This window comes from Mobula hypostoma, chromosome 1 (assembly GCF_963921235.1).
Source record: "Mobula hypostoma chromosome 1, sMobHyp1.1, whole genome shotgun sequence".
Taxonomy (NCBI): domain Eukaryota; kingdom Metazoa; phylum Chordata; class Chondrichthyes; order Myliobatiformes; family Myliobatidae; genus Mobula; species Mobula hypostoma.
This window is the reverse complement of record NC_086097.1, coordinates 207233435-207521792: the sequence shown is the minus strand read 5'-3', so window position 1 is coordinate 207521792 and position 288358 is coordinate 207233435. Positions and strand designations below refer to the sequence as shown.

Genomic DNA, 288358 nt, shown 5'->3' with positions numbered 1-288358 from the left:
CCCGATCTGATTGTTATTTTTTTCCTGTTTGAGGGGTCATGCTGTGCCATTTGAGCTGCCACATTTTCTCCATTTCAATGGCGATTATTCATCATCAGGCTGGGAAACCATCTTATAATTTCACAACATTCCTCATATATTACTGGCATTAGCTGATGACAGCACATTCATACCACATGAGCAGCGGTCAGGTATCGAGTTATATCTATCCTTGGAAGCTAAGTACAAACAGTTATCACATAAAACCACTGATCTCTGTAGAGATAAAATTCATTGTAAAAGCTTTTACTCCTGAATACACATGGATATCTACTTTGTATTTATTAGATGGAAGCTTTCAGTTCAGAATCTTGACTTATAAGCCCAGCAGCTGTAGCTCTGCTCTCATACAGCAGATTCATAAAATTTGTCCCAAAAACTATGAAGGAAATTTGTTCAACTGTAAACTCATCCTCCTTTCATAACTACACACGGAGGTAGTGAGTGTCTAGAAATAGCTGCTCGGTGGGATTCAAGGTGACATTATCAACTTATAGAACTACAACAATTACACTTTTGTTCATTCTGCTATTGTTCTACAGTACCAACCTATAATTTGTATAACTGATCATAGACTTATAGAAAGATACAGAGACAGGCACTTTGGCCAACCGAATCCATGCATCCAACTACTAATTTACATCCATCCTGCATTAATCCCATTTTTATTCTTCCTACATTCTCATCTTTTACTCCCAGATTCCATCACTCATCTGCGTTCTGCAGGCAATTTACAGTCGTCAGTTAACCTACTGAATGCCATGCTTCGGGACGTGCTGGGAAGCTGGGGATCCCACATGAAACATATGTGGTCACAGGAAGGATGTGCAAGCTACACGCAGAGAGCAATTCAGTCAAGATTGAACCAAGTCACTGGCACTGCAAGGCAATGCCCTGAGAGCTGTGACATTGTGTCATCACTTAAACCAAATAGGTAGGTTTTGAACTGCTAAAAAATTATGAACAGAACTTCTTGGCAATGCATTTATTGTTCAGCACACTTCTAAACACACAATAATCTTCTGCCAATAGCCCAACAAGAATTTCCATGCAGAAGCCGACCCAATTCTGACAGAGTAGCCAAGGGGCTTTCACATCCAAATAGTCTCACAAGGAACCAAAATACCTGCTAAACATATTAGCCATGCTTAGCTGTTAGCTATGACCCAGGGACAGTCAGATGAAGAACCTCTCTCTGACATTTGAAAACAATACAAAAATAATCAAACCATTCAAAAAATTTAGAAAGAGAAATTATCTCAAAATAAGTAAATACATTAGCCAATTCCTAACTAGGTCATGGGTAACTATTACTTTCCACTAAAATTCCTCGCCCATGACCAACTAACCTGTGCACAGATTCTATAAATGAAAGACACACGGTTAAGGTTAGAGAGTTGGGCTCATACGGTATTGGTGCTGGAAGTGGGCTGTCCCAGGACAATCTTCAGACTGTAATGGTCATTGATGCAGACAACACATTTCACTCATAAAAGTTGCTGGTGAACGCAGCAGGCCAGGCAGCATCTCTAGGAAGAGGTGCAGATGCTGCCTGGCCTGCTGCGTTCACCAGCAACTTTTATGTGTGTTGCTTGAATTTCCAGCATCTGCAGAATTCCTGTTGTGAACACATTTCACTATATGGCTTTATATTTTGATGTACACGTGACAAATAAAACTAACCTTAATTTTGATCTCTTAAAATATTCCCACTCTGTGAAAGGCTCGGTGGTGGAGCACAGTAGGCAAGACCCTAATAAGCACCTGTCAGCAAGCCTGGACTTCTGGGATTTCAGGACTGCTGAGCTACTTCGTGGTTACACTGGAAAATGTCAGCTGCTTCATGCTGATTTCCTGGTGTTACTTCAAAAAACCTAAGCTCAGTTACCAGCAGTGCTCTCTCGAACTTTGTCACCCCAAGTAAAAACATTGACAGCTCTTTCCTCTAGATATCGCCTTGAAATGTAAAATTGCAGTGTTATCCTAAGCCTGCATTAAGAAGGAAGTGTTAGCTAATCCTGCTTCCAAAGATCCTACATTAATGTGTGAATAAAATGTGAAAAAAATATATCAAGAAGCTAAAAGATAGAACAGTACTGCACAGGAACTGGCCCTTCGGCCCATAATGTTGTGCTAAATCAATTAAATGGCTAACTAAACTTATATCTTCTGCCTATACAATGTCTATATGCTTACATTTTCCTCTCATTAATATCCCTACATAAATATCTCGTTGAAATCCCTCATGTTTCTGCCTAGGCCACCAGCCCAGGCTGTGCATTCCAGGCACCCAGCACTCTCTGTAAAAAACTTGCCCCTCATATTTCTTTCATATTATCCTCTCACCTCAAATGTATGCCCTCTGGCATTAGACATTCCAAACCTGGAAAAAGATACTGTCTGTCTACTCTATCTATGCCTCTCATAACCTTGAAAACTTCTGTCAGATCTCCTCTCAGCACCCACCGCTTCAGATAAAACACCCCAAGTTTGTCCAACCTCTTGCTATACCCTGTGCCTCCCAAACAAGGCAATATCCTCTTCTGCACCCTCTCCAAAGCCTCAACATCCTTCTTATAATGGGGCGACCAGAACTATGCAATTCTCCAGATGTGGCTTAACTAGGGTTCTATGAAGTTGCAGCATAACCTTCTGACTTTTGAACTCCATGCCTCCACTAATAAAGGCAAGCATGCCATATGCCTTCTTAACCACCCTATCAACCTCTGTAGCCATTTTCAGGGAATTATCAATTTGGACCCCAAGATCCCACTGCTCATTAACACTGTTAAGTGTACGGTCTCTTTATATTTGACCTACAAAGGTGCAGCAGTTCACATTTGTCCAGTTTAAACTTCATCTGCCATTTCTCCTCCCATATGTGCAACTGATCTATAACCTCATTATATTCTTTGTATGTCTTTTATGCTATCCACAGTATCACCAATCTTCATCTCATCTGCAAACCTATGTGCAAAATTAGTGTGCAACACCACCAATCACAGACTTCCTGCTGGAATAAGTCCCTTTGACCACTACCTTCTGTGTTTTATGGGCAAGCCAGTTCTGAATCCAAACGATCAATTTACCATGGATCCCATGCATCATAATCTTCTGCATGAGCCTCCCATGAGGAACCTTGTCAAATTACTTACTAAAATCCACAGCTCTACCTTCATCAATCATCTTCATCACTTTGTCGAAAAACTCAGTCCAATTAGGAAGACATGACTTGTCCTGCACACAAAGCCATGCTAGCTCTCTAAGGATTTTTTGTGGCCCCTCTTGTCTTTCTTATTCCCTTCTTGAACTCTCTTTCTGGTTTCTTTGTAACCCTCAAGGGCTCTGTTTGATTCTAGCTTCGGAAGCTTTATTTAATTTTCCTTTTACTTGTGGACTAAATTCACCACCTGTCTCAATATCCAAGATTCTCTTACTTTGCCATCGTTGTCCTTCCTTCTGACTGGAGCATACCTGTCCTGTACTCTTTGCAGCTGGTCTTTAAAGACCCTCCACATGTGGGATGTGAATTTGCCCAAAAACAGTTGTTCCCAATGAACTCCCTCTAGTTTCCGCCGAATGCGCTCATAATTTGTCCTGCTCCAATTTAATGTATTTCTGCAAGGTCCATACTTATCCTTACCTATACCTGACTTAAAACTTAAGGAGTTGTGGCCACTGTTCCCTAACTGCTCACCCACTGAAAGGTCGGTCCCCTGGTCAGCACCATTACACAACACCGAGTCCACTACAGCCCCTCCTGTTGTTGGACTATCTACATATAGATTTAACAAAGCCTCCTGAGTGCACCTAACAAATTCTGCCCCATTGAAATGTCTTGCATTCTGAAGCTTCCAGTTTATATTAGGGAAGTTGAAGTCCCCCAACCTTATTGTTTTTATATATTTCCTAAATCTGCTTGCATATCTGTTGCTCAATGTCCTGGTGGCTATTGGAGGGTGGGTGGGGGGTGGGTCTGTAATACAATCCCATCAGAGTGATTGCACCTTTCCTATTTTTGAGTTCTACCCAGACAGACTCAGTGGACGAGCTCTCTGAGTGCAGTTGTGATATTGTCCCTGATTAGTAGTGCAGCTTCATCCTCTGCCCCTCCAACTTTTTTCCTACCTCACTAACTTTTGTAAAAAAATGAAACACTGATATTAAGCTCCCATTCTTGTCTCAATCAAGTCTCTGTAATGGCCACAAAATCATAGTTCCATGTAATGATCCATGCTCTAAATTCATAATCCTTACCCATAATACTTGAAGCACTTAAATGCTCCTTGCTCTCCTCGCTTCCCCTAATGGTCGTAGACATAAACATAGACATAGAATAGTACAGCACAGTACAGGCCCTTCAGCCCACAATGTTGTGCCGACCCTCAAACCCTGCCTCCCATATAACCCCCCACCTTAAATTCCTCCACATACCTGTCTAGTAGTCTCTTAAACTTCACTAGTGTATATGCCTCCACCACTGACTCAGGCAGTGCATTCCATGCACCAACCACTCTCTGAGTAAAAAACCTTCCTCTAATATCCCCCTTGAACTTCCCACCCCTTACCTTAAAGCCATGTCCTCCTGTATTGAGCAGTGGTGCCCTGGAGAAGAGGCGCTGGCTGTCCACTCTACCTATTCCTCTTAGTATCTTGTACCCTCTATCATGCCTCCTCTCATCCTCTTTCTAGCCTTATAGCCTTATAATTTGCCCTTCCCTGGTTAAAAATTTTCCTGTCCTCTCTGATTCTATCCTTTTCCATGATAATGCTAAAGGCCAGAGATCAGTTGTCATTGTCCCCAGATGCTCACCCACTGAGAGATCTGTAACCTGATGCGGTTTGTTACCTAATACTAGATCTAGTATGGCATTCCCCCGAGTTGGCCTGTCAACATACTGTGACAGGAACCCGTCCTGGACACAGTTAACAAACTCTGCCCCATCTAAACCATTGGAACTAATCAGGTGCCAATCAATATTAGGGAAGTTAAAGTCACCCATGATAACAACCCTGTTATTTTTGCACCTTTCCAAAATCTGCCTCCCAATCTGCTCCTCGGTATCTCTGCTGCTACCAGGGGGCCTATAGAATACTCCCAATACAGTAACTGCTCCTTTCCTGTTCCTGACTTCCACCCATACTGACTCAAAAGAGGATCCTGCTACATTACCCACCCTTTCTGTAGCTGTAATAGTATCTCTGACCAGTAATGCCACCCCTCCTCCCCTTTCCCCTGCTTCTCTATCCCTTTTAAAGCACTGAAATCCAGGAATATTGAGAATCCATTCCTGCCCTGGTGCCAGCCAAGTCTCTGTAATGGCCACTACATCATAATTTCATGTATGTATCCAAGCTCTCAGTTCATCACCTTTGTTCCTGATGCTTCTTGCATTGAAGTACAAGCACTTTAGCCCTTCTACCTTATTACCTTTACTCCCTTCATTCTGTTTCTCTTTCCTCAAAGCCTCTCTGTATGTTAGATCTGGCTTTACTCCATGCACTTCTTTCACTGCTCTATCGCTCCGGGTCCCATCACCCTTGCAAATTAGTTTAAACCCTCCCGAACCAAGCTAGCAAACCTACCTGCAAGGATATTGCTCCCCCTAGAGTTCAGGTGCAACCCATCCAATCTGTACAGGTCCCACCTTCCCCAGAATAGATCCCAATGGTCCAAAAATCTAAAACCCTGCTCCCTGCACCAACTCCTCAGCCACGCATTCAACTGCCAGCTCCTCCAGTCCTTACCATCACTATCACGTAGCACTGGCAGCAATCCTGATAGCGCCACCCTTGAGGTCCTGCTCTTCAGCCTTCTGCCTAGTTCCCAAAACTCACACTTCAGGACCTCATCCCTCTTCCTGCCTATGTCATTGGTACCAAAATGTATCACGACTTCTGGTTGCTTTCCCTCTCGTACCAGGACGTCATGCACCCGGTCAGAGACATCCTGGACCCTGGCACCTGGAAGGCAACAAGCTATGCGGGTGTCCTTCTCACGTCCACAAAATCTCCTGTCTGCTCCCCTGACTATAGAGTCTCCAATGACGACAGCTCTCCTCTTCTCCGTCCCACCCTTCTGCACCGCAGGGTCAGACACAGTGCCAGAGGTCCTGACACCGTGGCTCACACCTGGTTGGTCATCCCTGCCAACTGTATAACTGTAAACTTATTATTCGGGGGAATGGCTACAGGGGTGCTCTGCACTACCTGTCTGCTCACCTTCGCTTTCCCCCCTCTGACTGTCACCCAACAACCTGCTTCCGACAGCCTAGGTGTGACTACCTCCCTGTAGCTCTCATCTATGACTGCCTCATTCTCCCTTATGAGTGGAAGGTCATCCAGCTGCTGCTGCAGATTTCTTACACGGTCTTCCAGATTGCCCAGCCGCATGCACTTCTGGCAGATGTGACTCTGCGGGGAGGGGAGTTCCCCCAAGACTGCCACATCTCACATGAGACGTACATCACCGTCTCAGGAGGCATTGTAAAGACTAACTGGGAATAAGCTCATCCTCCGCCTCTTCTCGTCGAAGCCTCTCGAGTCAAAGCCTCAAAGCTCCACTCACTCACTGGCCGCTTTCCACAGGCTGCTCCACTTGAGCTACCCCTCTATTTATTTGTTTGAGCTTTTCAAACTGCTTGGTCACCTGACCTCGATTGCCCAGTCACTCATTTACTATCTGAAGCCTGCTCTGGGGTGTGGCCACCTTGGTAACAGCTTCATTTCTGAGGTTTTCGGCCTCCTGGATGACCGTGAGTACGTCCAGCTCCAGCTTTACTTCCTTGACTTTGTCATTCAGGAGCTGAAGTTAGATGCACCTCCCGCAGACGTAGTAATCAGGGAAACGCACAACACACTGGAGGAACTCAGCAGGTCGGGCAGCATCCGTGGAAGAGATCGGTCGACGTTTCGGGCCGGAACCCTTCATCAGGACTGTAGGGGGAGGGGCCAGAGGCCCTATAAAGAAGGTGGGGGGAGGGTGGAAAGGAGAAGGCTGGTAGGTTCCAGGTGAAAAACCAGTAAGGGGAAAGATAAAGGAGTGGGGGAGGGAGGTGATAGGCAGGAAAGGTGAAGAAGGAATAGGGGAAAACATAATGGGTAGTAGAAGGAGGCGGAACTACGAGGGAGGTGATAGGCAGCTGGGGGAGGGGGCGGAGTGACATAGGGAATGAGGAAGGGAGGGGGAGGGAATTACCGGAAGTTGGAGAATTCTATGTTCATACCAAGGGGACTATCTGGACAGTATATGAGGTGTTGATCCTCCAGCCTGAGATTAGCTTCATCATGGCAGTAGAGGAGGCCACGTATGGACATATCTGAATGGGAGTGGGAAGCAGAGTTGAAGTGGGTGGCTACTGGGAGATCCTGTCTGTTGTGGAGGACGGAGTGGAGACTGTTAGGTACCCTACAATCCCATATCTTACAGGAGGAGTCCTGCCTATGCTAGTTATATCTTTGCCTCTAGCATTTCAAAGTTAAGTTCTGCAATCAAATAAATGACTCTAAAAGATTCAGGACCCTAAAGCTCTTCATGTTGTTGTCAAAGCATGACCACTCAATCATTTGCTGACTTCAACGATTCCCACACTGCTTAAACCTAACTTCTTTTTATTGGCCCTTGCTAAGTTCAATAGGTACATTTAGTGTCAGAGAAATAGAATCCAGGTTAATTAATGCTAGTTAAGATGGCGCCGGTAACGGGCGACTCTGCGTGTGCTGTCCCGAGCAAACTGCCCTCTACACTATCCTATACCCGAGAAACCCTTCTAAACCTCCAATCTGCTACATCTAGCAAGATCAACAACACCCTGGCGAAGCTACTGACCCAGCTGGAGACCACCGCAGCAGAATTGCTTCTTAAACTCCAGACCGCACCTGGACCCAACCAGCGAGGCCCGGTCCGGGGCCCACCACGTTCCGGAGACCCACGGCCTGCTACCATACCAGAGAGCTTGGAGACACGGCCCATTCCGACCAGCACCTCTCCGGAGCAGATGACCAAACAGAAGTGACGGCAGAGACCTCAAGGTGCCCCAGGTGCTTCCCCGGAGCAACCCCTGTAAAGCCCCATTGGTGGCCATCCACAGCTGCCAGAAGTGAGGCCTCCGCCACCGACCTTGGAAATTGAGCCCGAGGCTCGGCTGGAGCGGAAGCCTCCACAACTGTGACTCGGCTTACGGACTTGTTTCAACCAGGACCCCGGCCATCCGGGATTAAGTGTTGGCTTCAGGGCCCGACCCAATCAACGGCCAGGCCCACGGCAGCTGGAAGTGGCAACGGAGCCTCCCCCGTCACTTGGCCCGACCTGGAGCATCCGACGACGCGACCCACTGATCGATCCCCACGGGACGCGTCCACCAACCTCAAAGAGCTGACAACAACACACTGCATCGATGGCAACTTGGAAAGATGTACTATTTACCGAGGAAGTGTGGGAAAACAGCTGGGCTGCTGGTCAGATTGAAGCTGAGGGGCTTCAGGGTCCCTATGCCCACCATCCTACTAGCTAATGTGCAAGCCATAGAGAACAAGGTGGATGATCTTAAAGGGAGACTCACCTACTGCAGGGAGACGCAGAACTGCTGTGTATTCTGTTTCACCAAGACCTGGCTCTCCCCTGCCACCCCCGACTGTGCCATCCGACCAGAAGGATTTTCAATCCATCGGATGGACTGCACAGCATCTTCGGGCAAGACGAGGGGAGGTAGTGTCTGCCTACTGATCAACACTGGGTGGTGCTCGAACATAGTGGCACTGACAAGCTCCTGCAGCCCGGACCTGGAACACCTGTCGATGAAGAGTCGTCCCTACTCTCTGTCACGGGAATTCACCTCGGTCATACTGACAGTGGTCTACATTCCCCCCCAGGCGGATATGGAGTGTGCTCTGAACATACTGTATGCCAACATCAGTGAACTTGAGACCAGGTATCCGGAGGCTTTGCTCATTACAGCCAGGAATTTTAAGCAGGCCAACCTCAGACAGGCGCTGCCAAAGTTATACCAACATGTCTCCTGCCCCACTAGAGGCCCGAATATACTTGACCACTGCTACACAGCCGCCAAGGATTATTTAAATATTTATTATTTAAATATTTTTAATATTTACTATCGATTTGTAATCCAGTGAGCGGGAAGCGCAGAATCAAATATCGCTGTGATGATTGTACATTCTAGTATCAATTGTTTGGCGACAATAAAGTATAAAGTATAAACCCAAAGATTTAATTGATTGAATTGAATTGAATTGACTTTACTTCTTACATCCTTCACATACATAAGGAGTAAAAATCTTTACGTTATGTCTCTGTCTAAGTGTGCAATGTACAATCATAGTAATTTACAATAATTTATAATAAATAGAACAGTCAACGTAACATAGAAATACAGTCAAATCAGCGTGAGTTAATCAGTCTAATGGCCTCGTGGAAGAAGCTGTCCCAGAGCCTGTTGATCCTGGCTTTTATGCTGCGGTACCGTTTCCCAGGTGGTAACAGCTGGAATAGATTGTGGCTGGGATGACTTGGGTCCCAAATGATCCTTTGGGTCCGTTTTTCACACCTGTCTTTGTAAATGTCCTGAATTGCGTGAAGTTCACAAATACAAATGCGCTGGGCTGTCTGCACCTGTCACAGTGGCGGGGGCATTGGGAGCAAGGGTGGACCCAAATGCAAGACACATCTTGTGAGGTTACTTAGATTTAGTTTATTGTTCGATACCAGGAGAGCAAGGCAGGAGCAAGAGTAGCGAACTGGACAAGGACTCAGGACTACGACTAGGCTGGGACCAAGGGTCTGGGCTAGGACTCTGAATCGGCTCCCAGAACTAGAGGAGACATGAAGACGCTAGGGTATGGACTCCGAGCCAGAGACTGGGCAAGGACCCAGTACCTGGGTCTTGCCTCTGGCTCGGACCCCAGAACCAGGCAAGGACATGACATGGGCTAGGGAGAGGAGGAGCATGGGACCACAGAGCCTCAGTCTGGGGAGAGCAGGTACATGTAACCATGGACACATACACAGAACAGAGAGCCGGGACCCCTCCTTGGGTACAGGACATAGGGCCGGGGCTCATGACCCCCGCGGGGCAACGGCAAGACGGCCTGACTTACCTCACAGAGGTGAGGACAATACAAGACAAGACATGACCCCCCGCGGAGCAATGGCAAGACGGCCTGACTTACCCCACGGAGGCGAGGATAAGACAAGACAAGCACCAAAGAACAACACAGTTCCTATCTCGCTCCAGCGATAGAACTAGACCGAGGTGCAGGCGAGGGCTACAGACGAGGGCTAGAGGCGAGAGGGGCAGAGAAGGGATTCAGACAGGGGGGTAGGACAGGAATCACAGACAGCCAGGGCCAGGACTTGACTTGGTACTCAGATGCCGCCAGGGCCAGGACTTGGACGTGGTACTTGAATGCCCCCGGAACCAGGACTTGACTTGGAGCCTCCGGGTAGTGGCGAGCTCTCGACTCGACCTGGGAACAGTAGACAGCAGCTCTTGATTCCCTCCAGTGGGTTAACTGACGGACCCACCTCGGTGAGGAAACTTTGCAGGCTCACTTCGGCAAGGTAACTGGACAGGGTTGCTCCGGTGATGAAGGGCGAATTACCGGCACTCAGTTCGGCAGAGACTAGGCTTGCTCTGGCCAGATGACATCGGCACACCGTACCTTTGATGACTTTGCAGACGCTCCCGCACCGCACGGCTGAAAGCCGGATACTATAAACTACCGGTTCAGCCAAGCATTAATTGCCTCTAATCACCAAAGCCGATGGACACGGGAAAACAAGGAATCAATGGTCCAGATTGTAACATAAACAAAGTAAATTATAGGGACCCCGATCCGGACCATGACAGCACCACTCTCTGCAAAATCCTGCGATGAAGGGAAATATAGTTCCCATACCTACCAGTGATGCAGCCAGTCAGGATGCTCTCAGTTGTGCCCCTGTAGAAAGTTTTTAGGATTTGGGGGCCCATACCAAATTTCCTCAACTGTCTGAGGTGAAAGAGGTGCTCCAGTGCCCTTTTCACCACACAGCTGGTGTGTCATGTGAGGTCCTCGGTGATGTGGATGCCGAGGAACTGAAAGCTATTTACCCTCTCAACCCCAGATCCATTGATGTCAGTAGGTGTTAGCCTGTCTCCATTCCTCCTGTAATCCACTACCAGCTCCTTTGTTTTTGCAACATAGAGGGAGACGTTGTTTTCCTGACACCACTGTGTCAGAGGGATGACTTCTTCCCTGTAGGTCACCTCATTATTGTTTGAGATTAGGCCAATCAATGTAGTGTCGTTGGCAAATTTTAGTTAGCAGATTAGAGCTGTGGGTGACAACACAGTCATGGGTATACAGGGAGTAAAGGAGGGGACTTAGTACACAGCCCAGAGGGGCTTCTGTTTTGAGAGTCAGAGGGATGGAGGTGAGGGAGCCCACTCTTACCACCTGCTGGTGATCTAACAGTAAGTTCAGGATCCAGCTGCACAAAGCAGGGATACAGCTATAACATGCAGTAGCTTTAATGAGACAATATCAGTAGAGACCAGAATCCAAAATCCCTACCCTGTAGTTAGGAATTAGTTCTGTAAAATCATACCAAGGGATTTGGTCAAGTTTTTGTACAAGTTTGTGAACTGACTTTCTGTGGATGATAAACTATTTCATTCCAATGAACCAAGAAACAAGATGGCGAGCCACCCAATATGAAGAACCGGCGCGGGAACAAAATGTGTAATGACGCAGAGGATTTAATACGGTTGGATGTATAAGTTTATTTTCTTTCGAAGAATCTGAATTTGATTTTCTGCAAGAACTGATTATTTTTGCAAAGACTTTGATAAGTTACTGAATGAGATTTATTTTGTTTAAAAGTTGTGATGTTGGAGAATTGTCGTGAAAGGAGTTAAACTGTATATGTAATTTTTGAATCTGAATTTAAACTTGTAGATATACTGCCTGAAACTGAAACTGAACTATAATACTTGAGAATAAGAATTATATTTGGTTTTCTAACTAACTAGGGATAAGTAAAAAGGAAAGTTTAGTCTGTAAACTTTTAACTAGGGAATAACACTAGATCTAATTAGTTAGTTAGATTAGAGTAATAAAGAATTTCATTGATTCTAATTAAAAAGGAATTTGTTGTGGTTTGATATCTAAGATTTGGAACCAAAACAGAATGTTGGAATTTGGAATTGTTCTTGCTCATGGAAATATTTTGTACATATTGTTTTTTTCTTATAAACAAAACATTATTTCCAGAAGTGTGTGGTTTCTATTCACTGCCTCCTTCCAATACCCAGAATCTTCTGATGGCCTATTAGCACCTAGTGTAATTTGATTTTCTCAAAAGAGTGCAATAACTAGTCACACGTGATAAGACTGGTTGGTGCTACACAAGTGTTACAGAAATGTATACAATATACATCCTGAAATTACTAATAAATTAAGCAACCTCCTGCTCCGCAGACAAGTCAACAGACACCGCTCACTTTTTAAGACTGGCATGTAAACTTTGCAAGGAACTGCCTCCAACACTCTCTATAGTTGTACTCAGGAACACAAACAGCATCCTTAGGCAGAGGTACAGTTCAATGATCAGTCAGAAATAATAACTGGCACTCCACTCATAGATATAGGCCAGTCTGCAAAAGTTTACTGGAATACTTTACTTTTATATCAGATTTCCAGCATTCACAGTGTTTTAGCTTTGTTGCAATAGAGTGTTCTGTAATGCTGACAAAGTGATTTAACATCATAAGAAATAGTACTAAATTGACAGAAAACCACCAAGTAATCCTTTTGATATTTGTAACTTAATGCACTTCAAGGAATCTTCCCTTTTTGTAAGCAATGCTTCAGGGAAACAAATGATAAAATATCTCTGTTCCTGTGCTGCTAGATACAAAAGCATTTTTCATAATTTTAAGAATATAAGGAAGAAAAGCAGGAGTAGGCCTGTTCAATCATTTATCTCACTGAACCATCTATCTCACTGAACTATCCCCATATCCTCTGACTCCGATAATATCTCTGTTTTGATTAAACTTAGTGATTTTGTCTCAGTAATCCTCGGGGTCATTCCCAAGATTTACCGCTCTCTATGTGAAGAAGTACGTCCTCAACTCAATCTTAAACCGCTTTCCCCCTTTCTTAGCATGCAGTTAATACTTCTAGAAATTTGTGGAGAATTTATGTAACATGTAGAAAAGATGAGCAAATCACAACGCAAATTTACATGTTACACTGCAGTGTGGCTGTGATACATCTCTGCTGCCCTCTACTGTATTATTAACAGCAGGACTATCAGCTTTGAGGTCGAGATAACTTGTTGCCAATTGCCCTCCAAAAAGTAGGTGTTGCACAAATGAAAATCATGATAACACAAAGTTAATAGATTTTGCACATGGTTTTTAGTGAATTATACTAAACCTTCATAAGATGAGGTTCTGGTGGTGTGTGAATGACATGTACATTGTGTAGGCAGAAGAGATTAGTTTGGTTGTTCATTTGATTAATAATTTAATTGGTTTGGCACAACATTCTGCTCTGAAGGGCCTGTTCGGTGCTGTACTGTTTTATTTTCTATGTTCCTATAATTGATAATTTTTTCTTTTGTCTAGCTTTCCTAAATTACGTCTGCACTTGTGTAACTCTTGAAATTTATTTGTGATGATATTTTCACACCATTAGTCTGAATCCATAACTTGTGGTGTTTTCTCAGTAAAAGATGACATTCTATAAAGTTGCAGGCTCGAACTGCATGTTAGTTAAAGGGTCAGTTATATCTCTCCTACAGAGATAGGTAGAGACCAGAAAAATTCTCTGTGAAGAAAATCCTTAGGTAAACTAACTAACCCAAATTGGGATTCAAATCATTAACCCCCCTCTCCTCCTCCCCCACCACCAACCTCTTTCAAGTGCTTTCAGAATTTTCCTTTCAGAATTTGGTGGTTAGCAATACCAGAAAATAGTCTGGAAAGAAAGGAGAATGTCATTTTCAGAAATTTGTGAAGAAAGACATTTGACAAAAAAGGTGGGACTAAAATAGCAGCAAGTTACTAGTGAGGTGCCTGTAAGGACATATGTGTCATCAATGAATGCCTGAACTTTTGGGGGCCGCACAATCCTATTCCAGCTCTGAATACAGAAGTCTCATTAATTGTGAGAAATTTTAGATAGGCACTTAAATTGGCAAGGCACAGAAGGATACAGAACTAATGCAAGAAAATGGGACCAATGTTGACAAGGTTAAAGACCAGCCTGGATGTGATGACAAAAGGGTCTGCTTCTGTGCTCTACAACTCTATGACTTATGACTCCCACTGAAAGTAAAAGAAAACTAAGCATTGCTTCTTCAGCTATACTTGAATTCTGTAAAGCAGATATGTAATAATATTACATTTGAAGCAAGTTTATAAGATAATGTGAATAAAAGGAACTACAGATGCTAGAAATTTGAGATAAAAGTAAAACATGCTGAAAACACTCAGTATGTCAGGCACCAACTGCGAATAGAAAAACTGAGTGAATGTTTCAGATTGAAGACACTTTGTCAGAACTAGGAAAGAGACAAAGCAACTTATTTTTAGGTTCCCTTGAAAGTTGGGGGGTGGAGAGACTAGAGCAAAAGGAATTCCTCTGATATGGTGAGATCATGGTCTACGCAGAGATACACTGTAGAGTTCAATGGATTAATGAGGGTGAGGAAAAGAAAAAAATGAAGAAAAGCTAAAAATGGGGAAATGTAGAACATAAGCAATGAAAAATTAAATTATTCAGGGCATTAAGCTGTGAGTTCAGAAAGACAGGCAGAAACTCAGCTAGAGAGCAAAGAACAGTTTCTTAAAGAGTGGCATTCCAGAACCCACTCTATCGAGCCTTGTCAGGATTTTTTTCATGCTTCAAAGTGATCACCTCCAAGCACTCTATAAATGCAGTCTGCTTAATTCTACTTTATGTGAATCAGTCTGCTAAATCTTCATTTTCTCTGTCACAAGTGCATTCTCTCCTAGGTAAGGAAACCGGAAGTACACACAAAATTCCTGGTGCAGCCTCACCAGAGCCCAATATAATTACACCCAAATCCTCTTGTAAAGGAAATCAACGTACAATTTGTTATACATTTACCATTTCAGTAATATTGTAAATACATTGTTTGATTAAGATTTCTTGTTTATCTTAATAATTCATTATGGGTTATATGTAAAGTACGTAATTAGCACACATCATCACACCACCATGTCATATGTGCTTCCCTCACATAAGTAAAGAAATGCAACATACCCATTCACCACGTCTCCCCTTGTTTTCCTTTCAATTAGTTTTATGTTTTGCAGTTACAAAACATAACAGTGGTGACAAGGGAGGGATTGGAAAAATCAATCACATAAAATAGTAGAATCACAAACATGAGAAAATCTGCAGATGCTGGAAATTCAAGCAAAACACACAAAATGGTGGAGGAAGTCAGTAGACCAGGCAGCATCTATGGAAAAGAGTAAATCGTCAAGGTTTCAGGATGAGACCCTTCATCAGGACAGAAAATAAATGATGAAAGGTCAGAGTAAGAGGGTGGGAGGAAAGGAGGAGGAAGTATGAGGTAGTAGGTGATAAGTGAAACTGGGGAGAGGGAGGAATGAAGTTAAGAGCTGGAAAATGATTGGCGAAACAGATAAAGGGCTGGAGAAAGGGGAATCTGATAGGGGAGGGCAGGAAACCATGGATGAAAGGGAAGGGGAGGAGCATCAGAGGGAGGTGATGGACAGGTAAGGAAATAAGGTGTGAAAGGGAAACGGGAATGGGGAATGGTGACGAGGGGTGGGGGGGGTAATTGTTGGAAGTTCAAGAAATCAATGTTCATAGTATCTTGAGTGGCACCTCATAAAATACTTTCTGAAAATCCAGATGGATCACAATTGTAGGCTCCCTTTTTTCTGCAGGCTGCAAACTAAGAAAAAAAACAGATTTTTAACATGCTTTCCCTCTCATAATTCAAGCTGAATCTACCCAGCTCTATTGTTATTATCAAAATGCACTGTTTCCACTTTTTAAATAATATGTTTGAATATTTTACTTGCTATTGTTATTAAGTCAATAAGTGGAGTGGCTGTTATGTGAGTGGCCATTATTGGAGTGGACAGTGGCTGACGGGGAAATTAAAGCTAATGTAAAAGCAAAACAGAGGGCATACAACAAAACAAAAATTAATGGGAAGACAGAAGATTGGGAAGCTTTTAAAAACCTACATAGAGCAACTAAAAGAGTCACTAGGAGGGAAAAAATGAAAATGAAAGCAAGCTAGCAAACAATATCAAAGTGAAATAGTAAAAGCTTTTTCAAGTATTTAAAAAATAAAAGAGAGGTGAGAGTGGATTTAGGACCAATTACTAGAAAATGAGGCCGGAGAAATAATAATGGGGACCAAGGAGATGGCAGATGAACTAAATGAGTATTTTGCATTAGTCTTCACTGCAGAAGACACCAGCAGTGTGCCAGATGTTGAAGGGTGTGAGGGAAGACAAATGAGTGCAGTTACTATTGCAAGGGAGAAGATGCTCAAAAAGCTGAAAGATCCAAGGGTACATAAGTGACCAGGCCAGATGAACTGCACCCTAGCATTCTGAAAGAGGTAGCAGTAGAGATTGTGGAAGCATTAGCAATGACCTTTCAAAAATCATTGGACTCTGGCATGGTGCCAGAGGACTGGAAAATTGCAAATGTCCCTCCACTCTTTAAGAAAGGAGGAAGGCAGCAGAAAGGAAATTATAAACCAATTAGCCAGACCTCAGTGGTTAGGAAGATGTTAGAGTCAGTCGTTAAGGTGTTATGGTGTACTTGGTGACACAGGACAAGATAGGACAAAGTCAGCATGGTTTCCTTAAGGGAAAACCTTGCCTGACAAACTTGTTGGAAGTCTTTGAGGAGATTACAATAGGATAGATAAAGGGGATGCAGTGGATGTTGTATATTTGGACTTTTAGAAGGCCTTTGACAAGATGCCACACATGAAGCTGCTTCCCATGTTAAGAGCCCACGGAATTACAGGAAAGTTACTGGCATGGTTATGGCATTGGCTGATTGGTAGGAGGCAGTGATTGGGAATAAAAGGATCCTTTTCTGGTTGATGCCAGTGACTAGTGGTGTTCTGCAAGGGTCGGTGTTGAGACCACATCTTTTTATGCTGTATTTCAATGATTTAGAAATGGAATAGATGGCTTTGTTGCCAAGTTTGCATATGATACAAAAATTGGTGGAGGGGCAGGTAGTGTTGAGGAAAAAGTAGGCTGCAGAAGTACTTAGACAGATTAGGAGAATGGGCAAGAAAGTGGCAAATGAAATACCATACTGGAAAATGCATGGTCATTCTAAATGGGGAGAATTTCCAAAACTCTGAGATGCAAATGGACTGGGAGTCCTTGTGCAGAACAACTTAAAGGTTGACTTGCAGGCAGAGTCAGTGGTGAGGAAGGCAAATGCCAAGTTAGCATCCATTTCAAGAGGTCTAGAATACAAGAGGGATGTGACGCTGAGGCTTGAAAAGGCACTGGTGAGGCCTCATCCTGAGCATTATGAACAGTTTTAGTCTCCTCATCTAAGAAAAGATGTGCTGGCATTGGAGAGAGTTCAGAGCAGGTTCACAAGGATGATTCCAGGAACGAAAGGGTTATCATATGAGGAACGTTTGATAGCTCTGGGTCTATACTCACTGAAATTTAGAAGGATGAGGGGGGGATCTCATTGAAATGTTTCAAATGTTTAAAGGCCTAGGCAGGGTAGATGTGGAAAGGATGTTTCCCATAGTGGAGGAGTCTTGGCCAAGAGGGGACAGCCTCGGGATAAAGGGGCGTCCATTTAAAACAGAGATGCAGAGAAATTTCTTTAGCCAGAGGGTGGTGTACTTGTGGAATTTATTACCACATGTGCTGCGGAACCCAGGTCGTTAGGTGTATTTAAGGCAGAGATTGATATGTTCTTGATAGGACACGGCATCAAAAGTTATGGGGAGAAGGCTGGAGAGTGGGGCTAAGGAGGGGGAGAAAAGGATTTGTCATGATTAAATGGCAGAGCAGACTCGATGGGCCAAATGGTCTAATTCTGCTCCTATGTTTTATGGTCTTATGAACAGTGTTGGAGTGGAGAGCTTGAAGCTTTTGCTCAAGAGGCTTCAGCAAGAAGAGGTGGATCCTATAGATATCCAATCACATACAAGAGAAAATCTGCAGATGCTGGAAATCCAAGCAACACACACAAAATGCTGGAGGAATTTAGCAGGGCAGGTAGCATCAATGGAAACGAGTACAGTCAACGTTTCAGGCTGAGGTCCTTCCGCAGGATGAAGGATCTCCTCTTGCAGGATGTCAGAAGACAGACAGACCTTCACTGTCCCCGATGACTACGACTGCAAGAAGTGCATGTGTAGGGTAACGCAGTTGGGAGAAATGTACATAATTCACAACCACAGAATTTGAGTTGGGATTTCACATGAAGAGGCTGGTCTGACACGATGATGCTAGTACAAAAGAGTTTTAGTGCACTTTTGTGTGTAGGTTTTGGGGCTCAATAAAATATGTTATGGGTTTCATTAAACATAAAGTGCCCCACTTTGTTTTATTTGTGAAAACTTACATTGGTGACCCCAATGCTCTAGGAAGCTTCCAGCGTTATTGAACATGTTGGCCAATGCAGTCACTTTGAAACTGCCAGAGTTTTGGAAACAAAATGCCATAACTTTGCTTGTACAAGTTGAGCCACAGTTTGGTCTGCAAGAAATCTCTGCTGACAACACCAAATTCTACGACGTGGTAGTGTCAGTCAGCAACTCCACGGCTGCAAGTGTGGTGAGTTTGCTTGAACACCCACCTGAACATGATAAATACTTATCACTGAAAACTCATCTTTTACAAACGTTTGGACTGTTAGAGTCTGAGCACACCAGATAGTTGCTTTCATTAACCCCATCTCGGTAATGGTTGGGCTTCGGAGCTAATGGACCACGTGCTGTCTCTCCGGGGAAATCACCACCCTTGCTTTATTTTTAAAGAACTCTTCATGCAGCAAGCTTGCACAGCTCTCGCTAATGCAACTGTGATGGACTATAGGGAGCGTGCAAAAATGGCTGATGGTCCACACTCAGCCAGGCAGCAATGCATCATACCTCTTCCTTTCTCCACCTCAATAATCCCGGCCAGCAAAGCACTCAATGTAAGGCCTGTGAAACAGATGACACTGGGCCTGTGCTTTTACCATGCTCGCTTTGGTAGGAACACTAGGAAGTGACAACCACCTTGCGGCTTCGACAGTGCCATCAGAGATCTGTGAACACCGTGGGTTCCTACTACTGTTCATTACTGACACCATTGCAGGGCAACGCTTTCTGTATGACATGGGTGCTCAAGTGAGTATGGTGCCAGCATTGCCAATTGATGAGAAGGTAAAGAGCGATGAAACCTTGCTGGTGGCCACCAACAACAGCAAGTTCCAGACTTATGGGTCATGACGGATGACAGTCTGTTTCAGTGGGTGACGTTACACATGGGACTTCATTCTGGCTAAAGTGGCTGGACCTCTGCTCGGTGCAGATTTCCTATGTGCCCAAGGACCGTAATTCGATCTTAAGAACTGCTAGCTTGGTCGTTACATTGCTCCTTCAGTAAGTTCCCCACACCGACTCTGCTAACCCTATTCTGCACTGCATGTGAGTTTACTCAATTGCCGGGCAAAATCCCAGACTTCTCCAAGCCTATATTCTCTACAACAGTCACAAAACATGGGGTCGAGCATCACATTTCCACAACTATCCCACTAGTCCATGCCTGCAGGCATAGACTGGACCCAGAAAAGCTTGCAATTGTGAGGGCCGAATTTGTCAACATGGAAGGATTCAGAACTGTATGCTGGTCAAATAGCCTCTGGACTTCACTCCTTCATATGGTCCCTAAGTCTGATGGTGGTTGCTGCCCATGTGATAATTATCGCATCCTAACGAGGCCATCACCCCCATTCATTACCTGGTCCCACACATTAAAGGCTCTTCAGCACGTTTCGCTAGAAAGTTAATTTTTTCCAAAGTTGATCTAGTTAGGGGCTACCATCAGGTGCCTGTGTGCTTGGAGGATATTCCCAAAACAGCTGTGATAGTCCCATTTGGACTTTTTAAGTTTCTGCACATGCTGTTTGGGCTGAAAAATGCAGCACAGACCTTCCAATGGCTGATGACTCTGTATTAAAAGTTTTTTTTTTGTTCACTCGGACAACCTACTTGTCGGCAGTGCATCTAAGTCCGAACACGATTTTCATTTCTGCTCACTTTTCGAGCGTTTAAGCCAAGATAGGTTGATTATTAACCTTGTTAAGTGCCAGTTGGGTTGTCAACCATTGACTTTCTCGGAAATCACATCTCCAAAGAAGGCGTGAAACCCCTTCCATCAAAAAAGCTGCTATTATGGATTTCCCACCGCCTGCACTGCAAAGAACTGCAGGAATTTTTAGGTATGATAAATTTCTATCATCGCTTCATTCCACAGGCCACAGAACTTATGCCCCCCCCTGTCTCTCTTCGGCTGTCCATCGATTTTCGATGATGACTGAGGCCTGGGCAAGGTTGTATGGAAGACCAGCAGTTGCCCATGCTGCAAGTCTCCCCTCTCCACACCACCGATGTTGTCCAAGGGAAAGGCACTAGGACCCATACAGCTTGGCACTGGTGTCGTCGCAGAGCAATGTGTGATTAAGTGCCTTGCTCAAGGACACAACACGCTGCCTCAGCTGAGGCTCGAACTAGCGACCTTCAGATCACTAGATCAATGCCTTAACCACTTGGCCACACGCTACACACCCTCCCCCTGTATAGTGCGCTTAAAAGGCAATATCCCTCATTAAGTGCTTGACTGGTCAGCAGACATGACCAGGGCATTTGACAATACAAAACGAGCTCCTTCTAACATGATCCTACTAATACACCAGCTCCCCATTGCACCCATAGCCAATACTACTGACGGCTCAGACTATGCCATGGGTACTGTGCACGAACAATTGGTGTGAAGCACGTAGCAGCTGCTCGATTTCTTCAGCCAGCAGCTTTGTCTACCCGAAAGGAAGTATAGCACGTTTAATCGTGAGCTTTTGATCTCTATCTGGCTGTCTGCCACTTTAATTCTCTTCTAGGGGTTGCCATCTCACACCATTCATTGACCACAAACCCTTTGTGCACGTGATGGCCAAAATATCAGATCCTTGGTCTGCATAGTAGCAATGCTACCTGGCCTACATATCGGACCACAACTAATATACAGCATATCAAAGGGAAAAATAATGCTGTGGCTGATTGCCTTTCACGGCCAGCCATTGAGGCCCATACACATAGGGATTAACTATGCCATATGGCAGCCAACCAAGTTACTGACCCAGAGGTCTAGGCTTACCGAACAGCAGTCACGGGCCTATGGTTGGCTGACATTAAATTTGAGGAAGCTGGGGTTTCTTTTCTGTGCAATGTCTCAACCTGTTGTCCTATCCACTTAGTGCCCACAAACTGGAGACATTCTGTTTTTGACTCCACACATGACCTCGCACATCTGGTTGGAAGGCCTCACAGAATCTGGATGCATTAAAGTTTGTTTGTCACGGCCTCAGAAAGGACGTGCATGATTGGACTGCAGCCTGTATGGAGTGCCAGCAGGCAAAAACTAATCATGTTTAGGTGCCACTGGCACCTTTTGGGGTTCCTGAGCGATGGTTTGACCATGTCAATATGGACCTTCTTGGTGCTCCTCCTCCACCCCAGCCCCCGAGGTTTCATGCACCTTCTTACCGTACAGCAAGGTGGCCAGAGGTCATCCCTCCAGCATCGACATCTGCTACAGACATGGTTCGAGCATTCACCAGCACCTGGGTTGCTCAGTTTGGCACCCCATCTGATATTTCCTGGTCCCCTATTCATTTCAGACTTGGAGGATGCAATGACCCAGAACCTCAGTGTAGGCTACATCACACCACAGCGTAACACCCACAGTCCAATGGCCTATGCAGGCAATTTCTCAGCTCCTTAAAGGCTGGTCTGAGGCTTCCCAGATGGACGAGTGTGAGCATGATCATCTCCCATGGGTCCTGCTGGGGATCAGACCAGCTCTAGAAGAGCATTTGCGGAGTTGTTGTATGGGCAACCATACTGAGTACCAGGTAATTTCATTCCTGATGCCACAACCGCCTGGTCAGCCTCTCAGCAGCATTCCACCCTCCTCAGCAAATTCAATTCCTTCTCACCTATTCCCACTTCCCAACATGGCATACAGCAGTGGTCCCCAACCACCAGGCCATGAGGAAACGATACGATTTGGCGATAGGAGTCAGCTGCACCTTTCCTCATTCCCTGTCACGTACTGTTGAGCCATTACGCATGCAAGGTCATTACCCGCGCGTCATCCATGTCAGCGCGGGAAGGAGATCAACTCCTCGAGCTTACAAATGACGCCAGGCTGAAAAGTATGTTTGACATAACATCTCTGCTAGCATTCTGGATCAAAGTCAAGGCTAAATATCCTGAGATAGCCATGAAAGCACTGAAAACGTTGCTTCCATTTCCAACATATCTCTGCAATGAATGCAACGAAAACTAAATTGCGGAATAAACTGGACATAAGGAAACCCCTTGGGTATCGCTGTCTCCTATCACCCCTCGATGGCATTGTCTTGTTCCAGGGAAACAAGCCCAGGGCTCCCACTGATTCAGCAATATTAGTGTGTTACAATGATTTTATATGTTCATACGGGGAAAATATATGTGCTGTGTGTTTCATATCCAAACGTTACTTATAATGTTATGATGCTATTGACTTATAAGTGACTTATATAACCATATAACCATATAACAATTACAGCGCAGAAACAGGCCATCTTTGCCCTTCTAGTCCGTGTCAAACGCTACTCTCACCTAGTCCCACTGACCTGCACTCAGCCCATAACCTTTCCTTTCCTTTCCAGAATTCCTTTCCTGTCCATATACCTATCCAATTTTTCGTTAAATGATAATATCGAACCTCCCTCTACCACTTCTACTGGAAGTTCGTTCAACACTTACTTCAAGTTCCCCTGTCCTCCCCTGATAATTGACTTAACACTATATTCATGCGAGGAAAATATTCGCTGTATGTTTAATATTAAATTAGTTAGATAAACCCTTTTAGAAACAAAATTGAGTGTATTAGCCACTTATCACCTATATTCCAGTCGTGATTAATTCTGTTGGGGGGATCCTCTGCAGAATAACGTAATTGGGAGAAATGTACATAATTCACAACTATCGACAATGAGTTGTGATTTCACTTTAAGAGGTTTTGGGGTTCAATAAAATATGTTACAGGTTTCATTGAACATAAAACGCCTTATTTTGTTTTATTTGTGAAAACCTTTCCATGCAGTTGCAGTTTCCTACAGACCACATGGAGAACTGGAGCTGGAGCTGGATAAACACCTGATTATTTGGCAGGTTGAAGAGTTGATAGACAGGTGATACAGGGTTACACCTAAGGTGCAGGACACAGGTGATTGTTGGGGGTGGGGTGAAAGAGGATAAGCAGCCTGTGCCAGGTATCCCTGTCATTGATCCCCTCTACAACAAGTATAGCACTTTGGAAACTGTTGGGGGTGGGGGTCATAACCTGGCAGAGGAAAGCCACAGTTCCATTGTTTTAGACATGACAGAGTGATTGGGATTGAAGAGAGGGAGATGGCATTACTAGTCATGGAAAATATCACGGCAGTGATCAGACAGGACAAACTGGAGAGCTTATCTACTGAGACTATGTGAGAGGAAATGAGGAATAAGGAAGGATTGACTATGTTAATGGAATTATATTATGGACCATTCAACAGTCTGCAGGATTTAGACGCGCAAGTTTTCAGAAAGATTGCAAACAATTGCAAGAAACATAAGGTTGTTATAGCAGGTGATTTTAACTGTCCATATATTGACTAGACCTTCCAACCTGTAACAGGGCTGGATGGCATGTGGCCTGTAATATGTGTTCAAGAAAGTTTCCTTAATCAGTACACAGAGGTCCCAACTGGAGAGAGTGCAATGCTAGATCTCCTATTAGCGCAAATGACAAATATTGTGGAGGAGAACACTTGAATCTAGTGATAATAATGCCATTAGTTTAAAGGTAAATATAGAGAAGGATAGAACTCATCATCAGATCGAGATTCCACATTGGAGAATGGCCATTCTTGATGGTATTTGAAAGGATCTGGCAAGTCTAGATTAGGACAAGTTGTTTTCTGGCAAAAGTGTACTTGGTAAGTGGGAGGCCTTCAAAAGTGAAATTTTGAGAGTACAGAGCTTATACGTTCCTGTCAGAATAAAAGATAAGGATAACAGGTTTAAGAAACCTTTGTTTTCAATAGATATTGAGGCCTTCGTTAAGAAAAAGAGGGAGTTGCATAGCAGGTATAGGCAGGTAGGAATAACTCAGGTACTTGAGGAGTATAAGAAATCCAAGGGAATACTTAGGAAGGGAATTAGGAGGTCTAAAAGAAGGTATGAGATTGCTCTAGCAGACAAGGTGCAAGAGAATCCTAAAGGCTTCTAAAGTCAAAGTCAAAGTAAAATTTATTATCAGAGTACATGCATGTCACCACATACAACCCTCAGATTCTTTTTCAGCGGGCATACTTAGCAAATTTATAGAACAGTAACTAAACTGTAAACATCAGGAAATGTTAACCGTAAACAAACCATGCAAATGCGGATATAAACAAATAGCAATAAATAATGAACATGAAATAACAAGATAACAGAGTCCTTAGATGAGCGTAGCTATCCCCTTTTGTTCAAGAGCCCAATGGTTGAGGGCTAGTTACTGTTCTTGAACCTGGTGGTGTGAGTCCTGATGTACTTGTACCCTCTACCTGATGACAGCAGCCAGAAAAGAGCATGAGCTGGGTGGTGAGGATCTTTGATGACTGATGCTGCTTTGATGACTAGATGTGCTCAATGCTTGGGAGGGCTTTACCGGTGATGTACTGGGCCAAATCCATTACTTTTGTGGGATTTTCTGCTCAAAGGCACTGGTGTTCCTGTATCAGACCATAATGCAGCCAGTCAGCACGCTTTCCACATATCTATAGAAGTTTACCAAGGTTTTCGATGACATGCCAAACTTCTGCAGACTCCTGAGGAAGTAGAGGCACTGTCGTGCTTTCTTCACAATAATATTTATATTATGCATCCAGGACATGTTCTCTGAGATACCGACACCCAGGAATTTAAGGTTACTGACCCTCTCCACCTCTGATCCTCCAAAAATTACTGGTTCATGAACCTTTGGTTTCCCTCTGCTGAAGACTACAATCAGTTCCTTGATCTTATTGACACTGAGTGAGAGGTTTTTGTTATTATACCATTCAGCCAAGTTTTCAGTCTCCCTCTGATACAGCCCACAAACTTGTATATGGTGTTGGAGCTGTACTTAGCCACAGGGTTACAGGTGTAAAGCAAGCTGAGCCGGGGGATGAGTACACATCCTGCAGTGCTCCTGTGCTGATGGGGATTGTGGAGAAAATGTATTTGCCGATTCGAACTGACTGGGGTCTTCAAGTGAGGAAATGCAGGATCCAATTGCACAAGGAAGCATTGAGGGCATAATCCATAAGTGGAGCCAAAAGAGATGGGGGAGATCTTAAATGAATTTTTTGCATCTGTCTTACTCACAAGACAGACACAGAATATACAGAAGTGAGGCAAAGCAGCAGTGAGGTCATGGACCATATACAAATTACAAAAGAGGTGTTTGCTGTCTTGAGTCAAAATCAGGTGGATAGATACCCAGGACCTGACAAGGTGTTCCTTCAGATCCTGTGGGAGGCTAGTGCAGAAATTGTAGGGGCCCTAGCAGAGATATTTTTAATGTTCTTAGCAATGGGTGAGGAGCCAGAGGATTGGAATGTTACTGTTTGAGAAAAGCTCTAAGAATAAACCATGAAATTATAAGCCAGTGAGTGCGACATCTGTAGTAGGTACAGTAAGTTACTGGAAGGTATTCTAAGTGACTGGATATGTAATTAAGTTGGACCGATTATGGATCATCAACATGGCTTTGTGCATGGTAGGTCATGTCTAAACAATCTTATAGAGTTTTTTGGGAAGTTACCAGGAGAGTTGATGAAGGCAAACAGTGGATATGTCTACATAGACTTTAGCAAGGCCTTTAAAAAAGTCCCACATGGAAGGTTAGTCAAGAAGGTTCAGTCACTTGGCATTTAAGGTAAGGTAGTAAATTGGATTAGAACTTGGCTTCGCAGAAGAAGCCAGAGAATGGTTGTAGATGATTGGCTCTCTGATTGGAAGCCTGTGACTAGTGGTGTGCCGCAGGGATTAGTGCTGGGTCCATTGTTGTTTGTAATCTATATCAATGATCTGGATGATAATGTGGTAAACTAGATCAACAAATTTGCAGATGACACCAAGATTGGGGTTTAATGGATAGCGAGGAAGACTATCAAAGTTTGCAGCGGGATCTGGGCCAGCTGAAAAATTGGCTGAAAAATAGCAGATAGAATTTAATGCAGACAAGTGTAAGGTGTTGACAAACCAGGGTAGGACTTGCACAGTGAATGGTTGGGCACGCGGAGTGTGGTACAACAGAGGGATCCAAGGATACAGATCCATGGAAGTGGTGACACGGGTAGATACAATGCCTATAAAAAGTACTCAGCCCTCTTGGAAGTTTTCACGTTTTATTATTTTACAACATTGAATCTCAATGGATTTAATTTGGCTTTTTTGACAGATCAACAGAAAAAGACTCTTTTATGTCAAAGTGAAAACATATCTCTACAAATTCATGTAAATTAATTACAAACACAAAATAATTATTTGCATAAGTAATCACCCCACCCCCTTTAAAATAACACACCAAATCATCACTGGTGCAGCCAATTGTTTTTTAGAAGTTACATAATTAGTTAAATGGAGATCTCTGTCTGCAGTCAAAGTGTTTCAATTGATTGTAGTAAAAATGCCCGTGTATCTGAAAGGTCCAATTGCTGGTGAGTCAGTATCCTGGCAAAAACTGCACCTTAAGGACAAAAGACCATTCCAAGCAACTCTGCGAAAAGGTTATTGAAAAGCACAAGTCAGGAGATGGCTACAAGAAAATTTCCAATCACTGAATATCCCTTGGAGTACAGTTAAGTCAATCATCAAGAAATGGAAAGAGTATGGCACAGCTGTAAATCTGCCTAGAGCAGGCCGTCCTCAAAAACTGAGTGACCATGCAAGAAGGAGACTAGTGAGGGAGGGCACCAAGAGACCAATGACAACTCTGGAGGAGTTATAAGCTTCAGTGGCTAAAACGGGAGAGACTGTTGTAAGGGGTTTCTTCTTTTATGTTACTGCGAAGGCTAACAAAATGGCTTCTTTGTTATGTTATAATTAAAATGGCTTTTCTGTAATAATAACTGTGATGTAAAGAGTTCTCTCTCTTTTTGCTTGTTTAGGTTATATTATTGATAAGAGAGAGAACAAACCAATCGGGATAGATGTTATTCTTTCCTATGTGTCTGTAAGCTATTGTTTTTCACGGGCTTTAGGGCAGAAGGCGCGATGGGGACAGGGAGAGGAGACGTGATGCTGTAAGCTGGGTGGTGGAACTGACCCCGAGCAGGAGTCCGAGGCCCAGGGTCTTCGGCGAGGAGAGGAGACGAAGACAGACTCGTGTGGAGCATCTGGTCGACCTCCGTGGTTGGTCCCAGGCGGCAGGTCGATGGGGTCGGAGGGGATTGAATGGTGGAAAGGAGACTCTGTTAATTGAGCTCCACCTGTTGTGCACGAAGTGATTGAACTTTGATAAGTTTGGCGCCTTTTACTTTCCTTTTATATTTTATCTCTATTAATTACATAGTTCCAGTAAGATCTATAAAGTGTTATCATTTAATCGCATACAATGTATTGTCTGTTCTTTGGCGGGGTGGGATACATCACACAGCATCCACACAAACTTGATTACCCAGTTTGGTGGGGTTGAAGGCTGCTCCCCCTAGACGGAAGGGAGCTGAGCAAGCCTGAGGCTTACCGGGAGCTACACTGTACATACAACTGTTGCCCAGGTGCTTCACCAGTCACAGCTTTAAAGGGAAAAGCCACTGTTAAAAAAATTCACATGAAATCTCAGCTAGAGTTTCTCAGAAGGCACGTGGGAGATTCTGAAGTGAGCTGAAAGACAGTTCTGTAGTCTGATGCATCCAAAATTGAGCATTTTGGCCATCATACTATGTTTGGCATAAGCTGAACACTACACATCAACAAAAACACACCATCCCTACTGTGAAGCATGGTGGTGGCTGCATCATGCTATGGGGATGCTTCACTGCAGCAGGCCCTGGAAGGCTTGTGAAGGTAGAGGGTAAAATGAGGGTCAGTAAGACAAAAGAGCTGATTGTGGGCTTCAGGAATGGTAAGGTGAAAGAACACTTACCAATCCTCATAGATGGGTCAGAAGAGGAGAGAGTGAGCAGTTTCAAGTTTCTGGCTGTCAAGATTTCTGATGACCTAACATGGTCGGAACATATTGAACTAGCTACAAAGAAGGCAAGACAGCGTCTATACTTTATTAACAGTTTGAAGAGATTTGGTATGTCAACAAAAACACTCAAGAACTTCTATAGATGTATGTGTACTGTGGAGAGCATTCTGACAGGCTGCATCACTGTCTGGTATGGAGGAACTACTGCAAAGAACCGAAAGAAGTTGCAGAGGGTTGTAAATTTAGTCGGCTACATCTTGGGTACTAGCCTAAAAAGTACCCAGGACATCTTCAAGGAGTGGTGTCTCAGAAAGGCAGCATCTATTATTACCTCCAGCACGCAGGGCATGCCCTTTTTTCACTGTTACCATCAGGTAGGAGGTACAGAAGCCTGAAGGCACACACACAACGATTCAGGAACAGCTTCTTCCCCTCTGCCATCCAATTCCTAAATAGATATTGAACCCTTGAACACTACCTCACTTTTTTAATATATTATATAATTATTTCTGTTTTACATGATTTTAATCTATTCAGTATACGTATACAGTACTGTAATTGATTTACCTATTTATTTATTTAATTATTTAATTATTTATTCTGCTTCTTCTTCTTCTTCTATACTATGTATTGCATTGAACTGATGCTGCAAGTTAACAAATTTCACAACACATGCCAGTGATAATAAACCTGATTCCGATTCTGATTCTGAATGCAACAAAATACAGGGAAATGCTGGAGGAAAAACTGATGCAGTCTGCAAGAGTACTGCAACTTGGGAGAAGATTTGTTTTCCAGCAAGACAATGACCCCCAAGCATAAAGCCAATCTGTACAGGAATGGCTTAAAAACAACAAAGTTAATGTCCTGGAGTGGCTAAGTCCGAGTCCAGACCTCAATCCAATTGAGAATTAGTGGCTGGACTTAAAAAGAGCTGTCCACTCACGATCCCCTTGCAATCTGGCAGAACTTGAGCGGTTTTGTAAAGAAAAATGGGGAAAAATTGCAGTGTCCAGATGTGCAAAGCTGTTAGAGAGCAATCCGTACAGACTCAAGGCTGTAATTGCAGCCAAAGGTACTTCTAAATACTGACCTGAAGGGGGTGGATACTTATGCAATCAATTATTTTGTGTTTTATATTTGTAATAAATTTAGACCAATTTGTAGAAATTTGTTTTCACTTTACCATGAAAGAGTTTTTTTCCAAATTAAATTCACTGTGATTCAATGTTGTAACACAATAAGACATGAAAACTTCCAAGGGGGTGAATACTTTTTATAGACACTGTAGGATCATAAAGAAAGCCTTTGACTCATTGTCCTTCGTAAATCAAGGTACCAAGTACAGGAGTTGGGATGTAATGTTGCAGTTGGTTATTACATTGCTAAGGCCCATTTGGAGTATTGTGTGTAGTTTTGGTCACCTAACTATGGGAAAGATGTCAATAAAAGCATGTAGAGAAAATGTACAGGATCTGAGGTATAAGGAAAGGTTGAATAGATTAGAAATTTATTCCCTAGAGTGTAGCAGAATGAGGGGTAGATTGAGGGAATGAGAGTTGAAGGTGGGGGTGAGGTGAAGAGTGGTCGGAGATGGGGAGTGAAGGAGAGATCTGAAGTGTGGGGAAGAGCGATGAGGGAGTGTGTAAGGAGAGAGAGAGAGGCTGTGGAGTGAGGGGAGAGGAGGTGGAAAAGAGTTGGTTGATGAGGGTTGGGGAATATTTGGGGAATGAGTGAGAGAAATGGAGGTAGTGGTGAGGGGGAGAATTGAATTTTGTTTAAATAACAAACAATTACATGCATTTTTGAGGAAAGACAAAATTTACAGAAGAAATGAATAGCAAAGAGGGGTTGGTTATTTTAAAGAAATTGCACCTTTGTTCTTTTTTTCAATTCTCTATCTTGAAATTTGTTTTACATATTTTGCTCCAATTACAATAATGTTTTGGTAATGTATATCTGTTATAGTTGGTAAGATTTTATTCCCAGAAAATCAGTGCATAGACCATTTCTCAGTGACTTAGTGAACAGACAATTCTGTGTAAAAAAAAACATTGGTGTAGTTAGATGATGTGACAAGCAGAACATATGTATTTTGTTCTTGTAAATATGGATAAAAATAAATTATACAGTCACTCCTCCAGGTTTTAAATTGATTTAATAAATGGTACTTTATTGTCCTTGAGATTTTATTAGTTTACAAATTCATTTACAGTTAAGTATGGATGCTAATTTAGTCAATATGTATTCATGCTGGCACAGCTGATAAAGCAGAATTCTGTTGCAATTTCATATGCTGAAGGACATGGGAGAAAGCAGAAACTGGCATTTGTAGAAAACGATCAGCCATGATCATATTGAATGGTGGAACATGCCAGAAGGGCTGAAGAGCTTCTTTTGGAACCTATAGTGTGCATGTTTGGGCATTTATCAATGTCTTTTTTATTATTAATAGTTATTTTAACATGATTGATTTTACATAGCAGGGGAACTGAGTGTGATGGGGAAAAGGCAGCTAGGTGAATCTCCCTTAATCTGCATCTCACAATCTTGTCAGTGATTAACATTTGCAACCTGTATCCAATAATTTCAGTTCAGTCGGGGAATTGATTTTGAAGCCGAGCACACAGGCCATTCTTCATTGAGGGATAGAAGTGGAAAGAGAGAGCAGTTCCAAGTTCCTGAGCTTCAACATCTCTGAATATCTAACCTGAACCCAACATATTGATACAATTAGAATGAAGGTACGAAAGTGGCTATATTTCACTAGGAGTTTGAGGAGACTTGGTATGTCACCAAAGACTCTCGCAGGTTTCTATGGTTGCACTGTGGAGAGCATCCATAAGTCACCCAGACCAGGTGACCTGCACCTAGTGTTTTGAAAGAGATAATGGTGGAGATTATGGAGACGTTTTTAATGATCTTTCAAAAATCATTAAACTCCTGTATGGAGCCAGAGGACTGGAAAATTGCAAATATCACTCCACTCTTTAAGAAAGAGGAAGGTATCAGAAAGGAAATTTTAGATCAGTTAGCTTGACCTCAGTGTTTGGGAAGATGTTGGAGTCCTTTGTTAAGAATGAGGTTATAGAATGCTTGGTTTCACAGGTCAAGATAGGACAAAGTCAGCATGGTTTCCTTAAAGTAAAATCTTGCCTGATGAGCCTGTTGGAATTCTTTGACAAGATTGCAAGTAGGGTAGATAAAGGGGATGCAGTGGATGTTGTATATGTAAGGGGGTTTCGTCCTTTACTGCGTAGACTAATTAAAATGGCTTCATTGTTATGTTATGCTTGGGAATGCTTCTTTGTTATGTTAAACACTGAGAAAGTTTTTGCGCTAGCAGCTTGTTTTGGGTTAGGGAGTGATATCTGGACTTTCAGAAGGCCTTAGACAAGGTGCCACACATGAAGATCCTGACCTGGAGTTACTCGCTGACTTCGGTTCTTTGCAGAAATGGGACGTGCTCTCAAGGCCTCACAACCGGTGCTTTTCGATACGCTAAGGACGTAGCCCAGAAGACTAGCGCGCCTTCAGGGTGCTGGACTTTCGCGGCTCTGGAGGCGGGCAGATTCATGGTCGGTGCCACCACCTGATGTGTCATGGGAGTACACGAAGATCAAAAGCAGTGAGCTGGCTGCTGGCTGTGTGCCCAGAGACCTGTGTTCTTTGGGCACCGAGCATGGAAAAAGCGACGCAACAGACTTGGCGAGTTGTTTTGTTATGTCCCTCTCGCTGTGAAATGGGGACACCCCTTCTTTCCTTATTAGGGAGAGAGAAAGCCTGTGGTATGGCAAACTACCAGGTGAACGAGTAGTCTTTGGGGTCCTGCAAGTCTGTGTCTTTACTGATGCTTTGCTGCAAACTTGAGTGCTCGGTGGAGGGTGCAGATGCATTTTTGCTGGTGGGGGGAGAGGGAGTTGGGGGTTCTTTGGGGTTCTAACATTTAACTGTCATTCATTCTTTGGGGCACTCCTCTGTTTTCATGGATGTTTGCGAAGAACAAGAATTTCAGGATGTATATTGTATACATTTCTCTGGCATTAAATGTACCTATTGACACCTACGGAAACCTTTGACAAAGTGCCATACATGAGGCTGCTTACCAAGTTAAGAGCCCATGGTATTACAGGAAGGTTACTAACATGGTTAGAGCATTGGCTTATTGGTAAGAGGCAGTGAGTGGGAATAAAAGGATCCTTTTCTGATTGGCTGCCAGTGACTACTTGTGTTCCGCAGGGGTCGGAGTTGGGACCATTTCTTTTTATGCTGTATATCCATGATTTAGATGATGGAATAGATGGTTTTGTTGCCAAGCTTGTAGATTATATGAAGAGTGGTGGAGGGGCAGGTAAACATAGAAAACCTACAGTACAATATAGGCCCTTCAGCCCACAAAGCTGTCCTTACCTAAGAACTACCTAAGCTTACCTATAGCCCTCTATTTTTCTAAGTTCCATGTATCCATCCAGGAGTCTCTTAAAAGACCCTATTGTTTTCGCCTCCACCACTGCCGCCGGCAACCCATTCCACGCACTCACCACTCTCTGCGTAAAAAAACTTACCCCTGACATCTCCTCTGTACCTACTTCCAAGCACTTTAAAACTATGCCCTCTTGTGCCAGCCATTTCAACCCTGGGAGAAAGCCTCTGACTATCCACACGATCAATGCCTGTCATTATCTTGTACACCTCTATCAGGTCACCTCTCATCCTCCATCGCTCCAAGCAGAAAAGGCCGAGTTCACTCAACCTATTCTCATAAGGCATGCTCCCCAATCCAGGCAACATCCTTGTAAATCTCCTCTGCACCCTTTCTATTGTTTCCACGTCCTTCTTGTAGTGAGGTGACCAGAATTGAGCACAGTGCTCCAAGTGCGTTCTGACCAGGGTCCTATATAGCTGCAACATTACCTCTCAGCTCTTAAACTCAGGTAGCTTTGAGGAAACAGATAGGTTGCAGAAGGACTTAGATTAGGAGAATGGGCAAGAAGTTGGCAAATGAAATATCATGTTGGAAAATGCATGGTCATGCGCTTTAGTAGTAGAAATAAATGTGCAGAATATTTTCTCAATGGGGAGAAAATCCAAAAATCTGAGATGCAAAGGGTCTTGAGAGTCCTTGTACAGAACACCCCAAAGCTTAACTTGCAAGTAAAGTCAGTGGTGAGGAAGGCAAATGTAACGTTAGTATTTGTTTCAAGAGATCTAGATTACAAGAGCAGGGATGTAATGCTGAGGCTTTGTAAGGCACTGGTGAGGCCTCACCTTGAGTATTGTGAACTGTTTTGGGCCCCTCACATAAGAAAAGATGTGCTAACATTGGAGAAGGTTCACAAGGATGATATGGGAATGAAAGGGTTATCATATGAGGAGCGTTTGATGGCTCTGGTTCTGTACTCATTGGAATTTAGAAGGATGAGGGAGGATCTCATTGAAACCTTTCAAATGTGAAAGACCCAGACAAAGTAGATGTGGAAAGGATGTTTTCCCATGGAGAGAAAGTCTAGGATAAGAAGGCACAGGCTCAGGATTGAGGGGCGTCCATTTAAAACAGAGATGTGGAGAAATTTCTTAAGCCAGAGGGTGGTGAATTTGTGGAATTTATTACCATAGGCAGCTGTGGAGACCAGGTTGTTGAGTGCATTAAAGGCTGAGCTCGATAGGCTCTTGATTGGGCAGGGCATCAAAGGTCACGGGGAGAAGTCTGGGGAGTGGGGTTGAGGAAGGGAAAAAAGATCAGCCATGATTGAATGGCGGAGCAGACTTGACGGATCTAATGGCCTAATTCTGCTCCTATGTTTTATGGTTTTATATATAACTATGAGAGGCAAAGATGAAGCAAACCAAGTTTTTCCGAACACACCACATCTCAGGATTTTCTACAGATTTTCTCTGGTTACAAGTTCTTCCAAATGCTCCTTTTCCAATCCAAGCAATTCCTTGGAGAACCTGAGCAACACACACAAAATGCAGGAGGAACTCAGCAGGTCAGGCAGCATCTATGGAGAGGAATAAACAGTTGACATTTCAGGGAAAAACCTGCTGCGTTCCTCCAGCATTTTGTGTGTGTTGTTCTGGATTTCCAGTATCTGCAGAATCTTTTGTGCTTGTGCTTTGTACTCTGGAGATCCTGCACTGCATCCTCTCCAAGGCCTTCACACAATACTCCAAATGTGGCCAACCAAAATGTTATACAATTGCAACATGTCTCAGAAACTTTTATCGTCCGTGACCCAACTGATAAAGGCGAAATGCTGTACACTCTCTTCACAACATTATCCACTTATGTTATAAGACCATAAGATACAGAAGCTTCCATATCCCTTCACATCCTGACTGATCAAGAATCTTTCAACCTCTGCCTTGAATATATACAAAGTTGCCTGTGGCAATGCATTCCACAGATTCACTGCACTCTGCCTAAAGAAATTCCTGCTCATCTTCATTCTAAATGGATGCCCCTCTATTTTGAGACTGTGTCCTCTGGTCTTAGACACACCCACCATAGTAAGCATCCTTTCTGCACCCACTATCATGGCATTTCACCACTCCATAGGTTTCAATTAGGTCACCCCTCCTTCAAAATTCCAGTGAATACAGGCCAAGAGCCATCAAATAGTTTTCATATGTGAAGCTCCTTCAATAATTCCAAAATACTGAAGTAGGGTAAATACTGAAAGGCTTTTATTCGCTGTACAATACGACTTCCATGCTAAGTGTCTGCCCCCGGACTGAGGGGGAGGGGCAAGGCGAAATCACCTTTATTTAGGGATCTGTGGGAGGAGCCACAGGGGCAGTCAGCAGAGGGGTGTGTCCAGACAGTTAACCCAGTTACAACATATACATGGTTTACCACAATATGACAAGCCGTTTAATCCTGGAATGATATTCATGAACCTCCTTTGAACTCTCTTCGGTTTCAGCACATGCTTTCTAAGATAAGGGGCCCAAAACTACTTACAATACTCCAAGTGAGGCTTCACTAGTGCTTTATAAAGTCTCAGCATTACATCCTTGCTTTTATATTTCAGTCCACTTGAAATGAATGTTAACATCGCAATTGTCTTTCTTAACACAGACTCAACCTGCAAATTAACCTTCTAGGAGTCTTGCAGAAAGATTCCTAAGTCCGTTTGTACCTCTGATGTTTGAACCTTCTCCCCATTTAGATAACAGTCCACACTATTGTTCCTTTTACCAAAACGTATTTTCATACATTCCCAACACTGTACTCCATCTGCCACTATTTGCCCATTCTTCCAACTTGTCTAAGTTCTGCTGCAATCGTAGTGCTTCATCAGCACTACCTAGCCCTCCACCTATCTTTGTATCATCTGCAAACTTTGCCACAAAGTATCAATTCCTTTATCTGGATCATTGACAAACCATTTGAACAGCAGCGGTCCCAAAATGGACCCCTGAGGAACACCACTAGTCACTGGCAGTCGACCTGAAAAGACCCCTGTAATTCCCACTTGCTGCCTCCTGCCTATCAGCCATTCCTCTATCTGTGCCAAGATCCCAAGATGGTGCTATGTACAGTGGCCGTGTTGCGAGCTCCGTTCCAAATCTACAGTATACGACCGATTTCTACAATTTTCTTAACATTTTCTGTTCAAATAGCTGATAGTCACATCAGATACAATAGACTAACCCTTCTGCACATTGGAAAGATGGCATTTACCCACTAAGTGACACCTTTCCTACACTGGGAACCCCTGCATGCGCGATCCATCAATCCATGAGAGACTCATCTCTTACACTGCCACTTCCTCGGAAGAAGCGCCAGAGGCGAGGGAGGAGGGCCAGCATCCTGGTGAGGCTGAGGCGCATGCAAATTTGTTCGCTGCTTCCTAGCATACTCCTGGCTAACATTCAGTCCCTGGACAACAAGCTGTGCGAACTGAGAGCCAGAAACTCCTACCAGCGGGAAACAAAGGAATATAACGTTTTGTGCTTCGTGGAGACCTGGCTGATGAACGAGATATCGGACCATGCTATCAAGCCCTCTGGGTTCTCCCTGTTCCAGGCAGACAGGTCAAAAAACTTCTCTGGGAAGAGTAAAGGAGGAGGAGTATGCTTCTTGGTCAACAATGCTTGGTGTGTCCCCCAGAATGTTAATGCACTCAAATCCTTTTGATCCCCAGACCTGGAGTACCTGGTGCTGCTGTGCAGGCCCTACTGGCTGCCGAGGGAGCTCACAGCTGTTATCATCACAGCAGTGTACATTCCACCGCAGGCTGATACTGACCTGTCTCTGAAGGGACTATACGAGACCATCACCGTGCTGGAGATTGCACACCCAAAGTCTGCCCTCATCGTCACCAGTAACTTTAATCGAGCATCGCTGACAAAAGTCTCTCCGAAGTTTTGTCAGCACATCCAGGTGAACACTCGTGGAGATAAGATTCAAGATTCAAGATTCAAAAAACTTTATTGTCATTCTAACCGTACATCAGCTCTGCAGGGCAGAATGAGACAGCGTTTCCCAGGAGCAGTGCAATCATAACATAACAAATGCAACACTAAATAATAAACATAACAATAAATAGTAAAACACAACAGCCGCATGTCAGTTAAAATCAAGTTATAAGTGTCCAGTGCAGCTTAAAAGTGTCCAAAGCAGAGTCAGGTAGAGCAGCTATTTAGCAGTCTGACTGCCTGTGGGAGGAAGCTGTTTAGTAGCCTTGTGGTTTTAGTTTTGATGCTCCTGTAACGTTTGCCTGATGGCAGAAGAACAAACAGTTCATGGAGAGGGTGTGAGGGATCTTCAATGATGTACCATGTCTTCTGGAGGCATCAATTCTGAAAGAGGTCTTGGACAGAAGGTAGGGAGACCCCAATAACCTTCTCTGCTCCCCTAACCACCCTCTGCAAGGCTTTTTTGTTGACAGCACTGCAGCTGGAGTACCAGGTTGTGATGCAAAAGGTCAGCACACTCTCAACCACGCCTCTGTAGAATATAGTTAAGATGTTAGTGGGGAGTGATGCTTGTTTAAGCTTCCTCAGAAAGTGCAATCTCTGCTGGGCCCATTTCACAATGCCAGTGGTGTTCCTGGACCAGGTGAGATTGTTCGAGATCTGCATCCCAAGGAATTTGATGTTTTCCACTCTCTCCACTGTGGAGCCGCTGATGCTGAGGGGTGTATGCTCAGGCTGAGACCGTCTGAAATCGACGATCATCTCCTTGGTTTTAGTGACATTAAGCATCAAGTTGTTATCCCTGCACCAGCTCTCTAGGTGTTTGACCTCCTCCCTGTACGTTGTTTCATCATTTTTGCTGATGAGCCCCACCACTGTGGTATCATCAGCAAATTTAATGATCTTGTTCTCCTTGAATCTGGCTGCACAGTCAGGTATTAGCAGTCTAAACAGCAATGGGTTAAGCACACAGCCTTGACCACTGTTTCACTCCGGTCCGCAATGCTTACAAAGCACCCCTTTGCTCAGCTTTTGGAAAATCAGATTACTCTTTGATCCTGCTTCACCCAATGTACGGGCAGAAGCAGAAACAAGAGGCACCACAGTAAAAACCGTCCACTGTTGGTCCGACCAATCGGTCTACCTGCTTTGATGATATTGACTGGAATGCCTTTCATGATGAGGATGTGTCCAAGTTCACGGATGGAGTCAAGTGCTTTATCCAGAAGTGCATTGACGATATTGTCCCCTAGAAGTCGGTCAGGGTCTTCTCGAACCAGAAACCCTGAATCAATAGTTCTGTGTGAGCAGCACTTATTGTGTGACATAGAGCTTGAAGCACCTTCAATAACTCCAAAAGACTGAGGTTAGGTAAAATACCGAAAGGCTTTTATTCGCTGTACAATATGACCTCCATGGTGAGTGTCTGCCCCCGGACTGAGGGGGAGGGGCAAGGCGAAACACCTTTATACAGGATATGTGGGAGGAGCCACAGGGGCAGTCAGCAGAGGGGCGTGTCCAGACACCCAGTTACAACATATATATGGTTTACCACAGAGCTTACATCGCCGGCAATCAGCAGGAGCTCAAGAAAAGCAGCCACAATCTATGCAAAACTATCAAGGCTGCGAAACACCAGTACAGGGACAAGACTGAGTCAAAATTCACAACAAATAGCACATGTGACTTGTGGCAAGGTCTGCATACCATCGCAGACTTCACAGCCAAACGTAGTGGTGCTGCAAACATCGTGGCCTCTCTCCTAAATGAGCTCAATTGCTTTTACGCTCAGTTCGATGTCGCTAACTCTGAGCCTCCGAGGAATGCCACCACTACAACTTGCGACCTGGTCATCTCTGAGGCTGAGGTATGCAGATGTTTCCAATGAGTGGCCAGTCACAAGGCTGCAGGACAGGATGGCATCGCAGAGCGAGTACTCAGCTGTGTGCAGCACAACTGGCGGGTGTGTTTACAGACATTTTTAATCTCTCCATCTCCCAGTGTAGAGCGCCCTCCTGCTTCAAATTATCCACCATTGTCCCTGTACCAAAAAAGACCAGGGTAACATGCATGAACGACTGGCATCCTGTCGCACTCACCTCAATAGTAAGCAAATGCTTTGAGAGGCTGGTCAAGGATTACACCTGCAGCTTGTTACCACCCAAACTGGGCACCCTACAATTCACCTACCAACACAACCGATCGACAGATTACACAATAGCCACTGCTCTACATACCGTCCTTACACATCTGGAGAAGCAGGATGCTTATGTGAGAATGCTGTTCTTGGACTACAGTTCAGCATTCAACACCATAGTTCCATCCAGGCTCAAGAGGAATCTTGGCCTTCACCCTGCAGCTGGATCCTGGACTTTCTGTCAGATCGCCAGCAGGTGTTAAGAATGGGCTCCCTCCATTCCACCCCTCTGACCCTGAACTGAGAGCTGTGTACTAAGTCCCCTCCTTTACTTCCTGTATACCTATGACTGTGTCGTCACCCACAGCTCTAATCTGCTAATTAAATTTACCGACGACACCACATTGATTGGCCTAACCTCAAACAATCATGAGGTGGCCTACAGAGAAGAAGTCATCTCTCTGACACAGTGGTGTCAAGAAAACAGCCTCTCCCTCAATGTCACAAAAACAAAGGAGCTAGTTGTGGATTTCAGAAGGAATGGAGACAGCTAACCCCTATTGACATCAATAGACCTGGGGTTGAGAGGGTAAACAGCTCTAAGTTCCTTGGCATACACATCATCAAGGACCTCTTTTTACAAAGCACAATTGAGAACATCCTGACTGGCAGCATCACTGCCTGTTATGGGAACTGTACCTCCCTTAATCGCAGGATCCTGCAGAGTGATGCGGACAGCCCAGCACATCTGTGGTTGTGAATTTCCCACAATTTGGGATATTTACAAAGACAGGTGTAAAAAAAAGGGCCCAACGGATCATTGGGGACCCAAATCACCCCAAACACAATCTATAATAGCTGCTACCATCTAGAAAGTGGTACCGCAGCATAAAAGCCAGGACCAACAGGCTCCAGGACAGCTTCTTCCACCAGGCCATCAGACTGATTAACTCATGCTGATTTGAGTGTATTTCTATGTTACATTGACTGTTCTATTTACTATAAGTTATTATAAATTACTATGATTGCACATTGCCCATTTTGATGGAGATGTAACGTAAAAATTTTTACTCCTCATATATGTGAAGGATGTAAGACATAAAGTCAATTCAATTCAATTCAGTATCTTTCCTGTTACACCATAGGATTTTATCTTGTTAAATAGCCTCATGTGTAGCACCTTATCAAACTCCTTCTGAAAATCCAAGTAAATGACATCTACTTCCTCTCATTTGTTCACCCTGTTTGTTACTTCCTCAAAGAACTCTAACAGATTTGTCAGGCAAGTTTTCCCTTTACAGAAACCATGCTGACTTTTTTTTCTCCAAGTACCTCAAAACCTCATCCTTAATAATAGACTCCAACACTTTCCCAACCACTGAGGTTAGGGTAACCAGCCTGCAATTTCCTTTCTTTTGCCTTCCTTTCTTCTTAAAGAGTGGCGTGACATTTGCAATCTTCCAGTCCTCTGGGATCATGCCAGAATCAAGTGATTCTTGAAAGATCATGACCAATGCACCCACTATCTCATCAGCAACCTCTCTCAGGACTCTGGGATGTAGTCCATCTGGCCCAGGTAACTTATTCACCTTAAAACCTTTGAGTCAGCCCAGCACATTTTCCTTTGTAATATCAATGGCACTACTCCTGCTCTCTGACACTCACAGACCTCTGGAATTCTGCGAATGTCTTCCACAGTGAAGGCAGATGCAAAGTACACATTAAGTTCATCTGTTATCTCTTTGTCCCTGATTACTACCTCACCAGCATCATTTTCCAGTGGTCTAATATCAACTCTCACCTCCCTTTTACTCTTTATACAACTGAAAAAACTGTTGGTATCCTGCTTTAAATTATTGGCTAGTCTGCCCTCATACTTCATATTTTTCCTCCTCATCGCTTTTTTAGTTTAGTTGCCTGTTGTTTGATTTTAAAAGCTTCCAATCATCCAATTTCCCACTCAGTTTTGCGACATTATATGCCCTTTCCTTGGCTTTTATGCAGTTCTTAACTTCCTTTATCAACCATGGTTGCCTACCCCTGCCATTTGAGAACGTCTTCCTCTGTGAGACATATCTGTCATGCATCTTGTGAAAGTGACGACAGACCAAATGATCAGAAGATTGATGCTGATAAGAGGACAATGGGGGAACATTCAGAAATGTTAATGAGAGACGAGAGGGATTAACGAAAAGGAGACACAGTTCCGAGTATTGTCAGAGACCGGTGGCTTTGAACCAGGAACTGTTTGAAGTTTGATGGACAGGCGATACCCCAGCAGGGGGATAAAAAGGGACAGGTTCGCTAAGGCAACAGACACACGACACCACAAGGTAACGAGACCCTGGAAGCGGTGTGCCCCACAAGTTGGTGGGAGTCTTGGAGGTCAGGTCGCGGGACCAGCCATAGACGCACAGGGTAGAAAGATACGGTCGGGCGGGAACCTGGTGTGTGAGTCCGCACTTGCCTGGGTGCCGAGTTCACCGCAGAAGAACGATCGTATCTGGAACGGAGGGGGTCACAGTCGGTGACCTCAGAAGACATTACAAAGGGCTCGCCCGAAAGCTAACTGCGAGGAATATCGAAGGTCTGTTTGGAATCCGTTTTGAATATTCATTCGCTTTCGCTCTCTCTCTTCTCCCCGCCCCAACAGCACAACAGCGATTACTGCGAACTGAACTGAACTAAATTGAACTGAACTTTGAGTCACTTGAAACTGATCATTTACCCCTAGATTGCGATAGAGCTTGATTGATCCTATTATCCTAGTTCTGTGTACATGTGTATTTTATCATTGCTAAACTGTTGCATTTATATCCTTTTGATTAGAGTACTGTGTTGCTTATTTCTTTAATAAAACTTTCTTAGTTCCAGTAATCCAGACTCCAACTAAGTGGTCCATTTCTGCTGGTTTGGCAACGCAGTTACGGGGTATGTAACATAATTGGGGTTCTCGTCCGCGATTTTGAACGTTAATTTGGGATGGGGTAAATTGATTGGTTTAAAATTCCCGAAAGAAAGAAAAGGCAAACAGCAGAAATGGAGGCTGAGGAAATTATAAAGGCGCCAACCTCGGAGGCATTAGAGGATGCCAGGAAAGTGGAATTGGTAGCTGTGGCCAAACGGTTGAATCTTGTTAAGGGGAAGTCGACAATGAGGAGAGAGGAGATACACAGAGCTATTGTAGAGCGTTATGTGTCTAAAGGTGTGTTTCCCCAAGGGGAGCTGGAGGTGGTATCTATTGGAAAACCTGGTGGAGACGCAGTACAGGTGCAGCTTGAAAAACTGAGACTCGAGCACGAGTTCCGGGTACGGCAGCTAGAACACGAAGAGAAACAGTTAGAACGACAACGAGAAGAGAGGCAGAGGGAAAGGGAATTCGAGCTGGAGAGGTTAAAGATAAGGGCAGAGCAGGGGCCCATGCTGAACCAAGGTGGACGGTTCAGGACGACCCAGGAGGTTAGGCTGGTTCCCCCATTTGACGATACCGATGTGGATCAGTACTTTCTCCATTTCGAAAAAGTTGCTGCAAGTCAGGACTGGCCGAAGGATAAGTGGGCTGTTTTGCTTCAGAGTGTACTTAAAGGAAAAGCCCAACAAGCTTACTCGGCTTTGTCCGCAGAAGATGCCCAGAGGTATGAGGTGGTGAAGGAGGCCATCCTCAGGATTTATGAGTTGGTCCCGGAGGCATATTGGCAGAGGTTCCGGAATGCGAGGAAGCAGTGGGACCGCACGTATTTAGAGTTTGCCCGTGAGATGCAGACATATTGTGAGCGTTGGTGCTCCTCAAAGGGGGTAGAGGGGGATTATGACAGACTGCTACAACTGATTCTGATTGAGCAGTTTAAAGATTGTGTCCCTGAGGGTATGAGACCCTACCTAGATGAGAAAGAGGCAGACACTTTAGCCACAACTACTAAGTTAGCAGATGAGTATGCGTTGACACATAAAATGAAGTCTGCCCCAAGTAAAGGCTACCAGAAGGGTAGTCAGGACGGCGGGGAGAGTCCGCCAGAAAAGTCAGAAGGTAAGCCGGGCACTAGTGAAAAGGATAAGGTAGACCGGGAGTAGTCTGGTAGGAAGTCTCCTGGGGTCGTACGTTATAATTGTGGGAAAGCCAGTCACTTTGCGTCCAGGTGCTTTGCCCCAAAGAAGGAGAAGGGAAAAGGAAAAACGACAGTTCCGTCTGGCTGTATTGAGTTGGTAAGCAAACGGCTAGGAGAGAAGAGGTCTGCCAAAGTTCAGGAAGGGCGCGAGAGGTTTATCTCGGCCGGATTGGTGTCGGTGAGGGAAGGGTTAAACCCAGTTTCAGTACGGATCTGGAGAGACACGGGAGCGTGTCAGTCATTGATATTAAAGAGGGTGTTAGTCTTTAGTTCAGAGACCGAGACTGGGAAAGTCAGGGTCATAAAAGGCACTGGGAAAGAGACTGAGGCAGTACCTCTGCACCAGATACACCTAAAAAGCGACTTGGTCTCTGGACCAGTCACGATCGGGGTGAGGCCCGAACTACCGATGAAAGGCGTGGAAGTCTTACTTGGTAATGATCTCGCCGGCGGGGAGGTGTACCCAGCAGTGAGATTGACAAGTCAGCCTGCCAGCATTGAGGCCCCGCCCATGGACTCACAGGTTCATCCCGTTTGTGCAGTGACTCGGCGAGTGTCCAGAAAGTCTGCCAAAGTAAATTTAGCTGAGATGTTTCTACCAGCCTTGTACCAGGGGGAGGTAGAAAGTGAAAAGAAGGAACATAGTGAAACAGAAGGAAGTGAAGGAGTTGAGGCTGACTTAGCATTAGCCAGGAAGGAACTTGTACAGGCACAGGAGCGAGACGAGGAGCTGAGGGTTTCGGCGGAGACAGCTCTCTCTGAAGCAGAATTAAAAAGGGAGCCAGTAGGCTATTGTGTGGAGGAGAGAGTGCAAAGGAAGAAAGGGAGACCAAGTACCGTGCCCGCAGATGAGGAATGGGGGATGGTGCCAAAAATTTATGGGGATGAGATTCTTAACCTGGCCCACAAGATACCCCTCGGTGGACATTTTGGGGGGAAGAAAACAGTCGGCGGAATCATGAAAGAGTTTTACTGGCTGCACAGGAGGAAGGATGTTACTGACTATTATAGACGTGAGTTAACACAGTTAGAGGCTATTAACATGTTAAAAGCTCACCACGATCAGAAAACGGATCTAGCTGGTGATATCATGAAAATTAATGAGGCTAGGGTGCCACCTGATAAGGGGGAAACCCATTTGGAAAAGATAAGTGTGGTGCTGACCAGATGGGAGAACTCTATTGTGTTGACCGACTTTGCTGATGAGTTCTGTCCTTTAATCCCCGAACAAAGCGGCCCGCTAAGAGAGCTAATTAAACGGCATGCCCACGTAGGTCCAGATGTCCCGAGGCGATGCAAAGAGCTGGGACATGGAGCTGTTGCCACATCAGGTCAGCCTAGTGAGCAACACCCCTATAGAATGATTAATTTAGCGACAAACGGGCTAAAGAACACAGAAGCGTATATTGGCGATGTAGTGGTCTGGAGTGACACGTGGGAGGAGCACAGTGTGGCACTGTTTAAACGGCTGTTTGAAGCCAGCCTGACAGTGAACCTCGCAAAAAGTGAATTCGGCCACGCGAAGGTCACTTATATAGGATTTGTGGTGGGACGGGGCAGCTGGCTCCGATGCAAGCTAAGGTGCGGGCTATCTCTGAAGTCTCCACCCCAACAGACAAGAGAGCCCTGAGAAGGTTCATGGAGATGGTGGGGTACTATCGGAAGTTTTGCAGAAAGAAAAACAACTTTGCGGATAGCTCCCACCCTCTTACTAAGCCCTTGCCAAAGAATGCTAAGTTGGTATGGGACGGCCTTGTTATCTGTGTCTGGGGAGAAAACCACTGAGAAGTTACACTGATCACAATTCTTTAGTGTTTTCGGCCACTATGAAGTTTGCTAAGTTGGAGCCTGGTTTTAGAGGATTATTAAAATAACACATATAAAAGGAACAGAAAATGTGATTGCTGACTGTCTGTCAGGTGTTGACAACTTAAAAGTCTCTGTATTAGCCAAATAGCTAATAAACATGTATATTTGTGTGTATCTGATAGTGTATTCATGACTATATTTTTACGCTGGTAAAAATCCTTTGAAGGATAGGGGTGTGACGACAGACCAAATTATCAGAAGATTGATGCAGATAAGAGGACAATGGGAGAACATTCAGAAATGTTAATGAGAGATGAGAGGGATTAACGAAAAGGAGACACAGTTCCGAGTTTTGTCAGAGACCGGTGGCTTTGAACCAGGAACTGTTTGAAGTTTGATGGACAGGCGATACCCCAGCAGGGGGATAAAAAGGGACAGGTTTGCTAAGGCAACAGACACACAACACCACGAGGTAACGAGACCCTGGAAGCGGTGTGCCCCACAAGTTGGTGGGAGTTTTGGAGGTCAGATCGTGGGACCAGCCGTAGACGCACAGGGTAGAAAGGTACGGTCGGGCGGGAACCCGGTGTGTGAGTCTGCCCTTGCCTGGGTGCCGGGTTCACCGCAGAAGAACGATCGTATCTGGAACGGAGGGGTCACAGTCGGTGACCTCAGAAGACATTACAAAGGGCTCGCCCGAAAGCTAACTGCGAGGAATATCGAAGGTCTGTTTGGAATCCGTTTTGAATATTCATTCGCTTTCGCTCTCTCTCTTCTCCTCGCCCCAACGGCACAACAGCGATTACTGCGAACTGAACTGAACTAAATTGAACTGAACTTTGCATCACTTGAAACTGATCATTTACCCCTAGACTGCGATAGAGCTTGATTGATCCTATTATCCTAGATCTGAGTACATGTGTGTTTTATCATTGATAAACTGTTGCATTTATATCCTTTTGATTAGAGTACTGTGTTGCTTATTTCTTTAATAAAACTTTCTTAGTTCCAGTAATCCAGACTCCAACTAAGTGGTCCATTTCTGCTGGTTTGGCAACCCAGTTACAGGGTACGTAACATGAACTACTTCAAAAAAGTTCAGCCATCTCTGTTCTGCTGTCAACCCCACCAGTATCCCTCTGCAACCCACCTGGGCAAGCTCCTCTCTCATGCCTCTGCAATTCCTTTGTATTCCATTGCGATACTGATAAATCTGACTTATGCTTCTCCCTCTCAAATTGCAGTATGAATTCAATCATATTATGATAACTGCCTCCTAATGGTTCATTTACGTTAAGCTCCCTAACAAGATCTGGGTTATTACACAACATCCAATCTAAGATAGCCTTTCACTGAGTACGCTCAAGCACAAGCTGCTCTAAAAAGTCCTCATAGGCTTTCAACAAATTCTCTCTCTTGCGATCCAACATCAACCTGATTTTCCCAATCCCCTTGCATATTGAAGTCCCCCATTACAATTGTGTAATTACCCTTATTACATGCCTTTTCCAGCTTCCTTTGCAATCTCAACCCCACATCTTCACTACTATTTGGAGACCAATATATGATTCCCATAATGGTTTTTACCCTTGCAATTTCTTAACTCCACCAACAAAGATTCAACACTCTCTGACCCTATGTCACCTCTTTCTAAAGATGAAATTCTATCTCTTACCAACAGGGCCACATTACCGCCTATGCCTTCTTGCCTGTCCTTTGATGTTAATCTCCCAGCTGTGGCCTTCTTTCAGCCATGACTCAGTGATGCCCACGACGTCATATCGACCAATCTCTAATTGCGCCATGAGTTTGTCCACCTTATTCCAAATGGTATGCTCATCTAAATACAACACCTTCAGTCCTGCATTCTTTGCCTCCTGCTGATCAGATACTGCTTTATCCATGCTAGAATCGTACCTGTAATACCATGGGTTCATAGCTTGTGAAGCAGTCTCATGCGTCACCTTGTCAAGGGCCTTCTGAAAATCCCAGTACACAACATCAATTTATTGTCCTTTGTTACTTCTCCAATGAATTCCAACAGATTTTCAGGCAAGATTTTCCCTCGATGAAACCATGCAGACTACGGCCTTTTTTTCATGTACCCCCAAGTACCCCAAAACCACACCTTTGACAATCGACTCCAACATCATCTCAACCATTGAGTTCAGACTAACTGGCATATAATTTCCATTCTCCTGCCTCTCTCCCTTCTTGAAGAGTGGAATGACATTTGCAATTTTCCAGTTTTCCAGAACCATTCCAGAATCTAGTGATTTTTGAAAGTCCATTACCACTGCCTCCATGATTTCTTCAGCCACTTCTTTCAAAACCCTAGTGTGTATGTCATCTTCAGACTGTTCTGTTTCCCAAGAACCTTTTCTCTAGTAATAGTAACTTCAGACACTTCATGACCCCTGACATATGGAACTTCACCCATACGGCTACTGTTTTCCATAATGAAGACTGATGCAGTTCATCAGCCATTTCCTTGCTCCCCCATTACTACCACTCCAGCATCACTTTCCAGTGGTCCGATATCCACTCTTTCATACTTCAAGTATCTGAACAGACTTTTGGTATCCTCTTTAATATTATTGGCTAGCTTACTTTCAAATTCCAATTTTACCTTCTTAATGACTTTTTAAGTTGCCTTATTTTGGTACTTAAAAGTTTCCCAATCCCCTAACTTCCCATCAATTTTTGCTCTACTATATGCCCTCTCTTTGACTTTTATGTTGGCTTAGACTTCCCTTGTCAGCTATCGTTGTGTCATCTTGCCTTTAGAACACCTCTTCCTCTTTGGGATCTATATATCTATCCTATGGCTTCAGAACTGCTTCCAGAAATTCCAGGCATTGCTGCTCTGCCATCATCCATGCCAGTGTTCTTTTCCAATCAACTCTGTTCAACTCCTCTCTTATGCGTCTGTATTTTCCTTTCTGGTACATCTGACTTTCACTTCTCTTACTTTAATTTCAGGGTGAATTTGTTCATATTATGATCACTTTCCTCTAAGGGTTCATTAGCTAAACTCTCTAATCGATTCTGGTTCATTGCGTAACTCCCAATCCAGAATAGCTGATTCCCTAGTGGGCTTAACCATGAGCTGCTCTAAAAAAGCCATCTCATAGGCATTTGAGAAATTCCTGCTTTTGGAATCCCACACCAACCTTATTTTTCCAATCTACCTGCATATTGAAGGAATATAAGGTGTTGTTTCTCCAACCTGAGTGTAGCCTCGTCGCAAAAGTAGAGGAGACTATGGATTGTCATATCAGAATGGACTGGGAAGTGGAAATAAAATGGGTGACTACTGGGAGATCCTGCTTCTTCTGGTGGACAGAGAGTTGGAGACAGAGAGTAGGTGCTTGGCAAAACAGTCTCCCAATCTACGTCAGGTCTCACCGATACACAGGAGACCAGACATAGTATATGACCCTAACAGATGCACAGGTGAAGTGTTGCTTCACTTGGAAGTACTGTTTGGGGCCCTAAATGGTAGTAAAGGAGGAGGTGTAGGGGTAGGTGTAGCATTTGTTCCACTTGCAAGGATAAGTGCCTGCACCTCAACCTCGCTGGGCCACGTACACTACATGTCAGATGGGACGGTCCCGAAAGACCTGCTGTACGGGGAACTGGCCTCCGGCAAGAGAGCAGAAGGGCAGCCCCATCTTCGTTTCCAAGACACTTGTACTGATCAAGAGTCTCGGCCCAAAACATTGACTGTTTACTCTTTTCCATAGATGCTGCCTGACCTGCTGAGTTCCTCCAGCATTTTGTGTGTGTTGCTTTGATTTCCAGCATCTGCAGATTTTCTCATATTTGGGATCTGTGGTGATTTTAATGTCACCAAAAAAACAGTATTGAAAATAGATCAATAACCTCTACCCAGGATAGTGCATATCTTTGCAATTCTTTCTGGAGGAAAACACTTTTTGCAAAGTTTAGCTGAGATCTACCTACAGATGGAGATGGAAGAAGAGTCGACAGTGTTTCTCACCATAAACATTCACAAAGGGCTTTATCACAATAATGGGCTTATTTTTGGAGTAGCATCTGCACCAGTACTCTGGCTATGTACCAGGTGCCCAGACACTCATTGTTACATGAATGACATCATTGTTACTGGTGAGGATGACTAGGAATATCTTTAAGATCTCAAGACATTGCTAAAAAGATGAGAAGATTATGGGAATTGGAAAATTCAGGCCAGGGCCCGAGTGTGTATTGAAGCGGTAGTGCCCAGGTCTGAGAGTGAGGAACAACCTGAGGTTTGGAGAATTTAAGCACCAGGCCAGATTGAAAAGGTCAGGGTGTCGGGCCAGAGGCAAGGATGGATCAGTTCAGCTCACTGCTCAGTGAGGTTTTCTTGTCGCTGCATTGAGCTGAGGTTGTGGCTTGCAACTAACAGACATAAATCAGCTGCTGGATTCATGGCCATGGATTCAATTTTGTCAAATTCAGTTCTGAATGCTATTTGCTTACTTTTATTGTTTTCATGATTTGTTTTTTTTTCTGCATATTGAGTTTTTGATTGTCTTTTTTTAATGGGTTCTTTTGGATTTCATTGTTTTGTGGTTGCCTGTAAGGAGACAAATCTCGAGGTTGTATGTACCGAGATAATAAATATACCTCGACCTTTGGGATCAGAGCACCATGTGACAAATGTGAATTCTTTAAACTGGACATTACTTACTGTGATCACACCTTTGATGCACAAGATTACACAAGTATGCTGAGTCAAGCAGTGAAGGACATGTTACAATTGCAGTCCTTTTTAGGATTTGTCAGTTACTAATACAGCAAACCAAAGCTCAAGCTTTTTTCCTTCTCTTCTTTATATCTGCCCAGCTGGGTAGAGATGACAGGCAGGATCGTGCAATGCTCCTCTTGCGGGATGTGTGAACGCAGGGAGACTTCTAGTAACTCTGACCACTACAACTGCGAGAAGTGCATCCAGCTGCAGCTTCTAACAAATCGTGGTAAGGAGATGGAGCTGGAACTGCCAGAACTCCGGATCATTTGGGAGGCTGAAGGGGTGAGAGATAGGACATATAGAGAGGTAGTGACAGCCAAGGCGCAGGATACAGGAAACCGCGTGACGGTCAGGAAGGGGAAAGGGGTTCAGGAGCCAGGGCAGAGTACCTCTGGGCCAACCCGCTCAACAACAGGTATATCATTTTGCATACTGACGAGGGGGAATGATCTAACAGAGGAAAGTCACAGTGGTCGAGTCTCTGGCACTGAGTCTGCCTCTGTGACTCTGGTGGGAAGAAGAAAGAAGAGGCATGCTATGGTGATAGGGGACTTGTTAGTTAGAGGAATGGATAAGAACAAGATTCTCGGATGGTACATTGCCTCCCGGGTGCCAGGATTTGAGATTTCTCGGATCAAATCCTCAGCGTTCTTTAGTGGAGGGTGAACAGCCAGAAATTGTAGTTGATGTAGGTGCCTAAGACATAGGTAGGATGAGTGACAAGGTTCTGCAAAGGGAGCTCAAGAAATTAGGTACAAATTTAAAGGGCAGCATCTCTCAGGATTGCCACATGCTAATGAGGCCAGAACTAGGAAGATTATACAGGCCAAGGAGGGCAAAATATATTTGGATCACTGGACCTGTACAGAAGGGATGGTTTGCACCTGAACTGGAGGGGATCTAATAACCTTGTGGGAAGGTTTGTTAATGCTGCACGGTGGTGTTTAAACTAGAGTTGCGGGAGATGGGAAGCAGAATGCCAGAACAGTTAGTGGAGAGGTTGTGGAGGCAGATGTTGGTAAGACCTCAGACAAAGTTAGGAAACAAAAGGTTGAGCATGGTGCGACAAAATCAAAAAGGCTGAATATAGGACTGAAGGTGTGGTATCTGAATGCACGCAGGAAACAGAATGAGATAGATGAACTTGATGTACAGTTGCAGATTGGCAGATATGATGTTGTAGGCTTCACTGAATCATGGCTGAAAGATTATGGCTGGGAGCTTAATGTCCAAGGATACACATTGTATTGAAAACATATGCAGGAAGGCAGAGGGGGTGGCGTTGCTCTGTTGGTAAAAGATGAAATCAAATCATTCGAAAGAGGTGACATAAGAGTCGGAAGGTATTGAATCATTGTGGACAGAGCTGAAGAACTGCAAGGGTAAAAAGACACTGATGTACAGACCCCCAAACAGCAGGATATTCCCTACAAATTACAATGGGAGATAGAAAATGCACACCAAAAGGGCACGTCATGGAGGACTTCAATATAGAGGTAGATTGGGAAAATCAGACTGGTGCTGGATTACAGCAGGCAGAATTTCCAGAGTGCCTACAAGATGGCCTTTTAGAGCGGCTCATGGTTGAGCCCACTGGACGAACAGTTATTCTGGACTGGGTGTTGTGCAATAAAGAGCAGCACCTCTCCATCCTTGGGAATGGCCTGCATTGCCCTGGCAGAGGATTCATGTAGATTTTGCCAGATCGCTCCTGGGCACAAATTTCTTGGCAGTAGTGGATGCAGCTACAACGTTGCTAGAAGTGTTCCCAATAGCCTTGCATACTGTTGATGTGCTGAGAAGCCTTTTCTCAGGGACCCGTGTTCCAGAACACTTAGTCAGTTACAATGGACCACAGTTTGTTGCGAAACAGTTCCAGTCATTCCTGAAAGTGAATGGAATAAGACATATTATATCTGCACTGTACCAACCAGCTTCAAATGGCTTGGTGAAAAAGTTTGCCCAGCATCTAAAGAACACGCTGCGAGCAATGTCAGCAGAACACAAGCGTCCTGGCGAGGGATACAGTGGGACTTGGAAAGATTAAGGACAGAACTGGAGATTGCATCAGATATCATCTGGAATCAACACATCAATCAGTTGAGAGGAGCAGTCGGTTGTCAGAGAAGGGAGTCCTGAACTTTCAGAACCACTTCCTGCAGAGGCAGAGACAACTCCTCCATCCACTTCCTGCAGAGGCAGAGACAACTCCTCCATCCACTTCCTGCAGAGGCAGAGACAACTCCTCCATCCACTTCCTGCAGAGGCAGACTCAACTCCTCCATCCACTTCCTGCAGAGGCAGACTCAACTCCTCCATCCATTCCTGTAGAGGCAGACTCAACTCCTCCATCCACTTCCTGTAGAGGCAGAGACAACTCCTCCATCCACTTCCTGCAGAGGCAGAGCCAACTCCTCCATCCACTTCCTGCAGAGGCAGAGACAACTCCTCCATCCACTTCCTGCAGTGGCAGAGACAACTCCTCCATCCACTTCCTGCAGAGGCAGAGACAACTCCTCCATCCACTTCCTGCAGAGGCAGAGGCAACTCCTCCATCCACTTCCTGCAGAGGCAGAGACAACTCCTCCATCCACTTCCTGTGGAGGCAGACTCAACTCCTCCATCCACTTCCTGCAGAGGCAGAGCCAACTCCTCCATCCACTTCCTGTGGAGGCAGACTCAACTCCTCCATCCACTTCCTGCAGAGGCAGAGACAACTCCTCCATCCACTTCCTGCAGAGGCAGAGACAACTCCTCCATCCACTTCCTGCAGAGGCAGAGGCAACTCCTCCATCCACTTCCTGCAGAGGCAGAGACAACTCCTCCATCCACTTCCTGTGGAGGCAGACTCAACTCCTCCATCCACTTCCTGCAGAGGCAGAGCCAACTCCTCCATCCACTTCCTGTGGAGGCAGACTCAACTCCTCCATCCACTTCCTGCAGAGGCAGAGGCAACTCCTCCATCCACTTCCTGCAGAGGCAGAGGCAACTCCTCCATCCACTTCCTGCGGAGGCAGACTCAACTCCTCCATCCACTTCCTGCAGAGGCAGAGACAACTCCTCCATCCACTTCCTGCAGAGGCAGACTCAACTCCTCCATCCACTTCCTGCAGAGGCAGAGACAACTCCTCCATCCACTTCCTGCAGAGGCAGAGCCAACTCCTCCATCCACTTCCTGCAGAGGCAGAGACAACTCCTCCATCCACTTCCTGCAGAGGCAGACTCAACTCCTCCATCCACTTCCTGCAGAGGCAGAGACAACTCCTCCATCCACTTCCTGCAGAGGCAGAGCCAACTCCTCCATCCACTTCCTGCAGAGGCAGACTCAACTCCTCCATCCACTTCCTGCGGAGGCAGAGACAACTCCTCCATCCACTTCCTGCGGAGGCAGACTCAACTCCTCCATCCACTTCCTGTAGAGGCAGACTCAACTCCTCCATCCACTTCCTGCAGAGGCAGAGCCAACTCCTCCATCCACTTCCTGCAGAGGCAGACTCAACTCCTCCATCCACTTCCTGCAGAGGCAGAGACAACTCCTCCATCCACTTCCTGCAGAGGCAGACTCAACTCCTCCATCCACTTCCTGCAGAGGCAGAGACAACTCCTCCATCCACTTCCTGCAGAGGCAGAGACAACTCCTCCATCCACTTCCTGTGGAGGCAGACTCAACTCCTCCATCCACTTCCTGCAGAGGCAGATACAACTCCTCCATCCACCATGGAGGGGGTCTCTGAACCTGAGACTGCTCATCAGCCTCTAGTCTCTCTTCGCAAGTAGAGTGACTTACCCCCCCCACCCCCGTCAGTAAAGATGTTATGCCACAAGAGCATAAAACCCTCTACAGTGATTACATATTTAGGTCTGTATAGGAGAATTTAGAACTTACTACGTTGTTGATGTCTATGTAGTAGTTGTATTATACAGGGTATAATATATATATATATACACACACACACACTATACACATTATATAATGACAAGAGAGCAATATGGTATGTATTTAAGTTGAGATGCGTGCTATATTGTGTTGGAATTCATGGCTAAGTAGGGAGGATTGTAGTTTATGTAATATTTCAGTAACATTTGAGTAGCATTGTAAATACATTGTTTAATTAAGCATTCTTTATTTACCTCATTCATTATGGGTTAATGTAAGAAGTATGTGAATGGTGTACATCATTACGCCACCTCATCATATGTGAGTGCCTCTATAAAGAAAAACAAAGTAGACACATTTTCCTTTCAATTACAGTAGTTTTGGAGTTACAAAATGTAACAGTGCCTGGTTGGAAAACCTTTGCGGTACAGCGAACTTTGTCTTGCATATCATCCATTCAGATTATTTTACCACATCAATACGTCCAGGTTTTCAAGTGAAGCCCAGGTGACAGAATGCATAACATAGTGGTACAGTTACAGGGAAAGTACAGTGAATGCAGACAATAGCGTAAGGCCATGATGAGGTAGATTGCGAGGTCAAGCTTCAAAGTTCAAAAGTTCAAAGTATTATTAAAGTACATATGTCACCATATACAACCCTGAAATTAATTTTCTTGTGGGCATACGATATCCATAATTGAATCATTAAAAACCGCACCAACTGGGGGATAACCAGAGTGCAAAAAACAAACTGTGCAGATACAAAAATAAAAAATAATTAGTAAGAGAAATAAATAAGCAATTAATATTGAGAACACGGGATGATGACAATACAATAGGAGTCCATTCAATATTCTTATAACAGCGGGATAGAGCTGTCGTTGAAGGCTTTTGTTTCATCTGCTTTGCGGGAGGGAGGTAGGGGGTGGGGGCGGGGGAAGAGAGAATGTCCAAGTTGGGGGGGTATATTTGATCTTGCTGACTGCTTTACCGAGCCAGTGAGAAGTGTCGACAGAGTTCCTGGAGGGAAGGCCGATTTTCATGATGTGCCAAGTTGTATTCTCTATACAGTTTCTCGCGGTCACAGGCACAGCAGTTGCCACACTATGTGAATAGGATTCTTTCTATGGTGCCTCTGCAAAAACTGGTAAGGGTGAGAGGGGACATTGAGTTTCTTCAATTTGCTGCGAAAGTACCGTACAGCCCGTCCCTAACCTTGCTATCGGAATCGAGCCATCACGGAACACGTCGCGGGGCGAGGAAAGTGGACAGACAGCAGCAGGTCCGCGAACTGATGAATGAATGAATGAATGAATGAATGAATGAATGGGCAACCACCCCGAAAGGAATTCCTGCTGTTTCGCGACTGTGCGCGAGAGCACCCACAATGCCGCGCGACTGACGCGGTGACGTCATAGCCGTTCGTCGGGGTGTTGACTCGAAACAAAAACAGAAAAAAACAAACTGGGAACAGCGGAGTCTATCTGAACCGAGTCGGCTTGGCCGGCGCTGCCGGGGATCCATGTCCAGCCGCGTCGGCTCAGGTGAGTGTCCTGTTCCCGTGTGGCACGGGGTGTTGAGGGTTTATCCGAGCTCGACCCCAGGGACAGGAGTCCGCGGAGCCGGGCGTCGGGCCTGGGCTTGGGCAGCGCCGCTCAGAAAGTGGACCTGAGATCCGGCAGCTCAGCCTCCGGACTTGGCTTTGTTGTGGGTACAGAGCCGTCAGCGGTAATCGGGTCCTACAGTGGGCGTTTTAAATAAATGGAGACCCGAAGTGTCAGAGCCTTCCTCACTTGGAAAGGACAAGTAATCGCTGTAGTCCCACAGCCAGGAATGACTCAGCCTCTCAGCGGATACTCTACCTATTCCAACAACAGTCAAAGTTTGTCACCTTGAATGATTGCGGTTGTAGTCTGTGGTGTTTAACAGAAATGAATTTCTCGTAAACAGCTATTTCGTGGCGGCGTTGCGTATGCAAGTATAGGTTACGGCTTGGAATAAATTAAACATTAACATTTTGATTTATTTTCTTTTTGCCTCGTTAATATAACAGCCTGTTAATGAGTTGCTCTGTTTCACTTGTTACAGTGCAGAGTTTGTAGGTTTACTTACGTGATAATTTTCAACTTCAAAGTATATTTGAATGACGTGCATGTGAAGTATGATATGGGAGGGTGACAAGTAACTGGATGTTGTTATGTGTCTGTGGGTCTGGGTTAGAAGTTGCATTAGCCACAGCTACCTTTTCGGTAATTGTATTTTGGTTACCAAGAAAAGGCTCTCTTTTATAACTTGAAGTGTCAGTAATTTGTGTGATATCTCAAATTTTGGGGATACACATAAAAATTTAAGGAACATTTGCAAGATCAAAGGAAAAAGAACTTCTGGTTATTAAGTGTGTTTCCAACCCCATACTCTTGAAAGTTGGTGCAATTCACCTAGACACTTCCTACAAGGTTTGCTGCCATGTTAAAAGCTGGTAACACAAAGAACAGAAAACACTGCTACAAGAATTCCGTCCAGAGAAAATGAAAGCATAAAAGATCCTCAAATTCTTGAGCATTCAGCATTGTTCCATGTGGCAATGCAATATATGAAAATCCACTTTCATTCTTTGCCAGTGCCACTCCAAAGGAGCATTTCAGCTCTCTCTTGCAGACAAGAAGCTGCCAGCACATTCCATAACCTTGTTACTCTGCGGGGTGGGGGAACAAGAGTGGCCTATACTCACTTAGTTAAGAATTGTTTCCTTGACATCCCCAGTCGTCACACTGGTTTTGTCAATGTACAAGCATGCTATTAAGCCTTTCGTATTTCATTACTTTTGCACATCATATTTAACAATTTAATGGAATAGAATTTGTCCTTAATTTGAGCAATGATGCTTAAGGAATACAGATAATTTGAACCAATATGCAAACTTTTGTAATAGTATTTACAGTACAAATTGGAAAAAAATCATTCACTTGACCTGCTACTTTGTAGCAGTACCTGAAGCTGTGCATTTATTATGCTTAATATAGTATAAATGGCTCTAATGTTTAAATGTGTTACAATGTGTTCCCATGATGGAGGAGTCTAGTACAAGAGGGCATGACTTCAGGATTGAAGGGCGCCCTTTCAGAACAGAAATGCGAAGAAATTTTTTTAGTCAGAGGGTGGTGAATCTATGAAATTTGTTGCCACGAGCAGCAGTGGAGGCCAAGTCATTGGGCGTATTTAAGGCAGAGATTGATAGGTATCTGAGTAGGCAGGTCATCAAAGGTTATGGTGAGAAGGCGGGGCAATGGGACTAAATAGGATAAAATGGATCAGCTCATGATAAAATGGCGGAGCAGACTCAATGGGCTGAATGGCCTACTTCTGCTGCTTTGTCTTATGGTCTAATGTTAGTTAAGCATCCATTTAAAACTTAAAACTGTCAATAGACCTATTTGACTTCTGTAGTTTTGCTCTGGTGCTATTTGAAGGTTATTATTTGAAAGTCAAGTTTGTAGGCTTTGAGTAGCTCGATTAACATGAATGCCTAAAGATGAGAGGGGAAGAATAAACTGGTTTTATTCATTTTGCAGAGTGTTGGTGAGGTGCAACAGGAATAGTTGCTGAGTCCTTGTCTTTAAGGGAATTGCGTATAGCCAAGCATTTAAAAATAAATGTTTTCAACAAAATGCTTGTGCATTTAAATGTTATAGCATGTTGTATTTATTTTTATGATGAGAACTGGCATAGCTACTTGAGTAAGGAAATGAAGCAGCTGTTTACTTCAAAAGCCTTTGAGAGGCCTGGTACTTGGCTCAGTGCATGTCTTGTGAAAAGGCTGGATGACAATAAAAGGAGATAACTGATCTCTTTTTGACATATCTGTCTGTTATGTATACAGGAGCATTCTTTTTTCTATCTTGCTTAGTACATGCAATTTTTGAAGATTAAGTTAATTACTCTTTGTCTAATATCTATCCTACAAATGAACCGAAGCTTTGCAGAAGTGAATTCTAAGGTGGACACAAACTGAAAGGGAGAGTGGTTAAGCAAGTGGGTGAAAAATTGGCTGGTGGAGTACAATATGGGAAACTGGTGTTCATTTGTTTAGTAGGAAGAATGTAAAAATGCACGTTTGAGTGGTTTAAGAGCAATTTAGTTATGCTGATTCATAAAATGCACTAAATAAACATTCAGTACAGCAAACAAGAAAGGAAAGTTGAAAGTGAATTTATTATCAAAGTACATATGTCGCCCTGAGATTAATTTCATGTGGGCTTTAACGGTAGTTAGAACAAAACACTATAAAATCATTGGAAAGCAACATGCAAACAAAGACGGACAAACAACCAATGTGCAAAGAAGACAAACTGAAATTCCAAAAGAATTACAATAATACATAAGAAACAATATTGAGAAAGAGTTGTAGAGTCCTGGAAAGTGAATCCCTAGGTTGTGGAATAGTTTAATGTTGAGGTGAGTGAAGTTATCCACACTGGATCAGGAGCCAGATGGTATAGTGGGAGGAAGATAGTATAGTTATCTTTACTGTAAAGTAACTGAAATACAAGAATCAGGAAGATTTCCCCTAAACACACAAGACAATTTTGTTTTCCATACTTATGGAACATTATACTGCCTTGAAGGCTGGTTATCTCAAACTGTTTATCCTATGAGATTAAGAAATAGTGGCCTGTGCTTAGTGGTGTTTTAAAGAATAATGGATGATCTCATTGAGTTGGATACTGTCAGATTATTTTGTTAGGGTAGGAAATTTAGAACAGAAAGCCCGATTCTTGGGTCTGATGTGGAAAAATTTCCTCATGCAGATTCTCTTACAATTCAGTCATTGCTTGATTATTGCGTGTAATCAAGGGTGAAGTTAATAGACCATGGGTCACTTGGAGAATAAAAGTTCGAGGCGTTTGGCAAGAAAATGTTGAGGCATAATCTACTGCTCTTGTAATGCGTTGTGTAGAAAGCTAAGCAGGGAGTTAAACATCTTTTCAAAAGTCACCTGAGCGGAAACTTTCCTGGGGGCTTTTAATGAAAAACTTTGTAGAACTACAGTAAGTTAAGTAAAACCTGTATTAGATTCAATATCGAATTGTCTCGGACCTGAATATACTGCTATTATCAATTATTCTTACAATTAGCATGAAACAAAACAACATTTTATAGCTTTGGCATGGACAAAGTGAGCTTCTGGCACTACAATAGCGTAATAGTGACGAAGGATAAACAATACCTCCTTCAAAGTACACCTACTGTTTACCAATATTAAGAAAGCTTAACACTCAGATATTGCTGTTTCAACAGCAAATAAAGAGTGGATGGAGATGGATGGGTTTCAGCTCTGTGCTTCAAGTCAAAATCTGAATTGGTCCACGCAGAAAATGATGTAAAGAACAGCTTACGAATGAAGTGATGTCTGTACAAAATGAACTATGCCTGTGGATTCTGAACTCTCCCTGCCTGACATCCAGGATGTCAAATTTAACTACTGAAATTAAAAGTCAAATGATCATTTCATTACATCTTTGCCAAAGACTTGTCTTGAAACCGCACGGTCTTTAACCATTCTCACTTTGAAAATGTTGTCCTTGATGACATACTGATGACATGGTGCTCACCAGACTGATAATTGAGTGAGGTACCTTCGAAGCAAGTTGTGCCTTTTTAATACATCCTCCAACTTGATTTAGCTCCTTCGAGTCAAGAATGGTACAAAGATAATTAAGGAAATATTGGATTGGGAGAGGTTCCTGTTTTATGATGTGCGGCACATCCTCTGCATACACCTATCTTTGAACAACAAGGACTCCTTCTTTTGCCTAATTCAGTTGCTCTGCACTGAGAGGTTGCTTACAAATGTGCCAACGCCATACAGATACTACTCTCACAGGATCTGAAATGATGTGTTCTTCTGGACATTAGTCTTAAATGCACTCACAGTGGGCTGGCAAGCACCATCAAGGCAGACCTCACCCACATCCAGTCATTAGGCATAAGGTGCATTGTGCCGACCATTGTGCTGTTCACGTAACTTGTGTGTACAGATGGTGTCTCTGCTAAGCAATAGGAGAACCTCAGCATTAAAATCAAGTGGGGGGATCTTGTCAGCAATGTCCTTGAGACATGAACGGCTGTGTGCCACTTCAGAAGTTGTGATTTCATCCCTGCTGCGAATATGGTCGCAGTCAATGAGAGTTGGCGGGGGTAAACAGACCTCCCCTCCTATTGACTCCATGACAAAACCACCAGCTCTGCTTCTGGTAACTTCTGATGTTCCAGAACATGTCTTTAGAATGTCCGGGGAAGTAACTGCATCTAATGGATGCTCAGCTGGCTCCCCACTCTGCTCTGCTGTGAGTGTACTGGAATCAGTAGCCCGAGGTGCCAGCCCTGAATTTACAGCTGTGTCTGGGTTTATTTCTGCTGAAGCGTCAATAGGTTCTTAATGAAGGTTTCAGCCCAAAATGCTGACTGTTTACTCTTTTTCCATAGATGTTGCCTGGCTGATGAGTTCCTCCAGTATTTTGTGTGTGTTGCGTGTCCTTGGCAGAGTTTCTTGGAGACCACTGGTGCTTGCTGCACTGTGTCCATCTGTGTTCTGCAATATATTGCTACTGTTTCTCCAGATTCTCAATCACTTTATGGATGACTGTCTTGTCTACATTCGGACTGACTCTGGCCAGTCTCAGCATCTCACTCAAACTGTGTGATTTATCACCTCGTCCTGGTGCAGCAAGTGAGGACAATGCAGTTGGTTCTGTTGTAGCTTCTGTTGAAAGGTGAGCCACTGATGCACGTGGTGTGCCGCTCAGCCCTGGTCTGTTCTTGTCAAGTGGTGAACCTCCATATTCTTCCAAGTTGGATGACTTTGTGCATTTCTCAATTTGTACTTTAAATGGGGGTCCATCTTTGGGTTTGAATCTGAAGCAGAGGACTGGGGAAAAAAATCTGGCATGAAACATGACATGAATCTGGTTCCTGTCTTTGCTGCTTTGAATTCATTCTCTGTTGAGCGGCCATGTCATATTAGAGGGCTTGCACCAATGATTGGTTCTTCAGTCATTCTCTTAGAGAGACAACCACCACTGTCTCAGTTGGCTGCTGCATCATACACCTTTGCCTCTGCTGAGGCAGCCTCAGCTTCATGGTCCTCCTTGAGCACACTCAATGTAGCTTGTACATGAGCTTTCTCATTTCTGTGCTTGCTTTCTCCATGTTTACACAAACTCTTTCAATTACGGGACGTCCCTGGGTTACGAACGAGTTCCGTTCTTGAGTCCGTCTTTAAGTCAGATTTGTACGTAAGTCAGAACAGGTATATCCGGTATTATTTAGCATCAGTTAGTCAAACGTTTGTCTTAGTATATAGTATATATTTTACCTTTCTATGCATATAAAACACTTAAGAAACGTATGTATTTCAATAATTAAATCAGTGTGTTGCTTAGTAATAATTGTAGCTTTCTTTGGGGCAGGGCCTTTCACATGCTCCATTATTCTCACTTTATCCTTTATCCTTTAAAATTGTTCCGATCGTTGACTGACTGTAGCTTAAAGTTTTTCCAATGACTGATGGCGTTCCACCTCTTTCCGATCGCTTCATTTTTTCCACTTTATTTCCGTCAACGGAACAGAAATACTGCGGATTCAGCAGCAGCCGTGGGCGGTGGGTCCTGACCTGAGCTCCCCCAGGTCCTAAAGTCCACCCCACTGAGACAGTTTAAATGAGACAAGTGGGGGAGGGGGGGTCAGGGTGAATCTTGTTAAGAAAAATTTAAGCCAAGTACAAAGTTACACACTCAACACAGTATTAAAGGCAACAACTTAAAATAGTGGACGGCATTCTCCATCCTCTGTTCGTAAGTTGGACATTCGTAACTCGGGAACTGCCTGTAGTGTATTAGCTTTGCGCTTGGCATATGCTGCTCTCAGTCTTGTTGCTTCAACTCTGGCGAGGGCTTGTGCTACCGCTATGCTAAGTGTGGTTTTGCTTGAGTGTCATGAGGATGCAATCGATGTGCCACATTTTGACCAGGCTCAGCCATCGATGGAGACACATCTCCAATCTGCGGTGATGCCTTTGAAGACGAGTTATCTTTTCACTCTACTGCCCTTGCTGTGTGTTGCGTATAAAGCTAGGCTTTGGAATTTTTCATGTGGAAACTTTTGTGAAACTGCAGATAAGTAAAACATGTATTAGATTCAATACAGGTTTGTCACATGCCTGAATACACTAATATTATCAATTATTCTTGCGATCAGTGTTAAACAAAGTAACACGTATATGTAACATTCTGTAGCTGTGCCTTGGACTAGTGAACTCATGGTACGATATCTTAATTGCGATAAAGGATAAACAATACTTCTTTCAAAGAACATGTACTAATTGTTTAGCAATATTAAGAAAGCAAGAAAGCTTAAGACTTGGATAGTATTGTTTCAAGGCAAATAAAGAGTGGATGAAAATAGCTATTTTTCTACCATGAGTGCTTCAAGTTGAAATCCAAATTAACACACGCAGGAAATGAAGAAACAGTTTATGAACAGGAAGTGATGTTTGTACTAAACGAATTGCTTAAAAAAAATGAACAGCCCCTCTAGAGCAGGGGTCCCCAACCTTTTTTGCACCGCGGACCGGTCTAATATTGACAATATTCTTGCGGACCGGCCGACCCGAGGGGTGGGGGGGAGAGTTGTTCAAGTAGGGTTAAACTCACCTCAACATGTCTTTTATAGTTAGGGTCGCCAACTTTCTCATTCCCAAATAAGGGACAAAAGTAGCAGTCAAATTCTGGGACACTTTACCCCAGGAAAGACTACAATGATCATGAAGCCTTGCGCGGGCACCTGTGTGCGCATGTGATTTGTGCATGCGCGGACGTGCTGATTTCTTCCCCCCCCCAATCGGTTTTGCCGCCTTCCCGACTATACATACATTATTTTTACTTTATATAGGCTGTGTATTTATCATATTCCTGCTTTTACTATATGTTAGTGTTATATATTTTTGGTTTTATGTGTTATTTGGTATGATTTGTTAGGTTGTTTTTTGGGTCTGGGAATGTTCAAAAATTTTGCCATAAAAATTAATGGTAATTGCTTCTTCGCTTCACGCCACTTCATAGGAACGCTCTACCTTAGCAGGGGAAATACGGGACAAGGGTGGTCCCGTATGGGACAAACCAATTTAACTCAATTATATGGGATGTACCGACAAATATGGGATAGTTGGCAACCCTATGTTCAAGTTCAACAGTGTGTGACAGGGAATGGGGAAAAGGTGCAGCTGACTCATATCGTTTCCTCATGGCCCGGTAGCATATACTTTGTGGCCCGGAACTGGTCCATGGCCCGGTGGTTGGGGACCGCTGCTCTAGAGTCAGAACCCACAGGATTAGCCTTAATTTAAATTTTAGTGAACAGCAGAAAAAGCAGGAGTATATCTTTTGTAGCCCTGTCAATGTTTAATTCTATTCTATTTAACACAACCTGGGATATGTTTACAAGGTTGTTTAATTATTTCTTGTTCCTTGTTAAGAATGTACTTTGGTCTTAAGCTTGAGATCTGTAGATAAAAATGAGTGACTTCTAGTATGAGGCTAATAGTTTATAATATACCAAATGCCTAAAAGTAAACTGCAGTAAGGTGATTATTTTAGTTACATTTCATACATCAATAATGATAATGTTGTTTATGGAATTGAGAATCATAATCACCTCTCCTTACTAAAATATTGGTAGTTACCATAGAAAAGAAATAGTTCTGAACAAAATTGCAGTGGAAAAATAAATATGGCTTGTTGCTGTGAACTTTAATCTGTTGAAAGGTTAGAGATAATCTGGAATGTGTTCTGTTTTCCTTGGATAAATGGATTGTGCAGGATTTTTGTTCCAACTGTTTCACTTGAGAGAATGAGATGGTGATACAGGCAAATGATTTTTTTGTGTGTGGCATGGAAAATACTTTTGAATTTGAGATAAAATTTATGAAATTAGAGAAAACAAAAAATGCTGGAAACACAGCAGCATCTATGGGAAGAGAAGTTACGAATGTTTCAATTAAAAGCATGCTAGAACTGGGAGAATAAAACAGTTTGTTGCAAAGGAAAATGACATGGTAATCTTCAATCCTGCATACGAAGCACAAGATTGTTCTTGTGGATAAAAATGGTCTCCAAACCTGCTGTTTCTCCAGTGTGATGAAGACCACATGATAAATACTGAATACAGTACTATGGCACTTGGAATCTACAGTGGTAGATCTGTGCAAACACAATGGAGATTTGGTAGAAAAACCTTTCTGAAACTTGTACCATTAGACATAGGAGCAGAATTAGGCTATTTGGCCCATTGAGTCTGCTTTGCTATTCGATCATATCTGACTTATTATCTCTCAACCCCATTCTCTTGCCTTCTCCCTATAACCTTTGATGCCTTTACTACTCAACCTCCACTTTAACTATATCCAATGATTTGGTCTCCACAGCCATCCGTGGCAATGAATTCCACAACACAAGTTCACCACCCTCAGCTAAAGAAATTCCTCCTCCTTTGTCTAAATGTACGTCCCTCTATTCTAATGCTGTGCCCTTTGGTCCTAGGCTCCCCATTCCCTCCACATCCACTCTATGCAGGCCTTTCAATAAAGAGCTCGTAAGGGTGTTCACTTAGCATAAAACTAGACATAATCGTTTCGATCGTGGTGAATGAAGTAAGGACATTGTCTGTGTGTTGAACTTGCCTGCATCCATCGTTCTCACTATTTATACACAGAGAGAGAATTTTGAAAGATGCCGATGTTACTGTTGGTTCTGCTCGTAGCAAAGTGGTCTCTCTTAGTTAGCATCCAATAATAGATAAAATGGAAAGTCTGTTGCTTGAGTGGATTGATGGGTGTACAAAGCGTGGTGTTTCGTTAAGTTTTCTTATACTTGAGAAATTAGTCAGTCTTTTTAATAAGCTGAAACAGAAAGTACTGGCCGATGGTGATGAAAGTGTTGCAAAAGTGGAATTTAAAGGTAGTCATGGGTGGTTTGATCGGTTTCTGAGGCGAGGGCAGCTTCATAGTTTAAGCAGTGGTCACCAACCTCCGGGCTGCCGACCGTTACTGGGCCGTGAAGGACGCAGTGGTGCAGCGGTAGTCGGGAGGCACCCAGCACATCTTTAAGAAAAAAGCCAAAATAAATAAGCTAGTTAATTAGGTGCCCCCCAGCATGTAAATGTTGGCCCAGATCAGAGACGATTGCCGATTGCGTCAGGTGGTTATTTGTATAAGCAAGTGTTTAACTGTGACGAAACTGCAATTTATTGGAGTCTTCCCAATTCCGGTAAGTGAAACTACACTGTACATACATTACTTCTACTTTATATAGGCTCTCTATTTTTGTGTTATTTGGTATGATTTGGCAGCTTCATAGTTTAAAGGTTACTGGAGAGAGTGTTTCTGCCGAGAGCGCTTCCGCAAGATTTTCACTGCGCTAGACAGTGCTGCAGAAAAGTATTTCTACTTTACATCGGCTGTGTATTTATCATATCATTCCTGCCTTTACTATATGTTACTGTTATTTTAGGTTTTATGTGTTATTTGGCATGATTTTGTAGGTTTATTTTTTGGGTCTGGGAACGCTCAAAAATTTTTCCCGTATTAATAAATGCTAATTGTTTATTCACTTTACGACATTCCGGCTTACGAACCTTTTCATAGGAACGCTGTACCTTTGGATAGCTGGGGAAACCTGTATTTAATAGGTTTCAATTTGATTTCCCCCTCATTCTTTGAGATTCTAGCAAGTTTGGGCTCAGAGCCACAGTACATTATACTGTACAGTACTCAGACAGAACATTAACCCAGTCATTCTTATGAACCTCTGGACCTTCTCAAATGTCAGCACTTTAGTTCTTAAATAACTTCCTGCTATGATATTGCTGCCGAAATTTTCAATAGAAAGTTTGTTTGTTAATATAGCTATACCTTCTAACTTCAAAAATCAATTACATTTTGGAAATTCATTGAAGGTTTGTACTTATCAATAATTCCAATATCAACTAAACTCACTATGCCTGATACTCACTGATATGGTGTACGATAGATTTGAAGTGCAAGTGAATTATCACTCACCGATGTATCATCCTTTAGTTTCTGCAACTTGCAATGACTTTTCACCACTTGAAATGTCATCCTCATCCTTCACTTAGCGTTCCAAAAGGCCCAATCCTTTCACATCTCCTTAATCTGCTCTTTCATCTTCTCCATTTCATGGCCGTTCATTTCTTCCTCAAAATGTAGCCAAGCCATTTTCCATCAACCAAACACATTTTGTATGTTTAATAAGAATACAAACAACATTGAATTATTATGTATATTGAATTTCAGTAGGATGTAATAGTTTTTTGAATATTCATCTGATCAGAATGTTGATTGAAATAGATGGAACTCTTCATGGATATAGTTCTTCGACATAACCATTCTCTTCATGATTCAAGATTGTTTAATGTCATTTCCTGTGCACAAGTGTAAAGGAGAACAAAACAATTATTACTCTGGATTGCATTTAGTACAAAAAAATCACAAGATTAAGAACACATAATAACAAAACCACAATAAATATATGTAAGAGCATATACAAGTAACACACATAAAAGTTGCTGGTGAACGCAGCAGGTCAGGCAGCATCTCTAGAAAGAGGTACAGTCGACGTTTCAGGCCGAGACCCTTCGTCAGGACTAACTGAAAGAAAGGCAAGTAAGAGATTTGAGGGGGGAGGGGGAGATCCGAAATGATAGGAGAATACAGGAGGGGGAGGGATGGAGCCAAGAGCTGGATAGGTGTTTGGCAAAAGGGATAGGAGAGGATCATGGGACACGAGGCCTAGGGAGAAAGAAAGGTGGAGGGGGGAAGCCCAGAGGATGGGCAAGGGGTATAGTGAGAGGGACAGAGGGAGAAAAAGGAGAGAGAGAAAAAGAATGTGTGTATATAAATAACGGATGGGGTACAAGGGGGAGGTGGGGCATTAGTGGAAGTTTGAGAAGTCAATGTTCATGCCATCAGGTTGGAGGCTACCCAGATGGAATATAAGGTCTTGTTTCTCCAACCTGAGTGTGGCTTCATCTTTACAGTAGAGGAGGCCATAGACTGACATATCAGAATGGGAATGGGACATGGAATTAAAATGTGTGGCCACTGGGAGATCCTGCTTTCTCTGGCGGACAAAGCGTAGGTGTGCAGCAAAATTATCTCCCAGTCTGTGTCGAGTCTCGCCAATATATAGAAGGCCGCATCGGGAGCACTGGACGCTGTATAACGAAACCAAATTTCCCTCGGGATTAATAAAGTATATCTATCTATCTATCTATCTACCTATATCACTCCAGCCAACTCACAGGTGAAGTGTCGCCTCACCTGGAAGGACTGTCTGGGGCCCTGAATGGTGGTAAGGGAGGAAGTGTAAGGGCATGTGTAGCACTTGTTCCGCTTACACGGATAAGTGCCAGGAGGGAGATTGGTGGGGAGGGATGGGGGGGGGAACGAATGGACAAGGGAGTCGTGTAGGGACTGTCCAGCTCTTGGCTCCATCCCTCCCCCTCCTGTCTTCTATCATTTCGGATCTCCGCCTCCCCCCTAACACTTTCAAATCTCTTACTAGCTTTTCTTTCAGTTAGTCCTGACGAAGGGTCTCGGCCCGAAACGTCGGCTGTAACTCTTCCTAGAGATGCTGCCTGGCTTGCTGCGTTCCCCAGCAACTTTTATGTGTGTTGCTTGAAATTCCAGCATCTGCAGATTTCCTCGTGTAAGAGCGTATACACATAGATTTGATTGTACGTCCATAAAGTGATGCTTGGGCACAGGAGTGTCTGTACGTAAAGTGACTGACAGGAGCTAGGGCTTTACTCTTTGGAGAGAAGGAGGATGAGAGGAGACATGATAGAGGTGTACAAGATAATAAGAGGAATAGATAGAGTGGATAGCCAGTGCTTCTTCCCCAAGGCACCACTGCTCAATACAAGAGGACATGGCTTTAAGGTAAGGGGTGGGAAGTTCAAGAGGGATATTAGAGGAAGGTTTTTTACTCAGAGAGTGGTTGGTGCGTGGAATACACTGCCTGAGTCAGTGGTGGAGGCACTGAGGAGTAAAAATCTTTGTTACGTCTCTGTTCAAATGTGCAATTTTAGTAATTTATAATATTATGTACAAAAGGATAGTCAATATAACATAGACATATAGTTGCGTCAGCATGAACTAAGCAGTCTGATGACCTGGTGAAAGCTGTCCCGGAGCCTGTTGATCCTGGCTTTCACAATACAAGCCCTTTGGCCCATAATGCTGTGCTGAACACGTACTTACTTCAGAAATTACCTAGGATTACCCATAGCTCTCTATTTTTCTAAACTCTATGTACCTATCCAGGAGCCTTTAAAAAGACGCTATTGTATTGGCCTCCACCACAGTTGCTGGCAGCCCATTCCAAGCACTCAGTGCTCTGTATTATATAAAAAAGAAACTTGTCCCTGATATCCCCTCTGTAGCTACTTCCAAGCACCTTAAATCTGTGCTCTCTCATGTTAGCCATTTCAGCCCTGACCATCCACACGATCAATGCCTCTCATCTTATACACCTCTATCAGGTCACCTCTCATCCTCCATTGATTCAAGGAGAAAAGGCCAAGTTCACTCAACCTATCTGAGATGTTAAGTTAGCATCTCGTAGGCCTCTTGTGACCCTGGCTCTTTTGTAAGGGTCATAGTGGCTAATACTTCGAAAAAAAGTATAGAAGTACAAATATTTTCTTATAAGATAAGTTGAGTGGGTGACATCATCCTTGGTATGCGACCTGTGCATACCTTCAGCTCTTGCTTAGAGTAACTTGTATTAATTGCTGGAAGAGACGTACTCTGCTTTGGCACCTGCAAGATGAGCATTAAAAGGAATGGCTATTTCAAGGGCAGGAGGTTTTGAGTGGTAAGCCTATGCCTGTCTGTATCCAGACATAGTGGCAATTAAAACTGTTACATGAACAATTTATGGCAGATAAAGTTAACAATACTCATCTGTACAGAAACTAAGGGGGTGAACCCACTGGTATCCGTGTACATGACTGCATATGTATAAAAAGAGCTGTATTTGCTTCAGAAGCCGGAGACCTCTGAAGCAGCCTCCAAGAGAGTGCTTAAGGAGGTTTCTCTCTGGTAACTTGCTATTAATAAAGAGTTAAAGTTGCATTCACTGTAGTACGTGGTGTCTTTGCATTGGGTAGATCGAAAGAAGTTTACAACATATCCAGGCAACATCCTTGTAAATCTCCTCTGTACCCTTTCTATAGTTTCCACATCCTTCCTGAGCAAAGAACTCCACGTGGGGTCTGACCAGGGTTCTTTACAGCTGTAACATAACCTCTCAGCTCTTGGACTCAATCCCACGGTTGATGAAGGGCAATGCACTGTATACCACCTTAACCACAGTCAACCTGTGCAGCAGCTTTGAGTGTCCTGTGGACACGAATCCCAAGATCCCTCTGATCCTCCACACTGTAAGAGTCTTACCATTAACACTATATTCTGCCATCGTATTTCACCTACCAAAATGAACCACCTCACACTTAACTGGGTTGAACTCCATCTGCCACTTCTTAGCCCAGTTTTGCATCCTATCGATGTCCCGCTGTAATGTCTGACAGCCCTCCACAATTTCCACAACACCCCCAACCTTTGTGTCATCAGCAAATTTACTAACCCAGCCCTCCACTTCCTCGTCTACATCATTTTTAAAAATTACAAAGGAAGTTTTCCGGGTGGTAGCAGCTGGAACAGTTTGTGGTTGGGGTGACTCGGGTCTCCAATGATCCTTCGGGCCCTTTTTATGTACCTGTCTTAGTAAATGTCCTGAATAGTGGGAAGTTCACATCTACAGATGCGCTGGGCCGCCTGCACCACTCTCTGAAGAGTCCTGTGATTGAGGGAAGTACAGTTCCCATACCAGGCAGTGATGTAGCCAGTCAGGATACTCTCAGTCATGCCCCTATAGAAAGTTCTTAGAATTTGGGGGGCCATACCAAACCTCTTCAACTGTCTGAGGTGAAAGAGGCACTGTTGTGCCTTCTGCACCACACAACTAGTATGTACAGACCATGTGAGATCCTCAGTGATGTTTATGCCGAGGAACTTAAAGCTGTTCACCTCTCAACCCCTAATCTATTGATGTGTATAGGGGTTAGCCTGTCTCCATTCCTACTGTTGAGGGAGAGGTTGTTTTCTCGACACCATTGTGGCAGGGTGATGACTTCCTCTCTGTAGGCTGCCTCATTATTATTTGAGATTAGGTCAATCAGTGTAGTGTTGTCAGCAAATTTAATTAGCAGATTGGAGCTGTGGGTGGCGACACAATCATGGGTATACAGAGAGCAAAGGAGGGGGCTTAGGACAAAGTCCTGAGGGGCAGAGGTGAGGAAGCCCACTCCTGCTGGCGATCTGACAGGAAATCCAGGATCTAGCTACACAAAGCAGGGTGAAGGCCGAGCTCTCTGAGCTTCTTGTTGAGCTTGGAGGGAATTGTGGTGTTGAGTGCTTAACTGTAGTCCAAGAACAGCATTCTCAAATGAGCATCCCTCTTCCCCAGATGCTTAAGGACGGTGTGTAGTGCTGTGGCTATTGCATCGTCTTGTTGATCCGTTGTGTCAGTACTGAATTGTAAGGGGTCCAGTGTGGGTGGCAGCATGCTGCAGAAGTAGTCCTTGAGCAGCCTTTCAAAGCATTTGCTTATTGTTGAGGTGAGTGCGACAGGATGCCAGGCGTTCAGACATGTTAACTTGCTCTTTTTAGGTACAGGGACAATTGTGAATGTTCTGAAGCAGGAGGGCACGCTACACTGGGAGAGGGAGAGATTAAAAATGTCTGTAAACACACCTTCCAATTGTGCTGCGCACATCCTGAGTACCTGCCCTAGGAAGCTGTCCGGTCCTGCAGCCTTGCAACTGTCCATCTGTTGGAAACATCGTACTTTGGCCTCAGAAATGTCCAAGCTGCCAGTTGCATCATCTGCAGGTCTCCTCAGAGGCTCAGTATTGGCAACATCGAATTGAGCCTTTAAAAATAAATAAATAAATAAATAAATAAATAATTTGGCTTGTCTAAGAGAGAGGCATCGATGTTGGAAACTCCACTGCGTTTAGCTTTGAAGTCTGCAGTGGCGTGCAGACCTTGTCACAAGCTACATGTTTTGTTGTTGGAAAGTTGAGTCTGAATCTTGTCTCTGTATTGTTTTGCTGCCTTGATTGCGCAGATCGTAGTTGCATTTCTTGAGCTCTTGTTGAGTACTGGCAATGTAAGCTCTGTCTTGAGTGGTAAGTGAACTCGTACAGAACTGTTGGTCCGGGGCTTCTGGTTTGGAAAGAGCCTGACCGATTTCAGGGGGACAACCTCCTCAATGCACTTCTGGATGAAACTTGTGACCTCTTCCATGAACTCCACATTATGGAAGAAATTCCAGTCGATGTCATCAAAGCAGTCCTGCAGCATGGAGGCCAATTGGTTGGACCAACAGTGGATGATTTTAACGATGGCTGCCTCTTGTTTCAGCTTCTGCTTGTACTTTGGCACAAGTAAAATGGAGGAGCGATCTGATTTTCCAAATGGCGGGGGGGTGGTGGAGGAGCGCTTTGTAAGCATTGCGGAAGGGAGAATAGCAGTGGTCGAGTATGCTATCTCCCTGTGTGCTCACTTGGATGTGTTAGCAAAACTTCGGATGGACTTCAGTCAGCAACACTCTATTAAAGTCACCAGTGATGATGAAGGCAACCTCTGGGTGTACAGTTTCCAGGGTGCTGATGGTCTCATATAGTTCCTTGAGAGCCTGGTCAGTATCAGCCTGCGGTGGAATATACACAGCTGTGATAATAACAGCCATAAGCTCCCTGGACAGCCAGTAAGGTCTGCACAGCAGCACCAGGTACTTCACATCTAGGAAACAAAAGGATTTGAGGGCATGCACATTCCAGTGGTCATACCATGAAGCATACTCCACCTCCTTTACTCTTCCCAGAGAGGTTTTTACACCTGTCCGCCCAGAACAGGGAGAACCCAGAGGAGTCAATGGCATGATCTGGTATCTCCTCTGTCAGCCAGGTCTCCATAAAGCACAAAGCGTTGCATTCCTTTGTTTCTCACTGGTAGGAACTCTCAGTTCACAAAGCTTGTTGTCCAGGGACTGAATGTTAGCGAGGGGTATGCTAGGGAGCAACGGCCGATTAGCACGCCGTCTCAACCTCACCAGGACGCCGATTCCGAGGTAGTGGTGGTGTAATAGGTGTGTCTCCCATCGATCGCGTAAGCAGGGGATCCTAGTGTACAAAATTGTAGTGGGTAAATGCTGTCTTCCTGATGTTCAGCAGGGTCAATCTATCGTATCTGATGTGACAATCAGCTAATTGACCAAGAAATGCGAAGGAAATCACAGAAATCAAAAGTATACTGTAAAGTTGGAATGGAGCTCGTAACGCTGCCGCCATACATGGTGCCATCTTGGAATCAGTTTGCTTCCAAATGAGATGCAGAAAAAAACATTTGTGTTGCTAGACTGATTAGTTCTTGAAAATAGCTAGGGGTTGAAGCTGTCTAGTCCACAGCACTCTTGGAAGCATGAGTGATGCCGGACCACGGAAGTTTCCTCCAACAACCTTCCTTCACACAGGAGAACTGTTTTAAGTATAAATGGTTTTAGGAATTGTCCATAACCCAAAGTTTCCCTAAGGTGGTAATGCTGAGACAGCTGTTGGCTGAGATTGCTGAAGTTGCATGGTAGATTAGTTGGCTACAGATTAGTACAAATCTTATTTTTACATCTTAGTTATGTCACAAATTCAAGTTTATTGTCATATCCTCAAGTACTGGAGTTCTTTGAAGGTATAACAAGTGTAGTGGATAGAGGGAACAGGTGGATGTTATTTACTTGGATTTCTACAAGGCATTCGATAAGGTGCCAACTAAAAGACTTATCCATAAGATAAGGAGGCATAGAGTTGGGGTTGATGTTTTGGCATGGATAGAGGATTGGTTAGCGAACAGAAAGCAGAGAGTTGAGATACATGGATGTTGCTCTTGTTGGCAAGCAGCAGTAGGTGGTGATCTGCAGGGATCGTGGCTGGGCCCACAACTGTTCACGATATACAGTAACGATCTGAAGGAGGGGACCAAGTGTACTGTATCTAAGTTTGCTGATGATACTAAATTGAGGGTAAAAGCAAATTGTGCAGAAGATACGGAAAGTCTGCAGAGAGATATAGGTATAGTGAATGGGCAAGGGTCTGGCAGATAGAGTACAACGTTGGTAAATGCGAGGTCCTTCACTTTGGAAGGAAAAATGGAAGATCAGGTTATTTAAATGGTAAAAAAATGGCAGTATGCTGCTCTGCAGAAGGACTTGGGAGTGCTTGTGCATGATTCACAAAAAGTTGGTTTGCAGGTGCAGCAGGCTATCAGGAAGGCAAATGGAATTTTTGGCCTTCATTGCAGAAGAATTGAATTTAAGAGCAGGGAGGTTGTGCTGCAACTGTATAGGGTACTAGTGAGGCCACACCTAGAGAACTGTGGCCAGTTTTTGTCTCCTACTTGAAGGATATACTGGCTTTGGAGGTGGTGCAGAGGAGGTTCACCAGGTTGATTCCAGAAATGAAGGGGTTAGACTATGAGGAGAGATTGAGTTGCCTGGCACTGTACTCGCTGGAATTCAGAAGAATGAGAGGGGATCTTATAGAAACATATAAAATTATGAAAGGGATAGATAAGATGGAGGCAAGAAAGTTGTTTCCACTGGTAGGTGAGAATAGAAATAGAGGACATAGCCTGAAGATTCAGGGGAGTAGATTTAGGATGGAGATGGAGATGAAGAGGAACTGCTTTTCCCAGAGAGTGGTAATTCTCTGCCCAATGAAGCAGTGGAGGCTATCTCAGTAAATATTTTTTAAGACAAGGTTGGATAGATTTTTGCATAGCAGGGGATTAAGGGTTATGGGGAAAAAGGCAGGTAGATGGAGATGAGTCCAGCCAGTTCAGCCATGATCTTATTCAATGGTGGAGCAGGCGCGACTGATCAGATGGCCGACTCCTGCTCCTATTTCTTATGTTAAGTACATGTATGCATAAGCACAATGGAAAACCTTACTTGTGGCAGCATCATTGGCACATGGCATCATACAAGCAGAATGTACAAGAGAAATATCTTTACAAGAACACAGAACAAAACAAATCTTAATTAGATAATTAGTATGAATCTTGTGCTAAGATTCAAAATGTGCCAGACCGCACAATGCTGAATCAAGAGTTTAGAACATACTAAATTACAACACAGTATAGGCCCTTCAGCTTATGATGTTGTACCAAGTTTTTACTCCTATATCGCCCTCCAATTTTCTATCATCATGTCCCTAGGCCCTTCAGCTCAAGAGGTTGTACCAAGTTTTTCCTCCTGTATCACCCTCATCATGTGCCTGTCTTAGAGTTTCTGAAATATTCCTAATCTATCTGTCTTTACCACCACCCCTGGCAGGGCATTCCATGCACTCACCATTCTGCATTTTTTTAAAAAAAAGAACTTGCCTCTTGACATCTCCCTATACTTTCCTCCAAAGCCGTTTTTGCTCTTGGGGCGAGCGGCGAGGTGGAGGGCAGGGGGGTGGGGGGGTCTCTCAATCTATGCTCTTATTGTTTTGTATACATCTATCAAGCACCTCTAATCTTCCTTCGCTCCAAAGAGAGAAGCCCAAGCTCACTTGGCCTATCTTCATAAGATATGTTCTAATTTAGGCATGTTGTTAATATATGGCAATGTATACTAAGTGTGATTGTTAACTGCTAATAAATGCTGCTTGGAATATTTTTTCATCTTTAAATTTGCTTTATTTTTGTATTAGCCCAAGTTTAAATGTTGTGGTTACATGTTCCATTCATTGAGGTCAGCACATATTGAGGGTGCAGCAATGTAATATATAGCTTTATTAGATGAGACTCATTTGATCTTCAAATAAATGTGAAAGGTTCCATAACATGATATAAAGCAGAGTTGGAAACTTCTGTGTAAGTGGTTTCTTCTTGTATGTTACTGCGAAGGCTCATAAAATGGCTTCTTTGTTATGTTAGAATAAAAATGGCTTTTCTGTAGTAAGAACTGCAATGTAAGGAATTCTCTCTTTCCCTGCTTGTTTGGGTTATATTATTGATAAGAGTGGGAACGAACCAATGAGTGTCCATGTTATTCTTTTTGTGGGTGATATTTTTCTGTCTCATATGGGTGAGAACCGTGTGGTTTGGCGGGCTTTCGGGAGGAGACCTGAAGAGGAAGGACCTGCTGGAAGCACCCTGGTCGACCACCGTGGTTGGCCCCGAGCTGCGAGTCGAGGGGGTCGGAGGGGGATTGAATGGTGGAAAGAGGACCCTGTTAATTGAGCTCCACCTGTTGTGCACGAAGTGAATGAACTCTGATAAGTCTGGCGCCTTTTACTTTCCCTTCTATATTGTCTCTCTGTTAATTACATAACGTGTCATCTGTAAATCGTACATTGTGTGCTGCCTGATATTTGATGTGTGAGTTTGTACCAGGTGGCATTACACAGCAATGACACAACCGTGAGACACGGTTTGGCGGGCGGACGGGGTTTCCCCTAGGTAAACACGAGCCGATAGACCTGAGCGTTACATTTGTGGGGGCAGCATCCGGGGTTGAATTGTGTATAAGCGGTATAAATTGCCACATTAAGTAGTGCGGAGATGGATTGAGATAAGATTGTAAGCTGGTGTGAGCTTGAGGACGTACCAGTTAATCATGTGTGTGTGTTAAGTGGGGTGGATTTCCGCACTTCGGAAGAAGTGCTAGTGCGAGGGTTAAGTCTGATTTAAAAACTATCGGCAAGATAGAACTGATAGCTAGAAGTTGCGGTGAAGAAGTGGAATCCAGCTAGGTGTTGGTTGGTACGAGTGCTGACGTCATGACGTTGGAACTGCCAGCGATGGTCAGCGTCCCAGGGGAGGCGGGGTCACTGGGCCTCCACACCCTCCTGGAGGACGAATGTGAGGAGACACCAGGGGAGGTACCAGTAGCCACTGGTGAAGGGTTGAAGGAATGTGCGAGGGAACAAGTTCTCGGGGTAATGAGGGAGGAGGGATCAGAGTGGGAAGGATTGGTCAGGCCCTGTCCCCCAGCTAGAGGTGAGACCTCCGAGTTGGCAGCCGCCATTACCTCTCTAGTGAGAATTTTCTCAGGAGCCATGCCCACCCCGGAAGGGGAGGACGATTATGAGTCATGGAGCGAAAACACATCCCAGTTGTTAGGGGAGTGGCCAGGCTCAGAAGAGGGAAAGAGACAGCAATTGGTGGAAAGTTTGCAGGGAGTACCGGCTGTTGTTGTCCGCGGAGCATCTGGAAGCTTTGGAGTGTGCGTTTGGATTGACGGGAGGTTCCTGGGAGCTCTTAGGGAAGTTTCAAAACATGCGGCAGGGAAGAGGGGAAAAGCTGTCAGAATACATTTTTCGGCTGGAGATAATGCTTAATAGGTTGTGGCGCCAAGGGGTAGTGAAGGCGGACGAGGTGGCGAAGTTGAGGACGAATCAGATATCTAGGGGTTCCCTGGGGGGGGGGGAACAAGGTGGCTTGGGGTCTCCGGCAGTCCTATAAAAGGAGACCCCTCCATCATTCGGTCAGCTGATTAGAGAAGTACGGGAGGATGAGAGTGCGTTGGGCCGAAAAGAGGGCTCTGGCCACCCGGGACGATCCTTAGCGGTACAGGAGGTGGTGGCCGGGTTGAGAACGGAGAAACCCAAGGGGTCGCAGGTGGGTAGGGACTCCTCACATGAGTGGATTGTCAGGGAGAGCACCCCCTTCAGGAGATGGGCAGTACAGTGGGCTGGGAGTAGCGGGCATCCTGGGAGGAGAGGGGCGGTGGGTAGCGTGTGCTATAACTGTGAGAAAGAGGGGCATTTCCAGCGGGAGTGTGAGCGGAAGGAGGTGTGCTACAGCTGTGGGGAAGAGGGACTCTTCTGGAGGGATTGTGAGAGACAAGATGCCCCGTCTTGTTGGAGTAGGACCTGACTAAATGGATCTGGAGCAGATTTCACTGAAGGTTTTACTTTAAGATGCCTGTTTTCTTTAGTAGGAAAAAAATATTTCTGTTGTGGTTAACCAATTTACCACAAGAGTCCCTCCAACTGTAGACTTGCAAGGCAAGGGGAAGCAATTGAAAAGAACTAGCAGATGCATTGTATAATAGCATCACTTTTTGGCAGTCCCTTGAAATAATGCATGACTTATTTCTACTATGGTTCTTTACATAATGAGGTGACTGGCACCCTTCGAGGAATGGACAGGGGGTGCCCGACAGAGTGGGTAAGTGGACAGCTTTGAAGGTGATGCTTGCCCTCCGTTTTCTTTTGGCTGCTGATGCCTGACCTCAATTCTCAATGCTATTCTGAATGTTACTTTGTGTACTTATAGGCTAGAATTTGCAAAGAGTCAATGAGAATGTTGCATTTCTTTTTCCCATGGAGGCTTTGAACTCATGATTTAAATTCTTTCCTATGCTTGATAATCTCTAACTGTGTCAGAGCATGGCAAAGCAAATCTGTTTGAGGAACCTAGTAGCATGCAGTGAGGGCAGGACTTGGGTATTGGAAGACTGGGGTTATCATTGCTTAGTAGACTGAGTTTTGTGCTAGGTGCTTCTTAATTGACTGAAGGTGTAGGTGAATTTTATCCGTACTTGCTTTTGTGTTGTGACATCTCAGGTATGGTAGGCAGTCTATATTTTCTAAGATCTTACCCTGAATCTCTTCTGTCAGAGATGTGCTATAGCAGGGGTTTCCAACTTGTTTTGTGCCACGGAGCCTTACCATTAACCAAGGGGTCCATGGACCCCAAGTTGAGAACCCCTGGAACAGGTGATCAAGGATGAAAAATGAATTTTCAGAGGCAGTCAATTTTTAGGACAGGGAAAAGAGGCAGGGTATTGTTGGTTAGAGAGAAAATCAATGCAACAGCTTTGAAGGATTTTGGTTAAGAAAATCATAATGTGGCATGTTTAAGAAACACTGCAAGACAAAAATTGGTGAGAGTTATGTATATGCCATCATAGTAGTGGTTTAATGGATGGAATTAAAAGAAAATAAAAATTTGTACAACTTGGGTAGAGTTGTATACATGGGTAACTTCAATCTATATTTGATGGACAGATCAAATTAGCCATAACCTCATGGAGAGAGAATTCCAGGAGTGTGAACATTAAAAGCTTTTTAGGCCAATACATTGAGGAGCAAACTGGAGAGAAGGCTATCTCAATTTGGGTATTGTGCCCAGATTGAATAATCAACAGTACTCCTGTATGTGGTCCCATAAGAGCAACCATGATGTGTAAAATTCCTCATTTGAGCTGGAGGGTGAAATAGTAGAATCAAAAACTAATCCATTCATCAAGTAGAGAGGATCAGATGGCCTAGATCATCAGACAATGTATCTTGGAAGCAGTTTGATGACGACCTGGATTGCATCTTGGAAGCTACATTGGCAGGACCTGGCTCCAGGAAAACTGACTCCCTCGCAGTCGTTTTGATCAACTTTGCTAAATGGCGAAGAAAGGGGATCTTAAAACCATGACTACAACCAAACAGGAGGGAAAGGGAGATTCGTCACCTGAGAAGTGAGATAAACACCTTTCAAAAAGACAATTCAAAAACAGCTCACCTGATGAAAAAGTTGTCAAAAATCTAACCATCAAGCTGCGGGGAGAGCTGTGCAAGCTCAGGAGGGTGGAACATCTGCGAAAGCGATCGAGAGGATAGCACAGTTTGTTTAAAAACCCATTCAGGTTCACTCTCCAGTTAGCCTACCAGCCCTGACTAGGAGTTGAGGATGCCATCGTCTACCTGCTGAACTGTGTCTACGCCCACCTGGACAAGCCAGCGAGCACTGTGAGGGTCATGTTTTTTGACTTCTCCAGTGCGTTCAACACCATCCGCCCTGCTCTGCTGGGGAGAAGCTGACAGCGATGCAGGTGGATGCTTCCCTGGTATCATGGATTCTTGATTACCTGACTGGCAGACCACAGTATGTGTGCTTGCAACACTGTGTGTCCGACAGAGTGATCAGCAGCACTGGGCCTCCACAGGGGACTGTCTTGTCTCCCTTTCTCTTCACCATTTACACCTCGGACTTCAACTACTGCACAGAGTCTTGTCATCGTCATAAGTTTTCTGATGACTCTGCCACAGTTGGGTGCATCAGCAAGGGAGATGAGATTGAGTACAGGGTTACGGTAGGAAACTTTGTCACATGGTGTGAGCAGAATTATCTGCAGCTCAATGTGAAAAAGACTAAGGAGCTGGTGGTAGACCTGAGGAGAGCTAAGGTACCAGTGACCCCTGTTTCCATCCAGGGGGTCAGTGTGGACATGGTGGAAGATTACAAATACCTGGGGATACGAACTGACAATAAACTGGACTGATCTAAGAATACTGAGGCTGTCTACAAGAAGGGTCAGAGCCGTCTCTATTTCTTGAAGAGACTGAGGTCCTTTAACATCTGTTGGACGATGCTGAGGATGTTCTACGAGTCTGTGGTGGCCAGAGCTATCATGTTTGCTGTTGTGTGCTGGGGCAGCAGGCTGAGGGTAGCAGACACCAACAGAATCAACAAACTCATTCGTAAGGCCAGTGATGTTGTGGGGATGGAACTGGACTCTCTGACGGTGGTGTCTGAAAAGAGGATGCTGTCCAAGTTGCATGCCATCTTGGACAATGTCTCCCATCCACTACATAATGTACTGGGTGGGCATAGGAGTACATTTAGCCAGAGACTCATTCCACCGAGATGCAACACAGAGCGTCATAGGAAGTCATTCCTGCCTGTGGCCATCAAACTTTACAACTCCTCCCTCGGAGGGTCAGACACCCTGAGCCGATAGGCTGGTCCTGGATTTATTTCATAATTTACATATTACTATTTAACTATTTATGGTTCTATTACTATTTATTATTTATGGTGCAACTGTAACGAAAACCATTTTCCCCCGGGATCAATAAAGTATGACTATGACTACTGTTCTCAGCCAGCGAGAATCTGGCACTCAAAGCCGGAAGTGGAAGAATTTCTGCGGGAATCGAGGAGTAGAATTCAATCCAAAAGTCCCCCAATCAAGAACCCCAGCAACCGAGCTGAAGATGGCAGAAGGTCCAGGATATCATCAAGGCAGCAAAGTTATCTGCAGCCCCGGGGCCAAGTAGTATACCCTACAAAGTATATAAGAAATACCCAAAACTTTGACGGTTGTGGAAGATAATGAGGAAGATTTGGACCAAAGGCTCTATCCCACCAATTTGGAAAATGGCTGAAGGATGCTTTGCTCCCAAGGAAGAAGATTCTTCTGTGATCATCCAGTTTAAGACAATCTCCCTACTTAGAATGAAGTGCAAGATATTCTTGGTGCTTGTGGGAATGCTGACCTCTTACTTAATGGAGAACTATATCAACACATCCATCCAGAAAGGCGGCATCCTGTTTTTTTTTGGGTGCCTTGAACACACCTCAATAATTAGCCAATTGATTCACGTGGCCAGGCAGAAGAAAGACAAACTAAGAGAGAGGGCTGGTTAAACCCAGCCAGCGCAAATGGATCAATTCCACACATCCTCATCTAGGTTGGCCTGGACTGCTATCATATCCCACCAGTAACGCAAGATGTGACCACCAGCTACCTAGGAGGATTCAAGCTACACTTCACTTCAGCCCACTTTACAACCAGGCGGCAAGGCCTTCAAAAAGGGATTCCAACTGGCTGTACCATCTCCCCATCTTGTTTGTCATGGGTATGAACCTCCTCATATCAGCAGCAGCAGATGTATCCCGAGGCCCAGTGTTGGAGCCCAGCATCTGACAGCCTGCCATACGGGGGTTCATAGATGACATCAGAGTAACCACTGTAACCCATGTCCAAGCAGGATGGGTATTGGAAACTTTGGCCAATATAGCTACTTGTGCTAGACTGACCTCTGCAGCCAGGAAGTCCAGATGCATGGTGATCAAAAAGGGCAAGGTTACTAGCAAGTTTCAGTCTTCAAGTACGGGGAGAAATAATTCCATCCATAGAGGACATCCCAGTAAAGTGTCTTGGAAAGTGGTTTAAAGCAGCAATGGCAGATAGTGTCAACATCACCAGTAAAACAGACTGAAGAGTGGCTGAAGAAAATCAACAAAACTGGACTCCCTGGTAAATTTAAGATATGGCAGTACCAACATGGTCTTCTACCAAGCCTTCTCTGGCTTTTCATGGTGTACGAGTTTCCCATGACTATTTAGAAAGCATTGAGAGGAGAGTCAACAAGCATCTGTGGAGGTGGCTGGGGTTTGCTGTAATATCAGGTCAGCTACAATTCCTATTGTCATCAGTAGTGGAGGAGTTCAAGGTTGTAAAGTGTAGAATTGTGTTAACACTGAGGGGCTCCAATGACAGACTAATAAACCAAGTAGGAGTCACAACAAGATTGGGCTGAAAGTGGGCTGCCAACTTGGCCATAGACCAGGCAGTGAGCTCCCTGTGATTGAGAGACATCATTGGTAACCCATGTTTGAGGTGGCAAGGCCTCGGCTCAGCACACTTCTAATGATGGGGAAGAGCAAGGGATAGGCATGATATGGTCCAGGCAGAGGGACAGAACCATGAGGATGAAAGGCAGGTATCAAAGTCAGTAGAGTTGCGGTCACAGGATGCCTGGATGAAATGTGATCTTCCCAAGTGCAACATCACTTGGGCAGAGCATTAGAGACTGCAGCTCTCCTGTTTTTCTTTCTTCCTGCGGTCTGTCTGGCACTCTCCCTACACCATCACAGCTACACACATGGGGACTGAGAGAAACCCCGAACTGCAAGATCATTAGGGTTCACTGGCACACATACTGACAATGCAAAACCCTTTACCACAAGGACGGTATAGGTGGTGCCACAAGGTCCTGCTGTCCCTTGCTGACTCATTGGAGTGGGAGAGGTGTAAAAAGAGACCATCTGCAAAGGGGTAAACAGGGCAGTCATTTTCATTAAGGAGAGGGCCACACCAGTCATATCAAAGAAGCCTAAATCCAATCTGCTGCAAACTGCCAAATCATGGGAGATAAAGGTCGATGTGGGGAGGAAGCTGCAGTTCCCGGAGGTGGTGCAAACCACACTTTGACCACACATCATACTGTGGTCTACTAAAGACAAGAAAATCAACCTGGTGGAGCTCACAGTAGCATGGGAGGAAGGATGCAAGGAAACTCATGAGAGGGAGGCAGTGCAGTACCAGTTCTTAGTCAAGGAGTGCAGAGTCAAAGGATGGCAGATGTGGCTAATCCCTGTGGATATCAGCTGTAGAGGGTTCCCGGCAAGATTGCATGGAGGTTGCTGTCTGCACTGGGCCTTGATGTAAAGAGCAAGAGATCAAGCAGCTTGCAGGATGGGGGAGGAAGCAGAAAGAACCTCTTGCTGGATCTGGAGCAAGTGAGAGGAGTTGAGGTGGAAGTCAGGAACTTGGCCACCACTGCTGACCTGGCAATTGGACAGTATAGTGGTTAAGGGTTGAAGCACTGTAGAGAGCACCCTGGTGTATGATTCAAGTTCCTGAATCTGTGCAGCTAGATGAGGGGCAAGTTGTAAGTGATAGATGGTAGAATTTCAAAAAATGGGTTGACAGTGATAGGTTATAGTGTTTAAAGAATTTAGCCATTACAGTGAGTATTCTTTCCTAAGCTAGTACAAGAAAAAAAGTTTTTGAGCAAGATGATGCAACTGTCACTCAAAGCTGCTGGCCATCCTTTTCATTTTAAATTAGGAAACTGTTATTTTCTTGTTTGGTAACAATATAAAAGAAACTTTACTGTTACAATTTGTATACAGTATGTTTTAGAACAGGCAAGAATGTAGAAGGAGAGGGTATCTCAAGGCTTGTTTTGTTGTCCTTGTCTACATACTGAAGGATTTGTTAAGTAACTTGCTGGAAACGCATGCTGTTGAGGCTTGAGATTGTATCAGGGCATCCAAAAGTATATCCGTTCAGGGAGAAAAATAGATATTAAGGAGCAAGAAAGGGGAAGAACTGATAATGAAGGTGAATTAGTAGTATTATACTGATATGAGGGAACAGGAGAAGCAAGTTTGCAAGGAGAAAACAAAATGTAGTTAATATTGGAATTAAAATCGGTGTAAGATGTGTGAATTCAGCAGGTACCTAAAGATAAATTGGAAATTAAAGCTGAGATATTTGCAAATGTCAATGTAGATGTTTTGAACAGTGTAATGGGTCAACTCTTAGAAGTTCATAAACATGATGTATTTGGTAAGTGATGTATAATGAGCTGCAAAGAAAGGGAAAAGTAAAGTTGATAAAGGGTTACCATACCAAGAATGTTTCATAGCTCTGTGTCTAGACTTGCTGGAATTTAGAATGATGGCGGGGGGGGGGGGGGGGATCTCATTGAAACCTTTCAAATGTTGAAAGGCCTAGATAGTAGATATGGAAAGACTCCCTCATGGTAGGGGAGTCTAGGGCAAGAGGGCACAGCCTCAGGATAGAGGAGTGTCCATTTAAAACAGATATGCGGAGAAATTTCTTTAGCCAGAGGCTGGTGAATCTGGAATTTATTACCACAGGCAGCTGTGGAGGCCAGGTCATTGGGTGTATTTAAGGTAAAGCTTGATAAATTCTTGATTGGACACGGCATCAAAGGTTACGGGGTGAAGGCTGGGGAGCGGGGCTGAGGAGGTCAAAAAAGGATCAGCTATGATTGAATGGCAGAGCAGGCTCGATGGGCTAAATGGCCTAATTCTTCTCCTATGTCTTGTAGATATTTTAAATGTGTCAATGATGTCCCAAGACTATATAATTTGGAGTATGTTTGAAGTGTGATTAGGGTTGAGGTTTCACGGATGTGATGAATTCAACAACACTACAATGGGAGATGGGACCATGCAAGGCCTTAACTTGTGGAAGAGTGGAGGGCTTGAGGGTAAACAATGTACATTGTGTTGGCTGCTCTGTTTGTGAAATATGTGATCTGAATTCATAGGTAATAGCGAAGAACGTTGACAGGACTGGAAACTACAGCAGAAGTATTATGTGTATGCTGAATCCAAATTTTGATTTAGCAGCAGATTGTATATTTTTACATTTGAGTTACTTGCAGTTCACTCGTAGTACACCATTATTTAATGCACTATTTTCAATTTTTTTTCTTGACAGGAGATGAATGACTGAAGTGAGACGGTAATGAAAGAAGTGGTGCCAACATGAAGCTGTATGTATTTTTGGTGAATACTGGAACTACCCTTACATTTGACACAGAGCTTGCTGTACAGACGTAAGTACAAATGTTCAGCAATATATAATGTGTGTGTGTGTATGTATGTATGTGTGCGTGTGTGTGTGTGTATATATATATATATATTTAACAATGTACAGATTTTAATGGTTTATTATCTGTATTTATTAAACAATGAAAGGAACAAAAACTTTTTGGCTACAGAAATAATTTAGCTGATACACACAGATTTACACCTAACAATGGCTTGGAAATAAGAGTATAAAAATTGAAGTAAAGTTAAGTTTATCATACTTTTGCACACATTTCATGATTCGTGCTTGGATCAATCAGTGGAGTCCTTCGCATTGAGAGCTGCAGTTTAGCTAAGTCATTCACTCCTGCCCTCCCCAAGCTTCCTTACCTATATTGAAAGAAGGCTTTTCCAGACCAGTTCTTGGTTCATTTTCATAATCCTTTGCAAAGGAAAAATATTTTTAAGATTAATTTAGTCATAGTCCTTTTCAGAATGGCAGGCGGTGACTAGTGGGGTACCGCAAGGCTCAGTGCTGGGACCCCAGTTGTTTACAATATATATTAATGACTTGGATGAGGGAATTAAATGCAGCATCTCCAAGTTTGCGGATGACACGAAGCTGGGTGGCAGTGTTAGCAGTGAGGAGGATGCTAAGAGGATGCAGGGTGACTTGGATAGGTTGGGTGAGTGGGCAAACTCATGGCAGATGCAATTTAATGTGGATAAATGTGAAGTTATCCACTTTGGTGGCAAAAATAGGAAAACAGATTATTATCTGAATGGTGGCCGATTAGGAAAAGGGGAGGTGCAACGAGACCTGGGTGTCATTATACACCAGTCATTGAAAGTGGGCATGCAGGTACAGCAGGCGGTGAAAAAGGCGAACGGTATGCTGGCATTTATAGCGAGAGGATTCGAGTACAGGAGCAGGGAGGTACTACTGCAGTTGTACAAGGCCTTGGTGAGACCACACCTGGAGTATTGTGTGCAGTTTTGGTCCCCTAATCTGAGGAAAGACATCTTTGCCATAGAGGGAGTACAAAGAAGGTTCACCAGATTGATTCCTGGGATGGCAGGTCTTTCATATGAAGAAAGACTGGATGAACTGGGCTTGTACTCGTTGGAATTTAGAAGATTGAGGGGGGATCTGATTGAAACGTATAAGATCCTAAAGGGATTGGACAGGCTAGATGCAGGAAGATTGTTCCCGATGTTGGGGAGGTCTAGAACGAGGGGTCACAGTTTGAGGATAGAGGGGAAGCCTTTTAGGACCGAGGTTAGGAAAAACTTCTTCACACAGAGAGTGGTGAATCTGTGGAATTCTCTGCCACAGCAAACTGTTGAGGCCAGTTCATTAGCTATGTTTAAAAGGAAGTTAGATATGGCCCTTGTGGCTACAGGGGTCAGGGGGTATGGAGGGAAGGCTGGGTTCTGAGTTGGATGATCAGCCATGATCATAATAAATGGCGGTGCAGGCTCGAAGGGCCGAATGGCCTACTCCTGCACCTATTTTCTATGTTTCTATGTTTCTATAGTCATACTTTATTGATCCTGGGGAAAATTGGTTTTTGTTACAGTTGCACCATAAATATTACATAGTAATAAAACCATAAATAATTAAATAGTAATAGGTAAATTATGCCAGGAAATGTCCAGGGCCAGCCTATTGGCTCAGGGTGTCTGACCCTCCAAGGGAGGAGTTGTAAAGTTTGATGGCCACAGGCAGGAATGACTTCCTATGATGCTCTGTGTGGCATCTCAGTGAAATGAGTCTCTGACTGAATGTACTCCTGTGCCCAACCAGTACGTTATGTAGTGGATGGGAGACGTTGTCCAAGATGGCATGCAACTTGGACAGCATCCTCTTTTCAGACACCACCGTCAGAGAGTCCAGTTCCATCCCCACAACATCACTGGCCTTACGAATGAGTTTGTTGATTCTGTTGGTGTCTGCTACCCTCAGCCTGCTGCCCCAGCACACAACAGCAAACATGATTGCACTGGCCACCACAGACTCGTAGAACATCCTCAGCATCGTCCAACAGATGTAAAAGGACCTCAGTCTCCTCAGGAAATAGAGATGGCCCTGACCCTTCTTGTAGACAGCCTCAGTGTTCTTTGACCAGTCCAGTTTATTGTTGATTCGTATCCCCAGGTATCTGTAATCCTCCACCATGTCCACACTGATCCCCTGGATGGAAACGGGGGTCACCGGTACCGTAGCTCTCCTCAGGTCTACCACCAGCTCCTTAGTCTTTTTCATATTAAGCTGCAGATAATTCTGCTTACACCATCTGACAAAGTTTCCGACCGTAGCCCTGTACTCAACCTCGTCTCCCTTGCTGATGCATCCAACTATGGCAGAGTCATCAGAAAACTTCTGAAGATGATGTAACTTGAAAATTTGTAGCTTGAATTGTCATTTCAAGAAAGATGTTTTATTAATCTAGATGAAGCATTTTTAATTTTGCTTGTTTCAGTATTTACCATCAATTTATCTTCTGAAAGTTCTGCCACAGCGGCATTTTAGTTTCTTTAAAATAGGGAAGTTTTAGAATAATTTCATTGAAGCTTGAGCTGGAGTAATGATCATAATGTATATGACTTGCAACACCTTTCTTAGTATCTTTAAATTGCATGAGTTGCATTTTACTCTAATTGTATTAACCATTATTTCTGGTCATTAATATCTTTGAGTCTGAGATCCAGAAGAATACTAGAGTAGACCTGACTTTGTATTTGGAGCCTGTTAGCCAGCTTGTATTCTCCCTTATAATTTTTGGAATGATGTTTAGGTTTTCTCATGTCCTTCTATTGAGAACGTTGAAAATTAATACATTACATAGTGTGCTTTTAATTGAAGTAGTGTAATGTAAATGGAGATATGTTGTTAAGTATGATAATTGTATAACTTCAGTGTTGCAGACCTTAAACATGCTATCCAGGCTAAATATAAGATTGCAACTCACCATCAAGTATTGGTTGTCAATGGAGGTGAATGCATGGTGGCAGATAGGCGTGTTTGTAGCTACAGTGCTGGAACGGTAAGTGACAGATTTGTACAGATAAATTAATCCTAAAGGTTTTTGTTAAGAACTCATTAATGTTTCAATGCATTTCTTAAAATAGAAAGTACCATTTTAAAAATTATCCAGTCTTTAATAATGCTAGCTTATGGCACTTTTCTTGCCTTTGCATTCTAAACTGCAGCTATATTTCAGAATTTAGAGCAGTAAACTTTGGATCCATGGACTGGTTTACATCTGAGATGAGACCTTTGTTTTTTCTGTAATTGATGTACATTTGTTAAAAGCATAATGGCCTTAAAGGATCTTGCATGCTTTGAGAATAGAGGGGTGTTTTGATACTTATCACAAATAGCATTGTTGCCCAGTAGTAAGATGCTTTTTTTTTAATATAATTTTTATTAAATTTTCAAAAAGAATACATGAAAAGATAAAATCTACCCACCCCCCCCCCATATATATAGTCCTACCTAAAAGAAAGAAAGAGAAAAAAAAAAAGAGTCGCCTGGGTATTGGAAGGTTTCCACATGCTCCATGGGATTCAAAATAAATTTGGTATAATTATTCGTTACTTTCCCCAAGTAACCAAATTCTTTGTCGGAGCACTTAAATATGACATCCTTATGCTTTTGAACAAATTTGGGTATGTTTTAAACTTCGCTCTTTTAAAATTTATAAACTATAGGATACAAATCCCATTTTTCTATACAACAAAGAAATGATTCTGTGTGACCGTGCACCAACAATTCCCAAGACAACATTCTCTGCAGAAAATGAGATGGGATTGAAAGTGGAGGAATCTCTTATGATGCCAGCTGTCTTTCACACAGTAGCCTCTAGAACTCAACTTGCAGTGGTAAGATTCATGCATGTGTTGCTGACAGCTATTAAACTATCTTTCTTGATAACTAATATCTTCTAAGATGCCTGCTTGGACTGTAGATGGTCATAATTTGTTCTTGAAGTTAATGTTAACATACTGCTCTCCTTCTACTTTGACTCTTGTGCTTTCTTCATTATTGCCTAATTCTGAGCCTTTTCCAATAAACTTTACTACTGCATGTGGTTGTAGCCCTGTATAATTATTCTTGAAATGCACATTTGTAGTAATAACACTGAATGTTTCATCACCACAGTTTATTTTGATCTGCTTTTGTCTGATTGGTACATGTTTTGCAAGGTAATGTCATAACTGTCCCAGCATAATAATTATGGTTCCTAAGCATTTTAGGGAGGTGAATTGTCTCGCTCTCACAAAGATTAGTTGTAGTTTAGTCCTTTTCAACCTAAAGTCAGGCGTTTGGGGGAGGATTTAAACTGAATTGGCAAAGCATGGGAACCTACCTGCAGTAACCAGAGAGCAGGATAAAGCACACAAAGGATTGAAAGTGGCAGGGAGCACTGCAGTACATTTATGGTCATCTTTTACTAGTCTAAGTGAGACTGTAAGAGTGACACCCCCTTAGACTATATATGCATAAATATGTAAAGTCTGGTGGGTATAGTCGGTGAGCTGAAGGGACAGGTTGCCACGTTGGAATATAATGTACGTTGATAATCTGGATGACAGAACTGGTAGTATTCTGGCCAAGTCTGCAGCCAATTCTAAGATGGGTATAGGAACAGGTAGTCTGCATGTGGACTTGAACAGGTTAGAAGAGTGGGCAAAGGAGTGGCAAATCAAATATGGGAAAATGTACGGTTATGCATTTTGGTAAGAGGAATAAAGATGTAAACTTTTTAAATGGGAAAATTCAGAAATCAGAGGTGAAAAGGGAATGAATGGGTTTTATTGTCATCTATCTTACTGTATGTGATATGACATTTGTTTTGTGGTAGCAGTACGGTGCAAGGCATAGAAGTACTATAAATTACATAGTGCAAAAAGGAAAAGGAGTGTGCGAGGATCATTGATGAAGGAGAGATTGAATTGTTGTGTGTAGGTCCTCAGACTCCTGTACTGCTTCCCTGATGGTAATGAGAATAGAGCATGTGCTGGATAGTAGGGGTTCTTGGTGATGGATGCTACCCTTTTGAGGTATTGGCTCTTACAATGTCCTTGAGAGTCTACAACCCTCTGCATTAGAGCCTCTATACCAAGCTGTGATGCAACCAGAAAATGCTCTCTGCCACTTATTTAAATAAATTTGCAAGAGTATTTGCTGACATAACAAATCTCATCAAACTCCTAATGAAGTAGAGATATTGGGATGCGGCCTTCATAATTGTATCAATTTTTTTCGCCCGGGATTGATCCCCTGAGATGTTGACACCTGGGAAATTGGAAATACAATTGCAGTTAATTTGAAAGGTCACCTAAAAATCTTCTACAAATGACTAGTAAGCAGGTAATAAAAAAAGATGCAAGCAATTCAGGATAAATATGGTGATCAGATATAGTTCTTGCTCTGGTTCAAACAACACAGATGATCTTGGCTGAAAGTTTATTTCGACACAATGGCATTCTAGTTGGACAACAGGCTTTTGAGACGTGCATTAGATCAAAGCCTTCTGGAGTTTAGGTGAATGGTGGATGTACTCTTGTAATACAGAATTTGTCCTTCACATGGTAAAAAAACAGATGAATTGTCATTGATATTATAGACTGCAAAACAGTTTTTGCTTTTCAAATCTATTAATGTAAAACACTTCTTAATGTTGTGTTCTTGAAAACTTACAAATTATTATTGGAAGCATGAGGCTGAATTTGCCAAGATGTTCCAGATTAGGTCAGTGATTTGTCATTATTGGTTTTTTTTGATAAGATCATAGAACATGCAACATAGAATATAGAAACGTGTTAGGCCTTCATCCAGTGATCTTTTAGATTTAGATTATGAGAACACTCAGTCCTCTTTTATTGTCATTTAGAAATGCATACATGCATTAAGAAATGATACAATGTTTCTCCAGAGTGATATCACAGAAAACAAGACAGACCAAAGACTAACACTGACAAAACCACATAATTATAACATATAGTTACAGCAGTGCAAAGCAATACCACAATTTGATAAAGAACAGACCATAGGCACAGTAAAAAAAAAGTTCTCAAAGTCCCGAGTCGATTGACTCCCGAGTCCCCGATAGCAGGCGGCAAAAGAGAGAAACTCTCTTCCATAAACCTCCAGGCACCATCAACCTGCCGATACCTTGGAAGCAGTCGACCCCAGCCGACCCTGAGTCCATCCGTCCGAAAACTCCAAGCTTCCGTGCAGCCTCTGCGATACAGCCTCCCGAGCGCCATCCTCTGCCGAACGCCTTCGACCTCTCCCCGGCCGCTGAAACATGCAAAGCTGAGCATTTCAAGGCCTTCAGCTCCAGAGATTCCGGTTACCACACAGTAGCAGCGGTAGCAAAGCAGTCATTTCAGAAGTTTTCCAGATGTTCCACTGTGCTCTCATGTCTGTCTCCATCAAATCAGGATTGTGCACGGTCCCCTACTTAAAAAAAAAGTAACAGAAATTCATTACCGAAGTGACCGTGCGCACTGTCGTCACGCTGCCATCTTCTCCCCCCTCCCGGAAGATCTTGTGCTGATTAATGGAAAGCTACTCCATGATCAATTTAACAACTTCTTTCTATATGTCCCATATCCCTCCATTTTTATTATATTATTTATCTATCCAAGAATCTTTTAAATGTGGTTATTGTATCAGCCTCTACCACCATTCCTGACAATGTATTCCAGCTACATATCGCTCTCTGTAGTTTTTTAGAAAAAAAAACACCTACATCTAATATCTCCCCTGAAGTTTACTCCACGCACCTTAAACGAGAATCCTGTTGGTATTGACCATTGCTGCCCTAAGAAAACAATACTGTATGAAATCTTTTAGGTACATTTAATGTCAGAGAAATGTATGCAATATACATCCAAAAATTCTTTTTCTTCGCAAACATCCACAAAAACAGAGAAGTACCCCAAAGAATGAATGACAGTCAAACATGAAAACCCCAAAGCCTCCCTCTCCCCCTCCAAGCTTCCCTTTCCCATGCACAAGCAGCAGCAAGGCAATGATCCCCCCCACCTCCACCAGCAAAGATGCATCTGCGCCCTCCACCGAGTACTCAAGCTTGAAGCTAGTATCAATAAAGACACAGACTTGCAGTACCCAAAAACTACTCGTTCACCCAGTAATTCGACATACCACTGGCTCTTTTTCTCCCTAATAAAGGGAAAAAGGGTTGTCCCCGTTTCACAGTGAGAGGGGAGACATAGCAAACAACTCACTGATTTATGAAAAGTCTGTTGTGTCGCTTTTTCTGAGCTCTGCACCCAGAGAGTCAGCTCCAGAAAGATGCAGCTCTCAGGACATGCAACCACCAGCACTGACCTGCTGCTCCCAATGTTCCATGTTCTCCCGTGACACTTCAGTCAGGGGCACTGGACCAGAATCAACACATCTCCAGAGCCGCAAAAATCCGGCACCCTGAAGGTGCGATTGCCTTCCAGACTGAGTCCTTCGGATATCAAAAAGCAGCCAGTCGTGAGGTCCCATTCCCGCAAATAACCGGAGTCAAAGTGTAACTCCAGGTCAGGGTCTTCAAAAAAAACCTTGAAAAGGAAAAAAAACAAGAAATGTCAGAGTTGTTGACGAAGGTGCAAGCAAAGGAATCGCCGTTTTGTACCATCTTGACTTCGCTCTGCCCCTCCTTTGCCATTTGTAATTTTTGTTTTGTTTTGTTTTCTTTGGTAGGAGATGTACGAAGTTGCAAAGAAGCTGTGCTCATTCTGTGAAAGACTGGTCCATGATGAACACCTCCAGCATCAAGGTTGGGCTGCCATTATGGCCAATTTGGAAGACTGTACGCATTCTTTTCAAAGACTGCTAACGAAGTTTGAAAATGCATACAGCAATTATGAACATTCTGTGGAAGATATTAAGCAAAAACTCACAAAGTAAGTTTGGGTGAATGTTTTAATTTCCACAATAAATAGTGTTGGATCTTGTATTTGTTTCTTTGGGAACACTAAGGTTTAGTACATGCGAAAATCCTTCATTTATAATATTTGGGTGTATAGGGGGTGTACTACTACTGTCGCTTTTGCAGATTGTTTTGTTGCATTCCATTAATTCTCTTGGGGGAGAATAGCTATTTTTTTTCCAGAAGCTGTTGCAACGTAAGTAACTGTTTGAACACTGAGTATGGTATAAGCCAAGCAATTTCTTTGTATGAATCCTTAAGTTCTTTTCCCCACTGTCTCCTCTCTCTATTCTATTGCTGCCAGCCGACTGTGAGTGAAAATCTTGTGTACCTCTAGCTCAGCTGAGAATAAAAACTCAATTTTTTGATTGATTCTGGGATGCAGAATAAGTTGAACTATTTATGAATGGCCAATACTGTGCATATGCTTTTTATGTTGTGCAGAATCAGTTAAGTATTACACTTGCATTGTTTATGATCTAACGCTTGACATATTGTAGCATTCCGCTGATATTTATGTTTTTGAGCACTTGGAGTAATTGGGATTCACTAATCTCTACAAATGAAGCAAGAAAAGTACTGTTGAAGTATTTAAAAAAAACTTTTGTGTTGTAAATCCAATACAGGTGTCCCCTGCTTTTCGAATGTTTGCTTTATGAAACCTCACTGTTATGAAAGATCTACATTAGTACCCTGTTTTCGCTTTCAGAAGGTGTTTTCACTGTTACGAAGAAAGGCAGCACGCACCCCGAGCAGCTGCTCTCCCCCGGATTCGGAACGGCATTGCTTAAACACGTTGCATTGAGCAGTCATTTGCAAGATAAGTTCTAAGGTGTCGGAAAATCCTGAAAGAGCTCATAAGGGTGTTACACTTAGCGTAAAACTAGACATAATTAAGCGTTTTGATCGTGGTGAACGAAGCAAGGACAAAGTGAGTTTGGCTTGTGGAAGCTGATGAAGATGATGTTGAAGAGGTTTTGGCATCCCATGACCAAGAACTGATAGATGAAGAGCTGATGCAATTGGAAGAGAAAAGGGTAACAATCGAAACTGAATGCAGTAGTGAAAGTGAAGTCGTCCAGGAACTGAACGTGAGGCAACTGCGTGAGATTTTCTCTGCAATGATAAAGTACGACTTTAATTTTGAAAGGGTACGTAGGTTTAGGGGATATTTGCAAGATGGGTCGAGTTCTTACGAAGAACTGTATGATATAAAAATGCTCGAGGCTCAGCAGTCAAGCAAGCTTTCCACATCAGCCACAGCAGATGACGAACTTCAACCTTCGACATCTAAGCAGGCAGTCATAGGAGAAGATGAGCTGCCTGCCCTTGATGAGATGACACCCCAGTGTCCCACCACCCCAACCCCCGGGCCCCGGACAGATGCTGTACTGATTTGCGGAGAATGCAGCGGTAGCTGGGGGGCACACAGCATATCTTTAAGAAAAAAGTCAAAATAAACATGCTAATTAATTACGTGCCGCCTAGCACGTAATTGTCGGCCCAGATCAGTGCCGATGCAATCGCCTCTGATCTGCGCCAACATTTACGTGCTGGGCAGCACCTAATTAATTTATATGGGATAATTTTGTGAGCGTTCGCAGACCCAGAAATAACCTATCAAATCATGCCAAATAACACATAAAACCTAAAATAACAGTAACAAATAGTAAAAGCAGGAATGATATGCTAAATACACAGCCTATATAAAGTAGAAATACTTCTCTACAATGATTGCCTGTACAGATCTCCATAGCGAAAATCTCACGCAAGCGCTCTCGGCAGAAAATCTCACGCAAGCGCTGTTGGCATAAACATGCTCTCCAGTAACCTTTAAACTATGAAGCTGCCAGCCTTCTCCTTCCCACTCTCCCCCCATCTTATAGGGCCTCTGCCCCTTCCCTCGTTTGACGTTTCGGGCCGGAACTCTTCGTCAGGACCATAGAGGGAAGAGGCAGAGGCCCTATAAGATGGGGGGAGAGTGGGAAGGAGAAGGCTGGTAGGTTTCAGGTGAAAAACCAGTAAGGGGAAAGATAGAGGTGTGGGGGAGGGGAAGCAGGGAGGGGATAGGCAGGAAAGGTGAGGAAGGAATAGGGGAAAACACAATGGGTAGTGGAAGGAGGCAGAACCATGAGGGAGGTGATAGGCAGCTGGGGGAGGGGCAGAGTGAAATAGAGAATGAGAAAGGGAGGGGGAGGGAATTACCGGAAGCTGGAGAATTCTATGTTCATACCAAGGGGCTGGAGACTACCTAGACGGTATATGAGGTGTTGCTCCTCCAACCTGAGTTTAGCCTCATCATGGCAGTAGAGGAGGCCATGTATGGACATGGCTGAATGGGAGTGGGAAGCAGAGTTGAAGTGGGTGGCTACTGGGAGATCCTATCTGTTGTGGCAGACGGAGTGGAGGTGCTCGACAAAGCGGTCCCCCAATCTGTGTCAGGTTTCACCGATGTAGAGGAGACTGCACCGGGAGCACCGGATGCAATAGATGACCCCAACAGACTCACGAGTGAAGTGTTGCCTCACTTGGAAGGACTGTTTGGGGCCCTGAATGGTGGCAAGTCTTGCCTGCCTTTTGCCTACATCCTTTCTTGAACAGTGGCATGACATTCGCCATCTACCAATCCCCCGGGACCTGCCCGGAGTCCAGAGAATTTTGGTAGTCCATCACTGAACTCTCTACTGTAACTTCTGTCAATTCTTTCAGTACCCTGGGATGCATTCCATCAGGACCAGGGCCTTGTCTATCTTCAGGCCCACAAGTTTGCTCAGCATTTCCTCTTTCGTGATGGCTATTGTATTGAGGTCTCACTTTCCATCGCATCCATAACAGCTCTCTTCGGCATGTTAGATAGGTCCTACACCGTGAAGACCGACACAACATAGTCATTCAAAGCCTTGGCCATTTCCTATTACCCAATATCAATTCCCCCTTCTCATTCTCCAAAGGACCTACATTCACTTTAGCCACCCTTTTCCGCTTTATATAATCATAAAAGCTTTTACTACCCATGATTTTTTTGTGCGAGTTTATTGTCGTATTTAATTTCCCTTCTTTATTGCTTGCTTAGTGGTACCTACTTGCTTTTTAAGGTTTTCTCAATCTTCCAGTTTCCCACTACTGTCAAGTACCGTGTGACGGGAATAAAGAACCAGCAGAAATAGAAAACACTTTGGAGTCCAGTATTGCTATTAACTAGTAATATTTATTAGTAACTATGCAATACAGTAATATAAATGTAGATAAATTAAACAGGTTAGCAATGATTATATATAAGTAAGTAAATAGTAAGTGTGGAAATATATGAAAGTCAATCTTCTTTCAATCTAGGGGTAAAAAGATACCGTCTTACGATGATGAGTAAAGTTCAGTTCAGTTCGTGGTGTTGAGTTGAGTAGTGATGGAGAGAGAGAGGGGGAGAGATTTGAGTCTTCAGTTGAGCTGACGCTGTCGATCTTCTTCTTGTCCTCCGAAATCCTTTAAAAGTCACTGACTGTGACCACAACAGAGGGGACCAGTTTTCTGTGGTGGAGCTATCACCCAGGCAAGGGTGGACACATGGACAACTCCCCACCGGTCACTGTCTTTTCTCACTGCAAGAGCGATTGATCGATCCTCCAAAAACTCTCTTTTTCCTGTGGGCACACAAAGCTCATCCAGTGTCCAAAACATGTGTCTGAGGTCTATATCATCTGACCTATTTATCTCACTGTACTGGATACCAGCTGTCATTTAAATAACTCCTTCTTCCTTTGTGTAAGAAATGTACAAGCAGGCAAATATCCTTGAAGAAAGTATAAACAACCTGTGAGCAGTCTTCATGTCTCTCTGTCTCTCAAAAGTTGTTGGTGTTAAATAATTCTCTGTCTTTTCAAAAGCACTGTTAATAGGGGTAAACAAGCACAGTTCATAGGGGTAATTCAGGACCCCGTTGCACTACTCTTGGTGACTTTGTATGCACGAGCTTTTAGTTTGATGCCTTCTTTTATTTCCTTAGTTATCCAAGACTGGCTCTCCCCAACCTTACTGTCCTTGCTTTTAACTGGAATATAATTTTATTGAGCACCGTGAAAAATCTCTTTCAAAGTCTTCCACAGTTCCTCAGCTGTCCCACCCTGTGCTCTCAGCCTGTGTTTCCAGTCTACACTAGCCAAATCCTCCTTCATCCCATTGTAGTCTCCATTGTTTAAGCATAATACACTGGTATTAGGTTGAACTTTTGCACCCTCCATTTGTATGAGAAATTCAGTCATACTGTGATCACTCTTTAGAGGATCCCTAACTACAAGATTACTAATTTTTGCTGTCTCATTGCGCAGGACCAGATCTAAGATGGCACATTCCCTTGCAGGTTCAGTAACATGCTGTTCAAGAAAGCCACACGGATGCATTCTATGAAGTCCTCCTCAAGACTGCCTCGACCAACTTGATTCACTCAATCTATGTGCATGTTCAAGTCCCCACGATAACTGCTGTTCCATCCTTACATGCCTCAGATATTTCTCTGTTTATTGCCCGTGCCACTATAATGTTATTATTTGGTGGCCGATAGACAACTCCCACCAGTGATTCTTTTTTTCCCTTTATTATTCTGAATTTCTACCCAGATGGATTCAACATTTTGCTCCTTAGATCTTGTATCATCTCTCATGATGACCCTGATCTCATCTTTAATTAAGAGTGCTACCCCACCTTCCTTGCCTTCCTGCCTATCCTTCCATATTACCTGATATCCTTGGATATTTAATTTCCAATCCTCTCCACCCTGCAACCAGGTCTCTGTAATGGCCACTAAATCATACCTTTTTGTACTGATTTGTACCAATCTGTGCCTTGTAATGCATGAAAATGCCCGAAGCAGGCCTCTCATGGTCTTGAGTTGACGTTCCCTCCCCAGAGCCACAAGTTCACTGACCTTGTTTCGACTACTATGGGCATTCAACTAAAGTGCCCTTGCACTCATCGTGCTTTTAAAATTTTGTAATCTTTTACTCTTTTGCACTTGACTTTTCTGCACTCCACTCTTACTTTTCACTTTTATTTTTTCTTTATCTTTATCCACACTTTTCTTTTTTACTTTATCCATACTTCTCCAATCTGTTGAACCCACCCTCTACTATTTAGTTTAAAGCCCTATCCACAGCCCTGGTTATGCAATTTGCTGGGATCCAGGTTCCATCACAGTTCAGGTGGAGCCCGTCCTATAGGTACAGCTGCCTCCTTTCCCAATACTAGTGCCAATTTCTCATGAATTCAAGCCCACTTCTCCCACACCAATCCTTGAACCACGCATTTAACTCTCTAATCTTCTTGACCTTATACCATTTTGCATGTGGTTTAGGTAGTAATCCAGAGATTACCTCCTTTTTGGTTCTGCTTTTTAATTTGGTTCTTAGCTACTCAAATTCCCTCGGCAGAACTTCTTTCCTCGTTCTACCTATGTTGTTGGTACCCACAAGGACCATGACAACTCGATCTTTCCCCTCCCTCTGCAGGTCAGATAAGATGTCCTGAAGCTGGGCACCAGGCAGGTAACAAAGCCTTTGGGATGCTCTATCCTCGCGACAGTGAACTCTGTCTATTCCCCTGACTATACTATCCTCAATCACTACATTTTTCATCTTTCCCCCCTCTTGAGTGGCTCCCTGAGCTATGGTGCTACAGTTAGGTTGCTCATCCTTTCTTCAGCCTCCACTGTTGCTATTTTGTCTTATAATTTCTTTCTGAGAAAGGCATTGCAGACACATTGTTGGACTATAATAGTCAAGGAATTGAATATTATTTGTTCTATCCCTTCATTGATTCTATCATGGTTATTATTCTATTATGGATTTATTGAATATATCCTTAAGAAAATGAAGCTCAGGGTTGTATACGATGATACATATGTACATTGAAAATAAATTTACTTTGAACATTACCCAAAATTTTGCTACACAATTTACTTGCTAAATATTTTGATTTATCTTGCAAATAGTAATTTTTTTTTAACCTAACCTCAGGTATAGCAGAATAAGTTGGAACTGATGTAAGAAAGAACATGTACCAGGGGAGCAAGTGGAAGTTTGGGATTGATGGGACGGCTTTGAGAATTAGCATAGGCTCAGTGGATTGAATGTCCTCTTGTATCATGAGAACACAATGTTTCCAAATGCTGTTTTTTTTTAACTGAGCTATTGTGTTTATAATTTGCATCAGGATGCATTTGAGTTTTCTATTTATAATTTCTATAATTACATTCTCGGAAACAGTGGATAGAGCTCACTGTTTCTATGAAAATGCCCACCCTCCTTACAATGAATGAATTGTAATGTGGTTACTAATCAGAGGTTGATGTAATGTGAAGTATATCATGATAAGCATGAACTTAGGAATGTGATGCATGTATAGAAAAGAAAAACATCTGATGGGAACTGGAATTTAATCTTAAGGCTGGTTATTGTTTACTCTCTTATCATCCCTACCTGAAATTGTCTCTGTCTCTCTCTCTCTGTCTCTCTCACCGCCAATCAACCAGCCAATGTATTATGTAGCACTCAGATATTTAAAGGTTACCAATTGCATTTTCTATTATTCCACAATACTTCATCAAGTATTATCAATACTTATATCCAACTGTGCAATACCTGGTCATAAGTGGTGATAATTTAGATTTAGTCATCCATTGTAAAAAAAAATAAAAAAAATAATGTTTAGTTTTCACACTAGATGGCACTGCTATGTCTTCTAAATTGCCCATATCACATTACCTGACCTACAAGGGACTGTTTTCAAAGTTGTTTATGGCAGTCAGTCATGCTTGAAATTATCATTTGGCCCTCAGTTTGAGGCTAAATCCTTCATATACACATAAGATTCTGCATTTGCTGGATACCCAGAGCAAAAGAGAAAATGCTGACGGAACTCAGCCGTTCAGGCAGCATCAATGGAAGGGAATAAACAATTGACATTTTGGGCTGAGGCCTTTCACCAAGACTGGAAAAGAAGGGGGAAGAAGCCAGAAGAAGAAGGTAAGTTAAGAAGTACAAGCTGGCAGGTGATAGATGAAGCCAGATTGGAAGCTACCAACCTGACAGCATGAACATTGATTTCTCTAACTTGAGTAATTTATCCTCCCTCCCCTTCTCTCTTTTCCATTTCCCATTCTGGTTCTCCCTCTTAAACCATTTCCTCACCTCCCACTGGTGCCACTCCTCTCTCCTTTTTTCCCCATGATCCACTTTCTTCTCTTATCAGATTCTTTCTTCTTTAGCACTGTTCCTTTTTCGCCAATCCACTCCCAGTTTATTCAACCCCTCCCTCACTTACTGACCTTGTGTAGCTTCACCCATCATCTGCCAGCTTGTACTCCTTCCCCTACCCGCACCTTATAATCCTGGCTTCTTCCACCACCTTTTCCAGCCCTGATGAAGGGTCTTGGCCCAAAATGTCAACTGTTTATTTCCCTCCATAGATTCTGCCTGATCTGCTGAGTACCTTCAGCATTTTATATGTTGCATCTTCATATTCTTTGATTTTGTTTTGTTAATCTTTTCTGTCAGACTGATGTTCTCATCATTTGTTTCCATAGGGCTGCTACACTTGTATTTGTCCTGTGTCTGGCAGTAAAATAATTAATGAATATAGTTGGTATTGGTTATACAAGTTTTCCTTTTTGTTGTTAATGAATGAGGATTTTGCTATTTTTGGGTGTAAAACTTAAAGATTGCCTCCACTTCGAGTGAATAATTTTGGGGAAACTGCATAAGATACTTAGAATACTGTGATTAAATATTTTGTAAAAATATAAATTGTAAAATTTTAAAATAAATCTCAAAGCTGATAGCCATAATCTGTTAAAACTAAGTATTGGTACTATTTTAATTCGAAGGAAAAACATAGAAACCCACAAAATTATGGCATTTGTACATGTGCACAATCATGGGAGCAACTCTGATGCATGTCCTATTGCAATGTATTCTTCAAAATGCTGACCAAAGTTCTAGCTTGGCAAGTTGTTCTACAAACTGGCAGAAACTCCTGCATTTTGAATGTTAGCTGAAGTGGCATGTGTCTTCAGAACCTATTTAATATTTATGATTTAACGTTTGATCTTTGCTATCTGTTTTGGGGGGTGGGGGAGTGAAGAGTGATGTTGTAAATGTTCCAGGCTGATTAGTGATGTTCTATTCAGTTGCTTCAAGTTGTATTAATGTGTTTTCTTTATTTTGAATCAAGCTTAGGCACAGCTGTCTCAGTTATGGCTAAAATGCCACTGTTGGAATGCCTGACCAGGCATAGTTACCGTGAGTGTCAGGAAAGACTCAAGTTCCCTGCAGAAAGTGAAAGTGTTGAAGAAGAGCTGGATGACAAGTCCAACAATTCAGTACTATGTTCTGTTAAACCTGCAGTTTGCAGGAAGTCGCCCTCCAGTTCTGTGTCATGTGGACATTCTGCACAGAATAGTGTTCTGCAAGAAGAGAAAGACATTGAGAACAGCATGGGAAGCACTCAGAGGACCATAGTAGAAAATGAATTAAATGAAGAAATGAATGACCAAGCTTTCTTTAATGTCTCCTTACTGGACTGGATTAATGTACAAGACAGACCAAACGATGTGGAATCACTAGTCAGGAAGTGCTTTGATTCAATGAACCGAGTAAGTGAGATTTGAAATTGAGAAGAATATTGTTTAAGAATTGTAATACAGGATATTATAAATGGGTGTATATTCAAGTTATGATTTAGGGTTCTCAACCCGGGCTTCACGGACCCCTCGGTTAATGGTAGGAGTCTGTGGCATAAAAAAAGGTTGGGAACTCCTGCTTTAAAGTGAAATACAGCTTCTTAAACATGTCTAACCCAGCTGGTGTTATGAAAATGAACAGAAACTGCATTTCTTAGATTATCTATTTGCAATGAGTTGATTTTTCTTTAGAAGTTTAATTTTCTTTGGTCCTTTACACTCCCCCTTTCTTGGTTTTGCCCTAAGGGAGCAAATTCTGGTGTTCTCCTTTTGTTTTGAATTTGATATACCTCACGAAACTATGCTAACTATAGAACATAAAACAGTATAGCAAAGGAAATGGCCTTTCGTTGCATGATGTGCTGAAATAATTAAACTAATGACACCTAATCCCTGCTGCCAAGACATGGTCCATATCTCATCATTCTTTGCATATTCATATACCTTGAGGCCCTCCGTTGATTGGACTTGACCATGGATGTTGCATTCCAACTGTCGACATAATATGCAAGTCAATATGCAAACCAGGGCAGTGCAATATAGAGAGGAAGCTGTTGCTCATGTAGCAGGCGTCCCCTCTCCACGTAGCTGATGAATCCAAAGGAATGCCCTTGCAGCTGCAGATTTTTCTTGGTGTTTACCCCTGAAGCCTTCCCTAAGAGCGGGTAGTCCTCTTTTGCATTGTCCTCCTTTATTGTCATTTAGTAATGAATGCATTAAGAAATGATACAATATTTGGTACAGTCACAAGGCAGCAGAGGTTTGAGATTAGAGTTTACCTTTTCTTAGAAGAGCTGCCAACCACTGCTTTTATGACCCATCTGCATGAAGGCACTAGTTTTAAGGCACTAGTAACCTGCTGTTGCCTCTTCTCCTTTCAGTAGAAATGGTTCCCTTGGGCTTAGTAGCTAAGCCACATGCCACTTGTGGAGGCCAGGAGCTAAACTTGGCTATTTGGATGCATGCCATTAGGAGCATTTAATAGGTAGTGGGAGCTTATCCCCAATACCACCCCTGGTTGTAATTACCTTGAGACCATAAGCCGTAGGCGCAGTATTCGGCAATTTGGCCTATCGAGTCTGCTCCACTTTTCTATCATGGCTGATCTCGAATCCCACTCTCATACATCTGCCTTCTCACCATATTTTTTGATGCCCTGACCGAGCAGGGAACGATCAATTTCCGCCTTAAATATACACATTGAATTGCCTCAGCTGCAGTCTATGGCTGAGTATTCCACAGATTTACTACACTCTGGCTAAAAAAAATTCCTCTTTACCTCTGTTTTAAAGGGTCGCTCCTTAATTTTGAGGCTGTACCCTCTAGTTCTGGATACCCCCACCATAGGAAACATCCTCTCCATATCCACCCTAGCTAGTCCTTCCAACATCCAGTAGGTTTCAATGAAATCTCCCTGCATTCTTCTGAATTCTTCTGAGTACAGGCCCAAAGCTGCCAAATGCCAATCATTTCCAGAATCATCTTTGTGAACCTCCTCTGGACTCTCTCCAATGACAACACATCCTGTGTGAGATATGGGGCCCAAAACTGTTGACAATATTCCCAAGTGTGGCGTGACTAGTGTCTTGTAAACACTCAGCGTATCTCCTTGCTTTTGTAGAAACATAGAAAACCCACAGCACAATACAGGCCCTTTGGCCCACAAAGCTGTGCCGAAAACGTCCTTACCTGAGAAATTACATAGGGTTACCCATAGCCCTCTAATTTTCTGAGCTCCATATACCTGCCCAGGAGTCTCTTAAAAGACTCTATCATATCTGCCTCCACCACTGGAGCTGGCAGCCCATTCCACGCACTTACCACCCTCTGTGTATAAAACTTGCCCTTGACATCTCCTCTGTACCTACTTCCAAGCACCTTAAAACTGTGCCCTCTCGTACTAGCCATTTCAGCCCTGGGAAAAAAGCCTCTGACTATCCACACGATCAGTGCCTCTCATCATCTTATACACCTCTGTCAAGTCACCTCTCCTGTTCTGTCACTCCAAGGAAAAAAGGTCGAGTTCACTCAACCTATTCTCATAGGGCGTGCTCCCCAATCCAGGAAACATCCTTGTAAATCTCCTCTGCACCTTTTTTATAGTTTCCACATCCTTCCTTTAGTGAGGCGACCAGAACTGAGCACAGTACTCCAAGTGGGATCTGACCAGGGTACTATACGGCTGCAACATTACCTCTCAGTCCCACGATTGGTGAAGGCCAATACACCATATGCTTTCTTAACCACAGTATTCTATTCCCCTTGGAAATAAATGCTAACGTTGCATTTGTCTTATTTACTACGGACTCAACGTGTAAATTAATCTTCTGGGAGTCTTGCACGTGGACCCCTAAGGCACTCTGCACCTCTGATGTCTGATCCTTCTCCCCATTTAGATAATAGTCTGCACTATTTTTCCTTTTACCATAATACATTATCGTACATTTCCAAACACTGTATTCCATCTGCCAATTTTTTTTCTGTCCATTCTTCCAATTTGTCTAAGCCCTGCTGCAATTGCATTGCTTCCTCAGCAGTACCTACCCCTTCACCTATCTGCGTATCTTCCGCAAACTTTGCCACAAATCAATCAATTCCATTATTAAGTCATTGTTTTCCAATGTGAGAAGTAGTGGTCCCAATACTGACCCCTGAGGAACACCACTAGTCACTGGCAAAGACCCCTATTATTCCCACTCACTGCCTTCTGCCTGTCGGCCATTGTGCTGTCCATGCTAGTACCTTTCCTGTAACGCCATAAGATTTATTCTTGTTAAGCAGTCTCATGTGTGGCATCTTACCAAATGCCTTTTGAAAATCCAAGTAAATGACATCCACTGCCTTTCCTTTGCCCACCCTGCTTATTACTTCCTCAAAGAATTCTATCAGATATATTAGGCAAGATTTCTCTTTACAGAAACCATGCTGACTTTTGACTTATTTTATCAGTAGTCCCCAAGTGCCTTGAAATCTCATTCTTAATAATAGAATCTAACACTTTCCCAACCATTGAGGTTAGACTAACTGGCCTATAATTTCCTTTCTTTAGCCTTCATTTTTTCTTAAAGAGTGGAGTGACGTTTGCAATCTTTCAGTCCTCTGGGACCATGCCAGAGTTAAATGATTCTTCAAAGATCATGACCAATGCATCCATTATCTCTTCAGCAACCTCTTTCAGGACTTTGGGATGTAGTCCATATGGTTAATGCCTTCCACAGTGAAGACAGATGCAAAGTACCCATAAAGTTCATCTGCCATTTTTGTCCCCTATTATTACATCACCAGCATCATTTTCCAGTGGTGCAATATCAACTCTCACCTCCCTTTTACTCTTTATACAACTGAAAACACTTTTGGTATTCTGCTTTATATTATTGGCATTTCATCTTTTCTGTTGTAGCTTTTTTAGTTGCCTTTTGTTGTATTTTAAAAGCTTCCCAATCATCCAACTTCCCACTCACTTTTGCTACCTTGTATGCCTTGTCCTTGGCTTTTATGCAGTCCTTAACTTCCTTTGTCTGTTCCAATTTGGGCATTTGAGAACAACTTCCTCTATGGGACATATCTATCCTGTGCCTTGTGAACTAATCCCAGAAACTTCAGCCACCTCTGTTCAACTGTCATCCCTGCTAGTATCCTCATCCAATCCACCTGGGCAAGCTTCTCTCATGCCTCTGTAATTCCCTTTATTCCATTAAGATAGTGATACAAGTGACTTGTGCTTCTTCCTTTCAAATTGCAGTATGAGTTCAATCATATGATCACTGGCTCCGAAGGGTTCCTTTACGTTAAGCTCCTGAATAAGATCTGGGTTACTACATAACACCCAATCTAAGATGGCTTTTCTCTGAGTAGGCTCAAGCACAAGCTGCTCCAAGAAGGCATTCAACAAATCCCTCTCTTGCGATTCGACACCAACCTGATTTTCCCAATCCCCTTGCATATTGAAGTCCCCCATTACAATTGTGTCCTTGCCCTTATTACATGCCTTTTCCAGCTCGCTTTGCAATCTCAACCCCATAACTTGGCTACTCTTTGGAGGCCTATATATGATACAAGAAGAATAAGAGGAGATCAGAAAGAAACAAAGTTATGAAAGGGATAGATAAGGTAGAGGCAGGAAAGTTGTTTCCACTGGTAGGTGAGACTAGAACTCGGGGACATAGCCTCAAGATTCAGGGGAGTAGATTTAGGATGGAGATGAAGAGGAACTGCTTTTCCCAGAGAGTGATGAATCTCTGGAATTTTCTGCCCAATGAAGCAGTGGAGGCCATCTCAGTAAATATATTGAACACAAGGTTGAAACTATTTTTGCATTATAGGGGAATTGAGGGATGTAGGGAAAAGGCAGATAGGTGGAGGTGAGTCCATGGCCAGATCAACCATGATTGAATGGCGGAGCAGGCTCGACGGGCTAGATGGCCTACTTCTATTTATTATATTCTTATTACCATTATGGTTTTTTTTTTCACCCTTGCAGTTTCTTAACTTCACCCACAAAGATTCAACGTTCTCTGACCCTATGTCACCTCTTTCTAAAGATGTAATTCCATCTCTTACCAACAGAGCCACACCACCACCGATGCCACCTTGGCTGTCCTTTTGGTACAAAGTATATCCTTTGATGTTATGCTCCCAACGAAGTCTTCCTTTCAGCCGTGACTCAGTGATGCCCACAATGTCATACAGACCAATCTCAAACTGTACCACAGGTTCATCCACCTTATTGGGACTGCTACACACATTTAAACACAACAGCTTCAGTCTTGCATTCTTCGTCCTTTTGAATTTTGCCTCTGTGGTATGACTTAACTCTTTGCTCTGTCTGCATTTTTACCTAATCATTGGCTTGTCCTTCCTTACATTCATGTTACACCCATCATTTACTTGTAAACCTGCTGGCTCATCCTCAGCTCCATCACCTGGTTCCCATCCCCCTGCCATATTAGTTTAGACCACTCCCAATGGCTCTAGTAAATCTGCTTGCAAGATTATTGGTCCCCCTCTGATTCAAGTGCAATCTGTCCCTCTTGTACAGGTCCCAATTATCCAGAAGTCTGAACCCCTGCCCCTTGCTCCAGTCCTTCAGCCACACATTTATCTGCCACCTTATTAGAAACATAGAAAACCTACAGCACAATACAGGCCCTTCGGCCCACGATGCTGTGCGAAACGTACTGATTTTAGAAATTACTCGGGGTTATCCATAGCCCTCTATTTTTCTAAGCTCTGTGTACCTATCTAAGAGTCTCTTTAATAGACTCCATTGTATCTACCTCCACCACCGTTGTCAGCAGCCTATTCCATGCACTCTGCATTCTATGTGTTTTTTTTAACAAAAACTTCCCCTTGACATCTCCTCTGTATCTACTTCCAAGCACCTTAAAAATGTGCCCTCTCATGTTAGCCATTTCAGCCCTGCGAAAAAGGCCTCTGACTATCCACATGATCAATGCCTCTCATCATCTTGTACACCTCCACCAAGTCGCCTCTCATCATCCGTTGCTCCAAGGAAAAAAGGCCGGGTTCACTCACTTATTCTCATAAGGCATGCTGTTTATTCCAGGCAACATCCTTGTAATTCTCCTCTGCACCCTTTCTATAGTTTCCACATCCTTCCTGTAGTGAGGTGACCAGAAGTGAGCACAGTACTCCAAGTGGGGTCTGACCAGGGTCCGATATAGCTGTAATATTACCTCTCGGTGCCTAAACTCAATCCCATGGTTGATGAAGGCCAATGCACCATATGCCTTCTTAACCACACAGTCAACCTGCACAGCAGCTTTGAGTGTCCTATGGACTTGGACCATAGGATCCCTCTGATCCTGCACACTGCCAACAGTCTTACCATTAATATTATATTCTGCCATCGTATTTGACCTACTGGGCACGTGGCCAAGTGGTTAAGGCATTTGACTAGTGACCTAAAGGTCGTGAGTTCAAGCCCCAGCTGAGGCAACGTGTTGTGTCCTTGAGCAAGGTACTTAACCACATAGTGCTGTGCGACAACACTGGTGCCAAGCTGTATCGGCCCTTGCCCTTCCGTTGGACAACATCGGTGTCGTGGAGAGGGGAGACTTGCAGCATGGGCAACTGCTGGTCTTCCATACAACCTTGCCCAGGCCTGCACCCTGGAGAGTGAAGACTTTCCAGGAGCAGATCCATGGTTTCACAAGACTAACGGATGCCTTTATTTATTTGACCTACCAAAATGAACCACCTCACACTTATCTGGGTTGAACTCCCATCTGCCACTTCTGAGCTCAGTTTTGCATCCTATCAGTGTCCCGCTGTAACCTCTGATGGCCATCCACACTACCCACGACACCCCCAACCTTTGTGTCATGAGCAGATTTACTAACCCATCCCTCCACTTCCTCATCCAGGTCATTTATAAAATTCACGAAGAGAAGGGGTCCCAGAACAGGTCCCTGAGGCACACCTCTGGTCACCAACCTCCATGCAGAATATGACCCATCTACAACCACTGTTTTCCTTCTGTAGGCAAGCCAATTCTGGATCCACAAAGCAATGTCCCCTTGGATCCCATGCCTCTTTACTTTCTCAATAAGCCTTGCATGGGGTACCTTATCAAATGCCTGACTGAAATCTATATAAACTACATATATTGCTTTACCTTCATCAGTGTGTTTAGTCGCATCCTCAAAAAATTCAGTCTGGCTATTAAGGCGCGACTTGCCTTTGACAAAGCCACGCTGACTATTCCTGGTCATATTATGCCTCTCCAAATATTCATAAGTCCTGCCTCTCAGGATCTTTTCCACCAACTTACCAACCACTGAAGTAAGACTCACTGGTCTATAATTTCCTGGGCTATCTCTACTCCTTTTCTTGAAAAAGGGAACAACATCTGCAACCCTCCAATCCTCTGGAACCTCTCGTCCCCATTGATAATGCAATAATCGTTGCCAGAGGCTCAGCAATCTCTTCCCTCACCTCCCACAGTAGCCTGGGTTGTATCTCATCTGGTCCCGGTGACTTATCCAACTTGACGTTTTCCAAAAACTCCAGCACATCCTCTTTCTTAATGTCTACATGCTCAGGCTTTTCAGTCCACTGTAAGTCAACCCTACAATCGCCAAGGTCCTTTTCCTAGTGAATACCAAAGCAAAGTATTCATTAAGTACTTCCACTATCTCCTCTGGTTCCATACACACTTTTCCACTGTCACACTGGATTGGTTCTATTCTCTCAGGTCTGATCCTCTTGCTCTTCACGTACTTGTAGAATGTCTTGGAGTTTTCCTTAATCCTGCTCACCAAACCCTTCTCATGATCTCTTCTGGCTCTCCTAATTTCATCCTTAAGCTCCTTCCTGCTAGTCTTACAATCTTCTAGATCTCTATCATTACCTAGTGTTTTGAACCTTTTGTAAGCTTTTCCTTTCTTCTTGACTAGATTTTCAACAGCCTTTGTACACCATGGTTCCTGTACCCTGCCATCCTTTCCATGTCTCATTAGAACATACCTAAGCAGAACACCAAGTAAATATTCCCTGAACATTTGTCACTTTTCTTCTGTACATTTCCCTGAGAACATCTGTTCCCAATTTATGCTTCCAAGTTCCTGCCTGATAGCCGCATATTTCCCCTTACTCCAATTAAACGCTTTCCTAGCTTGTCTGTTCTTATCCCTCTCCAATGCTATGGTAAAGGAGATAGAATTGTAATCACTATCTTCAAAATGCTCTACCACTGAGCAACCTGATACCTGACCAGGTTCATTTCCCAATACCAGATTAAGTACAGCCTCTTGTCTTGTAGGCTTATTTACATATTGTGTCAGTAAACCTTCCTGAATACACCTAACAATCTCCACTCCATCTAAACCCCTTACTGTAGGGAGATGCCAGTCAATATTGGGGAAATTAAAATCTCCCACCATGACAACCGTTACTATTATACCTTTCCAGAATTTGTCTTGCTATCTGCTTTTTGATGTCTCTGTTACCATTGGGTGGTCTATGAAAAAATACCCGGCAGAGTTATTGACCCCTTCTTGTTCCTAACTTTCACCTGCAGAGACTCAGTAGACAATCCATCCATGACTTCCTCATTTTCTGCCGCCGTGACACTATCTCTGATCAACAGTACCTCTTTTGCCTCCCTTCCTGTCCTTTCTGAAACATCTAAAGCTTAACACTCTAACCATTCCTGCCCCTGAGCCATCCAAGTCTCTGTAGTGGCCACAACATTATAGGTCCCAGTACTGATCTGCACTGTAGGCTCATCCACTTTGTTCATGACACTCCTTGCATATAGACACATTTCAAACCATCAGTCTGAGCGTATCCCTTCTCTATCACCTGCCTATCCTCCCTCTCACACTGTCTACAAGCTTTCTCTATTTGTGAGACAACTGCCCCTTCTTGTTTATTCTATTCCTATCCTCACTGTCGCGTGCCACAGGCAGCAATCCCAAAATTACTATCTTTGAGGTCCTACTTCTCAGCTTCCTGCCTAACTCCCTGTATTCTTTTCTCCAGAACCTCCTCCCTTTTTCTTCCTATGTCATTGTTAGCAATACGTACTAGGACTTCTGGTTACTCACCCTCCTATTCAGTTTATTGTGGTTGTGTCCAGAAACATTTCGGACCCTGGCACTACAGAGGCAATCTACCATCTGTGTTTCCTTTTCGCTTCTACAGAATTGCCTCTGTCCCCTGACTATTGAGCTCCCATATACTGCTGCCATCCTCTTCCGTTTCCTGCCTCTGAGCCACAGGGCCGTATTCAGTGCCAGAGGCACAGTCACTTTTTCTTCCCCCAGGTAGGTCACCCTACCCCTCTGCCCGCCTTCCCCCGGCAACAGTACTCAAAATGGAGTACTTATTATTGAGGGGGGCAGCCACAGGGGATGCTCTTGACCATCTGATGTTCTCCCTTCCCTCTCCTGACAGTCACTCATTTATCTGTCTCCTGTAGCCTTGGGGAGACTACTTCCCGGTAGCTCCTGTCTATCACTGCTACACTTTCCATAACAAGCCGAAGGTCATCGAGCTGCAGCTCCAGTTCCCTAACGTGGTCTCTAAGGAGCTGCATCTCCATGCACTTGGCCCCGATGTAGCCATCGGGGATGCTGGGAGTCTCCTGGAAATCCGACATCTGACATCCAGAACAGAACACACATACCCCCTATTCTCTCTAGAATTAAGTAAGGAATAAACTTACTGAGCCTCCGCCTGTTCTCACCGAAGCCTTGCTGAGCCGAAGCCTTACTGTTCTGACTATTCCAATGACAACCGCTGCTACGATGACCACTCTGCGATACCTCTCTCTTGTAGAGATGGGGGTTTTTATAAGCTCTTTGTTGGACCCGCATGGGAACGCTCCTGTTGCTTAAAGAACCTTCACATGCCTAACTTTCTCTTATCACCTCTATCATAGCTGCATCCACCTCTGCTTAATGGCACCCACACCCTGTTTAACAATTTTCCCCCTCTTTCCTTAAATGCATGCCTCTAGTGTTAGACATTTCTACCCTGGTAGAAATATACTGCTGTCTACTGTGTCTGCCCCTTCATTTTATAAACTTGGAAAAGGTCTCCTCTTAGCCTCTGCTGCTCCAGTAAAAACAGCTACTGTTTGTCCTACTTCTGTGCCCTCTAATTTAGACAGCATCTGTATCCTGTCCTTGACCCACATCCATAGGATGATCAGAATTGATCACTGTATGGATGTGGATCATGGAGAGGATAAGTGAAAGAAATAGTATTTTTTAGGGTGGCATTTTAGTGTATAATGCTATTACAGCACCAGTGGCCTGGCTCAATTCTGTCACTATCTGAAAGGAGTTTGTACGTTTTCTCCATGACTGCATGGCTTCTTCCAGGTGTTTCGGTTTTCTCCCACATTCCAGAAGCGTATGAGTTAGTAGATTAATTGTAATTGGGTGGTGTGGGTTTATTGAGCTGGAAGAGCCTGTAACCATGCTGTACCTCAAAATAAATAACATAATTTCTTGACTTTTCAACTCAGTGCCTTGACTAATTAAGGCAAGCATGCCATACGCCATCTATACTATCCTTGTGCGATCACTTTCATGGAGCCCTGGACTTGAATATGGATATCTGAGGTCTGATGATGAATTTTGTCATTATTCTTAAGAAATAGAATATTTTTAATGGATGTTTGAAAGCTCAAAATATTCAGCAATTTGTTGAATGAGGCCAAAGTAGATTGTTATTTTTTTTTCTGTTACTTATTTCTTATAGCCTGCTGATTCTCATTTCATCGCATATTTGTATAACAGGAAAACATTTTGGGTTAAAAGGACAGCAAATTGGACAAAAGAATGTCCACAAAATATAGATATTGGAAGAAAAATAGTAAAACTTTGCCCTTCCTTTCAGCTTGATCCAGAAATCCTTAAGCCATTTCTGACAGAGTGTCGCGAAACTATTGCAAAACTTGATAATCAGAACATGAAGGCAATTAAAGGACTTGAGGACCGATTGTATGCCCTGGATCAAATGATAGCCAGTTGTAATAGACTGGTGAATGAACAAAAAGAATTAGCCCAGGTAAGTCTTCATCACAAAAATATAGGTTAATACAGGATAACATATCATGTAGAGTATTTAAGAGGATTGAGATGTTGCAAAGTTTACACTGTTTATTGATGTCATTTTGAACAGATGTTATGGCCAGTCCATGTTTGTATCATCTATTAATATAGAATGTTGTTTCCCGTGTTTATGGTATCTGAGCCAATGTTGCTTGATGCTGAAATTGCAAACAGAGATTAGGGGAACTTTGTGTTTGGAGACTTTACTCCTTTCTGACATCAGTTGGTCAAAGCATTAATACTCAGAACTTTTAATGAACAACTATTCACATTAAGTGCTTTGTTGTTAACCAGTGTATAAAATGTTTAAAAATGATTAAATTTGGATATGTACGTGGATAGATGGGGTTTAGGGAAATTGAAATAAAATGTGTGCAAATGATACTGGCAAGGTTGTCACTGGTTAGTTGGGCTGATGGGCCCGTTTTCATGCTGTATTCCTCCGACTCTAAGTCACTAGGGCGGAGTAAGAACTATCCCAGAATGCTATAGGAATTAAGGGTGGAGATTTTTGCATCTTTGTCAGCCATGGACGAGGTTCTAGAAGTCTGAACAATAGCAAAAGTTGTTTCTTAATCCTGCTGCCCTTCTCAAATAACGTAAGTAACCACTGGCCGGTAAACAGGTCAGTCGATGGTAGGCAAATTAGCGGAGAAAATTCTAAGAGACAGAATACGTGTACATTTGAAAAGTAGGGATTAATCAGGTCTAGGCAGCATGGCTTTGTGAGGGGGGTGACAATTCTGTTCCACTGATTTGAGGTTTTAGAAGGGGTAACAGAGATGGCAATAGATATTGACTATATAGATTTTAGTAAGGCTTTTGACAAGGTCCTGCATGGCTGGTTCAGGAAGCCAAGACCAAGGTACAAAAGGAGCTGACTTGTAATCCAAAATTGTCTTGGGTAGTGGTGGAAGAATATTTCTGTGACTGAAAGTTGTACCATAGGGGTTAGTGCTGAGTCCTTTGTTTCTGATATTAACAACTTGCCTGTAAAAATAGGAGGTACGATTAGTAAAATTATAAATGATGCAAAAATTGGTCTTGTGGAAAGTGAGGACGGTTGTTTAAGATTACAGTTGGTTCTTGTGCAGATTAGGCAGGTGGTTTTTAATCCTGGTGGTGCCCAATGCACCACTGACACCAGCCGGCCAGTCATCAAGGACAAGTATGCAGAAAGGTGCCTGACAAAGGCCAGCAATATGAAGTATCCCATCCACGCAACCATCCTGCTCGTGGACTGTTTGCCTCCCATACCCATCAGGGAGGAGGCTATGTAGCAACCACGCCAGGACCAGCAGACTCAGTTACTCTTCCCCTAATCAGTAAGGCTGATCAACACCTCCAGTGAGTAACCCACCCCACCTCATACTTCATCATTTCTTTTCAGTCATCTTGTATGTACACATATAGAATATGGAACAGTACAATTCTAGTATATCAGCTATCTTACATATTGATATTTATTGTATTTATTTTATTACTGTTTTCTTTGTCCTATTGTGTTTTTTTTTGTGCGGCATTGGATCTGGAGTAACATTCATTTTGTCCTTTACATTTGTGCACTGGAAATGACATACAACAATCTTGAAGTTGATGCTTTTTGGAAAGTCAAAAAAAAGGATAGGATACACAAGGGCTTCCTGGGTTGTCATGTGTGACATGTTGGACTTAGGGAGATCAAATGTAAAGGAATAGTATGTTGTTAATAGCAGGACCATTCCCAGTATTGTCACACACAGTGATCATGAGGTCAAAGTCCATAACTTCCTGAGAGTGGCTGCACGAGTTGATAGGGTAGTAAGAAGACGTTCCTTTATAATCGGAGCATAGAGTTAAAGAGTCAGGAAGTTGTGTTGCAGCTTTATAAAACTCTGGTTAGGCCATATCTAGAGTATTACATTTAACTCTGGTCACTCCATTATAGGAAGGTTATGGAAGCTTTGGAAAGGCTGCAGGGGAGGTTTACCAGAACGCTGTCTAGATTAGATGGCGTGTGGTATGAGGAGAGGTTGAACAACATGGGTTGTTTTGTCTAGAGTAGCAGAGGTGAGAGGTGTCCTGAGAGGTTTATAAGGTTTTGAGTGACAGTAGACGGCTGGTATGTTTTTCCCAGGATGGAAATGTTTCTTATCAGAGAACATACATTAAAGCTAGGAGGTGGTAGGTTCAAAGGAGATGCATGTGGCAAATTTTCTTTTTACACAGAGTAGTGGGTGCTTGAAGTGCACTGCCAGGGGTGGAAATGGATATAGATATGATAGAGGTGTTTGAGATTCTTAGGCACATGAATATGCTGGGATGGAAGGATATAGATTTGTGTAAAAGGGACTAGTTTAGTAGGCTTGTAATTACTAATCTAATTAGTTCAGCACAATATGTGCTCTATGGGTAACCAAAGTTATGTTAAAAACAACTTTATTCAAATACTTCAATGCATAAATATTTTTAAGCTAGTATTATTTAATGATAATCATTAATGACTGGATGTGGTATGTATTCCATATGTTTAATTATGCTTGATCTTAGAATAATTATTCAAAAAAGTATAGCAAGTGTATGTAAAGTAAAATTATATGACTTGAGGAAAAACAGCCCATTGACTTTTATCAGAATGGAACCGTTACGGAACCTGGAAATTACCTGTGTTCAGTAAATGGTAAGGCACTATGGAAAGTTCCAAGGCTACAGTTCCCTACAACCAATAACATGGGTAGATATGGTGGTGAAGAGGGGCGGTTGACATGCTTTCCCTCACAAGGTAGTGTGTAGAATGAGTTCTAATATTATGTTGCAATTTTATCAAGTGCTCATTAGGCCTAACTTACAGTTATTGAGTGTAGTCTGGTTATCACACTATATAGGAATGATGTAGTTTCCTGAAGAGGGTGCAGAGGAGATTCGAAGGATATTGTCTTATTTACAGTAATTATGGGGTGTGATTAGATACACCAGGCTTATTACATTGAAATGGAGGAGCTTAAGTGAATTGATAAAAGTAATCAGAGATGTACAGTAGATTAAGCAGATAGTCAAAATCTTTCTCCAATTATACAGATATCAAAAACAAGCGGCCATAGATTTAAGGGGTGAGTTAGGAATTTTAAGGGGGATCTGAGGGGTAAATTTTGTTTTGTATGGTGATTGATATCTGAAATTTGCTACCAGATGAGATGGTGGAATTTGATAGAATTACTATGTTTGAGGCATTTATACAGACACTTCAGGCAAGAACAGAAGTATACAGTGTGGGGAAATGAGATTTGTGCAATTGGGCAAAAAGGTGGCATGAACATGGTGAGCTGGTAAGCCTGTTTTTGTGCTGTACAATTATGACAATTTATAACTGATATTGAGTATTTTAGAGTGAAGAATAAGGACTGGTATGAGATTGAGAATAATTAGTACTTCTAATTTTCCTTATTTGTTTGATCTAATTGATGGGAAGATGTTCCAAAATAGTAACTTCCTGATCCATTGGAATACCATCAGTAATGGAAAGTAGAGAAAATAGAATTTACTGGAAGAGTTTACCAATAAACAAGAGATTCTGCAGATGCTGGAAATCTAGAGCAACACACAAAATACCGAGTCAGCGTATCAGACAGAGATCCCCCTTCAGGACTGGAAAGGAAGTGGGAGGATGCCAGAATGAAAATGTGGAGGGGGTGGGGGAGGAGGATTAGCCAGAAGGTGATAGGTGGAGCTTGGTGGTCGGAAAAAGAATCTTGATAGGAGAGCAGAGTGGACCATTGGGGAAGGGGAAGAACCAGGGGAGGTGATGGGCAGGTGAGGACAAGAGGTAAGAGGCCAGAGAGGGGACTAGAAGAGGGAAGAGAGAAGAAAAAAAGATTATCAGAAAGAGAAATCGATGTTTATGCCATCAGATTGGAGGCTACCAAGATGGGATATGAGGTATTGCTCCTCCATCCTGAGTGGCAAAGGAGGAGGTCATAGATTGACTTGTCAGAACGGGAAAGGGGATTGCAATTAAAATGTTTGGGCCCTGGGAAATTCCACTTTTGGCAGATGAAGCAGAGGTATTCAACAAAGCAGTCCATCAATTTACTCGGGTCTCATCAATGTAGAGGTGGTTGCATTGGGAGTGCCGGACACAGTAGGTTACCTCAACAGGTTCTGAGGCCTGTCTATGTGTGTGGGAGGGTGGGAAAGGGTTTGATTGTTTGCTGTTTTTGTTTTTGATTGTTGCTGTTGCTTGTTTTCCACTGAACATTGTGGACATTCTGTGGAGAATGTGTAACGACACCTGCGTGCTGCTCCCCAGTATATCCTTGGTTGTTAATCCAAATAATGCATTTCACTGAGTTTCAATGTACATGTGATAAATAAATCTGGATTGAATGACTTGAATTCATGACTGCCTTAATTTCTTGTATTGGCTCCTTGATGTAGGACACTGTGTAGATAGAGATACTTTCCTCACTGAGTAGCAAGTCAACCATGCTCGCTGCACTTATAACTGCATTTTTCACCATTGATAACTTTGTTCCTTAGCGTCTCACCATTTGTTGAACGTCCTTGGATTTGATGGTGACACCAGGACCAGAGATCTCCCCACATTTGGCTTTTAGCACATATTTACTGCAGTGTTCATGCGTAGGACCTGAAACAAGTTGTTCAGGGCTCAGCTAGCTAATAGATCTCTGTATATATCTGCTAGCTGGCCCTTGGCATGATCTGACTCTCATCAATATCAGATCACATAACTCACAAAGATTTTTCATGAAGTTTTCTTTTAGAAATTCTTCAAAAATTCCTTTAAAAGTTTTAACCACTATAAAGAGTAATGTTAGTAGGTTGGCAATTGTATAGGTGAATTAGTAAATTAAAATCTATTTTTGACAATCAAACTATAAATAAGTGGTTTTAAACGCAAACAACAGGAATTCTGCAGATGCTGGAAATTCAAGCAACACACATCAAAGTTGCTGGTGAACGCAGCAGGCCAGGCAGCATCTATAGGAAGAAGCGCAGTCGACGTTTCAGGCCGAGACCCTTCGTCAGTCCTGACGAGGGGTCTCGGCCTGAAACGTCGACTGCGCTTCTTCCTATAGATGCTGCCTGGCCTGCTGCGTTCACCAGCAACTTTGATGTGTGTTGCTTATAAATAAGTGGTAATTATTTTGAGAAATAAATTGGTGGTGAGCTTGACTTGGCACGTAGCACTGGATGATTTAAAAAAAAATCAGTGACAAAGCTAGAAAAGAGATACAGGTTGACCTTCACTAATCGGACTACCTGTAATCCGGTTGCTTCGATAATCCGGCACTGATTATGCTTAATGTGATCCTTCTGTAATTTGGCATTTTCACTAATCCGGCACTCCTCAGGTTCCAGTGATGCCAGACTAGTGAAGGTCGACCTGTATTAATTTACTGATGTGCCCTGTTTGTTGATTTGTTGAGTCATTTAAAAAGGAGAGGAAAAATGTAATGTGCTGTAGATTTCTATGTTCTATGTAATTGCGATAGTGTAGTCAGAAGAATAGACACAGTTCTCTGTCGCAAGTATTTGGAAAGGCTATGTTGTCTGGCGCCTGGGTTTGGGATATCTTATCTGACCTTGTAGAGGAGTTTGGAGTGGGAGGGGAAAGATCCAGATGTTGTAGCCATGTGGGTACCAACAATGTAGAAAGAATAAGGAAAGAGGTTCTATTGAGGGAATTGGAGCAACTAGGGATCAAGTTAAAACACAACCAAAAAGGTAACTATCTGTGGATTGTTAACTGAGCCATGTGCAAATTGGCACCAGCCTAATGAGGTCAAAGAGTTGAATTTGTGTCTTAAAGATTGGTGTGGAAGAAGTGAGTTGTATGTTAATGATTTTGGTTGACAAAATTGATGGCTTTGTGGTGAAGTTTGTGAATGATAAGAAGATGAGTGGAAGGGCAGGTAGTGTTGAGAGAGCAGGGAGTCTGCAAAAGGATTTGGACAGATTAAGAGAATGGGCAAAGAAGTAGCAGATGGAATACAGTGGAGGGAAGGAGAGTACATGTTCATTCTCTTCAGTAGAAGGAATAATGGCATAGGCTATTTTCTCAATGGTGAGCAAATTCAGAAATTGGAGGTCCAAAAGGGTTTGGGAGTCCTAGTGCAGAATTCCCTAAAGTTTAATAACTTGTAGGCTTATTCAGTGGAAGGAAGGCAAATACAATGTTTGCATTCATTTCAGGAGGAATAGAACATGAAAGCAAGGATATAATGCTGAGCCTTTAAGGCTTTGATTAGACCACATTTGGATATTTTCACAGTATCAAAGAAAGGATGTGCTAACATTGAAGAGAGTCCAAAGGATTTTTATGAGAATGATTCAGGGAATGAAAGGATTAACGAATTTGTTGGCTCTGGCTCTGTATTTTTTGAAATTTAGAAGAATGAATGGGGGATCTCATTGAAACCTACTGAATATTATAGGACCACAGTAAAGTGGATATGGAGTGGATGTTTCTAATAGTGGGCGAGACTGTGCCCTCTGGTCCCAGACATGGAATAGAAGGATGTCCCTTTAGAACAGATGAGGAGGAATTTCTTGAACCGGGGGGTGGAGAATCTGTGGAAGTCATTGCCACATATGCTGTGGAGGCCAAGAAACTGGGTATATTTAAAGCAAAGCTTGGTTAGTCACAGCTGGTGAAGGTTTTGGACTGTAAGAGCTGGCACAGCTATCAAATGTTTTGCATGTCTCTAACTTTTAAGAAATGTTATTTCTTCAGCGGTTTGATTGGGGCACGACTGAGCAGGGGCGTGGACGTCAGCTAGTCAGAACAGCGAGAAGAGTTTAAAAGGAGGCAGCTTTACAGAGCGGGGATCGAGCAGAGGGAGACAGAGTAGGAAGGGTTTAGCTCAACGGGGCTTTGGCGATAACAGGTCGAGGCGAGATAGGTTGCCTGTGTAGAATACAGACAGGAAAAATGTGTGTGAGGCTGGTGTTCTGTGCTTGGTGTCAGATGTAGGAAGTCCAGGAGACTCCAGCCTCCCGGACGACCACATCTGCGCCAGGTGTGTCGAGCTACAGCTCCTTAGGGACCGCGTTAGGGAACTGGAGCTGCAGCTCGATGACCTTTGTCTGGTCAGGGAGAGTGAGGAGGTGACAGAGAGGAGCTATAGGCAGGTAGTCATATCGAGGCCTGGGGAGACAGATAAGTGGGTAACAGTCAGGAGAGGGAAGGGTAGGAGTTAGAGGCTAGAGAGCACCCCTTGGCTGTTCCCCTTGATGATAAGTACTCCTGCTTGAGTACTATTGGGGAGGCCTACCTGGGGGAAGCAACAGTGGCCACACCTCTGGCACAGAGCCTGGCCCTGTGGCGCAGAAGGGTAGGGAAAGGAAGTGGATGGCAGCAGTAATAGGGGACTCTATAGTTAGGGGGTCAGACAGGCGATTCTGTGGATGCAGGAAAGAAGCACGGATGGTAGTTTGCTTCCCAGGTGTGAGGGTCCGGGATGTTTCTGATCGCGTCCATGATATCCTGAGGTGGGAAGGAGGACAGCCAGAGGTTGTGGTACATACTGGTATCAGTGACATAGGCAAGAAAAGGGAGGAGATCCTGAAAGCAGACTACAGGGAGTTAGGAAGGAAGTTGAGAAATGGGATCACAAAGATAGTCATCTCGGGATTACAGGTGGACCCCGATTTCCGAATGTTCGCTTTACGACACCTCGCTGTTACGAAAGACCTACATTAGTTACCTGTTTTCGCTAACAGAAGGTGTTTTCACTGTTTCAAAAAAAGGCAGCACACGCCTGAACAGACAAGCTCCTCCCCCGGAACTGTATTCTAGTCTGCATTGCTTAAACACGTGCTTTATCTCGATTTATTGTGCATCCATTAGCAAGATAGGTTCTAAGGTATCGGAAAAGCCTAAAGGAGCTTGTAAGGGTGTTACACTTGGTGTAAAATCAGACGTAATTAAGCATTTCGATTGTGGTGAACAAAGTAAGGACATTGTCCGTGCATTGAACTTGCCTGCGTCCACCATTCACACTATTTATATGCAGAGTGAAAGAATTTTGAAAGCTGCTGATGTTACTGTTGGTTCTGCTCGTAGCAAAGTGGTCTCTCTTAGTCGGCATCCAGTAATGGATAAAATGGAAAGTCTATTGCTTGAGTGGATTGATGGGTGTACAAAGCGTGGTGTTCCATTAAGTTTTCTTATACTTGAGGAGAAATCAGTCAGTCTTTTTAATAAGCTGAAACAGAAAACACTGGACGATGGTGATAAAAGTGTTGTGAAAGTGGAATTTAAAGGTAGTCATGGGTGGTTTGATCGGTTTCTTGAGGTGAGGGCAGCTTCATAGTTTAAGCAGTGGTCCCCAACCTCCGGGCTGCGGACCAATACGTGGCCGCGAAGAATGCAGCGGTGCAGCGGTAGTCGGAACGCACCCGGCATATCTTTAAGACAAAAGCCGAAATAAACAAGCTAATTAATTAGGTGCCGCCCGGCACGTAAATGTCAGCCCAGATCAGAGGCAGTTGCGGATTGCGTCAGGTGCTTATTCGTATAAGCAAGTGTTTAACTGTGACAAAACTGCAATTTATTGGAGTCTTCCCGATTCCAGTAAGTGAAGCTACACTGTACATACATTATTTCTACTTTATATAGGCTGTGTATTTTTATGTGTTATTTGGTATGATTTGGCAGCTTCATAGTTTAAAGGTTACTGGAGAGAGTGTTTCTGCCGAGAGCACTTCCGCGAGATTTTCGCTGCATTAGTGCTGCAGAAAAATATTTCTTCTTTATATAGGCTGTATATTTATCATATCATTCCTGCTTTTTACTATGTTACTGTTATTTTAGGTTTTATGTGTTATTTGGCATGATTTTGTAGGTTTTTTTTGGGTGTGGGAATGCTCAAAAGTTTTTCCCATATTAATAAATGGTAATTGCTTATTTGCTTTACGACATTCCGGCTTATGAACCGTTTCATAGGAACGCTCTACCTTCTGATAGCGGGGGAAGCCTGTACTGCCTGTGCCACATGTTAGCGAGTATAGGAATAGAGTGAGATGGAGGATAAATGCATGGCTGAGGGATTGGAGCAGGGGAGAGGGATCCAGATTTCTGGATCATTGGGAGCTCTTTTGGGGCAGGAGTGACCTGTACAATAAGGGCGGGTTGCACTTGAATCCCGGGGGACCAATATCTTTGCGGGGAGGTTCGCTAAGGCTATTGGGGAGAGTTTAAACTAGGATTGCTGGGGGGTGGGAACCAAACTGAAGGCGCAGTTGGCTCACAAATACAGAAAGCTTGGAGACAGTGCAAGAGGGAGGATAGGCAGGTGATAGAGAAAGAACGTGCTCAGACCAATGGTTTGAGACGTGTCTATTTTAATGCAAAGTGTATTATAAACAAAAGCATGGATCAGTACTTGGAGCTATGATGTTGTGGCCATTACAGAGACTTGACTGAATGTGGAACCAAATGCTGAGGAGCCTACCCTTAACAAATGAACCTGACTGCAGAGTGTCCACAAGAAAAGTCCATTCAGTCCTTGATCACCTATAATCAATTCCTGAACCATTGAGCTAGTTTCCTTTAACAAATGGGTGTCCCTTTTTTTTCCCGGTTTGTTCAAAGTAAAGGGCAGGATTTATTTTGTAATTTGATTGAGAGTTTAATCAGGATTTTTCTGAATGGCAAATTATTGCAATCTGGTTTGATACCTATCATTTCTGTGCTCTAAGTTGGAACTGTTAACATTTTAAAAGCTCTCTAAATATGGTTAAATTTCACATCAGTTTTATTGCATTCGCTTCCCATCTAAATAGATTAGGGCTATTAATTTTGACATTACAAAAATCACAAAGCATCCCTGAGACTGGAAAATTCTACACCCTTCCATACACCCCCTCCACAGTTCATATAGATAAAATGTTGATGCATCTGAAGCGTAATATTTTAATAACCAGAAATGTATACCCGAGTTGAATGAAAAGCAATCCAAAAAAAAGCAAATGAAGCTCAATGTCAGTGTTTTTGCATTAATAATGCATTGTTTTATACCAACAGGGATTTTTAGCTAATCAGAAGAGAGCTGAAAACCTGAAAGACCCATCTGTTCTTCCTGATTTATGTCTGAGTCATGCAAATCAGTTAATGATCATGTTAACAAACCACAAGAAGCTGCTGGATATTAAGCAGAAATGTACCACTGCTAAGCAGGAACTTGCAAACAACTTGCAAGTCCGGTTAAAGTAAGTCCAAATATACTGCAGGTGTTGAAGTTTTTTTTTGTCTATATTCTAAAAGTTTGTGAGTGTGATAGTGTGAAATTATTTTGCAAAGTTCGAAAGATGTGATTTTCATGTAGTTTTTCCATGGGCATATGTTCTATACTCCTGGAGGTTGAAGAAGTAGAAGAATTCAACTTGAAAAAGTGAGGTGCAAAACAACTTTTTCTCATGAATGTTCCACATCTTAATTTGATGCAAAATGCAAAAATTCTGAGCAAGTTAAAGATTGTCTGTGGAGCAACAAGCTGCTGCCACTTCAGGTTGATGCCCTTGGCTCAGAGACTTCCTTTACTTGGCAGAAAATGTATGTTATTCCATATCTATAGATTTGTTTATGGGGGGGAGGGTTTAAAAAAGAAGCGGAAACCAGTGACCAGATTATGCATTCATTCTTTTCTGTTTTTTCCCCCCTAATCAGTATTGAACTCTTAACCTAATTAGTGAATGTTTTCTTTGCTTATCTAGTCCTTGGTCTTGCCGTCAGAATAATGTATTTATTAAAGAAAAAGATAGAATTCGTAATCCTAGAAACTAATTCTCTTCAAGAGGTCAGAGGAGATCAGGGAACTCATTCCTAATTATTATTCCTTAAAATTTTTTTAAGTAACAATATTTTAAGTACACAAAATGGAAGCCTAGTACATTTGATTAGATGCTGACACCACTGAAACATGGTCTCGACTCAATGTTAACAGTTCTTTTCAACCCACAGTTGCTGCTGGAACTGCTGGAGAAACTCGGTGGGGTTGTTTTGCTGACTTCGTTAAAACCGTTCTGCCAAGTGTGCGCTGCATTTCCTTGTGTTTGGCCGATGTTGTTAATCACTAGTAGCTGCTTTTTGGTGTATAGCCTCTTGAATCAATGAATGTGATGTTTTGCATCTTTAAAATACATTTGATAAGTTTTTACATGAGAGGTTGGTCAATAAGGCTAGAGGATATATAATGGAAGTGAGATGGATTGAGAAATGGTCTTCAGATATAAAACAAAGAATGGTAATAAGTGAATCTTCCTCAGTCTGGCAGGTTATATAGTGTATGGATCAGTACTTAGACTCCAGATGTTCATGATCTTTATCAGTGATTTAACTGAAGGGGGCAAATGTCACATTTCTAAATTTGCTTAAAGTGCATAATTAGGTGTGATTATGACTCGGCTTGAGGGAGTTAAATAAGCTGATTGAATGAACAAGAGCCTTGCACCAGACATAACTGAAATCAGTTTACAATTCAGATATTGTGAAGAAGGCTAGAAGATTATTAAGATGTTGAGGTTTCACAATATAAAAGTCATTGAGAATTCTGGTAGCAGAGGAGAGTGAATCTATATGGGTAGTATTAATCATCTGTAAGTGAAGTTGGAAACTCAAGTCTAGATTATGGTAGAAACTATCTGCCTCAGTTCAAGTTTCAGGCTCTGCTGCAATCTAGGAAATGGAAGAACTTGGTACCAAAGGAAATGATGAAACGTTTTTATTTGCAGGGAACAGAATCAACGCTGTCAAGTTTTTGTTGTATACACAGGTGCCATGAAAAGCTTGCAGCATCATTACAGTATTGCATAGTTCCATTCTATAATTATTTAAGTTGCATTGTACACTTATTTACAGCAACATTCACTGATCTTGCAGATGGTAGATGTGGAGGAGGGAGAAAAGTTATGGGTATTCATTATTTGTGTGACAATGAGGGTCCAGTCAATAAGGTTGGAGTATATATAATGGAAGTAATATAGTGATATAGATTGAGAAATGGTTATCAGATACAAAGCAAAGAATGGTAATAATTGAATCTTCAGGATCTAGTGCTTTCCAGGCATATATGATGAATAAGCTCTTCTCTGACTAGAAGCCGAGAAGAATTTATTTGAATCTTCCTCTTTTTGGCAGGTTATATAACTTTTCAGGTCTGTGTGAATTTGTATGAACTCCTTATGATCACATGGGTTTCTTTCCACATTCCAGATGGGTGGGTTGGTAGCTTAATCTTATGGCAGAGCAGGAAAAAGTCATTTATGGATATGATCATGGAATATTTATTCTGCCAGATACAAATTAGCTAGATATGTGACTCAATTGTGGTGGACAGAGAAACAACATCAACATGTCAGGTCACTTTCATCAGGAAATGAGAAGGGTGGTGTAAGTGAAAGGGTGGACCAAGTGATCGAATGTCACAAGGTTGTGTTGCCAATGCCCTTGGCTATACATTATTGCCTTAGGCTCAATATTATACCATTATTGATTTTTCTGTCTGCATGGTAGGAAAGTGTTTTTTTTACAAAGCATTTTGAGTAACCCCTGCATTTCCTTAATTGTTTTTCCTCACTGGTACATCAGTAGTTTTATAAGTGAAGCTACTATACTTATGTGAATACTGATCTCCACGTATCTGAGGTTTTTTTAGAAATGGTTGTGAAATAGCTTTTTAAAATCTACTTAGTTTTGAGTTGAAATTTCCCATAAATGAAAATATTTTCAGATGTGTTTCCTATTGTGAACAACAATTTGCTGTCAGAGTAATGGCAAATCACAAAGCTGCTTTTGACATTTGTGGCTGTTCATAGTAGTTAAGTTACCTGGCAAAGATTGCTATTCTGCTGTTGACTTTGTACAGCAGCTTGTGGTTGAGCCTACTAGGGGAAAGGCAATTCAGGATCGGGTGTTGTCGCAATGAATCATTTGATTAGGGTGCTTCCTTGATGAGGAACCGTTAGGAGGCAGTGTTCATAATGTGATAGAATTTGCCCTGCATTTTGAAAGGACAAAGGTGAAGTCAGGTAAAGTCAGTATTATAGTGTAGTAAAGGCAATTACAGAGGCATGAGAGAGGAGTAGGATAAAGTTGACAGGAAGGTGACACTAGCAGGGATGACAGTGGAACTGCGATGGTTGGAGTTTCTGGAGGCAATTCAGAAGGCGCAAGATAGATACATCCCAAAGATTTCTAAAGCAAGGTTGAGGCCGCAGTCATTGACAAGGGAAGTCAAAGACAGCATAAAAGCAAAGGAGATGACATATAATATAGCAACAATTAGTGAGAAAGTACAGTATTGGGAATCTTAACCAACAGAAGGTAACTTTAAAAAAAAACATAAGGAGAGAAAAGATGAAATATAAAGCCAATAAAATAAGAGGATACCAACGGTTTTTCAGATATAAAAGTTAAGGGAGGCAAAGGTGGATATCGGACTGCTGGAAAATGACACTGGAGAGTTAGTAATGGGGGACAGTGAAATGGTAGACGAACTTAAGTACATTGCATCAATTACTGTGGAAGACGTCAGCAGTAAGCCAGAAATTCAAGAGTATTGGGGCAGAAATGAGTATAGTTGCTATCAATAAGGAGAAGGTGCTTGGGAAGTTGAAAGGTCTGAAAGTAGATATATTACCTGGAACAGATGAACTACACAAAATTGTTCTGAAAGAAGTAGCTGAAGAGATTGTGTAGGCATTAGTTCCAGAGTACTGGAAAACTGCTAATATCACTCCACTCGTTCAGAAGAGAGGGAGGCAGAAGCAAGGAAATTACAGTTAGCTTGACTTCAGTGGTTGGAAAGATGTTGGACTCAATTATTAAATGTGAACTTTGGGGTACTTGAAGGCACAAGATAAAATAGACCAAAATCAATATGGTTTCCTTAAGGGAAAATCTTGTCAAACAAATCTGTTGGAATTATTTGAGAAAATAAATACAGGATGAACAAAGGAAAGACATTGGATATTGTGTACTTGGAATTTCAGAAGCCCTTTGACAAGATGCCACACAAGTCTGTTTAACAAGGTGCTTGAGTGTGTTCTGCAGGGGTTGGTGTTGGGATTGCTTTTTTTCATGTTGTACATCAATGATTTGTTCAAAGTTCAAAATATATTTATTATTAAAGTATGTATGAATTATACAACCATGAGATTTGTCTGCTTATAGACAGCAACAAAACGTGAAACCTGAAAGAACATAATTTTAAAAAAAAGGCCAACAAGTTTGCAATGCCCAGAGAGAGAAAAAATAATTCATGCAGACAATGAAGACAAGTAACAGAATTCAGAATGAAAGTGAGTCCACAGACCCAAAGCCCGGGGCTGCCAGAGCAGGCCCATAGCCTCAGCCTCTGTTCATCACATAGCGAGGCAAATCGTTGTAAAGCTTGCAGACAGGAAGACTGGAGCAGGACACAGCCTCAGCCTCTGTTCATCACATAGCGAGGCAAATGGTTGTAAAGCTTGCAGACAGGAAGACCGGAGCAGGACACAGCCTCAGCCTCTGTTCATCACATAGCAAGGCAAATCGTTGTAAAGCTTTCAGACAGGAAGACTGGAGAAGGACACAGCCTCAGTCTCAATGCTGCGGAGTAAACGTCACGGAGCAGTGAGCAGAACTGGACTGACCCTCCCAAAAACTGCCGTTTCAATCTATCTGGCCTGGCTTTTAAATTCTGTCATCCAAATCCTTCCGGTTTAAGATAGTGCTACTGAAGATGGGTGACAGCTTATTGGCAGTTTATAAAGCAAATACAACTTTATTTTTTATTAATAACATCTTTTCTATGGAAAATTGTGGCAAGCTATCACCTTAAACAATGAAAAAGCAAACGAAGGCAAGACTGACTTGAAGGTCGAGGTGTGCAGGTGCAATGCAAAATCGGAATGAGGTCCAGGCATGTTTGAGACGGAGGCAGAGTTAGAGTGAGTGAAATGGAGAAAGGTTGGAGCAGAGGAGTTTGGAGCACATCCACCTAAACTGGGAGAGGTTGGATTGATCTAAGCACTGGGCTGATTTGAAAAGGTCGGGTATGGTCTGGAAGATGGTGGTGGGTTTCACGCCCAGGGCATATGATGCAGCGGGGTCCAGGTCGTAGTGGAGGGCATGACCTTTCATTGGAACCAGAAGCATTAATTGTATTTCTGTCTACTACAGCAATTTAACCTGCACACATAATTTCATATTTATTATGTAAGTACAAGAATTTCAAATGAAAGCTAAGTTACACAGCAAGATGTCTTGGTCTGTTAATTACTGGTATCAAGAATGTCAATTACTGCCAGTAATTACATCCCCTCTTGCTGCTGAATCTTGACCATTACAGTTGTAAAACTCTATGCAGAATCTAGTTGTTGCCATTTTTAATTTTTAAGTATTAATCCTAATTTAGTCTTACTTGTACTTCAAGATAATTTTTGCTTGACTTTACTAATCTACAAAATAGATACTCCTGTTCCCAAAGTGTTGAATGTCTTCTCTTGCTTGATCTGATGTTATTAGTTGGCACTTTACCCTTCAAAAATTGTTTTAAATCCTAAAAACATGAACAATACAGTAGCTGATATTGGTATTTAATTTTTGCAGTAAACAGTAAATTATCTCTTTAGTTACAGAAAGCTAGGTTTGAAATTCCATTCAAGAAGATTTTGTTGACTTCATTCTTGTTGCAAACAGGTCTGTCCCTTTGATTTTTTTTAAGTACATGATGATTAAATCTGATTCTGTTCATGTATTTGTCAGGTGGTGCTGTTATGTAATGCTGCATGCAGATCAAAATGGTGAAAAACTCCAAGCTTTACTACGGCTTCTGACAGAACTGCAAGAGAGAGTGCGAATCGTTGAGGCACTTAGCACTGTTCCTCAAATGTACTGCTTAGCTGTTGTGGAAGTAGTAAGGCGGAAAATGTTCACTACACATTACAGGGAGGTATGTTGAACAGTTCGAGGTTTCACTTACCGGGTAATATTGACACGCATATCCAGAATTTTTAAATTATTTAATTTTTGTTTTTCCTTGCAAGTGGGCTGGAGCTCTAGTAAAAGAAGGAAAACAGCTTTATGAAGCAGAGCGAGCTAAGAGAGAATCATTTGGAAAGCTATTTAGTAAGTTTTTTTTTGGTATTACCCATATTCATTGAATTTGTGCCAGACGGCTATCATTGAGTAATGATTGCAACACACATAAAAGTTGCTGGTGAATGCAGCAGGCCAGGCAGCATCTCTAGGAAGAGGTGCAGTCAACGTTTCAGGCCGAGACCCTTCGTAGGGTCTCGGCCTGAAACGTCGACTGCACCTCTTCCTAGAGATGCTGCCTGGCCTGCTGCGTTCACCAGCAACTTTTATGTGTGTTGCTTGAATTTCCAGCATCTGCAGAATTCCTGTTGATTGAGTAATAATTTCTTATTTCTGTGACCTTAAACTTGATTACAATTTTGCATGCAATTTTTCTGACCTTGTTTCTGAATGTTTTTGTACAGCTTTAATGTATTTTACATGTAGATTGAAAAATGCAGCTCAAAACCTACCTTTTCTGCAGTATCCTGCAGGAAATAAATTGCATGTGTTTACAACAGACCCCTTACAATGTACCCCTTTAAAGAAATTAATTGATCTTTTCTGTTGAGTGACATGTATTAATTAGCTTTTGACATGACAATGTGTTGATTCTTGAATGTTTCTTTTTTCAGCGTCTTAATGAGGTCTTTTCAGCAGTGGGGAGGAAACTGCTTTAGTTGAACAGTCGTCCAGGATTTCACACTTTGTCAAATCTAATGCTCAGCCCTAATTTTCATTGATCTTCTGTAACTACATTTGTACAGGCTGTGACCTTTGGAATACCCTTATTCCAGCTCCTTAGTTTTTGTGTACTTTTCTTTAGATGAGGCTCTTTTTAAAAGCTCCTCTTCAATTAAGCCTTTGGTCACCTGATCCAACAGCTTGTTTATTATGGTTTTTGTTTAGTTTGACAATACTTTTGGAAAGTGTCCCTCGGTATCTTACTTTTATTAATAGTATATAAGAACAGTTAGTTATTGACAAACTTAGCTGTTCTTGCAGATTTGCAACTTCAGATGGTGAAGAATTTTAATTGAGAGCTAAGCTGTTTATAATTTTTGTTGCTGTTTGCTGAGAGAAGATTCAGGCCATAAATATGCTCTTTTCCCTTCTGCAAATAATGGTCCATAATTTCCTGCTAGAAGGTGAGATATATTTATGGATGACAAAACTCTCAAATCTCTCAACTTCCTTACTTAAGCAGACTCTAATCTCTGTTGTTAATGTCTTGCACTGTAGTAGAACTTCCTTTCCTGAGATTGTTCATATAAGCTAGAAAACCACAATCCATGTTCACTGTCCCTAATCAGTCCTTATCTATCAAAATACTTGTATATGTGGTCTCTGAGAATACCTTCCATTAACTTTCCCATTACTGATTTTGGGCTCACCCATCTACAATTTCTTGGCTAATTCTTGGAGCCTTTATTTAAGAACGAAACAACATTTGCTATCCTGCAATCCTCCGGCACCTCACCCGTGGCTAAGAAGGTTTTAAATATTACTGCTAGGACCCCTGAAATTTCTGCACTAGCCTCCCACAGGGTCTGAGGGAATACCTTGTCAGTCCTTAGCAATTTATCCACATTAATTTGCCTGAAGACAGCAAACTGTAATCTGTATAGGGTCCATGACCCCATTGCTGCATTGCTTACATCAATAGATCCGTTGTCTGTCCCCTGAGTAAGCATAGATGCTAAAAAATCAATTTAAAATCTCCCCCATCTCTTTCAGCTCCATGCTCAGACTGCTACTCTGATCTTCCAGAGGACCAATTTTGTCACTTACCATCCTTTTGCTTTTATTATATCTTAGGATTTTCCTTCACCTTGTCTGCTAAAGCAATCTCATGCTGTTAGCTGTCCTGATTTCCTTCTTAAGTGTTTTTCTTTTGCGTTTCTTGTACTCCATAAGTACCTCATTTATTCCTACCTGCCTATACATATAGAACATAGAATAGTACGGCACAGTACAGGCCCTTCGGCCCAAATGTTGTGCTGACCCTTAAACCCTACCTCCCATATAACCCCCCACCTTAAATTCCTCCATATACCTATCTAGCAGTCTCTTAAATTTCACTAGCGTATCTGCTTCCGCACTCAGGCAGTGCATTCCATGCACCAACCACTCTCTGAGTAAAAAACCTTCCTCTCATATCCCTCTTGAACTTTCCCTCCCTTACCTTAAAGCCATGTCCTCTTGTACTGAGCAGTGGTGCCCTGGGGAAGAGGTGCTGGCTGTCCACTCTATCTATTCCTCTTAATATCTTGTATACCTCTATCATGTCTCCTCTCACCCTCTTTCTCTCCAAAGAGCAAAGCCCTAGCTCTCTTAATCAAACCTGCTATGCAACTCCTTTTTGTTTTATCTTAACCAATATCTCGTTAAAACCAAGGTTCCATAAACCTTTTGTTTATTCTAACAGAATAGCAGAAATTATTCTAACAGCCTCTTTTCATCTTACAGAAACATACAAACTGTGTACTCTCTATATTTCACTTTTGAAGGCCTCCCACTTACCAAGTACACCTTTGCCAGAAAACAAGCTGTCCACACCCGTGGTAATGAATTCCACTCTTGTCAGATCCTGATATCATCAAAATTACCCTTTCTCCAATATAGAATCTTAATTTATCCTTCTGCATAATTGTATTGAAACTAATGGCTTTGTGATCACGAGTTGCAAGGTGTTCCACTACATGAACTTTTGTCACCTGCCTTGTCTCATTCCCTAACATGCGATCTGGTATTGCACTGTCTCTGGTTGGGATGTCTATGTACTGATTAAGGAAACATTCCTGAACACACTTAACGCTGTCTCATTCAGCAGTTTTACAGTATCAGAGTCCCAGCCAATATGAAGAAAGTTAAAATCGCCTACTATCATAACTTTGTTTCTTGCAACAGTCTACAATCTGTCTAAAAGTTTTCTCCTCTAAATCCCATGGACTGTTGAGTAGTCTATAATATAATCCATAAATGTGGTCATACCTTTCTTATTCCTCATTTCTGCTCATTAAGCCTCAATAGGTGAGCTCTCCAGTCTGTCCTGTCTGAGCACTGCAGTGACATTTTCCCTGACTAGAAATGCCACTCTTTCCCCTTTAATCCCTCCTGCTCCATTGCATCTAAAACAGTGGAACCCTGGAACTTTGAGCTGGCGGCCCTGCTCCTTTTGCGACTAAGTCTCACTAATGGCTACAATGTCATAATTCCATGCCCTGAACTCATCTGCCTTTTCTTGCAATATCCCTTACATTCAAATATACCCATTTCAGAACGCTAGTCCCACCGTACTCAACGTTTTGATTCCTGACCTTGTATGTAGGCTTAATACCATCTTTTTCCACAACCACTCCTTTCTGCCAGGATGTTGGACCCTTCCATTTCGGGTGCAAACCATCCCTTCTGTACAGATCCCACTTTCCCTGGAAGAGAGCCCTATGATCCAAAAATCTGATGCCCTCCCTCCTACACCAACTCCTTAGCAATGATTTTCCTATTCTGGCCTCACTCGCGTGTGCCACAGGTAGCAAACCTGAAATCACAATTCTGGGTTCATGACTTTTATCTTGGCACCTAATTTCTTGAACTCTCTTTGCAGGACTTCCTAACCATGTCATTGGTACCGACGTGGACCATGACCTCTGGCTGCTCACCCTCCCGTATCTCGAACCGAGATGTCCCTGACCCTGGCCCTGGGAGGCAACAAGCCATCCAGTAATCTCATTCTCATCCACAAACCTTCTTTCTGTTGCTCTAGCTCGCCTCCTCTCTACCCCCCCCCCCCCCGTCTCATCCTCAGTCAGAGACCTGACCACTGTGGCTTTCCTCTGAGGTCATATCCCGCCCCCCCCCCCCATAGATCCAAAGCAGTATACCGGTTGAGGGGAATGGGTACCCTGCACTGGCTGCCTATCCTCTTTTTCTCCCCCCTCCTAACAGTCACCAAGTTACCAGTGGCCTACACCTTGGGTGTAGCTACCTCACAGTAGGTCCTGTCTTTTATCAACCCCACAGCCACCTGAATGATCTGGAGTTCATCCAATTCCAGCTCCAACTCCTTGACAGGGTATATAGAAGCTGCAGCTAGATGGACTTCTTGCGGTTATAGACATCGGGGACATTGGAGGTATCTGCCTTCTCACATTCCGCAAGAGAAGCATTCCAGTATGCTGTCTGGCATTTCCACTGCTCTAAATGTGCAAAAAGGAAGAAAGAATAAATAACAAAAAAAGTATCTACCTAAGGCTTGTGCGTTTCTTTGCTGAAGCCTCGATTAGCCACAGTCTCAATTCCCCACTCCATCACTGGTCCATTCACACAATGGCTGCTCCACTTAAATCTAATCTCTTCTTTTCTATTGGTCTTTGCCAAGTACCTAATTTTGAGTAATCCAACGTCTCCTTTGAACTGTGGCTTGCAAAAATGTACTGATTACTCCCACTCGCTTCTTTTAAACTTTGCTGACAAGATGCAGCAGGAGACAGTGTAAATGACAACATATGGAGACCGTTTAGCCTGTGTTACCATGCCAAATGGTTATTTGCATGTATGGAGTTGGAGAACTTTATAGAGCACTTCCACAAAAGATTTTGTGAATAATAGTAACAGAAATGCTAGTTGACTTTTTCACTCTCTCCAACTGCAACTAGCATCCCACTATCTCCCTTCTTCCCATTGGCTTTCTATTGCACTCATGATTTTTCAGCTACATGGTCCTTTGCTTGATTTGTTCTACTTTTGTCAGTAGCGTCAGTGGTAAATGGGATTAGTTTCATCATGTAATCAGCCATCAGGAAGAAGGTACAGAAGCCTCAAGATCCACACTACCAAGTTCAGGTACGGTTAGTACTTCTCAACCATCAAACTCTTGAACCAGCGGGGATAACGCAGAGTGTGTCTCCACAAGATCATTGTCTTCCCCAAACAGAAGTCCTGGATGAACCATGAGATCAGCAATCTTCTGAGGGCCGAATTAGAGGCATTCAAGTCTGGTGACCAAGAAAGTTACAAGAAGTACAGCTACAATCTCTGGAAAACCATCTCATGGGCAAAGTGGCATCCTGGAATCAATGAAGGATACTCAATAGTTACGGCCATGCTTGAATGCTAGCACTTTTTATAAAGTTAAATTAAATGAGATGTGCGACAACAGGGCTTCAATTCTGATGAGCTTCTATGCTTTACTTTGATAATCAAAACATGGAGGAACCATCACAAACTCTTATAGCCCACAATAATCCTGTGTTTCAGTCTGAGTCTGACGTGTGAGCAGCTTTCAGGAGGGTGAACCCATGAAAAGCATTCGGCCCAGATGGGGTATCTGTGCTGATGATTTGGCTGCAGTGTTTACTGAGATCTTTAACCTTTTGCTTTAGCATTCTGCAATACCCACCTGCTTCAAGCAGGCTTCAATTGTGACAGTGCCTAAGAAGAACATGGTAACCTGCCTCAATGATGATCATTTAGTTGCACTTACATCCACAGTGATGAGTGTTTTGAGAGGTTGGTGATGAATCATATTAATTCCTGCCTGAGAAGTGATTCAGATCCATCTACTCCAAGTGGTCCACAGCAGGTGCCACTTCAATGGGTCTTCACTCAACCCTGGAACATCTTGAAAGCAAAGATACATACATCAGGATGCTTTTTATCGACTGCAGTTCAGCATTCAATATAATAGTCTCCTCAAAACTAATCAATAAACTTCAAAACCTTGACCCCCGCCAATACCTCCTTGTGCAATTGGATCATTGCTTTCCTCACTTGCAGTCCCCAGTCAGTTTGGGCTAGCAACAACATCTTCTCCACAATCCCTATTGGGACAGGTGCACTACAGTCAGTGTGCTTACCCCCTTGCTGTACTCGCATTACACTTATGACTCTGAAGCTAAGCAGAGCTCCAATGCCATATTCAAGTTTGCTTGTGACACCACTGCTGTAGGCCAAACCAAAAGGATGATGAATCAGCATATAGAAGGCAGATTGGAAATCTGGCTGAGTGGTGCCACGACAATAACCTCTTGCTCAATGTCAGCAAGACCAAGGAGTTGATTATTCTCTTCAAGAGGAGGAAACCAGAGATCCATGAGCAAATCCTTGGGGATCGGAGGTGGAGAGGGTCTGCAACTTTAAATTTCTCAGCATTATCATTTCAGAGGACCTGCCCAGGGCCCAGCACACAAGTGCAGTTATGAAGGCTGCATGATAGCGCCTCTAATTCCTTAAGAGTTCGCGAAGATTCAGTGTGACACCTAAAATTTTGACTAAATTCTATTGATGTGTAGTGGAGAGTTTATTGAATGGTAACGTTAAAGCCTGGTGTGGAAACACCAATATCCTTGAACGGAAAATCCTTCAACAAGTACTGGATATGGCCCAGTCCATCGTGGGTAAAGCTCTCCCCGCCACTGAGCACATCTACATGAAACACTGTCACAAGAAAGCAGCATCCATCTTCAGAGACTTCTTCCACCCAGGACTTGCTCTCTTCTCGCTGTTGCCATTAGGAAGAAGGTACAGGAGTCTCAGGACTACAGCACCAGGTTCAGGAACAGTTATTACCCCTCAACCATCAGGCTCTTGAACCAAAGGAGGTAACTTCACTCAATTTCACTTGCCACATCATTGAAATGCTCCTACAACCAATGGACTCACTTTCAAGGACTTTTAATCACATGTTCTCAATATTTATTGCTTATTTATTATTATTATTATTTCTTTTTGTATTTGCACACTTTGTTGTCTTTTGCACACTGGTTGGATGCCCAAGTTGGTGTGGTCTTTCATTGATTTTATTATGGTTATTATTTTATTATGAATTTGAGTATGCCCACAAGAAGATGAAGCGCAGTGTAGTATATGGTGACATATATATACTTTTACTCACCCCATCACTGAACTGTACCCACAACCTACAGGCTCACTTTTTGACAACTCTTCATCTCATATTCTCAATATGTTTGCTTATTTATTATTATTACCTTTCTTTTCTTAATTTTATCCTTTGCATGTTGGTTGTTTTGTCTATCCTGTTGGTGTAGTCTTTAATTGATTCTATTATGTTTCTAGGATTTACTGAGTTCCTCGGGGTCAATATCACAAATGACCTGACTTGGTCCAACCAAGCAGAGTTCACTGTCAAGAAGGCCCACCAGCGCCTTTACTTCCTGAGAAAACTAAAGAAATTTGGCCTGTCCCCTAAAACTCTCACTAATTTTTATAGAGGCACTGTAGAAAGCATTCTTCTAGGGTGCATCACAACCTGGTATGGAAGTTGTCCTGTCCAAGACTGAAAGAAGCTGCAGAAGATCGTGAACACAGCGCAGCACATCCCACAAACCAATCTTCCGTCCGTGTACTCACTTTACACTGCACGTTGTCAGAGCAGTGCTGCCAGGATAATCAAGGACACGACCCACCCAGCCAACACACTTTTCATCCCTCTTCCCTCCAGGAGAAGGCTCAGGAGCTTGAAGACTCGTACGGCCAGATTTGGGAACAGCTTCTTTCCAACTGTGATAAGACTGCTGAACGGATCCTGACCCAGATCTGGGCCGTACCCTCCAGATATCCGGACCTGCCTCTTGGTTTTTTTGCACTACCTTATTTTTTCTATTTTCTATTTATGATTTATAATTTAAATTTTTAATATTTACTAATTTTAAATATTTTTAATATTTAATATTTGTAATCCAGGGAGTGTGAAGCGCAGAATCAAATATTGCAATGATGATTGTACGTTCTAGTACGAATTGTTTGGCGACAATAAAGTATAAAGTAAAGTAAAGAGTATGTTCGCAAGAAAACAAATCTCTGGGTTGTATATGGTGACGTATATGTAGTTTGATAATAAATTTACGTTGCACTTGGAAAAGATGGAATCATTATACTCAGTCCAATTGGCAAACTTTATTCTCTAGCCACTGACTTCATTCTTGGCTTTTTCTTTACCCTCACACTTTGTAGGTTTCACTTCTTTATGATATATAATTTTTAAGGTATTGGCATATATTTTACTTGTGGCTCTGAACATCCTACTTGATTGATGTTAATGGATTCTTCAACTACAAAAGCACTGATATAATAGAATGATATGATGTACCCCCCCTTTTTTTTTTACACCTCTGCTTCTCTATGCTTCATTCTTCTTTTCGGGTACTCTTTTTTTTAATCTTTTGTCATCTTTCTTAATCACAAATTTAACTTGTGCTTGATAATGTTTCAATGAAGCACCATGAATTGTTTTACTATTGAGTGCAACTTGGCCTATGTTTGTTTCCTTTTATATAAACTGTGCCTCTTTGAAAGTTATTATCTGTAAACTGTATATTTATACTGAGGCTTTTCTCTGCAGGAAGATCGTTTCTTAGAAATCGCTTGTTTAAGGGACTTGACTCTTGGCCACCATCATCATTTTGTGTATGTATAAAATTTTATTTGAATAATTAAAATATTACATTTATTATAATATCACTGCCTCCTTTCAGTGATTTTTATGATTTACATATTTAAATCATAATCATTTAAGTACTCGCTTTTAATGTCATAATTTAAGACTATTTCAGAATTTTTTTCCTCAACTAGCAGGTTGAGCTTTTTATATTTGGTTATAGAGGTTTTAATGAATTCCCAATGGGTTATGTAGATCCTAAATGAGTATTTGAACTAATCAGCAATTTGGAGAAGCATTTTCTTTGTTTATCATGGAATCTATGAAAATTATTACCTTTTTTATTTTTCTTTTAAATTAAATAAGACTCTACATTCTCAGCTCTACTATTCTCTGGTAGTGTTAATTATGCTAAGAATATGCCCCCCTTGGATGGTATTTCCTTTCTAAGCTACTGTTACTAAAATATAGACATGAGGTACTCAGCATTTTGGGTGCGTTGCTGAAGTATAATTTTTGACTATTAAATTGTTCTGAAATTGAACATTTATAACAATATCTATAAGTGCTGGTACTGGTCTCAATTGCAGAATCATCCTTGTATGTGCTGTGAGCAAATAACACTTAATTCACCAAGACAACTCTGCCTTCTCTGTTACAAAGGAAGAAATATCCGGAATAAGGGAAATTAACTTGTAGCACAGTTAGATTGGCATGTATGATGTTGTGGGCATCACTGAATTATGGCTGAAGAAAGATTATAGCTGGGAGCTTAATGTCCAAGGATGCACATTGTATTGAAAGGACAGGCAGGAAGGCAGAGGGGGAGGCATAACTCTGTTGGTAAAAAATGAAATCAAATCATTAGAAGCAAATAACATGGGGTCAGAAGGTTCTCAGTTGTTGTGAATAGAGCTAAGGAACTGCAAGTGTGAAACAAGGGGAGTTAAATACAAACTTCCAAACAGTAGTAAGGATGTGGTCTACAAATTACAATGGGAGATAAAAAATGCGTGCCAAAAGGGCAATGTTACAATAGTCTTAGGGGATTTCAATATGCAGGTAGGTTGGGAAAATCAGGTTGGTGCTGTATCCCAAGAGCGGTAATTTCGAGAATGCCTATGAGATGACTTTTAAGGAGCAGCTCATGATTGAGCCCACTAGGGGATCAGCTATTCTGGATTGGGCATTGTGCAATGAACCAGAATTGATTAGACAGCTTAAGGTTAAAAAAAAAACCCTTTGGGGCAAGAGATCATAATATTTTTGAATTCACCCTCCAATTTGAGAAGGCAAAGGTAAAGTCAGATGTGTATCTGTATTACAATGGAGTAAAGGAAATTAAAGACATGAGAGGAGCTGGCCAAAATTGACGGTGGCGGTGGGGGGGGGGGGGCCAGTGAAACACACAGGCAGGGATGATAGCAGAGCAGCAATGGCTGGGATTGCTGGGAGCAGTTCAGAAGGTGCAGCATATATACATTTCAATGAGGAAGAAGTTTGCTAAAGGCAGGATGACACCACTCTGGCTGAAAAGAGATGTCAAAGCCAAAATAAAAGCCAAAGAGAGGGCCTATAATAGAGCAAAAATTAGGGAGAAGTTAGAGGATTGTGAAGCTTTTATTTGTTTCTTGTAATTTATGTTTTATTGAAGTTCAACAAACAAATATTTCCATAAGATGTATTTCAGATACTGTACATACATCATATAGTCATATTTGTCGCAAATCTCCATATAATCCTTATCTGAGGTATACACTTCAACTTAGAAAAAGTCATAAAGAAGAAAAAGATGCAATACAAAGGTAAATTGACCAATAATATTAGAGGATACCAAAAGTTCCTTCAGATATAGTGTAAAAGAGAGGTGAGAGTGGATATCGAACCCCTGGAAAATGATGCTGGAGAGGCAGTAATGGGGTTCATGGACATGGCAGACAAACTGAAGAAGTATTTTTTATCAGTCTTCACTGTGGGAGATACTAGCAGTATGCCAGAAGTTCAAGTGTGTCAGCAGACTGAAGTGTGTGAAGTTGCCATTACTAGGGAGAAGGTTCTTGGGAAATTGGTCTGAAGGTAGGCAAGTCACCTGCACCAGATTGTATACGTCATGGGGTTCTGAAAAAGGTGGCTGAAGAGATTGTGCAGGAATTAGTAATGATCTTTCAAGAAGCAATTGATTCTGGTGTGGTTCTGGGAGGATGGAAAATTGCACATGTCACAAGAAGGGATAGAGGTCGAAGAAAATAAATTACACGCCAGTTAGTCTGACTTCATTGTTTGGAAAGATGTTGGAGTCTGTTGTTAAGGTTGTGGTTTTGGGGTTTCCTTAAGAGAAACAAATCTGTTGGAATGCTTTGAAGAAATAATAAGCAGAAAAGTTAAAGGGGAATTATTAGATGTTATGCATTTGGATTTTCAGAAGGCCTTTGACAAGGTACCACACATATGGCTGCTTACCAAGTTAGAGCCCATGGTATTACAGGAAAGATACTAGCATGATAGAGCATTGGCTGTTTGGCAGGAAGCAAAGACTCAGAATAAAGAGAACCTTTTCTGGTTGGCTGCCAGTAACTAGTGATGTTCCACAGGGGTCTCTGTTGGGACTGCTTTTTACATTATATGTCAATGACTTGGATGACAGAATTGATGCTTTTTGGCTAAGTTTGCAGACAATACAAAAATAGGTGGAGGGGCAGGTAATTTAGAGGAAGTAGAGAGGCTACAGAAGGACGTGGATAGATTAGGAGAATGGGCAAAGAAGTGGCAGAAGGAATACAGTGTCATAAAGTATATGGTCATACACTTTGGTAGGAGAAATAAAAGGGTATACTATTTTCTAAGTAGCGAGAAAATGAAAAAATCTGAGGTGCAAAGGAACTTGGGAGTCCTCGTGCAGGATTCACTATGGTTCATTTGCAGGTTGAGTTGGTGTTGAGGAAGGCAAATATGATGTTGATATTCATTTTGAGAGGACTAGAATATTAAAGCAAAGATGTAATGTTGAGGCTTTATAAAGCACAGGTGAGGCCTCACTTGGACTGTTTTGAGAGATTTTGGGCCCCTTATTTAAGAAACAATGTGCAGACGTGAGTGAGTTCAAAGGATGTTAACGAAAATGATTCCAGGATTAAAAGGTTTGTCATATGAGGAGCGTTTGATGGCTCTGGGCCTCTATTCACTAGAATTCAGAAGAATGAGGAGTAACTTCATTAAAACCTATCTAATGTTGAAAGGCCTCGAAAGAGTGGATGTGGAGAGGATGTTTCCTGGGGTGGGAGAGTCTAAGACCAGAGAACACAGCCTCCAAAGAGAGGGGCGTCCTTTTAGAACGGAGATGAGGAATTTCCTTAGATAGAGAGTGGTGAATCTGGAATTCGTTACCACAGGTGCCTGTGAAGGCCAAGTATCGGGTATAGTTAAGGTTGATTAGTCAGGGAGAGAAAGGGTATGGGGAGAAGGTAGGAGATTGGGGCTGAGGGGCCAAATGGAACAGCCATGATGAATTGGTGGAGCAGACTTGATGGGCTAAATGGCATAATTCTTCTCCTTTATCTCGCGGTCTAAAAGCTTTCTATCTTGCAGACCATGAGGGCCAATCTCTGATTATCAGTGTTATTGGAGGCTAGTTATCTCTTCAACTGCAGGGGGCTTGCCAAAGATTGTTAAGACAAAATATGAGGTCTCTTCTCTAGCAGATCTACACTTAACAAAAGTCTTTAAATTTTGCTATATGACAGTAGCTTGACTTTTTGTCTTTTGTTACTTTAGAAATTACGTTATTTCTCTTCCAAAAAGTGTTATTTATAAAAATTACAGCAATTCTAACACATTTAAGATACTCCCATTTCTTCCACTTAAAAAAAACTCCACATGTAAGAAGCCATCATAGTTAGCTCATGAAGTATTAACAGCGTTAAATTACTAATTTAAGTTATTAACTTTAACTGTTGCAGACTCACAAGCCTCGTATGTTTGACTTTGAGCTTCCTGATGTATCCTTGACTGATTTGCAGTTTCTGCAGTCCTGTTGCCCTTCAGAAGTTCAGCCATTTCTCAGGTAACTTGCACATTGAGTGTTTCGAGCTTGATGCAAGACAATACAATCCAAAGATGAAGACCTCGTGTTGACCCTTTGTATAAAACCTTAGAAACAAAATATTACTTTCATATAAATACTCTGATTATATGCACCAGTTTTATACTTTTATAGCATTCAAGGTACTTGAATGAGTTCAGATTATCTTTAAAGTGTGACAGAAATAGAAATTTCCTTTTTAGTAAAAATTGTTTTGTAACTGAAGACGTTGAAGAATGCGGTCCTTTCTGATTTGATTGAACTGTGACTTCTATTCCATGATGAAAAAGCTCAGAAACATTACCTGCTGAATATGACAGGCCTCTTAAGTATCCTGAGCCATGAGTACATTTTTATAAAATTATTTATTCTTTAGGCTGACTGTTGAATGTATGTTTTGTGTGTAGACAAATTTAAATGCCACTTTATTAAAGGAAAATTGTTGTAGTAGTAATTTTTCCAATGGGGCAGAAAACTTCACATTTGAGCGTAATAGTATCCGAATTCTCAATTCTGACTATTTTCAGTCTAGCACTAAGGCAGTATTGTGCTATTTTTTTAGATGTGCCAACATACCCCCCCCCCCACCCCAGCACTCTGCTAACCAGGATGAAAGGAATGTTTTGCTTGTGTTGCAATTTATTTGGATATAGACAGTTATGAAATGATTATATTATTGCATATAGCATAATTTTGAAGAGTATTAAATATATTAGTTTTGGGATAAGAATTATGTTGCAACTTCAGTAGTAGTATTTATTCTTAGGCATTCATATTTTAACCAATACTTCTCGTTCAGTAATCACTCTGCTCAATTTGAAAATAGATTGTATTTTTTTAAAGGACATCTTTCTCTTGCAAAACTAAAATCATTGAGAATGTTAAGTCTGAGAACATTTCCTTCCTTTGCTGGGTAAACTGGTTTTGTTTAACTGGCACTTAAGCTTTCTACCATCTCCTTGCCAATAACTTCTAGGCCAGAGCACCTTCGATTACATCTTTTAACTTTAAGACTGCTGCTGCATGGAAAAAGGCAGAAGGTTTCATGCAAAGGTTTATTAGAATGTGAAACAATTTTCTACAAAAAGTTGCAATATGTGAACAAACCATAGAGCATGATAAATCTAACAGATGAAAGGAAAAAACAAATGTTTTAAGAATGAATCTAGTGTATGTGAATTTAGTAAGCCATTATTCTTAATGGCGATGTGCTGTCCTTTGTATGCATTCATTATTTCCAGAGGGCTACAATTTGCAGTGCTTTGAGATGGTATTTTATCGGAGAGATTTAGTTAACATACAAACTGTTAAATGACTTGGCATTAAATTTATTAAAAGAATATACTGTAATTATAGTAAAAATTGTAGGAAAGCCAACACCTGACTTCTATATGATTGCTTTTGTGTGATTGATGTAATAAAGCATCTCCCTTTTGTTCTGGATTCTGCTGTAGTGGAATCATCATTTCCATAAGACATAGGAGCAGAATTAAGCTGTTGGGCTCATCGAGTCTGCTCCATCATTTGATCATGGCTGATCTGTATTTTTCCCCTCCGGAACTCCATTCCCCAGCCTTCACCCCATAACCTTTGATGTCGTGTCCAATCAAGAACCTATCAATCTCTGCGTTAAATACACCTAACAACCTGGCCTCTACAGCTGCCTGTGGTAAAAATAACAAGAATTCATCATCCTCTGGCTAAAGAAATTTTGCTGCATCTTTTCGCTACATCTTTTCACTACAGTCTTCTATCCTGAGGCTTGTGCCCTCTTGTCCTAGACTCCCCCACCATGAGAAACATCCTTTCCACATCTACTGTCCAGGCCTTTCAAAATTCGAAAAGTTTCAATGAGATCCTCCATCATTCTTCTAACTTCCAGTGAGTACAGACCCAGAGCCATTAAACGTTCCTTGTATGATAACCCTTTCATTCCCAGAATCATCCTTGTGAACTGCTTCTGGACCCTGTCCAATACAAGCACATCTTTTCTTGGATGAGGAACCCAAACTGCTCATAATACTCAATGTGAGGCTTCACCATTGCATTATAAACACCAAGCATCACCTCTCTGCTCTTGTATTCAGGACCTCTCAAAAGGAAAGATAGCATTGTATTTGCCTTCCTTACCACCGACTCAATCTGCAAGTTAATTTTTAGGGTGTTCTGCACAAAGGCTCCCAAGTCCCTTTACATTTCAGATTGTTGGATTTTCTCCCTGTTTAGAAAATAGCCTGCACATTTATTTCTACTACCAAAGTGCGTGACCATGTATTTTCCAACATTGTATTTCATTTACCACTTTCTTGTCCATTCTCCTAATCTATGTCCTGCAGCCTACCCGTTTCCTCAACACTACCTGCCCCTCCACCAATCTTTATATCATCTGCAAACTTTGCAACAAAGCCATGTATTCCATCATTTAAATCATTGATATACTGTATAAAGAGAAGTGGTTCCAACACCGACCCCTGTGAAACACCTCTAGTTGCTGGCAGTCTACCACACAAGGACCTTTTTATTCCCACTTGCTGCCTCCTACCAATCAGCCAATACTCTAACCATGTTAGTAACTTTCCTGTAATACTATGGGATCTTAAGCAGCCTCATATGTAGCACCTTGTCAAAGGTCTTCTGAAACTCTGAATATACAACATCTGCTCTATCTGTATTCCCTTTATCTATTCTACTTGTAATCTCCTCAAAGAATTCCAACAGGTTTGTCTGGCAAGATTTCCCCTTAAGGAAACCATGCTGACTTTGTCCTGGCTTGTCCTGGGTCACCAAGTACTCCATAATCTCATTTTACCAATAGACTCCAACATCTTCCCAACCACAGAGGTCAGGCTAACTGGTCTATAATTTCCTTTCTGCTGCCTTCCTCCTTTCTTAAAGAGTGGAATGACATTTGCAATTTTCCAGTCCTCTGACACCACATGTGAGTCCAATGACTTTTGAAAGATCGTTGCTAATGTCACCACAATCTCTACCACTACTTCTTTCAGAAATCTAGAGTGTAGTTCATCTTGTCTGGGTGACTTGTGTACCCTTAGGTCTGTCAGCTTTTTGAGCACCTTCTTCCTTCTAATAGTAACTGTACTTACAGTATAACATCTGGCACAGTGAAGACTGATGCAAAATACTCATTTAGTTCATCTGCCATCTCCTTGTCCCCATTATCATTCCCTAGCCTCATTTTGTAGTGATCCTATATCAAGTCTCATCTGTTATTTTTGACAGAAGTGAAAAAACTTTTACTATCCACTTTGATATTGTTTGCTAGCTTGCTTTCATATTTCATCTTTCCCCTTTTAATAATTCTTTTAGTTGCTCTCTGTAGGTTTTTAAAATCTTTCCAATCCTCTATCTTCCTGCTAATTTTTGCTTTCTTCTATGTTGTCTCTTTTGCTCTTCCATTTGTGTTGACTTCCCTCATCAGCCATGGTTGTACTATTTTCCCATTTGAGTATTTCTTCATTTTTGGAATATATCTGTCTTGCACTTTCCTCATTTTTCCCAGAAACTCCCACCATTGCTGCTTTGCTGTCATCCCTGTCAGCATCTCCTTCCAATTTACTTCAGCCAACTCCTCTCTCATACCACTGTAATTTCCTTTACTCCACTGAAATACTGCTACATCAGACTTTACTTTCTCTCTATCATATTTCAAGTTGAACTCAAATCATATTGTGATCACTGGTTCTTAAGGATTCTTTTACCTTGTGCTCCCTAATTGCCTCAGGTTCATTACATAACACCCAATCCAGTATAGTGGATCCCCAAGTAGGCTCAATGACAAACTGCTCTGAAAAGTCATCTCATGGGCATTCATCAAGCTCACTTTCTTGCGATCCATTCCCAATCTGATTTTTCCAATTGATCTGCATGTTAAAATCTCCCATGACTATCATAACATTGCCCTTTTGACACACCTTTTCTGTTTCCTGTTGTAATCCATGGTCCACATCCCAGCTACTGTTGGGAGGCCTATATATAACTGCCATCAGGGTTCTTTTGGCCTCGCAGTTTCTTAACTCAACCCATAAGAATTCAACCTCTTCCAATCCTATGTCATATCTTTCTGCTGATTTGATACCATTCTTTACCAGCAGAGCCACACCACATTCTGCCTACCTTCCTAACCCTCTGATATAACATGTAACCTTGGATGTTCAGCTCCCAACTCCAATCATCCTTCAGCCATAATTCGGTGATGGCCACAGCATCATATCTTACAATCTGTAATAGTGCAACAAGATCATCCATCTTATTTCTTATGCTCTATTGAATATTGAAAGACCTAGATAGAGTGGACATGAAGAGAATGTTTCCTATAGTGGGGGATTCTAGGACCAGAAGGCACAGCCTCTGAATAGAACGACATCCCTTTCAAACAGAGATGGGGAGGAATTTCTATAGCCAGACTGTGGTGAAGCTGTGGAATACGTTGTCGTATATGGCCAAGTCATTGGGTATATTTAAATCAGAGGTTGATAGGTTCTTAATTAGTAAGGGTGTTAAACATAAAGGGGAGAAGGCAGAAGAATGGGTTGAGGGGTAATAAATCGGCCATAATGGAATAGAGGTGCAGACTCGATGGGCCGAATGGCCTAATTCTGCTCCTATGTTTTATAAGGCTATAAAGCCGTAAGATACAGGAGCAGAAGTGGGCCATTTGGCTCATCGAGTCTGTTCCGCCATTCAATTATGGGCTGATTTAATTCTCCTGGTCATACCCACTCCCCTGCCTTCTTCCCATACCCTTTGATGCTCTGGCTAATCAAGAACCTATCTATCTCTGCCTTAAATGTACCCAATGACTTGGCCTCCATAGCCGCTCGTGGCAACAATTTCCACAGATTTACCACCATCTGACTAAAGTATTTTCTCCACATCTCTGTTCTAAATGGACGTCCTTCAATCCTGAAGTTCTGCCCGCTTGTCCTAGACTCCCCTACCATGAGAAATAACTTTGCCATATCTAATCTGTTCTGGCCTTTTAACATTCGGAATGTTTCTATGGGATCCCCCCTTATTCTCCTGAACTCCAGGGAATACAGCCCAAGAGCTGCCAGACATTCCTCATGGTAGCCCTTTCATTCCTGGAATCATTCTCGTGACTCTTCTCTCTGAACCCTCTCCAATGTCAGTATATCCTTTCTAAAATAATGAGCCCAAAACTGCGCACAATACTCCAAGTGTGGTCTCACAAGTGCCTTATAAAAGCCTCAACATCACATCCCAACTCTTGTATACCGCTGGAATTGAATGTCAATATTGCATTCACCTTCTGCAGCACTGACTCAACCTGGAGGTTAACTTCTAGGGAATTCTGCACGCGGACTCCCAAGTCCCTTTGCATCTCTGCATTTTGAATTTTCTCCCTATCTAAGTAGTAGTCTGCCCGTTTATTTCTTCCACCAAAGTGCATGGCCATACACTTTCCAACATTGTATTTCATTTGCCACTTCTTTGCCTATTCCCCTAAACTATCTAAATATCTATGCAGGCTCCCTGTTTCCTCAACATTACCTGCTCCTCTACCTATCTTTGTCTTATTATTGTCTTACTTGTACAGAACTTTAAAGACAAATGGATAATTGATTGCACCTGATCTTTATTTTAATGGTCCATAATTTTGCCTAATCAAATTGATAATGTTCTTATTTCTCCTCCGCTACTTGGGATTGAACTAGATACTAAATAACCATCTTTTCAGCTGTTTGGAGAAATCATTGAACATGGAGAATAGTTCCCTTAATTTTAATATAGCTTTACTTTGAGTTACAGAATGAGCTCCAAGCTCACGGTGGTCTATAATTTTTTGAAATTTCAGTGACACATCTGTTACTAGTGTCACGTACCCCGTGACGGGTTAAAGAACCAGCAGAGATGGAAAACACTTTGGAGTACAGTATTGCTATTAACTAATAATATTTATTAGTAACTATGCAATATAGTAATATAAAATCAGATATATAAAACAGGTTAGCAATAATTACATGCAAGTGCGGAAATATATGAAAATCAAGCTTCTTTAAGTCGAGGGGTAAATAAGACAATGAGTAAAGTTCAGTTCGTGGTGTTGAGTAGTGATGGAGAATGAGAGGGAGAGATTTGAGTCTTCAGGTGAGCTGACGCCGTCGATCTTCTCGTTGTCCTCCGAAATCCTTTAAAAGGTCACTGACTGTGACCACAACAAAGGGGACCTTTTTTCTGTGGTGGAATCATCGACCCAGGCAAGGGTGGACACATGGACAACTCCCCACCGGCCAATCCCTTTTCTCGCTGCAAGACCCACTGATCGATCCGCCCAATCGATCCTCCAAAAACCCACTTTTTCTGTGGGCACAACAAAGCTCATTCAGTACCCAAAAACATGTGCCTGAGGTCTATCATCTGACCTCTTATTTATCTCACTGTACTGGGTATCAACTGTCATTCAAATAACTCCTCCTTCCTTTGTCTGTGTAAGAAATGTACAAGCAGGCAAATGTCCTTGGAGAAAGTATAAACATACTCCAGAGAAACTATAACATTGATTGTCCATCAAGTAACACTACTCTCGGTCACCATAGCGACTTATGAGCTGCTTGGTGCCCTCTCTCTCCAACTCAGCAGAAATCCAAAAGTAACTCCCAGTTCCTCCTCATGCCTTAAAGTGACAGTCCAAAAGTTAGTTGTCGTCTCTCTCTTCCTTAAAAACAAAATGTCGGTGTTAAATAACTCTCTCTCTCTTTTCAAAAGCACAGTTCATAGGGGTAATTCAGGACCCCGTCACACTAGTTATGCCCATTAGTAGGCAATTCCTGGGATTGATCAGTGCGTGGGACTTCTGCATTCCTTTTCGTCATCGAAAAGGATGATGTAGTTTTCAATATTTTTTAACTGTCTCGGTGGGAAATCCACTCACTGAACCTGATTCAGGTTGCCTGACACAAGTGTAATGAGCATTGGTTTAGAAGGAAGAGATGATGCTTTTATTTGATTTAACTAAGTTAGCTTGAATGTTTTAGTTGTCTCAGAGGTTCCAAAGATGCATGAGTTAGTAGGTTAATTGCTCACATGGGTCTAATTGAGCAACACACTCATTGGGCTAAAAGGGCCTGTTACCATGCTGTATCAATACATTTTTTAAAAAGTTTGTGCTTTCAATAATTGAAACATTTTCATAAAGGTAAATTGACAGCTGACTGAAATTTTAAACAGTAAATTATAACAGCTGGCTGTGGGGTTGATCAATGTTCAGTGTTATTATAGCCAACCACTAGTGTTGGGTAGATTGCAAACTGTCCTGTTCCTTGCTGATGTTCTGGGAGCCAGTCTCCCAATGAAAAACTGTACTTGGACCTGCTGGCAGAAACTGCATACCCTGAGCATTGACTGGTAGACTTGGGGTAGTGAGGATCTACATTGTTTAGCCCAATATCATGGGTTGAAAGATCTGTACTGTACTATTCTATGTATCACATTTTAAATCTGGTAACTATTGTACTTGGCAAGAAACTGCAAGCATGCTTTTGCTTTTTTTTTGAGGATTTTGAAAGCCAGCCCCTTACAAGAATTGCTGTTTGTAGTTCAACTAAGTGATGTTCATTTGCAGATCTGTGATAGTGTAGCACTCCTTCAGTACTGGAATATTTTCTTAGCTAGAATATTTGGTCAAGTCTTTTGGCATGAGCATTTAGTTTTCATCTATTGTCAACATTAGCTCTGGTTTAAAATGCTCTGCCAATTTTTTTTCTCTGAAACTTAACTATTTTGGAAGCTGTAGATTTATACATTATCTTTAATGGACCTTTGCCTTCGGTGCACTAGGTTATCAGGCTATCTACTTCTGATTGTCTTGAAATTTTGTAACTAAATTATGTTGATAGCTGGAGTTGATGCATTTAACCAATGCAGTGAAAATGTGAGGACTGATGTGAATAGTTAATACCGAAATGTGGAGTATACTCCAAGTTCTCCTGAAATCCTGATGAGACAAATACCCACCCACAATTTCTCTAGGCATTAAGGAAGCACTCTTGTAACTTCAGGTTACGTGCCCTAGGGATGTGGTTTCCTTAAAGACTGGAATTATCTCATCCAACTTCATCTGCAAAACTTGTAAAGATAAGGTTTTTACAGCAAGTTCAATATTAATTCATCTAAACCATGAAAATAAAGCAGGTAGGTTGTTGACACATTTCAGAAGGGTGATCCTTACAGGTAGACTTGGGACCACGTTAAAAAGATCATGGATGTGATTCTAATATGCATGCTTAATACTTTTGCATTGGTTAACATTTCTGTTTCAGGTATAGAAGTAGGGTGTTGAATAAGCCTTTCACCCAGAAGATACTAACTGAAATTATAGATTAATGACTAATCTCACAAATAATTTCTGTAACAGCAACGATTGCCTTACACTGACTAGATTTGTTCATGAGACCGTTATTCATGCTATCATCATGCAATTACTCAGGCAATTGTTGTCAGTAGTGACATTTGAGATGTTCATTGCTGTACATCTTTTACCTTGAATCTTTGCGGTAAGGGCAATGTCAAATCAATAGAAAGCCATATTCAGTTATGTTAGATAACTGTTTATTTCTTGTTTGTTCTTTTAAGATCAAAATTGATTAGTGGGTATCTTGGAACTCACCTAAAGATGGTTAGACATGTTGAAAGGAAAGGCTACAGGAGTTAATTAAAATTGGAATTGCAAGTAGTCCTAAGCTGTCTCCATATGAATGATAGAATAGCACTACATTGGTAAATCTAGATCAGTGTTCCATGACTTTAATCATTTCTAATGGGATATATTTAAACAAGAGAAAAAGGTAGGTATAAAGTGCTTAACACTTACAAATAATATTTTGTGATACAGAATTGTTACATCTTATACTATCCTCCACATACCACAGTTAAAATCAGCATAATGGGGACAAATGTTTTTTTTTCAGCCAGAACCAACCAACTTTCCCTTCATATTCTACAAATATTCTGCAGTACAATCTGTTAATTGTGGTTTACAGTATTGTGATTTAAAATGTTTTCTATGGCCAACGGACATAATACTTTTAAGGGGAAAGATAGTGCCTTCGGTGTTTTACTGCTGAATGTTGGCTCAGAGTAAAGTTGATTCAAAATTGGAACCGTTACCATTTCCATGCATCAAAGTTACCTTTGACTGCAAGATTTTTTTTGTAATTGGCTCTTTTTTTGTGTTTGGTCAGAAATAGTTTTTGAAATGTATCTTCTTTATTCATCCTCTGAAGTGATACCACTTTCTTCATACTAGTTCAAATGCTGAAGGATGCCTTTAGCCTTGGAATGAAAGATAGTATATTTGATGCAGCAAATCAGGGACTTGTTGAGCAAAATCCCAATTTGAAGATCAAAACATTGTTAAAATGTTTTATAGTTTGTACATGCAATTTACCCCAAGCATGCACAAACCATAAAATATTTTAACAATTGCAAGCAATGGCCATATTAAGGCATTTCTATATTTAGAAGAGATGATGTGTCTTAAATATCTTTAAATTCAGACAATGTATATGATCCATTTCACTAACTACTGATCATTATACAAAGTTTTTTTTCTACCAAAAGCATTTTGCAAAGATCTTCGTGGTATGTGGAGGATAACAAATGAAGAAAGGTAGATTTACTCGCCTTGAGGTGCCGTAATTCTCATTCTTCAAATGAAGTTAACCACATACCGAATTTTCTGCCTTTATTGTTTTATATGTCAGAGCTTTATATTTTTGTGCCTCCAGTTTTGTACACTTAATACTCTTGCAAAATGTAATTGGATTAAACTTCCAACTAGTCATTCTGAACCGCTAACATTTGCTTAATTGTTGTCAAATTTCGCTGCCAATTGGGGATGAGATTTCTGTTTTGTTAGCCTCTCTGATTGAAAATTCTAAAATGACCACAGGGGGACACATTTTGCATCTCTAATATTGTTGTGCAGTTCTGGCTGAAGGTCTTAGAGTTTTGTTTTTATTTTTCCATTGCCATTATGCTGACCTTAACCATGGTATGTTGAGGATATCTTGGTCCCTGAAGTGGCAACTGCTTTTAAAGGTGAGTAATGTTTAAACAGAAAAGTTACAAAACTTCAATTCATATCAGTTTAGTTCAACAACCACGTATCAGTTAAAAGGTGAGCTGCCTGGCAACTCATTTTGTTTTTGCTCCCCTTGTCACCTGTTATTAGAAGTATTTTAAGAAAGTAGGTTGATTAATTCCTCACTCTTAATTGTCTTTTCTCCTGTAGAAAGGAGGTTCATCTTTTTTTCTGTAAAGTAGTTGACTTTGGAGAACCATCATGTAGGTTTCATGAAAAATGCTGATGTGTTAGTAGGCCTGGTGAAGCTTTTTTTAATGAGCATTTTTGCATTTTCTGATGTGGTTTTCATTATTTCCCGGTTGCTTTCACAAAAATGCTGTCTTTTAGCAGGGTTGGCAAAGGGTTAACCCTATAGTCAAGAATTTAATTTGTTAAATAAAAATACAAAAAATTGTTTTAGAGAATTTGGTTTTTCTGATTATTTTGATTTAAATATATGAAAAATAATTTTGGTTTAAGTTAATTTTTGTTTCTGGTTCTTTTTCCTTAAAGGGTTCCTACCATTTGTGACTTTGAGCCATTACATCAACATATTCAAATTCTACGTAACTTGGTCAAAACAGCCCAGAGTTTGGATGAGATGTCCCAAACAATTACAGACTTGCTCACTGAGCAAAAGGTAAATACTGCACTTTAGTTTGTAGGGCTTATTAATACTAAAAAATATATAGAATGGAAACAAGGCGAGTTGGCCCACCAAGTCCAAACTAGCCATCAAGTACCCTGTGCACTAATTGTTCCCATTGTCACACAACACATGAAGGGCAATTTGGAGTGGCCAGTTAACTTATCAAGACTCACATCTTTGGGATGAAAGAGAAAACTGGAGAAACCTATATAGTATCAGGGAAAATGTGCAAACGCCATAGAAACAAAAACTAATTCAGGAATGGACCTTGGTTGTTGGAACCCTGAGGCAGCATACCTGTGCAATTATGCTACCTTCTTTCTTTGTTGTTAGCCAAGAATTTGAAATGACAGTATTGTTGCCAAGACCCATTGACCTGCACCCAGACCATAACCTATCCATGTACCTATCCAAATTTCTCTGAAATATTAAATTGAACCCATATCTGCCACTTCTGTTGGCAGCTTGTTCCATACTGCACTCTTTCAACCTTGTCTGCATCTTTCCTGTAGGAGGGTGACCAAAACTGCACACAATACTCCAAATGAGGCCTCTCCATGCCTTTCGGAATTTCAACAGAACATCCCAACTCCTGTGCTTAATTCTTTGATTTTATGAAGGCCAATGTGCCAAAACCTCTCTTTATGACCCAATCAAGGAATTATGGATTTGTATTCCCAAATCCCTCTGTGCTGCACTCCTCAGTGCCCTACTGCTCCCTATGCAAGTCCTGGTTTGACCTCCCAAAGTGCAACACATCACACTTGTCTGCATTAAATTCCATCTGCCATTTTACAGCCCATTATCCGAGCTGGTCCAAATCCTGCTGTAAACTTTGGTAGCCTTCTTACTGTCCACAATGCACCCAGTCTTGGTGTCATCTGCAAATTTGCTGATCCAGTATGCTACATTATCAACCAGATCACCCACAGTAGTGTAGTGGTTAGTGTAACACTAGTGCTTGGGGCATTCCACAGTGTGGAGTTCAATTCCGGCGCCGTCTGTAAAGAGTTTCTATGTTCTCTCTGTGAATTGCTTGTGTTTCTTCTGGGTTTACAGATTCCTCCCACAGACCAAAGATGTGCACTGGTTAGTAGGTTAATTGATCATTGTTAATTGTGCTGTGATTAGGCTAATGTTAAATAGGTGGGTTGTTGGACCGGAAGGACCTGTTTCATGCTGTCTCGGCCTGAAATGTTGACTGTGCTCTTCTCCATAGATGCTGCCTGACCTGCTGAGTTTTTCCAGCATTTTGTGTGTTGCCTCAAATAAAATAAATTGCTAATATAGATAATGCATGCATATACTACTCATACATTGATCCTATTTATTATCCAGATCCCCCTCAACAGACTCAAGTTCTAGGGGCACTTTTGCAGTAGCCAATTAATCTACCAACCAGTGTCTCTGGGATGTGGGAGGAAACTGAAGCACTGGAAGGAAACCCACACTGTCATAAGGAGAACAATCAAACTCCGCATGTACTGCACCCGAGGTTAAAAATGAACTTTGATCACTAAAGTAGTTAGGCAGTAGATCTCCTAGATGCTACTGTATTGACCGAAAATCTACATAAAAGAACAACATTAATAGATAATTACTTAATGCAGCCAGAGTGTTTCATAGAAATATTATGGTACACTACAAGGCCAATCAGCCCACTGAGTTGATATTGGCTGCTTCCAGTCATTCCCATTTCCTCGCTCTTTCCTTGTAATGATCCATGCTATTTTAACTTGAGAGTGCCAGCCACAATCCCTTTTTCAAAGTCCTGATTGTTTCAATTATCCCTGCAGACAGCAAGTCCTTAATCCTAACCATATCTTGCATTTAAAACAAGATTCCTTGCATGCTACATGTTTCCTTTTTCCTATCACTCCAAATCTGAACAATCTTCTGATGGGGAAAGCCCGTAGCTAAATTATATAAACTTAAATGGATTGTATGCATCTCTATTGAATTTGCTCTTAATATTAGCTACATGACCAGCAGCCTAGCTTCTATCTCAATTACCTGATCTTTTCTGCTCGCTGAAAAAATTACCCATTGCTGGCTTTCATTTATTGTCAAGTTTCTCCAAGTGGCATTTTTTTTTTGACCGTGATTTACTGTTTCCAAAAACTGACCCACTACTGGATTTGACCCCTCTCACCTATAGGTGACAAGCCATACTGCATCTTAAATGATGTAATGTTTGGCATCTTCTGGTCATCTTAGAGCTTAAGGTCTGAGGGGGCAGCCTCAGAATAAAGAGATGTTTGGAATATTGAAAACCAAGATTAATAGATTATTGGTCTTTAGTGAGTCCAGTGATGATTTTGAGATACTTTGAGTAGTTACTCTACCAATTTCCTATATCATTATACCTGAAAATAAGCTTAACCCATTTTTTTTTTCTTTGCAGGCAAGTGAATTGTTATTGTAGGGTAGTTTGAGTATAACCCTGGGTTCAAAAATGTATATAGTTATTTGGAATTATTTCACTTGAATTAATTGCTATTTCTCATTTGGACTCAACCTTGGGAAACATGTATCTTGTCACTTTCATCATAGCATTGGTTTGAACTGAAATGTTGCTATTTTAGTATCAGTTGTTTGTGAAGTGTTTTTTTATATTGGTCATTCTGACAGTTCAGGGGTAAAAGGATTAATTGAGTGACTTATAAAATACACAACTAAATTTCCAGTTACTTTGCTTAAGTTTTGGCATACAAGTACCAAGTTATTCAATTTGATTCTTTGTAGATGATTTTGTTTAATATCATTGTTTAATCTTACAGGCTTCGCTTGATCAGCCAACGTTAGCAACACCAACAGGACACAGGCTTGAAAGCACAACCGAAACTAAAACTACCTCTCCTAGAGTCAGACCCACTCTTAGCCTTCAGGGTCCAATATGTCCATCAGCAAATGTTCCTGCCTCATTAGAAGAGTTATCTCCTGATAGCATTGATGCCCATACCTTTGATTTTGAAACGATTCCTCATCCAGGTTTGGAACAGGTTCTCAAACAAGGTTCTGTAGATATGGATTCATTGGCAGAAAGTCCAGAATCCGACTTTGTTTCAGCTGTGAATGAGTTTGTGATCGAAGAGAATTTGTCATCACCAAATTTAAACAGTGATCCACAAAGTCCAGAAATGATGCTTGAATCTCTTTATTCTTCTGTTATTAATGCTATTGATAATAGACGCATGCAGGATACAACTCTGGGTGAAAAGGAAGGCTCGAATGAAGTTGCAAATTTAAAAGTGCATATAGAAAGATACAGATTTATCACTGAAATGTCCCAGTCACATTTTACAAGCATTAGGAAAGATCTTAACCATTTCAGAGCACTTGTCCAGAAGGAGCAATGTGATTTTAATAGTTCCATGAAAAGTGTTGGTGAAGAATTAAGAAGCATAATCAAAACTGTCAAATGCAGAGTTGAAGCAGAAGCAGAAGAAAACTATCAGAAAAAATTAGAGGCTTTAAGTAAGGATTATGAAGACAAATTGAACAAGTGGAATGTTGAGGCTGAGACAACTCAGCAAATTGTGGAGAAGTTGAAAAAGGAAATACTTGAACTTGAAGATAGTATAAAAGAGAAGGATGATGAAATTGCTGTGACACGAACTAAAAATGAAACCTTTGTATGTTTACAAATTAGTAAAGAAAAAGAAATTCAGAATCTAATGGAAGAGAGGAAGAAACAGGAGATTCAAATCCAAGAACTCAATCACTCACAAGGGAGCTTATTGGAAGAATTAAACACACTTAAAATACAGGCGGATCAGAAATTGGCACAGTTAAGGGAAGAACTTCAGAATCTTGAACAAAGACATTTGAAAGAGATGAAAGATTGCCAAACTAGACATCAACAAGAGATAGAAAAGCTGACAACTGATCACTGTAATCAGCAAAATGAAGCCCAGAGGGAAAATAAAGCAAGATTAGAAAATGTGGAGCAGTCCCTTACCCTAAAGCTCCAGGAGCAAGAGCAAGAACTCAGTGAATGTAAATTTAAAGTATCTGAACTTTCTGACTTGAGGTGTAAGCAAGAAGTTGAATTGGCTTTGAGGGAAGCTGAAACTGAGGAATTAAAAGAACTTTTAAAAGAGAACCAAGTCCAACAAGAAGAGATTATAAAATGCGAGGTAATGAAAGAAACTGAGAAGTACAGCAAAGAGATAACAGACTTGAAACAACAAATGCAGCTTCAAAGGCAAGAACATGATATGGAACTTATAGAGCAAAGAACACAAATGGCCATAGAGAGAAAACAGTGCATTTCTGAAATAATGGATAGGCATGAAAAGGAAATGACCTCCCTCAAAGCTGAACTAAGCAGACTGGATGCAATGAGACAACAGGCGGTTGATACAGAAGTAGTGCTAAAGGGACAGGTTGAAGAGCTCAGTAGCAAGTTAAAACAATGTTTGAAAACTATGGATATGCAAAAAGAGGAAATGGTTTCTGAAAAAGAGAGACTTGTCTTTGAAATTGAAACAAAATATGAAGCTACTATTCGTGATCTTCAGGAGGAGAAAGAACAGTTGCTGAACACATTAAGCCTGGAGGGGAAAGAAGAGGATAGGAATAAAATACATGAGGATTGTGAGAAAAAAATACAAGCACTTGAGCAAGAAAAGCAAGTAATTGAAAGTCAACTTGGGCAACGTAGAGCTGAGAGGTATGCAAACATTGCTGATATCTTCACATTCATTGTTAGAAGTATCAAATATCTTAAAATTTGTGTCCCGTGTCTTTCTTCTAGATAACAGATTATGTATTAAATAATGCCGAGCATCTTTCATGTTCATTTCTTTCATGTTTTGTCCAGTATTTATTCCTGGCCTACCTTTGCCTGAGAAAATGGGTCCTTGATAGAATGTCCAATTGAGAGCACCTCTGATATTTCTGCATTTCCTCAGTATTTCACTAAAGCAACAGCATTCCTGTGTTTATTTTTGACTTGCAAATGGATGTGAATGTTGTCTGATCAGTCATTTTTATACAGTGCAAAAATAGACTCTTTGGTCCAACTTATCCATGTTTAACAAGTTACCTACCTGAGCTAATCTCTTCTGCCTACATTTGGCCTGATTCTCTATTGAACTTTTATATTCATGTATATGTACCTGTCAAAATGTTACTGAATATTGTCACTGTACCTGCCTCTAGCTGTTCATTCCATGTACTCACCACCCTCTGGAAAAATTTACCCCTTAATTCCCCTTTAAATCTTTCTCCTGTCAGCCTATACATGCCCATTAGTTTTATTCTTCCCTACCTTTGGGGAAATAAACCTCTTCTATGCCTCTCATAGTTTTATATACCACTCAGTCTCTTAAGCTCCAGGGGAGAACATCAACCTTATTCAATCTCTCCTTGCAACTTAAGCCTTCTAGTCACAGTTTCACCCTTACAATTTTTTTCCTGTATCTTTATCAGCATAATGCCATCCTCCCTATAGTTAGGCAACTTGAATTGCACATAATGCTCAATTCAGTCTCATCAATGTGATATCCCAACTCTTGCTCTGACAAATGAAGGCAAGCATGCCAGATACTGTTTCAATAACTATTGGGCTATACTGTGTTAATAAATTTACAGTTCTTTGTGTAGAATATTGTAGGTTAAGAGTAAAACAATTTGTAATAGATCTTTACATACAAAGGCAGAATTGCTGGTGTCGCTTGAATTAATTGGATATTTCTCTCCAATCATCCAACAATGGTAGTTATCTATTTCTCGTAATGCATAAGTAAATTGTTGTGTCATATTACAGCAGTTTGAACCCTTTTGTTTTTGCCTTGATCTTGTATCTGAATGTTCATCCTGTTTATAGATTAATCTATGATCAAAGCATTTTTGTCTTTTTAGAATTCTAGTAATAGTGCTATATCTCAGCTTTGTTTTTCACTGACATCTGTATCTGAGGTTTGCTTTTCATGTGTCCCAGTAGAGATCTTATAAGTTCCAGTGATAGCTAACTAACTGTAATTGTGAGTGCAACTAAGCTATGATGTAAGACTTGATGTAGGGTCTCAGCCCAGAATGTCGATTGTTTACACTTTTCCATAGTCGCTGCTTGGCCTGCTGGGTTCCTCCCGCATTGTGTTGCTATGATTAACCTTTAACAGAATCATAAGATGATATTTTGTGTATATTTTACCTTTGCATTTTGTAAGTATGGGTGGATTTAGTCATAGTCATACTTTGATCCTGGGGGGGAATTGGTTTTCGTTACAGTTGCACCATAAATAATTAAATAGTAATAAAACCATAAATAGTTAAATAGTAATATGTAAATTATGCCAGGAAATAAGTCCAGGACCAGCCTTTTGGTTCAGGGTGTCTGACCCTCCAAGGGAGGAGTTGTAAATGTTTGCATCCAACTATGGCAGAGTCATCAGAAAACTTTTGAAGATGAGAAGACTCTATGCAGTAATTGAAGTCCGAGGTGTAAAAGGTGAAGAGAAAGGGAGACAAGACAGTCCCCTGTGGAACCCCAGTGCTGCTGATCACTCTGTCGGACACACAGTGTTGCAAGCACACGTACTGTGGTCTGTCAGTCAGGTAATCAAGAATCCATGATACCAGGAAAGCATCCACCTGCATCGCTGTCAGCTTCTCCCCCAGCAGAGCAGGGCGGATGGTGTTGAACGCACTAGAGAAGTCAAAAAACATGACCCTCACAGTGCTCGCTGGCTTGTCCAGGTGGGCGTAGACATGGTTCAGCAGGTAGACGATGGCATCCTCAACTCTTAGTCGGGGCTGGTAGGCGAACTGGAGGGGACCTAAGTGTGGCCTGACCATAGGCCGGAGCAGCTCCACAACAAGTCTGTCCAGGGTCTTCATGATGTGGGAGGTCAATGCCACCGGTCTGTAGTCATTGAGGCCACTGGGGCGTGGCGTCTTTGGCACAGGGACAAGGCAGGACGTCTTCCACATCACAGGAACCCTCTGGAGCCTCAGGCTCAAGTTGAATACATGGCAAAGTACTCCACATAGCTGAGGGGCACAGGCTTTGAGCACCCTGGTACTGACACCATCCGGTCCTGCAGCCTTGCTTGGGTTGAGACGTTTCAGCTGTCTTCTCACCTGTTCAGCTGTGAAGCCCACCGTGGTGGTTTCGTGTGGGGAAGGGGTATAGTCATGAGAGCAGGGTGGGGGACTGTGAGGAGGGGTGGGAGGGGAGAGTAGAATATGTGTTGGTTGGGGGCCGACAACAGATGACTCATGTGGGGGTTGTGCAGGGGCCACAATGTCAAATCTGTTAAAGAACAGGTTAAGTTTGTTGGCCCTGTCCACACTGCCTTCAGCTCCTCTGTTGCTAGTTTGCCAGAACCCAGTGATTGTCCTCATCCCACTCCAGACCCCTCTCATGTTGTTCTGGTGGAGTTTCCACTCAAGCTTCCTCTTGTACCTGTCTTTAGCCTCCCTGATCCTGGCTTTCAGGTCCCTCTGTATTGCCCTCAGCTCCTCCCTATTTCCATCTCTAAACGCCCTCTCTTTAGCGTTCAGGATGTCCTTAATGTCTTTTGTTACCCATGGCTTGTTATTTGAATAACAAAGGACAGTTCTTGTCGGAACACTGCAGTCCACACAGAAGTTGATGTAATCAATGATGCACTCTGTGAGCCCATCAATATCCTCTCCATGTGGCTCACAGAGTGCCTGCCAGTCTGTCACCTCAAAACAACCCTGGAGCGCCTCATAAGCCTTCTCTGACCATTTCCTTACTGTCCTCGAGGTTGCAGGCTTACTCTTCACCAGAGGCACGTAGTAGGGTTTTAGATGCACCAGGTTGTGATCAGACCTTCTGTTAAGGTATCTAAACAGAAGCAGGACCTTTCCAGTGTTCTTCATTTCTAATCTCCTCCCCAGGGCCGACTTGTCTAAGGTCTGTTGGCTCCTTTTCTATTGGTTATCTGCATTCATTGGGCCCCTGCCACTGGCCTTTGATCCATTTTCAACTCTCTTTAAACATTCTGCAACCCATGGAAGTGGTTCAAACCATGGGAGTGGTCTGATCAGTTTACCTCCTTCAATTTGAAAAGTCAAAGTGCAAGCTGCAGCCTGAGAGGTTTACTGTGAAAACTATACCTTGTCTTTAAATATCATGTGGATTTTGATGTTCCATGCTCTTATTCTGGTCTTGAAATTTGGAACAAACATATTCTGGTTCTTTTTTTTAAGAAAAAAAAGGTCAAGACATAGGGAAAGGTTTTTTTTTCAACAATATGAAGTACAATAGATAAAGTAGGAAAGTAGATGAAAAAGAAGAATGTAAAAACTTGGAGAATAATAAGTAGAAGATGGGAAAAGAGAACAATTATTTGGTGTTAGCTATTTGTGTGCAATGTTAATGGTGAATCTACTAGTACCATTTACATTAGTACTAGTCATAGAATGGTACTAATGCAAGACCATTCAGCCATGCAGGGAAATGTACTAAGGATATGTGGTCGATGTTTAGGGATAAATTTGTCCCGGTGAGGAAGATAAAGAATGGTAGGGTGAAGGAACCATGGGTGACGTGAGGTGGAAAATCTAGTCAGGTGGAAGAAGGCAGCATACATGAAGTTTAGGAAACATGGATCAGATGGGTCTATTGAGGAATATAGGGTAGCAAGAAAGGAGCTTAAGAAGGGGCTGAGGAGAGCAAGAAAGGGGCATGAGAAGGCCTTGGCGAGTAGTGTAACGGAAAACCTCAAAAGGCATTCTTCAATTATGTGAAGAACAAAAGGATGACAGGAGTGAAGGTAGGACTGATTAGAGTTAAAGATGGGAAGATGTGCCTGGAGGCTGTGGAAGTGAGCGAGGTCTTCAATGAATACTTCTCTTCGGTATTCACCAATGAGAAGGAACTTGATGATGGTGAGGACAGTATGAGTGAGGTTGATGTTCTGGAGCATGTTGATATTAAGGGAGAGGAGGTGTTGCAGTTGTTAAAATACATTAGGATGGATAAATCCCCGGGATCTAACGGAATATTCCCCAGGCTGCTCCACGAGGCGAGGGAAGAGATTGCTGAGCCTCTGGCTAGGACCTTTATGTCCTCGTTGTCCACGGGAATGGTACTGGAGGATTGGAGGGAGGCGAATGTTGTTCCCTTGTTCAAAAAAGGTAGTAGCGATAGTCTGGGTAATTATAGACCAGTGAGCCTTGTGTCTGTGGTGGGAAAGTTGTTGGAAAAGATTCTTAGAGATAGAATCTATGGGCATTTAGAGAATCATGGTCTGATCAGGGACAGTCAGCATGGCTTTGTGAAGGGCAGATCGTGTCTAACAAGCCTGATAGAGTTCTTTGAGGAGGTAACCAGGCATATAGATGAGGGTAGTGCAGTGGATGTGATCTGTATGGATTTTAGTAAGGCATTTGACAAGGTTCCACATGGTAGGCTTATTCAGAAAGTCAGAAGGCATGGGATCCAGGGAAGTTTGGCCAGGTGGATTCAGAATTGGCTTGCCTGCAGAAAACAGGGGGTCATAGTGGAGGGAGTACTTTCGGATTGGAGGCCTGTGACTAGTGGTGTCCCACAGGGATCTGTTCTGGGGCCTCTACTTTTCGTGATTTTTATTAAAGACCTGGATGTGGGGGTAGAAGGGTGGGTTGACAAGTTGGCAGACAACACAAAGGTTGGTGGTGTTGTAGATAGTGTAGAGAATTGTCGCAGATTGCAGAGAGACATTGATAGGATGCAGAAGTGGGCTGAGAAATGGCAGTTGGAGTTCACCCCGGAGAAGTGTGAGGTAGTACCTTTTGGAAGGACAAACTCCAAGGCAGAGTACAAAGTAAATGGCAGGATACTTGGTAGTGTGGAGGAGCAGAGGGATCTGGGGTACATGTCCACAGATCCCTGAAAGTTGCCTCACAGGTAGATAGGGTAGTTAAGAAAGCTTATGGGGTGTTAGCTTTCATAAGTCGAGGGATAGAGTTTAAGAGTCGCGATGTAATGATGCAGCTCTATAAAACTCTGGTTAGGCCACACTTGGAGTACTGTGTCCAGTTCTGGTCGCCTCACTATAGGAAGGATGTGGAAGCATTGGAAATGGTACAGAGGAGATTTACCAGGATGCTGCCTGGTTTAGAGAGTATGGATTATGATCAGAGATTAAGGGAGCTAGGGCTTTACTCTTTGGGGAGAAGGAGGATGAGAGGAGACATGATAGAGGTATGCAAGATATTAAGAGGAATAGATAGAGTGGACAGCCATTGCCTCTTCCCCAGGGCACCGCTGCTCAATACAAGAGGATGTGGCTTTAAGGTAAGGGGTGGGAAGTTCAAGGAGGAAATAGAGGAAGGTTTTATACTCAGAGAGTGGTTGTTGTGTGGAATGCACTGCCCGAGTCAGTGGTGGAGGCAGATACACTTCTGAAATTTAAGAGACTACTGGACAGGTATATGGAGGAATTTATGAGAGGCAAGGTTTAAGGGTCGGCACAACTTTGTGGGCTGAAGGGCCTGTACTGCGCTGTACTATTCTATATTCAAATCCATGTCAGTTCTATAAGTAACTTAACTAGTCCACTCCTTTTTCCACTATCCTTTTTTAATGAGTGTATCTAACTCCCTTTGGAAAACCATGATTTATTTTGTCTGGAGCTGCATTAAGTGAATCCAAGTTATTAACGTTCAGTTTTGTACTATCCTTAAGTCCACTCACAAGAAATCTTTATCTGGAAAGATTCAGCTAGTATATTGGAAAGATTATTTAAGTATTTGCTGCGGTAAGATGGTGAGTGTCGCAGTACAAAACCTTGCTAACTTCCTAATCAGGCGGAGGTTTTACAATGGAGACACAAGAGGCTAGGATTTGGAGCAACACAATCTGCTGGAATAACTCTGTTCATCGAGCAGCGCTGGTGAGGATCTCCAGTAGTTCCTTACCACTGATGTGAACCTCACTGGCCTTTTTATTTCCTGAATTATCTCTTTCCTTTTCTGAACAAAAGAACAACATTTGCTACTCTCCACTCTGAGACCTCACCCATTACTAGTATGGATACAAAGATCTTCAATGCCTCAACAATTTTTTCTCTTGCCTCTTTCAATAACCATACATGTATCCCGTCAGGCCCCAGGAGAATCGACTGTGATGCTCTTTTAAAAGATCCAGCACTTTCTTTCATAGTCTCAAAATGCTCTAGTACATTAACATGCCCCACATGCTCTTGCTATCCTCTCTTCTTCTGCTTGGTGCATACTGATACAATATCAATTTTCTGAAAGGACACACTATTTTGGGGTTTTTCATCAAAAATGGTATATTAGTTGTTTTTCCCCTATGGATAAGTAAATATCTCATTACTCTGTCAGTTTAAAGTGGAATCTGTGTGTAATTGTCACTGGTGCATATGCCCCAATTCTGGAAGTACTGGATGAGGCCAAAGGGGATTTTTACTCTGACCTTGAGAAAGCACAGATTTGTGCCCCAGAAAGATAATTTTCCTGGGCATTTTCATTTCTATGGTTGGTAAATTTTAGTGTATTATGGTTGCATGCACTGGTATACAATGAAAATCTTTGTTTTACGTACCATTCATACAGATAATTTCATATCAGTACACTAAGGCAATCTGGGGCTTTGGTTTCATATGGGGGAAAAGTGTAAGACAGTTATAGTACCATCATCATAGACGCGGGTGTGCATTAGATTACAGGGAGAGACAGACAACTGAGAAACATGTCCACTATGAAGGCACTGACCATTGAGTATCTATCTATGCTAATTCTATATTTATTACAGGAAGCAAAGAGTGGGAATAAACAGGACCTTTTCAGAATGGCAGGCAGTGACTAGTGGGGTACCGCAAGGCTCAGTGCTGGGACCCCAGTTGTTTACAATATATATTAATGACTTAGATAAGGGAATTAAATGCAGCATCTCCAAGTTTGCGGATGACACGAAGCTGGGCGGCAGTGTTAGCTGTGAGGATGCTAAGAGGATGCAGGGTGACTTGGATAGGTTAGGTGAGTGGGCAAATTCATGGCAGATGCAATTTAATGTGGATAAATGTGAGGTTATCCACTTTGGTGGCAAAAATAGGAAAACAGATTATTATCTGAATGGTGGCCGATTAGGAAAAGGGGAGGTGCAACGAGACCTGGGTGTCATAATACACCAGTCATTGAAAGTGGGCATGCAGGTACAGCAGCTGGTGAAAAAGGCGAATGGTATGCTGGCATTCATAGCAAGAGGATTTGAGTACAGGAGCAGGGACGTACTACTGCATTTTTACAAGGCCTTGGTGAGACCACACCTGGAGTATTGTGTGCAATTTTGGTCCCCTAATCTGAGGAAAGACATCCTTGCCATAGAGGGAGTACAAAGAAGGTTCACCAGATTGATTCCTGGGATGGCAGGACTTTCATATGATGAAAGACTGGATCGACTAGGCTTATACTCGTTGGAATTTAGAAGATTGAGGGGGGATCTTATTGAAACATATAAAATCCTCAAGGGATTGGACAGGCTAGCTGCAGGAAGATTGTTCCTGATGATGGGGAAGTCCAGAGCGAGGGGTCACAGTTTGAGGATAAAGGAGAAGCCTTTTAGGACCGAGATTAGGAAAACCTTCTTCACACAGAGAGTGGTGAATCTGTGGAATTCTCTGCCACAGGAAACAGTTGAGGCCAGTTCATTGGCTATATTTAAGAGGGAGTTAGATATGGCCCTTGTGGCTAAAGGGATCACGGGGTATGGAGGGAAGGCTGGTACAGAGTTCTGAGTTGGATGATCAGCCATGATCATACTAAATGTCGGTGCAGGCTCGAAGGGCCGAATGGCCTACTCCTGCACCTATTTTCTATGTTTCTGTTCTCTTGCCTTCCCTTTAGCTGACATGTTGGGAGGAAAACAGCAATGGAATGAAAACCATGTGGTCATGACAAATGTGCATGCTCCATGTAAACAAACACAAGGTTAGAATCTAACCCTAGTCTTTGGTGCCTTGGGGCAGCAGTACTAAGTCATATACTAAGCAGTGCAATCCCAGTACTGAGAGCACATAGATATTGGCATTATGCTGTCCATGATGAACGTCTATCACTGCTGCACTGAACACTTAATACTATTTCCTTTATCCAAGACAGAATCAGTGGCAACAACAGAAAGACCGCCACAAGAAAATCAAATCTTGGATCTCAAAGTCCCATTTAAAAAACATCGTTTTTCTAAATGAAGGTTTTCAAACATTCTGATGGGAATCGAGCATTTGCAATATCTGGGATTGACATGAGATACACTATAATCTACGTTTACTCTCCACAGTCCTATTTATTCCTTTCCAAGAGCTCAGAGACCAATTACTTAATAAAGAGCTTTAAGATTCTTGAACCATACCAATATTAAGAACACAGAATATGTTGGCAGGTTTAAAAGGCATAAAGGTAAATAAATTCCTGGGGTCTGCCATTGTAAGAAGCAAAGGAAGAAATTGCTGTGCCCTTCGAAGACTTAAAGATGGCTAATGTGCTTTTATTTAAGAAAGGGCTGCAAGGTTAAGCCAGGACCCAAAGGTCAGTGAGCCTAGCATCAGTAGTTGCTAAACTACTTGAGCGGGTCTAAGAGATGGATCTATTTGCATTTGGAAAGGTAAAAGACTTTTTATGGCTTTGTACATAAGAAACTGTGGCCGACAAGTTTAAATGTGATTTGAATTGGCACTCAGGAGGATTGATGACAGGAGGATTGATGAGGGTATTGTGGTAGATGCTGTCTACATGGATTTTAGCAAGGCTTTTGGCAAGGACTTGCATGGTAGGCCTGTCTGGAAAGTGAAATCACACTAGATCTGGCATGAACTAACCAATTGGATTCAAAATTGGCTTGATGGAAGGAGTCAGAGGGTGGTAGTGGAGAGTGGCCTGTGACTAATTGTGTGCCACAGGAATCCGGGCTGGTTCCCTATTTGTCATGTATATTAACTGCTTGGATGGGAATGTAGGTGGCCCGTTTAGTAATTTTGCAGATGACACCAAAACCGGTGGTATAGTGGACAGTGAGAAAATATTCAAGGTTGCAAGATCTTGATAAATTGGGCCAAGAAATAGCGAATGGAATCCAGTTTAGACAGGTGAAAATTGATGCATTTTGGCAAGTTAAACTAGGACAGGACTTCCACAGTAAATGATAGAGAGGAGAGAGTGTTAAGGAACCTCGGGATATGTGTACATAATTTGTTGAAAGTGGTGACAAAAGTAGACAAGATGGTGAATGTGGTGTTTGGCATGCTTGCCTTTATCAGATGAGGTATTGAGTACAAGAGGTAAGATACCATTTTACAGCTGTCTGGGACATTGGTAAGACTGCATCCTGGAATACTATATGCAGTTCTTGTTGCCATGCTAATAATAATGATATAATTAAATTAAAGAAGTTATAGAAAAGATTCATGATGTTGCTGGAACTGAAGGCCTTGAATTAAGAGGAGACACTGGACAGGAGCAGACAAGGCAGATGAGTGACCTTCAGGGTATACAGTATTATGAGGAACATAGATAAGATTCTTTATGCAGAATAGGAGAACGTAGAATTAGAACGCAGTGTTTTAAGGTAAAAGGAAGAAGATTTAAAGGGGATCTGAGGAACATGTTTTCTAGCACAGAAGGTGATGGGTATCTGAAATAAGCTTCCAGAGGACATAGTTGAGGCAGATACAATTACAATGTTTAAGACATTTGAATAGGTCCATGGATAAGAAAGGTTTAGGAGGCAAATTGGACTAGTTTAGGAAGGCACCTCAGTCAGCATGGATCAGTTAGGCCAAAAAGCCTATTTCTGAAAAGTGTAACTCCATGACTCTAACTTGCATTTTCCTTGCTAATGTTGGGCTAATTGGTCTGTAGTTCCTTGTTTTCTTTACTTTTTCAATAGGAAGACTAGAAATTTAACCCTATCTATGGGAACAATCTCGAATTTTAGAAGATGACAGCTGGTATGTTCACTATCTTTGTAGTCACTACTTTTAAAGCTTGGGAATACCTGTCATTTAATCCTAGGTACTATATTTCAGTCCCACTAGTTTATTGATGCTATTTTTTCCCTTTTCTCATTAATTCTTGTCCACTATTTCTTCCATGAAGATGGACACAACAGTTTGTTATGTCTTACCTTTTATTCTTTATTGCAATTTATCCTACCTCAGTCTGTAAGAATTTTGCATTAATATTTGCTAATTTATCATGTATATCACTAGAAACTAAGCCACACTGTGATTCTCTCAAGATTTTTGTTGCATTTTCAATTTGTCTTCCCTTATTTTCTTTGTGCTCCTTTGCTAGATTCTGAAACTTTTCTACTCACTGGTTTCCTGCTCCTTTTGATAGTGTAAACTTTTCCTTTCTTCTGATGCTTTCCATAATTGCTCTTTGCCGCAGTGTGCCATGTTTCTTGTTGGTGCTTTGTGGCTCAAGTAGAAATGTATGTAGCAAACTGTATATTCATTCTTTAGCTGTTAACTTGTAGTTTTTTTTATTGGGAAGAAGACAGGATAAGATGGATGGAGGGGAGTTAGAAAAGGCAGGCATTGCTCCACCATAGGCGTAGCCATGGCTACACCTTGAGTTTAGAGAAAATGGGAGGAGCCAAAAGAGAAATTGCTTTCTGCTTCTTTCTTGACAACAGACCTAACCAGTTCCTATCCACCACCCTCCTCCATCTGGCTGAACTGGCCGTCACACACAATGTCGATTTCTCACACTTACAGTAATTTTCCTCTCTTCCCCTTCCCAGCTGGCTTCACATATCATCTTTTAGCTCGTACTCCCCTTCCTTCCCAACTTATCTTGGCTTCTTCCCCCTTCCTTTACAGTCCTGATGAAGGCTCTCGGCCCAAACATTGACTGTTTATTAATTTCCTTAAATACTGCCTGACCAGAGGTCCTCCATCATTTTGTGTGTTGCTCTACCTTATCAAAACCTTTAGAGCTAAAAATGGATGAGAACTCAAGGACAGCAAGCTGGTGCTTTCCCAAAAGGACTCTCCATTTGAGGCTCTGCCTTTAACCTTATTTTTCATCAGTATTTGGCAGTTTTGAGCTCTTTTGGTCTGGGATAGCTGCACTGTAGACCTGATGACGCTGTGAGATGACCTCTTTACTTACTAGAGAATCTGGAGGCTGCTACACTGGTGATCATTTTCAAGAAGAGTTCTATTCAATTTGTGATTTGTACAAAAACAATGTCTCTGCTATCTCCCACTTCAGTGTTTGAAATGAACTCCCTCACTGTTGGAAATAATGACTCTGATTATATTTCTATCAAAAATGAGAGGATGATTTGTCGTGCTACATTTTGTAATGGGATTTTTTGATATTTTCACCAGTATAATTAGTTCACCAAATCCTCTTTTATTTTGCTTTTATTTTTCATAATTGTTAGTTTTGTGTATTTTTTATATATTGTAACTTTAAAATCTTATTGAAATATTCTGTTCAATTTGTTCGTTCCTGGATTTGAGATTAAAAAATTCTGGAAACATTCTGCAGGTAACATCTGTTGAAAGAGGAACAGTTAACAGTTCAGGTCTGAAGCTCATTGTAGAGTCATAGAGCACAACAGGACAGAAACAAACCTTTCGGCCTCTCTAGTCCTTGACAAACTGTCTGCCATATCCCATCTACCTGCAGTTCAGCCCCTTTTATCCATGTACCTATCTAAACTTTCCTTAAATGTTGCAGTTGAACCTGCATTTATAACTTCTGCTGGAAGCTCATTGCACACTCGCACTACCCTCTGACTGAAGGCGTTCCTCCTCGTGTTCCCTTTGAATATTTCATCTTTCTCCATAAACTTGTTTCTGGTAAGATGGTGGTGTGGATAGTCATAGCGATGTTTCCAAGTCCAAACAGAGGTGTAATTGCTCTTGCTTTACATCTTTTTTTTATGATCGCAAGATAGTGCTTGGATATTAAGAACTATAGGTGCTGCAGGTCTAACCCATCATCGAGTTCCTTGGTAGCAATGACAATAGACAATAGGTGCAGGAGTAGGCCGTTCGGCCCTTCGAGCCAGCACCGCCATTCACTGTGATCATGGCTGATCATCCACAATCAGTACCCAGTTCCTGCCTTATCCCCGTAACCTTTGATTCCGCCATCACTAAGAGCTCTATCCATCTCTCTCTTGAAAGCATCCAGAGCCTTGTCCTCCACAGCCTTCTGGGGCAGAGCATTCCATATATCCACCACTCTCTGGGTGAAAAAGTTTTTCCTCAACTCCGTTCTAAATGGCCTACCCCTTATTCTTAGACTGTGGCCTCTAGTTCTGGACTCGCCCATCAGCGGGAACATGCTTCCTGCCTCCAGCATGTCCAATCCCTTAATAATCTTATATGTTTCAATATGGTCCCCTCTCGGCCTTCTCAATTCCAGAGTATACAAGCCCAGTCGCTCCAATCTTTCAACATATGACAGTCCCGCCATCCTGGGAATTAACCTTGTGAACCTGTGCTGCACTCGTCAGTAGCAAGAATGTCCTTCCTCAAATTTGGAGACCAAAACTGCACACAGTACTCCAGGTGTGGTCTCACCAGGGCCCTGTACAGCTGCAGAAGGACCTTTACTCTTATACTCTATTCCCCTTGTTATGAAGGCCCTTGGTATATTCAATTCCCCTTGTTATATTTGCTTTCTTCACTGCCTGCTGTTCTTGCATGCTTGCTTTCAGTGACTGACGTACAAGAACACCTAGATCTCATTGTACTTCCCCTTTTCCTAACTTAACTCCATTTAGATAATAATCTGCCTTCCTGTTCTTACCACTAAAGTGGATAACCTCACATTTATCCACATTAAACTGCATCTGCCCACTCACCCAGCCTATCCAAGTCACCCTGCATTCTCATAAGATTCTCCTCACATTTCACACTGCCACTCAGCTTCGTGTCATTGGCAAATTTGCTAATGTTACTTTTAATTCCCTCATCTAAATCATTAATATATATTGTAAACAGCTGCAATCCCAGCACTGAACCCTGTGGTACCCCACTGGTCACCGCCTGCCATTCCGAAAGGGATCCGTTAATCGCTACTCTTTGTTTTCTGTCAGCCAGCCAATTTTCAATCCATGTCAGTTCTCTGCCCCCCAATACCATGTGCCCTAATTTTGCCCACTAATCTCCTATGTGGTACTTTATCAAAGGCTTTCTGAAAGTCCAGGTACATTACATCTACTGGCTCTTCCTTGTCCATTTTCATAGTTACATCCTCAAAAAATTCCAGAAGATTAGTCAAGCACGATTTCCCCTTCGTAAGTCCATGCTGACTCGGACTGATCCTGATACTGCTATCCAGATGTGTTGTAATTTCATCTTTTATAATTGACTCCAGCATCTTTCCCACCACTGACATCAGGGTAACCGGTCTATAATTCCCTGGAACTGGACTTGTGTACCATTGTGTGGAGGCAGTGTGCGTTCCAACAAATGGTGCAAATGATTGTCTTGGATGTTTTTATTGTGATTGTAAGACCCTGGTGGACACTGGTAATTTAGAATACTGTAAGTCCTGTTCACTGGCTCATTAGCAAGACCAACAGCGAGCACACTGCGTTGCCTTAATTGTTGCACAGACCAGGCCTTTGTGACAGTGTCACTTGTTGCAGCTGCCCAGGAGAGGAGACATCGGAGGTGATATGGGAGAGAGCAGAGGCCTCTGTGGGTGCTCTGGAATCCGTACTGTGTTGGGGGCTGGCCTCCACTGTTTGCTCAGTGGAAGACAAGCTGAATTAGGATGACTTCTCGTGCACCATCTATCTACAGGCCATGATACACAGGGACTTGGGCTATGTTTTTTATTGACTTTTTCTGCAATTGCAGCTATGTGTGCTTTTGCCACTGTGTTTTGCACCTTGGCCTTGAAGGAATGCTGCTTCATTTGGCTGCGTTCATGTATGGTAGAATAACAATTAAACTTGAACTTGACCTCTAGTTCTGGTCTCATCCAACCTAACAGGAAGAAGTCTGCATGCATTCACTCTATCTTCTGTATATGCCTCATAATTTTGATTACTACTTTAAGATTTCCATTCATTCTCTTGTGATCCAGGGAATAAAGTTCTAGCCTATTCAATCTTTCCCTGTAACTCAGGTTCTCAAGTCCTGGCAACATCCTTGTAAATTTTCTCTGCACTCTTTCAAGGTTATAGGTACCTTTCCTGTAGGTAGGTGACCAAAACTGATCATAATACTCCAAATTCCACAGCACCAAATTCTTGTACAACTTTTTGAAAGAAAAGTAGCATCCCAAAACCTGTACTCAGTATCCTGATGTATGAAGGCCAAACTCATATGACTGTGATGCCACTTTCATGGAATTATGAATCTTTATTCTCAGATCCCTCACATCTCAGTGCCCTTTTATTCATTGTGTAAGTCTTACCCTGGTTTGTCCTCCCATTGCAACATCTCATACTTATCTGCATTAAATTCCATTTGCCATTTTTCAGCCCATTTTCCCAGCTGGTGCAGATCACACTGCAAACTTTGATAGCCTTCCTCACTCTCCACTCCACCCCAAATCTTATTGTCATCTGCAAATCTGCTGATCCAGTTTACCACATTATCTTCTAAATCTTTGATATAGATAACTTTAAATGCTATGGCACACCACTAATAATAGGCGTTGGCTCAGAGAGAGAGCCATCTTCTACCACTTTTTTTTGAGGCATCGGTTAGTCTTGCGAGACTATGGATCTGCGCCTGGAAAGTCTTCACTTTCCAGGGCGCAGGCCTGGGCAAGGTTGTATGGAAGACCAGTAGTCTCCCCTCTCCACAACACCAATGTTGTCCAAGGGAAGGGCATTAAGACCCATACAGCTTGGCACTAGTGTCATCGCAGAGCAATGTGTGATTAAGTGCCTTGCTCAAGGACACAACACGTTCCCTCGGCTGGGGCTCGAACTCACATCCTTCAGGTAGCTAGTCCAGTGCCTTAACCACTTGGCCACGTGCCCACTCCTACCACTCTATGACTTCTCTAACTAAGCCAATGTTGAATCCATTTGACTACTTCATATTGAATACCAAGTGACCTAATTATCATGACCAGCCTCTCATGCAGAACTTTGTCAAAGTCCTTGCTAATGTCCACCATTGGGCAATGCTGTTGGCCAAATGGTACTTTACACTTTTATTTTAATCATGCTGAATATTCATGGTGCAGTATGACGCTAATATTTTAGACAGTGCCTCAAATAAAACAGAGGTATTTTAAATGAAGATTGTCATTTCGAAACTATTGTTATGCTGTGTGATAAATTGAAATGTAGAAGTAATTTTTAGAAGATTCTTCAGATAAATCATGTGTTTTACTTTCCTGTGCCCAACCCCTATTTTTTATTTTGTCTAATACAGGGAAGTTCAATTTTCATCTGCATCAGAAAGTTTCATTCCTCCAGATGATATTGCTGATATTAGAGGGAAGTTTCAAGAAGAAAGGGCCAGTTTGATAGATCAACTGGAAAAAAGGAATGAAGAACTTAAACTCCTTAAAACATCACTCATAGCTGAACAGCAGGTAAATGTCCCTATTTTGTGTATTTTGTAGCAACAAAATTACAAATACTCAAAGTTAAATCTTAGTAGTTCGACTTATGAATATTATGATTTCTCAATTATTTGAGTGCAAGACTTCAGCTGACAATTCAGTGCAGTACTCTTGTCGTGTCAGCTGTGATGTATTGCTTGTCATGTGAGCTTTGCATGTGTTACTAACTTTTTGTTGTACTGTCTTTTGGGAGGATGTGAAAAATACCATGGCTCTGCTTGGAAAAGGAGACTTTTCTCTCTATCCTGGCTAATATTCATCAATCAACACCTTAGATATTATTATACGGTCATTGTTGTGAATATTGGTTGTGTATTAATTTTAACTGTTTTCATGTTGTAACAGCAATTGTGCTGTGTTGTAGAATATTGTGAAGTAGTGAAAAATGCCATACCTAATGGTGGTTTCTTGTGTTTCAAAGTTCAAGGTAAATTTAATATCAAAGTACATACTGTATATATCACCATATGCTATCTTAAGATTCATTTTCTTGTGGGTGTCCACAGTAAATACAAAGAAACATGATAGAATCAATAAAAAAACACACACATGATAGAGACATGCTAATGACCAATGTGCAAAAGACCACAAACTGTAAATAAAAGGAAGAAAAATAATAATGAATAAATAAGCCAGAGATATCGAGAGCATAAGTTGTCGAATCTATAAAATTGAGTCTATAGGTTGCGGATCAGTTCAGTGTTAGGGTGACCAGTTATCCCCTCTAGTTCAAGAGCCTGATGGTTGAGTGGCACTCAGCTATTGAGAATTGTTCCTGAACCTGGTTGTGTGGGACTTGGGACTCCAGTACCACCTTCCTGCGACAGCCCTCTTTGTAAATGTGCTCTGTAGTTGCGGCAGGCGGCGGGGGGGTACTTTACCTGTGATTGACTGGGCTGTATCCACTACTTTTTGTAAGTTTTTCCATTCAGGGATGTTGGTGTTCCCATTCCCATACCAGTCATTATACACTCCACCACACATCTATCGAAGTTTGTCAAAGTATTAAAATTTTGGGTGTGTTTGGCAGTGATGGGCTTTAATCCCCGTGGTTCGATATTTACAGCAATTCTAACTTTTTGTGACTTGCATGAAGCTATTTAGTGTGATCATCTGCAAACATGTATACCTTTTACCTCAGTGTATTCTAACAGCTAGTAGGCATGTAATAAGGTTTATGAAGAAGAGTAATGTTAAGCAAATGGGTGTGGATATTTCCCAGAATGCTTGTGCTTTACATATTCAAAATAGTGAAAAGAAATGGTGGCATTAAGTTAAGCAGGATAAAGTTGAAGTCAGCAATGAGAAATCATTAGCAACAAGGCTGAGATTGCTAGAAAGGCACGAATCTCCATTGTTAAACTGTGCAGGAAAATATCAACATTCATTGATTTTGTTTTGAGCTTGCTTAGCAAGCATGCTAGGTTACTAGGGAACACTGGGGAGCAGCACCAACTACAGTGTGGATGCCATGCCACACCACCTCCAGCCCTCTGATGGTGTACTCCTGGGTGACTCCAAACAGGCAATACTGCAGCTTGAGGCCTAGTTCTTGCTACGACTGAGGCCACGCAGCTTCCCCGCCATTTGCTAATAAACAAATGCATTGGGCTTGCAGCATTCCACACCACCAGTGTCCAAAAGTGTCTTGCGATCACAAGAAAAGTGACTAAGTCACTTTTTTTAAGAACGCACACCCGGATGGACTGTTTATTGTTGCTGGAGATTTTAACCATGCGAACCTTAAGTCAGTGCTCCCCAAATTCCATCAGTCTGTGGACTTTGCAATGAGAGGGAAGAACGCGTTGGACCTTGTTTACACAAACATTCCTGATGCGTACTGGGCGGAGCCCCACCCCCACCTCAGCTACTTGGACCACATCTCTGTTATGCTAATCCCAGCATACAGACCGCTCGTCAGGCGTTCCAGACCAGTTCAGAAGCAGGTGAAAACCTGGCCAGCAGGAGCCATCTCTGCTCTTCAAGACTGCTTTGAGTACACTGACTGGCACATGTTCAGGGAGGCTGCAACCAATGGCGATTCTACCAACTTAAAGGAGTACACGGCATCAGTGACTAGCTACATCAGCAAGTGCATTTCATGCACTGTATGTTAAGAGCAAATGGATAGCAAGGCACAAAAATCTTCCTCTGGAAGACCAGAGTGTGCATTTATGCATGGAGCTGAAAGATAGGGAAGAATAGATTTTTTAATTTGCATCTGTATTTACTCAGGAGATGGACCTAGAGTCTATGGATGTGAGGCAAAGCATCAGTAAGATCATGTGTTGTATACAGATAACAGAGGAGGAAGTATTTACTCCAGCGATGCTGACTGTTTATCTGTTCCTCAATCTTATAAATAGCTACCATAACTCCCCTCAGCCTCTGCTGCTCCAGAGAAAACAGCCCAGGCTTATCCAACCTGGCTCATTGCACATGCCTTCTAATCCAGGTAGCATCCTGGTAAATCTCCTCTGCACCTTATCCAAAGCCTCAATATCCTTCCTATAATGGAGTGTACAAAACTGAATGCAATGCTCCAGATATTGCCCAACCAGAGTTTTATAAAGCTGCAACATAACTTTCAGGTTCATGAATTTTGTTGATCGATTAATAAAGGCAAGCATGCCATTTGCTTAACTTGCTACTCTTATCAACTATGGAACTACCTTGGGCGGGGGGCTGTGTGTTTGGATTCTAAGATCCCTCTGCATCTCAATACTGTTAAAGTCTTACCAGTAACAATGTATTCGCCCTTTACGTATGAACTTCTTACAAGGATTACCTCAGTTAAGCACAGAGAAAGTCTGTATTTACTGACAAGTAACTTTATTGTCTGAACTAAAAATCACGTGAATTTACACAACTGATCTCCTGTGGGCACACCTAAGTTTCCCTGACCCTCTATGAACAGTCAAAAAATAGAATGGTAATACCTGGGAAAGTAGTCTACGCTGACCAGGTAGATGTTCCTGATATAATCTCCACGTGTCTGATGCGCGATTATTTACTTCAGCAAACTTCGATGGCTCGTCTCCAGAGTTGTTGCTGCTTTGCATTCAAAGCTCCTCAGTTTAAACACTTACCACTTCCAGTGTTGCATTTTAGTCTCATTGGCTCGAGGCTATCTGACTGACCTCTGTCACAGCCTTATTGTGCCTGGTCTAAGCCAGCATCCATTTATTGCCCTCTTTTGCAAGTAACACCTGGTAGTTTATGGCTCTTTGTTCTAAATCTGTTACCAAACCAGTAACCATTGAATCATTCAGGACGGACACAGACCCCACCATTCAGATACGATATGCAGGTTTAATACCAAAGAACACATCACATTTAACTAACAGGAGAAAATCTGCAGAAGCTGGTAATCCAAGCAAGTGTCCTGCTGAAGAGTCTCGGCCTGAAACATTGACTGTACTCTTTTCCATAGATGCTGCCTGGCTTGCTGAGATCCTCCACTGTTCTGTGTGTGTTCATCACAAATAACTTCTTATTTGGAAATAATCTCTAGTCCAGCAGATTACCTGGAGCATCATTGTCTCTACTTTAACGTATTAGTTCAGCCGAGCAAAACCAGTTATAAAAATGAAGGATACAAAACAGCTTCACAAAATGGCAGCCTCCATTCCTTCTCAATCGCATATAGAAGACGATATCGTATCCCCCTCCACCACTGTCGCTGGCAGCCTATTCCACACACTCACCACTCTCTGCGTAAAAACAAAACAACAACAACAAGCAAACTTACCCCTGAGTCTCCTATGTACCTACTTCCAAGCACCTTAAAACTGTGTCTTCTTGTGTTAGCCATTTCAGCCCTGGGAAAAAGACTGTGACTGTCCACGCGATCAATGCCTCTCATCATCTTATACACCTTTATCAAGTCACCTCTCATCCTCCACTGCTCTAAGGAGAAAAGGCCGAGTTCACTCAACCTATTCTCATAAGGCATGCTCCCCAATCCAGGCAACATTCTTATAAATCCCCTCTGCACCCTTTCTATAGTTTCCACATCCTTTCTGTAGTAAGGTGACCAGAACTGAGCATAGTACTCCAAATGGGGTCTGACCAGGGTCCTATATAGCTGTAACATTACCTCTAGGCTCTTAAACTCAAACCCACGGTTGATGAAGGCCAATGCACCGTATGCCTTCTTAACCATAGAGTCAACCTGCGCAGCAGCTTTGAGTGTCTTATGGACTCAGACCCCAAGATCCTTCTGATCCTCCATACTGCCAAGAGTCTTGCCATTAATACTATATTCTGCCATGATATTTGACCTTCCAAATTGAACCACCTCACACTTACCTGGTTCTACCCCCTCCCTTGTTACCCATTTGCTCTTGATGTATGTGTAGAATGTATTGGGATTCTCTATAATCCTACTTGCCAAAGATTTCTTCTGGCTCTTCCTAACTTTTCTAATTCCCTTGAGTTCTTTTTAGTCCTTGTAATCATCAATGGCCCTCTTTGATTTTAGCAACTAAACTTTACATACTGTTCATATTTTTAATTTTTGACTAAATTCACCACCTTTCTTATCATCCAAGGTTTCCTTACCTTGCCATCCTTGTCTTCCTTCGTACTGGAACATACCTGTCCTATACTCTGTACAATTTGTCTTTAAATACTCTGCACATGTCAGATGTGGACTTGTCTAAAAACAGTTGTTCCCAATTAACTCTTCTTTGTTCTTGCCTAATAATCTTGTAATGTTCCCGGCTTCAATTTAATACACATATACAAGGTGCATTCTTGACCTTATCTGTTGGTGCCTTAAAACTTAAAGGCGTTGTGATCACTGTTGTCCCACTGAAAGTTCAGTCACCTGGCCATGCTCATCACTGAACACCAGGTCCTGTATGGTCCCTCCTCTTGGCTGACTATTAAAGAGTCATTTAAGAAACATTCCTGAATGCACTGAACTGATTTTTTGCCCGTTTCTACTAAAAAGGTCCCAGTCTGTGTTCTGGAAGCTGAAGATGCTTCTACAACAATGTTTTTGTTTTACACTTTTCCATAATCTTCCTGCATATCTCATTGTTCTAGTTGCTGTTGGAGAGCTTGTGTAGTATCAGAGTGTTTGCACCTCTCTTATTTTTGAGTTCTACTTTTAGACTCAGTCTATGATTAATTGTTCGTCAGTTTGCCAAGTTGAATATAATCATTGCCTATATGGTATATGAAGCAACTGATGCAGGTATATGAAGGAATTTATGGTGGTGGTGGGGGATTAAATGGGAGGCAAGGTTTGGGGGTCGGCACAACATTGTGGGCCGAAGGGCCTGTACTGTGCTGTACTATACTATATGTTCTATATGCCCCTTCATTGAAGGTACTCAAATTTATCGGCAGTAGTTATCAGTAAGGACAGCTTTTATAAAATAAATAGTATTAGAAGAATGTGAAATACAAAGATTATTTGGGGTTTGCAGCCTCTAAAGTGAGGTTTGTGGGGGGGAAATGGTGAATATGCACCTTTAGTGTGTAGGTTGTCATACTTTTAAAATGCTTAAGAATATCAATAATCTAGTTGTAAACTTATTAAGGATGCGCACATGGTCCTAGAAAAGGGTAATATAAAATTAACAACCGTAAAGGACGAGGGGAAATGACAGGAATTATTATTTTTTTGCCTATCTCTCGGGTAATGCAAAGTAATTAGTCTGAAGTTAGATCCTGGTCAAAGCACTTAGTATAATTGCAAATAGTAGTTCTATGTAAACCTTTACAGTATAAGTGTAATTAGGTTGTGAAAATGGGCATTGATTTTTAGGAATAAAACTGAGAGATTAGTTCTTACTGAAGAATATGCAAAGTTGCATGTTTAAAGAGAGATGAGACCAAATTTAAATTAAATGCAAAATATATTTCCCTGTTAACTATAAAGCTTCATGGGATTATATATTTGGGTAGGTAAAGCAAATCCTGGATATTTTTAAAGTTGGTATATGTAATAAGTTCTGAGCACAAGTTTGCCTTTTATTTGCATTGGTAAGATATAAATTTGTTCTGAGTTTGAAGATTGGACTTTTGATTTCTTTATCGTACCTGAAGTTCTGAAGAGAAGAATTTGCTTCTATAACTGAACTGTTGCCACAGATACATTTATGTTCTGGAAGAAATGCTTTTTATGCTATTTTTGAATGGAAGCATGGTCATCTGCAGAAACTCCTTTAAAAGATGAGTTACCAATGTATGATTTTTGTCAATTTTGGTTAACTTATTCTAATTACTTCTTTTACAGACAAATTTCAACACTGTTTTAACCAGGGAAAAAATAAAGAAAGAACAAATTATAAATGAGCTGACTGACAAATTAAATAAACTAACTCAACAACAGGAAAAAGATAGAGGTAAGCTGGATCACATCAGATAACAAAATTGCAGGCCTTTAAATGTTGCCAAGTGACAAAACAGACTTAATTTTAATAGAACATAGAATAGTACAGCACAGTACAGGCCCTTCGGCCCACGATATTGTGCCGACCCTCAAACCCTGCCTCCCATATAAGCCCCCACCTTAGATTCCTCCATATACCTGTCTAGTAGTCTCTTAAACTTCACTAGTGTATCTGACTCAGGCAATGCATTCTACGCACCAACCACTCTCTGAGTAAAAAACCTTCCTCTAATATCCCCCTTGAACTTCCCACCCCTTACCTTAAAGCCGTGTCCTCTTGTATTGAGCAGTGGTGCCCTGGGGAAGAGGCGCTGGCTATCCACTCTATCTATTCCTCTTATTATCTTGTACACCTCTATCATGTCTCCTCTCATCCTCCTTCTCTCCAAAGAGTAAAGCCCTAGCTCCCTTAATCTCTGATAATATGCATACTTTCTAAACCAGGCAGCATCCTGGTAAATCTCCTCTGTACCTTTTCCAATGCTTCCACATCCTTCCTATAGTGAGGTGACCAGAACTGGACACAGTACGCCAAGTGTGGCCTAACCAGAGTTTTATAGAGCTGCATCATTACATCGCGACTCTTAAACTCTATCCCTCGACTTATGAAAGCTAACACCCCATAAGCTTTCTTAACTACCCTATCCACCTGTGAGGCAACTTTCAGGGATCTGTGGACATGTACCCCGAGATCCCTCTGCTCCTCCACACTACCAAGTATGCTATTTACTTTGTACTCTGCCTTGGAGTTTGTCCTTCCAAAGTGTACCACCTCACACTTCTCCGGGTTGAACTCCATCTGCCACTTCTCAGCCAACTTCTGCATCCTATCAATGTCTCTCTGCAATCTTAGACAATTCTCTGCACTATCTACAACACCACCAACCTTTCTGTCGTCTGCAAACTTGCCAACCCACCCTTCTACCCCTACATCCAGGTCGTTAATAAAAATCACGAAAAGTAGAGGTCCCAGAACAGGTCCTTGTGGGACACCACTAGTCACAATCCTCCAATCTGAATGTACTCCCTCCACCACCACCCTCTGCCTTCTGCAGGCAAGCCAATTCTGAATCCACCTGGCCAAACTTCCCTGGATCCCATGCCTTCTAACTTTCTGAATAAGCCTACCATGTGGAACCTTGTCAAATGCCTTATTAAAATCCATATAGATCACATCCACTGCACTACCCTCATCTATATGCCTGGTCACCTCCTCAAAGAACTCTATCAGGCTTGTTAGACACGATCTGCCCTTCACAAAGCCATGCTGACTGTCCCTGATCAGACCATGATTCTCTAAATGCCTATAGATCCTAGCTCTAAGAATCTTTTCCAACAGCTTTCCCACCACAGACGTAAGGCTCACTGGTCTATAATTACCCGGACTATCCCTACTACCTTTTTTGAACAAGGGAACAACATTCGCCTCCCTCCAATCCTCCGGTACCATTCCCGTAGACAACGAGGACATAAAGATCCTAGCCAGAGGCTCAGCAATCTCATCTCTCGCCTCGTGGAGCAGCCTGGGGAATATTCCATCAGGCCCCGGGGACTTATCTGTCCTAATGTATTTTAACAACTCCCAACACCTCCTCTCCCTTAATATCAACATGCTCCAGAACATCAACTTCACTCATATTGTCCTCACCATCATCAAGTTCCCTCTCATTGGTGAATACCGAAGAGAAGTATTCATTGAGGACCTCGCTCACTTCCACAGCCTCCAGGCACATCTTCCCACCTTTATCTCTAATCGGTCCTACCTTCACTCTTGTCATCCTTTTTTTTTCACATAATTGTAGAATGCCTTGGGGTTTTCCTTTACCCTACTCACCAAGGCCTTCTCATGCCCCCTTCTTGCTCTTCTCAGCCCCTTCTTAAGCTCCTTTCTTGCTTCCCTATATTGCTCAATAGACCCATCTGATCCTTGCTTCCTAAACCTCATGTATGCTGCCTTCTTCCACCTGACTAGATTTTCCATCTCACTTGTCACTCATGGTTCCTTCACCCTACTATTCTTTATCTTCCTCACTGGGACAAATTTATCCTTTACATCCCGCAAGAGATCTCTAAACATCGACCACATGTCCATAATACATTTCCCTGCAAAAACATCATCCCAATTCACACCCGCAAGTTCTAGCCTTATAGCCTCATAATTTGCCTTTCCCCAATGACACGAGATCCTGCAGATGCTGGAAATCCAGATGAACACATGCAAAATGCTGGAGGAAATCAGCAGGTCAGGCAGCATCTATGGAAATGAATAAGCAGTTGATGTTTCAGGATGAAACACTTAATCAGGATTGGAATGGAAGTGGGAAGGTGCCAAATTAAGAAGGTGGGGGAGGACAAGCTGGAAGGTGATGGATGAAACCAGGTGGGTGATGAAGGGAGATAAGGTAAAGAGCTGGGAGATGAGTGGAAAAGGCAAAGGAATGGAGAAGAAGGAATCTAGAAGAAGAGAGTGGACCATGGGAGAAAGGGAAGAAGGAGGGACACCAAGGGGAGGTGATAAGCAGGTGAGAAGGGAGATGAGAAGCCAGAGTGGGGAAATGGAGAGGGGGAAAAAATTACTAGAAGTTGGAGAAATTGACATTCATGCCATCAGGTTGGAGGCTACCTAGACAGAATGTGTGGTGTTCCTCCTCCAACCTGAGAGAAGCCTCACCATAGCAGAAGAGGAGACCGTGGACCGACATGTCAGAACAGGAATGGGAATAGGAATTGAAATGATTGAACACCAGGAAATTCAGCTTTTTGTGTATGGAGCTGAGGTGCTCAACAGAGAAGCTGCCCCCGCCCCCACCCCCACCCCCAACTACACTGGGTCTCACCAATATAGAGGAAGCCATACTGGGAGCACCAAAAACAGTAGATGATCCCAACAGGTGAAGTATTGCCTCACCTGGAAGGAATGTTTGGGGCTGTGAATGGAGATAAGGAAGGAAGTGCATTGGCAGGTATAAGGGCAGGCACTCTTAAAATCACTTGATCCATTTCTGACCCCTTTATTGATTTCTGTCTCCATCACTGGAGACACACTGTCCACCGATACCTTTCATGAATACACCAATTCCCATGGCTAACGGCTATACCTGCTCCCACCTTGTCCCCTGTAAAAAATACCATTCAGTTCCGTCACTTCTACTGCATCTGTTCCCAGGAAGAGGCTTTCCAGGAGTCAAAGGTGTCCTCCTTCAAAGAATGGAGTTTCTCTTCCTCCCCTGTTAATGCTGCCCTCACCCATGTTTCCTTCATTTTCTGGATATCCTCACTCACCCATTCTCCTCCTGTCTTCTAACAGGGATAGAATTCCTCTTGTCCCCATTGACCAACCAGTGAGCCTCAACAACCAACGCTTCATTCTCCGCAACTTCTGCCACTTTCAATTAGATCCTACCACCAAACACATCTTTACATCCCTCCTCCACTCTCCACTTTTTGCATGCATCACTCTGTGTGATTCCCTTGTCCACTTATCCCTTCCTACTAACCTTCACCCTGGCACATATGCTTGCAAGCATCAGAAATGCTACACATGCCCATTCACCACCTCCCTCACCTTCGTTCAGGTTCTCCCAGTGTAGCCTCATCTACATTGGTGAAACCCGACATACATTGAGGAACTGCTTTGTTGAGCATCTCAGCTCCATCTGTAAAAATCACAATTTCCCAGTGGCCAACCATTTCAATTCCTATCCCCATTCCAGTTCCAAAATGTTGGTACATAGCCTCCAATCCTGATGGCATGAACTTTGATTTCTCTAACTTTCAGTATTTTTTTCCCTTTCCCCTTTCCGTCCTCTTCATTTTTCCACTCTGGCCTCTAATCTCCTCTTCTTACCTGCTCATCACCTCCCCCTGGTGCCACCTCTTCCCTTTCTCCCATGATCCACTCGCTTCCATCAGATTCCTTTTTCTCTGACCCTTTTCCTTTTCCACTTATCTCCTAGCTCTTTATCTTGCTCAACCACCCACCTGGCTTCACCTATCAGCTTTTCGCTTATCCTCCTTCCCCTCTTCCCCCACCACCTTATTCTGGTATCTTCTCCTTCCTTCCCAGTCCTGAAAAAGGGTCTCGGCCCGAGGCACTGATTGTTTATTCATTTCCATAGACGTGGCCTGACTGCTGAGTTCCTCCTATATTTTGGGTGTGTTGCTCTGTAATTTCCATGATCCAAACTTATGTATCTGAAGACCCAATACAATATTTATAAAGGACTGTTGAATCTGAATGTGACACAACGATTTATAAATGAAAATATGTTGAATTAGCAATCTGACTTGATTAGTACTTTGCATATCTATGCCCCTTGTTCATTCATTTGAAACAAACTCTTTGGAACAAAAGATCCAGAAGTTGTAAATTTCATATTGTTAAATATATATTTCAGTACATTGATGTAAATCAATATACTGAAATGTATCAATGCATTCTGCACACATTTCAAATCAATGTGCCAGATATCTTAAGAATGCTGTTGGAATTTAGAGGTGGAAGCAACCTTTGGATTTGTAAACCTGTATTCCCACAGAATAAAAATAATTTTCACACTGTTTGCTTTGAGAGTCCAATTTAAATATGCTGTGAGATTACTACATTTTAATCAAACTTTTTAATTGTCTTTTTCTTTTCCACCTTGGTTACCAATTAGTATTCAGGCAAATAAATTTGACTTTTATTGACTTAAGAGCCTATCCACCTGTTACTCATTCATTGCCTGCAAAGTACAAAGAGAAATCTGCTGCTGCTTATATTACCTTATGGGTAGAGCCTGATTAGTAAGTTGCATCCAGTTTTGGGATTCTTGAAGAGATATTCATAAATAGTGTTATAAATTGAATGATTTTAATTATTTGATTTATTTTGTGTTTCATAAACATCCAAATATAATGCGGTTGTCTGCACACTTTCATTCAATAAAAGAGCCATGGTGTAAAAACTGACTGATTTTAACAATACAACTGTTCTTGGGCTTCCAGCTAGGTACGGGTATTAGTTTTAACAGATGTTTCAATGACAAACAATGCCATCTTCATCAGAAATCCCTGATGAAAATGGCAGAGCTTGTCATTGAATCATCACTTAAAACCGATACCTGTACCAGCTGGAAGCCCGAGAAGAGTTTATTCGTCATTTGCGTCGGGAATGCATATGATCCTTTTTCCATATAAGCCATTTTATAATCGTAACAGATTAAAGTTACATTAACTGTCATATTCAAATTTTTTTTGGAATGTCCTGCATAAAGTATTTTTTTTTAGTTTTGATAGAAACCCTCTCTGCAGACAGAGCCACTTTGTTACAAGAAAAGAAAAAACTTGATGAAGAATTCAATCGCTTACGAAGTAATGTACTGGTGTGCTCTGGCTTTTCATCACCTGGACCACCTGGTGCAGAGATGTCTACTACTTCTGGGTCTGATGTGCCATTTGATTCGGAAAGATTAGCATCTGTTACTACAGTTGGGGATGATGGAAGAATTGACTCTGCAATGGAGGCAAGCACCATGACTGTACAGTAAGTAGCCATCAGAAAACCAGTCATCTTGGATTCTTGACCTCATAACCTTGATAGGTTATGATCTTGATCTTTTTTGCAAACCGGCAGTGTACTTTCTCTATAGCTGTTACACTTTATTCTGCATTGTCATCATTTTACCTTGTTGTCCTCAATGCACTGTGTAATGATTAGATCTGTATGAACTGTTTGCATGCCAAATTTTTCACTGTATTTTGGTACGTGACAATAATAAACCAATACTAATTCCAAACTTTTTTCATCTCATGTGGAGATTACTGCTACAAATTCCTTTACTTATAATTAAAATAGAGAACTAATTTTTATGATTTACAGGAATCGAATTACTTCTCCATAACAGGGGAATACCTTTTTACAACTCACCCAGGAATAAACTCATAAGCAAGAGCCTCCAAACAAATAAAGTGATATTTAGTGTTTTGAGATCTAATTATGTCCTGTTCTTAATGTTTTAGTTCAGGTATATGGTAGCTCCTGAGAAAATAAAACCTTTGAAAAGATTCTTGATAGTAATTTTCCGTTATTCAATTCAACTTGTTAAAAAGCATTTATCTTGCCTATGTTGATGACCAGAAGTGTCTTTTTGTACATTGTACGATCAGTGTGTGTTTAGTCTGAGCGCTCTAGTTTCCTCCCACAGTCCAGAGACATATGGTTAGTAGGTTAATTGGTCACTGTAAATTGTCCTGTGATTAGACAAATTTTAAATAGGTGGGTTGCTGGGCATGCGCTTGTTGGACTAGAAAGATCTGTAATGTGCTGCATCTCTAAGTAAATAAATACAACTCAGAAGAACCTCTATCACCTCCAGAAACTGTAAAGCTCTTTGAATGTGTAAAGGAATCATGATAACTTCGAGTTTTCAGAGGAATTTGAATTTCTGGTACTTAGAATTCCTATATACTTGGTTACACTGAATAATGAACTCTTTAGGGTGCTATTTAGTTCCTAGTTCAGATTAAGAAATTTTCATTAATTTTCTTGTCCTTTTAAAGGTGAGAAGTTAGGGAATTGTCAACAGGTGGAACAAACTACTTTTAACAGGATCTGAATAAGTTTCTAGAAGCATTTAAAGTTCTGCCAGTAGCTGAGAATAGTCTTTTCATCTTGGTCATAAATTAAAATTGTGACTAACTGAATTCCCTGTAGTTTTTCCTATTGTACAACAATATTAATATTTAACCTTGGAACAGCATATTTATTCACTGATCTTCTGTTCTTTAACCAACCTTCTGTCCATGCTAACTTCAATCCCATAAACATTGTATAGGATACCATGTTAATGGTTATTGTATCAAATGTCTTTTGAAAAGCTATTCATTACCATAGATGCTGCTTGGTTTGCTGAGTTCCTCCAGCATGTTGTGTGTTGCTTTAGATTTCTGGCATTTACAGGCTTGTGTTTACTATTAAATTCACTGTTTTCACTCCCTTCCCACCATCTGCCCTGCTGGTTGTATCAAAAAGCTTTTAATTTATCAAACATTTTGTAATTAAATAGTATTATTTTGTAGGAGTACTGTCACACATTTAATTCTGCAGAGAAAAATGTTAGGCTAACCAGTCTGCAATAGGCTGTTGTTTCTTTCCTTTTCTAAGTACAGTGTCATGTTTTGTACTTTCTGACCCTTTTGACAATAGGCATAAGTTAGAAAGTCAATGCAATTGCTTCCACAATCCCAATAGCCAGATCTATCAGTCCAAGTGACTTGAGTCATTTTACTTGTTAGAAAGTGCTGGAGAATATATTACATGATATTAATGATTTTATGTTCTTTGCTATTGTTAGAAGATTCCATTTCAGCATTGAAAATAATAGAAACATAAAAAACCTACAGCACAATACAGGCCCTTCGGCCCACAATGCTATGATGAACATGTACTTACTTTAGAAATTATCCATAGCCCTCTATTTTTCCAAGCTCCATGTACCTATCCAGGAGTCTCTTAAAAGATCCTATTGTATCTGCCTCCACCACCGTTGCCGGCAGCCCATTCCACGCACTCACCACACTCTGCGTTTTTATATATGTAAAAAAAAAACAACTTGCTCCTGACATCTCCTCTGTACCTGCTTCCAAGCACCTTAAAACGGTGTCCTCTTGTGTTAGCTATTTCAGCCCTGAGGAAAAAGCCTCTATCCACATGATCAATGTCTGTCATCATCTTATACACCTTCACCTCTCATCCTACGCTGCTCCAAGGAGAAAAGGCCGAGTTCACTCAACCTACTCATAAGGCATACTCCCCAATTATAAACTATTTAATGCCCAGGCCATTTCTTTATTCTCAATTATAGTTTTTCCTGCCCTTATGTCAGTTGGGACCACAATTATTCTTGCCTAGTTCTGCATAGGTTTGGAATGTTTTGTAGTCTTCAAACGTTCTGCTCTATTTTAGTGCAATTCCAATTTACCTAAATTTTTCTTTTAATTTAGCTTTAGGTTTATCATTTGTGTTTCTAATCATATGGATTCATTCTGTCCTACTGTACTAAAATTATTCCTAATTACTACCTTTATAATCCTTTATTAGCAGAACTAATCAGTATATGCTTCCTAAATGTCAAGGTTCCTGGCATATGAAATTCCCATCTATGGTCACAATACAATTATATCTCCTTACATATATTAGGTCAAATATTTGAATATTTCTGGCTCATTATGTCATCCATTTTTAAGCCAATATATTTGGATGCATCATCTTCTGTTATAGCTTTTTTCCTATTTTTGTTTCTTTGATTCTTTGATTGACTTTGTTCTTTGATGCACTATACTCTCTATAAGCTGTTTATTTTTTCTACTCACTAGTCATAATGAAACAGACTGCTAAATGAGCTTATTTCTTTTTTACTCTTTGTTTTAAATCTATTCTTTTTTTTACCCATCTGAGTCTTGTTCCTCTCCAAGAGGACCAAAGCATTGTAGGGTTTGGAGGCTTACCATAGAAACCATAGAAAAACTGCAGCACAGAAACAGGCCTTTTAGCCCTTCGTGGCTGTGCCGAACTATTTTCTGCCTAGTCCCTCTGACCTGCACACGGACCATATCCCTCCATACACCTCCCATCCATGTATCTGTCCAATTTATTCTTAAATGTTAAAAAAGAAGCCGCATTTATCACCCCGTCTGGCAGCTCATTCCATACTCCCACCATTCTCTGTGTGAAGAAGCTCCCCCTAATGTTCCCTTTAAACTTTTCCCCCCTCACCCTTAACCCATGTCCTCTGGTTTTTTTCTCCCCTTGCCTCAGTGGAAAAAGTCTGCTTGCATTCACTCTATCTATACCTATCATAATTTTATATACCTCTATCAAATCTCCCCTCATTCTTCTACGCTCCAGGGAATAAAGTCCTAACCTATTCAACCTTCTTCTGTAACTGAAATTAGTTTCTCAAGTCCCAGCAACATCCTTGTAAACCTTCTCTGTACTCTTTCAACCTTATTAATATCCTTCCTGTAATTTAGAGGCCAAAACTGAACACAATACTCCAGATTCGGCCTCACCAATGCCTTATACAACCTCATCATAACATTCCAGCTCTTATACTCAATACTTTGATTAATAAAGGCCAATGTACCAAAAGCTCTCTTTACGATCCTATCTACCTGTGATGCCACTTTTAGGGAATTTTGTATCTGTATTCCCAGATCCCTCTGTTCTACTGCACTCCTCAGTGCCTTACCATTTACCCTGTATGTTCTACCTTGCTTTATCCTTCCAACGTGCAATACCTCGCACTTGTCTGTATTAAACACCATCTGCCATTTTTCAGCCCATTTTTCCAGCTGGTCCAAGTCCCTGTGCAGGCTCTGAAAACCTTCCTCACTGTCCACTACACCTCCAATCTTTGTATCATCAGCACATTTGCTGATCCAATTTACCACATTATCATCCAGATCATTGATATAGATGACAAATAACAATGGACCCAGCACTGATCCCTGTGGCACACCACTAGTCACAGGCCTCCACTCTGAGAAGCAATTCTCTACTACCACTCTTTGGCTTCTTCCATTGAGCCAATGTCTAATCCAGTTTACCACTTCTCCATGTACACCTAGCGACTGATTTTTCCTAACTAACCTCCCATGCGGGACCTTGTCAAAGGCCTTACTGAAGTCCATGTAGACAACATCCACTGCCTTCCCTTCATCCACTTTCCTGGTAACCTCCTCGAAAAACTCCAATAGATTGGTCAAACGTGACCTACCACGCACAAAGCCATGTTGACTTTCCCCTAATAAGTCCCTGTCTATCCAAATGCTTGTAGATTCTGTCTCTTAGTACTCCCTCCAATAACTTACCCACTACCGACGTCAAATTTACCGGCCTATAATTTCCCGGATTACTTTTCGATCGTTTTTTAAACGACGGAACAACATGACGGAACTCCAATCCTCCGGCACCTCACCTGTAGACACCGACATTTTAAATATATCTGCCAGGACCCCTGCAATTTCAACACTAATCTCCTTCAAGGTCCGAGGGAATACCCAGTCAGGTCCTGGGGATTTATCTACTTTAATTTGCCTCAAGACAGCAAGCACCTCCTCCTTTTCAATCTGTACAGTTTCCATGATCTCACTACTTGTTTCCCTTAATTCCATAGACTTCATGCCAGTTTCCTTAGTAAATACAGACGCAAAAAACCCATTTAAGATCTCCCCCTTTTCTTTTGGTTCCGCACATAGCCGACCACTCTGATCTTCAAGAGGACCAATTTTATCCCTTACAATCCTTTTACTCTTAATATACCCGTAAAAGCTCTTTGGATTATCCTTCACTTTGACTGCCAAGGCAACCTCATGTCTTCTTTTATCCCCCTGATTTCTTAAGTATTTTCTTGCACTTTTTGTACTCCTCAAGCACCTTATTTACTCCCTGTTTCCTATACATGTCATACAACTCTCTCTTCTTCTTTATCAGAGTTGCAATATCCCTTGAGAACCAAGGTTCCTTATTCCTATTCACTTTGCCTTTAATCCTGACAGGAACATACAAGCTCTGCACTCTCAAAATTTCTCCTTTGAAGGTTTCCCAATTACCAATCACATCCTTGCCAGAGAACACCTGTCTCAATCCACGCTTTTTAGATCCTTTCTCATTTCTTCAAATTTGGCCTTCTTCCAGTTCAGAACCTCAACTCTAGGACCAGATCTATCCTTGTCCATGTTCAAGTTGAAACTAATGGTATTATGATCACTGGAACCAAAGTGCTTCCTTACACACACTTCTGTCACTTGTCCTAACTCGTTTCCTAACATGAGATCCAATATTGCATCCCCTCTAGTTGGTCCCTCTATATATTGATTTAGAAAACTTTCCTGAACACATTTTACAAACTCTAAACCATGTAGACCCCTAACAGTATGGGAGTCCCAATCAATATATGGAAAATTAAAATCCCCTACCACCACAACTTTGTTTCCTGCAGTTGCCTGTTATCTCGCTGCAGATTTGCTCCTCCAATTCTTGCTGACTATTGGGTGGTCTATAATACAACCCCACTAATGTGGCCATACCTCTCCTATTTCTGAGCTCCACCCATAAGGACTCAGTAGACAAGCCCTCTAATCTGTCCTGCCTGAGCACTGCTGTAATATTTTCCCTAACAAGCAATGCTACCCCGCCCCCACACCTTTCACTCCTCTGCCTCTATCACATCTGAAACATCGGAACCCTGGAATATTAAGCTGCCAGTCCTGCCCTTCCTGTAGCCAAGTTTCACTAATTGCTATAACGTCATAATTCCACGTGTCAATCCACGCCCTCAACTCGTCCACCTTCCCTGCAATACTCCTAGCATTGAAATATATACACCTCAGAAGATTTTTACCACCACTCACAAACTTTCTATTTGCGGCTTTGCTTGAACTTTTAACATCATTTATTTTCACCCCAGCCACGCTGTCAGCTCTGGCACTCTGGTTCCCATCCCCCTACCTCAATGACCTGGAAAGCTATGTTGGCTTCATTCAGGGCTTTTTGCTTTGGGTCTTGGTAGGCCAAAGAGATCAAAGGATAGAGACCAGACTAAAAGTGGTCCACTGGTCCTCCAGGTTCAGGGGTTCAGCTCAGGGCTAACATCCCTGACTGATAAAACAAAATTGTTACAGAGACAGCGATGAACAATCTTTCTGCATCTGAGTGCGATGCTATTCCCGAGTTTCCACCTGGGACTTGGATGACTGACATTAGTGAAAACTGAGAGGAAGCTACTGACACGATGAAGCCGTGAGCACCACCAGAGCTTCATTGATGCCCTAAATGCCTGCGGCGTAACAGGCAGTAAGGAGGAGCCTTGATCCAATTCTTTTTCATCCTTGCTTACTGGATTTTTTTCCCTCCCTCTTTCCCCTTCTATTGCTACACTAACCTTAGTTTATGATTCTGAACATTGTTAATGAAAGGGTAGATGTACCAATGTTTATGGGATTGAAGGAGTCTGCAGCTATCTTTAAATTTGTATGTATTGCAGTGGTCTGTGGAGCTCCTTAAAATTTGTTAGTTCAGAGAACACAAATATTTATACATTTTCAAGACCCTAATTATCGCTTTACTTTATTCCAGTGAAACCGTCCACATGTCAGAGGAAAAACATAGGATTATGATTTTAGAAAGAGTAAGTACATGTTTGTATCTTTAAAACAAAATATGAAGTTCACTGGAGGGAGATACTTAATCCATTATATATGAATGACTTGGGTCTTGCATGTATGGCATACAATTAAGGCACTGAACAAAGTACAATTCAAACAATTGGTCCTTCTGGTGTTCAGCTGACTTGTGTGCCAACATAGTGTATTTTGTCTTAGAATCACATGGTTTTGATTTTAAATCTTGCTTCTCTTGAGCCTGTCATCCTTGAATGTATTGCAGTACTGAGACCATGCTAGGACGTAGCCACCTTTAAAATGAGAGAATACCTCCTACCCATTCACTTGTATAATGCTATTTATGATTCAAACACTATTTTCCTCGTGTCCAGGTTAATCATTCAACCTCAATCAGCAAAGACAAATTTACTGAGCATGTATTTCATTTACTTATATGCAGTCTAGCTATTTGTTTTGCTTGTAATTGGTGTCTCCAAAATTATATTCATGTACTGCTGCAGGAGCTTAGAGGGCACAAAACTTTGAAATCTGGATTTCTGTTAATTTTCTGACCCTTTGAGCTGTTGTTTCTAATGATAGATGATTGGAAGATATTAATAAATAAAGCATTGATGTTAAAATAGGCATTTTCCAGACTTGCTGATGCTTAAATATTGGTTGAAGGAGCAAATATATTTTTTTAAAAAAAGGACCAAAGGACTGGGGTGTCTAATTTTGAAGTACTGAATTGCTGTGCACATTTTGGGTTGCATAACTTGGCCATATATGTTCATAGTATTTTGTTTATAAGTCAATTTGAAGAGCTTTGGAGTTTCTGAAGAGCATAAAGTACCACACAAATAAAAGATTAATTCCTTTAGCTACCCATATCATGTCAGAGTAGGATACAAAACTATAAAGTTTTGGTACATACCCATCCTAAATTAGTTCTAACATAGAGATAATAGGAAAGGTTCTATCCTTGCCTTCAGGGCCAGTATTAAAATTTAAAACAAATTATGTCTAAAATCTTTGAAGATTGCCAGGACAAGGTGAAATGTATCCCAGGTTCTTCAAAGAAAGAAAGGAGGAAAGAGTTCAGAGTCTGTTTGTCATTTTCCTGTTCATTTTGATTGTAAGTATGGTACTGTAATTAAATTGCACTTGGGATTTTTGAATCATACTTTTACGCATTATCTGCATAAGCATATGAACTTAAACAATATAATATACATGGAATTTTAAAATATATTAATGACATGTTGAATACATTTTTACAAAGCATGCTTAGTTTTTTATGTATTTAAGAGCATTTCAATTTGGTTTCAGTGTGAAAACAATACAAAAAATTCCTGTGCTGAACTATTATTTGGAAAGACTACACAAAAAAAGCCTTAATTATATAAAAATGCATCTGTCATCTTGTGAATAATTTAGCCTTGGTTGTTAAGAATAATAAATGGCTACAATGAGAAATATGAAAAATAAAGAGCATTTTGATATTCTCCACTACTGTTTTACCAGTCAGAAGTAACATTCGAAATTACACGTTTGTTGATCCTTTCACCTCAAGGATTGGTTTATTCATTCACTAGATATATGGGTACTGGCAAGAATTTACTACTGATTTTTAATTTCTCGGAGAAAGAGACCTTGTTGAATTCTTGTAATGTGTATAATCAAAGCTTCTTCACAAACCTGTTTGAAGCTAAGCTGAGGATTGTGATGTAGCAAAGATGAAACGATAGCTGTGAGAAAACCTTGAAAAATCCCAGTGTATGGCATTCATGTTATGCTGATGCTAAAATCCATAAATGTTAGATAGTAAAAAGGGATAAGGGTTGGGTTGATTAAACAGACTTATTTATTTGTTGTTTTTTTTTGCATTGGTGCATTGCCGACAAGGGTAGCAATCATCCATCCATTATTAATCTTCAATTTGGTGCTTTGAACTTTTGCTTCAATTTGCCTACTGTGACAACAGGTCAACAGCAGATGCCATTTCACTGGCTCTTCACTCAACCCTGGAACATCTGGACAGTGAAGATATATATATATATATATATATTAGAATGCTCTTCATTGACTACAGCTCTGCATTCAACATCATCATCCCCTCGAAACTAATCAATAAGCTCCAAAACCTCGACCTCAAAACCCCTTTGTGCAATTGAATCCTCTATTTCCTCACTTACAGACATCAGTCAGTTCTGATTAGCCACACCTCTACCATCACTAATAGCACAAAGATGTGTGCTTCCCTTTGCTCTACTCTTTATACTTATAACCGTGCGGCTAAGTACTGCTTTAATGCCATGTTTAGGTTTGCTAATGACACCTAGCTGAATCAAAGCTGGCAAAGCTTAATCAGCATATAGGAGGCAGATTGAAAATCTAGCTGAATGGTGCTGCCACAACAACAACTACCTCTCACACAACATCAGCGAAACTAAAGGGCTAGTTGTTGACTACAGAAGGAGGAAACCAGAGGAACATCAGAGGTGGAGCAGTTCAACAACTTTAAATTCATCAGTGTTATTACTTCTGAAGATCTGTTCTGGGTCCAGCACATGCCATTAGAAAGAAGATTTGGCACGTCATCTGAAACTCTGATAAACTTTTATAGATGCCAGTTGGAATGTATACTGACTGGTTGCATAATAGTCTGAAAAGTCTACAAAAAATTATGTATTCAGTCCAGTCCACCACAGGTAAAGCTCTTCCCACCATTGACCACAACTACAAGAAATGCTGCAGGAAAACAGTATCTATTATCAGGGGCCCCCACCATTTAGGTCATGCTCTCTTGCTGCTCCCATCAGAATGGAGGTACAGGAGTCTTGGGTCCCACACCACTAGGACCAGGAATAGTTATTACCCCTTCACCATCAGACTCCTGTACCATACTCACTCCATCACTGATCTGATTCCACAACCTTATGGACCCACTTTCAAGGACTCTACAACTCATGTATTCAATATTTATTTATTTATTTATTTATTTATCTTTCTGTTTGCGCAATTTGTTGCCTTTTGCACATTGGTTGTTCATGTTTGTATGCAGTTTTTCATTGATTCTATTGTATTTCGTAGTATTTACTGTAAATGCCCGCAAGAAAATGAATCTCAGGATAGCATATGGTGACATAAATACCTTAATAAATTTACTTTGAACTTTGAAGTTTCTGTGATTCCTGTTTATAATTTTGCCCTTTGGGTCCGTGAATCTTTCTGGTCTATCTAAGCTATATTTGTTTTAGAGCCAACATCTTTCCTGTAAGATGTGGTTCTCAGAACTTCTTTTAAACTTCTTTTTGCATTGTCTACCAGAGCTTTTCATAACTAGCATAACTTCTGCTCAATACAAAATGCTGAAAGAATTCAACAGGTCAGGCAGCTTCTACAGAAGGAAATGAGCTGTCACGTTTCAGGCTGAGACCCTTCATCAAGACGTTGCTCACTTGTATTCAGGTTTTCTGGATGTAAAGACCACTATTCCATTAGCTTCCTTAATTAGTTTCTGAACCTGTAGCATGTAAGTGGATTGTTATGTCTCTTCTGATCTGTCACTCCCAGCACTTCCTATTCATCATTTGGAAAGTAATTTATTCCTTCTCTTTGATGTGGCAAATGCTATTTTGGTAATGGTAATCAGTTTGGAAAGGAATGGAATAATGGCCTTCACTGCAAGAGGTTGAAGTTCAAAATTAGGAAAATGTTGCTGATGTTAACCAGAGTCTTAGTAGGATCATACCTTGAATGATTAAGGGTTTAATTGCTTATCTGCAGAGCAGGAGATCATGGAGTGAGTTGGAGCCAGTTGCTTGTGGACTTTATGCGCCGTTTAAAAAGCAACCTGGACCTTTTGGGACTTGTCTGCAGAGCTGGAGATCGCGGAGTGATAATCCGCGACCATACTCTGGACAATCCAAGAGGCTGGAAACCTCATAGAGGAGACTTTTACTGAGGTGGTCACACCCAGAGTGCAGGCTTCAGATAGTAGATGGGTGACCACCAGGAGAAGTAAGGGAAGTAAGCAGCATTTAGTCCCCTGTGACCATTCCCCTCAGCAACAAGTTTGCTGCTGGAGGAGATGATCTGACAGGGCACAGCAGGAGTAGCCAGGCCAGTAGCACCGTGGCTGGCTTTGGGATTCGGGAGAGAAGGGTAAAGTCAGGTAGAATGATGGTGATAGGAGACTCGATAGTTAGTTAGTTAGACAGACAGGCAGGAGATTCTGTGACCGCAGAAGAGATGCCAGAATAGTGTGCTGACTCCCAGGGTCAAGGGTGTCTCAGAGCAGCTACAGAATATACTTGAGGAAGGGTCATGGTGCACATTGGCACAATGATATAGCTAGAAAGGGGCAAGAAACCCTGTGCAGCAGTATATGGAGTTGGGGAAGAGGATAAGGAGCATAACCTCTAAGGTAGTAACCTGTGGATTACTCCCAGTGCCACATCCTAGTCAGGATAGGAATACGATGATGGTACAGATGAATAAGTGTCTGAGGAACTGGTAAAGGATGCAGAGCTTCTGATTTCTGAATCATTGCGATCTATTCTAGGGAAGGTATGACCTGTACAAAAAGAACAGGTTACATCTGAACCTGAGGTACACCAATATCTTTGCAGGCAAGTTTGCTATATTGGTTGGGGGTAGTTTAAATTAATTTGGCTGGGGGATGGGAACTGCAGTGATGAGCAGTTTGCATAAAAGTAGATGCAATGTGCAATGAGACTGTGAGGAAGGACATGCAGAAGACAGGACAGATTTGTAGTCAGTGGCATAAGTTAAAGCGTGACAGAGGGCCAAAATTAAAAAAAGGGTGATGAATACAGAATTGAAAGTATTATATTTGAATGTATGCAGTATATGCAATAAGGTAGATGATCTTGTAACCCAGTTAGAGATTGGCAGGTATGACATGGGCAGCACTGAGTCATGGCTGAAAGAAGATCATAGTTGGGAACATAACATCCAACGATGCACCTTAGATCAAAAGGACAGGCAGGTAGGCAGAGGGGATGAGGTGACTGTATTGGTAACAAAATGAAATCAGATCCTTGGAAGGAAGTGACATGTAGAATCCTTGTGGGTAGATTTGAACGTCAAGGGTAACAAGAACCTGATGGGAGTTATGTACAGGCTTCCAAACAGTAGCCAGGATGTTTGCTACAATTTACAATGGGAGATGGAAAAGGCATGTAAAAAGGGCAATGTTGCGATAATAATGAGGGATTTCATTATGCAAGTAGATTGGTGACATTCTTATTAGTAATGGATCACAAGAGAAAATTTGAAGACTGACTATAAGGTGGCTTTTTAGAATATCTTGTAGTTGAGCCCACTAGGGGACCAGCAATTCTGAATTGGGTATTGTCTAATGACCCAGATCTGATTAGGAAGCTTAGATAAAAGAACTAATGATCATAATATGATAGAATTCACCCTGCTGTATGAGAATGAGAAGCTGGAGTCAGATGATTTTACATTGCTGGCATGAAAAAGGAGTTGGCCAAAATTGATTGGAAGGGGGCACTAACAGCGATGACTGCTATTTCTGGGGAAAATTCAAAAGGCGCAGGATACATACATTACAAAGATGAAGAAGTACTATAAAGGGAGGATGAGATAACTGTAGCTGACAAGGGATGTCAAAGACAGAAAATGGGAGCATATAATATAGCAAAGTTTAGTGTGAAGGTAAAGGATTGGGAAACTTTGTAAAAACCAACAGAAGGCAACTGAAGAAACAATAAAAAGAGAAAAGAAGAAATGTGAAGGTAAGCTAGCCAATAATGGTATAAGGGGATACAAAGTTTTTTCAGATATGAGGAGCAAAAGAGGTGAGAGTGGACACTGGACAAAGAGTTGGAATATAATGTCAGAAAGTGCATGGTCATGCACTTTGTCAGAGGGTGGTGAATTTGTGGAATTCTTTGCCACAGATAGCTGTGCAGTCCAAGTTGTTGAGTATACGTAAGCCAAAGGTTAATAGGTTCTTGATTTATCTGGGTGTTAAAGGTTATGGGGAGAAGGCAGGAGAATGAGGTTGAGAGGGATGATAAATCAGCCATGATGGAATGGCGAGGCAAACTTGATGGGCCAAATGGCCTAATTCTGCTCCTAGGTCTTATGATAAGAAGCATAGATTGAGTGGACGAGACTTTTTCCCTGGGCAGAACTATAACTTTAATGTGCTGGAAGAAGGCATTGGGGGAGGGGATATTAGTGGCACCTAGTTTTTTTTACACAATGTAGTAGGTGTGTAGAACACACTGCCAGGGGAGTGGTAGATGCAGCTACATTACGGACACTTAAGAGACTCTTGCATAGACATTGGAAAATGGAGGGTTATGTGGGAAGAAAGGGTTAGAACTTTGAGTGTGTAGAGGGATCGGCACAACATTATGGGCCAAAGGGCCTATACTGTTTCATGTTCTTCTCTACTTCATTGTCAATGAAATACTTTGATATTTGTATTGTGGTGGTGTTTGTTATAATGTGGGGTCCTTTCCTGTTCACTGAGTCCTTGTCTAGTGTTACAGTTGTGCAGGGCATGACATGAGACCCATATGATGTATGTAGAAAAATTAGGATATCAATTACAATTTTTCCTAGTAACAATGACAATAGTGATACTTTATCTTAACATGCTATAGATCCCACAAAGAGAAAACTAAGTAGTTCAAGTGTTTAGGAGACAGAAGTTCCTTTGACCAACTTCATCCCTCAATAAACTTGATTCGACAGGCACCTTGGAACGTCTTCACAAATTTGCTGTCATGTTTGGTTGTATCATACTTCATAGTTTGTTAGCTCTCATGTGTGTCCAGGAATGGTCTCACAAATTTCATGATTCTTCAACAGATAATGAAAGGACAAAGATGAAAAATTATTAATAACAATTAAAATTAATGTTTATCTATAAACATTTTTGGTTCTACTCGGTGACATTTTATCTATTTTCTCTAGTACTTTTCTCTTGGCAGCTGGTTGAATAACAATTCATTTTGCATTTAATAGTGCTATGAATTTAAACATTAGATTGTTTTTTTTATTTTGCTTGCTTGTAGACATTACAAATGAAAGAAGAGGAGAATAAACGATTAAATCAAAGATTGGTATGTATTCTGTTTTTGCCGCAAAGCAAATGAAGTTTATTTGGTCCATGTTATTACTGTTGGAATAATAATTCTGAAATAAATCGTACAGAAACTTACCTTAATTTTCATACTGTTAAAGCTTGGAGAGACTGAAGGAATTGGTGCAAAATATAGTGGCAATATCCAGTTTTAAATACTTTATTTCACTTCAGGAAATGCAGGGTTCTGTGCAATGCTAAAATAGTGAAATAGTAAAAATGTTTTTCTTGTGTTAAACAATGTTTGTTTTCTAAGCAAATGGAATGTCTTGTGCGTTTTGTAAGAGAATTTTAACTTGAATATCTTGAATACGCATGTTTCAGTTTTGAGGGAATACAGAAAACTTGCACGTATTAATCATTTTATTTTTTGAATGGTTCTGCCATTTCATCCTTTTCACAATCATTTGGCTTCAAACCATTGTTAAATATTCAGACAAAGATTAATAAATTATTGAGAAACATCCATTTTGGAAGATGTTTATTATTTTTCAAAAATCTGTTAGTGGACTTCATGTGGCACTCGGTGAAATGTTGTAATCCAATGTTTATTTAAACTTCAGAATTCTGAATATTCAGGATTAGTCAATGTATATTCGTAAATAATTATTTCGATATTGCTAACAAATTTTTCAGAGCAAAGAAATCGGCAAGAATATGCTGTTATGTTGTTGTAATGAATCAGTAGTTTGTGTACTTCAGTTTTAAAAGATCAAAAGAAAATAACATTTATAATAATAGCCCAAAGGCTTTAACTTTCATTGACGTGTTCTTAATTGTGATAGCCATTTTTGCTGATTTACTTTGAGCTGGGAATAATATCAATATTAACTGCATCTTCTTAACTGGAGGCATAATAATAAATATTTGAAGAACATTTGTATGGAAATACTTGGAAATAATTAACAATTGAAGTTTCTATTTCTCATCAAGAATATTCATCTAAGGTGTTGATTTCAAAAAGCATGCATGTATCTCCAGGAATTATTTTGCTTGTACAGAAGTTCATTATCTTTGTGATGCTTTTATTTTGGAATATTGGCCTGAGGGGTGGGGGGAGCATTCAAAAGGGAAAGTTTAAATATTGTCTCTGTGGAATGCATGGTTGATTTTCCAGTTTGTTCACTTAAGGAGTATTGCATGCTTTATAATGTTTTTTTCCTGCAAATAGTTTAAATTTCCCTTGAGTATCATTTTGATTTTTTTTTAACTTAAAATTACCACAATCTAGTGTCTTCCTGGTGTATATGATGATTAAACTCTTCTTGGGCTTCCAGCCGGGTTAAGACATCAACTTTAACTGACATTTCAATGACAAACTCTGCCATCTTCATCAAGGAGCACAGGACGTGTATTTGTATGGGTTTCCCGGAGAAATCGTCAGTAGCAGAACATTGCATTTGCGATGGCCATATGATTGACTTCGGCACAAGACTACTGTGCCATGCTAATGGCTTTTGAGACTGCCTGGTGGAGGAATCTATTGAAATAAAACTGGAAGAAAAGAATTTTAATAGAGATGAAGATCTCGCTCTAAATAAGAACAATTTGATTGTAAACAAGGTGGGACAGTGGAAACCTAATTGGATGAGGACTAACTAATTAGGAGGGATAGAAGACAGGGTATAAATGCCACCGGACTGGACATGACCAGCTGTCGTCCCTGATGAAGGTGACAGAGTTTGTCATCGAAACGTCGGTTAAAATCGATACCCGTACCCAGTTGGAAGCCTGAGAAGAGTTTATTTGTTAAAATTACCAGTTTCCTTGTTTCCATGATGAGCAGTGATTTATTTATTTATTTTCACTTAGGTGTGTGTGTGTGTCTCCTAATAAATAATTGAGGACCGTTGCTCTGCTGTTGAACTAGAATTTGTGACTAACAGTGCATGGTCTTTGTGATTTGAGCCAGTGCATCATAGTGCTTGTTGTAGCTCTTACAATGTTGTATACACATAATGGAACATTGTCAAGCAATTCTGGCAGTATCCAATTTCATTGTGGACTGAACTGAAAGTATTTGAAAGGAGCATGTATTATTATTTGAAGATATTTTTAATCTATGTTTGGAAAAACTTATAAGATTTTGGTTTAAACCCCACTTTGTAAATGTTTGTGTTGTAATAATATGAAAGCGGAAAGCTTTGCATTAAACTCTCAGGAAAAGGTTGCAAAAATTGATCATGTGTCAACACCTTGAGTTTGCATTCATTAGCAGCACAGTCATACTTTTGTCAGATTCAAAATTCATTTGTGTAATAATCCTCTGGCATTTTTATGTTGTACTTAGTTCAAAACAAGGGAAATAAAGATAATGGGCAAGGACCTTTTACTGTAAGCTATAGGGTTGATAGCTCAACCCTATCAGAAAGATGTCCCAGAACTTTTACCCATAGTTCTTAGTACTGTTTGTCCAAAATTCAAATAGCTGTGAAATTGCAAAGTTTGGATCTATAAAATAGCTTATCCTCAACCTATTAGCTTAAGGAATTGTTCCACACATGATTGATCAAAATAATTCAAAAAGGGACCTTAAGGCATGGTTGCTGAGAGATCCTGTAAAATAGTAATGCTCTATTTCTGTCTCCATCACCGCATCCTCCCAAAAAATTTATCATCAGAAGCAAGCTCTGGTAGATTTACATTTTCTCCCTCTATTACCATTCACGCTGCTGTTTTTCGCCAGGTTATCTCCAGCTGTTGTGCTGATGTGCCAGCAAATTCAATGAGTGCAAAATAAATCCCATAAACAAACATTTCAATGTAAAAAGATAGCTGCAGAAGTGAGAGGAATCTGACCTATATAGTAGTGAAAAAGAAACAAGTATTTTTGGAGAGTGGAATTTAACATGTATAAAAGACACTGATCATATTTTAAAACAAAATATACTTTGCAACATACAATTCAAGTTTCTATACTTTTTATAATTTTTATCTGTTATTTTCTTAATTTGCTAATGACTCAGAAAGAGTTTTATGCCTGTTAGTGGAATGCTGCAATTCAAAGTGCTCTGCACAACTTTATTAAGTATTTGATGCTGGGTACAACACTCAAGTTTTCTTGATCTACCAAATAATAAGGGTCTTTCTACAAGTTTTCTGTAAACTACCATCATTGTATAGTGAGTTCAGTTGTGCTTTAGTTTTTCTTTGTACTTATTTTCAACTATATATGTAGTGCAATCAGCTACCAACAAAAATCTTCTGATCCAATGACATTAATTTTAAATTTAGAGAAACATGTATCAGAGTTGTGATTTGTTAACCAAGTTTGTGTTTTATTACTACTTTTATAAAATATTTGAAGTTTTCTTCGGCTAATTGTTTGACTTTGCTTTTTCAGATGTCTCAGAGCTTGTCCTCAGTTTCTTCCAGACATTCTGACAAAATAGCCATTCGAGAGTAAGTATATTTTGGCAAAAAAAGAGAAACTGCTTCATTATTGATTGAAATGTTTAGTTTCTATAAAACAAAATTATTTATAGGCTAACTTTGGGTTTGAGGGAGGGCACAATTTAAAAGTAAATAAACCCTAACATAATGTACTTAATGAGAGTGCATCACTTAAATATCCAGCTTAACAGCAGTCCATGATTTCTGGATGAGTTACTGGTATAAAGCATCTCAAGATGTGGGAACCTTGAGCAGCAGTTTGTAGTTACTTTTTTGGGAGTGCATTTATTTGTATGAAGACTTGAAATATCTAATCTTTTTTAACAAATGGATACAAAAAGATTACAGTAATTTCAACTGTATCATATGGGTTTTTGATTTGTTTGTAGGAATAAAAGCATAATTGATTTTTCTTTTCCCAATTGTTGAACTAGTTGAGCAGCTTTGCTTTTTTTAAACCACCCTACCCCATTTTTAAGTGTTTATTTTTCTACTAAAAGCACTTGTGATTTTTAAGAACGTTATCATCTAAGTGTACCAGTATTTCAACAAAATTACATATTAGTCTTTCAGCTTTGATCCAGCAGAGCACATTGCATGCTGTAAGCAAAACTTGGATTTCTAATGTTAATAAGAAGTTGTTGCAGCCACCAGCTAAAATTTATATTTCGAACTTTACTATTTTCCATACATGGTCTGTTGAGTTCCTCCAGCGTTGTTGCTTGGATTTCCAGCATCTGCAGTTTTTCTCTGGTTTGTGTTTATATTTAGTAATTCTATTTTTGTAACCTCTCTAAATTTATTTAAAGTTGTGCTATACTCAAATAGTAAGTGCCCAAACAAGATCCAACCAGGAATTCAAGTTCCAGTACCAGCTGTCATTTGAATTTGCATGTGATTTAAATGAGCTAGTTTGATCAGTTCTCAGTTCAACCACCAGATGGAGTGTTTCATTCCAGGGTGTAATTTGCAAGCAAGACTTGTGTTATGAATTGAGAAGAGTCGCACTATTCTAGAGATTATTAAACTAACAAGCCTTTTAGGAATGTTTTGTTTAAACTTGAAACTGGTTCAAATTTAAAGCAGTTACTAAAAGAGTAGACAAGTTTATACTCCAAATTAATCATTTTATAAAAAATTGTGAAAGCTGAAGTTAACATTGAGCATTGAGTCATCTATAGCAGATTTGCCCTGCATATAAATATTAAATGTACAGATCTCGATTTCACTGAGACTTGAAATACAAACATTTGTAAATGTTCATGGTGACTTAGACAAGCTTTCACCTATAACCAAAATAATCAAATTCTTTACATGGTTCAGAACTGCTTTCATTGTACTTTCCTGTTATCAGTCTGTTTTTAAAATCAAATCTGAGAATGTTTTGGTCGATACTGCTTGCTAGCTTCACTGTACCATTTTTTTTATAGATTATGAGAATACTCAGTCCTCTTTTATTGTCATTTAGAAATGCATATATGCATTAAGAAATGATACAATATTTTTCCAGAGTGCTATCACAGAAAACAGGACAAACCAAAGACTAACACTGACAGAACCACATAATTATAACATATAGTTACAGCAGTGCAAAACAATACCATAATTTGATGAAGAACAAACCATGGGCATGGTAAATAAAGTCTCAAAAGTCCCCGAGTCCCCAATAGCAGGCAGCAAAAGGGAGAAACTCCCTACCATAAACCTCCAGGCACTGTCAACTTGCCGATGCCTTGGAAGCAGCTGACACTGAGTCCATCCATCCGAAAACTTCAAGCTTCCAACCAGCCTCTCCGATACAGCCTCCTGAGCGCCATCCTCTGCCGAGCGCCTTCGACCTTGCCGCGGCTGCTGAAACACGCAAAGCGGAGGATTTCGGGGCCTTTTGCTTCAGAGATTCCGGTTACCACACAGTAGCAGAGGCAGCGAAGCGGGCATTTCAGAAGTTTCCAGATGTTCCTCCGTACTCTCACGTCTGTCTCCATCACATCAGACTTGTGCATGGTCCCCTACTTGACAGATAACAGACATCACCACCGAAGTGGCCGCACGCACTGTGCTGCCAATTTAACCATCTAGTGGAGAAATAAAATGTTTCTTGAGATTTTTAAAATAAAATGATATAATTAACTTTTTCCTAATCTGGGGATGTACAATGTTTTTGTCATAAGACCATTCTTGACAAACTTGCAGGCAAGCCTCTGCTCTTCTACAACTTGCTTCAAGTTGTAATGGTGGCCATCCACTGCTTGCTACAGGCAATCTCAATCTGCTTCTGCGGGTATTTTTTTCTCAGAGCCTCTTCTCTTACATATTTTCCACAAATAGATTAAATTTTCATTTCTATTAGAATAGCTTTGTCATTTTTACTCTTTGCTCTGTCCAGTTGTAGCTTTGATTATCACTGTAATTAGAGAAATCCTGTGTTTTTCTCTTTTTCTTGTCTAAATTCTAAATGCTTTTTGTCATTAATTGTGAGAGGAAACAAATGTCTAAATGCGTCTTCTCTCATTTTGCACACCAATCTCTTTTTCTCAAAGAATTGTTGTATATGGTTAAGCAAATTATTATATAAATTTCTTGCCAGTTTTTGTTCCCAAAGTGTCTGCTGTTCTTCTGTTTGACATGGACACTAGAATTTCATTAGGAATCTGTTTAAAGTATTGATGTTTTTTTTTCTGTTTAGGGGACACTGACCTTGTGTGGTATACTTGTAGAAATATGGCAGCAAGGTTTAGCTTCAATGATGTATCTAATATTCATTCACTTTCAATTTTGTTTAATATTATTGCACTATATATAGGATTTATGACACATTAGTTTATGCTGGTAATAATACTTAAATTTCTCCCATTGGCCTATTATTCTGTTATTCCTTGTGTTAATCTAGATTTACCCTAAATAAACCCATCTTGTTGCTTCGTAATGGGATCTACATTCTAACCATCTCTGGGTAAAGTATCTCCTGAATTAAATTTAGTGACCTTGCACACCTTGGGATCTCTTGTATTGACCAAAGATTTCCAGAATGAAAAAATCTTGTGACTTTGTCTGATATTAAAAATGTTGATCATAATATAAGACCATAAGATATAGGAGCAGAATTAGCCTATTTGACCCATCGAGCCTGCTCTGCCATTTCATCGTAGCTGATCCATTTCCCTCTCAATCTGTCTCCTGCCTTCTCCCCATAACCCTTCGTGCCCTGACTAATGAATCTATCAACCTCTGCTTTAAATATACCCAGTGCTTGGACTATAGAGCCGCCTCTGCAATGAATTCCACAGATTCACCACTCTTTAGCAAAAGAAATTCCTCCTTATCTCAGTTTTAAATGGATGTCCTTCTATTCTGGGGCTGTGTCCTTTGGTGTTAGACTTACCCACCATAGGAAACGTCCTCTGCACATCCACTTTATCAAGTTCTGTCGGTATTCAATGAGATTCCGCCCTCCCCCCATTCTTCTGAATTCATGTAGGTACAGGTCCAGAGCCATCAAACACCCCCCATAATCCCGGAATAATTTTTTTTTTAAGATTTAGATTATGAGGACACGCAGTCCTCTTTTATTGTCATTTAGTAATGCATGCATTAAGAAATGATACAATATTCCTCCGTTGTCATATCACAAAACACAGGACAGACCACGACTGAAAAAACTTAACAAAACCACATAATTATAACATATAGTTACAACAGTGCAACAATACCATAACTTGATGAAGAGCAGGCCATGGCACAGTAAAAAAGCTCAAAGTCTCTTCGAATATCCCACATCTCACGCAGACGGGAGAAGGAAGAAAACTCTCCCTGCCATGCCCGACCACAGTCCGACTCCGAGTCATCCGAAAACTTCGAGCCTCCGATCAGCCCTCCAACACCAAGTACCGAGCACCATCTCTATCCGAATGATTCAACCTCAGTCTCGGTCGCCAGCAGCAGGCAAAGCCGGGGATTTTGGGGCCTTCCCTCTGGAAGATTCTCGATCGCCCAGTAACAGCAGCAGCGAACCGGCGTTTCAGAAATTTCTTCAGATGTTCCTCCGTGCTTTCACATCTGTCTCCATCAAATCAGAATTGTCCACGGCCCCTATTTAACGGATATGATATTTCCACCGGAGAGCTACACGCACGCGGCGTGCTGCTATCTTCTCCTCCTGCCAGGAAGCTCCTTTGAACACTTCAATATTACCACGTTCTTTCTTAGATAAGGTGCCCCAAATTGCTCAAAATACTCCAAATGAGGCTTCATAAGTACCTTATAAAGCCTCAACATTACATCCTTATTTTTCTATTCTAGTCCTCTTGAAATGAATGCTAACATTGCACTTTCATTCCTCACCACTGACTCAACCTGCAAATTGACCTTCAGGGAATCCTGCACAAGAACTCCCTTTGCACCTCATGTTTTTGAATTTTCTCTCCATTTAGAAAATATGCTTTTATTTCTTCTACCAAAGTGCATTACCATACACTTTCCAACACTGCTCCATCTGCCACCTCTTTGCCCACTCTCCTAATCTTTGTAGGTCCTTCCACAGCCTCTGTGTTTTCTCAGCACTAACCTGCCCCTCCACAGATCTTCATTTCATCCACAAACTTGGCCACAAAGCCAACAATTCCATCATCCAAGTCATTGACATATAACATAAGAAGAAGTGGTTTCAATACAGACCCCTGTGGAACATCACTGGTCACTGGCAGCCAACCAACTCTTTGCCTCCTGCCATTCAGCTAATGTTCTATTCATGCTAGTGTCTTGTTGTAATACCACAGCTCTTAACTTGTTAAGCAGCCTCATGTGTGACACCTTTTCAAAAGCCTTCTGAAAATCCACTTACACAACATCCACCAATTCTCCTTTGTCTATCCTTTTTGTTATTTCTTCAAGGAATTCCAATGGATTTGTCAGGCAAAACTTTCACTTGATGAAACCACACTGACTACAGTCTGTTTTACCATGTGCCTCCTAGTATCCCGAAACAGCATCCTTAACCATTAACTCCCAACATCTCCCCAACCTCTAAGGTCAGACCAACTGTCCTATAATTTCCTTTCTTCTTCCTCCCTCCTTCTTGAAGAGTGGAGTGACATTTGCGATTTTCCAATCCTTCGGAGCTATTCCAAATCTATTGATTCTTGAAATATCATTAACAATGCCTCTCCAATCTCTTCAGCCACCTCTTTCAGGACCCTGAGGTGTAGACTATCTGGTCTAGGTAACTTGTCCATCTTCAGACCTTTCAGTTTCACAAGCAACTTCTCTCTAGTAATGGCAACTTCTCTCACTTCTGCCCCCAATACTCTCGAACTTCTGGCATACTGCTACTGTCTTCCACAGTGAAAATTGATGCAACATACTTATTCAATTCATCCACTGTTTACTTGTCCCCTTTGCTACCTCACCAGCATCATTTTCCAGTAGTCTTATAAATAATATAACGCACATAAAAGTTATTGGTGAACGCAGCAGGCCAGGCAGCATCCCTAGGAAGAGGTACAGTCAACTTTTATGTGTGTTGCTTGAAATTCCAGCATCTGTAGATTTCCTGGTGTTTGTGTGATATCTAATGTCACCTTACTTTTGCATTTTATGTATCTGAGGAAACTTTTGGTATCCTCTTTAATATTATTAGCTAGCTTACCTTTGTATTCCATCTTTTCCTTCTTTCTGACTTCTGTTGGTTTTTAAAAGCTTCCCGATCCTCTAACTTCCCACTAATTTTTGCTCTATTATATGCCCTCTCTTTGGCTTTTATGTTGGCTTTGCTTTCCCTTGTCAGCCACAGTTGCGTCATCTGCCTTTAGGATACTACTACTACTACTTAGAGACACACACGAATGCAGCAGGCCAGGCAGCATCTATAGGAAGAGGTACAGTCGACGTTTCGGGTCGGGACCCTTTGTCAGGACTAACTGAAAGAAGAGATAGTAAGAGATTTGAAAGTAGGAGGGGGAGGGGGAGATCCGAAATGATAGGAGAGGACAGAAGGGGAGGGGTGGATCTAAGAGCTGGAAAGTTGATTGGCAAAAGGGACACCAGACTGGAGAAGGGAGATGATCATGGGACGGGAAGCCTGGGGAGAGAGAGAAGAGGGGAGGGGAGGAGTTATAGTGAGAGGAACAAAGGGAGAAAAAAGAGAGAGAGAGAGAAAAGGGGGAAAAAATATTAAATAAATAAATAAGGGATAGGGTGTGAGAGGGAGGAGGGGCATTAACGGAAGTTAGAGATGTCAGTATTCATGCCATCAGGTTGGAGGCTACCCAGACAGAATATAAGGTGTTGTTCCTCCAACCTGGGTGTAGCTTCATCTTGACAGTAGAGGAGGCCATGGATAGACATATCAGAATGGGAATAGAATGGGGAATTAGAATATGTGGCCACTGGGAGGTCTTGCTTGCTCTGGCAGACAGAGCGTAGGTGTTCAGCGAAACGGTCTCCCAGCCTGCTTCGGGTCTTGCCAATATATAGAAGGCCGCACCAGATGCAGTACATCACCCCAGCCGACTCACAGGTGAAGTGTCGCTTCACCTGGAAGGACTGTCTGGGGCCCTGAATGGTGGTGAGGGAGGGAGTGTAAGGGCATGTGTAGCACTTGTTCTGCTCACAAGGATAAATGCCGGGAGGAAGATCGGTGAGAAGGGATGGGGGGGACGAATGGATAAGGGACTCTCTCATAGGGAGCGATCCCTTCAGAAAGAGGGGGAGAGGGAAAGATGTGCTTAGTCGTGGGATCAAGTTGGAGGTGGCAGGAGTTACGGAGAATTATATGTTGGACCCGGAGGCTGGTAGGGTGGTAGGTAAGGACAAGGGGAACCCTATTGCAAGTGGGGTGGTGGGAGGATGGGGTGCGAGCAGATGTGTGTGAAATGGGAGAGATGCGTGTGAGAGCAGAGTTGATGGGGGAGGAAGGGAAGCCCCTTTCTTTAAAAAAGGAAGACATCTCCTTCGTCCTGGAATGAAAAGCCTCATCTTGAGAGCAGATGCGGCGGAGACGGAGGAATTGCGAGAAAGGAATGGCATTTTTGCAAAAGACAGGGTGGGAAGAGGAATAGTCCAGGTAGCTGTGAGAGTCCGTAGGCTTATAGTAGACATCAGTAGATAAGCTTTCTCCAGAGACAGAGACAGAAAGATCAAGAAAGGGGAGGGAGGTGTTGGAAATGGACCAGACCAGGTAAACGAGGGCAGTGTGAAAGTTGGAGGCAAAGTTAATGAAGTCAACGAGCTCAGCATGTGTGCAGGAAGCAGCGCCAATGCAGTCATCGATGTAGCGAAGGAAAAGAGGGGGACAGATACCAGTATAGGCTTGGTACATTGTTCCACAAAGCCAACGAAAAGGCAGGCATAGCTGGGACCCATGCGGGTACCCATGGCTACACCTTTAGTTTGGAGGAAGTGGGAGGAGCCAAAGGAGAAATTGTTAAGAATAAGGACTAATCCCGTCCCATGATCGTCTCCCTTCCCCAAATGTTAAACCTTTTTTTGTGTGTGTTGCTTGAATTCCAGCATCTGCAGATTTCCTCGTGACTACTTAGAGATGTATCTATCCCGCTGCTTCCGAATTGCTCCAAGAAGCTCCAGCCATTGCTAGTTTTGGCCATCTCCTCTCTCGTACCTCTGTAATATGCTTTACTCCACTGTAATACTGATGCACCAGACTTTAGCTTCTCCTTTTCAAATTGCAGGGTGAATTCTATCATGTTATAACCACCTCCCCTATGGGTTCTTTTACCTTAAGCTCTTTAATTTTGGTTCATTGCACAGCACCAGCTCCAGAATAGTTGATCCCCTAGTGGGCTCAAACATAAGCTGCTCTAAAAAGTCATCTCGTAGACATTCTAAGTAGTCTCCTTCTTGGAATCCAGCATCAACCTGTCTGCCTGGAGATTGGAATTCTCCATAACTATCAGTATATTGCTCTTTTTGTTGTGCATTTTCTATCTCCTGTTGTAATTTATAGCCCATCTTTGCTGCTGTTCGGAAGTCTGTGCATAACTTCCATCTGGATCTTTTTATCCTTGTAGTAATCTTAGCTCTCCCCACAATGACTCTACTCCTTTCGATCCTATATCATCATTTTCTCACAGAGCTGCCCCATTGCTTCTGCGTACCTACCTGTCCTTCCGATACAAAGTATATCCTTGAATGCTAAGCTATAATCTTCTTTCAGCCATTAGTCAATGATGGCCAGAACGTCATGCATGCCAATCTGTAACTCTGCTACATGTTCATCTACCTTAATCCATATACTGTGTGCATTGAAATATAACACCATCAGTTCAGTATTCATCACCCTTTTTGATTTTTGTCCCCCTTTTCCTTTGCTATTCAATCCATTGACTGCAATTTCATCCTGTCATGAGCCTGTCCTTGCTAGCAGTCTCGCTACACGCTGCTTCTGTCTGTTAACCAAATACCCCATCCTCAGCCCTATCACTCCAGTTCCCATTCCCCTGTCAAATTAGTTTAAACCCTCCTGAACAACTGTAGCAAATGTGCTCACAAGGATATCAGTCATTAACCAATAAATTTAGTAAATTTAGGACAGAGATAAGGAGGAACTGCTTTTCCCAAAGAGTGGTGAGCCTGTGGAATTCTGTACCCAATGAAGCAGTGGAGGCTACTTCGGTAAATATATTTAAGAAAAGATTGGATAGATTTTTGCCTAGTAGGGGAATTAAGGGTAATGGGGAAAAGGCAGGTGGATGGAGATGAGTCCGTGGTCAGATCAGCTGTGATCTTATTGAATGGCGGAGCAGGCTCGATGGCCCACTCCTGCTCCTATTTCTTAAGCTCTTATGTCCTTGTAACACTGCCCCAGAGCTGCCATTCTCACTGCACTAAGTGTGCCCTAATAGATGAGGAATGAAGAATAAAGAACCCAGGTACTTAACTCTCCCAAGCGTGGTTAACCAAAGCCACTCTAACACTGGCCTACTCACACAATGGCCACTCAGCTTGCCCTTGCCTTATTTTTATTCGCTCTTCCTAATGAATCCCATTTACTGATTGGACACTGTCCAACTCTGAAACCTGCCGCAAAGCACTGCATTTTTTAATCTTCAATTGCAGACCTGCGTGAAGTTGCTGCTGCTTCTTGTGCTTCCATTCACTGATTGGGTGCATTCCAATGCCCTTTCATGGGTCTTACGAACATTTTTACTCCATTCGCCTGGTCTAGATAACGAATCAAAAAAGAAAATACTTTTTGTTGCAACCTTTTTAACAAATAATTGAAATACTTGCATATTAAATTATTTTGCTAGTTTTTGTTGAAAGACCAAAATAATGTACTGTATGTTATGTTGAAATGTAACAAGGATATACAGTTCAGATAAGGCGTAGAATTTGGTAGTGAGTATTTCTTTTTGCCATGGACATTAATAACGATAGGCTCTGTTGTCCATTCCTAGAGGTATTAAGAAAAGATCTGGTGAGCCATTTCCTTGAATTGTACAAATGTTTAATGGAAGTAATTCCAGCAAAATCATTTAATTAAATCTTTGTAGTTAGGAAGGGAGTTCACGAATTATCAGTTAATGACTGTTACATTTCCAACTGAAGTTGAAGATCTTGGAAGGGAATTTGTATGCATCCCTTCTCTTGTCATTCTTTCAATCTTATTGATATCTTTCCTGTGTTAGGTAACCAAAGCTGCACACAATACTCCAAATTAGGCTTCACCAACGTCCTATACAACTTCAAGATAACATCCCAACTCCTGTACTTGTACTCTGATTTATGAAAACCAGTATGCCAAAATCTTTCTTTACAGTCCTATCTATCTTTTAGTACTACAGTAATCTGATGTAGATTTATTTGGTTATATCTGTGAAGTTTTGTTTCGATCAGCATTTTGTGCTGCATTCAGGTTTTGCTAAGCTGGCATCTCTTGTTGAAATATAACTTGTTATACATTGCTGAATAAGCCAAATTTGGTCTATGACTTGATGGTGATGGTAGCGTGAGAAATTTGGTAGTTCTTCAGGTTACAGATTATAGTGGACTGTTTTTCTTCTTGGTGCTCACAATGTCTCATGTAGTATTTAAATTAAACAAATGATCTTCAGTTTTGCCATTTAATATTGTTATTTTCTCTTCCAGTTTCCAAGTTGGGGATTTGGTGCTCATTATCTTGGATGAACGTCACGATAATTATGTTCTGTTTACTGTTGGCCCAACGCTTTACTTCTTGCATTCAGAGTCTTTGGGAGCATTAGATCTTAAACCTGGTGAGAAAATTTTTGCTTTAAATAAATTACTTTATTCCAAAGTGTCCTAATAGTTAAAAGTTTATACTTTGTTCCTCATTCAGGGATTCCAGTGCAAACTGCAGCCAGGTGCTCTCATTTTGAGAATTGTCATTTCTCTCTTTCAACTTCCTGCTCAGTCTCTTGCATGTTGCCAAATTTTAAAACAAACTACAATGAATCAGGCCATGTTTCATTGAGTAACTTCTATGCAGCTTGCAGTGAAAAATAGATTTCATGCAATTTTTGCATTTTTAATCCATAATCCACCCTGAATGAATATTCCAATTTTGGACAGCTGGAAATGATTCAGAGGAAATGTGGAATTATTTGCTGGTTATGATAGATACTGTAATTGTTTTTTTAAATTAATGTGCACATATGGGACTTAAGTATGTTTAGATTTTTCATCTTATTAACACTGTAGCTGTCATTTGTCATCATATAATTGCAACTTATATATTTTTAGTATTCTGTACGGAAAAGATTATCTTAATTTTGCATTGTAAGGACATGAGAAATTTCCAGTGGAATTTACAAACACATTGCTTTCTCTATACTACGAGAATTGTAAACAGAACAAAATAAGTAAAGCTAATTTCACAAACACGAGGAAATCTGCCGATGCTGGAAATTCAAGCAACACACACAAAATGCTGGTGGAACACAGCAGGCCAGGCAGCATCTATAGGAAGAAGTACAGTTGACATTTCGGGCCGCGTCCCTTCGTCAGGACTAACTGAAAGAAGAGATAGTAAGAGATTTGAAAGTGGAAGGGGGAGAGGGAGATCCGAAATGATAGGAGAAGACAGGAGGGAGAGGGATGAAACTAAGAGCTGGAAAGTTGATTGGCAAAAGGATACAAGGCTGGAGAAGGGAGAGGATCATGGGACGGGAGGCCTAGGGAGAAAGAAAGGGGGAGGGGAGCACCAGAGGAAGATGGAGAGCAGGCAAGCAGTTACTGTGAGAGGGACAGAGAGGAAAAAAAGAGAAGAGGAAAAAAATAATGGTTAAATGAATGAATGAAAAGCTAATTTCAGTTCAATCAGCTCTAGAAAATTATGTTTTAATGCTTCCTAATTGGTTTTAATTTCATTCAGTTCATTTTCAGGTTTTTCAAAGGTTCTCTGTAAAAGAAACATGGTATCTTTTTCACTGTTTTAACACTTACGGATGCTTTAATTCTCCTATAGAATTCAATACACTCACTACTATTCCTTTATCTTTAAATATCAGTGTTAATTATTTTCAAACGGCTATCATGTCCTACTATCGTACTTTTAATTTACAGACGTCAGTTCAATTCCCCACTTCAATTTATAGATTTAAGTAATATTTCGAGGCAACTCCCTTTAAATATCCTTAGACATGAGTTTTAATAACTGTTCTGTCCTAATCACTGTTACTTTATTCTAAAACTGTAGACTATTCTCAAGCCTGTCTGATCTTCAAATAATTCATCATTACAGCTACATTGTACATGCTTTAAAAAATTGGTAGTTATTGATTCAAGTTTGCACTCACTTTTCTAGTTTTTCTTTTTATTCTCTACCACTTGCTGCTTCTCAAGATGGTATTTTAACCTCTGTCATTTTTCCCTTGATGGTTTCTGTCATGCCTTCAGGTCAACAAAAAAACATTGCTTGATTTTATTTCAATGATACTGGACAAACACCAAAATGACAAATGCCATAATTGTAACAATTTTAATCATTTGGTACTGTGAGCATTACTGTAAGGTCAGCAATTATTGTACATCCTAATTGACCTTCAGAGAATGATGATAAGACTATAAAACCATAAGACATAGGAGCAGAATTAGGCTATTTTGGCCCTTTGAGTCTGCTCCACCATTCATACATGGTTGATCTTATCTTTCCCCTACTCAGTCCCACTCCCTAGCTTTCTCCTCGTAACCTTTGATGCCATGTCCAGTAAAGAACCTATCAAGCTCTGCCTTAAATACACCCAATGACCTGGCCTCCACAGCTGTCTGCAATAACAAATTCCACAAATTCACCATCCTCTGGCTAAAGAAATTACTTCACATCTCTGTTTTTAAATGGATGCCCCTCCATCCCGAGGCTGTGCCCTCCTGTTCTAGACTCCCCCACCTTGGGAAACATCCTTTCCACATCTACTCTGTCTCAGCCTCTCAACATTCTAAAGGTTTCATTGAGATCCACCTTCATCCTTCTAAGTTCCACAAGTACAGACCCAGGCTATCAAACATTCCTCGTATAATGAGCCTTTCATTCCTCGTATTATGAGCCTTTCATTTACAAAATCATTCCTTGTTTACCTCCTCTAAATCCTCTCCAATGCCAGCACATCTTTTCTTAGATGAGGAGCCCAAAACTGTTCACAGTACTCAAGGTGAGGCCTCACCAGTTCCTTATAAAACTTCAGCATCACATCCATGCTCTTGTATTATATACCTCTTGAAATGAATGCTAACATTGCATTTGCCTTCCACACCACTGATTCAACCTGCAAGTTAACCTTTACGATGTTCTGCACAACAACTCCCAAGTCGCTCTTCATCTCAGATTTATGGATTTTCAACCCGTTTAGAAAATAGTCTGCACATTTATTTCTACTACCAAAGTGCATGACCATGCATTTTGCAGTATTTCATTTGTCATTTTCTTGCCCATTCCCCTAATCTGTCTTAAGTCCTTCTGCAGGCTACCTGTTTCCTCAACACTACCTGCTCCTCCACCAATCTTCGTATCATCTGCAAATTTGGCAGTAAAATTTCATCTATTTCATCGTCTAAATCATTTATACACAGCATAAAAAGAAGTGGTCCCAACACCGGCCCCTGAGGAACACCACTACTCACTGCCAGCCAACCAGAAAAGGATCCTTTTATTCCCATTCACAACCAGCTACCAATTAGCCAATGTTCTAACCATGCCAATAACTTTCCTGTAATACCGTGAGCTTTTAACTCATAAACAGCATCGTGTGGCATCTTGTTTAAGGTCTTTTGAAAGTCCAAATGTATGACATCCACTGTATCGGTATCCCTTTATCTATCCTACTTGTAATCTCCTCAAAGAATTCCAACAAGTTCGTCAGGCAAGATTTTTCCCTTATGGAAACCGTACTGACTTTGTCCTATCTTGTCCTGTGTCACCAAGTACTCCATAACCTCATCCTGCATAACCAATTGACTCCAACATCTGCCCAACCACTGAGGTCAGGCTAACTGGCCTATAATTTCCTTTCTGCTGTCTTCTTCCTTTCTTAAAGAGTGGAGTGACATTTTCAATTGTCCAGCCCTCTGGCACCATGCTGAAGTCCAATGATTTTTGAAACATCATTTCTAATGCCTCCACAATCTCAACTTTGGCCTCTTTCAGAACCCAAGGGTGCAGTTCATCTGGTCCGGGTGACTTGTGTCTTTCAGCTTTTTGAGTACCTTCTCCCTTATAATAGTAACTGCACCCACTTCTCTTCCCTTCCACCCTTCAACATTTGACACACTGCTAGTGTGTTCCACAGTGAAGGCTGATGCAAAATACATATTTAGTTCATCTGCCAACCCCTTGTCCCCCTTTATTATTTCTCAGCCTAATTTTCTAGCCGTCCGATATTCTCTGTCTTTTTTTTACATACTTGAAAAAGTTTTACTATCCACTTTGATATTGTTTGCTAACTTGCTTTCATTTCATCTTTTTCCTCCTCATGAAGCTGTAAGTTTTTAAAAGCGTCCCAATCTTCTTATCTTCCCACTAATTTTTGCTTTGTTGTATGGCCTCTCTTTTGTTTTTACATTAGCTTCCACTTCCCTTGTCAGCCATGGTTGTACTATTTTGCCATTTGAGTATTTATTCATTTTTGGAATACATCTATCCTGCACCTTCCTCATTTTTGCCAGAACTCAAGCCATTGCTGCTCTGTTGTCATCTCTTTCCAGTTTTCTTCAGCCAATTCCTCTCTCATACCACTGACATTTCCTTTACTCTTGTGAAATCCTGCTACATCAGACTTTACTTTCTCCTTATCAAATTTCAAGTTGAACTCAATCATATTGTGATCACTGTCTCCCAAGTGTTCTTTTACCTTAAGCTCGCTAATCACCTTTTGTTCATTATATAACACCCAATTCAGTATAGCTGATCCCCCAGCAGGCTCAACAACAAACTGCTCTAAAAAGCCATCTCATGGGCATTCAACAAACTCATTCTTTTGGATCCATTGCCAAACTAATTTTCCTAATCGACCTGCAGGTTGAAATATTCCATGACTTTCATAATATTGCACTTTTACAGGGTTTTCTATTTCATGCTGTAGTCTGTGGTTCATGTGCTAGCTATTGTTGGGAGGCCTGTTATATAACTGCCATCAGGGTCCTTTTACCTTTGGAGATGAGCTACTGCTTTCCTTCTGATAAATGGTTGGCTACAGTAATGCTAGGTAAGTAATTCTATTGAGGATGAAGAAATAGTGATATTTCCATCAGGTTGGCGTATGACTTGAAATGATACCTAAAGCTGGTGGTTTTCCTGTGCATTTACTGTCTTTGTCCTTGGAGGTGGAGGTCACTACTTTGGAAGCTGCTCTTTAGTGAGTAACTGAAGTACATTATATAGATGGTATGTAATTGTAGTCGTGTGCGTTTTTGTCTTTTGGAAGGCTAAAGATTTGGCATGGTGGTTAGGGCAAATCAAGCTTGTGTTTTAATAAAGTTGCACTTCATTAGTGTGGTAGGAGCTACATTTAACTAGGCTGTTGGGTGGTTCTCCATTCTGCTCATGTCATGAGTGTTATGTACAGTGGAAAGGCTCTCAAATGTCAGGGGCAAGTTATCCATTGTTACTAGCACAGCCTTTTACCTGCTTTTGCATTATGGCGTTTAATTGGCTGGTCAGGAGATTCTGATTACTGGTATATAAAGGTTAGTTTGTTAGATTCACAAAAGATTGCAAGAGCTAGAATCTGGAGCAAAAATAATATATCACTGGAGAAACTCAGCGGGTAAAGCGGTGTCTGTGAGTTGCAGGGATGGTCAGAGTTACAGGGCAAGACTATTAGGACTTACAGGCAGTGAGACTCTATTCTGTTAGAAACATTTATTGCCTGTCACTTTTGTGACAGATTGTTTGCTATTGAACCATTCTGTTGAAATTTTGTTGAGGTCTTGTTGCATGCAGGCATGGTCTGCTTTTTCTGAGCGATTACAAATGGAATTAAGCTTTATGAAATCATGCACAAACATTCTTCCCTTCCCCCACTGTAATCCTATGATGAAAGGGAAGTTTTTGTTTGACACTGGGAAACAGAAAATGGTTAGGATTAGGACACTCCCCTGAGGAAATGCCCTCAAAGAATGATGTCCTGGTACTGGAATGATTGACTTTCCCATAATGTTGAGTGTCCAGTTTTGTGCAAGTTGTGATTCTAACCAGGTATGCTTTCATTTTGAAGTCTAGTTGCTGCTGGAAATTGATGTTTACTTAGATAAACACTACCTTGATAGCTTTCTATCAAGAGAATGGTTTCTCTCATCTTGAATTAGAAATTCAGATATTTGATCTATGTTTGGACCAGATAAGTCAGGTTATTCTTGTGAAACCTAAAATAAGCACTGCCAAAGTGGAATAACCAGAAACCTTTTGTTATGCTCAGAGTTTCTTCCAAGTTAACTTCTAAGTAATGTTAGTTAACGTGAACTGGATGAGAATATGGTTTTCAGAATAGTCCCAGAAATCCTACTTTGGTAATTAGCAAAATTATATTGTTAGTTCATATGAGGGATTTTTCTTTCTGTCATTTAAAGCTCAAAATAATCAATGCATTTCAAACATTTACGCCCCTAAGGCCTCCTAAAGCATTGATCAGATTTGTTGTAGTTTCAGGAAAAGAAAGAGCAATCAAATCATTACATAGCTCTGAAAGAACATTAAAGCAAGGTATAACATTAGCCAAATTGTGGATAAAAGTCATATGTGAAAATTGAGAGATGTAGAAATTTGCATGCATGGAAGTTAATTTGTCATCATTACATTTGCTGTAATTTTGGAAAATATTGTATAAAAAAGATGTTACTTAGGCTGATGGATTTGTGCTATGATCTAAATCTTCAAGGTCATGGGATTTTTCAGTGGATGTTATGTCAGGTTGTGTCATTTGTTTTTACTGAGCTTTAAAATTAATGATACAGTTTCAATTTCTTTTATAATTAAGTAGAATGAATTTTGTATTACTTTACTCAACAATGTTTGTTTTTTTACATGTTACATGTGCCTAAGATTTTTTGACAGGACTGTAATTCTCAACAGAATGAGGTGTTGCTGGTTCACCCTGAGAGTGACCTCATCGTGACAAAAGAGGAGATCATGAACCGACATGTCAGAATACCAGTGGGGATAGGAATTAAATTAGTTGGCTACTGCGAAGTTCTGCTTTTGGCAGATGGAGTGGAGGAGCTTGATAAAACAGTCCCTCAATTTACAGCGAGTCTCACCAGTGTAGAAGAGGCTGCATCACGAGCACCATAAGCAATAAGCCAAGCCCAACAGGTTCACAGATGAAGTGTTGCCTCAGCTAGGACTGTTTGGCATCCTGAATGGAGTAAGAAGGTGGTGAATGGGCAGTAATACTTCTGTCACTTGCAGGGATATGTGCCAGGTGAGAGATTAGTGGGGAGGGACGAAGTGGACAAGGGAATCATGGAGGGAGTAATCCCTGTGGAAAGAGGAAAATTTGAGCGAGGTATGGATGTCTGGTGGTAGGATCCCATTGAAGATGACGGAAGTTGCGGAAAATCATGTTGGATGCAGAGGCTCATGCAATGGTAGGTGAGGACAGGAGGAATTCTATACCTGTTAACACAGCGGGAAGATGGGGTGAGCATAGATGTCCGAGAAATGGAGGAGATGTGCGTTAGGGCAGCATCAGTGGTGGAGCAAGGGGAAGCCCTGTTCTTTGAAGAAGGAAAGCCTTATCCTGGGAATAGATGCAGTGGAGATGAAGGAATTGAGAAACTGGAATAGCATTTTCCAAGCCTTTCCTCGGTTATGCTCCCCAACTCTTCCTGCGCTACATTGACAACTGTATCAATGCTGCAGAACTAAGGTGAGGTGAAGTCGAGGTGGGGCACTGGTCCAAGGTCCAAGCTTTGATCGATTTAAGTGCTGGGCTGAATTGGAAAGGTCAGGTGTGGGCCAAATCAAAATGGCAGGGCCCGAAGAGCATATTGAAGTGACAGGGCCCAGTTCCGAGAGCAAGGAACAATTTGAGGTTGGGATGATTTCAGCACTGGGCCAGAATGAGAAGGTCAGAGTTTCGGGGCCGGAGCCAAGGAATGAGCCAGTTCAGCTTACTACTTCATAAGGTTTATTTGTCTCTGTTGAACTGAGGCTCTGGCCTGCAACTAACAGATTCTTGAATCGCCTGCTGGCTTCGTGTTTGTGGATTCACTTGTGTGAACTTCAGTTCTAAATGCAATTTGCTTGCCTGTATTGCATGATTTTTTTTCCCCCCTGCACATTGGCCTTATAGCCTTCTCTTTTTAATGGTTTCTATTATGTTTCTTTGTTTCATGGCTGTCTGCAAGGAGATGAATCTCAAGGCTATATATAGTATACATGTTTTGATAATAAATGTACTTCGAATTTTGAATTTTTACAGCTCTGGTACTGCTTCATGTGCCATGCTAAACTCATCAATTTCATCAACTTTGCCTCCAACTTCCACCCTGCCCTTAAATTCACTTATGTTCACTTGGTCCATTTCTGACAACACTCCCCCTTTTTTTCGATCTTTTTGCTTCCCATCTCTGGAGACAAACTATCTCACTGTATATTTTTATATACTGTTGAGATAAACAGATTCCATTATGTTAAGATAAAAACCTCTTCCTACAGATGCTGCTTGGCCTGCTGCGTTCACCAGCAACTTTGATGTGTGTTGCTTGAATTTCCAGCATCTGCAGAATTCCTGTTGTTTCCATTATGTTAAGATTGCTTTAGTGTGTTCAAATACGTTTTGAGGTGTCAAACAATTTATAGATGTGCAGCTATTTGAGCACCCTGTAGATTTGGGCAGAACTTTAAAGAGTAGTTAAATATAATCTTTCCATTTGCATTTTATTAGTTTAGAGCAATTCTGTATATGCTTTTGAAGATGCATGTGCACAGCTCTCACTGTGGAAGAAGCGGTTACTCTGTAATGTTGATTTTCTTGGTTGTGACCTCACAACTACTGATTTCCGTCTTTATGCAGTTGTTCAGAATCTAACCTTTATATGCTTTTCCTCTTCCCTTTCTGCTGACTGTTGTCATTCTCCATGTACAAACTGTCATCTTCCCCATCAAACCTGTGCTTGTACTTTCAGGCTTGATACTTTTTGGACCTCAAACTCTGATGTGGAGAGCTTTTTTCACATTCCCCATCCTGAAGATCATCTAAAACTTGCCCTTTTTATCTTTCCTCATTAATGTAACATTCATCAATTAACTTACACTCCTCTGATCTTCAAGATTATTGCTGTTCTTGACTTGCAGATACTTCCATTGGTTGTTCATTCATCTCCCGTTGCTCTCATTTTCCTGTACACCTTCCACATATGCAAACTACTGATTTTAAGAATCTCAGGTGTCAATACAGTTCTTAATCTCTAAATCTGACTTCACAGTGATGAGCATTATGCCTCGTTTTCCACAACTGTCTCCTTTATTGGGATCATCCTGTAGCAAATATTAAAACTCATATTTATTTTCTGTATTCTGCACTCTTTGCATCCACATCTTCAATTATGGGAGGTTAGTTGACATATTTTCCTAAAAGTTTAAAACTAATTGCCTGAACTCCCAATTTTTGCTCCACCTAATTATAGCCTCTAACTTATCGACACTTTGACTTTAACAAGTCTTGGAATAAAAACAAAATGCTCAAAATCAGTAGGCAGTAGCTGTAAAGAGAAAATAATATCTTAAATTGATGAATACAGAAGTATGTATTAAAATAAAAAGTTAAGATGCCGGAGGTACAGAGCATAACAGGCAGCAGCATTGGGGAGAAAATTTAGAGCTAACATTTCCAAACTGGAAGAGTAGAAAAACAAAGTTACAGAAAAGGAACAGTGAAGGGACTGCTTATAATATAGTAGAGATCAGGCATATAATCCCTAGCATTTGGGAAACAGAAGTAAAGTGAAAACTGAGTGGGTGTAGCAGAGTATCATACAGGCTTAAGCAATCTAAATGCTATGATAAACATTGTCAAATAAGGGCTTCAGATGCTAATGCAATAACTGCATCAGTAATCCACAATTACTTATTGCCTTGACAAGTGAACATAAAATTCTGTCTATCTGCCCTCGTTCTGTGAGGGTGTTTTATGCCTGTTGTTCATGTTATATTACTGCTTTGTGACTATCTCATATGAAAGCAAACAAAATACACTTTAACCAGAGAAGCATTGTATTAATTTACTTTTGCATGTTTTACATTTTAGAACTGTAGTAAATCTAGTTAATTGTGTGTACATTCTAAATAAGTGTGTGTATATTAGTTGTTCCTTTTCACGCCTTGTGGCGCATTAGGTGGCTTTTTTGCGGCCTCTGTAGCATTATATCTTCTTTATGAGGCCTAGTTAGCTCGACGCTCAACCCAGCGTGGATGGAAAGCACGCAAGGGGCGGGCCAGATTCAAACTTGGGACCATTTGACTTGAAGTCAGATACTGATGCAGCTGCGCCACTGGTCGGCATGTGTATGTTAGTGCCTGTATAATTATGTGGTAATCTGAATATTTTTAAATGTTTGAGAAACTTTAATAATGTAGGGCACTGAGGAGTGTGGTAGAACAAATAGATCTGAGAATACAAGTCATAATTCATTGAAACTGGAGGCACAGGGTTGTAAAGAAAGCTTTTGGTACACTGGCCTTCATAAATCGAAGTATTGAGTACAGGAGATGAGGTGTTATGTTGAAGTTGTATAAAACATTGCTGAGGCCTAATTTGGAGTACTGTGTGCAGTTCTGGTCATTTACAGACAAGAAAGATGTAAATAAGATTGAAAGAGTACAGAGAAAATTTACGAGAATGTTGTCAGGACTGGGGGACCTGTGTTATAAGGAAAGATTGAATAGGTTAGGAGTTTTTTCCCTTGGAGCTTAGAAGATTGAGGGGAGACTGTGCATGCAAACTTGATTTCAACGTTTAGATAAGTTTGGATAGGTTCATGGATGGTCAGGGTATGGAAGGCAATGGTGCCAGTGAAGTTTAATGGTAATAGGCAGTTGAAATGATTCAGCACAGCCTTGATGGACTGAAGAGCCTGTTTCTGTGCTGTACTTTTCTATGACTCCATGACAGTTCAGCTTGCCCACCTTTAATTTGCACTTCAGTTTATTGCCTGCAGAACCAATTTCTCAGCATATCTGTAATTGTATTTTTAATTAAGAGGATCTGTGGGAAAAGATATTGCATCTTACTGTGATAAAGCTGTAGTACCATGGAAGCCATTTAGCTCAATGGCTCTGTTGTAAAATTATCCTCTCCTTTTTCCCCCTCATCTTCCCAACCTCCTCCCCCTTTTGTTTATCCAACTCTCTTGAATGTTATTGTTGAATCTGCTTCCCTCAGATCAATATATTGTACACCTTTTTTTATTAAATTCTTGGTGCAACCTTTAGCTCTTTTCCCTATTGTCTTAAATGTCTCCTCTTGAACAAGTTATATTCCCCTGAAAAATAGTTTTGATTTTTGAACAATTTAAAAATTTCTAGATTTCCTTTTCACTGAGGATAATGATCCACCTTTTCTTGTCTTTCTACTTGTTTTGGGCCTTACTCTGGTAAATCATTCTTGCAAATGCAACTGCATCTTTTAAAAATGATTCACAAAGCCATATTTAAAGCATAATCTTCAGAAATGAATGTGCTGAAGATTTGACCAATTTCTTGTGTTCATTAGCATTCTCAAAAAGCAAACATCTTGTAAGCCTTCTCAATTTTCTATGTTGAAAGATTTGTGCATGAAGCTGCAAGGGTTTTCTTTTGCAGTTCCTTTGAAATTGTATGTTTTTAGCTTTTCTTCTGATCATTGCACGATTTTATGCATTAAAATTCACCTGCATGTTAATGCCTGTTCTGTCTGTTCTCCACAGTCTCTATAATACATTTTTACAAAGATTATTGGTAATTTTTGCATTTACAGGATAACTGCCTTGATTAAAAAAGCAAATAGGTCCTTAATGTAGCTCTGGAAAAAGAGTAACGTAGTATATTATGGAAACATGAGAAAATCTGCAGATGCTGGAAATCCAAAGCAACAAACACAAAATACTGGAGGAATTCAGCAGGTCTGGCAGAATCTATGGAAATGAATAAACAGTCCATGTTTTGAGCCAAGATCCTTCTTCAGAATTAAGTTATTTTACTGAAGTTCATTTCGGGAATATTAATTGAATTAGACTAGGAACTGTGAAGAACTGGAACAACCAGGTTTAAAAATTAGTAAGTAGCAAATTCAGTCCATTAACATTTATCAATAAATAATATGCCAAACATTAAACATTAAGTATTGACTCCCTGGAATCTCCTTTAGTCTGTTATATGTCCATCCTCCTATTAATCCTTTAATTCCAAACCAACAAATCATTAGGCAATTCATCCCCTCCTCTAGATGTGGGGTAGACATTAAATGGCAATCTTAAGGCCATCCATAAATTTTTAAGTTTTTGACACTGCTTTTTTTTGGAATTTCCTCTTACCTAAACATGGCCTTTTTAATGGATTCCTGTTGTACACATATTTGCTATTTACTAATTTTTAAACCTGGTTGTTCTTGGTTCTTTACACTTCCTATTCTAATTCAATTAATATTCTCCAAATGAACTTCAATAAAATAACTTAATTCTGAAGGAGGATCTTGGCTCAAAACATTTCCATAGATGCTGCCTAACCTGCTGAATTCCTCCAGCATTTTGTGTTTGTTGCCTTGGATTTCTAGCATCTACAGATTTTCTCATAATATACTGTGTCTCTGTTTTTCCAGAGCTACATTAAGGACCTATATGCTTTTTTAATCAAGGAAGTTATCTTGATAATTTGCCATCTTAGTTAATGTTAGAATAATTGAAGTAGAGTGGATTCCAGTTAATTTGGCCATCACTTAATTGGGGCAGCAGCTGCTTATAAGACCATAAGACATAGGAGTGGGATTAGGCCATGTGGCCAAAAGAGTCTGCTCCACCATTCAATCATGGCTGATCCTTTATACCCCTCCTCAGCCTTCTCCCCATAACCTTTGATGTTGTGTCCAATCACAAACCTATCAATCTCTGCTTTAATTACACCCAACAACCTGGCCTCCACAGCTACCTGTGGTAACAAATTCCACAAATTCACCACCCACTGGCTGAAGAAATTTCTCTGCATCTGTTTTAAATGGACACCCCTCTATCCTGAGGCTGTGCCCTCCCCACCATAGAGAGTCTACTCTGTCTAGGCCTTTCAATATTCGAAAGGTTTCAATGAGATCCCCTCTCTCTTCTCCTCCCCCCCCACATCCTTCTAACTTCCAGTGAGTACAGACCTAGAGCCGTCAAACATTCCTTGTATGATAACATATGAATCATCCTTATGAACTTACTCTGAACCCTCATTTTCTCGCAGTCCTATAGCAGCTCCAGTCTCTTTTATTGTTGTTATATACTTGGAAAAAGCTTTTAATTTCCACTTTGATATTGTTTGCTGGCCTGCTTTCATATTTCATCTTTTCCCTCCTAATGATTTTAATTGTTTTCTGTAAGTTTTTAAAGCTTCCCAATCCTTATCTTCTTGCTAATTTTTGCTTTGTTGTCTGCCCTTTCTTTTGGTTTTACATTAGCTTTGATTTTCCTTATCACGGTTGTACTATTTTGCCGTTTGAGTATTTCTTTGTTTTTGGAATACATTTATCCTGCAGCTTCCTCATTTTTCCCCCGAAACTCCCACCATTGCTGCTCTGCTGTCATCCCTGCCAGCAGCTCCTTCCAATTTACTTTGGCCAACTCCTCTCTCATACCACTGTAATTTCCTTTACTCCACTGAAATACTGCTATGACAGACTTTACTTTCTCCCTATCAAATTTCAAGTTGAAGTCAATCATTTATGATCACTGTCCCCCCAGGGTTCTTTCATCTTAGACTCTCAAATCAACTCCTGATCATTACATAACACCCAATCTAGCATAGCTGATCCAACGGACTGCCCTAAAAAGCCATCACATGAGCATTCAACAAACTCATTTTCTTGAGATCCATTTCCAACTTGATTTTCCCAATTGACCTGCATGTTGAAATTTGCCATGACTCTCATAACATTGCCCTTTTGACACACCTTTTCTATTTCCTGTTGTAATCTGTGGTCCACATCCCAGCTACTGTTAGGATGCCTGCATATAACTGCTATCAGGGTCCTTTTACTTTTGCAGTTTCTTAGCTCAACACACAGGATTCAACATCTTCTGATCCTATGTCACATCTTCCTACTGATTTGATGCCATTCTTTAACAGCAGAGCCACACCACCCCTAGTGCCTACCTTCCTATCTTTCTGGTACAACACCTTGGGCATTCAGCTCCCAACTACATCCAGCCTTTAGCCATGATTGCCACATCATCATACCGAACAATCTGTAATAGTGCAACAAGATCATCTACTTTACTTCTTGTACTCCATTCATTGAGATGTAATACCTCTTTTGATTCTGCATCCCTAATGCACTGAGACTCACCCTGCTGGCTGCAATTTTGTTCTATCATCTGCCTGCCCTGCCTGATAGTCTGACTGTACGCTATAATTGTTTTTTCACCATTCGTCCTATCCTGAGTCCCTTCACTCTGGTTGCCTCTCCCCTGCCAAGTTATTTTGAACCTTCTCCAACTGCTCTAACAAACCTGCCTGCAAGAATGTTGGTCCCCACGTGTTCAGGTGCTACCTGTCACTTTTGTACAGGTCATACCTCCCCCAGAAGAGATCCCAATGATCCAAGAAACTGAAGCCCTGACCCCTGCAGCAGCTTCTTAGCCACACATCTATCTGCTAAAGCATCCTGTTTCTATCCTCACTGGCATGTGGCACAGGTAGCAATCCAAAATTACTATCCTGGAGGTCCTGCTTCTCAGCTTTCTGTCTAGGTCTCTAAATTTTCTCTTCAGGACCTCTTTGCTTTTCCTTCCTATGTCATTGGTACCAATAGGTACCAAGACATCTGGCTGCTCTCCCTCCCCCTCCAAAATATTGTGGACGTGATCTGAGACATCCCTGACCTGGCACCTGGGAGGCAACATGCCATCTGGCTGTCCCGTTTACATCCACAAAATCTCCTGGGACAGGAGACTGTTGCAATCGAACCTACATTCACCACTTCTGCTCAGCTCATTCCATACATTGCACCACCCTCTGAGTGAAGTCCACCCCCTCAGGTTCCTTTTAAGTATTCACCTTTGACCCTTAACCTATGATCTCTAGTTCTATTCTTATCCAACCTCAGTGGAAAATGCCCGCTTGCATTTATCCTATCTATTCCCTTCATAGTTTTGTATGTCTTCACCAAATCTGTAACTGGTCCTCAAGTTCCTTCAACATCCTTGTAAATCTTCTCTCTACTTTTTCAATCTTAATGAGATCTTTTCAGTTGGAACTCTCAGTGGCCACTTAATTAGGCACACCTGTATACCTTGTTAATGCAAATATCTAATCAGCAAATCATGCAGCAACAGCTCAATGCAAAAAAAAACATGCAGACAAACTCAAGGGGCTTTTGTTCAGACCAAACATCAGAATGGGGAAGAAATGTGATCTAAGTGACGTTGACAATGGAATGATTGTTGGTGCCAAATGGGATGTTTTGACTATCTCAGAAACTGCCAATCTCCTGGGATTTTCACGCACAATAGTCTCTAGAGTTTACAGGAAATGTTGCGAAAAATTAAAAAAAAAATTCAGTGAGCAGCATTTCTGTGGGCAAAAACATCTTGTTTTTCAAGGTTTTTCAAGAGAAGTCAGAGGAGAATTGCCAGACCAGTTTAAGCTGACAGGAACGTTACAGTAACTCAAGTAACCACGTGGTACAACAGTGGTATGCATCTCTGAACACACATCTTGTCCAACCCTGAGGTGGAATGGCTACACTAGTAGAAAACCACAAGCATACACTCAGGAGGTACCTAATAAAGTGGCCACTGAGTGTATATATCGGTCCTGTGTTTTTTTTATATATACAGTGGCAAAAGTGTGGGCAAAATTTCTGTTACTGTGAATAGTTAAGTGAGTAGAAAATGAACTGATCTCTAAAAGTCAAAGTTAAAGATGAAACATTCTTTGGGCACCCCAAGGGATTTGAGCTCTCAGATAACTTTTACCAAGGTCTCAGACCTTAATTAGCTTGTTAGGGTTATAATTTGTTCACAGCCATCATTAGGAAAGGCCAGGTAATGCAAATTTCAAAGCTTTATAAATACCCTGATTCCTCAGACCTTGTCTCAACAATCAGCAGCCATGGGCTCCTCTAAGCAGTTGCCTAGCACTCTGAAAATTAAAATAAATGATGCCCACAAAGCAGGCTATAAGAAGATAGCAAAGCATTTTCAGGTAGCCGTTTCCTCAGTTCATAATTTAATTAAGAAATTGCAGTTAACAGGAACAGCTGAGGTCTGGAAGACCAAGAAAACTTTCCGAGAGAACTGCTCGTAGGATTGCTAGAAAGGCAAATCAAAACCCCTGTTTGACTGCAAAAGACCTTCGGGAAGATTTAGCAGACTCTGGAGTGGTGGTACACTGTTCTACTGTGCAGCGACACCTGCACAAATATGACATTCATGGAAGAGTCATCAGAAGAAAATCTTTCCTGCCTCCTCACCACAAAATTAAGCATCAGAAGTTTGCAAAGAAACACCTAAACAAGCCTGATACACTTTGAAAACAAGTCCTGTGGACTGATGAAGTTAAAATAGAACTTTTTGGCCGCAATGAGCAAAGGTATGTTTGGAGAAAAAAGGGTGCAGAATTTCATGAAGAGAACACCTCTCCAACTGTTAAGCACGGGGGTGGAGCGCTCATGCTTTGGGCTTGTGTTGCAGCCAGTGGCACGGGGAACATTTACTGCTAGAGGGAAGAATGAATTCAATTAAGTACCAGCAAATTCTGGAAGCAGAACATCACACCGTCTGTAAAAAAAAAAACAACACAAAAAAAAAAGCTGAAGATGAAAAAAGGATGGCTTCTACCACAGGATTATGATCCTAAACACTCCTCAAAACCCACAATGGACTACCTTAAGAGGCGCAAGCTGAAGGTTTTGCAATGGCCCTCACAGTCCCCCAACCTAAACATCATCGAAAATCTGTGGATAGACCTCAAAAGAGCAGTGCATGCAAGATGACCCAAGAATCTCTCAGAACTAGAAGCCTTTTGCAAGGAAGAATGGGAGTAAATCCTCCAAACAAGAATTGCAAGACTCTTAGCTGGCTACAGCAAGCATTTACAAGCTGTGATACTTGCCAAAGGGGGTGTTACTAAGTACTGACCATGCAGGGTGCCCAAACTTTTGTTTTGGGCCCTTTTCCTTTTTTGTTATTTTTAAACTGTAAAAAATAGAAATAAGAAAGTAATCTTGCTTAAAATATTAAAGAAATGTGTCATCTTTAACTTTATGCCTTTTGGAAATCAGGTTATCTTTTACTCGCTTAGCTATTCACAGTAACAGAAATTTTGACAGGGGTGCCCAGACTTTTGCATGTCACTGTATATATGCACAAACTGACTGGTTTAATCTTGAATATCTTTGACTACCTGGAAAACCACTTCATTTCTATTTCTTGCATATTATTTGGTGTACGCTTTGGTCCTTATTATTGATGTGCAACAAAACTTTCTATCAAACTATAAGCAAATAAGAAAAAACAATCTATTTATATAACTCAAATAACCACGTGAAGTCTGATTTCTCAGTTTATATAACTGCATATCGTTTGAGTATGTCTTTTGAAGTTCAATACAAATCTGCAGTCTTGTTTATACTTTTCATATTAGGGGAAGAAAGTAGCCTGTTGTTTTAATAGTTTCAACCAAGGTATCACTGAACCTTGGAATGTACTTTTCATCCTCCAAACTTAAGCCTTTTGTTAAACTGTGTGTGTATTTTTAAAGCACTCTTTACCTGACTTCTGTGGTATTAATTTTGCCATGAGGGAAAATAATTGCTTGTTTGTTAGTTCCAGGTTCTTCTAGGAGACCATGGGTACTTGGAAAAGTAATAGAAAAAGAATATTGCCAGGCGAAGAAGGTAAGAATTTTCACTTCATCCTACCAGTAGAAATGAGTAATGTGACAAGCACAGCAAACATTTCAATAACTCCCAGTTTGCTATTATTTTAAGCAGTTACTTATAATCCAGTGGAACTAACACCTAATGGCAGCCAATGCAATATATTAATCCTTTAACTGAAGATGCTTGTACCTTCTACCTGATGGCAGCAGCAAGAAGAAAGCACACAAGAGCCTCAGGACTAGCATCACCAGGTTCAAGAACAGTTACTACCCCTCAACCATTAGGATCTTGAATAAAAGGGGATAACTACTCGCTCATCATTGAAACATTCCTACAACTAATAATCTCACTTTAAAGACTCTTCATGTCATTATCTCATGTTCTTGTTATTTATTGCTATTTATTTATATTTGCATTGGCAGTTTGTTGTCTTCTGCACTCTAGTTGATCTTTCATTGATCCTATTATAGTTAATATTCTATAGATTTGCTGAGTATGCCCACAAGAAAATAAATCTCCAGGTTGTATATGGTAACATATATAACAACATTTACTTGAACATTTCAGTTTAGGTTTAACAGGCCAATAATATCACTAAACTTAATAAATTGGGCTATTCACTGTTCGCATGAAATTATTGGCATGTAAATCTGAAAAATAAAATGGCATTAATCTAGCACCATGTCAAAGAGTGAAGAAAGTTGCAGAAATATTATGTATGAATCAGTAGCTGTGACGTATATTTGAATAGTGCCTAATTGGTAACAATATGTCCTAAACACTTCACAGAAATATTGAATAACTAAATTGGCAATTAGATTTGTATTAGGATGAATGACCAAAATCTTGGAACCTCTGCTTTCTATTTGATCAAAGAAGGAAATTACACCTCGAACTTGGTTTTCAAGAGATAGAAGCCCTGGTTAAGAAAAGAAGGAGGTACATAGTAGGTATAGGCAGGTAGGACCAAGTGAGGTACTTGTAGAGTATAAGAAATACAAGAGAGAAATTCAAGAATGAAATCTGGAGGGCTAAAAGAAGACACAAGGTTGCCCTAGCAGACAAGGTGAAGGCAAATCCTTAGGGTTTCTACAGATATCTTGAGAGCAAGGGACAAAATCAGTCCTCTGGAAGATTAGAATAAACTATATGTGGAGCCAAAAGAGATGGGGGGGAGACCTCTCTCCCTCTTTCCCTCCCCCCACCTTCTAACTCGGACTCTTCATCTTTTTTTCTCCAGTCCTGATGAAGGGTATCAGCCTGAAACGTCAACTATATTCTCATCCGTAGACGCAGCCTGGCCTGCTGAGTTCCTCCTGCATTTTGTGTGTGTTGCTTGGATTTCCAGCATCTGCAAATTTTCTCTTGTTTGTGATTTGACTACTATACTGCAAAGTCTCTTCCAGGGGCCTATCCTGAAGAAGTTTAAATCTTCCCTTCGATTGGAGTTCAGCGAAACTGTGATTTCTGCTGCCCTTCAGCTCTTCGACCACATGCTCCCCCTACCCACAAGTATAGCCGAAACATTGACTATCCTCATAGATGCTGCCTGGCCTGCTGCCTTACTCCTGCATTTTGTGTGTGATGAGGGAGATCTTAAATGGACTTTTTGCATCTGTATTTACTCAGGAGATGGACACAGAGTCTATAGAAGTGAGGCAAAGCAGCAGCAGGGTCATGCACACTATACAGATTACAGAGGAGGAAGTGTTTGCTATCTTGAGGCAAATAAGGGTGGATAAATCCCCAGTGCCTGACAAGGTGTTCCCTCGAATCCTGCGGGGGGCAAGTACAGACTAGCAGGGATAATTAAATCATCCTTAGCGAAAGCTGGGGTTAAAGTTTCACTTTTTAAGATGGGCTCTTAAAAAATAAACCAAGAAATGATAGGGGAAACCTATAGGATAGTGGTGGTGATAGGAGAGTGGAAGTAGATAGCTGCCTCTCTAACTGAAGGCCTGTGAGTAGTAGAGTGCTGCAGGCATCGGTGCTTGGGCTGTTATTGTTTCTCATCTATATCAACAATCTAGATCATTGGGATCTCTTCTGGGGAAGGTGGGACCTGTACAGATTGGATGGGTTGCACCTGAACTCTAGGGGGAGCAATATCCTTGCAGGTAGGTTTGCTAGCATGGTTCGGGAGGGTTTAAACTAATTTGCAAGGGGGATGGGACCCATAGCATAGAGCAGTGAAAGAAGTGCATGGAGTAAAGCCAGATCTAACATACAGAGAGGCTTTGAGGAAAGAGAAGCAGAATAAACGGTGTAAAGACAGTAAGGTAGAAGGGCTGAAATGTGTGTACCTCAATGCAAGAAGCATCAGGAACAAGGGTGATGAACTGAGAGCCTGGATACATACATGGAATTATGATGTAGTGGCCATTACAGAGACTTGGCTGGCACCAGGGAAGGAATGGATTCTCAATATTCCTGGATTTCAGTGCTTTAAAAGAGAGGGCGGAAAAAGGGGAGGGGGTGGCATTACTGGTCAGGGATACTATTACAGCTACAGAAAGGGTGGGTAATGTAGCAGGATCCTCTTTTGAGTCAATATGGGTGGAAGTCAGGAACAGGAAGGGAGCAGTTACTCTATTGGGGGTATTCTATAGGCTCCCTGGTAGCAGCAAAGATACAGAGGAGCAGATTGGGAGGCAGATTTTGGAAAGGTGCAAAAATGACAGGGTTGTTATCATGGGTGACTTTAACTTCCCTAATATTGATTGGCACCTGATTAGTTCCAAGGGTTCAGATGGGGCAGAGTTTGTTAAGTGTGTCCAAGACGGATTCCTGTCACATTATATTGACAGGCCGACTAGGAGGAATGCCATACTAGATCTACTACTTGGTAATGAACCAGGTCAGGTCACAGATCTCTCAGTGGGTGAGCATCTGGGGGACAGTGACCACCGCTCCCTGGCCTTTAGCATTATCATGGAAAAGGATAGAATCAGAGAGGACAGGAAAACTTTTAATTGGGGAAGGGCAAATTATGAGGCTATGAGGCTAGAACTTGCGGGTGTGAATTGGGATGATGTTTTTGCAGGGAAATGTGCTATGGACATGTGGTCGATGTTTACAGATCTCTTGCAGGATGTAAGGGATAAATTTGTCCTGGTGAGGAAGATAAAGAATGGTATGGTGAAGGAACCATGGGTGACAAGTGAGGTGGAAAATCTAGTCAGGTGGAAGAAGGCAGCATTCATGAGGTTTAGGAAGCAAGGATCTAATGGGTCTATTGAGGAATATAGGGAAGCAAGAAAGGAGCTTAAGAATGGGCTGAAGAGAGTAAGAAGGGGGCATGAGAAGGCCTTGGCGAGTAGGGTAAAGGAAAACCCTAAGGCATTCTTCAATTATGTGACGAAAAAAAGGATGACAGCAGTGAAGATAGGACCGATTAGAGATAAAGGTGGGAAGATGTGCCTGGAGGCTGTGGGAGTGAGCGAGGTCCTCAATGAATACTTCTCTTCGGTATTCACCAATGAGAGGGAACTTGATGACGGTGAGGACAATATGAGTGAGGTTGATTTCCTGGAGCATGTTGATATTAAGGGAAAGGAGGTGTTGGAGTTGTTAAAATACATTAGGACGGATAAGTTCCCAGGCTTGACGGAATATTCCCCAGGCTGCTCCACAAGGTGAGGGATGAGATTGCTGAGACTCTGGCTAGGACCTTTATGTCCTTGTTTTCCACGGGAATGGTACCAGAGGATTGGAGGGAGGTGAATGTTGTCTCCTTGTTCAAAAAAGGTAGTAGGGATAATCGGGGTAATTATAGACCAGTGAGCCTTACGTCTGTGGTGGGAAAGCTGTTGAAAAAGCTTCTTAAAGATAGGATCTCTGGGCATTTAGAGAATCAGGAACAGTCAGCATGGTTTTGTGAAGGGCAGATCATGTCTAACAAGCCTGATAGAGTTCTTTGAGGAGGTGACCAGGCATATAGATGAGGGTAGTGTAGTGGATGTGATCTATATGGATTTTAGTAAGGTATTTGACAAGGTTCCACATGGTAGGCTTATTCACAAAGTCAGAAGGCATGGGATCTAGGGAAGTTTGGCCAGGTGGATTCAGAATTGGCTTGCCTGAAGAAGGCAGAGGGTCGTGGTGGAGGGAGTACATTCAGATTGGAGGACTGTGACTAGTGGTGTCCCACAAGGATCTGTTCTGGGACCTCTACTTTTTGTGATTTTTATTAACGACCTGGATGTCGGGGTAGAAGGGTGGGCTGACAAGTTTGCAGACGACACAGAGGTTGGTGGTGTTGTAGATAGTGTAGAGGATTGTCAAAGATTGCAGAGGGACATTGATAGGATGCAGAAGTTGGCTGAGAAGTGGCAGATGGAGTTCAACCCAGAGAAGTGTGAGGTGGTACACTTTGGAAGGACAAACTCCAAGGCAGAGTACAAAGTAAATGGCAGGATACTTGGTAGTGTGGAGGAGCAGAGGGATCTGGGGGTACATGTCCACAGATCCCTGAAAGTTGCCTCACAGGTGGATAGCGTAGTTAAGAAAGCTTATGAGGTGTTAGCTTTCATAAGTCGAGGGATAAAGTTTAAGGGTCGCGATGTAATGGTGCAGCTCTATAAAACTCTGGTTAGGCCACACTTGGAGTACTGTGTCCAGTTCTGGTCGCCTCACTATAGGAAGGATGTGGAAGCATTGGAAAGGGTACAGAGGAGATTTACCAGAATGCTGTCTGGTTTAGAGAGTATGCATTATGATCAGAGATTAAGGGAGCTAGGGCTTTACTCTTTTGAGAGAAGGAGGATGAGAGGAGACATGATAGAGGTGTACAAGATAATAAGAGGAATAGATAGAGTGGATAGCCAGCGCCTCTTCCCCAGGGAACCACTGCTCAATACAAGCGGACATGGCTTTAAGGTAAGGGGTGGGAAGTTCAAGGGGGATATTAGAGGAAGGTTTTTTCTTCAGAGAGTGGTTGGTGCGTGGAATGCACTGCCTGAGTCAGTGGTGGAGGCAGATACACTGGTGAAGTTTAGGAGACTACTAGACAGGTATATGGAGGAATTTAAGGTGGGGGCTTATATGGGAGGCAGGGTTTGAGGGTCAGCACAATATTGTGGGCCGAAGGGCCTGTACTGTGCTGTACTGTTCTATGTTCAATGTATTGAGTACAGGAGATGGGGTATTATGTTGAAGCCATTGCTGAGGCCTAATTTTGTGTATTGTTTGTAGTTTTGGTCACCTACCTACAGGAAGGATATAAATAAGGTGGAAAGAGTACAGAGAAAATTTATAAGGATATTGCCGGGACTGGAGATTGTATAGGCTGGGGCTTTATTCCTTGGAATGCAGAAGATTGAGGGGAGATTTTAAAGGGGTATAAATGTGAGGTAATGCAAGCAGCCTTTTTCCATTGAGATTGGGTGGGACTACAACTAGAGGTCATGGGTTAAGGTTGAAAGGTGAAATGTTTGAAGGGAAACTTCACTCAAAGTTGTGAGTGTGTGGAATGAGCTGCCAGTGCAAATGGTGGACGCAATTTTGATTTCAGCGCTTAAGAAAAGTTTGGTTAGGTACAGGGATGGGAGTAGTATGAAGGGCTGTGTTCTGGGTGCAGGTTGATGATACTAACCAATTCAAATAGTTCAGCATAGACAAGACAGGCTGAAGAGTCTGTCTGCTTTACTTTTCTATGATTCTAGGGTTGTAAGACAAGACTGGGTGACCACAGCCATTATCTGTACTCTTTGGAGATTGTCTTGCTGACATCAGTGGTCACGTAACCAGGACTTATGATATGCAGCAGCTACTCATACAACCATCCACCACCTGCTCCCATGGCTTCACATGATCCTGATCCAGGGGGAGGGGGGTCCCCGTCAGGTGATAAACCGTGCCCAGCTGTGACCTGCAAGCCAGCAGCTGGTTGAGGGAAGGAACATCTTGCACCTCCTTTGGTAGAGATATATCTCCACCCCCCCCCCCACCCGTAGAAAGAGATTACTGGCTGTAAGTATAAGCAATTTGACTATTTTGAGATTCTAGAAGGATTGGGAGAAGTTTTATGGAGGCAGATCTCAGTGCATTCTTTTCATCTCTTGTTAACTAGCATTACCAATCCTTTGCAGCAAATAGTATAAGTTTAGTGTAGAGTTTCAATCCATGTGATTTTTGTTCCCCCCCCCCCAGTGTATGTTCCAATGCTATCTCGCTTGGATTCCATTTTCTGCCCACTGTAAACTTCAGCTTCCAGCTTGTTGTCCGCCACTAATTTCTGTTCACGCCCATTCTTGCTAACCCACAATGTAGAATCAACTTCTGTCATCCTGCTGTACTGAACTCTTCATTCCTATAATAGTGTTTATTTGTGCAATCATGGTCCTCTCCAATCTTCACCACTAGTTAATTATCTGTACTTTCAGGTGAGGTGGCTCTGGGATTTCTTTTGTAAAGGAGTCCTTTTTGTCAAAGCTTTGTCTTCCTTTCTGAAATCTGTGGCCAATACCAATAATTTTGAATGAACTTCAATGCCTCCAGTTTAATTGGCTTTGATTTGATTAGTACTGTTAGTGACTTCAAACTATTGGTTCAGGAGATAGTACTGGCATTCGTCAAGGCAACATGTCAATCTCCATTCAGGGATAAATGGCATACTACTAGCTTTTTATTTCCAGAAAGCTGAGTTGACTGCAGAAGTCAGATTTTGCTGAAAGCAGAGTGATTAGATAAATCCTTGTAAAATGGTTCCATTGGAAAGCAGTTGATGGTCTGATACAGCAGCTAGATTAGCGTTGCATTATTTCTTCTTGAACAGTATATTCAGATGTTTTCAAACGCAAACAACAGGAATTCTGCAGATGCTGGAAATTCAAGCAACACACATAAAAGTTGCTGGTGAACGCAGCAGGCTAGGCAGCATCTCTAGGAAGAGGTGCAGTCGACGATTCGGGCCGAGACCCTTCGTCAGACGAAGGGTCTCGGCCCGAATCGTCGACTGCACCTCTTCCTAGAGATGCTGCCTGGCCTGCTGCGTTCACCAGCAACTTTTATGTGTGTTGTTTATTCAGATGTTTTCAACCACTTACATTCTTGCCATGGGCAGGTCAACTAACTGTAATGACCATGAATTGATGTATCTAGTTAATGTCAGTAATTTTACTGATTTTTTTATCGGTCTATACAAATCTACTGGAAAAAAATTAAATCATTTTATTGTGGACATGTGTTATAAATGTTTAGTGACAAATAAAAAGACTACAATATTATAATTATCTCTGTATGCAATTTAGAAAAACATTATACCACTTTGTTCTTGAAAGCACATGATAATTATTTTTAGAAAATAACTACCCAAATTTTATGAACTGACTCCTTTCTGAGATATGTTAACAGAATTAATTGTTTTTGTAGTTGTGCTGATTGAATTTTGACTAAACTGAAGCCATTTTGTAATTGCTTTTTAGGCTCAAAATAGATTTAAGGTGCCGCTGGGAACAAAATTCTACAGAGTGAAAGCAGTACCCTGGAACAAGAAAGTACAACAGTGATATTAAATTAACTGTTAATAGTTCATCCTTTCCCTTCTCATGTGATTCCTTTATAGCTTATTATGCAGTCTTGAAAAATTTCTGTTTGGAAAAGGTGACACAATTGTAATTCATGAGTGGAAACTTGCTGGAGTAATAATTCTTTATTTGCTACTCCCCATTTAATGTGTACTGAATTCAACTGTGTCCAAATCATAAAATGTATTTAGTCTCATTCATTAACCTGCTTTTAATCTTACACTGAAGACTTGGGAAATGTAAACCAAATAACTTTCTTTTCATGGAGCATTGGAGCATGACTTGTACATTATGGCATAGCAGCCCTGTTAAATGCCTGTTCAAAAGATTTTACTGAATATTCAGATGTTAAATCATTTGTCATTATTACCAGCATATGTGTCAACTTATTGCTATCAAAGTAACTTATGAGCAAAACAACTTTACCATATGTATTTAATTATTTAAACATTTGTGTTCCTAGCATGCAAAAATTCCATGTAAAGTTTGAACATAATTTTATTTCATGAATTTTCATTCTTGCTGTTAATCTGCATATATACTGAGGTTTATTAGAAATGTAGAGATCTAGCCCAATATAGTGAAGAACGGTGCAATGAATGAATAGGACTGAAATTTCCATCAGTTGCTTGAGATGCATTTCTGCAAAAATTGTTGATTGTGTATACACATTGGAAGGGAGGAATCTGTTTACAGATAACATGATATAAAAACTTCCCAGCAACTTAAGCTGGAGTAAATTTAATATATTGTTTCATCTTGGTGACCAGTGTTCCATTCAGTTTAAAAAATTATTTCTCTTGTACATTAACCATTGTAAAACCTTTAAGTATAAACATTATTGTATTGTAAAAGAATTTCAGAATTTTGAAATAAACATTTAAACATGTAGAGTGTGCATCTTGCATTGTTTAAAATCAGTCTCTGACTGCAGGAGCAAAGTGGCAGTACTATAATTTATCATACAATTTCATTCCAAGAAAAAACTTACTGGTTTTTCTTCCTGCTTAAGATATTCATGTTTTCTGCAATATACCGTAGGTTTTATAATTAGTTTAAAATGCCATGGAATATTGAGCTTATGAAAGGATCTATAGAATTTGGAGTTAATTGTTATTAAAACATCTTAACTACCAAGGTAGTGACAAAAATGTGTCATTTTACATTGCCATTCCATGATAGAGGAATGCAGTACACCCCAAGCATTGATATTTCAGCAATGAAGTTTTTAAATGTTCTATTAACTGTTAAGTAAGCATTTGGATAAAAGCTTGGTACTAATTGAACAACAGAACGGAGGCGAGAAATAAAGTTTTAATCTTTAAAGCAATGTGTAATCCTATTGCAAAAGGCTGGTTCTAAAGAAACTAATAATTAGTAAAACATCAAAAACCAGACCAGAATTGTGAGAATTGTTCTTCAAATCTTCTTTAACGGGAATTGACTATAATCCCTAATCTTTAGCTCAGACTATGAATTTTACATTCTGTTCTTTGGAATTTTTTCTCTAATGATTTATTCGGACTGACTACTGCAAGTGATTTTTGGTGTCTGTCAAAATTCTCTGCATCAGATTGCCATTATTTTTTGGCATATAATTTAGAATGACAATTATCAATTGTTCTTTTGGTAAGATTAGTTCCTATATTGAAATTTGCATAATTGGTCAAATTTGCATTTGTTCATCTCTAATTGCTACTTGGGTGGTGTGCCTTTCTAGGCATTTCAGTAAGCTGTTTAGAATTATTCCTGTGGGCCTGGAAGTGCATAAGAAATAAAAACAGTAGTAGGCCCTGTTGTCATTCAACAAGATCGTGGCTAGCCCTGTATATCTATATATCTATCTAGTTGGTTCAACTTTCCATTAACGTCACCCTAAATTATAACTAAGCATTCACAGTCCTTGAATGTATAGGATTTCAAAGGTTTGTTTCTGTTGGCCTGAAGGAATTTCTCCAATTCTTAATATCCAGGTTAGGGGAAATGGTTGACATCCATTGTGCCAATTCCTACCTGAATTTTGTATCAACATGATCACCTCCTATTTCTAAATTCTAACAATTTAGGTAATTCTTAATAAATCTTTCCTCAGAAGACAGCTGTCCCTTCTGAGGAATAGACATAGTATTGACTTTTAGGATCAGACCACAATTGCAAATTGCACTTTACATGCAGCCATGTATTTATCTGGTGAACCAGGAGACGAACTAATACTAGATTTACTACTCTGGAGGATAAGGTGTGGCACACATGTTAATTTACCAAGCTAATAATCTAGAGGCCCAAATGTAAACTATAAATTTGGACTTCAAATTCTAAACTATTGACAGAATATATAAATGATATAGCTATCAATACTGCATAAAAATAGTTTATTTAAAAACTAATTAAATGTCTATTGTAATGGAAAGTTAAAACAAATTTTGAGTATTTGAATCAATGAGGGAGAAGCAACATTAAAAGGTTGCTCCAGGGTATTAGAGTATAATGAAAAGAAAAACAAAGAAATAATGAAAAGACTCCTGGATGGCTACATGAAGCTTAGAAAAATAGAGGAGTATGGGTAAAGCCTAGGTAGGTCTAAGGTAGGGACATGCTGGGTACAGCTTTGTGGGCCAAAGGTGGGCCTATATTGTGTTGTAGGTTTTCTATGTTACTATATAAATTATATAACCTTGAGATTCATCTGCTTACAGGCAGCCACAAAGCACAAAACCCAAAAGAACCCTGTTAAAAAAAAATACCAACACCCATGCACAGAGAGCAAGATTTAAAAAACACAAATTGTGCAAACAATAAAAGCAAGCAACAGCATTCAGAACCAAATTAAATGCATACACCTGAAGCCCATAGCCTCTGTCTCAGTTCATCACACAACAGGGCAAATTGCTGGGAAGTTCACAGATACGAGGCCTGGAGCAGTCTCACAGCCTCAGCACCATGAGAAGAGGAGTAAATGTCATGGGAGAGTGAGCAGAATCAGCCCGATCCTTACCTCCGGTCCCGAAACCATGCCTTATTGGTCTACCTGGGCCGGCGTTTAAAATGTCTAAACCGCAGGTTGTTCCTCACACTACAACCTGGTCCCTGCCGCGGCAATACACTGTGGGCTCAGCCCGTGGCCACAACCACACTCTGGCCCATAGTGGACTTTTCTAAACTGGGCTGGCACTTAAATCAATCCAACAACTACTGAACATCTTGACCATGACTGTATGCTTTTATGCATTGAGTTGTTGCCACATGATTAGGTATTTATATTAATGAGCAGGTGTACCAAATAAAGTTCAAAGTAAAAGGCTTAAAGTAAAATTTATTATCAGAGTACATACACATACAACCCTGAGATTCTTTTTCTGCGGGTATACTTAGCAAATCTATAGAACTGTAACTGTAAACAGGATCTGTAAACTGTAAACTGAACTGTGCAAATGCAGATAAAAGCAATTCACCATAAATAATGAGCATGAAATAACAATATGACAGAGTCCTTAAGTGCTCCTCCAAAAGCTATCCCATTTTGTTCGAGACCCTGATTGTTGAGGATAGTGTGTTCTTGAACCTGGTGGTGCAAGTCCTGAAGCATTTGTCCCTTCTAGGTAGATAGATAGATACTTTATTGATTACAAGGAAAATTACAGTGTCACAGTAGTGTTACAAGTGCACAGATATACAAATATATAAATATTAGAAAAGAAGTAAGAAAGAATAAAAAATAAGTTACCTCAACCAGTTTAGCAGGAGGGGTTCATCACTTCCCCGGTTGTAAGTTGACTTATTATAGAGTCTAATGGCCGAGGGTAAGAAGGACCTCATATAGCACTGTTTGGATTAGCATAGTTGTCTCAGTCTATCACTAAAAATGCACCTCTGTTCAGCCAAGGTAGCATGCAGAGGGTGAGAAACATGGTTCAGAGTTGCCAGGATTTTCCATTGGGTAGGATTCTACCTGATGACAGTAGCAAGAAAAGAGCATGGCCTGGTTGGTGAGGATCTTTGATGATGGATGCTGCTTTTCCATGGCAATGTTTCACATAGATGTGCTCAATGGTTCGGAGGGTTTTACCTGTGATGTTCTGGGCTGAACCCACTACCTTTTATAGGATTTTCCACTCAAGGGCATTGGTGTTCCCATAACTGGCCATAATGCACACTTTCCACCGCACATCTATAGAAGTTTGCCAAGGTTTAAAGTGGTCTGCTGAATGTGTGTGTATATAATACAAATATTTATGTATGGTTACTGAAGAGATTTAATGGTTATCAGATTTAAAGTGGTATTTCTGTGCAGGACTGAATGGTATTCTTTAGCTCTGTGACTTCAATGCATTTATCAATTATGGCAATCATGGCACTTTCTATTTTCACCAAAGTGAAGATACAAGAGAAGCTGAATAAGTAGATTCACAGAGACTGGGGGTGGAGCCTTAATTCTACACCCATCCTCTGCTAGTTTGGACTCATGCACCAGGTGGAGGCCGACATGGGAGGAGTTATATCATTGGAGGTATACAGCGAAGTCAGTATGATAGAGTAAACCTGAATTAGGTACGTTATGAAAAACCAGTCTTGCTACATCCTGGGTATCTGCTGAGGTGATTTAATAGAAGGTCACCATGGCTGTGACATTGCAGAGTAACCTTGTCATGAAAAGGAAAGCTATTCACAAGTATAGTCTCGTGAATAACATAAATCATCAGTTTATGATGCAGAAATGCCATTACTGATTGGAAAGATATTGTACATTCTAAGATCCAGAGCTGAAAAAGACCCCAAAAGCATAACGCAAACAGGAATTCTGCAGATGCTGGAAATTCAAGCAACACACATCAAAGTTGCTGGTGAATGCAGCAGGCCAGGCAGCATCTGTAGGAAGAGGTACAGTCGATGTTTCAGGCCAAGACCCTTCGTCAGGACTAACTGAAGGAAGAGTGAGTAAGGGATTTGAAAGTTGGAGGGGGAGGGGGAGATCCGAAATGATAGGAGAAGACAGGAGGGGGAGGGATAGAGCCAAGAGCTGGACAGGTGATAGGCAAAAGGGGATACGAGAGGATCATGGGACAGGAGGTCCAGGAAGAAAGACAAAGTTGGGGGGGGGGGGACCCAGAGGATGGGCAAGAGGTATATTCAGAGGGACAGAGGGAGAAAAAGGAGAGTGAGAGAAAGAATGTGTGCATAAAAATAAGTAACAGATGGGGTACGAGGGTCTAGATCTTTCTGTCTCTGTCTCTGGAGACAGCTTATCCACTGATGTCTACTATAAGCCTACTGACTCTCACAGCTATCTGGACTATTCCTCTTCTCACCCCGTCTCTTGCAAAAATGCCATCCCCTTCTTGCAATTCCTCCGTCTCCGCCGCATCTGCTCTCAGGATGAGGCTTTTCATTCTAGGATGAGGGAGATGTCATCCTTTTTTAAAGAAAGGGGCTTCCATTCCTCCACTATCAACTCTGCTCTTAAACGCATCTCCCCCATTTCACGTACATCTGCTCTTACTCCATCCTCCCGCCACCCCACTAGGAATAGGGTTCCCATGGTCCTCACCTACCACCCCACCAGCCTCCGGGTCCAACATATTATTCTCCGTAACTTCCGCCACCTCCAACGGGATCCCACCACTAAGCACATCTTTCCCTCCCCCCCCACCCACATTCCGCAGGGATCGCTCCCTACGCAATTCCCTTGTCCATTCGTCCCCCCCATCCCTCCCCACTGATCTCCCTCCTGGCACTTATCCGTGTAAGTGGAACAAGTGCTACACATGCCCTTACACTTCCTCCCTTACCACCATTCAGGGCCCCAAACAGTCCTTCCAGGTGAGGCAACACTTCACCTGTGAGTCGACTGGGGTGATATACTGCGTCCGGTGCTCCCGATGTGGCCTTTTATATATTGGCGAGACCCGACGCAGACTGGGAGACCGCTTTGCTGAACATCTACGCTCTGTCTGCCAGAGAAAGCAGGATCTCCCAGTGGCCACACATTTTAATTCCACATCCCATTCCCATTCTGACATGTCTATCCACGGCCTCCTCTACTGTAAAGATGAAGCCACACTCAGGTTGGAGGAACAACACCTTATATTCCGTCTGGTTAGCCTCCAACCTGATGGTATGAACATCGACTTCTCTAACTTCCGCTAAGGCCCCACCTCCCCCTCGTACCCCATCTGTTACTCATTTTTATGCACACATTCTTTCTCTCACTCTCCTTTTTCTCCCTCTGTCCCTCCGAATATACCTCTTGCCCATCCTCTGGGTCCCCCCCCCACTTTGTCTTTCTTCCCGGACCTCCTGTCCCATGATCCTCTCGTATCCCCTTTTGCCTATCACCTGTCCAGTTCTCGGCTCTATCCCTCCCCCTCCTGTCTTCTCCTATCATTTATGATCTCCCCCTCCCCCTCCAGCTTTCAAATCCCTTACTCACTCTTCCTTCAGTTAGTCCTGACGAAGGGTCTCGGCCTGAAACGTCGACTGCACCTCTTCCTACAGATGCTGCCTGGCCTGCTGCGTTCACCAGCAACTTTGATGTGTGTTTCCCAAAAGCATAACATAAGTTTTAGAAGTGGGAGTAAATTTTACCATAAGCTATGCCTGCCCAACCATTCAGTAAGATTATGATGATCGGTAAACTTTTCCATTTTCCCTGAAAGTTCACTTAATCTCTGATCCTTTGGTGTTTATTTGATGAGGCAAGGTAAACACTAATGTTTCTACTGGCTAAGTGACAGAAAGGAATAAATTGCTGTTGGTGCCTAGGACTGGAATAATTGGCCTGTGACAATTACAACCATCATTCTGTGTTCAGCATCTGATTCAAAATGCTGGTGTGTTTCGTCTTGATGGTCTTTCAACTTTAATTTTTCCATGGTTCCTGGAAGGCACAAACACATTCATTTGCTGTCCTGTTGTCTATTTGCACACCTTTGGATTAAGGCCAGGATGAGGTTTGGGCTTGGTCCCTGCAAAACACAAGCTCAGTATCAGTGGACAGGCGTTGCTTCTTAGTATTGTTGATGACATTTTTCATTGATTTATGATTGAAAGTAGACAGATTGTGCATTAATGATTAGATCAGATTTGCTCTGCTTTTTTATGAATTGCACATATCTGGGCATTTTTCCAAAAAGTGGATCAGAGCTTGGCTGGTAAGTCTCAGGGACTTGGACTCTGCTGGATTCTCTCATTTGTCCAGTATTTTACTGTTAATTTGTTACATATCCTTGAGTGTGGTATTCAAGTGCAAGTTCAAGTTTGTCATTCAACCACACATGAACACAGCCAAACAAAACAGTGTTCCTCCAGGGCCAAGTTGCAAAACACATTACCAACAATCACACACAGCGCAAGGCACATAGAGCACACATAGGTTAGCAGTAACATACAGTCACACACAAAAAAAATAGTATAGCCCAAGTCCCTGAGTGCATGTGGCAATCAGAATGCACTTAGCATTATCAAAACTTGAAAAAATTGACTAAACACTGGATACGAATTGCTTTGAAAGTTATCATCAACCTCAGAATACTGAAGTAATAAGGAAATAGTATCAAACAGTTGGCACATTAAGGTCAACTGTACATAAGGTGTACAGTGGATATACTTTAGCAGTGACATTGCTTAATACAGCCGACTGTCCAACTTGAGTGAGACAGAATGCATGTTTTATATCATCTGCACAACAGTTGCAATTTGTGAAAATAACTTCTTTTGAAAACTCATTTCCTCCCTCTGCATTGCCAGAACCTGTATTTTGAAATGCCACTAACATTTGACTGGGTGCCATTTTAGTGTAGTGGTTAGAGCAACTGTATTATAGCACAGGGCATCAGAGCTTGGAGTTCAATTCCTTCCAGTGTCATCTGTCATTCGAGTCAGTATGGGTGGAAGTCAGGAACAGGAAGGGAGCAGTTACTCTATTGGGAGTATTTTATAGGGCCCCTGAAGGCAGCAGAGATACAGAGGAGCAGATTGGGAGGCAGATTTTGGAAAGGTGCAAAAATAACAGGGTTGTTATCATGGGTGACTTTAACTTCCCTAATATTGATTGGCACCTGATTAATTCCAATGTTTTAGATGGGACAGTTAGTTAATTGTATCCAGGACGGATTCCTGTTACATTATGTTGATAGGCCTACTAGGGGGAATGCCATAGTAGATCTAGTACTAGGTAATGAACCGGGTCAGGTCACAGATCTCTCAGTGGATGAGCATCTGGGGGACAGTGACTACCGCTCCCTGGCCTTTAGTATTATCATGGAAAAGGATAGAATCAGAGAGGACAGGAAAATGTTTAATTGGGGAAGGGCAAATTAAAAGGCTATGAGGCTAGAACTTGCGGGTGTGAATTGGGATGTTGTTTTTGCAGGGAAATGTACTATGGACATGTGGTTGATGTTTAGAGATCTCTTACAGGATGTTAGGGATAAATTTGTCCTGGTGAGGAAGATAAAGAATGGTAGGCTGAAGGAACCATGGGTGACTGGTGAGGTGGAAAATCTAGTTGGGTGGAAGAAGGCAGCATACATGAGGTTTAGGAAGCAAGGATCAGATGGGTCTATTGAGGAATATAGGGTAGCGAGAAAGGAGCTTAAGAAGGGGCTGAAGAGAGCAAGAAGGGGGCATGAGAAGGCCTTGGTGAGTAGGGTAAAGGAAAACCCCAAGACATTCTTCAATTATGTGAAGAACAAAAGGATAACAGGAGTGAAGGTAGGACCGATTAGAGATAAAGGTGGGAAGATGTGCCTGGAGGCTGTGGAAGTGAGCGAGGTCCTCAATGAATACTTCTTTTCGGTATTCACCAATGAGAGGGAACTTGATGATGGTGAGGACAATATGAGTGAGGTTGATGTTCTGGAGCATGTTGATATTAAAGGAAAGGCGGTGTTGGAGTTGTTAAACTACATTAGGATGGATAAGTCCCCGGGGCCTGACGGAATATTCCTCAGGCTGCTCCACAAGGTGAGGGAAGAGGTTGCTGAGCGTCTGGCTAGGATCTTTATGTCTTCGTTGTTCAAGGGAATGGTACCGGAGGATCGGAGGGAGGCAAATGTTGTCCCCTTGTTCAAAAATGATAGTAGGGGTAGTCCAGGTAATTATAGACCAGTGAGCCTTACGTCTGTGGTGGGAAAGCTGTTGGAAAAGATTCTTAGAGATAGGATCTCTGGGCATTTAGAGAATCATGGTCTGATCAGGGACAGTCAGCATGGCTTTGTGAAAGGCAGATCATGTCTAACAAGCCTGATAGACTTCTTTGAGGAGGTGACCAGGCATATAGATGAGGGTAGTGCAGTGGATGTGATCTACATGGATTTTAGTAAGGCATTTGACAAGGTTCCACATGGTAGGCTTATTCAGAAAGTCAGAACGCATGGGATCCAGGGAAATTTGGCCAGGTGGATTCAGAATTGGCTTGCCTGCAGAAAGCAGAGGTTCGTGGTGGAGGGAGTACATTTGGATTGGAGGGTTGTGACTAGTGGTGTCCCACAAGGATCGGTTCTGAGACCTCTACTTTTCATGATTTTTATTAAAGACCTGGATGTGGGGGTAGAAGGGTGGGTTGGCAAGTTTGCAGATGACTTAAAGGTTAGTGGTGTTGTGGATAGTGTCGAGGATTGTCGAAGATTGCAGGGACATTGATAGGATGCAGAAGTGGGCTGAGAAGTGGCAGATGGAGTTCAACTCAGAGAAGTGTGGACTTTGTACAAAGTGTACACTTTGGAAGGACAAGTTTCAAGGCAGAGTGCAAAGTAAATGGCAGGATACTTGGTAGTGTGGAGGAGCAGAGGGTCTGGGGTACATGCCTACAGATCTCTGAAAGTTGCCTCACAGGTAGATAGGGTAGTTAAGAAAGCTTATGGAGTGTTAGCTTTCATAAGTCGAGGGATAGAGTTTAAGAGTCGTGGGGTAATGATGCAGCTCTATAAAACGCAAACGACAGGAATTCTGCAGATGCTGGAGATTCAAGCAACACACATAGAAGTTGCTGATGAACGCAGCAGGCCAGGCAGCATCTCTAGGAAGAGGTGCAGTCGACGTTTCAGGCCGAGACCCTTCGTCAAGACTAACTGAAGGAAGAGTGAGAGTGAGATTTTGCAAAATCCCTTACTCACTCTTCCTTCAGTTAGTCCTGATGAAGGGTCTCGGCCCGAAACGTCGACTGCACCTCTTCCTAGAGATGCTGCCTGGCCTGCTGCGTTCACCAGCAACTTTTATGTGTGCAGCTCTATAAAACTCTGGTTAGGCCACACTTGGAGTACTGTGTCCAGTTCTGGTCGCCTCACTATAGGAAGGATGTGGAAGCATTGGAAATGGTACAAAGGAGATTTACCAGAATGCTGCCTGGTTTAGAGAGTACGCATTATGATCAGAGATTAAGGAAGCTAGGGCTTTACTCTGTGGAGAGAAGGAGAATGAGACGAGACATGATAGAGGTTTACAAGATATTAAGCGGAATAGATAGTGTGGACAGCCAGTGCCTCTTCCCCAGGGCACTACTGCTCAACGCAAGAGGACATGGCTTTAAGGTAAGGGGTAGGAATTTCAAGGGGGATATTAGAGGAAGGTTTTTCACTCAGAGAGTGGTTGGTGCGTGGAATGCACTGCCTGAGTCAGTGGTGGAGGCAGATACACTCGTGAAGTTTAAGAGACTACTAGACAGGTATATGGAGGAACTTAAGGTGGGGGGGTTATATGGGAGGCAGGGTTTGAGGGTTGGCACAACATTGTGGGCTGAAGGACCTGTACTGTGCTGTACTATTCTATGCTCCATGTTCTATGTCCTCCCTGTGAAATGTGTGGCTTTTTTCCAGGAGCTCCCACAGGTTTCCTCCTACAGTCCACGTACCAGGTTGGTTAATTTGTCATTGTAAATTGTGCTGTGATTAGATTAGGGCTAACTGTGGTTGTCAGGGGTTGCTGGAGAGGCATGGCTTGAAGGGTTGGAGGGAGCACATTATCATCCAGTGTTGATAGAGATGGAAAACAACAGACTCAGCACTAACCCCTGCAGTACACCACTAGTCACGGGCCTCCAGAAAGAAAGGCACCCACCTACTACCACTCTCTGGCCTCTCTAATCCAATACAATACATCATCTTTAATGCCAAGTGATTGGACCTTGACCAACCTCCCATGTGGGACCTTGTCACATGCATTGCCAAGGACTCTCCTGGTAACTTCCTCAAGACTTGTGAGACATGTCCTACCACACACAAAACCAAGCTGACTCTCCGTTATCAGTCCATGTCTATCCAAATAGTTATATATCCCGTCCCTTAGAACACCTTCCAATAACTTCCCCACAATTGATGTCAGACTCACTGGCCTATAATTTCCTGGTTTCTGTATAGAACCTTTCTTAAATAGCGGAATAACATTGGCTATCCTCCAATCCTCTGCAACCTCTCTCTGGTACCTCCCCTGTCACTAAGGATGATTTAAATATCTCTGCTAGGCCCCTGGCAATTTCTGCACTTCCCGCCCATAGGGTCTGAAGGAACACTTGGTCAGACCCTGATTTGTCTCAGGATATCAAAGAACTCTTCCCCTGTAATCTGTACAGGGATCATGAAGTTCTTGCGTTCATTATACTTCATTTGTTCCTAGCTCCCTATAATTGCCTTGCATCTCTTTTTTTTTTCTCTTAACCAAGGCCTCCCCTGGAGACATTTAAAAGCTGTTAAAAATCAAACTTCGATATTCTGTGAAGTGAAGTGGAAATCTGTTCACTGTCATGGGCTGCCAGGGGGGTTTTGAAGACAGGCTCTCTTCACTGTACTGACGGAAACTTGACCGTGATTCAGTCCATGCTGCTGGACTCCAGGAAACACTGGGCCAAGCAGGGTGGCTTTCCATATTTTGACTGAGCTCAGAGCATAACAACCCTTGAGTAAATTATTCTGCACAAAGTGAATGGACCAGCAAATAGCCTCAATTTGTGCTCCTCTTTCAGCAGTATATAACAGTGCTTGATTCCTCCACTCTTGACTGAAGGAAATCAGAACCTGGTTTCATATCTGTGACGTACACTCACTGGCCCCCTGTACCTAACGATGTCGCCACTGAGTGTATGCTCATGGTCTTCTGCATCTGTAGTCCATCCACTTCGAGGTTCGACATGTTGTGCGTTCAGTGAAGTTCTTCTGCATGTCATGTTGCGACACATGGGCTACTTGAGTTACTGTCACCTTCCTGTCAGCTTCAGCTTTCTCATCAACAATGTATTTTCGCCAATTGAACTAGTGCTCACTGCATTTCTTGTTTGTTTTTTGCACTATTCTCTGTAAACTCTAGAGACTGCCGTTCATGAAAATCACAGGAGATTAGCAGTTTCTGAAATATTCAAACCATTCCAACTTGCACCAGCAACCATTCAATGTCAAAGTCACTGAGCTCACATTTCTTCCCCGTTCTGATGTTTGGTCTGAACAACAACTGAACCTTTTGACCATATCTGCATGCCTTTATGCACTGAGTTGCTACCACATGACTGGCTGATTAGAAATCATGAAGACCCTGGAAAGACTTGTTCTGGTGCTGCTCCGGCCTATGGTCAGGCCACACTTAGATCCCCTCCAGTTCGCCTACCAGCCCCGACTAGGAGTTGAGGATGCCATCGTCTACCGGCTGAACCGTGTCTATGCCCACCTGGACAAGCCAGCGAGCACTGTGAGGGTCATGTTTTTTGACTTCTCCAGTGCATTCAACACCATCCACCCTGCTCTGCTGGGGGAGAAGCTGACAGCGATGCAAGTGGATGCTTTCCTGGCGTCATGGATTCTTGATTACCTGACTGGCAGACCACAGTACGTGTGCTTGCAACACTGTGTGTCCGACAGAGTGATCAGCAGCACTGGGGCTCCAGGGGACTGTCTTGTCTCCCTTTCTCTTCACCATTTACAGCTCGGACTTCAACTACTGCACAGAGTCTTGTCATCTTCAGAAGTTTTCTGATGACTCTGCCATAGTTGGATGCATCAGCAAGGGAGATGAGGCTGAGTACAGGGCTATGGTAGGAAACTTTGTCACATCGTGTGAGCAGAATTATCTGCTGCTTAATGTGAAAAAGACTAAGGAGCTGGTGGTAGACCTGAGGAGAGCTAAGGCACCGGTGACCCCTGTTTCCATCCAGGGGGTCAGTGTGGACATGGTGGAGGATTACAAGTACCTGGGGATACGAATTGACAATAAACTGGACTGGTCTAAGAACACTGAGGCTGTCTACAAGAAGGGTCAGAGCTGTCTCTATTTCCTGAGGAAACTGAGGTCCTTCAACATCTGCCGGACGATGCTGAGGATGTTCTACGAGTCTGTGGTGGCCAGTGCTATCATGTTTGCTGTTGTGTGCTGGGGCAGCAGGCTGAGGGTAGCAGATACCAACAGAATCAACAAACTCATTCGTAAGGCCAGTGATGTTGTGGGGATGGAACTGGACTCTCTGACGGTGGTGTCTGAAAAGAGGATGCTGTCCAAGTTGCATGCCATCTTGGACAATGTCTCCCATCCACTACATAATGTACTGGTTGGGCACAGGAGTACATTCAGCCAGAGACTCATTCCACCAAGATGCAAAACAGAGCGTCATAGGAAGTCATTCCTGCCTGTGGCCATCAAACTTTACAACTCCTCCCTTGGAGGTTCAGACACCCTAAGCCAATAGGCTGGTCCTGGACTTATTTCCTGGCATAAGTTACATATTACTATTTAACTATTTATGGTTTTATTACTATTTATGGTGCAACTGTAACGAAAACCAATTTCCCCCGGAATCAATAAAGTATGACTATGACTATGACTATGACTATGATTTGCAGGAGTATAAGTGTACCTAATATACTGGCCACTAAGAGTATGTTGTAAAATTTGCTGTTTTACAGCAGCAGTACAGTGCAATACATTCAAAAAAACTATAAACTGCAATAATAAACATATGCAATATATTAACATTAAATTAAATGTAATTAAAAAAGTAAACAAAAATAGTGAGGTAGTGTTTATGAATTGGTTCACTGTCCATTCAGAAATCTGATTCAATACCTCTTTGAGAGCTTCTGTAGCCAGTAGTGCAACTATCAACTCTGTCCCATTTCTTCATTGAGCAAAGAGGGAGTTCCCCAATACTTCAAGTGAGACCTCAACCGTGCCTTATAAAGTCTCAACATTTGGCTTATTGAGTTAATTTATTTTAAAAATTATATTTAGTAGTAGAATTTGAAGTGAAGAAGTGGCAAATATTTACAACCCCATGAAACTAGAACAATTTAGTAATAGCATTGTGACATCACTGATTCATGACTGGAGAACTTCAGTTGTGCCCCTGGTATAAACTTTATCTGTAATTTATAACAGACTAAGATAGTACTTCTGCATGTGCAACACATGCATATGCCTGGAGCACTCGGAGCTCATGGTGATTGCATTACTTATTATAAAGTACATGTTTAATGTTAGCTGCCTAGCTGCACCTTGTGAAGCTAATATGCTGCCAACAGATGGTCCCAGTCACAACAGGCAACCAGGTCCATGTAGCAAAGTCATTCCTTCACATCTGTCACGTAACATGATCCTTTGAGCTTGTTGGAGTGAAGCATGTAGAAACTTTGAACTGCAACAATGTTAGAGTGTCCTGAACATTTTGAAGGTTGATACCTCCTATCTGTTGATCACAAAATGGGTGTATAAATTGTGAGCCACACCACAAGGAGCTGGAGGAGAGGAGCCAAGAGCAATATTTCCTGTACTTGAGGCATTAGGAAAAAGGAGCTCAGTAATCCACACACACAATGCTGGTGAACGCAGCAGGCCAGGTAGCATCTATAGGAAGAGGTACAGTCGACGTTTCGGGCCAAGACCCTTCGTCAGGACTAACTGAAAGAAGAGATAGTAAGAGATTTGAAAGTGAGAGGGGGAGCGGGAGATCTAAAATGATAGGAGAAGACAGGAGGGGGAGGGATGGAGCCAAGAGCTGGAAAGTTGATTGGCAAAAGGGATACGAGGCTGGAGAAGGGAGAGGATCATGGGACGGGAAGCCTAGGGAGAAAGAAAGGGGGAGGGGGGGAAAGCCCAGAGGAAGGGCAAGGAGGTATAGTGAGAGGGACAGAGGGAGAAAAAAGAGAGAAAAAAAAGAGGAAAGAAAAAAAAAATTATAATAATAAATAAATAAGGGATGGGGTACGAAGGGGAGGTGGGACATTAACAGAAGTTAGAGAGGTCAATGTTCATGCCATTAGGTTGGAGGCTACCCAGACAGAATATAAGGTGTTTTTCCTCCAACCTGAGTGTGGCTTCACCTTGATGGTAGAGGAGGCTGTGGATAGACATATCAGAATGGAAATGGGACATGGAATTAAAATGTGTGGCTACTGGGAGATCCTGCTTTCTCTGGACAGCTAGATATTACATCAGTAATGCATTATCCACTGTCTTTACCTTTACGTTATCCATCTTAATAATTTCTTGAATATTCTAGGGAAAAACTATTGTATCATCCTCCTCTGCAGAAATGGATTGGACTTCGCCTACAGCAATATAATATCAGACAATGTTGTCAGTGACACGCAACCAACGGAGACTGCCGCTCTCACTCATGATGTCCCAGGATCTGAACCATAGGCTGTGTGTATCAGATACAGTGTCACATGTCACTTCATTTTCTGGCAGTGCATCTTTTGGAGCCTGGGGAGATTTTCACATAGAAAACATAGAAAATAGGTGCAGGAGTAGGCCATTCGGCCCGTTGAGCCTGCACCGCCATTCAGTATGATCATGGCTGATCATCCAACTCAGAACCCTGTACCTGCCTTCTCTCCATACCCCCTGATCCCTTTAGCCACAAGGGCCATATCTAACTCCCTCTTAGATATAGCCAATGAAGTCACAGAGTTGTATAACATGGAAACAAGTCTTTCAACTTACTGTATGAATGCTGACCTTACCTGCTGGGGTCTTTTGTATGTGCATAATAAAGACCATAAGACAATAAGATATAAGAACAGAATTAGGCCATTTGGCCCAACAAGTCTGCTCCGCCACTTCATCACAGCTGATCCAATTTTCCTCTCCAGCCCAGTCTCCTGTCTTCTCCCCATCTCCTTTCATGCCCTGACCAGTCAAGAGTCTATCAATCTCTGCTTAAATATACATAAAAATTTAGCCTCCACAGTTGCCTTTGGCAAAGAATTCCACAGATTTACCACTCTCTGGTTAAAGAAATTCTTCCTCATCTCCATTCTAAAAGGCCACTCCTCTATTCTAAGGCTACGTACTCTGGTTTTAGTAACTTCAGTTCCCAGTGTGCAAGGCGGATGGTTCACCCGGAACTGGAATGACATTGGTGGACGGGTTACACACAGACACACACTCTGGGCGGGCTGAAGTGTTCTGGGTAAAATGTGGTCAAGCTGAACCCACTCTGTAAATCTGTAACTAAATAGATCTAGCGCTTTTACACTCACAAGTTTGTCTTTGTTAAAGAACAAACACAACATGGTATCAGAAGTCAGGTGAGGTCTAAATATGAAGCGTAACTCAATATCGCGAGCAACTAAGAAAGAGACGCTTGGAGAGAAGCTGCCAGCAAGAGAGCACGATGTCTTGAAGTTCACCAAGAAATTGAGGTGAGAGCCTTAAAACCCCCTCAAAGGATAATCTATGTCTTCCTGCACCTATGCAATTTGCCGGCAATTTAACCGATAACTGGAAGCACTTCAAACGGTGATTCAAGATACACTTAGTAGCGAGTAGAGCCGGAGGGGGGAGATGGAAAATTGAAGGTGTCAATCTTTCTGCACGTAATTGACAAAGATGCTTTGGACACCTGTAACAGCTTTCAAATGGACGAGACAACCTTGATGTTGGACACTCTGATGGCAAAATTAAATGAGTATTTTATCCCAGGTAAAAACGTCATGCTTGAGAGATATAAACTCCTCTTCTGTGAAAAGAAACAAGGTGTTAACTTTGACCAATACGTGGCTGGGCTTCACACAGAGTAAGTCTTGTGAGTTTGGAGATTTGAGACACTCATTAGTCAGAGACAGAATAGTCTGCGGAATCCCAGATAATGAACTTAGAGAAAGCTTGCTACATGACAAAGATTTAATGCTAGAAAAGGCTGTGAATATATGTCAGACAGCAAAGACCATATGAGCGCATGCTAAGGAGCTGCGCAGAGCTGAAACAACAGTGCACGCTGTGAAAACAGAGTGGCAGAGCACCAAGTGTTTCCCAAAGCAACAGCATAGCAAAAAGCTCAGCTCAAACAGTAAATCCATCCCAAAGTAGCGTCCTGCTTACGGAAAGTCCTGCAATTATTGTGGGAAGAGGAATTGCTTCACAAATTGCTTCAAGGATACCAAAAGAGAATGGTGCACACGGTTGTTCAGGAAATGGAGGAAGTCAGGAAGTCTTTGTAAATTCTCTACAGACTGCTGGTGCTGGTCAAACAAAATCGACTGTTCCAATGACTGTGAATGAGACAGTAATTTCAACCAAGTTTGACACTGGTGGCTGGGTAAATCTGCTTTGCGTAGATGATTACAGAACTCTCAAAGTAAAGAGCAAGATTTACCCAGTGAAGTTAAAAGTGAAGGCAATACTGGAGAGAACAAAAATATCTCCATGATCCTCTCCAATGCTGAAACAGAAAAATGAAAAGGAAGATGGAGAGAATGCACAGACCACCAAGGTCAGAACAACAGCACCAGTTTAACACAAACAAACAGAAGTTGCTATTTATGATATGCAGCCAACAAGTGCTCTGTGAATTGAGACAGACTCAGTTGAAACTTGTGCAAAGACTCACTGATCACATGGATGTAGTCCAGGGCTCCATTATGACGCACATGGAGTAAATTATGGTCACACAGCAAGAACAAGAACAGATAGGATTTTGGCAGAAGGATATGAAAGAAACGTACACATAGATCAGAATTCTCAAAAGGGCACTGGTATTAACGCAATGAGTGAAAACAAGACATCTGTGGAAACATACATGAGTCCAGAAGTTATTATTAAGCCACCACAGAGACAGATTAAGAGTTGTTGAGTGAAAAAGGGATTGTATATGCTCAGTACAATTGAAGTCAATACAAATATCTTTGTAGAAAAGCATTGTTGCATTTTGTAAGTTTATGAGAATATATCATTGTGTTTGTTTTATTTAACAGAGAAAAATGTGTTATTATGTCTGTATCTAATAAAGAACTTCAGTTCCCAGTGTCCAATGTGGATGGTTCACCCAGAATGGGAAGAGACATTGGCGAATGGGTCACTCATGCTCTGGAGAGGTTGAACTGAAGTCATTTTGTGAATCTGTAAATAAAATAGTTCTAACATTTTTACATACGCAAGTTTATTTTTGTTAAAGAACAAACATACCACTACCCATCTACGTTAAGCCTGTTTTTCCCCTTCTAACTCTAACTTCTATGTCCTATCTATCTAAGTATCTGTCTAAATGCCATTTAAATGTAAAAAGTGTATCTGATTCCATCATTTCCACTGCAGCGTGTTGCAGATATCAACCAGTGCCTGTGCAAAATAGTTGAAGCATAATATCCCAGTTCTACGTACTGTGCTCTGGCCTTTGAAAGCAAATATGCCAAATATCAGAATCAGAATCAGGTTTATTATTACTGGCATGTGACGTGAAATTTGTTAACTTAGCAGCAGCAGTTCAATATAATACATAATCTAGCAGAGAAATAACCATATAAACATATAACAATTACAGCATGGAAACAGGCCATCTCAGCCCTTCTAGTCCATGCCAAACTCTTACCCTATCCTATTCCCACCGACCTGCACTCAGACCATAACCCTCCATTCCTTTCCTGTCCTTATATCTATCCAATTTAACTTTAAATGACAACATAGAACCTGCCTCAACCACTTCTGCTGGAAGCTCATTCCACACAGCTACCACTCTCTGAGTAAAGAAGTTCCCCCTCATGTTACCCCTAAACTTTTGTCCTCTAATTCTCAACCCTTGCCCTGTTGTTTGAATCTTTCCCACTCTCAATGGAAAAAGTCTAACCCCGTCAACTCTATCAATCCCCCTCATAATTTTAAACACCTCTATCAAGTCTACCCTCAACCTTCTACGCTCCAAAGAATAAAGACCTAACTCATTCAACCTTTCTCTGTAAATTAGGAGGTGAAACCCAGGCAACATTTTAGTAAACCCCCTCTGAACTCTTTCAATTTTATTGACATCCTTCCTATAATTCGGTGACCAGAACTGTACACAATACTCCAGATTTGGCCTTACCAATGCCTTATACAAATTCAACATTACATCCCAACTCCTATACTCAATGCCGTGATTAATAAAGGCCAGCAAACCAAAAGCTTTCTTCACCACCCTATCCACATGAGATTCCATCTTCAGGGAACTATGCACCATTATTCCTAGATCTGTTCTAAAGCATTCTTTAATGCCCTACCATTTACCATGTATATCCTATTTTGATTAGTTCTACCAAAATGTAGCACCTCACATTTTTCAGCATTAAACTCCATCTGCCATCTTTCTGCCCACTCTTCTAACTGCCCTAAATCTCTCTGCAAGTTTTGAAAACCTAGCTCATCATCCACAGCACCACCTATCTTAGTATCATCTGCATACTTACTAATCCAATTTACTACCCCATCATCCAGATCATTAATATATATTACAAACAACATTGGACCCAGTACAGATCCCTGAGGCACACCACTACACACAGTCCTCCAGTCTGACACACAGTTATCCACCACTACTCTCTGGTGCCTCCCATCTAGCCACTGCTGAATCCATTTTACTACTTCGATATTACTGCCTAACGATTGAACCTTCCTAACTAACCTTCCGTGTGGAACCTTGCCAAAGGCCTTACTGAAGTCCATACAGACAACATCCACCATTTTGCCCTTGTCAACTTTCTTAGTAACCTCATCAAAAAATTCAATAAGATTTGTCAAACATGACCTTCCACGCACAAATCCATGTTGACTGTTCCTAATCAGACCCTGTCTATCCAGAAATTATATATACCATTTCTAAGAATACTTTCCATCAATTTACCCACCACCGATGTCAAACTCACAGGCTGATAATTGCCAGGTTTACTCTCAGAACCATTTTTAAACAATGGAACCACATGAGCGATACACCAATCCTCCGGCACCATCCCTGTTTCTAATGACATTTGAAATATTTCTGTCAGAGCCCCTGTTATTTCTACACTAACTTCCCTCAAAGTCCTAGGGAGTATCTTGTCTGGACCCGGAGACTTATCCACTTTTATATTCCTTAAAAGTGTCAGTACTTCCTCTTCTTTAATTGTCATACTTTCCATAACTACCCTACTTGTTTCCTTTACCTTACACAATTCAATATCCTTCTCCTTAGTGAATACCTAAGAAAAGAAATAGATCAAAATCTCCCCCATCTCTTTTGGCTCCGCACATAGCTGTCCACTCTGATTCTCCAAGGGACCAATTTTATCCCTCACTATCCTTTTGCCACTAACATAACAGTAGAAACACTTTGGATTTATTTTCACCTTACTTACCAAAGCAGCCTTGTATCTTCTTTTAGCTCTTCTAATTTCTTTCTTAAGATTCTTTTTACATTCTTTATATTCCTCGAGTACCTCATTAAATCCAAGCTGCCTATATTTATTGAAGATCTCTCTCTTTTTCTGAACCAAGTTTCTAATATCTCTTGAAAACCATGGCTCTCTCAAACTTTTAACCTTTCCTTTCAACCTAACAGGAGCATAAAGATTCTGAACCCTCAAAATTCCACCTTTAAATGACCTCCATTTCTCTGTTACATCCTTCCCATAAAACAAATTTTCCCAATCCACTCCTTCTAAATCCTCTTGCATTTCCTCAAAGTTAGCCTTTCTCCAATCAAAAATCTCAATTCTAGGTCCAGTCCTATCCTTCTCCATAATTACACAGAAACTATTTGTATTGTGATCACTGGACCCAAAGTTCTCCCCAACAAATACCTCCATCACCTGCCCTGTCTCATTCCCTAACAGGAGATCCAACACTGCTCCTTCTCTGGTTGGTACCTCTATGTATTGCTTCAAAAAATCTATCCTGCGCACATTTTACAAACTCCAAACCATCCAGCCCTTTTACAGAATGGGCTTCCCAGTCTATGTGTGAAAAATTAAAATCTCCCACAATCACGTGCTTACTACAAATATCTGCTATCTCCTTACAAATTTGCTCCTCCAGTTCTCGGACCCCATTAGGTGGTCTATAATACACCCCTATAAGCGTCACAACATCTTTCCTATTCCTCAATTCCATCCAAATAGCCTCCCTGGATGAGTCCACTAATCTATCCTGCCAGAGCACCGCTGTTATATAATCTCTGACAAGTAATGCAACACATCCCCCTCTTGCCCCTACTATTCTATCACACCTGAAGCAACGAAATCCTGGAATATTTAGTTGCCAATCACACCCCTCCTGCAACCACGTTTCACTAATAGCTACAACATCATATTTCCACGTATCAATCCATGCTCTAATCTCATCCACCTTTCTTACAATTCTCTTAGCATTAAAATAGATGCATTTCAGAAACTCTCCACCTCCCACTCTCTATTTATCCTTAATTGAGCAAACAACTTTGTTATCTTCTTCTTCTTTTTCCCTTACATCAACCTCCCCTCTCCTAGTCTCCTTAATTTGATTCCCTCCCCCCAACCATTCTAGTTTAAAGTCACCTTAGTAGCCCTCGCAAATCTCCCCGCCAGGATATTAGTCCCCCTATGATTCAAGTGCAACCCGTCCCCTTTGTACAGGTCCTGCCTGTGCCAATAGTGGTCCCAATGATCCAAAAACCTGAATCCCTGTCCCTTGCTCCATTCTCTCAGCTACGCATTTATCCTACATCTCATTACATTCCTACTCTCACTGTCGCGCAGCATAGGCAGTAATCCCGAAATAAACAAACAAACAAAGAAATAAATGAATAAACAAACAAGTAAATCAATTATCTATATTGAATAGATTTTTTAAAAATGTGCAAAAACAGAAATACTGTATATTAAAAAAAAGTGAGGCACTGTCCAAAGTTTCAATGTCCATTTAGGAATTGGATGGCAGAGGGGAAGAAGCAGTTCCTGAATCTCTGAGTGTGTGCCTTCAGGCTTCTGTACCTTCTATCTGATGGTAATAGTGAGAGAAGGGCATGCTCTGGGTGCTGGAGGTCCTTAATAATGGATGCTGCCTTTCTGAGACACTGCTCCTTGAAGATGTCCTGGTTACTTTGTAGGCTAGTGCCCAAGATGAAGCTGACTAGATTTACAACGTTCTGCAGCTTCTTTCGGTTCTGTACAGTGGCCCCTCCATACCAGACAGTGATGCAGCCTGTCAGAATGCTCTCCACGGTACAACTATGGAAGTTTTAGAGAATATCTGTTAACATGCCAAATCTCTTCAAACTCCTAACAAAGTATAGTCGCTGTCTTGCCTTCTTTATGACTACATCGATATGTTGGGATCAGATTAGATCCTCAGAGATCTTGACACCCAGGAACTTGAAGCTGTTCACTCTCTCCACTTTTGATCCCTCTATGAGGATTGGTATTCGTCCTACCTTTCCTGAAGTCCACCATCAGCTCTTTCGTCTTACTGCCGTTGAATGGCAGGTTTTTGCTGTGGCACCATTCCACTAGTTGGCATATCTCACTCTTGTCTTTTTTCATTTGAACAATTGTCAACTAAATATAGTTTACCCAAAAGGCATTTTTTTCAATATCTACAAATAAGAGATTTTTTACATTCTCAAATAAGTACATTTCCTAAAAGTCCTGATAAGAATCTACTAGATGTAATCTTTAATCTTAAACCTTTTTATAATGGATCTATATCTAATATTTATAATATGCTTTTGGGAATGAGAAGTTTTCCTTTAGATAAAATTAAAAATCTTTGGGAACAAGATTTAAAGACTTCAATTTCTGAGGAAACTTGGAATCAAATTTTTTAATTGGTCAACACTTCATTGTTATGTGCCCGTCACTCTCTCCTTCAATTTAAAGTGGTCCATAGGGTCCGTATGACTAAGGACAAGTTGTCTCATTTTTATTAAGATATATCTCCGTATTGTGATAAATGTAATAATGGAGAAGCTTCACTCAATTATATGTTTTGGACATGTCTGAGTCTTGGAAAATATTGGAAAGAAGTATCTCAAACCTTTTTGATACTTTTTAAAGTAAATTTCAAGCCTAATCCTTTGACCGCTTTATTTGGTATTGTTGGAGGAAAGGATATTATTTTGGAGCTATCTGATTTGCACATTTTGGCTTTTATGTCTCTTATGGCCAGAAGGACACTTTGGCTTAAATGGAAAGATGTGGCCCCTCCTATTCACGCCCAATGGTTACGTGATGTGATGTCATGTTTAAATTTAGAGAAGATTCAATGTTCAATCTTTGAATCTAATCAAGTCTTTCAAACACTGTGGGGACCTTTACTGAATTATTTTCAAAAGCTTTGATTTGCTGTTAAAGCACAGACGATGACTAACAATCTTTTTTCTTTTTTTTCTACAAATCAGCTTCGGTCTTGGTAGTGTGTTAGATTATTTTTATATAATAATATTATTATTGTTCAACGTTACGAACTAATTGACTTGTACGAATATAGAGTATGGAGTCTTTATATGCGATTTAGTTTAATGTATTGACATGTATACATATTTTTTCCTGTACTCCGTATTCATATATATATATATAAAAACAAAAATATTAGAAAGAGAAGTTTTTCACTGTATTTGTTGACATGCCAAAACTCTTCAAACTCCTAATAATGATTAGCTGCTGCCTTGCCTTCTTTATAACTACATTGATATACTGGGACCAGGTTAGATCCTCAAAGATCTTGACACCCAGGAACTTGAAGCTGTTCACTCTCTCCACGTTTGATCCCTCTATGAGGATTGGTATGTGTTCCTTCATCTCACCCTACCTGAAGTCCACAATCAGCTCATTCGTCTTACTGACGTTGAATTCCAGGTTGATGCTGTGGCACCATTCCACTAGTTGGCATATCTCACTCCTGTATGCTCTCTTGTCACCACCTGAAATTCTACCAACAATGGTTGTATTGTCAGCAAATTTGTAGATGGTATTTGAGCTGTGCCTAGCCACATGGTCATGTGTATATAGAGAGAAGAGAAGTGGGCTAAGCACACACCCATGAGATATGCCAGTGTTGATCGTCAGAGAGGAGGATATGTTATCACCAATCCGCACAGATTGTGGTCTTCCAGTTAGGAAGTTGAGGATCCAATTGCAGAGGGAGGTACAGAGGCCCAAGTTCTGCAACTTCTCAATCAGGATTGTGGGAATGATGGTATTAAATGCTGAGCTATTGTTGATGAACAACATCCTGACGTAGGTGTTTGTGTTAGCCAGGTGGCCTAATGCCGTGTGGAGAGCCATTGAGATGGTGTCTGCCATTGACCTATTGTGGCAATAGGCAAGTTGTAATGGGTCCAGGTCCTTGCTGAGGCAGGAATCCAGTCTAGTCATGACCAACCTCTCAAGGCATTTCATCACTGCCGATGTCAGTGTTACTGGGCAATAGTCATTAAGACATCCCACATTATTCTTCTTAGGCATAATGTAATTGTTGCCTTTTTGAAGCAAGTGGGAACTTCCGCCTGTTGCAGTGAGAGGTTGAAAATGTCCTTGAATACTTCCACTATTTGATTGGCAGAGGTTTTCAGAGCCTTACCAGGTACTCCATCGGGACCTTCTGCCTTGCGAGGGTTCACTCTCTTTAAAGACTGTCTAACATCGGCCTCTGAGATGGCGATCACAGGGTCATCAGGTACAGCAGGGATCTTCACAGCCGTAGTTGTGTTCTCCCTTTCAAAGCGTGTATAGAAGGCGTTGAGTTCATCTGATAGTGAAGTATCACTGTAATTCATGCTATTGTATTTTGCTTTGTAGGAAGTAATGTCTTGCAGACACTGCCAGAGTTACTGTGCATCCAATCTCACCTCCAACCTCATTCGAAGTTGTCTCTTCACCCTTGAAATAGCCCTCCGCAAATCATACCTGGTTTTCTGGTACAGCCCTAGGTTGCCAGACTTGAATGCCACAGAGCTAGCCTTCAGCAGACAACGTACCTCCTGGTTCATCCACGGCTTTTGGTTTGGGAATGTCTTTCTGTGCACACACTCATCCATACAGGTTTCAATGAAGTCAGTAACAACAGCAACATACTCATCCAGGTTTGGGGATGAATCCCTAAATACAGTCCTGTCCACCGATTCAAAGCAGTCCGGTAGGTGCCCCTGTGCTTCCCTTGTCCATACCTTCTTGATCCTCACTACTGGTGCTGCAGTCTTCAGTCTCTGCCTATACTCAGGGAGTAGAAGTACAGCTAGGTGATCAGACTTCCCGAAGTGAGGGTGTGGAATAGCCCGGTAGGCATTCTTGATGGTGGTGTAACAATGGTCCAGTGCATTGTCTTCTCTGGTATTGCAACTGATCTGTTGATGGTAGTTGCTTAGTGATTTTTTTCAGACTGGCCTAGTTAAAATCTCCCAAAACGATGGTAAAGGCATTAGGGTGTGCTGTTTCATGCATGTTGATCCCTTTACTCAGCCTGCTTGACATTGGCCTGAGGTGGAATGTATACTGCTACCAAAATTACTCCAGTGAACTCCTGTGGTAGGTAAAAAGCACAGCACTTAACTGCTAGATATTGCAGGTCTGGTGAGCAGAATTGGGACAGCACTGATATATTTGTGCAGCAAGAAGAGTTGATCATGAGGCATAATCCTCCACCTCTGCTTTTGAGAGACTCTATAGATCTGTCCTGACAGTGTATAGTAAACCCATCGATCTGGATCACTGCATCTGATACGCAAAGGGTTAACCAGGATTCCGTGAAACAAAGGACACACGCGGGCCTAATGTCCCTCTGATTCAGCACCCTAGCTCTGAGATCATCGATTTTATTCACCAGAGACTGCATGTTCGCCAGCAGGATAGTTGGTATATGGAGATTAAAACCCCATTTCCTTAAACGCACTTGTAACCCAGATCTATTTCCAAGCTTCCTTTGAGGTGTCCTCCTCCGTAGGTACTTCTGACCACGATCACTGTTGTTTCCATTGTTTTAAGCAGCGATAGTTCGTTTGAACGAATTAAGACATCTTTGTTGATTGTACTGACCTTGGAAGTAGTTATGCTTTTTAGCTGTATCAGGCTGAAATGGGAATTTTTAATCGTATTCATTGAGAGTACTGCTGCTACTCGAGTTGTGCCTAGGCATCCTGGAAGTATATAGCATCTTCGTGATCGTAACTCTGTGTAACCACTTTCAGGGAATTATGAACTTGAACCACAAGCCTTTCTGTTCAACATTTCTTGGTGTCCTTCGAACCACTATTTATGTCTTACCCCTATCTGACTTACCAAAATGCATTTCTAGGCACTTCTTAGGATTAAATTCTAAATTTCATCTGTTGGATTTCTAAAAGGAGCTCATAGGGGTATGATCATGTTGTAATGCATGGGGCGGTGAAGAGAAAACAAGAAAACCAGCCTACTTACAGAAGAGTACCTCTACTTAAAGAAGGATACAAAATAACGATGAAGAAGGATATTTGAAAGCAGTTTATAGATGTAACCCAGACTCTTCAATGGAGCTGGACCTCAGAAAAAGACTACAATGCACATTCGAATCAGAATCAGATTACTATTACTAACATTATGTCATAAAACTTGTTAACTTTACAGCAGCAATGCAAAACATGATAAATAAACAAAAAATTACATTCAGCCTATATATGTATATTAAATAGTTAACTTGAGATAAGTCATGCAAAAAAAAAACAGAAATAAGAAGTAGTGAGGTTGTGTTCATGGGTTCAATGTCCATTTAGGAATCGGATGGTAGAGGGGAAGAAGCTGTTCCTGAATCACTGAGTGTGTACCTTCAGGCTTCTGTACCTCCTACCTGATGGTAACTGTGAGAAAAGGGCATGCCCGTGGATGGGGGGCGGGGAGCTTGATGATGAAAGCTACTTTTCTGAGGCACTACTCCTTGAAGGTGTTTTGGATACTATGGAGGCTAGTATCCATGATGGAGCTGACTAATTTTACAACTCTCTGCAGCTTGCTACGATCCTGTGCAGTAGCCGCTCCCACACCACCCCCCCCCCACCCCCGCCACATACCAGACAGTGATGGAGCCATCAGAATTCTCTCCACAGTACATATGTAAATGTTTTTGAGTAATTTAGGTGACAAACCAAATCTCCTCAAACTCTTGATGAAGTATAGCCACTGTCTTGCTTTCTTTATAGCTGCATCAATGTGTTGGGACCAGGTTAGATCCTCAGAGATATTGTCACCCAGGAACTTGAAATTGCTCACTCTCTCCACTTCTGATCCCTCTATGAGGATTGATGTGCCTTCCGTCATCTTACCCTTTCTGAAGTCCACAATCAGGTCTTTGGTCTTACTGACGTTGAGTGCAAGGTTGTTATTGTGACTCCATTCACCTCACTCCTGTACACCTGCTCATCACCTTCTGAGATTCTGCCAGCAATGGTTCTATCATCAGCAAATTTATTGATGGCATTTGAACTATGCCTGGCAGTTTGATGGGAGTAAGCAATTTAAGTGGTTTGGCTGGACTAGATGGGCTGAAGTGCCTGTTAGCGTGCTGCATTTTTTCTATGACTATATTGTAAACAATTTAAGCAACCATGTCATGTACAGGGGAATGTATATTCCTACACACACAACAATACTCAACTCTCTCTTTCTCTCTGAGTGTAAATTGTGGTTCTGTTTGGTCACAGTATGCCACATGCTTAGCATTGTCATTAATGTTTCTCTTGTCAGATATTTGGGTGTCATCTTCACCCCATGTTCTCATAACAAACAACAAGTTCTTTTCCTCTCTTTCTGATAATTTCCTTTCCTAAGGTATAATTTGAATCCTGCAACTTCAGGCTGAACTAATTACTTTCCACGTGGAATTTAGTCAATTTGCCTTTTGAAGTTTACTTGCAACATGCCTTTGGGCTTGTTCAAGTTCTGCTGAAGAAAGAGCAAACCAGATTCGCAATGGAAATGGTTGTGTGCATCTCACAACCAGTTTAGCTGATTTGTTTCAGTGACATTAAAGATATTTTTCGGCTTAATCTGCTACATGAAGTGATTGCATTTTAGCTACTTACATCAGCTTTATAAATATTTGAGGTCTACCAGCACAGGCTATAACACCTTGACAACTATCTAAATGCTTTTCTCTCCAAAGATAAAGTTGTTTCATTTTAGACCTCAGACCTAGCTGCGTTTAGTGCAAAATATAAAAAATTAACAGTGATTTTAATGGTCTGTGCTTTAGATATTCATCTTCTTTTGCGCCCACAAAGATGCCCTTCAATGACACTCAACCACATGTAAGCTGATATTGAAAGCTACTATTGAGACTGCATCTAGTCAAATATATTGAACTCCCTCTGTTGCTAACAAGAATAGTCAGAGAATTTTCTTTCCTTTATCTTTATTTTTTTCCCCTCTACAAGCCATTTGCAAAGCTCATGTACCTCTTTCTTACTTTATTGCCGGCAAATATTTCCTCTGCATCTGCTCTCTGCTCTGAGCAAACTGCTAGCTCTTGTTTTGGATCGGCAGTTGAAATGTAAAAAATTAACCCCAGCGTCTTGAAGCCGTGTGACTGAGCCAGTGAAGATGCTTTGCAAAAACTATCCCACCTTCCCACCTGTATTACCCCCAGTGACTTTCCAGGTTTTGCCACATTATTTGTACCAAAGGGAAGCTATTTAACCCATCATGTATGCAAACAGTTTTGCAATATATGCCATTTACTTCCACAGCTTGTTCATACAACTTGCATTTCCAGTAATATTCCTCCTAGTATTCATCTGGTTTCCTTTTGGGAACTGCTAAGACCTGCACAAGTACATATGCTCTGTTGGACAGCTGTGTTCCCTGTTCTCCAATATGCTTTCGAAACCTGCAGACCTCTCAAGACACTGGAAAAATATCACCTATGCCGTATCCCCAAAGTCCTCTAAATGGACTGGAAAGATAAGTGACCTCTCCCTGCCCAAGATCTCCAGAACTGAGGTGCTAGGCACCCTCAAACTTAAGCAGAAATGTTGAAAGCACGTACATTACCACATTCCTGAAGCTGGCACACTGATCCGCATTCTTTCATGTGACAGAAAGAAAGATTCCAGACAACCTTGAAAAGAATAAGCAGGCAGGGAGAGTAGATGTTTCAAGGATGTGCACAAATCTTCCTTGAAGAAGTGCCGCGACTCATGGAGCCTCTACCCATGATGGATGAAAGTGGAACAGTGTTTGCAATGGAATTGAAAGAGTTAGAGCTGTGAATTGAGAAACATACAGAAGCTCTGCATAAATGACAGAAGGAGCAGACCATCTCAGAGACCTACCCACCCAAGTGTCAGTCACTCACCTCCTGACCCATCCATGGAAGAGTCTGCAGTTTCCATCTTAGCCTCCATCTAGCCTTTCACCTAGGAACACACAAAACCAGAATGGAAGCAAGTCATCCTCAATCCCAAGATATTGATGAAAAGAAGATGACTAATCAATCTTCATCTCTATTAAACAATATACTTGAAGTCCATTAATTGGCTGAAATACTTTTCTTTCCTCCCCAACCCACTTCTGTATCTTTTGCTGAGCAATTTACATCAAGGCAAATGCAGAAGGTGAGGGCTGGCTACCTGCCTTTTGATTGCTCTGCTCCCGGAGAGAGGAGACTGTCGTTTGATCACTCTGCTGCTGGAGAGGAGAGACTGCCTTTTGATCGCTGGGGGATCGCTCTGCTATCGAAGTGAGTAGAGGCTGCTGTTGTGCCCAGAGAAGGTTACCCAGGTTTTCTGTGTTTTGGACTTGGACTAAAGACATTTTTCACTTACAGTTTTTTTATATTCTGTGTTCTCACCTGGTCTTTCTCAATGTTTGTTTGGGGGGCGAGGAGGATTTGGTGAGAAATTTTCAGTTTCAGTTTTCGATGTGCCTGTTCTGTTTTTGTTTTTTTGTATGGGGAGGAGGGATTTGGGAGGGTTTGGGTTTGATGATCAGGCTGCATTCTTTACTTTCTTGTTTCGTGGCTAGCTGGAGAAGAAGAATTTCAGAGTTGTATTTTTTGATAATAAATGAATAAATTCCATTGTTTTTTCCATGGATGAATGATGAGGCTTTGACATTCTTTACTGCAGGTAGCAGTAGAGCCTTAGTCATTTTATTTCATTTAAGACTGAGTGTGATGGATGTCTGGAAGTTAATGAAATGAAATGAAGGAGTCGGGATTTGGTAAGTTATGTTAAAATAGATTTGCCTTTAAAATTTTCATTATTGGAGGAGGAGCAGTGAGAAAATTATTTTTGTGACAAAGTTCTATTCATCAGTTTTCTCCTTGAAGATTATCTCATACTGCATGGTTACTGTACTTGCCGGAGGCATAGTCATAAGAGAGCATCTCTGAAGAAAGGTTTTCAAATTTTATATATATATAGAACTCTAATTTGTTTTTTGATCTTAATAATACTATGTTCATTGTATGTTACAGATTGTTGTTCATATTACTTAAACAATGGTCTTATAGAAATTATTGCCAAAGATATTAATGTTTTTGTATTGAGTCCATATGCTATGAACAAATTTTAACATGGAGGGAGAGGTAGCAACACCTCCACCACAGTTCTTCTCAACACTGGTGCCCCACAAGCCTGCGTCTTCAGCCCCCGACTCCACTCTCTGGACACTCACAGATTGCATGGCCAGATTCTGCTCTAAATCGATCTACAAGCCTGCAAATAATACCACGGTAGTGGATTGAATTTCAAATAATACTGAGTTGGAGAACAGGAAGGAGATAGACAGCTTAGTGATATGGCACATTTCCCTCAATGTCAGCAAAACAGAAGAACTAGTCATGACTTTAGAGGGTTGAAAGCTTTGAGTTACTAGAAGTGAACATCACCAATAGCCTGACCGGGACTAATCATGTAGATGCCACTGCAAAAAAATCTCATCAGTGCCTTTACTTCTTCAAAAGGCTAAAGAAATATGGCATCTCCCCTTTGACCCTCAATAATTTTTATGGGTGTGCCACAGTAAACATCCAACCTCGATATGGCAACTGCCTGTGACCACAAGGCACTGCTGAGAGTTATAGACGAAACACAGCACATCACAGATACCAGTCTCCCTCCATAGACTCTGCCAACACTTTTTCCGGCCATGCTAAAGCCCAACCCACCATGGGAATTCTCACTTTGCTCCTTACAATCAGACAGAAGATACAAAAATCTGAAAGTGTGTACTATTAGGCTCAAGGATAGCTTTTATCCCACTGCTATAACAATACTGAATAATCCCCAGTATGAGAAGATGGATTCTTGGCCTCACACTCTAACTCATATTGGCCTTGCACCTGCCTGTACTGCACTTTCTCTGTAATGGTAATGCTTTATTCTGCACTTCATTATTGTTTTCACTTGTATTACCTCAAAGTGCTGATGTAATGAAATAATCTGGATGGATAGCTTGCAAAACCATTTTTTACTTTGGTGCATGTGACAATAATAATCCATTTTACGGTTAGAAAATGAATTTTTACCAATATCAACATTTCCCATGTCATAACTGGGAGAGATATTTGGAGGATAAGCATAATCCCATGTCTGATGGGATTGTTGATATTTTTACAAAATGAGTGAGCAATAGCTATATTGTTGTTGGAGTCATAGAGAATTACAGCACAGTCAGGTCCTTTGTTCCATCTAGTCCATGCTGAAACCATATAAACTGCCTATTCCCACCAACCTTGTTTACATCTTTCTTGTAAGTAGGTCACTAAAACTGCACAAAATAAACTGTATGAATAATTTTACACAATACATAAGCAATGGAAATGAACTTCAATCAGCATCAGAGTAGATACCCGTGTACTTCCCTACAATGTTGTTTAAAAAATACTTCTTTTACCCCTTTTTTTATTAAATGAATTTATGATATTAACATATTTGTGTAAAGGCAAATGTGAGTACTATACGTAGAACTGGATCTTTGGTAATCAGGCCATACAGAGGGCATTAACAATGTGTGTGGTTTCTAGCTTGGAGTTTGCTATGAGCGAATAGGTCATACCACATACGTACTTTAAAGAACACACAAAATTTCCACATTCTTCTTCATCATCAGCAGCATCACTGTTAGGAATTGATATACATGACATGTTTCAAATCCTAGTCAGGCTAACACTGTAGACCAACAGTGTTGTTTTGTTTTGCACATTTTGTTGTTTTGTTTGCTTTGTGGCTATCTGGAGAAGACATATCTCAGAGTTGGATACTACATACATACTTTGATAACAAATGAACCTTTGAACCTAAGAATCAAAGGTGGTGATGAATCAACATATAGGAGGAGACTGAAAATCTGGCTGAGTGGTGCCACAACAACAACCTCTTACTCAGTGTCAGCAAGACCAAAAAGCTGATCGTTGACCAAGATGAGGAAACCAAAGCACCATGAGCCAGTCCTCATCAGAGGAACACAGGTGGAGAGGACCAGCAATTTTAAATTCCTTGGTGTTATTATTTTGGAGGACTTGTACTGGGCCCAGCATGTAAGTACAATTACGAGGCACCTCTACTTACTTAGGAGTTTGCAAAAATTCAACATGACATCTAAAACTTTGAAAAACTTTTATAAATGTGTAATGGAGAGGATATTGACTGGCTGCTTTACTGTCTGGTATAGAAAGACCAATGCCCTTAAATGGAAAATCCTATAAAAAGTAGTGGATATAGCCCATTCCATCACGGGTAAAGCCCTCCCTACCATTAAGCACATATACATGAAACTTGGTCGCAGTACAGTAGCATCTATCATCAAGACATGTGCTCTTCTCAGTGTTACCATCAAGAAGAAGATGCAGGTGCCTCAAGACTCACACTACCAGGTTCAGGAACAGTTTTTACCCCTCTTGAACCAAAGGAGATAACTTCGCTCAAGTTCACTTGCCTAATCATTAAAATGTTAGCACAATTTATGAACTCACTTTCAAGGACTCTTCATCTCATGTTCTTGTTATATATTGCTTAGTTATTATTATTATTATTTCTTTCATTTTGCATTTGCAGTTTGTTGTCTTTTGCACGCTGGTTGAAAGCCCAAGTTGGTGTGGTTTTTCATTGATTCTATTTAAGTTATTATTCTATTATGGATTTATTGAGTACACTGACAAGAAAATGTATCTCAGGGTTGTATGGTGTCATATATTGTATGCACTTTGATAATAAATTTACTTTGAACTTTACATGAGATATTTTTAGGAGCTATGGGTTAAGGTTGACAGCCAGCTAATGGAATGAGGAACCAGTTTTAAAAAAAACCTTTTCATAGTGTAACATCTATTGATAACCATTCGGTGTGGGGTAGGGGATGACAAATACTCAACATTTGTGTACTCAGCCCTCACTTAAATCCCCATGATGAGATCAAGGAAGGAGCTAAATAGCAATCTCTTCTATTAACATATTATTAAAGATGTATCTCTGCTGCTTAGTTCAGGACATGTCAATTTATATTCTGGCTGTTGATGTATCCAGGAACCTCTCATTAAAGAGAGTATCCAATGAAGCATAGTTTGGGCATCTAATGTAATCAGAATCCTTTGGATCAGTGACTGACATGCATATTCAATGTTGTTCTGTCAGTTGAGATGTGTTCTCATTTTAATTATGTAATCCTGCAAGGTTATCAGTTTACACCCGTAATGCTGAATTATAACCACTGAAATAGTATTTAATCATTTATTGTTTGCTTTGTGTTTAAAAAGTACAATACACAACTATAGTTCTATAGTCCTAAGAGTGCACAGCCAAAAGAACATTTGTTTGTCATGTTGAATAAAGATTATTTACATCTGCATATGGCCTATTCAACTCTGTTCTGGGGTCTGGGTGCCCTTGCAAATGGGCTGCTAAACAGGGTTGGCAATCATGCTCGTTCCAGCCAATAAGTGTTTCATTGTGGTGGTATTTAACTCCCTTCCTCTTGTTTAAGTCTTGTTGAGTCTTAATCAATAGCACAGCAACATCAATGCTCCCTCTTTTGTCCTTGTTCCAGGAAAGAAGACTACAATTTAGATTGATGCTTTAAAGGAGTGGTATTTATTTAGTGTTAAGTCACTGCTTCTGAACCATATGTCAGCATTAGCTTTCAGTTTGAGAGTTTTAATTAATAGTCTTGTTGGCATAGTGTTTATTGTTTTTCTTTTATTTCTGCAATGAACTGTTTGTCTGCTTCAGTATCTCTCCCTTTGTACTTCGACCATAACTGCACAACTCTATCAATTCAGTCACAACAATCACTGCATCTGTTTGTTGCCACAGTGCACTGAGTGCAACATTATGAGTGTGATTTTGATATAAGTGAATTTTTGAAAAATAAAGGGTCTTTTGCCACTTGCTGGAGGATCAAATTAATTTCCAAAATCTGGAAAGACTGGTGAAATCTTTGGCAGAGAACAGAAGGTGGCAATCTGGTTTTTATGGATGCCATTAGAAGAGTGAAGAAGAGAAGTTCCCTATTGTATCATTTAGGAGTGGTATTGCTTCTGATTGTGGCCTGCAGGGGGAAATACAATGAAATGTGAGGACATCTGTAGACCAAAGTCTTAGAGCGAAGCCAGCCAGCAGCAGAATAGTTGCTTCATCATATGTGTCTCTTTTGAAAATATTTAATTAATTATTATAAATACATTCTGCTACTGTGCATGGTGCTCTTACTAGAGTCAAGTAAAATAGGTGATGGCTACTGGCTGAGGTGTTTCTGGATGTGTCCACAATATCCAGAAAAGGAAGGGTAAGCAGCCAGAAGTCGTGGTATATATTGGTACCAATGACATAGGAAGAAAAAGGGAGGAGGTCCTGAAAAAAAACATTGGGAGTTAGGAAGGAAGCTGAGAAGGAGGACCTCAAGGGTAATAATCTCAAGATTGCTGCCTTTGCCACATGACAGTGAGGATAGGAGTAGAATGAGATGACAGATAAATGCGAGGCTGAAGATTTGGAGCAGGGGGCAGGGATTCAGATTTCTAGACAATTGGGACCTCTTCTGGGCAGGTGGGACCTGTACGAAAGGGACAGGTTGCACTTAAATCTGAGGGGGGCCATGTTCTTGTGGGCAGGTTTACTAGAGCTGTTAGGAGTGGTTTAAACTAAAATGGCAGGGGATGGGAACCAGCATGATAGAGCTGAGGATGAGCCAGCAGGTGTAGAAGAAGATGATGAGTGTAACATGAATGCGATAAAGGACGTCAATGATTGGGTACAAATGCAGCCAGAGAAAGGAGTTAAATTGTACTACAGAGACAAAATTCAAAACAGCGAAGAAGGCAGGACTGAAGGTGCAGTATTTAAATGCCTATAGCATTTGAAATAAGGTGAATTAACTCATGGTGCAGTTAGAGACTGGATGGTATGACATTGTGGATATCACTGAGTCGTGGGCTGAAAGAGGGCCATAGTTGGGAGCTTAACATCAAAGGATATACTTTTTATTGTAAGGCCAGAGAGGAAGGCATAGGTGGTGGTGTGGCTCTGTTGGAAAGAGATGGAATGACATCTTCAGAAAGAGTTACATCTTCAGAAAGAGTTGACATAGGGCCAGAGAATGTTGAATCTTTGTGGGTGGAGTTAAGAAATTGCAAGGGTAAACATACCATTATGGGGATCATATATAGGCCTTAAAATAGTGGACAAGATGTGGGGTTGAGATCGCAAAGGGAGCTGGAAAAGGCATGTAATGAGGAGAATGACACAATTGTAATGGGAACTTCAATATGCAAGGGGATTGGGAAAATTAGGTTGGTGTTGAATTGCAAGAGGGGGAATTTGTTGAATGCCTATGAGATGGCTTTCTAGAGTAGCTTGTGCTTGAGCTGGCTTGGGGAAAGGCTATCTTAGATTGGGTGTTGTGTAATAACCCAGATCTTATTAGGGAGTTTAATGTAAAGGAACCTTTAGGAGGCAGTGATCATAATATGATTGAATTCATACTGCAATTTGAAAGGGAGAAGCATAACTCACATATATCTGTACTGCAGTGGAATAAAGGGAATTACAGAGGCATGAGAGAGGAGCTTGCCCAGGTGGATTGGAGGAGGATACTGACGGGGATGACGGCAGAGCAGAGGTAGTTGAAGTTTCTGGGAATAGTTCACAAGTTGCCGCATAAGTATGTCCCACAGAGGAAGAGGTTCTTAAATGGCAGGGGTAGGCAACTGTGGCTGACAAAGGAACTTAAGGACTGCATAAAAGCCAAGGAAAGGGCACGTAAGGTAAGAACAGTGAGTGGGAAGTTGGATGATTGGGAAGCTTTTTAAAATTCAACAAAAGGCAACTAAGAAAGCTATAAGCAGGGAAAAGATGAGATATGAGGACAAACTAGCCAATAATATAAAGCAGGATACCAAAAGTTTTCTCAGTTATATAAAGAGTAAAAGGGAGGTGAGAGCTAATATTGGACCATTGGAAAATGATGCTGGTGAAGTAGTAATGGGGGACAAAGAAATGGTAGATGAACTTAATGGTACTTTGCATCTGTCTTCTCTGTGGAAGACACTAGCTGTGTGCTAGAGGGCTGTGAGTGTCAGGAGCAGGAGTGAATGTCATTGCTATTACAAAGGAAAATGTGCTAGCAAACTCAAAGGTCTTAAGGTGGATAAGTCACCTGGGCCAGATGGACTACATCCCAGAGTCCTGAGAGAGGTTGTTGAAGAGATAACAAATGCATTGGTCATGATCGTTCAAGAATCCCTTGATTCTGTATGGTCCTAGAGGATGGGAAGGTTGCAATGTCACCCCACTCTTTAAGAAGAGGAAAGCAAAAGAAAGGAAATTATAGGCCGGTTAGCCTAACCTCAGTGGTTGGGAAAGTGTTGGAGTCTATTATTAAGCATGCGGTTTCAAGGTACTTGGAGACTAATAATAAAATAAGCCAAAGTCAGCATGGCTTCTGTAAAGGGAAATCTTTCCTGACAAATCTGTTACAGCTCTTTGAGGAAGTAACAAGCAAGGTGGACAAAGGAGAGGCAATGGATGTAATTTACATGATGTCTGGCTTATTGGTTAATTCTAACTGGTATGGCATGAATAGGTCATGTCAGACCTCTATGTCAAAATCAGAATCAGCTTTAATATCTCTGACATATGTAGTGAAATTTGATGTTTTGTGGCAGCTGTACAATGCAATACATAAAAAATAATATATATATTACAATAAGAAATATATAAAAATAAAATTTTAATTAAATAAGTAGTGCAAAACATGAGTGAAAATATTGAGCCTGTGTTCATGGGTTGGTTCATTGTCCATTCGGAAATCTGATGGTGGAGAGTAAGAAGCTGTTCCTAAAATATTGAATGTGTGTCTTAAGGCTCCTGTGTTGCAATGCCCATCTGATTTTTTTTATGTTTGTCACAAATTACTTGAATTTAGGTAATAAAACTTCTTGTAGTCCGAGAATGCTTAGCAATATATTTTGAAACTCTTTATTGGCTGACTGTGCATAACTAACGTGTACATAATATTTGCACATTCTGGTAAATGTGCTATATACTTCCCTTTACCATAGGAAAGGAAGATTAATTCATGTGTCCTTGAGAGTAGAGCCCCATCACTTTTCAGAGGCAGTGATACATATTGTGAAAAGCAACTTGTGGGCAATGTCTTCAATGACAACCTGGAATGAATCTACGGTGAAATGATTTGCTGCCATTGTGATCACTCGGGTCGCTAATTGAGTCAAAAAGGCAGCGACTCACGACAGCTTGGTGCTTTGAGCAGCAGCCAATCAGCCATTGGGATTGATTGACAAGAACAAATTAAAGTAAGGCAGGGGCTAGAGGAGTGGCCATACTCAGAACTGCTATCATTGAAGTGGTCAGAGTTAGAGTGGGGTTTTTGAGGCTTTAGCTCTTCACCGAGGAGAGGCTTGAGTGAGAGAAGGCAAAAGAAATTGTTGGTAGAGTTTATTTTTTATTTTTCTCTCCCCCACAGTTTCTTAATCAGTACATAGAATTCCCAATGAGACAGTTTTGCGATACCTGATTTGCTAATAGGGAATGTAACAAGGTAGAAGATATAAGTTTGTGTAGGGGAACACTTAGCACTTAGCGATCATAATGCCAGATGTTTCAAAGCAAATATGCAGGAAGGTTGGTCTGGTCCACAGGTTGAAATTCTAAATTGGAGAAAGGCCAATTTTGATGGTAGCAGAAAGAATCTGCCAAATGTGGATTGGGACAGGCTGATTTCTGGCAAAAATGTACTTGATAAGTGGGAGGCCTTCAAAGGTGAAATTTTGACGATAAAGCTTGTGTGTGCCTATCAGAATAAAAGGTAAAGACAAAAGATTTGGGGAATCTCTTTGTTCAAGAGATATTGAGGCCCCAGTTAAGGAAAAAAGGCAGTGCATAGCGGATATAGGCAGATAGGAACAATGAAGTTCTTATGGAGTTTAAGAAGTGCAAGAGAACTCTCAAGGAAGTAATCAGGAAGGCTAAAATAAACCATGAGGTTGTCTTTTCAGACAAGGTGAAGGAGAGTCAGAATGGATTCTACAGATATGTTAAGAGCAAAAGGATTGCAAGGGACAAAATTAGTCCTCTGGAAGACCAGAATGGTAATCCATGCATGGAGTCAAAATGGGAAGATCTTAAATTCATTTTTTGCATCGGTATTTACTTAGGACACAGACACAGAGTCTATAGAAGTGAGGCAAAACACCATAAACTTCATGGACTCTACACAGATTTCAGTGGAAGGGGTATTTGTTATTTTGAGGCAAATTTGGGTGGATAAATTCCCAGGGCCTGACAAAGTGTTCCCTCAGACTCTGCGGGAGGTAAGTGTAGAAATTGCCGTGGCCCTAGCAGAGATAATTAAATCATCCTTAGCGGCAGGGAGAAACCAGAGTATTGGAGGATAGCTAATGTTGTTCTGCTGTTTAAGATAGGCTCTAAAAATAAACCAGGAAATTAAATGGCGGTGACCCTGACATCAGTAGTGGGAAAGTTATTGGAAGGTATTCTAAGGCATTGGATTTATGAGTATTTTTGCACATGGACTGATTAGGGATAGTCAGCATGGCTATGTGCATGGTATGTTGGGTCTAACCAATCTTATAGAGTTTTTCAAGGAAGTTACCTTTGATAAAGGCAAGGTGGTGGCTGTTGTCTACATGGACCTTAGCAAGGCATTTGATAAGGTTCTGCATGGGAGGTTGGTCAAGAAGGTTCAGTCATTCAACATTCAAGATGAGGTAGGGAACTGGATTAGACATTGGCTCTGTGGAAGAAGCCAGAAAGAGGTAGTAGATGATTGTCTCTCTTACTGCAGATCTATGACCAGTAGAGTGTTGCAGGGATCGGTGCTGGGTCCATTGTTGTTTGTCATCTCTATCAACGATCTAGATGATAATGTAGTTAATTGGATCAGCAAATTTGTGGATGAAATCAAGATTGGGGATAAAATGGACAGTGAAAACACTGTCATGGCTTGCAGTGTGATCTGGACCAGCAGAAAAAAATGGGCTTAAAAATGGCAGATGGAATATAATGCAGACAAGCACAAGGTGTTGTACTTTGGGAGGACCAGCCAGTGAACTGTAGGGCACTGAGGAATCCTATAGAACAAAGGTATCTGGGACTACAGGTCCATAATTCATTGAAAGTGGCGTCATTGGTTCATAGGTTTGTAAAGAAAGCTTTTAGTACATTGGCCTTGATAAATCAGGGTACTGAGTACAGAATATGGGATGTTATGTTGAAGTTGTAGAAGATGTTGGTGAGGCCTAATTTGGAGTATTGTGTGCAGGTTTTGTTATCTTTCTACAACTAGAGGTCATGGGTTAAGGATGGAGGTGAAAAGTTTAAGGGAACATGAGGGGAAACCTCTTTACTCAGAGGGTTGTGAGAGTGTGGAATGAGCTGCCAGTGCAAGTGGTGCATGCAAGCTGGATTTCAACATCTTTTTTCTTTCAATATTTTTATTAATTACTTGCATAAACGAACACAAAATACACAATGATATTATGGGAACGGAAACAAGATTGAATTGCCCCATAACTATGTATTTTCTCTTTTTTTTCTGTTGTGTTATGGGGTTTTGATTTTGCTTTAGATTAGAATGAAATATACCTTTTCAATATTATGGTTAATGTACTATACGTAGTTATGGGGCAATTCAATCCTGTTTCTGTTTCCATAATATCATAATGTATTTTATATTTGTCTATGCAAGTAATTAATAAAAATATTGAAAGATTTCAACATTTAAGAGAAGTTTGCATAGATACATGGTTGGTGGGGGTATGGAGGGCTAAAGTCCTGGTGCAGGTTGAGGGAAGTAGGCAGTTTAAATGGTTTGGCATGGACTAGATGGGCCGAAGGCCCTGTCTCTATGCTGTACTTTCCTATGACTGTCTGACTTGATGACAATAAAATTATAATTTGAAGTTCAATTAATAAAATTTGCAAAATCCATTTTTGCAGATCAGCACAAGCTTTATAAATAAAGCTTTAGTATTAGAAATTAAGTCTTTATGTCTACTCAGAAGGAAGTTTTAACGGACTTACATTCCAATGAGAAAAGTCTGCAGTGCTCTTTGTACTTTCCAACAATTAATATTATTATTATATAAGCCCCTATTAATGCTAATTTGTAATACGTTTGGCATAAGTCCTCAGCTTCTACCTGAACAATGACCTATTAAATTCCATCAAAAGAGCTCATGTATATTTTCTTGTTCAGTTGTGCATGATTGCTGTTGGGCTTGAAAATAGATCGCCAATATGACTAAATTACTTATTATAGCTGTTAACTCTGAAAACAGCTGGCCAACTCTTGGAAAGTTAATTTAATATCCATTGATGGTAAGAGGATTTGTTATGAAGATCTATTACCTTTAAGTAACATTCAGTTCTCCATCTGCTTAATAATCTTTGACATTTATGTGTGTTTCCATAAGACATTCTCCCTACTCTTCAGAATTAAGAAGTTTGTAATTTGTCTCAAATCTTGTGTGCTGAATCTGTCAGGAATTTGACAACTATGTACAATCTTGAGAACAGAGACCCAATGTAACTGCAGGCTAATCAACATCATTTGGGAAACTTCTTTCACTAAGTGTATGGGATAGTGAAATCTAGAGACCCTCAGAACCTCAGTTACACTGATGAAATTTATCAACTGGATCTCATCATGTTTCCTGCCTGACACCCATTCACTTTATCAGGCTGTGAGTGAATGAGAGCAGTTATAGAATTAGAATCAGAATCAGGTTTAATATCACTGTTGTGTGTAATGAAATTTGTTGTTTATTTGTAGCAGTATGGTGCAGTCATGTGGAGCTACACATAAAAAGACAATTTTATACATAAGTATATTTCTGGTTTCCTGCTTCTGTAGCCCATCCACTTCAAGTTTTAACATGCTGCGCATTCAGAGATGAGCTTCTTCATACCAATGTTGTAAAGTGTGGTTATTTGAATTATTGTCACCTTCCTGCCAGATTGAACTACTCTGGCCATTCTCATCTGGCTTCTCTCATTAACAAGTCATCTTCTCCCATAAAACAGCTGCTCACTAGATGTTTTTGTATTGCACCATTCTCTATAAACTCCAAAGACTGTGTGTGAAGATCCCAAGAGATCAGTTGTCTCTGGGATATTCAAACCACCACATCCGGCATCAGCAATGATTCCAAGTCAAAGTCACTTAGATTACATTTCTTCCTCATACTGATGTTTGGTCTGAATGATAAATGAACTGCTTGACCATGTCTACATGCTTTTATGCATTGAGTTGCTGCCTTATGATTGCTTGATTATATATTTGTATCATCGACAGATGTATCTAATAAAGTGGAAGAGTCTTTTGTGTCATACCAAATCTCCTCAAACTCCTATTGAATTATAGCAGCTGATATTCATTCTTTTTGTAATTGCATCAATATGTTGGGCCCAGAGAGATCTTTGAAGATGTTGATATCTAGAAACTTGGGATAGAGTGGGAACAGGCAAAGAACATAGACAAAAGAATGTAGAAGCTGTTAAATGCAAAAAGTCCCTGACAACCTACTTTTTCCTATTTCTTTCCTGCTTTGGAGTCCTGCTGTCAGCTTGAATCCATCAAGGCTGTTCCAGAACCAGTTGTTGAAGATTGGTGCCTTTTTGAATTTATTCATTTATTGCAGGATGCCACAGATGTTCATTCCCCAGCTCTAATTTTGTGGTGAATCACTAACAATGGAATGGTTTATTAATCTATTATAGATCATATAGCAATAACATAAAACCATTCTGGAGTCACACATCAGTCAGATAAAGTGCCATCCCAATATCTGAAGGTAATACTTAAAGTGCCTACCCAATGAAGGTTTTAATGGGTACATTTACTGTCAGAGAAATGTATACAATATACATCCTGAAATTCTTTTTCTTCGGTGAAGCCAGTTGTGTGAGGAAGGAGTGATAAAGTCCGAAGCTAGGAAGTGATCGTGGAAAAGGTAAAAGGCAGGAGAAGAAGGAATCTGATAGAAGAGGAGAGTGAACTATGGAAGAAAGGGGCAGAGGAAGAGCAACAGGTGATGGTGATAGGCAAGTGAGGATAAGGGGAAAGGTGAGGGGGAAGCCAGTGTGAGGAATTGAAGAGGTAAGGGGAAGGGGGAAAATTACTGGAAGTTGGAGAAATCGATATTCATGCCATTGGGGTGGTATTTTAAGGATAGTGCAGGAAACAGGGCCCAGATGAGTTTACAATGAGTGTAGGAAATAGTTTCAGCAAGTTTAAAATGACAGATGGAAATAATGTCCAATTAGATTGAAAGAAGTGTATAACTAGGACCCTAGTAAGTTTAAAAGTAGTGTCAAAAACAAAACCTGATGAGCTTAAAATAAACAGTTATTAGGACCCACTGAGTTTAAAAGCAGCACTGGAAACAAGGCCCCAGTGAGTTTAAAGCAGTCATGGGAAGCCATACCTGCTGAAGCATCAAGGTCGCTGAATAATGGGGTCATGGATTATCGGAGTTCTTCTAGTAATTGAATTTAATCAATAACTGCATTACTGATGTATCATGTGAGTGTAAACAGAGTGAGTCTTGGTCCTTTTTGATCCAGTCGTCCCTTGTTAGTAAAATCAGAAACAAATGTTCAGATTAGCTATTATGGAAAAGCACTGGAAAGCCATTTGCTTAACCTACAATTTTTAGAAAGAGCCAAAGGCCCTCAAAAAGGAGTTCTATTCAAGATATCAAAAGTAAATGTAAAATATGTGGAAATTAGAGATATTTTCCCCTGGTTTTAACATCAAATTTTTATATATGGTATGATTTGAGTCTGTTTTGAAATACAGGTGGCCCTAATATTACAGGAGTGAGAATATTGGAAATTTATCCTTATGGAGTTCACAAATAACAACCAAAAAATCTGGGATATGGAAGAAAAATTTATGTGATAAAGGGTAAATAATTAAGTTCAAAATTAATATTTTTCAGCATCAATTCTTGTCATATGGCTTTACTTCAGGGAAAATTGTGATATGGTGCTTTTTCTATGAACACAATATCCACCCACTCCTACCATTCATGCATCCGGCAACTACTTACTGATGAACTCCACTTCTTAGGAATTTGCATCAGATAAAACAGCATCATCATTATTTTCCTGCTGTATTTCATGCATGTGATAACATCTTTGGAATGCAAGTCTCCTTAAAGTGCCTAACAACAGAAATTAGATTGACTTATGATGCCCATAAATAACTCAGAATTTAAAAAAAATGTATTTTCTAATGAACCCCATCTGTTACTCATTTTTTATGCACACATTCTTTCTCTCACTCTCCTTTTTCTCCCTCTGTCCCTCTGAATATACCTCTTGCCCATCCTCTGGGTCACCCCCCCCCTTGTCTTTCTTCCCAGACCTCCTGTCCCATGATCCTCTCGTATCCCCTTTTGCCTATCACCTGTCCAGCTCTTGCCTCTATCCCTCCCCCTCCTGTCTTCTCCTATCATTTTGGATCTCCCCCTCCCCCTCCAGCTTTCAAATCCCTTACTCACTCTTCCTTCAGTTAGTCCTGACGAAGGGTCTCGGCCTGAAATGTCGACTGCACCTCTTCCTACAGATGCTGCTTGACCTGCTGCGTTCACCAGCATCCCAGGTGCTCACATTTTATTGACTCTGCCTCTCGCCGCTTCTCCCGTCAAGCTCTGAAGGCGACGCTCTCCGCCATGAGGAGGTACTTGGTGTCCCTATCCCAGACCCTTCCACACCTTCGGGACACTTTCTTCGCCGTCTGTAATGGTCCTACCCGTTATTTCATCCTCCGTCGGATTCACGCCTGCAATCGCCGTTTTTTTGACTTTGTCATGTTAGGCAAAGATCGCAAGATCTTACATCTACGGACTCCAGAGCCTGCCGGCCCCGACGCTAGCAGGCATGAACTTTCAATTGCAGCCCCTGCCATTGATCTCGCCGGCTCCAACACCTGAGGGCATATTCAAAACCCGGACTCCAGCAACGACCATGGACACATTCGAAGTGATTGCGCAACCACCAACTGCGACGCCAGCCTTGAACTCCAGGCCGGGTCTTTATGTGCTGCTGTTGTGACTCCCGTCTCCCCTTCCCCCACCACCACTCCGCAGCCCCGTCTTCCTCAGATCCCACCGTCAACTCCTGGGCCCTCAGAGGCTCCATCTTCCTCTCACCCCAACCCTCCCCTCTCCACTGACACCACCAGCCTCCCCACTCCCCCCCTGATCCCAGCTCTCATCCGTGCCGGGTCTTTACCATCCCCTCCGACCTTCAACTGTCGGAGGCAGAATGCTCTGTCCTCAGTAAGGGCCTCACGTTTGTCCCCCTTCGCCCACACCTCAGCGAGCTCCGTGTTCGCCACGATGCGGAACTTTTCTTCCGCCGTCTCCGTCTCCGAGCCTACTTCTTCGGCAAGGACTCTTCCACCCCCACCGATGACCCCTTCTCCCGTCTTCAACCCTCCTCTTCTTCATGGACGCCCCGCTCTGGTCTTCTGCCTGCTCTGGATCTCTTTTTTGCCAACTGCCGACGGGACATCAACCGTCTCGACTTCACCGCACCTTGTCCCCATTCCAATCTCACTCCTTCAGAACGCTCTGCTCTCCACTCCCTCCGCACTAATCCTAACCTTATTATTAAACCCGCCGATAAGGGGGGTGCTGTTGTAATCTAGCGTACTGACCTCTACCTTGCCGAGGCACAGCGACAACTCGCGGATACCTCCTCTTATTTACCCCTCGATCGTGACCCCACTAAGGAGCACCAGGCCATTGCCTCCCACACCATCACCGACTTTATCTGCTCAGGGGATCTCCCATCCACTGCTACCAACCTTATGGTTCTCACACCCCGCACTTTCCGTTTCTACCTCCTACCCAAGATCCACAAACCTGCCTGTCCTGGCCGACCTATTGTCTCAGCTTGCTCCTGCCCCATCGAACTCGTTTCTGCATACCTCGACACTGTTTTATCACCCCTTGTTCAATCCCTTCCGACCTATGTTCGTGACACTTCTCACGCTCTTAAACTTTTCGATGATTTTAAGTTCCCTGGCCCCCACCACTTTATTTTCACCATGGATGTCCAGTCCTTATATACTTCCATCCCCCATCAGGAAGGTCTCAAAGCTCTACGCTTCTTTTTGGATTCCAGACCTAATCAGTTCCCCTCTACCACCACTCTGCTCCGTCTAGCGGAATTAGTCCTTACTCTTAATAATTTCTCCTTTGGCTCCTCCCACTTCCTCCAAACTAAAGGTGTAGCTATGGGCACCCGTATGGGTCCTAGCTATGCCTGCCTTTTTGTTGGCTTTGTGGAACAATCTATGTTCTGTGCCTATTCTGGTATCTGTCCCCCACTTTTCCTTTGCTACATCGATGACTGCATTGGCGCTGCTTCCTGCACGCATGCAGAACTCGTTGACTTTATTGACTTTGCCTCCAACTTTCACCCTGCCCTCAAGTTTACCTGGTCCATTTCCGACACCTCCCTCCCCTTTCTAGATCTTTCTGTCTCTGTCTCTGGAGACAGCTTATCCACTGATGTCTATTATAAGCCTACTGACTCTCACAGCTATCTGGACTATTCCTCTTCTCACCCTGTCTCTTGCAAAAACGCCATCCCTTTCTCGCAATTCCTCCGTCTCCGCCGCATCTGCTCTCAGGATGAGGCTTTTCATTCTAGGACGAGGGAGATGTCTTCCTTTTTTAAAGAAAGGGGCTTCCCTTCCTCCACTATCAACTCTGCTCTTAAACACATCTCCCCCATTTCACGTACATCTGCTCTCACTCCATCCTCCCGCCACCCCACTAGGAATAGGGTTCCCTTGGTCCTCACCTACCATCCCACCATCCTCCGGGTCCAACATATTATTCTCCGTAACTTCCGCCACCTCCAACGGGATCCCACCACTAAGCACATCTTTCCCTCCCCCCCCTCTGCATTCCGCAGGGATTGCTCCCTACGCAACTCCTTTGTCCATTCGTCTCCCCCATCCCTCCCCACTGATCTCCCTCCTGGCACTTATCCGTGTAAGCGGAACAAGTGCTACACATGCCCTTACACTTCCTCCCTTACCACCATTCAGGGCCCCAAACAGTCCTTCCAGGTGAGGCATCACTTCACCTGTGAGTCGACTGGGGTGATATACTGCATCCGGTGCTCCCGATGTGGCCTTTTATATATTGGCGAGACCCGACGCAGACTGGGAGACCGCTTTGCTGAACATCTATGCTCTGTCCGCCAGAGAAAGCAGGATCTCCCAGTGGCCAAACATTTTAATTCCACATCCCATTCCCATTCTGACATGTCTATCCACGGCCTCCTCTACTGTAAAGATGAAGCCACACTCAGGTTGGAGGAACAACACCTTATATTCTGTCTGGGTAGCCTCCAACCTGATGGCATGACCATCGACTTCTCTAACTTCCGCTAAGGCCCCACCTCCCCCTCGTACCCCACCTGTTACTCATTTTTTATGCACACATTCTTTCTCTCACTCTCCTTTTTCTCCCTCTGTCCCTCTGAATATACCTCTTGCCCATCCTCTGGGTCACCCCACCCCCCTGTTTTTCTTCCCGGACCTCCTGTCCCATGATCCTCTCGTATCCCTTTTTGCCTATCACCTGTCCAGCTCTTGGCTCCATCCCTCCCCCTCCTGTCTTCTCCTATCATTTTGGATCTCCCCCTCCCCCTCCAACTTTCAAATCCCTTACTCACTCTTCCTTCAGTTAGTCCTGACGAAGGGTCTCGGCCTGAAACATCGACTGCACCTCTTCCTACAGATGCTGCTTGGCCTGCTGCGTTCACCAGCAACTTTGATGTATGTTGCCTGAATTTCCAGCATCTGCAGAATTCCTGTTATTTTCTAATGAAAATAGTAAATTGTGGATGACTTGGTGTCATTTTTATATGTTTAAAGGAATCCCTGTTTTATATATATAAACATTGATACCAACAGCCCTCTATTAAAAAAAATTAACTCCAGCTTATAAACAACACACACAAAATGCTGGAGGAACTCAGCAGGCCAGACAGTATCTATGGAAAAAAGTAAACAACAGGCATCAGGCATTTTGGGCAGAGACCCTTCATCAGAAACTGTTTACCCTTTTTTCTAGATGCTGCCTGGTCTGCTGAGTTCCTCTAGCTTCTCGTAGAAACAGAGAAAACCTACAGCACAATACAGGCCCTTCGGCCCACAAAGTTGTGCCGAACATGTCCTTACCTCAGAAATTACCTAGGGCTACCCATACCCCACTATTTTTCTGAGTTCCGTGTGCTTGTCCAGGAATCTCTTAAACGACCCTATCGTATCTGCCTCCACCACCGTCACTGGCGGCCCATTTCATGCACTCACCACTCTCTGTGTGAAAAAGCTTATGCCTGACTTCACCTCTGTACCTACTTCCAAGCACCTTAAAACTATGCCCTCTCATGCTTGCCATTTCGGCCTTGGGGAAAAAGCCTCTGACTATCCACACGATCAATGCCTCTCATCATCTTGTACACCTCTATCAGGTCACCTCTCATCCTCCATCGCTCCAAGGAAAAAAGGCCAAGTTCACTCAACCTATTCTCATAAGGCATGTTCCCCAAACCAGGCAACATCCTTGTAAATCTCCTCTGCCCCCACTCTATGGTTTCCACATCCTTTCTCTAGTGAGATGACCAGAACAGAGCACAGTACTCCAAGTGGGGCCTGACCAGGGTCCTATATAGCTGCAACATTACCTCTTGGCTCCTAAACTCAGTCCCACGGTTGATGAAGGCCAATGCACCGTATGCCTTCTTAACCACACAGTCAACCTGCGTAGCTGCTTTGAGTACCCTATGGACTCGGACTCCAAGATCCCTCTGATCCTCCACACTGCCAAGAGTCTTGCCATTAATACTATATTCTGCCATCATATTTGACCTACCAAAATGAGCCACCTCACACTTATCTGGGTTGAAGTCCATCTGCCTCTTCTCAGTCCAGTTTTGCATCCTATCAATGTCCCGCTGAAACCTCTGACAGTCCTCCACACTATCCACAGCACATCCAACTTCAGTGTCATCAGCAAATTTACTAACCCATCCCTCCACTTCTTCATCCCGGTCAAGCCAGTTCTGGATCCACAAAGCAATGTCCCCATGGATCCTTACTTTTTCAACAAGCCTTGCATGGGGTACATTGTCAAATGCCTTGCTGAAATCCATATGCACTACATCTGCTGCTCTACCTTCACCAATGTTTTAGTCACATCCTCAAAAAATTCAATTGGGCTCGTAAGGCACGCACTGCCTTTCACAAGGCCATGCTGACTATTCCTAATCATATTACTGTATGCCTCTCCAAATGTTCATAAGTCCTGCTTCTCAGGATCTTCTCCATCAAATTACCAACTACTGAAGTAAGATTCACTGGTCTATAATTTCCTGGGCTATCTCTACTCCCTTTCTTGAATAATGGAACAACATCTGCAACCCTCCAATCCTCCGGAACCTATCCTGTCCCTATTGATTATGCAAAGATCATCATCAGAGGCTCAGAAATCTCTTCCCTCACCTCCCACAGCAGCCTGGGGTATATCTCATCCGGTCCCGGCAACTTATCCAACTTGATGTTTTCCAAAAGGTCCAGCACATCCTCTTTCTTAATATCTACATGTTCAAGCTTTTCTGTCCGCTGTAAGTCATCCCTACAATCACCAAGATCCTTTCCCGTAGTGAATACTGAAGCAAAATATTCATAAGTACTGTTGCTGTCTCCTCCGGTTCCATGCACAATTTTCCACTGTCACACTTGTTTGATCCTATTCTCTCACATCTTATCCTCTTTCTCTTCACATACTTATAGAATGTCTTGGCATTTTCCTTAATCCTGTCCACCAAGGCCTTCTCATGGCCCCTTCTGGCTCTCCTAATTTCTTTCTTAAGCTCCTTCCTGTTAGCCTTATAATCTTCTAAATGTCTATCTTTCCTTAGTTTTTGGAACTTTTCGTAAGCTCTTCTTTTTTTCTTGACTAGATTTACAGCAGCCTTTGTACACCACAGTTCCTGTAACCTACCATCCTTTCCCTGTCCCATTGGAGTGTACCTATGCAGAACTGCATGCAAATATCCCCTGAACTTTTGCCACATTTCTTCCATACATTTCCCTGATGTTGTGGCCATTACACAGACTAGGATGGTGCAGGGACAGGAATGGCTACTTCAAGTGCCAGGCTTTAGCTGTTTCAGAAAGGATAGGGAAGGAGGCAAAAGAGGTGGGGGTGTGGCACTGTTGATCAGAGATAGTGTCACGGCTGTAGTAAAGGAGGAAGTCATGGAGGGGTTGTCTATGGAGTTTCTGTGGGTGAAAGTTAGGAATAGGAAGGGGTCAATAACTCTGCTGGGTGTATTTTATAGACTACTTAATAGTAACAGGGACATCGAGGAGCAGTTAGGGAGACGGATTCTGCAAAGGAGTAATAATAACAGTGTTTCCACATCCCATTCCCATTCTGACATGTCTGTCCACGGCCTCCTCTACTGTGGAGATGAAGCCACACTCAGGTTGGAGGAACAACACCTTATATTCCGTCTGGGTAGCCTCCAACCTGATGGCATGAACATCGACTTCTCTAACTTCCGCTAAGGCCCCACCTCCCCCTCGTACCCCATCTGTTACTCATTTTTATGCACACATTCTTTCTCTCACTCTCCTTTTTCTCCCTCTGTCCCTCTGAATATACCTCTTGCCCATCCTCTGGGTCACCACCCCCCCTTGTCTTTCTTCCCGGACCTCCTGTCCCATGATCCTCTCATATCCCCTTTTGCCTATCACCTGTCCAGCTCTCGGCTCTATCCCTCCCCCTCCTGTCTTCTCCTATCATTTTGGATCTCCCCCTCCCCCTCCCACTTTCAAATCCCATACTAACTCTTCCTTCAGGTAGTCCTGACGAAGGGTCTCGGCCTGAAACGTCGAGTGCACCTCTTCCTATAGATGCTGCTTGGCCTGCTGCGTTCACCAGCAACTTTGATGTATGTTGCTATAATAACAGTGTTGTTGTGGTGGGAGATTTAGTTACCCAAATATTGATTGGCATCTCCCTAGAGTGAGGGGTGTAGGTGGGGTAGAGTTTGTTAGGTGTGATCGGGAAGGTTTCTTGACACAAAATGTGGATAGGCCTACAAGAGGAGAGTCTGTACTTGATCTGGTATTGGGAAATGAATCTGGTCAGGTGTCAGGTCTCTCATTGGGAGAGCATTTTGGAGATAGTTATCACAATTCTATCTCCTTGACCATAGCATTGGAGAGGGATAGGAACAGACAAGTTAGGGAAACGTTTAATTGGAGCAAGGGGAAATATGAGGCTATCAGGCAGGAACTTGGAAGCATAAATTGGAAACAGATGTTCTCAGGGAAACCTACGAAAGAAATGTGGCAAATGTTCAGGGGATATTTGTGTGGAGTTCTGAGTAGGTATGTTCCAATGAGATATGGGAAGGATACAGGAACTGTGGTGTACAAAGGCTGTTGTAAATCTAGTCAAGAAGAAAAGGAGAGCTTACAAAAGGTTCAAGAAACTAGGTAATGATAGGAATCTAGAAGATAATAAGGCTAGCTGGAGGGAGCTTAAGAATGAAATTAGGAGCGCCAGAAGGGGCCATGAGAAGATCTTGGTGGACTGGATTAAGGAAAACCCCAAGGCATTCTACAAGTATGTGAAGAGAAAAAGGATAAGACGTGAGAGAATAGGACCAATCAAGTGTGACAGTGGAAAAGTGTGTATGGAACCGGAGGAAATAGCAGAGGCACTTAATGAATACTTTGCTTCAGTATTCACTACGGAAAAGGATCTTGCAGCGAACTGAAAAGCTTGAGCATGTAGATATTAAGGAAGAGGATGTGCTGGAGCTTTTGGAAAGCATCAAGTTGCATAAGTCACCGGGACCAGACGGGATATACCCCAGGCTACTGTAGGAGGCGAGGGAGGAGATTGCTGAGCCTCTAGCAATGATCTTTGCATCATCAATGAGGATGGGAGAGGTTCCAGAGGATTGGAGGGTTGCTGATGTTGTTCCCTTATTCAAGAAAGAGAGTAAGGATTGCTCAGGAAATTATAGTGTGAGATGGCTCATTTTTGTAGATCAAATATGATGGCAAAATATAGCATTAATGGTAAGACTCTTGGCAGTGTGGAGGATCAGAGGGATCTTGGGGTCCGAGTCCATAAGACACTCAAAGTTGCTATGCAGGTTGACTCTGTGGTTAAGAAGGCATATGGTGCATTGGCCTTCATCAACCATGGGATTGAGTTTAAGAGCCAAGAGGTAATGTTACAGCTATATAGGACCCTGGTCAGACTCCACTTGGAGTACTGTGCACAATTCTGGTTGCTTCACTACAGGAAGGATGTAGAAACCATAGAAAGGGTGCAGAGGAGATTTACAAGGATGTTGCCTGGATTAGGGAGTATGCCTTATGAGAATAGGTTGAATGAACTCGGCCTTTTCTCCTTGGAACGACGGAGGATGAGAAGTGACCTGATAGAGGTGTACAAGGTATTGAGAGGCATTGATGGTGTGGATAGTCAGAGGCTTTTTCCCATTGCTGGAATGGCTAGCACAAGAGTGCATAGTTTTAAGGTGCTTGGAAGAAGGTACAGAGGAGATGTCAGGGGTAAGTTTTTTATGCAGAGAGTGGTGAGTGCATGGAATGGGCTGCCGGCAGCAGTGGAGGAGGCGGAAGTGATCGGATCTTTTAAGAGACTCCTGGATGGCTACATGGAGCTCAGTAAAATAGAGGGCTATGGGTAAAGCCTTGGTAGTTCTAAGGTAGGGACATGTTCGGCACAGCTTTTTGGGCCGAAGGGCCTGTATTGTGCTGTAGGTTTTCTACATTTCTTTGTTTTTATGTTTTGAGATTTATGCCCTTTTACCTTGATCCCACCTGTTTCCGCTCTCTCATATGGATTTTCCATGATTACCCACATTCTCCTTGTTCATGGCAGCTTGTGCCTATCATAGAGACATCTCTTTGAAAAGCATTGACCTACTTCATTTGGGTTGCTGGGCAAATGATGTGGCAGCTGTGAGCCCAGACAGCACAGTCATCTGTGAAATGTGCTGGTCATATTTTAATGCTGTTTTAGGGCAGTGGGCTACACTAATCTCTTTAAGCAAGATGTCCCAGTTTTACAATTTTCCTTGTGGCTTCTGATTTGAAATTACTGTTATACAGAGCACCCAGTTAATGCTATACAAATGCATAAACTCCAATTTCCAGGCAAGTGACTTACAGAATTTTGAGAACATCGTCCACTTCACGTAATGTGACATCATATCTGATGATATTGTCCAGCTATTGTCCATGTATTTTTCAGCATTTATACCCCTGCTTCATTGTGTACATGAGATCCCTCTGCATCCTTAACTTTCAACATGAGTATGACCTCTATGAATTGTTAAAACTTAAATGTTC

At 41.7% G+C, this 288358-nt stretch overlaps 1 protein-coding gene across 3 annotated transcripts; it reads left to right on the top strand.

Moving 5' to 3' along the window:
• Positions 1-55088: 55088 nt before the first annotated feature.
• On the top strand, positions 55089-236132 carry rb1cc1 (RB1-inducible coiled-coil 1). 3 transcript variants are annotated; one of them, XM_063063551.1, is made up of 23 exons: positions 55089-55226; positions 83913-84030; positions 86925-87051; positions 87719-87889; positions 91734-91936; positions 100183-100603; positions 111062-111232; positions 121304-121488; positions 127025-127211; positions 127306-127387; positions 135699-135763; positions 139691-139794; positions 150431-150557; positions 153347-155241; positions 170915-171077; positions 177358-177466; positions 182782-183037; positions 189632-189683; positions 196737-196784; positions 200148-200206; positions 210302-210429; positions 227672-227736; positions 235146-236132. In XM_063063551.1, exons 2-23 carry the CDS (start codon positions 83960-83962, stop codon positions 235227-235229), a joined length of 4773 nt encoding a protein of 1590 aa, XP_062919621.1. In that variant the 5' UTR covers positions 55089-55226; positions 83913-83959; the 3' UTR covers positions 235230-236132. The 3 variants fall into 3 exon arrangements, with proteins under 3 accessions (XP_062919621.1, XP_062919614.1, XP_062919631.1); XM_063063544.1 differs by having other exon boundaries at positions 227666-227736; XM_063063561.1 differs by lacking the exon at positions 196737-196784 and having other exon boundaries at positions 227666-227736.
• The last annotated feature ends 52226 nt before the right edge of the window (positions 236133-288358 follow it).

Bases quoted from the DNA above. Each gene is read 5' to 3' on its own strand.
- rb1cc1 (XM_063063544.1), top strand. From the start codon at position 83,960: ATGAAGCTGTATGTATTTTTGGTGAATACTGGAACTACCCTTACATTT. The intron at 135,764-139,690 runs GTATGTATAAAA...TAACTGTTGCAG, and splicing joins GGCCACCATCATCATTTTGT to ACTCACAAGCCTCGTATGTT. The intron at 189,684-196,736 runs GTAAGTACATGT...GCTTGCTTGTAG, and splicing joins GGATTATGATTTTAGAAAGA to ACATTACAAATGAAAGAAGA.